The sequence below is a fragment of the Botryllus schlosseri genome, chromosome 6, assembly GCF_051294905.1.
Source record: "Botryllus schlosseri isolate E-star chromosome 6, Bs_hap1, whole genome shotgun sequence".
NCBI classification, from domain to species: Eukaryota; Metazoa; Chordata; class Ascidiacea; order Stolidobranchia; family Styelidae; genus Botryllus; species Botryllus schlosseri.
The window spans coordinates 1-216,609 of NC_137241.1; the positions used below are offsets into that span (position 1 = coordinate 1).

Consider the following 216,609-nt stretch of genomic DNA (forward strand, 5'->3'; position numbering starts at 1 on the left):
AATTGAACCAAATTGGGTGTGCAGCATTCAATTTGGTGACCAGGAAATTTCATCAAGTAGAGAAAAATAGTCAGTTTTGAAGAGCCCCCCAATCTGCAATGTACATCTCCGTAAAAATACGAGTTTTGTTTTAAAAACGCCCTACTCTATGCTCGCTCCAGTCTCAGTCTCATGATTTTAGTGGACGCGTAATGACATGTAAGTGCGTATGCAATTTCGTAAAACCTGCTCGATCGGGTGGCACTGAAAAGTGCCGTTTGTGGTGATAAAGGCTTTTGCGATGCGCTTAAGAGCTCTTTCCGGTCTTCTTGGGCAGAAGGACGGCCTGGATGTTGGGCAAGACGCCGCCTTGCGCAATCGTAACTCCGCCGAGCAGCTTGTTCAGCTCTTCGTCGTTTCTGATGGCGAGCTGCAAGTGACGCGGGATGATTCTGCTCTTCTTGTTGTCGCGAGCCGCGTTTCCTGCCAATTCCAGAACTTCGGCGCTCAGGTACTCGAGCACGGCGGCCAAGTACACGGGAGCTCCGGCTCCCACACGCTGTGCGTAGTTGCCCTTTCTCAGCAGGCGGTGAACTCTGCCGACCGGGAACTGCAGGCCCGCTCTCGAGGATCGGCTCTTCGCCTTTGCCTTTGATTTTCCACCTTTTCCACGTCCCGACATTGCTGCGTTTAGTAGTATCTTTTTTTTGATAAATGAATTTGAGTTAGCCGAACTGCTTCTTTATAGCGCGCCCGTGTCACACGGTTGTGATATGAAACGAGAGACAGCCTGTTCGCGCGCCTAAATAATCCGTGACGCAGCTGTCTCGTTTCGTGCTTTTGCTATTCGCTTCATTAGCATACGCCCGACTATATATTGCATCTGCGGCTCGGCACCAGTCTCAAACCGTAAAGCACAACAGCAAAATGGTCGCGTCGAAAGGTAGCAAAAAATTGGTGAAAAAGCAAACGCCGAAAGACGGCAAGAAGAAAAGGAAGTCGAGGCGAAAGGAAAGCTTCAGCATCTACATCTACAAGGTGTTGAAGCAGGTGCACCCCGACACTGGAATCTCCAGCAAGGCCATGAGCATCATGAACTCGTTCGTCAACGACGTCTTCGAGAGGATCGCCAGCGAGTCGTCTCGTCTCGCCCACTACAACAAGCGCTCGACCATCAGCAGCCGCGAGATCCAGACCGCCGTCAGGCTCTTGCTGCCCGGCGAGCTGGCCAAGCACGCCGTGTCTGAAGGCACCAAAGCCGTCACCAAGTACACCAGCTCTAAGTAGATGGTTGTGCTCGACGCCGAAAATCGACAACAACGGCCCTTGTAAGGGCCACCCGCTCTTGTGCGTTTTGATTGCTTGCTCTCGCGAGCGTTGTCAGTTCAGTTGTTATGCCGTACTCTGTTATTTACGCTAGGTGGTAAGTTGCGTTTCCGGTACCTGCGGTGCGGTGCGATGAACGAGACGGGTTCGTGTATTACATGGTAAGCTTATCTGCTGGTAGAGGTTCGTGGGATGCGAATCTTCCAGACTGGTTTGTGTATTACAAAGTAGTGCGCGCTTTGAAACGGACGCTGCGGAAGGCAACATGCCGCGATGACAATAATTATAAAACTGATAACAGCGCGCCGATTCTAAACCCTCTCGATACCGTAAAGTTCGGGTGGCTCTGAAAAGAGCCGTTTATTTTTGGCGTCGAGCTAGTCGCCGTCAGCTTAAGCCCTCTCGCCACGGATACGCCTGGCGAGCTGGATGTCCTTCGGCATGATGGTGACGCGCTTGGCGTGGATCGCGCACAAGTTGGTGTCTTCGAACAAGCCCACGAGGTAGGCTTCGCTGGCCTCCTGCAGAGCCATCACGGAGCTGCTTTGGAAGCGGAGGTCGGTCTTGAAGTCTTGAGCGATCTCGCGAACCAGCCTCTGGAAGGGAAGCTTGCGGATGAGCAGCTCGGTCGACTTTTGGTAGCGACGGATCTCACGGAGGGCCACTGTTCCGGGCCTGTAACGGTGAGGTTTCTTGACGCCGCCGGTGGCCGGAGCGCTCTTTCTCGCCGCCTTGGTCGCGAGCTGCTTGCGGGGCGCTTTTCCGCCTGTCGATTTACGAGCTGTCTGCTTTGTTCTTGCCATTTTGTCAAATTTTCGGTCGTCGCTGAATGCCACTAATAATCGTCGGACGTGTCACGCGAGACTATTTATACTCGGCCGTCGAATTTGCCGCGCTAAAGCGTTTCGAGAACGTCCGCTGGCGACATTCACATAATGCGTTGAGTGCCGAGGCGTGTCATTCGCTATTGAAATTATTTTTGCGGACCTTTTCGTTAAAAAAATTAACAAGCATGTCGGGACGTGGTAAAGGAGGCAAAGGCCTTGGAAAAGGAGGCGCCAAGCGTCACAGAAAGGTGTTGCGTGATAATATCCAAGGAATCACCAAGCCCGCCATCCGCCGTCTGGCACGTCGTGGCGGAGTGAAGCGTATCTCCGGACTCATCTACGAAGAGACCAGAGGTGTGCTGAAGGTCTTCCTCGAGAACGTCATCAGAGACGCTGTCACATACACCGAACACGCCAAGAGAAAGACCGTCACCGCTCTGGACGTAGTCTACGCCTTGAAACGTCAAGGACGAACTCTGTACGGGTTCGGCGGATAAGCGACTCGCTGCTGCGATCACAAGACAAAAACGGCTCTTTTCAGAGCCACCCAAACTTGTTGAAAATAGGCAGAAAATATCGCAGCCTTATTTTGGTCGATCTAATAGTAACCAAGTTAATTGCTAACTTACTAACCAACCAACCAACTAGCCAATTAATCATCCATCCGACTCCGATTACTTTTTCAGTAAACTACCCTACTTGTAAAAAATGCGCAAATTGAACCGTCAACCAACTAAATGGGTAGTTAGTGCTACGAGTCTGGCCGTCGCGATATTGCAACAGCCTGCCCGTACTCTATGAGCGTAAACATCAACTTTGGATGGCCCTGAAAAGAGCCGTTAATAGTGGAGGTGTCGACGACACACGCCAGCGTTTACTTCTTCTTGGCTGAGGTCTTTTTGGCAGCCTTTTTGACGACTTTCTTCGGCGACTTTTTCGAAGCGGGTCTCTTGGCAGCCGGCTTTTTGGCGGCGCTCTTCTTGACCGTGGCCGATTTCTTGGCCGCTGCTTTCTTGACGGGACTCTTCTTCGCTTTGGGCTTTTTGGCCGCAGTTTTTTTGGTCGATTCCTTGCCGACGGCGGCCTTCTTGGCGGCCGGTTTCTTCTTCTTGGCGACGAGGGTCTTCTTTTTGGCTGCCTGCTGGGCCGGGGCCTTCGGAGCGGCGAGCTTGTACCGTCCCGTGCTGTTCTTCGGGTGGACGAGCTGGCCGGAGGCGAGCATTTTTGCGAGAGTCCTGTTCAGGTTGGTTTTAGTCGACTGCTCGGTGACTTTGTTGCTGCTCAAAACGTGCTTCTTGATGGCTTGGCGCGAGGAGCCTTTCTTGTCGCCCAGCTTCTTGATGGCGGCGACGATCATGTCCTTGAAAGGAGCGTGACTCGGCGTCGTCGTAGTTTTCTTGGCGGCTGACATCGTGCTGATACGTACGAGTAGAACGGTGAATATTTCTGCAGTTGTTGTAGAAGTCGAGAAATGGCGCAAATTACTATATAAACGACGTTTGCCGAACGAGCAGACGCGAACGAAACGATGAAGCTCTCGGCGACGGCCGACGCTGGTCGGGGCACGGCTTTCTGTGCTAGTGTTCGTCGTGACCCGGGCCGTGGCGCCGACCCCGGAAGTGGCCGACCGATCCGAATCGGTTCGCGGGGCGGAGCGTGTTCGCGCGCTGACCGGCGCGCCCGTTTCGGATCCGCGCGAGACATCGCGGCTGCGTAAACGACCGGTTTTCGACGGCGGGGCGGCTCGATCGAGCTGTGCAAAATTAACACTTCTACTTCCTAAAGCCGCGTTTCGCGGAGCTAGCAAGACCCGCAGCCCTATCGGACCCGCGCTCATCTGAGGGGCAGTTCAGACCTGTCAGGCGGTGACCGCAGCCCGGTTCTGCCACGTCGCCAGCCAATACCACGACGCGGCAAAAGCCCGTTGATCGGCCGTCGCTCGCCACGGGGGAGAGCGAGAGCCTGAGCGTAGAGCGCCGCGCCGGAAATAGGGACTTTAAATTGAAGGATCGATAAGGTTTCGGAAACGGCGGGTGAGAAGTAGACAGCAATGTGTATTGGGCTTCGAGTCGTGTCGTTTTTTGGATTATCACTTGTTGCGGCGTCGCACGAATGAAAACGGGGCGGAAAGTTGAAATACGTACAAATTATACATGTAACGTGGCCCCGGCGAATAAAATGTCAGTTTCGCATCGCATAAAATGTAATTGCGGCAGGTCAGGTATATTTTCGAGCGTACCAATTTAATTGCGCATGCATTGTCACTGTTGCCGCGGCTCGACCACGACTTCACAGATATCTCATATACAATGACGCACCCGGCTTCGTATGCCGCAACGCGACCAATCGGGATTTTAAAACTAACACATGGGGAAATTACATCGAAACTATAATTCAACTCTTGGCGACAAGATCGTATAATTTCAGTACGCTAAGAAGTCATGTATCACTACACGATTCGAATCTTGAAAATTGTTACTCGATTCATTTTTGAGTACCCTTGCCATCGTGCACCCAACTACGAGCGAGCCCGCTCGCGGACGGCGGGAGCGCGCAAACGCGAGAGACCCCCAGCGGATGACGCGAGCGTGTGAAATGGAATTGCCGCGTATCGTCTCCCGTTCTCGAGGGCGTTGTGGCCTAATGGGTAAGAGCACTGCGCTTGCCTCGCCGCGCCGCCCAGAAGAGACGGGGTTCGAATCCCGCCAAAGGCGAAAATGAAGAGCGAAAGAATACGGTATGGTTACGCCCTGCCTAGGATGATGGTGAAAGAAGCGAATAGGGGCTTGTAGAAACAAGTCCCGGCACGGTTACGCCCTGCCTAGAATGATGATAAAAAGCTACGAGGATAAAGAATAAAAAGGACTTGTATGTAGTACACAAGTCCCGGTACGGTTACGCCCTGCCTAGAATGACGGTGAAAAGCGACGCGTGCGCGTTGCACTACTTTGTCGTGGCTACCGCGCTTGGCCACGGTATTTATTTCAGATTTCTGCTTCACACCGTCTGTCAACACTCTGTCGGAATTCTATATTGGTTCGACCGGGGTGACGGAGACTACAGATATGAATTTCAAAAACGAATCAGAGATCGATCAGCAATCCGTGTCCGTCCAACAGCTCGAGTCTCTGAGAAACTCTCCGCCCGAAGCCGAACAATCTCAACCCGAAATCCACGCTAATCCGAATAATGCCGTTCGGAATCGGAATCGAATAACCATGTGCCGAAGAATCCTCATCGTAGATCTGAGCAGAGTACTATTTACAAAGGCCAAGGTCAGGCTTATCTGACGCGTCTATATACTGGCTTGGACCCGGTTGACAAAACGACTTTGCAGTCAAAACTCACGTCCGGGCACAACTACCCACAACAAAATCAAAAACGAAATAGGCGACGGAATCCGACCCGAACGAGTACACATAAAAAAAAACACCCGCCGATAGACCCGTGCGCCCGCGACAATAGCGACTCGACAGGACCCCATACGGACCGGGACGGGGCTCGTTCACTTCAGGACCAAAACGTCATTTTCGCCATAAGGATATAGTGATTTTGGTCCGAAAGTGAACGAGCCCCGTAGGTTCGCCAATTAGATCGGCGGACCTGGACGCATTGGCATTACAAATTTGGTGGAATTTCGGTTCATATTTCATAGAGAAACGTTCGTGTTTCTGGTAAAATTACATAAATGTCGATTCGATGGGTTATTTATCGTATTGAGGTGCGTAATTTGCTAGAGCTGCGCGAAAACGTTGTTTTTATTTCAATAGGGGAAAACTAGGTGTCTTGACGGTCCGGTAGCTGAGACGTGTTTTAGGTTTTATGTGTTATCCTTTCCTTTCTGTTCAGTTTTTATAGTCGGTTTTGCCATGCAGTTCAGTTTCGGGATGTATTTTTTCAATGTCATGTTCTTCGTGTCAATTTAACGCCCAAAATTAATTATCAGATTAGTATTACCATAATGTCGTATAATGTACAAACTTTTCAGTTTCGATTTTGTTGTTGTAAGGAGTATTAACTGACGACAAACTAATTCCACTGAGAGTATTGAGTGAGAACCCGCTCTGCACTCTGCTTCACTAGTAAAATGAGAGTCGTCTACGTGGTTTCAATATAACGAGGGCAGGGCTTTAGTGAAATACTACTAGTGAAGTGAATATATAGCTGTAGGCCTAGGCCTGTAAAATTATATAGCACTGAAACTTCAACAATTTTACATCATATTCTCACAAAGTCGCCTACAATTTAACAGTTGTTTCAAGTTATATGCAGTCTATAATATGTCATAGTTCATGGTCGCCACCAGAGGATCAAAGTCTGGATTAAGGTACACGAGCATAAAAATTGGGCGAGGTTTGTAACCAGACTGGAATCGGTGGTTGTTTTGTTTTCAACAACATGTTATGCGTGACTGACGGATTTTTTGCGTGATTGATTGGTAATTTTCATCCGTGTGTATCGAAAACATTTTTATACTTACTATAGGAATCAACAGTTGAATAGACCTCTGGCATGCGCCAGACTTGGGTTAAGCCCAAGTATATATATTCGCTGCTCGCTCGCTCGCTCGCTCGCTCGCTTGCTTGCTTGCTTGCTTGCTTGCTTGCGTTCATTCATTGTATTGTAAAGCGCCTGCCTTATTCTGGATCTGGACTCTGGCATCAGTAATAGTTAGCCATATAACTAATGATCGTCTATACCGGCGAAATTTAGGAATATTAGACCAAGTTATAGCTTTGCAAGATTTGGTGGCCCATACCTACCCACTCTCCCCTACTTCATGGTGTTTTGAGCCAAATTTCAAAAGAATCTGAGATACCCAATCCCTATTTTGATTAATCTCTATTTGAATTACCCCATGGATTCAGAAGTATTTATGTAAAGTTAATTTAAAGGTGGGTAATTTTCTTGCCAAATCAACAAGGGGGTTGCACCAAGGTTTTAGAATTTATGTGAAATTTGGCACACTGGTTGATATAGCATTAGATAAGTCAAATCCAAATTTTTTTTAGAAAATTCTAAAAAAGAACCGAGTTATGAGGCTTCAAAGTTTGAACATTTTCCTTGTTACGCTTCATTGAACATTGTCAATTATTTTTTCAATGTCATAATTTTGAAGGTAAAAAGCCGTTAATGTGGCTGAAAGTTGGGGACATGATACTAATGGTGTGTCCAGGAATTCTTAAATTGATGGCCCAAACATTTCAGAGTACGTTATCTTATAAAAAAAATGTCGCATGAGACTCCTACTGCTCGTTTTGGTACCGAAAGTTTAAACTTCCATAAATAAAAAGGGGAAAAATTTTAGAAACCAAAATTCGAAAGTAGTAATCTTGAATATATTGTCTTTCATTAATTAATGATTCAATCTATTAATTTCCAACTACACCAGTAAAAAACTTCAAATGAATGATTGGATCATAATAACAATGAAGTTGAGACCTTTAGGTCATTGTTCATTGTGATGTCACAATGCATCCAATGTTAAAGGTGGCTGAATGGAGTTAACTAGCCCTGTGAATTACAGTATAGTTGTGGCTTAGTAACTAGTCCAATTTTAGTGAGTGAGTAACTTTATTGTCTCAATTGCAGCAGGTAAATAACTTATTTTGAATGTCATAGTTAGAAAGGTGATGTCTCAGCCTGAAAATTGCAGTATTGAAAGAAATTTGCCACAATTACATTTTAACGTGAAAACCGGCTTGATAAGTGTGCTTATATGTTAAGAAATGGTGTGTTGGAATGGTGTTCGACGTAAATAAAGAGCATTGTGATGCCAAAATTAAATTCCTGCATCCTCATGGTCCATCAGGTTCATTTCATTGGCCAGCAAGAGAAGATATATCTGTTATTTCCAATTTTCTCACATACTGGTACCGTACTTCTTTGCATTGACATGCATTCAAATGCTATAGTGGCAGACAGTAGAAAATATATGAAGACATTATTTTTAAAAAAAGGAAGATGTTCCATGGATTGGGCAATTGAGATGCTTTTGTATGAAAAACTATTGCATATTCATTCAATGAGAACATTTTCTATTGATTTCGGTGGTTTTTCAGTTATGTGGTTCATGATACAGAAGCTGTAAAATCCAGACCACATGGCATGTGAAATTTGGATTGGATTGGATTGGATTGGATTGGATTGGATTGCATTGCATTTATTCATTTACAGTAGGCCTACACAACCATTTTATGGAAATTCCGTTTGTTAAGCTTGTTTGGTTTATGACATCATAATCGAAAATACCAAAAATTCACAGTAATCAGAAATTGGCAAATTTCCACCAGATAACATGAAAATTAATTGTTCAGATTTTGTAGCAAAGTAGAAGGCATATTGAAAAACACGAATTCATGAAAATGACCGTAAATTTTTTTTCCACTTTTCAGATATACCACATTAAATTTAAGCTGTCGGAAAATGAGAAGCTCCTACTAATAAGCCTCAGTAACATGGTATAGACTTCAAATGGTTCATCCAGCTCAATTCACATATTAGCCATGCTCATGCAGATATTCCCACCAAATTTTAGCGTTATTCAACTATCACAGCAAAATATATTGCTGTTTCACTGCAGATTTGATGAAATTCACTGAAGCGTGACATGTAAAAAGCATGATTTTGTGAGGAGTGTAACTTTGTCATCAGATTGAATTTGAGAAAAATATTTTTTGATTTTTTTTATGATAATGACAGAAGAATCAATGTGTCAAATTTCATAGCCATCCATTAACCTTGGTGCTCATCTGAAAATAAATTTGCTCATTTGGCAGGAAATTACCCAGGTACTATCCGTCGAATATTAGTTAGCGAAACATGCCAGCCATGTTCCTTTCCAAACAAGCTTTCATATGACCCTATGATTAAGTGACAATTTTCCCTTCAACAGCAAGAGTTCTATTCTATCATTAAACACCATAATCCACTCTTCAAGTACTTGACTATGCTGGTTTATAAATGTTACTGTTAAAGGTAATGTAAAACTGATTGAACTTCATGGTTGGGTGAGAACAAAATGGCCATTTGTTACAATGCGATAACTTTGTGATGGGTTGACCTATTTTGACAAAATTAAGTTTGCTGCAGTCAGAACTGGATACCAGATTTAGCCCTCCATTTTCATTGCAATCCCAGGACCCAGTGGTGACAAGAGTGGTTGATCTGACATGGACTTACCCGGCATAATCAATTAATCGGCGTGATCAGATGTAAGTGATCAGATGTAAATGATCGTGTGATGTTGCCACCGATTCCACTCTCTTTGTACTAGTTATGACATTGTAGATTGGAATTGGTTATCTGAGGTTCATTATAAAGATAGTGAATATTGCATGTTGGCGATATTTTGTTACCGGCACGCAATTGTGCTTCTCCTTATTGACTGATGATCTTGTTATTACAGAATGTTTAATGATAATTGCATACAAACTATGTAATAAATGAGTCCCGCCGTTCTTTTGCATTGGAAACAATCAACCAAGCCGTGAAATGCCGCATCACCAAACATTGGCAAAAACAGAACAGCAATTGAAGGTTGCTTCACAGCAAGAGAAATTGTCAAAACTGAAAATGACAGAAGGCGTTCAGAACATTCAATTGGAAGAGTGACTGAAGATATGGTGTCCGACCCGGTAACGGTGCTATTTATTTCAAGGTAAGTTTGTAGACATTAATTATATCCATAATATGGCGCATATCACTAAATTAATGGTTATAGCTGTCATACCAGCACAGGTTCAGCCATTTGAACATCATTTGAACATCATTTGAAAGTGATTCCACCATATTGTCTGTAGTTACTGCAGAAAATCAATCATGTAAGTTATTTTGCATGAGATTAATGAGAACTTGTTTGATACCTTGACCACATTGAGAAGTGTTCCCCATGATGAAGATCGGTTCGTGTCAGAGGCAACTCTTCTCGTTATTTTCATCACTAATTTTTGCTAACATATCAATTGTACAAGTGTAGATGTACATTATATCGAATTCTTACCCTGTGGTGTATTAAAGGCAATGCATTCACATTATCAAACGTTCTTGTCATACATTCAGCGATTTTATAGTGAGGGTTTTTGCTAGTCGTCAAATGATCGGTTTCAGTATTTTCCACCATCACTAGCAAATATGCATGTGCGTTTTACATATGTGTAAACATATGTATAGCCTCAAATCCTTCTGAATCATTCTCGTTGTTTCAGAAACAAGCTACATGGAGTCGCAGTCAACATGCCTGACAAAGATGAGTGATCTGCCACCTTGTATGTAGCTTATACTCATTTGAAGTTCAAGTCGAGTTGATATTTTAAAATATACAATCTTGCAGTTTTGGAGAGTGTGGCAAACTTTTGCTCGCTCCACTGCCCCCCAACCATTGTTATGTAAAAGTTTCCCACTTTGTACTTAGTTTTCTAGTGAAGTGTGTCTGCGAACGATAAGATTGCTGATTACCGGTGCAATGCACATAGTTACAATCCTGTAACAATTGATATAAGATGGTATACAAGCCTGACCGATTATATCGCTTTGCCGATAATATAGACTCGATATCACTCTTTGAAAGAATTATTGGTATCGGCCATTGGAAATGAATATATATGGGCAGTTTTCGTGAGGTCACAGCATGGTGATAGGAAGTCCATAAACTATAATCTTTGACCACTACACTGAGAATATTGATATATTTCACATATATTACACTTTACAGGTTTCCTGATACAGTCTTTCTAGTTTATTTATTTTCTGTCCAAGTATAGCATTGGATGTAAAGCTGTTCAAATGGATGGCCCTGAAGTTTTTCAAATGCACATTTTAAGGTATTCCACGCAATTTGAATATAGGCTGTAGTGGTTATCGGTAGGGCTGGGCACAATGATTCGAGCACTCGAATCTGAATTGAGTATTAATTTTAATGATTCGAGTCCAGTACTAAAAGACGATTTTTTCAAGTACTGCAATTTTACGCTCCTCGCAGCTGAAAGTTAATTTACTAACAAGAATGAGTTATAGTTTTGATACTATTTTCCACTGATGAAACCTTGATTGGCCGTGTCGTAGCATACGAGACATAGTGCAAAGCTACAAACGGTAATGGAAATAACACATTTCCGAAGTCATGATCAACCCACAACATTGTCTAGAATAGAAGTGCAATGATATCGGTATGGTCGAAAAAAATACCCAAGTATCTTTAATGTGGGACCAATGATATATATACAATGATTGGAAACTGCCACGCCCCCTAACGCTGTAAGGTTTACTCCCGCCGAAATCAGCGTGTGCGCGGATAAGGTTGACTGCATACACTTCATTGAGTAATGTTGACCGTGGTGGAGTGCTGCTATCACCTTTGCTGGCAGTTATTCCGCTGTTTTTTCGTTTGTTGGTTGATTGTTAACAGGTTTTGCGAGCATAGTGAGACAGTACTGCATACTAAGGTCTAATCAAACTTCCGCCAATGCGCAATATTCAGGTACTGACTAGCTGCTTAGGTTTTTGCACCTGTGGATGAGCGTAAAAAAGCTTGGAAAATTAGGACAGATTGAGATTCGAACATTTGTAAGCATCAATTACGCCATCTGATATCTTGAAAGCGAAACTGATTAAGATGCTTTTGTGAGTAATCTTATTGCTGGTGGGGGGCCAACCTGAAAATTCGATGAGACCCATTTAACAGAAAGCAATTTTATTGAAGGCTACTATAATATTTATAACTCTTTTTTCTCACTAATAGTTGATTGATGAATAGTTGGTTGCGTCAGATGTGAGATAGTGTTGCATACCAGGGTGTGCTAAAACCTCTGCCAATGCGCATTTGTTTAAAGTTCCAGCAAAACGTTTTTGCACTGGCGCCAAATATGAATGGGCGGAAAACCTTGAGAAATTTATAAGGAGCATGCGTCAAGATCGTGGCTGGATCAATTGTACAAAAAAGACGATTTAAAGATTTGCGAACTTTATTCGCGTCATCTGATTTGTTGAAAGGTGAGGAAATGATTCTATACTGTAGCCTACTCTTCATCATTGCATAAGCACTACATAGTGGTGGGCTACCTTGACTATATATTATGATTCCATGGTAGTTGACTGGTAAGCTGATGAAACGAGTTTCGTTTTAATGTCTATTGCATTTGCTCTTGCGTATAGGACACAAATCGATCAATTTGCAAATTGGAGCAATTCCAACCCTAAATTTGCCTGTAAATTGGCTAGATTGTGTTCTCATGACTTTATAGCTGTGTCGAAAACTTCATCGCGAATATTTCAGCAATGCTGTTCACGGTGATGTTTCATGTGTCTAACTACTTCTGATTTTTTGCATTTTCAGTGAAAGAGAATATTGTATTCAGTACAACGAAAGACGGAATGGTAGGATTCGTTGATCTTGGGGAGTCGAGACCTGTAGATGATGATGAACCAGCTACACACGCTCTTCAAGTTTATGCCAGTGGCCTGGTAACGTCTGTTTCCAAACCCTTGGCATACTGCGCAACAAAGTCGGTGGCTTCATTTCGACTTTCGAGTAGGCCTATATTCTGGAAATGTGTCGGCATCTTGGAGGATTGTGGATTTCGGGTAGCTGTGTTTGTTGCTGATGGACTCAGTGCAAATCGCAAGATGTCGCAAGATGTTCCAAGAGCGTACGCAACAACCTCTACGCCAGCCGCACTGGTGGTACGAAACTTCTCAACAAGGATGGTAAATTTATTCGATGGCGGCATTTTACGGCTGTTTGAACTGACGGAATTGAGATGCGGCAAATTGACGGATGCACATTTTCTTCTGCAAAGCTTGGCAAAGATGCGGGAGATTTTTGCAGCGCAGCTTCTGTCTAATAGTGTTGCGCGTATTATGCGAGCAGGAGAGGTGACGCTAAAGAAGCTTCTGCCTGGTTTGCAGGTATTTACAAGTGGTTCGACATTATGAATACATCAACCAAGTTCAGCTACAACGCTGACTTGAAGCCATATTGCAGTCCAGACGATTTACGCTTGGACTGGCTGGAAAATGATTTCTTGCCTAAAATGCGAAAATGGATAGATTCTTGTGCTGAAGGAACAGCAACATAGAAAACCAAAAAAATTCTTGAGTCTCGATAACCATTTATGCATTTAATAACCATGGACATTGGACAGGTACGGTCAAATAGCCGAATCCTTATTCTGCACTACAGATATTAATGAATTTGGTGACACCTTGATATCATATAAAATTATGGAAAAAGAATGTTCCCCATCCTACCAATGATTCGGGCAAGAGCAAGCAAAGATGGACAAACAGCTAAACAAGGCAGATTTCATCAAGAGTAGATACGGCAACGTTCGGGTCGTATTTGGTCATTCTTGAGCCAACGAAAGCGAGTGTACTGCTGCATTATTAAGGACATCATCCAAATACTTTTCTTAAGTTGAAGATGACAAAAATTGATATCTAGCACTGTTATTGCTATCACGCATAAACTGTTTTTGTTGTCCACATGGTTATTTTTGCATTGGTCTAGTTCTGTACAGTTGCATATTAATATTACTTTTTCAAATGCCAAATGCCTTTTTCAAATCATTATTTTGGTCATATACACATGAATTAGGGATTTGAGGATTGAATTATGTATTCGTAAATGTTCTATCTGTGAAGTGTATGTATCTTCCTTCCTCATTTCTTTACATAACATGATGGAATCCTGAAAATTCAATTCTGTATTGTAAGGCATCTAGATTTTGTGGAATGATCATGGATAGGTGACTTTTTTCAGAGGTGGGTGATGTATGCAGCGTTGCTACTGAAGTAGTGGAAATATTGCTACAATGATCTACTCAGGTTCAAATAGAAGTAGCAAAATATAAATGTGTATAGTACTTTTAAAAAGTTCTAAAAGTAGATTTGGTTGTTCGCTCGGAGTCAGTTGGAAATAGTCACTTTTAAAATTGCAGGGTCAAGCTTAGTGACTGCCGCAAAATGGCCATTGAATATGTGCGTGCTATTTTCAAAAACCTTCAAAACTCAGGAGATCTAGATATCCCCGGAAAAAACAAGTTGTGATGTTTTTGTTTTGGTGAGTAGTATGAAATCACAATCACCCGCGGAAGTAGGAAAACCTACTCGAGTACTCAAAATAACTAGAATTACTCCTTTAAAAACTACGTCTGCTTGATATTTAATTATATATGATGTTATTGATGTAGGAATATGATGGAAAAGCGACACCTCAACTTGGAATGAAGGTTGTGTCACTTGCAACAAAGGTTGAACGTCCGCGACTGTGTGAACATAAGCCTCGTTGGTCGTCACAAGTCTACATCACGGGGATTGCGTATAATTGCGAGTCGTCAATTTGTGAATTGGATTTACGATACGCGCATGACGCGCGAAATTTATCTTGTGAACTAGATGTACGACTGTACGAAGTACGTGTACGTGAATCAACGTTTATATGGCAGCGGTCCGCTAGCATAATCAGAAGAAAAATGCCAGACGCGAGAAAGATATGCGCTTTTAAAGCTATTCAACACGTTAACGCTAATTGCCACTGATAAATATACCCAATGAATTATATATCATCGCTTGTTCCTCAAAGAAGTAATGCTGAGGAAGCCTTTGTTTACAGCACAACTGTGTATGCGATGAAGCGTGACCAGGAACACGCTGAAACGCAGAGCTCACGGTAGTTTCCAATCATTGTATATTAGGGCGGTTCAAAAATAACCTTTTTTCCTGAATCTTGCTGGTTACTTGATTAAATCGTTAGGTTGCCTTAAAAAACGACGCACACCAAATTTGAATTCATTCCAACCAATATTCGCGGATTTCGTAGAGTTTAAAAATTTTGAATTTGCCTAAAAATGCAAAAAAAAATTTTTTTTCAAATTTTACTTCCAACCTTATGAAATTGTTGCGCTGTCTTCAAAGACGATGGAAAACAAATTTGACTCAATTCCAAGCTGCAGAAGGGGAGTTATTCAAGTTTTTTGATGATAATTCTGGGATGATCCACCAATCAAGGATAATCCCAGAATTATCAAAGAAACACTGCAATAACTCCACTTCTACTGCTTCGAATTGAGTCAAATTTGTTTTCCATCGTCTTTGAAGACAGCGCAACAATTCCGTAAGGTTGGAAGGAAAATTTGAAAAAAAAAATTTTTTGCATTTTTAAGCAAATTCAAAATTTTCAAACTCTACGAAATCCGCGAATATTGGTTGGAATGAATTCAAATTTGGTGTGCGTCGTTTTTTAAGGCAACCTAACGATTTAATCAAGTAGCCAGCAAGATTCAGGAAAAAAGGTTATTTTTGAACCGCCCTATTGTATATATATCATTGTGTGGGACGGATAACAGGCATTATGTTCTTTGTGGTAGCATAAAAGGTACATATTTGAACTCTGACATAGTACATTATGTTGTGACGTCATAATGAATGATACTCGACTCCAAGCGTAATACATTATTCAGAATCAAATCTCTCAGGTGCTCGATTTTGCCCAGCACTAGTTATCGGTGAAGGAGTTAGATATTGGTTTTATCGGTGTCGGCCGAAAACTCCAATATCAGTTGGGCTCTAATATGCAAATACAATACAATACAATACAATGAAAAATACCAATTCTGCACTTTATGATCAGCTGGTTGCAGTGCAGAATACAAGTTTTTAATGACTAGAGACTGACAGATTATTGGTTCACCGCTCATATCGAATGGATACACCACTTGGAAACAGATATTGATATCAGCCATTAGAGGAAAAAATTTATCAGCCAACAAGGCAAGGAGAATTTCCAAATTATTTCTTTGTGATTGGCTTCCTGATACAAGTTCTAGTTTAATCATAGGTTACTACCTCATCGCAGAGTCAATATGAACTTCTTTTAATTCAGAAAAACAATGAGCTGAGAATTAAACTGATGGTGTCCGAGATTGAGGAGCTCAAAGAAAGAAAGAAAAGACATGAGAGACAAAGAAAAATATTTCAGAATGCAAGAATTCGAAATGCGTATTGAAGAACATGCGATAAAAATGGAAAAAATATAGATTAGAACTTGGACAATTGAGAAATTAGTGACATCTGTAATGCAATATTTCTTTGTTCAATTATTTCATTGTGCCTTCCTTCCTGTCAAGTTATGTAAATAGCCATATACGCATTTTCTGAAAAGCAACATTTCTTTATAATGTTTCATTGTGCCTGTCTGCCAAATTTTCCCTCCAATTTTCGACGAGTTTGCGCACACTCAGCAAGTCACTACGCAGGCAGACCCTTGGACAACAGTGGGTAAACGTCTGTAAAAAAGTCATCACACTTCGAATATTTTCGTGCGCAACTTGGATTTTCTGTGCGCAGAGACCATGTCAGCACTGCGCATTTGCGCACGTGAGTAGCTTAGAGGGAGCATTCCTCATAGTTATTATCGACGGTGCACATTTTTTGAAATGCAACATTTCTTTATAATATTTCGTGCGTGCGTGCGTGCGTGCGTGCGTGCGTGCGTGCGTGCGTGCGTGCGTGCCTGCCTGCCTGCCTGCCTGCCTGCCTGCGTGCGTGCGTGCCTGCCTGCCTGCCTGCCTGCCTGCCTGCGTGCGTGCGTGCGTGCGTGCCTGCCTGCCTGCCTGCCTGCCTGCCTGCCTGCCTGCCTGCCAGCCAGCCAGCCAAGTGTTCCTCGCCTTATCGGTACTGTCGACGGTGCAGATATTTCGGTACATTTTTTCAATTCATATTTGTCAATTTGAATACAATTTCTCTTAAAAGTAGAGATGAAATTCGACTCGAACTAGACGGTAGAATTGGCTGAAATTCGCTTCGATCATGCTTTGGGACAAGCCTCGACTCCTGAACGTGATTAAAAGTGGAGCACTCCACTTGTCTGTGATAGAAATATCGGCGTCTTTAATCCGAGAGCTATACGCGTAATTCTGCGAAAGAAGTTGCCCAGGTGATAATCGCACGGATTCTTTTGAAACTGCACTCTAATTTCAACCGGAGCAAAAGGGTAAAATTCGATGAAACTCAGTTCGTACATGCTTCAGGACAAGCTTCGACTCGTGAACGTGTCTGTCTACGTTTTGATGCGGTATCGATAATTGAAATGGTGACATCTTAAATATTTTTCGACAGGCATTGACAAGGTGATGAGAGAGAGAGTCTTTATTTTCATCAAACCAAAATACATAACACGCAGCAGTGATGGTGGTACAGATTATATGCTTGCACACAGTATTCGGTATTAGATAGGAATGATCGATAAGACCGTGAAGGTCATCTAGTCTGATCACACCAGCATCAAACAGGTACACTTGACTCTAAACAGTTTGGCTGTAAAAAAGGTTACAGTAGTTAAAAAATAAAATAGCAGAAAAATTAAACGATGGGTAGCAAATTATCAACGAAGCAATGTCTGGGCGAGGTAGGGCAACTGCGTTAGTATAACGATAGGAGGTGATCAAGCAGATCTTTTTTGAATCTATTATAGGGCAACTCACGGATATGTGGTGGTAAGCATTCCAGATGATAGGCCCCGAGTAGTAGATAGATCTCTTAGCTAGGTTGCTATTGGGTGGGGGTAAGTAGATATTTCCTTTAGACGAGGATCTCGTGTAGTGGGAGTGGACATTTTTGGCAGGCATGAAAAAGTCATCAAACATAGGAGGCAAACTATTGGAAAAATATTTGTGAATGACTTTTGATACTTCGAAGCGATATAAATGATACTCGCGCAATTTGTCTTAAAAGTAGAGATGAAATTCAACTCGTACTTGACGGTAGAATTGGCTAAAAATTCGGTTCCATTATAATTTGGGACAAGTTTCTACTACAGAGCGTGTCTGCGTTTTGATGCGGTAGCGATAAGTGCATTGGTAACATCTTCTTGCGTATTGTATTTGGTTGAAATAATACTTGCGATAAATCATAGTTGTCTGTTTTGGACACGTTTTCCGCGACAGATCTGCATAAAATTTGGTATGGACAGAGTTCTATATACGTTTTATCATGTGTCAGTGTCCAAATCCGGCTACCATATCCGGATACGCCATTGTTCCATCAGTATGGTGATACAACCGTTCATTAGGATTTGGATTGGATTGGATTGAATTGAATTGAATTGAATTGACCGATTTTCTGGGAGATTGAAATGTCGTGGGGCGGATGGCGACAAACTTTATTCAGATCAGTTATTCATGTAATTATGGTTACTAAGTTATCTTGAATCAAGTGAATCGTTGGTTGTGAAATAACATTTTCGAATCCCTCCATTGCATAAAATAGTATTTTTTCTGAATTTCCAGATAGAATCGGATTAGGATTGGACATGGACTTAAATATGAAAAAGTTATGGATTTGGATTTGGATTTGGATTTGAAGGTTCGGATTGGTATTGGATTAGGACATAGAAATATCAAATCCGTTATATCTGGTTGGTTAATAACTGATAGTACCAACTACCAGAGATGAGCGGATTTGAAATTTCTATGTCCTAATCCAATACAAATCCGAACCTTCAAATCCAAATCCAAATCTTAATCCAAATCCTAATCCATAACTTTTTCATATTCAAGTCCATGTCCAATCCTAATCCGATTCCAACTGGAAATTCAGAAAAAATACTAATTTATGCAATGGAGGGATTCGAAAATTTTATTTCACAACCAACGATTCACTTGATTCAAGATAACTTAGTAACCATAATTACATGAATGACTGATCTGAATAAAATTTGTCGCCATTCGCCACACGACATTTCAATCTCCCAGAAAATAGGTAAATCCAATCCAAATCCTAATCCGTTCTGAAAAAAATGTTTAATCCAAATCCAATCCAAATCCGACAAAATTTCACAAATCCTGTTTTTTCAAAACCTAATCCTAATCCATGCTCATCTCTGCCAACTACCAATAGTACCGGGATTCGAACCGGTTCCGCCACGATGACTGCGTTCATTAAACCGCTGCGAATTTTGAATATACAGGTGTAGTTTAAATTGAAATCGTTTTCCTGCGTCAAATTGTAATAATAGTACGCAACCGCACGGATACTCCTTACCAAGTGATAGGATGAGTGCTCGAGTCAAGTCGGAAAATATCGTCAAGAACTTATTCGATTCTATGGAGTACGGAGCTGCTCCGGAAACAGATAATGTGGTCAAGGTGAGAATGACCGGAATGCCAATTATGACTGCTGTTAAAGGAGTCGCGGTTTGATGATACTCGAATTAGTCGAGTCATATAAGGAGCCAGAGGTAGAAGTAGAAGTGCTAATTATCCAGGAATCGGTGTCTCGTGCACAAAGATTCTACTGACTACACCACAGGTGTGACGCTTAGAAGTGTCTTGGCACACCAAATATATTACGCTAAAAGTTCCCGGATACCAACCCGGCTAATTATCAAAACATGTCAAAGCTGATGTAAAATTAGGACGAAGGCGTGTTTATACTGAATTTTCGTTGCGCGAAACTGAAGAGTTGCTTGCATAGCATAATCAAGTAATGAAACGAAATGTTGAGCCTGACGTTGCCACTTGTCACCAATTTCACTCTGGCCTAGCAAGGTTCGGTGGAGGGCGCAGTCTGAAAACGTCACCATTTCTTTAATTACGTACCAATTTATCGCCTTAATACCGTAAGCATCGAATTTTGCGAGTTGACGAACTATAGGCCTATCGCTTCGAAGTATCAACAATTATTCACAAATATTTTTCTGCCTCCTGTGTTTGTTGACTTTTTTATACCTGCTTTAAATGTCCATTCCCATTAGACGAGATCCTCGTCAAAGGGAAATATCTACTTACAGTACTTCATTGCCTACCAATAATTTCTGGATGTATGTCACCTTTCATAAACTGTAGGCTGTGTATATATATATATATATATATATTTTTCTTTTTCTTACTACACATGGATATTTCAATATAGTTTGATATCGTCTAAACTGTGCAGCTTATTAGTAATGTGATCCCTGTCTACAATCGTGTGAATCTTCCAGGCATGGCTTCAACAACATGATAACAGTCTGGGCCATTTTGTTGATGGAAAATGGTACAAGCCAGAAGGTAGAACTACGTATGACACAAAATGTCCAGCAACTCAGGCAAAGTTAGCTACAACCATTCAGGTACGTGGGCCTTATGATTGCTCAGTTAATACCCAACATGTGGTCTTATGGCTTCTTAAGTCGGTGATGATTTGTTACTGATTGATATGTCGAACCCGTGCACCGAGATAAAGTAAGCATTTATAAATTAGGATTACTTTAAAACAGAGATTTTTCATTCCAATATTTAAAAATAAATATTGAATGAAATGGAAGGCCGAAGCCAAAAAGCCGAATAGTTGGATCCTCAAGTTGAATAAGAGACTGGTGATACTAAACTTGACTAAATTGCTTTCAGGACTAAATTCATTCCAGTATAATTTATTTCACTCAAAGCAGATCCGTGAAATCCAAGAGTTGACGGCACAATATCAAGCATGTAAACAGAGATTAAAATTAAATCCAATTAGGCAAAGTATGATCTAGCAATCCAATTTTTGAAAGAAAGCTAGATGAAGTCCAGTGTCACAGTAACTCTGTCATAGTCATGATAATAAAAACGTGTGCGAATGAAATTTTACAATATCTCGACAGTCCCTAAACAATACGGTACTATCATGAATGAAGCATTTCAAGTATATAAATAAAACTAGGCTACTGTTGGCTGTGTATCGAAACTTTCCAAAACTTTTAATGAAAAAAGTCTTCTAAAGCAGATTTTATCGTTGGTACATCTCGACAGACTGGACCCGATTGCATATTCAACCAGGCCAGCCCATGATCTCAGTCTTCTCCAAACAATGGAGTGAAGGCCTCCTACTTTATGGAAATGCACATTAGTTTCATTTTACCATTTATTAAATTTCTCCTTGTTGATTTCCTGAGGTTAATTGGAGATTAAGATTGTACATTTTCCATGTCATGTGCCTAAATCGAAAAGTCTAAAATGAGAAGTTGAGATAGGACTGTTTGGTTTTCCAGCTGTGATGGGCTCATGCCTGTGAATTATAATTCATTCCTGCCAAGAGTGCAAAATCGTTACTCCAACAAATATTTGTGACAAATGTACCTCAAGGCCTTTATGATAAATAAATAAATGTTACGATACTGCCGACTCCATACCATGTTAGAGCAGGAGCTGGTCAAAGTGGAAGTATATCAATCAGGAAATTTTACTCGATGAAAGGTACAAGCAGCAATTTCTGAGATATCGGAACTACTTAAAGTTGAAGTAGAAAATGAAGGTATGAAAAGTTCTCAGGTAAGTAGTTTGAAAAAGCAGGTTTGAATGTGCGCCAGCATACTTTTAGGGTTAGTCGTAGCCGGCAAATTTTGAAGATGCAAGATACATCTCTGGAGTAACACAAAAATCATCAATGACACTACTAGAATCCGTTCATTTCATTGTCAAGATATTTTATGTATATAATTGTGCACTCAAGGCTGAGTTTCCTAATTCAAAAAAAGTTGGACTAGAAACAAACAGATCGAGGTCTAATGAAATGTGTAGTGGACTTATGGCAATCTATTTTGTTGATCTTGTTCACTATATGGAACTCGTTGTATGAAATCTGTAACTACTTATTCGTCTTGCATTGTAAGAGTATTTGTGCCTTTGACACACTGCATGGAGTTACACCTTCAGCAGAGAATCAACTACAGGTAATGAATTACTTTTGTTCCAGGGTAACCTCGAAGACGTTGATTATGCCGTGAAATGTGCGCGCAATGCATTCAAGTCTTGGAGTGAACTGCAACCGCATGTCCGTGCAAGGTACATTTATTGAGGAAGATATTTATTTTTTCTGTGGAACTGTTCTGTGATGAATTTGGTTGCGTGGGCTCCAAGTTTGCCTTGATGTTGATGAGTACTGAGTAGGTTCATGCACCTAGTTCACATCATTCTTCTGTCTGGTTTCTTATGCTGATGTTCTGATGTGCGCTCTGCCACATGACTGATAACATGTTACAGTCAGCAACAAATACTGCAAACTACTGTCTGCTGTATTATAAAGCCACAGACGCCTCTCGAATTGTGGGGTTGGAAAAAGAATCGCAATGTATTTCCACTGTTCTACTGAGCAATATCTGAGCAAAATGAAGAATCATTATTTCAATGTATATTACTAATCAATATCCCTTGTCGTATAATGGCATCTCTGCCTGACAATTTGCAAGTGATACTGCATACTACAAAGGAACTGGACACTATATCATCACAAATTGTTGCACACTGGCACCTCTGCCTGACAATTTATAAGTGATACTAAAGATATAGGTGACCCGTATAGAGGGCATTGTGTCTTCACAATCTATACGCTGTCATAGCTATATAAACAGGTGTAAACCCTGTGTTGCTCTTCCAAACTACAACTTGTTGCCACTTATTTGTGAAAGCCAGCATGACGCTGCAGTGTAATAGACGATCAAAATCAAGTTTCAACAGAACCACAAATAACATGATTAATATTAGAAAGGCAGCGACAAATGTCTTATATTGCATACATTTGTTGGATCACATTTTGGGTATATTTTGATTTTTGAACGTTCAATACATCTCAAAGTTTGTTCTGAAATTTTACAGGTCCCCAAGCTAAAAAGGTTGATAACCGCTGCCACTGGTCTAGATTGTAGTGAATATTGTAATCTCCCATGATATGAAATCTCCATTGTATGTTCTCATACCAAGCTAATAACAGTACACATTGCATTTATTTACTTGTCGATACTCCTTTGCCATATCTTTGTTGACCAAACACAAATAGATGTGCTTGCTCAAAACCATAAGACACCTTGCAGCATGTGACTAAAAATGCAAGGCAATGATTTTCCATGCTGACATATAAATTTATTTCCTCCTTCCAGGCACATGTATGCAATCGCTAGGAATGTTCAAAAGCATCACCGACTCCTTGCTGTTATGGAAGCTCTCGATAACGGAAAATCGATTCGTGAGACGAGAGATTGCGACGTACCCCTCGTAGCGCGGCATTTCTACCATCATGCAGGCTGGGCACAGCTTGCACAAGATGAAATGAAAGGATGGAAACCTGTAGGTAAGGTTTGAGTCCTGGACTGCATATTGCAATTGTACCTGGCCTGACTTGGACCTATACAACGATAGTACGCAGTTTGTGACAGTTGCTTGTGTATGCTGAATGAATGAGATACAGGTGAATGCCCGGTCTCCTGGGCACGGACGCAGAAAAGACACAGATTTTGTTGTATACCTTACCAAGACACACGTAGTAAGTCGAAAAATAAGAGGGGGTTTTGAAATAAAAGGGAGGGGTTTTAATTTTTTTCAAATTTACTAATATACCATCAATTCATTAGGGTTAGGTACATACATACATACATACATGCATGCATGAATGAATGAATGAATGACGATTACACAATTTCCTAGTGTTGACGATTATATGCGTATGATAAGCTTGTCGACGAGTCCGGAAGTGCTGTTACTTAGCGACTCCCTGATCCGTCGTGAACAGTTAAGGACGAGCGCTTATCAACGCGTCGAACCATTAAATACGTGCGCTTATCAAGGCGTCTTACGTAGGCTCGGCAATGTCCGAGTTTTTATGAAATATGTGCTATAATGCCGATTTCAGGTGGTTCAAACCTTTTTTATAACTTTTATATCTTTCGTACCAGGCCTATTGCAGATGCAATTGTGTAGGGTAGCGATGATATCGTGCGCACCAGACAAATGCAGATGCTATTGTAAAGGCTATCGATGGTATAGTACGCACCGGGCCTATTACAGATGCGATTCTTCAAGTTAGCGCCAACTTGATGAAGACGTGATAAATCAGACCAGCAGTGATTGCCAAGCTTACGGCTATCATGACCTAATTTCTCAATCATCTCAGCGGGAGATCGTGTCGTGTTACATTGTGCACAGATGGAATTGGTAACACGCCTCTCGCTAATTGGCTGCGCGCAACACCAACAATACGACTTATAGAATTGCAACCGAGTATTAACGTCAGAACGGTCATTTCAAAAGGACGGGGCTTCAACCCGCAAAACCATCCTCTTGCTACGCGCCTGCCAAGACGTATTGTGTTTCTCGAACTTATTGCATTCGTGTGCGGTTGTAACCACAACACGAGATAATATCATCCTTTATGATACAATGAAGAAATATTCTGACGATTTAATTTTGTAGCTCTCAAATACAAGTGTATTTAGTGATTCATTTTGTGCACAAAGCTTCAAAACTTATGCTATGTACAAGGGGATCTCACTCTCAATCAAAAGTGATATACAGTGCCTCTTTCTTCGATTTCCACACGCTGTGCGCTGCGAGATATAATACCTAATTCAAAACATGTTGTTGAAAATAACCATAGCAAACGTGAAAGCAGTATTTTAACGGAAAATTGGCGATCTAAAACTACGCGCAATTCGTTTTACATGAATTAGAATAACCCACTACATTTGTGAAAACATATATGTAGCAAACATCGTCGCGTAGCGCAGCCAAACATTTCGGGATTTGACATGTTTTGTTGAATGTTAATTTGCTCTAAATACTCATTAATGATATGTCATACTACCACATCTACTGCGAAGCCATTTTTCTCAGCGCCCCCCATATCGCCCCCTGAGCGTTTCCGCCCCCTTAAAAATCGCCAGCGCCCCTTGCGGGCGCTGGAGGCAAGGTTAAGAACCACCGGTCTAGTGTTTGTTGCATTGCAAAACGTTTGCCTTGAGCGGATGAGAATCAAAGAACTGCTGATTATGAATATTCATATTTGGACCGATCAATGTTTATATCCCTGTGTCGGTGGACTCTGGCATGGTGGTGGATCTGAATACATTATCTTACTTTCAGGCGTGGTTGGAGCTATTGTGCCGTGGAATTTCCCTTTGATGCTACTCACATGGAAGGTAAGATGAGACAATATGAATCTCTTTCCCATTCTGAAGTTGGGTTTATGAATATGTGATGAATAATTTGTATAACAATTTAGCTATACTTAATTGGTTGTGTGTGGGTTTAGGGCAGGGCTCGCCAACTCAAAACGGGTCGCGGACCACTTTTCTAATTTCGCAGAGACCATCTGCCTCATGAATTCAATATCAAGATAAAATAGACCATACAGTTTTCCAAACAAGATTTTATAACTTTACGTCAGTACAACGTTGGGCTCTCTGACATGGGTGACCGACGCAGTTACACTAGTTACCACAAAAGTAATTTCAGCATTTCAAAATTGCTAAAGCCAGAGGTTCCCAAACTACGGGTCGCGACTCCAACGAGGTTGTTTGCCTATTTTCCGGGGTCGCGGAGAAAGTGCACTGTGGTCCACGACCTACCGCTGAGGCTACATATTTATTTGTATGCAAAATTAAGTGATTGACAATTGACATCTCCTGGTGCGATGTGATAGATGTAACGGCTGTGCTTCTCTGCGATCTTAATCGTGGCGTGTAAAATTGGATCTTTCACCAACATGCATACATCTTACGCCTAAGTTCATCAGCGTGAGAAAAGGTAGCTGATCCTTATATTATCAGCATCATGCATGCGTTTGTAAATTTGCAATATTCTCAAACACACCTTTTTTCAAAACTGCATATACTCCTCATGAATAGTTTTTTATCTTCGATTTATATTTAGGTATGCCCCGCTCTGGCTATGGGAAATACAGTGGTGCTGAAGCCAGCGACCTTCACAAGGTTGAGTGCACTCTTGTTGGCCGAAATCTGCCATGAAGCTGGATTGCCACCAGGTCAGTAATAGAGGTTGACATGGTCGAACAGGGGGCAGCAACCTTTTCGGCCAAAGGGCCACACGCACTTGGTCAATAATATGGTTACTTGTCAAGTACTGCTGCATATCGCTGGGCTCAGTTTGCAGGGAATTTTGGTTGGCTTTGCAAGTTCACAATCATGGCAATCCATTGTTGATAATACAACTGATTTTGAAAATTACCAAGCCTTCTCGCAGGCCGCGGGTACGCCGGCCGCCCGCCCGCCTCTGTCTTAGAACATGTACAGAATATGCAGATAGCACTGACTCTTCATACACACTGACACGTACGGTACTTTCAGTGAACAAGCAACCTACCGGTAGCTATTTTTGTATCATTTGATTGCGCAAGACCTAGTATTTGAAAAATTTCAGGAGTTTTCAATGTTGTTACTGGAAATGGAGCTTTTGGTTCCATGTTGGCTGCTCATGAAGATGTGGATAAAGTTGCTTTCACGGGATCTACGCAGGTACTGAACTACTTTCCGTACCTTTTATTCAACTTAGGAACTACTTCATCGGCTATTTGTAATTAATTTATCCATTGAATCCAAAAGGTGCTGCTATTCTAGATTAGTGGTTCTCAACCTTTTTAGCATGGCGATCGGCTGTAACCTTTCAAGTGAATTTTCATCAACAGTTGAAACCAACCTAAAATTTCTTACATCAAACTTTAAAACTAATATTGAACACTGCTATTTATTGAGAAAGTTCGCTGCTGTCTTTTTGATGTTACATGCGTTGTAATTATTGAAGGTTAGGTAGGCCTAATGTGAAGTCATGTTAAACGCCACTAACTAATTTTTTTGCTGTATGGTGTCTTGAAAGAAATGTCAAATATCGCTAAATTGTCTTCTGAGCTTACCAATGTGTATAACTATTCTAGGGTTGGGTTACGGGGTCGATTACCCTGCGTGGAATAGCTATCGACATTAACAAAATATATACACCCGTCCCGGTAGTGGACCATGAACTCCATAGTCTATATGCAGATAATTATGTTTTAAATTTGCTAAATTCTAAATTTGATGTTCAATTTCTCAAATTAATGGGCAAACTTGCTTTCTACAATTGATATATAAACCTAACCCTAGATGACATAGGCGCCGAACCTGGGTATGCATGGTATGCCACGCATGCCTAGACATTTTTTTAGGTATGTAGCATACCTAGAATTCGGCTTAGCTTGCATCGGCATAAACCGCGATTGTGTTATTTCGAACAAATCACAATGTATTTCCGTTTACGACATTACCTGCTGCCGCTTATGTGAGCGAGGTGACACGTTGCGAGCGGGCAATTACCGAGATTCGTCTGTGCACAATGTAACGCGGCACGATATCTCGCTGAGATGATCGCGAAATTATGTCATGGATTGCTGTGCGCTCGGCAATCGTCACTTGGCACGCTTGCCTGATTTATCGCGTCTCCAACAAGTTTAGTTTCACTGGCTTGAACAATCACATCAGCAGTAGGCTCGCACAATATCATCGCTTGCCTACGCAATCGCATCTGCAACAGGCCTGGTACGAAAGATATCATCGCACTGGCCTGTGGCCAACCAATCTCTCGATGGCTTGAAGACAATGCAGTTAGGTGTATGCTGATTGACGAGAGTAACATGGCTAAACTGAATGACATCAAATGTCCGCAGACATGTGCGATTGTGCGCGCGCCGTGCATGCGTATTTGAATCCCTCTAATACTTAAACATAACCATCAGACGATGTGTGTCAAGGCTTGAGTTGTAAAAGACGAGAAAGGTTTGAACAACCTGAAATCGGTGCCATTATAGAAGAGATTCCACAACAACTTAGACATTTTGCCTTGCGCAAATCGTCGCCGAGGTTACGTAATACACGTTGATAAGCAGCGTATTTAATTGTACGCGAGCGATCAGGGACTCGCTAATTGACAGCACTTCCGGTCTCGCTAAAAAGCTTAACATACGCACAAGTTTGTTAACACGAGGAGATTGTATAATTGGCATTTACGGTACGCATGCACTTAACCTCATGAATTGATGCTATATTAACCCTAATTATCAAATCCGTCAGAGTATGACGTTATTCTTTTGTGACGTCATCGAACCCGCATACCTAAGGAAAATTAGCGTTCGGTGCCTATGCTAGATGAACATGAAATTGATAACAATTGACAATGATATGACTAAAGAGTATTATCTCCATGAAACCTCTTTTTGCTCATGGTTTGATAATCATCTTCTTTGTTTACTTTTCAGTATGAAAAGATTTGTTTATATTACATTGTGGTGAATATTTTGATTGATGAATAGGTTGGACAAACTCTGAGACGTTTGACAGCAGGCTCTGGCAAGAAGTTGTCTTTAGAACTTGGAGGCAAGTCTCCTGTCATTGTTTTTGACTCGGCCGACTTGGATAGCACTGTGGAAGGAGTTGTCGATGCTGTTTGGTTCAATCAAGGACAGGTATTTCTGCTTATTCACCAATGTTCCTTGTTGTGTATAACCGAATTTGCTGTTTACCATGAATCGTCTACTGGTAGTTTGTTTTTGACATCATTACATCACACATGCAAAATCAATGAACCATTTTTGATCAGGTGACATCTTTTTAGGTGTGTAGTGCAGGCTCCAGACTTCTAATTCAAGAAAATATCTATGCCGAAGTGATTAATCGCATCAAGGAGCGGTTGACTCATTTTCGAATTGGTCATTCACTGGACAAGGTATGAGTATGAGTCTGGTTTCGAATAATCTGATGCTCTGATATTCCTAAGTTTCCAAGAGTTTAAATTCATATTGAAGCATGAATGTCGGTAAACGTTCTTCTTGTGATTTTTGACTTATATATATGCGAGTTGTTATACCCCTGAAAGGGCCGGGCAAAATCAAGTACCTGGTTGATTAGATGCCGAATCGAGTATTTTGCTTTGATCCTAGCATTCAAGTATCACTCATTATGACGGCATTTGTCTCAATGGAAACCTTACTAGTTCTACGCCACATTAAAGCTGAATTGGCACAATTTCGATCACAACTATTTCATTGCGCTTTGTGATCATGCTGTGCGTTGATCACGTCTTCACAGTCATGTTATTTCACTCAATTACATAGCTTTGTGCTTAATGAGTTGAATGATGTGACACAACAAATCAGGGTTCAAGTCGTCCTCGACTCATTACGAGCCCAGCCTTAGAATGTAGTCTGTAGTCTCTGCTTGAATTGTGATAGGGAGTCATCTTTGGTGTTACTGCAGCATCGTCAAATGCATTGATTTCAGACAATTGACATGGGTGCAATCGTGAGTGAGTCTCAGCTGAAAACGATCAACGAATTTGTTGAGGAAGCAAGGGCAGAAGGTGCCGAGATCTACCAAGCCCCTTGTCCAACTCCAGAATCTGGCTTGTATTATCCTCCGACTCTGGTTACAAACGTGCAAACTGTCTCGAAAATTGTACGCGAAGAGGTATTGTTGCTAGTCTGTAAGCTGTATCAGTGGTTCTCAGTCGCCATGCCGTACCGTTCAACGTCAATCTTCTCGACAGTCCAAAAAATCCATTTCGATTTTATTCTAAATTCCAGAATGTAAGAGGGCAAAGTCTTGTCCATTAATTAGAGATACAACACCAAATTTTAAACTGATTCATTTATTTAGAATAGAACTCGAAACGCTTGATCTTATGTGACACAATGCTGCAAGTGTTACGCCGAACTGCTTAAAAGTGGCCTAAAATTCGTTTGAGACCAATTATGTGAATGCCAAGAAGACTTTTCAAACGCAATTTGACAGTATAATTGAATCTAGCAGACAGTGAAGTCACATTTCTTTTAAATTAATTGACTTGGTGGTTTTAACAAGACTTTCCCTCCGATGGAACATATATAACAGGAGTAATGTAAAGGAAAAGCGAATTTCTCATCCAATTCCAGTTCCAATTCTTTGCTCTAAGCTGCGTACGTTTGCAGGAATTACATTTTAATTTATTTTAATTTTTAAAGATTAGCTGTCCACAAAATTTGTCTTGAAACTTTATTGGCCCGCAAGATGTAAAGGTTGAGAACCACTTGCCTGCATATTATTGATTGTTGATTTGTGCTAATTTGACTCTTCTATTGTACAGGTGTTTGGTCCCGTTCTTGTTGCCCTTCCATTCCGCACTGCCAAGGAAGCCACTGCGTTGGGTAACAACACAAACTATGGTCTTGGGGCCAGTGTCTGGTCGGAAAATCTTCCCACTGGTAAGATTGCAGCTATGCAATGATTCTCCTGAGTTGGGGTGGGTTCGAGTACTGAAATTCTGCCATGACCCTCTTACCAGTTCCATTACCAATGCGAATCTTGGCTATAATACTCTCTTCCGGTCATGGAAGGCTTGAAACCTAGATCCATCTCACACAGCGAGTAAAACATGTACCTCAAGAGCTTCTCGGAGGTACAGAACCTCAATATACAATTGAATAGTGTATTCATATGGAAATAGGTATTTTCGGCTGGCACCCGTCAGAGATAATCGTCAGAAAGTAGTAGAGAATTGGAAAGAACATTGTGTATCAACGAATGTATCAAAAAATATGACATCGATTGTTGACATACAATGTGCTCTCCAATTCTCTACTAGCTGCTGACGATCACCCCTGACGAGTGTCAGCCGAAAATATTCGGATTCATTTCAATATCAATATACTATTCGAACATGTAACGTAAAGCAACCCAGGGGAGTTGAAACTATGTTTGCATGAAGATGTGATCAATCTGCAATGGCATAGGTATGATCGAAAAAATATCAAATTATTCTGAATCTTATATGTAACTGGGATGATTTTGTTTGTTGTGGCTAAAAACTATGTCTTTGAACACTCCAATTCAACCGTACTGTCATGACATCATATTGAGTGACACTCGATACCAAAATAGTTGATTCGGAACCAAATCACAATCACCCGGTTACTCGATATTGCCCAGCCCCAGTCATGAGTGTAATGAGTTTTCTGGAATGTGCGGTCGATTGGTCCTTGCATATCGGAGATCCTAATCTGGCTCACTATTCAAATCTGAGTCACCATTTGGGTCAAGATTTGAACATTAACCACTTTCCAATCAATTAGGATGTGAGGCTTATCGCTTTTAGTTTGGAAACAGATAATTGCTCTGATACTTATCAAAGAACATGCTAAATGCCCAATTTGGGCGATTGCGATGTTGTATCTTCTGTCATGTTGAGACTCTTACTATGATTTTGCAGCACTTGAAGTGGCAATCCAATTAAAGGCCGGCGCCGTGTGGGTGAACTGTCATAATCTTTTTGATGCGGCCGCTGGTTTCGGTGGATTCAAGGAAAGTGGTTTCGGTCGAGATGGTGGTAAAGAAGGCTTGTATGAATATGTCAAACCTCAGTGGGAAGAACGGATCAGGCATAAAAATATCGAGGTGATCATTGCTTTATCATGAATATTTCTCATTTTTTCTTTCATCCTTGGGGATTTTATTAACATTTCTAAAACTTTTTGTGGTGACATTTCTAGGAAAGAATAGACGAATCTGCTTGATAGCTTTCTAGGTTTTTATTGACTAAAATTCGGCTACAATCAACCACAAGGGAATACGGCATATCTGAAACTTTTTGTAGTGACCTCTCAAGGAAAGCTTAGACGAATCAACTTGATAGCTTTCTAGGTTTATATCAAGTAATATTTGGCTAAAATCAGCAACAAGGAAACATGGCATGCACTTGCAAGCACATACAAAGCAATTGAGGTACCAACAGACCTTAGTAGTGTAAAGAGAGCAGGGGTGGCCAATACGCGAGCCGCATGCAACTCGCCAAATGTTTTATTGTGACCCGTGTACTGGAGTTAGATGTCGGAAAAATATTAGAGAATGCATATTTAATTTCGAAATGCATGAGATGTTACATTTTAAAAATCTTAATTGATATCACAATGGTTCTTCCCTTGCTCAATGTCACCATTCCTCACTATGAAATGGCTGAATCCACCTCCCCCTGACACGATCAATGGGCAGGTAGCAGTCAACATATGTGACCTACCTTATGCTCGCGACTGACAGAGCATCGACATGTGGTCTTGGCACTAGCAGACCAACGACCTATCAGCGTCCAGTGGCAGGAAACCACGGCCAGATATCGGGTGCGGGATCTACTACAGATTATACATCATGCTATATTCAAGACACATACTTGATGGAGTTTGAGCTAAAGTAGTGAATCCTTTCAACGATGTGTACCACTCGTGTTAGACAACAACACATTAGATTGGTTTAGTGGAAGTGAGATAGAAACTTGTTGCCTCCGCATCTTTTAAGCCCAAAATCAGCTTTCTAGCGCAAGCGGTAATTAATATATAGCAAAATCAGCTATTTTTGGCTTGTTCGGTGCAATTGCACGACCACTAGAGGGTGCACGAGCCCAAAATTATTATAGAAATTATTTTTTTGATATTTTGCACTACATATCAAGTGTACGTTTTGAAACTCAAAATTTTCCATTTTTCACTCCACCCTAATAATGTAATTTACGGTATGATTATTGAATGACTTAACAATACATGATATTGTCGCAATTTTGCTCTCTTAGTGACTGTAGCCCTGCTGCAGTTGTTATTATTTCAAATTTTAAAATGCTCATCTCTTCTGGATCATCTGCAGGTCGATTTGAAGAAATTTGGATCTGCCTACGGTGGATCTCTCATGCCAATTCCTGGCCAGGGCCAACAAGTTATGGGTATCATCGAGGCAAATGGACAGAATACACCAACGTAAGTCTTCACTGTAGTTGACACGCCAAGTTAAACCATGAACACTATATTACCATACAATGCAGGGAAATACCTGAAGAAATTAAATTATGAACATAATTTAAAATTGTTGGTTTGAAATCCATAATCAATGGACAAGCGTCCAACATTTTACAATTAGGATATGAAACTGGTAGATATTTGACGGACCGACAGCATGTTGACAGCAACTGGCATTAGAGAATCACTGCTCTGCAGTTCGTAGGATAGACAGGATCGTCTTGTTTGGAAAGAAATATAACAAAATATTTCTTGTCAGCATTTGACTGCATGGCAATAGAAATTATGTTTATTATTCAAAGTTACAAAAACTAAACAATGGTCTGAATGGCCCCTACCCAGCCCCTGAAAATAGTTGACCTTGTGGGGTATTTACCCCAGTTCGTGGCAGGAACCACTGATCTAGCTGCTGTTAACTCACGTTGATTGTATTCGTGAAATTGAGTCTGATCAAGAGTCATCAATGATGGTGTCCCTCATGACTGAAGTTTGCGCCTCTAATCAGAGCTGTCGCGAGAATAATCACATGGCTAATTACTAATATAGCCAGGTACACCTTCATGCAGAGATTATCGATGGTGCGAGACATGGCTTTCCATTCCTTTTCCACGTCATCTCCCGTGTTGCCTTCTTTCATCTGATCGTTTTGAAACTCCAAGTAGTGTTTTATCTTGTCCACTTTGGCCTGAATGCTGCTATACGCACTCTTGCTCAAATTTTTCTTGTCTTTATAAACTTGTTCCGTCACCTGTGCCGTGTTTCTGCAATCTACTGCAGCAAGAGCGGGTGACACTCTGCTTTTTGCTACCTGATATGGGATTGATGATATCGTATCCTGATGGTGTCCAATTCTGATTCCATTTTCTATGTAATTGAAGTTGTCTACTCCATTCTTTGATTCTGGCTTTTCAACCTTGCTTTGTTTCGGTATTTTTGTCCCGACTCTTCCGGTCTTGATTATGCCTCTGACAACATTTGATGTTGGTGAGTTGTAGAATTTGCCTTTCTTGGAGAATTTATATTTGGCTATGCGAAGTAGAAAAAGAGCCCATCTGGGTACGTCTTTAATGAAGATTTCACCTTCCTGTATGAAAAGAATTCATGCAATTTACATCTACCGGGGCAATGACAGTATCCTGGGTTGTGGAGAACTTCTCACCCGGACATGCTATCATTAGGACCGGACACAATTGATTCTAATAAAACGCGTCAAGTAGTGAGAGCTGATTTTTCAAGCATTCAAGTTATATGCTCCTTGCCAACGAGAATTATAGTCTCAATAGTGTTTTGCACTGTTAAAGCTTTGAAACCTGGAGTGGTCGTATAGCTGTATACAAAACGTAGCTCAAAGCTACGCGTATTAATGGAAATCACATTATCTGTGATGTCGTGATCAACCCACATCATTGCCACGAAGTGCAATGAAATAGGCATGGTCGAAATAATGCTAAATTAGCTTTATTGTGAAGTAGAACTGGCATTTTATACTTTGTGGTGGTATAGGGGGTACGTGTTTGAAATTTCTGCATTTTTTATAGTAATCAGCGATACTCGACTCGAAGCATAATACTTAATTCAGCATCACTCAGGTTCTCAATTATGACCAGCCCCAGTTATAATGCCGGTGTCACAGTAAACTTATATAATGAGTCTTGTTACCGTGGATTTGGCTTTAAATCATCAGTACTGGTCTAGTCTTCCTTTGATGTCAGGAAAGGAGCGTATGCATTTACATGCAGAATTCCTACAAGATGCAGTGCATGTGTTTCCGCCATCTTATTTCCATATTTATTATGCCTGCATATCGTCGCAGTGAAATCAAAGTGACTTATTATGTCCATTGTACACATTTTGAGAAAATGACTTTACGTGCAGTTTTCATCTTCTTTCAGCCATATACTGGCCCTGATTAACTTTGAATTAATGGAACGGAAGTCACCATGACCCAGATATGGTTGAAAAAATTGAAAAATTTTCGAAAACTGACTTTTTTCAAGTTTTAAAAATGGACCTTCAAAATTTGAAAACTGGACATAAGTCACTTTGATTCCACTGCGACGATATGTTGATTTACGTATGCCTTAACATGAGTGGCCGTGTAATCTTTCTAATAATGATTGACATCTCACCTGATTTATTCCTATCACCGCCGCACTAGGCATGTAGTGCAAATGTAGTACCAATACTGTCATAAGTAAGTTCACTCCCAACAGCACCATGCAAAGAACATAATAAACTCCCAGGAATGGACCTGTGGAGGCTGGAAACATTTCACCTACTGTGAGGAGAAATACCTGTCAAAAATATTTATGAGATATTGTACGTAAGATACCACTCATCTATCGATCCATGATACTATCACATTTCTGTACTATCATGTCCGCAGCATGGCCAAGTTTATCTGTAGTTAGACTATAGATTACTAATCTACGGATAGATATGCAAGTCCCAATGGTTACGCTTGGGCAAGCAGTGTATCTTATTGTTGAGCAATCTCAAAGTAGCGTAATTGGTAGTGGTATAGATGGCGACTCGGGTACAGAAGTTTGATATAATTAGTCCTAATCGAGAGATCGTGTCGCACTGATTCCGAAAATGCAAATTAAAATCTTGGCAGAGCAATGGAAGCACCCCGAAACAGCCCTCCAAGTGAGAGATTTGGCAACAATGGCAGCGCCACAACGCACTGAACATAACAATGGTCAATTCCGTCAAGCGATCGCTCGGAACAATGGCGATCATTCAGACTTTGAGAGCTGTTTTTAGGTGGTTCTATTGCCCTGACAAGATTGTAATTTGTATGTTGGGAATCAGTGTGACCCTTGCTTTCGATTAACACCAGTGATATTAAATTTCGGTCCTCGGTTGCCAGCTATAGCACTACCTATTATGCGGCTTTGAGATTACACAACAACAAGAGAGACTGTTTGCCCAAACGTAACAACAGGTTTTTCAGGAATTGCGTATCTATCCGTAGGTTAGTTATCTATAGTTATAGGCTACAGCCCATGTGAACATTCATTAAAATTCCATAGACGTCTCCATGGACACAAAGAAACCAGTATGCTTGTGATGTATTAACACTAGAACTACCGGAACTTCGAACTGCCTAGAACTACCTTCTGGCTTTTTTGACGCATATTGAATTTTCTTCGATTAAATGCATTCAATGGAGCTAAAAATCAGCACAAATCTCAACAAACGGCATCAGAAACCATTGTTTATTACGCTCACAGCTACTAGCAATATTTTAGACACACCTTAGTGCAACACTTATATGTTACACCAAAAACGGTGATTTGTTATGTAAGTGTTGTTCTGGTGCGCATTTGGTATTTGAGCACGTTCTTTAAAAATTTGGAGTAGGTTCCAGATCCGCTTTAGCCTCATCACTATTCTTGGTTATTGCTGACATATCACAAAGCTTATCAGATAAGATTTGCATAATGCAATCTCGCAACTAATCCTCGATTTGCATATTTTTATATTAATGGCATTTTGCAAGCAGAAAATCATTCACATTTCAAGAAAACATGCACGGACCATCGTCGACCTGTAGGTACCTTCATAGAATACTGCCTTGCAACCTGGCCAATAATACCCCTCTGGTTTTGTTTCGTTATAACATTTAACCGTCACTGGTTTCTTGTTTGTCTTGTTTCTGAAGGAAACAGTTAGGCTACCTCAGGTTGCAGTGAACTCAATATATATGTGTACAACTTCGATCTCTACACTGGCATCTCGCCGTTACGCTTGTCAACAAGATGATAGCTTTGAAAAGTGTGGCTACATGAAGCTGCCTGTGTTCCTTCTGGTCCTGGGTAGCTTCAAGCAGCTTTTGACAATAGTGTGGACTGGGACTTCGTTTGCTTCTCCAAGCGTATACAGCCACATTCACGTAACATTGTTTCGAGATGGATTACATCAGACTCTTCACATTACTATGCTGGGCACATGTATAGATTATAGAAGAGGTGTCCTGTCCTATCCTTGCCTAAATATGAGACGCCCTTGTACAAATACTTGGTAGCAGCAACGTCCACCATCTGACGTTTTACCCCAATTATTTGCTGGCATTTCGCCATGTAATAAATGAAAACAATATTATCTTTATCGGGTCTACACCTTTTTTTACTCCTTATGTCAATAGAAAGCTCATGACTTCCGTAAACCTGTTCCTCGAGAGGGTCTGACTAAACATAATGCACTCATGCCCTCAGTCCTCGTATGCATTCAATTTACTAGATCCAGCTGCCTCTTCCCATCTCGTAGACCAGACCAAAGCATTTTGCCCTTGTACAACCATAGTATATTAGTATGGACACAATACAGATGTCGGCTTGGTCTAATGATACATTTCCAATGTCATGTCCTGTAACACGCTGAGCTTCTGAAATATAATATTACAGAGCTTTCGTGACTCGGAACGAGGAAGATCCAAAGCCTTCTATTACAAGGAATGTTGTTACACAGTTAAACCAAGTCGATATTAACTAAGTTCTGTTTTTACAAACGACTTTTCTACGTTTAGCAGATACATAACCACTTTCAAGAATATGAAACTGCGATGCCTTAAGGTAGAAAAACTGTTATGCGTCAAAAAAGCCACTCGGTAGTTCTAGGTAGTTCTGTGTATAACCTTTTTATTTGTACTAGATGAGTGATGAAAATCATAGGTAAGGTGACCTACATAAAATAAATAAAAGTCAAGAAGTTTCAGCCGAACAGCGTAGGATTTGACTGAATGCCAGCTCTTCAAAAATGAAAATGCGTTAAAGCCACTTGTTGTTCTAGTGTTAATGCTTATATAACTTTCCAAATCGTTGTGAAAAGGTTCTATAACCCGTTTTACTGTCCATTCCAGAGAAAACCCGGTGACAGATTACCGTAATTTTCCATGTATAATTCACAAAATTTTCCTGATTTTTTGTCCTGAATTCGAGGGTACGTATTATGCATGGGTACAACAAGCCTTGAAAAAATTCATCCTCTAAATAAAACTTGAAATCACGCCTTTCTTCATGTTTGTTTTATTCGCACATCACATTCAGCCATATTGCCATGTAATTCGTATTATCAGTGGTACAGGCTGCCAATTAGCGAGAAGCATGTGCCAATTAGCGTCTGAGTGATCTCCTGCTGAGTTGGTCTGTCGTTTGTACACGAGCAAAATTAGGTCATTGATGACTGCACGCTCAGCAATCATCGCCAATTTATCGCATCAACGACAGGCCTGAACAATCTCATATACAACACGCCATGTGCGCAAGATGTAATCGCTGGCCTAAACTAGGCTTACCATATTTTGGAAATCTAAAGAGAGGACACTTTTTCAGAATTTTGAGACTTGCAAAACCGGAGAAGAATTCTCAAAAACCGGTGAATTTTCCCCACTTTGTGATCTGTTTACTAAAAAAAAAAGGTCATCTTTCCGCTCAGAGCTCAAAATACCGTTTTCTCTCCACATTGCTGGGTGAATGACTAAAAAAAAAATTAAAAAAAGGTCAACTTTTCGCTCAGAGCTAAATTCACCATTTTTCACTCCGAAATACACTTCTGTGCTAATTTACGGCATATCAATCGCAATTTGCTCTAAATCTGACCTAAGTTTTCAAAAAAGAGGACAAAATCTCAAAAAAGAGAACAAAAGGACGTCCTACGAGGACACTTTCAAAAAAGTCAAAAAAGAGGACAAATCCTCTTAAAAGAGGACGTATGGTAACCCTACCTAAACACTATAATCACTATCTCCAACAGGCCTGGTGCGCTCGACATAATCGTTGGCCGGAGCAATCACATCTGTAATAGGCTTCGATCGCAAGATGTCGCTTTGGCTGATATCTACTATCGTTTAGAGACAATGCCGTTGAGTGTATAATGATTAGCGATCGTTATGCCATGATTGTTCAACAGTGACATCGCAGAATGATAACGAATACTAAAACATAACTACGGTATTCATGTACTGCGAATGCAGGGTGCGTACTATACATTGGTAGAGGCTCTTTACACGCCATTTTAAAGGTGCGTATTATTACGTGGGGGCGTACTATATTCGGAAAATTACGGTACTCTTTGCATGCTTGTCAGTTTGAGAAGCTTTACTCATTCGTTGTGGACACAGATAGAGCTATTTTTCGTATTTTTAAACCGTTGTTATTGGGACGCTTGTAAAACTAGTATGCACTCCGACTTACCATAAATGTAAGTAGAATTGTAATCTGCAGACCAATTCTTTCTCCGCTGTCAGGGGGCAAGAAAAACCCCAGCAATGCTACTGTGGTAAGGAGAATAGCCGGAAACAACATGCTTTGCATGTAGAGTGCAGAATTTCGTTTCAACACAAAAGTGAATTTGATATCAGTCCTGTGTAGGAAGTAGATACTGCATAACTCTGTAGATGATTGTAATGCGTCATGTTTACCAATGGATTGAAGTTATTCTGTCCGGGTAGACATCCTCTACAGCTTCATTGACGCCGAGTGTAATTTTCCTGATAAAAAGATTGTGATACCTTGATGTTTTTACATGTGCATAGCATGTGCTGCTTCTTGATTCTCTCATAAATAGGAAGTCGAGATTTTATTTCAAACTCAATAACAATGTTGTCCAAGTCATCAGGGTATTGGTAGTTTCCACTGATCATTTTCCTTCCGTTTGCCTCCTTGGAGCAGCCTGTACTCGGATCTCAATTTTACAGAAATTTTGAAATAGGCCAAATTTCATTTGGTGAGACTCAATTGCATTGTGTCAAATCGCCTTGATGGTTTAAAACCATGAAAGCCAGCAACTAGTTGCTAGTCTTGACTCCGGAAGTTTGAGCTAGTTGATGCTGTCGCAGTATGAAGTCAATCTACCTGACATTCGATGTGTTAACAGGAGGTATTTCTCCTTCATGGTATCCTTCCTCTTCTGTACCATGATGATCGCCAGGTTCATCATGATGCGTTTTTGTTTCGTGCTCTTCATCATCATCTTCTTCATCATGCTCAAGCTCTTCTTGTAGCATTCCGAAATTTTCAGACTGTATTGAAATTCGAGCTTTTAGTATTGCATAGCTTGCATGTGGACTTTCTAACCGATTTTACGATGGTGACGTCCGATATTGTCCATTCTCCTGTTGGTAAAAAGTATCGCTCGACCTTTTCCATCATTGAATGCCCATCACTTAATTATGGAATTCAAAGTCAGTTACTGTTAAATATCGGTGAAATTTCAAAATATACTTTGCGGAAAAAATGTCCAACCTGTCACTTGGAAAGAGCCATGATGTGAAGGTAAAGGAACATCGCTGTTGATTTCAAATGCATTGGTCATTAGCAAACATGAATTCCAAATCCATGCTATTTCAATTCATATCGTGTTTGTACCCACCATTGTATACCTACGTCACCCAGTGTGTGTGGGCTTACATATCAGTAGATCCCTTGCCACTTTCAGCAACTTAATTTATTTTCTCTGCCACATATGGATTGTGATTATGAGTACTACTGTGGAATAGGATCATGACTCATGTTTTCTCATAGACTTGTGTCTGAAATTTTGTAGGTTGATTGAAATTCGTTTGGACGGTAATTCGTGTATTCATTGCCATTAAGGGAATAATTGCACAAATCTGTTTTAATAGAATACTGCAAAGGCAGAATCACCATTATTAGGAATCAGTAATTCAGAAATAAATTGACTGTAATAAGCGTATCACTCTCTGAATAGATTTACAGAACTATTGTAATCAGAGTACTCTGACTTCATCCCCCAAAATGACAAATTTTACAGCAGATGTTGCGAGTCTTATGGCACTATTAATATACAGACTCGTAATATAGCACGAACTTCTAATATTATCTTCAGAGTCAGTAGATTGATAATGTCATAAGATCTGTAAAATTTGTAATTTGGGAGGATGAAAGTCAGGTGAAAAGTACAACACCTCCATGTACAAGTAGTGAAATAATTTATTATTAAGTCTCACCTGAAAATCGAACGGAAAGAACAATATATCAACGCTACACGTGGTTTCAAGTATCAATGGCTCCGATACGGTTACTTTTCCTTCGTGAGAAATACGGAAGTATGGTAGTTTGGGGTTGAAATCTCTTTGAGCGGTGTCTTCATAAATAACAATATCCGGTCTCCAAAGTTGATGTGTAGGTAGCCATACTGGGAGTTGAAACAGAGAAGTTTACTTAATCAAACTTTCTACGAAGTGATAATTTGAATGTGTATATCAGTGAGAACATTCAAAACTACAACATTCATCTTCACAACATCTTGGTCCCAAAGTGACAAACAGTGACAGACCTCAGATTTGTATCCTTGTACATGATGAACTTTGTGACTAAGTTATGTATACTTACTAGGGTTGGTAAAAACCAATTATCTTACTATTTTGATTTCGAGTCGAGTATGGGGGTATCACTAAATCCAATGTCATAATAGTATGACTGGTGCATGAAGCGCTTCGTTGCGACCACAAAGGGAAAGTGCCAGTTATGCAACACTCAGGGCGTGTCGAAACGAAAGCAAAGGCCGTGGGGCGGGGGGTTCACTTTGATCTAATTATTTTTCTTTGTGTTGCGTATTAATACCATTTCCAAAGATTTGTTTTGTCACTGAACGTTGTCCACTGGCGCATCGTCAAGTTCATTAACCTTGAAAGAGAAAAGGCCAACCATGATCTTCACTTGAGGAATAAGATTTGACAGTAGTCTTACAACATAAATACTTGACTTAGTATTGCATTACACAAAAATGCTCTAGTATTCAGTAAAAATAGAAGTACCTCGTTACTGAACCCCCTCTGAATTTGTACCGCCCCCGAAGACATGCGAATAGAAAAATGTGACTCGACGGAAAAAAAATAGTTTGGCCACCCCGCTCAATTGGAAAGCACTTACTGTCTTCTATTCCATCATATTGAGTTTCATTCCACATGAGAAATTCATCGGTCCAGCGTTGCTTTATCCAGAAGTATGCTTTCAATACTTGATTTTTTTCATCAAGGTCCATGATCTGATATTGTGACTGTCATTATTTTCATTAGCATGTCCTACTGTATTTTACCTGGCGTATCGTAACGTCCAGTATGACAGACGTGATGTCTTTAGGATCTCTCACTGGCCGCAAGCTGCGGTCGTAATCTAGGAAACATGGATTGGGATTTTTCATTTTCCTATGAATCCTTCAAAATGGATGGCACACGAGTATTGAAATGCGGCAACTCCAATACGATAGCAAATAAAAATATTTTAGTTACATTTTGTAATCGCTGGAATTGAATCCACCTCTTTCGAAAATATAATATTGAATAATCTATTTGTATTGAAATAAACCCGAATATTTCCGGCATAAAATGTAAAGTAATTGGGGCATAGAAATCGCCGTTTGCAAACATTTGTTGGATCATTCTATTCGCGTGAAAAATTACCTAGACAACACATTTTGCCATGTTTATTCAGAATTTCATCCCGATGACGTCATATTTGGTGATGAGATTGTTGATATACATTATTCATTCCAATTCTGCTCTAGTTGCTAACTATTGCCCCTGACGAGTGTCACTCGGAAATATCGGGTCCATTTCAATGCGAATGTATGTTATTCAATTATATATTGAAGTTCTGTACCTCCAAAAAGATCTTTAAATATAATATGCTCTTTCATGATGCACTGCTTGAGATAAAAGCTATGGCTATACTAGGTGTGTAAAAAGAAAAGTCTTTATTGTTCGGCATTTTACACCACGGTACTGTACCTGTTGTAATTGAATATTACATTCATATTGAAATAAACCGGCTAAAACTCATCAGGAGTGATCGTCAGCATCTAGTAGAGAATTGAAAAGAACATTGCGTATCAACTATTGCATCACCAAATATGACGTCACCCGCATAAAATTCCGAGTGATCAAGGCAAACAAATGGTTTATGCGCAATGTACTATCTTTAGATAAGACACAAACTCTTCTTGTTTGCACTCTAACTAGTTTGGCTGATTTTGATAAAAGTATGGTACATTGAATTAATTTGAATATGTGACACCGGTATTTAGTTTCACAATAACTACAAAAATGGACTGTTTTACAAGCCAGTGCATATCAATATAGCCGGTTCGTGGTACAGACCTTAAAGATTGTTTTCATTAAAATACATTTATAGCTTGATTTACTGAATGACTTACAAAACGACCGTTTAGAAAGAAGCGCGAGAAATTATTTACACTTACTTCCTTTGATTAATAGATCATGATGTAACCTTTCCATATCATTTTTGAAGGCCATGGTAATATTTCCGTCTTGGCTCCCCACTGTTGAAGATTTTGCAATTGTTTCTGGATGATATCCACCCAAGTTGCCTCCTGCTGTCTGCATACTGACATTGTAAGAAATATACAGGCTTACAAAAAGCCAAGGGTACTAACTGCAGCGATTCCAGCCAACCCCACTTTTGTCGCCGTTTTACCACACCCACTTTCTTGAGTCAAACCTAGAATCCAAGCTGTCAATAAACAGAGACCACGGGCTGAAACCGCTACCATGATTTTCCCTGTTGGTGTTTGATGGAATGAAGAATCCGTGATAATCTTCAGGAGTGCCCTGTTAGCCTTTTTCACATCTCCATGCCATTCTCCAACTTGTCATCGTTTTGTGACTATTCATTATGTCTTGACAATTTTTCAATTCTAAACTTTCAAGAATAATGTATTATTGATTGGAACATCAGAGGTGTGAGTTGAGCTTGTGAATATTCATTTCACTGTCATCTATCTAATAAACGAATCGCGGTCGATCATAATTCATTCTGAGGTGCCAGAGAATTTTGTTCTGTTTGGACTCTATAAAACCGATACTGGAATATTTAGCAAAGCCAAAATTTCTTGGTCCATGCATGCATTGTTAGTCTTTCAAGTGAATCTCAAATATATTGAAATCTTGCCATATTCATAATTTAGTCCAACTAGTAAATTATTCCATGAGGAAATGATGTGGTTCATGAATGATTTAATAAATATGATGCCAATTTATGGTCGGAAAATGATCCGTTACTGTTGCTGTCTGATTTTTCTCTCACCGTAAGCCGACTGCATTAAATATTTATCAGCAGTAACTGTTGTGTGTGGTTCCTAATGTGATGGTATTTACGCCTGTTCCATGATTCATCGTTTTCAGACCTACTATGCATAATTTACTTAGTTATGTACGATATGATTTAATACCATTTTAATATGAAAAACATAATTTTTCAAGTCTACATCATTGCACTTTCTCACATCCCACATCTTCTCACTTCTACTTGTAAACAGAAATTCATGCCGGTACTTGTTCTTCTAATTGAGTACCGCTGCCTTGACCATCTCTAAATATATTTACCATAATATTATTAAGACTAGGCATGTAATTTGAGTACCGTAATTTTCCATGTGTAATACGCAAAATTTTACCGATTTTTGCCCTAAAATAGGGGGGTGCGTATTATACATGGGTACAGCAAGCCTTGAAAAAAAATCCCTCGATCAAAAACTTGAAATTACACCTTTCTTCAGGTTTGTTTAAATTGCGCATCACCTCTAGCCATAGGGCCCCGTAACTCGTATTATATAGTGTGACGCGCTGCCAAATAGAGAAGCGTGTTGCCAATTAATGAAAATCGTGTTTCTAATTAACGAGAGTCGTCTGCAAAGCACGCGATCTCTTGCTGAGTTGGTTTTCAGTATGTACGCGAGCGAAATCAGGTCGATGATTGCTACAAGCGTGCGCGGCAATCCTTGCTGATTAATCGCGTCAACGACAGGCCTTAACAATCGCATACACTAGAGGCCATGTGCGCAAGATATAATCGCTTGCGTAATCAGTCACATCTCCAACAGGCCTGGCGTGCCCGACACATTCGTTGGCCTGAGCAATCGCATCTGTAATTGTAATAGGCCTCGTGCGCAAGATGTCGTATGTCGCTAGCCTGAACTATTGCGTCGCCGACCTCACAGGCTTTGGCTACTATCTACTCTCGATTAGAGACAATGCCGTTAATTGTATTATGATTGGCGATCATTATGTCATGATTTTTCGACAGTGTCATCGCAAAACAGAACAATATCGAATACTAAACCGCAACTATCCATGTACTGCGAATGCAGGGTGTGTACTATACATGGTACCGTAAACCGGGGTAACTTTGGACTTAAGGGTAACTTTGGACACTAAGCAGTAAAAGATTTAAATGGTTATTGATGAAAAAGGGTTGCCGCTGGATGTCCAATTCTTTTTCATGAGGCAACAGTACTACAAGTAGTCTCTATAAAAGGTGGATTAATTTCACTACCAGATAAACTTCACCCAACATCGATAAATTAATGAAGGGGGTCAATTTCGTCAAAATTGATGGCCAATAAACTTCTTACAGCCAAACATAGATAGCATGTGATTCATAGATTCAAAACTTGGCAGCAGATACCTCTATATAGTCTTAATCCATGGCCAAAATCTCAGTGGGCTCACCCTTAGATCAATACAAGAAAATGTGATGTCCAAAGTTACCCCCTCAAATTTTATCAGAACGGGGCAACTTTGGACAGTGAAAAATGTGATATTTAGAGCTCTGGAAAGTGGCTGCTTCATCTGTGTCAAAGGGTATCGTCAACTATATCCCTTATGACCGGCCTGATGGCTTCTTAAAATGGAATGAGAAGGTTAATAAATTAGGAGTTTGCCAAAATACTAAAAAATGGGTAGGCAATGAGCTGAGAGATTATAATCGGGTGTAAGCTACTTGAAAAACTTATCACATACTCCTAAAGATGCGCCTGCTGAATATGGGATATCGTAAATTACGACAAATATATCCATCACAAGACATAGGAAAGGGAAAATATATCTTTTCTAGAACAGTAATATATTCGAAATTGGCAATAAATCCCGCTAACATACTTAATGTTTGCTGTCGATTGCTGACACTGCCAGTGGGATACCCCATTGTCACCATACGTTATTATAAGTCCCAATCGGTGAAGGCATGAGGGAAAATTGAGTAAAGGGATGAATAAGGGGGCATTAGCCTTCATAAACTAACTAATTTTTTTTTTTTGGGGGGGGGGGGGATTAGGTAAAAATCATGCAATAGGCCAGACATATACTATTTTGTTTCAGTTTTAGTCACTGCTCTCATCAACTCTTACCAAATAAGCCTCATTTACGAGGTTTCATAAACAATAGAGGGTAAAGGCATACAAAAAACTACATTGTCCAAAGTTACCCCACACGCAGGGGTAACTTTGGACACGGATAATTTACAAAAATAAGGTACTTATTTATGACCATGAAGATTTTGGATTAGTTAATTCTAATCTTTGCTCCATGACTCCAAAAAAACACAAAACTTGCCTCCCCTACACCCTAGCATTTCCAAGATACAAAGCGGAATTGTTGAGAATTGTCCAATGTTACCCCGGTTTACGGGTATAGGCTTTTTCCCAGAATATTCACGTCATTTTAAGGGTTCGTATTATACGTGGGGGCGCACTATATTCGGAAAATTACGGTAATTTTCCATGTAAGAATCTAATTTGAATGCATATTTCAGAGTTGATCGTACTTACAAATTGTATTATGGTGGCGCCCAGAAGCGGCCGGATGGTGGTTACTCAAGACCCGTTTTTATTCATTCGAGTGACGGTAAGCAGAGCTTTATCAAAAATAGTGTTGTTCATGTGAAGTTACCTTTCTGAAACTCTAGGTTCTGGGGACAAGTCTAAGATTTTGGCATACGTTTCTGACTCCAATCGGAAGGATGTTCGAAATGCTGTGGAAGCTGCTCATAAAGCCGCACCAGGATGGGCTAAAAGAGCAGCTCATAATAGGTAATTTGCTGACAAGTACTGATATACAGCATCTATTTTCTAGCAGTATTAGTGACTGGACTCGGAGCATGCGAGAAGAATATACATAGGTGGGCGATAATGAAGTACTTGTGCTCTATCCAAGTACTCGTCACTTTTACAAGTGTAACTGTCATAAGAACCACGGGAAATAGCCCCTGTCTCCCGAAACTGAATATAGTTTGGAAGATTCTTCCTACTTTCAATGTCATTAGGAATTTTTCATTTGTCACGAAGATACATCTTGCAATTTTTATGGTGGCCACCGTTCGATAAAGTGCTACAAGTAAGCGATCTCAGCCAATTATACTTTATGAAACTTTTTGAGTATTTTGCAGAACCTTTATTTATATTTCCATGTGTAATTAAATAGAAATTTACTTCTACTTCAGTAGAAATGCTGACTACTTTGACCTACTCTTGATAAATATGCTCTGCTCATCTACGATGACAACGAGAGTGGGACCGATTAAATGTTGGGTTCACCGATCATATCGAGACGATATCACACTTTGAAGGACTATTCGTATCAACCATGAGAGGCCAAAAATATCGTCAATGTTTGTGACATCACAACATGATACTAGGTAGTCGGAAAACTAGCATCTGTGAATACTATGCAGGGAATATTCATCAATTTATTATCGCTGACAGACAGAGGTCGTCGAAGTAGTTATCGTTGGCACTCTAGTAGAGGTGAAAGCAGCGCCGTAAATTTCTGCTCAAGCAGAAGTAATGGATTCCAAGTAAGAAGCAACAGAGGCATTTTAGGCCAAGTTTTGCATAACAAATCAAAATTGCGATGCACCGAGAAGTGTAACATAATATCTGTTTAAACCAGAGGTCTCAATCTCAAACGGGCTCGCGGGCCAATTTCTTAGTTTTAATGACGCCGCGGGCCGCACCCCCAATAATAGGGATATTCAACGCAGAATTTCCAAGTAGGCCTTAAATGACAGGAGCTTGAAGACAGCCATTCCAGAAACATCATGAATATGTAATTTACTATGTACTATTTTAAATATTTGAATAAAATTGATTTTATACCGGACAATATTTGTTCAAATAATGCGTGATAGACATCATTCGAGAGGATGTATCATGACCAATGCTCCCTCAAAGCTGCGCACGTGCGCAAATGCGCATTGCTAACAAGGTCTCTGCGTACAGAAAATCTAAGTTGTGCACAAAAAATCCGAAGTGATGACCTCTTATTTTAGTCGTTACGCACTGTAGTCCAAGGCTCTGCGCAGTGAGTTGGTGAGTCTGTGCAGATGTGTCAAAAATTAGAGTGAGCATTGATCATGACATCGTTGAACTGTCGGGTTATAATGTTGCAGCTAGTGAACCTTTGATGTGCCACAATTTTATGTATAATATTTTGAAATCTACTGAAGATTGATCTGATATCAGAGCATTTGAGCGGTGTAGCCTAATCCGGGCTATGATATAGTCGTGATAAGTAGGCTATTGGTACTATGTCATTGCCAAAGTCAAATTAAATCAACGTCAGATTTTGCCGTCGATTATTATTGGAACATATCAATAGCAACTTGAATATAATCATTATTGAGCTATAGTAATATCATTGTTTCTTAACCTTAGCGATCGTTCCCCACGTGCCTGCAGTAAGATTTCTCGTAGCCCCTGTCCATTTTCAACACAATTTCTTACTGTACGTATTAAAGTTAGCCCGCGCGAAGACCATTTTCCAGTTGAGTAAATTGGTCAATAAATATTCCCCAGCATATGGGCCTAATTCCACAATGCATCTCGTACCCGTGATGTGGTGCTCCGTACCCCGAAGGGGTCTACGGACCCTGGTTAAGAATAGAAATGTCCAATCGCCGATGAATTCATTGGTGTTACAGCTGTGGAGCGTACTACTATACCTTACTCGCCACCGATAATAGCATGGACAAAGAGATCAGACAACGCCTAGAATGTAACCGACTAGACATCACGGGGGTCACATAATGCCAATGGATGCCATAGTGACCTGATTAGATAGCTATATATATACCCTACGCAACGCAAGCTATCACCTTTTGATATATTGCTATTCCTCATGACAGTTTCATAGATTGTTACGTCCGTTAGATTGCCAAGTGACCGTTCCGCATCGCAAGTCATTCTCCGATTTTAACGTTTGACTCGGCTCAACTCGAGTCATTTTCATTCAATCACCCAGTCAATCCGAAATCAAGGTAATTTACGAAAGATCGCACTAAATCAAATCACAATATTTTCAGTCACGAATCATCAACGGGTCATGTTTTATCATCATGAACTAGAAATGTGACGTAATAGCTGATCTTCTATCGCATGGTAGCTTTTAAAAGTGATGTGATTGTGTAGTTAGTTGTTTTTATAGCAGTTTTAGGTTGAACTTCATATTCTTATAACTAAAAAAGATATTTGGCACAGAAATATATTGCAGAATACTACAAATTCCAAAATGCTGTTGCGGGCCGCACAAAATGCTCTCGCGGGCCGCGTGTTTGAGACCTCTGGTTTAAGCAATGAATACAAGTAGATAACACCTACTTGAGTGCTCAAAAAGCACAAGTAATTTGATACTGATGAACTCTGCATACAGGTGTACAGATGCAGCCTTTCTCGTTTATTTCATGACAAGTCATCATTGTGAGGCCAACTTGAAAAACGTTCAGATTTTCTGTGTATTTTTATACTTTTCAAAAACACTTATGAATTGCAAAAAGAATGGTGTAGTATTTATTTAGATTGAAACTTATCCGAATCTCATAGTTTGCTGAATGCTGAACCTCTATTTTCAGGGCACAAATTGTGTACTATATGGCGGAAAACCTTGAAACCAGACGCAAAGAGGTGGCTGCAAGACTCTCGCTTCTGACTGGTAGTAAATTGATTTTCGCACACTGTTTGTAGCTCACTGATTGATTATTCTTCAACAGGTCAATCGCTCGAGAGTGCTAGAAATGAAGTTGACCTGTCGATCCAAAGGCTGTTTTATTGGGGTGCTTATGCTGACAAATATGGTGGAAATGTGCAAGTATGCAACTGTTGAATATGACACCTAGTTGATACCATACATTTCATATGCCAAATGTGTCCAAAGCTCCTTCAAACTACTGTATTTCATTGATTAATACCCAACCTGGCTAACCCACTCATGCTATATATCAGGGGTGTCAAACTTATGACCCGCAAAACGTTTTCAACTTGCCCGTGAAGCAATTCTGAGTAGATTGACAAAGGCCTGTATGATCGAGCATATTTCTATCTATGAGGAAATACCTTCATGTTAAATCATCTTACAAGATAGAAAATGTCGAGCATGTTCATGAGCCACGTTATAACCATCCATTGAGTACTCACTCCAGTGACCATTGAGAGCAAGGTGGTGACATTTTCACTAAATCCCAAAAAATCATAAAAAGTACAAACTCAGTTCAGAGTTTTCTAGAAAAATGGACCAAAAAGTAAAGTAGGCATATTTATCCACAGAGGCGAAAGCGCAAATGTGCAAACCTTTGTATTTAGGATGCATGGAGAATATAATAGTTACACAAAGAATAGAATGCAAATATCTGTGGTCATACTTCGTACTGAGACATAACTCAAACTCAAAAGGTTCCCGGTCTCCTGAGAAACCCGAATGGTGATTTATTAATAATGAACTACCGGTACCGGTAAATTGTAATGTCTGCATATACAGGTAAAATCTCTTTTATTCCTCGCAATCGAAACGCATAGTCATTTGTCGTAATTTTGCCAATTTTGTTGACTGCGAGAGAAGGTGGTGCTGGGATAGAGCCCCTATGAACCGTAATGTAATGGAATCTACGGTTATGTATAGGTATGATCATAAAGCCTTCAAGTTACAATTAAGGGTATGAATTGGAGGTAACATTATGTAATCATTTGACTGGTCCGGCTGACCATCAATCAAAAATTTCAGGCCTGCCGGCTACCAAAGTTGAGTTTGACACCCCTGCTGTATCGAGACCAAAAAGCAGCTGTGAAATTTAAAAAAAGAACCAGTTTCCGAGACTCGAACCCCTTAGCACAGTGTTGCTTCATTTGTCAAGTTTGTGACTCATTAGTTCCTATAAGACAGTATACCGAGTACCGACTGGCAAAACCTGATAAAAAACTAGGAACCTTCTCCGATCTACCTGCGGCTTGAGATTCTTATACAAACACCAGTCCAACACACAGCAGAGTATTTTACAGCGTACCTGTTCAAACAGCGAGCGATGTATCGAACTTTTTTAAAACTTGTGCCACGAGGTATGCACACTGGCCAGATATTATACGCGGCATTATGACGACACAACACAATCAATATTCCTAAACACTTCTAACACTAGTACAGCGAACATTATTCACAGCAGTCTAACAATGTCTCAAGCATTATAAAATTATCATTTTCAACACTCCTTCTCTTGGGACATTTTTAACTGTTCATCACACTGGCATTTGAGTAACACCAATATTATCTCTCAAGTAACAGAAAGGTTGTCGACGTAAAGGCTTTGTCAAGATATCGGCCAATTGATCATCACTTGGTACATAACGAATTTCAATTCTATCACCATCAAGTTCATCTTTGATGTAACCAAATTTTATTGCAATGTGCTTGTTAGCTTGGTGATTGACAGGATTCTTGCACATAGCAATAGCACTTTGATTATCTTCATATATTGTGATTGGTCCATCAATTTTTCTCCCCATTTCGTCATGCAGCTGACGAAACCATGCAGTTTCTCGAGCGACAAGATTCAACGCAATAAATTCGGCTTCAGCAGTAGACTGTGCCGTTACAGTTTGTTTTTTCGATCTCCATGCAATAGGACCATTGTTTTTCATTATCACATATCCAGACGTTGACTTTCTGTCATCTCGATCTCCACCAAAATCAGCATCTGCATAAGCCATAATTGTATTCGGCTCACGCTTGTAGAGTATCCCATAATCGACAGTTCCACGAATGTATCGTAACAAATGCTTTATCATCTGCCAATGGTACACAGTCGGATCACTGCTATATTGACCCAGTTTCGCCACAACAAACGCAATGTCGGGTCTGGTATAAAGTGCCAGATAAAGCAGACTTCCAACTGCTGCTTGATAAGTAGATCCATCAAACTTTGTGTCAGTAGACTTCGACTTTTCTAGTTTTGCACCAGGATCCATTGGAGTAGATGCCGGTCGACAGTCAGACATTCTGAATCTTTCAAGCACCGACTGAGCGTAACTATCTTGCCCAATCCAGATGTAATCATCTCCTTGTTTCACACGCATTCCCAAAAAATAATGCAGCTTTCCCATATCTTTCAAACTGAATTCTTTTTGAAACAAGGATTTTGTTTGAGCTATCGCATTCTCAGATTTTCCAGCAATTAAAATATCATCGACGTACACAGCCAAATAAATATTTTCCCCATATCGTGTTCCAATATATATACATGGGTCGGATACAGTTTGTTTAAATCCCATTCCAGTCAATCTTTCATGAAGAACTTGGTTCCAACAACGCGGTGATTGCTTTAACCCATAAATTGATTTCTTCAGCAGACACACCATGCTCTCCTTCCCTTTTACTACAAATCCTTCAGGCTGTTTCATATACACTGTTTCATTTAGTTTCCCATGGAGAAAAGCAGTTTTAACATCCATCTGATGAATTTGCAAACTCTTCTCATTCGCTAAAGCAATGAAGGCACGAAATGAGCTTGCATGCACCACAGGTGCGAACGTTTGTTCATAATCTCTTCCATATTTTTGACTGTTTCCAAGTGCAACAAGGCGTGCTTTTGCACGGTTCACTTGCCCATTCTCATCATACTTATATTTCAGTACCCATTTACATCCAAGTATCTTTGCATCAGCAGGAGCTTTGACCAACTCCCACACTTTCAAATCATGCATTGATTTCATTTCTTCTCGTGCAGCTTCCATCCATAAATCAGAATGCTCAGAGTTCAATGCATCTTTCAGGCCTCTTGGCTCTGCCAAGTGCACACCAGTAGCTGGTACTGCATGTGACAATAATGAGACTGAAGGATCATCTTCAACTTGTTCTTCAGTCTGTTGGAAACTTTCATCGTATGTAAGTCTCGGATGTGGTTTACCAGCATTCAAACGTGTAGATCTCCTCAATTCTACAATTTCTTCTTCGTTACCACTTCTCCCATCATCACGTATTTCCTGATCGTCATCCATTACAGGATAGATGAAACGCGATGCAGGCATTTCAGGCTGAGATTCAGCCACTTCTCCTTCTTGACCAAATCGTGTTTCGTCGAAACGAACATGACGTCGTATTATCACTTCTTGCCTTTCATCACTCCATAAACGATAACCTTTCGTTAACAGGCCATATCCCAGAAATGTACATATTTCAGCTTTAGCAGCAAGCTTGCCTCTTCTCTCACTCTTCGGCAAAAACGCATAAGCTTTGCACCCAAACACCCGCAGATGCTTCACGCTAGGTTTGGTGCCGTGATAGACTTCAAACGGTGTTTTACAATCCAGAGCAACAGTACTACTTCTGTTCCTCAAATAATTAGCGGTCATAATCGCTTCAGGCCACAGATGCGGTGGTACCTGCGATCCATGAATCATAGCAGTAGCTCTTTCACAGAGTACTCTATTCAGACGTTCAGCAACGCCATTTTGCGGAGGACAAGCCCTCACAGTTTTCTCATGCCGTATTCCTTTCTCTTTAAGCCAGGATTCACATTCATTACTGATATATTCGCCACCATTGTCCGTACGAATACATCCAACACGTTGTTTCCGAAAATTTTCTTGATGTAGCACGAACGCTCGCAACTCTGCAAACACGTCGGCTTTTTTCTTAAGGGGAATCACCCAACTCACGCGACTGTAATCATCCGTGAATGTAAGGAAATATTTCGAGCCACCAAGAGACTCGGGAGCAATCGGTCCACAGACATCAGAGTGGATCAACTCCAACACACGCATTGCCCGTCGCTCTGAACGTTTAGGAAAGGGCAACTTCGTAGACTTCCCCATTATACAAGGTTCACAAAAATCAATTTTTAACGGACCATTAAACTCCATACCGTTGACCATTTTGCTATTCGCCATCTTTTGTAAATTATCATGTCCAATGTGGCCAAGACGACGGTGCCACAACTCAGCTGAAACGGCTCCAGCCAGACAATTTTCAATAACATTGTCTTTCACAAATTCCCTAACAGTATCTTGCGGCAAATCATCCGCTATATCACAAGTATTACAATCCGTGCCAGCCATTGATAATTCGGAAGACAGCACTCCTTCTGAGCCATGCGGAATTTGAGAGTCGCTAGCAGACCCTACATCACCGACTTTACTGGCCATAACACATGGTTTATCATCTCTGTTTCCAGAACCACGAAAACAGTTAACTTTGTTGGTATTATTATCACTTTTAGGAGAACAATGCTCCCTCTCGATGGGGCGTGGTAGAGGCTCGCGCATTTCTTTTTCGTTGCAAGGGCGAAAATCCAGCACATACAAATTGTCCACGACACTGCCAGTAACAACATTGAGCCCTGCATCTCTATCAAAAATGCGAATACCATCCGAATCAAAAACGACTTCATATTTGGGATTATCAACAGCGGCATTCACGGAAAACAGTGTTGTTGATAAGTCGGGGACATAAAGTGCGTTTTGTAAATCGGCAATACCAGTTCTCTCGCCATTTTCATACATGGCCATACGAAGGGTCCCAATGCCCTCAGCATATATGACTTTACCATCACCTAATTCAATTTCCACACGAAAAGGTGTCAGTTCAATAAACATCTCAGAAATGCAACTCATATGACTGGTCGCACCACTGTCACAGATAACAGACAGTCTGTGTCGAGACAGGCAAACAGACGTAAGCATCAGATATTGCTTACTCACACGAAAACGATCGCTATTACCACGATGCGACATACCCAGGTTTCTACTTTCTACAGGTAAAACAGCAGATGAATAAAACAGAGAATGTCTCTCTTCTACACGCATCGAATTATTCTCTCGGGATTTATCATTTCCACTATCAGCATAATGAGCAGTTCGACGCTGAAAACGTCCTCTGCCTCTATCAGCAGATCTTCCTCGGCCATAACCACGAGGCTCAAATTCCCGACCACGGGGATTACCATCATTTTTCAGATCCCAACACATGGACCTTTTATGTCCAACTTTACCACAATGATCACATGTACCAGTAAATTTGGGCTTACCGTACTTTCCTTTCGCCTGATAGGCTTGAACACTTTGAGGCGGAGAAACCGAAATCACGGTTTGCACTCTCACCAGCAAATCTTCCAACGAATAATCCGGTTTACTTTGCATTTCGTTCACAAGATATGAACGCGTCACTTCAAAACTGGACGGCAAATGCTTTATTACTTCGAAAACCTGGTCACTACCACTAACGGCATGACCCATACAAGCCATTCTTTGAAACAGCAATTGACATTCTTGAATCTTTTCAATAATATTCGTATCCGTAAAAGTCGGCATCAATTCAATCTGCCGTTTCAGTGATAGAAACATCATCGAATTCTTCGGCTCAAACTTCTTCTCCAGATCCTCCCATATTTTCTTCGGATCACTATGATGTTCTTCCGGTACAGCCGGTAACACAGAGCCATCAAGATTACGCAGTAATATTCCGGCGGCTTTAGTCTTTTTAGACCTGGATGCATTCTCTACATCTCCTTCTGCAACGTATTCCCATAAATCGTTGGCCATTAATTCACCTTTAACTTGTATCTTCCACGTAGGCCAATTACTCATCCTACCGCACTTCAACTTATCCATATTATTAGCAGATGACATCGTTGCTGTTGAGCAGATTAGCAAGGGCGCATAACCTTTGATGAAAAACTAGGAACCTTCTCCGATCTACCTGCGGCTTGAGATTCTTATACAAACACCAGTCCAACACACAGCAGAGTATTTTACAGCGTACCTGTTCAAACAGCGAGCGATGTATCGAACTTTTTTAAAACTTGTGCCACGAGGTATGCACACTGGCCAGATATTATACGCGGCATTATGACGACACAACACAATCAATATTCCTAAACACTTCTAACACTAGTACAGCGAACATTATTCACAGCAGTCTAACAATGTCTCAAGCATTATAAAATTATCATTTTCAACAAAACCTGTCCGAGATAGTTAGCTAGCCGCATCTGCTCAACATGTCATACTAATATCAACTTCCGCTGCAAATGATCTTTATTAAAAGAGCGACCTGAAAGAAACTGACCATTGCTGTGAATACAGTATGTTTCAAAAAGCGTTTTAGAGTTACCATATCATTCTTAAGGAAATGTTCCAAAAATACAAGCCACCCAGAAGAACTAGCAACCAACCCAACTTTGAGTTTCTGCGCATCAGTTGGACACCAAAGCACTGATTCCGTAGTATAAGAACAAATACTAGTGCATCGATTTTACGCTTTGAATAACCTTCTTGTATTTTTGAAGGAAACCACTTTATACGGATGCACAGTGATGATTCGAGAAGCAATGGGAGTTATTGGGATTGCCTGTCCAGATGAGAGTCCATTGTTGTCTTTTGTGTCTTTATTTGCTCCTGCTGTGGTTCGGGCCAACTGCGTTGTTATCATTCCAAGCGAAAAATTCCCAATACCGGCGTTGGACTTTTACCAGGTTTGTGCCCATAAGGAGCAATATAGGCCTATGCAGTGGTTCATATTTAAGAAATACTCTCTTTAATCAATATGTCTACAAGTATATGTGGAAATCCTAACATTGAGATTGACGGTAGCTAACTTTGACTGTAAAATAACAACTGGTGAAATATACAAATGATTATCCATAAACCCAAAAATCTTTAACTGACACTTGTCAGGGCTAATCGTGAGCAACTAGTAGGCATTTACAGAACATTGTGTATCAACAATCGTATCACAAAATATGCCGGTGATGTCGTATCCGGTGATAGGATTGTTGATATACAATATTCTTTCCAATTCTGTACTAGCTGCTGACGAGTGTCAGCCAAAAATATTCTGGTTTATTTCAATATGAATATACTATACTCTGTACCTCCAAGAAGCTCTTCAACTGATGAAATACTATTCTTGTATAGAGTAGAGTTGGTGCTATTCAATTGGAGGTGGAATTACTGTTGAATTGTACCGGAATCCAAGAAAAAAAATTGATAATGGGTTTAGTAAATATCTTTGAAAAGATTTTTACTGATCAATGTCTCCTAAAAACATGGACCAATATAGAATAGCTATCAGTGCTGCATGTCATGTGTGAATAGCTACTACGTGAGATGAATTGCTTAATGGTGATTTTGCCCATAAAAACTTTCAAAGCCAAGATTGGCACGATTGGAGAACCAGTGTCTCAGCAAAACCACTTGAATCGTTACAGCAATTTGACAACCTTGAATGTCTTGTTTTGAAGGTTTTTGACACGTCTGACCTGCCCGGAGGTGTCGTGAACATTCTGAGCGGAGGCCGAGATCACCTGACAAAATATCTGGCTGAGCATCAAGATGTAAACGCTATGTGGTATTTTGGCTCACCTCAGGTATTACAAGCTCTTGCGTCTCTGAAATTCTATCTATTTCTAAAACTAGATTTTGTTTTTGCGGAGTGGTATCTATCTGGATCACAAATTTTCAGAGGTTTTTATTACTTCTGAATTGGTCCAGTCTTCTATTAATCAATGTATGCGATGCTGTTTGTGATTATGATTGTACAATGTACATAGTGTGTGTCGAGCAGATTATGATTATGGCAGATCGTCATTGCAAAGATCTAGATAAGGGGCGAGCAAATATTTTCTCAAACGGCCAAATGAGAAGCAGAAAATAAGGTGGCCGGCCGAACTCAAATCTCTTTTCCAAATATCATGAACAAGATATGATACATAATGATAGTCTAATTTCCAAAGTGTGCATTTTGGTATTCTCATGTCTTTTTGTATACGGTATACTTTACTATATGATTTTTATTTTGAATCTGGATTACTCATAAGATCTCTATGTAGGCTACGCACAAACAGGGAAACACTACAAAAACTGACTTCAATGTAAAGGCATTTCCGGTTCACTTTCTATAGCCCATGGTTTCATTCCACTGATCAACATTCAAAAGCAGGTTTTCTAATACTAAGCATCTAAGCTACTTTTCGCGGGCCAGTCGAAGTCCGGTCCCGAGCCCGTATTTGGGCATCAAATTGCCCAGGTATGATGTAGCTATATAACTACTGAAATATCGTTGTAGGGTTCGAAATTTGTGGAATACACCTCGGCCGAGAACGTGAAAAGAACGTGGGTGAGCTACGGCCAGGCAAGGGATTGGAGTGATTCCTCTCAAGGACAGGGCGAGGAATTTTTATATCACGCGACACAATGCAAGAATATCTGGCTGCCGATGGGTGTTACTTTCGCTAATTAATCATTTGATGCTACTGAATCGCTATCTTTTCATCGTGCTTACTCAATTTAACCGCAATAGACTGTGTGTGAATCATCTCAACACAATGTTGTTTGAGTTGTTATTCCGTTCTGTTTGTCCAATCTATTCATTGTAAGACTTGTCTGATGGAGTTTCGATTCTGTTGTATGGCTCTTTTCTATTAGCCTCAAGTGGATTCCAATGTATGACTGTTTCAATGCTCGTTGCAGTGCATAAGTGCAATTTCCATGTGCCAATTTTGTTACCTTCCATTGTTCAATTCAATTATGTAATTCACTGAATATGCAATCCTTCATTTATCATGTCTTTGAACGGAAGGCATAATTATATTGTAGCACTGACGCAGTAGTGACTGTCAAAGCTAGTCAAAATATTCATCAGTAACAGTTTATTAATATTTTCATCATTTTAAGACACCACAAAACTGCGATACAATGAAAAAATAGGAAGGTGTCGAAGCGACTTGAGTAGTCTTTGAGATCAGACGCCCACCTTGGCCTAGGCTAGGGGTGGCCAACCCGCGGCCGTAAATGGGAATTTGTGCGGCCGTGGACACGTAATTGAATTAGTATGTGTTGGTGCCCGTTTACATGCAATTTGAATTTACGAATTGACTCTAGATTCTTGATAGAGTTTCTTTAATCTTGAAATTTTCTTCCCGCTGCGCGCGATTCAATGTGATTTCGATTTTAGTATAATTGGACCCTTTGCAATTAGAGCCCCACATCACAGATTCGAAAGCAGAGGAAAATGATACGCCCCATATAGAAATACCAACTCGGAATTGTGTACTTCTCACTATACCGACAATGCTGATGGGAGGTCAAGAAATAACCGCATGCAACAAACTGACTAATAACAATTGGCCCATCCGAAGCTGCATCATTTATTACTTGCCCTAAATTTTCGAAAACACCCCCTTGAACTCTACCGGTGAATCTCATCATGTCCATGGGTTGAGAAAGAATAAAATGTTTGATAGTAATAAGTAAACTACTAATATTTAATCGTGAGGTTCATTAGTATATATGAAAAATTTTCGCGCTTGGCGCAACAACATGCAGTACAGTATTAACATGAACATAGTGACCGTTCGCTCTTTCGGTATATAGCAAGCTTATATCATGAAATAGATTAGTCCGGGGTTCACCAGAAATGGATATAGACACTCTGACATGGGCATTTAGCGTTCAGCTAGTTCATTACGACTATGCCCTGGAATGCGGCCGTGGATGCCAAAAAGGTTGGTCACCCCTGGTCTAGGCGAAGTAGAGAAGAGGCATGCAAACTGCGTGAAAAGAGCAGAAAATTTAAAAACGTCAAGCGGCAAAATGAGAGAGATATGGCATTCTTTTTCGCCTGCACCATCGAGATGCTTTGACGGCGGAGTTGCGATACGGCTCCATGATGTCATCTAGTCTGCGCCCTCGTACGGTAAAACGTGATTGCCTATATCGGTATTGGATTCATGCGGCCCGCGGCTGCTACGAAATTAAAAATGTGGCCCGCGACCCGTTTTGAGTTGGCGACCCCTGATGTAAAGGAAGCTCATTTATGGTAGGGTTACCATATTCTGGAAATCTGAAAAGAGGATACTTTTTCAAAATATTCAGACTTGCAAAACCCGAGGAAAATGGTAAATTTGGGTTGGTTGACTGAAAAAGAGGTCAACTTTCTCGCTCAGTGCCCAAAATACAGTTTTTTCTTTCACATTATCAGGTGGTTGCCTAAAAAAGGTCAACTTTTCGGTCCAGCCCCCCGAAATACCCGGCTGAGCGTTACTTCAGTGCTGATTTACTGTATCCAAGTCGATTTTGCCATATATTTAAACGGTTGCCAGTGAACCCGTCCCTCGGTGAACCCGTCCCGTGAACCCGTCCCTCGGTGAACCCGGCCCTCGGTGAACCCGGCCCTCGATGAACTCGGCCCTCGGTGAAATCCGCCCTCGGGAAATTTTGAAATCAAGTGTATTAACAAGTATTAATATAAATTATTAAACTAATAATGTTATTATCAACTGATTTGTCGATCTTGTAAGGAGGTCAGGGCCAGACATGGGGTAATCGTGATTAGTAATCGTAATCGATTACGACGATTACAGCATTTCCAAGTAATCGTAATCGCAATCGATTACATTCGAAAAAAATCTGAAGTAATCGTAATCGTAATCGATTATTTCACATAACTAATCGATTTCTTGGTGAAAGAACGATTACTTTTTATTTGTAGAATGACTATTGACTGAAACTGAACAGTGAACAAGAAAGAGTGCTATATTATACCATGTTATTGGTAGGAGATGTCGGCTTTTCAAGCGCCGCTGCTCATTATCACGTCACAAGCATTAGCTTTGCTCGTCGATGATTACGTAACGAATTATCCACACATAGCAAATAGATTTTCGATGTATATGTAGTCGTGTGATTCTAAGAATCGTCGGCATGCCGTATATCAGGGTAATAATATACTCCAGACATCACCATCTAACAGCATAATAATAACCGCCACTCTGCCTAGTTTTAAATAGTAACGTTTCTATGTTTGGTTATGCAGTTTTACCGTTGAGTATAGGCAGTGGTGGCTTTTGGGGTGGGCGAGGTGGGCGGTCGCCCGCCCCCCCCCCTGGTCGATGGGCCCCCTATTTGGATTATGCGCAATGACGAATAAACATGGAAATACGTGTACCAAGCAAGAATATGATTCCGTACAGATGTGTCAATCATCATCGAATCTCTGCATTTGGTAGAAAAGTCCCGTATCCCGATAATCAACACGTCTCTGCATGCGACAGAATTACTTAGGTTTGATGTAGTCTATCCTTGCACACATGCAATAATAGACATGGCCGAATCCAGCAGCTGGCCCAACCTTGCCAGGGTGAAAGATAGATAATAATACCAGATGCGAAAGGGGGGTCTGGGGGCGGAGCCCCCCAGAAGTTACGGTTGGATACTTAAAGGCCCCCCCGGTAAGTCTCGCCCAGCCCCCCCCCCCGTTCGTAGGGCCACCACTGAGTATAGGCCTATGACTGCGTTCACTCGACAAAGATTTGAAATTTTGTACTCTTCAAATATTACGATTTCTACATCAGATCGTTACAAATCAACGACTGCTGATATAAATCATGACCGAGTTGTTCTTTGCTGTTGCGAGTAAAAAGGCAGTTCGCAATATATGTGTTAAATGGATTGTAGGCAATTCATCGTTCAACTGCGAGAAATATTATGCAATATTGCCGAATTTTATGTTCCCTTTATCTTATTTATTCTAATATGCCCCTACCTGAAACAGGCACCAATCGGTATTTCGCAATTCTTTACCGGGGCCTACGATAAGTTATCGTATGCCCTGTCTTTACTCAACATTTGAATCTGCCGTCATAGTCATTCGCTTATACACCATATATTAGCGTGCGTTGTAGCTAGAATCAGGACCGAAACAGCAGCCCCCGTAGGGTGATCGATCAAACGTCTGGGGATGATCAATCAAACGTCTGGGGGCGATCCCCCTGCCCATACCTCTCTTTTACGATCGACCTTGTCACAACAACTGAAAGACACGATTGAGTCAATATGCATTCGGTGTGTAATCAACAATTATAACATCTTCGGACGGGCCCGTTGATATTATTACTTTGTTGCATGTACGGTTGCATTTAAAACAAAAATCAATTTAAACAAACGTTTAAAACAAGACCCATGTTTTAAACATGTTTTTTATTGTTTTTTTGTTTTTGTTTTTGCCATGACGTTACTAATATTTAATTGTGACGTCGCAGTGGATTGACGTTGGCAATTGAAAATATAGGATAAACATGGCTCTTTCGACGAAAACGGCTTCTGACCACTGTCATGAACAAACTAAATATATATTCAACCAGGTCTTCACCGTTATGCAGCATTTTTACGATTGGCGATCATCATCATCATAACACCCATTCCGTACCAATGATCAATATCTACATGCTAAAACTGTTGCACCGACGACGATTTTGAGGGTTCCAGCCATCCCACATCGTATACATAGACTATTATGGGTGCAAATCGTCCGTGGGCTCATACTACATGGTCTTTCCGACGTAGGCCGATTTACACACTTACGGTATAATTAGACAACGTTTAAAAAAACAGTTTTTTTTAAAAGGCATTTGTTTAAAATATTGTTTAAACATGTTTTAAACAAACAGTTTTAAAACACCGTTTGTTTTAAATGCAACCCTAGTCGCTGTTGTTAACTGGCGATCTACCGCCTAGTCAAAAGATATTGGAGTCGAACAAACGTTGCAGACTAAACTGAACGAAAAACATTTCGTGAGACGCATACACAAATTGTCTTTTATTCACGGGATGTATCATTATGTTAGGATAGGACTATTCGTCACGCCCATTCATCGCAGCTATGGACAATGGACAGTCGACACTGGACAGTGGACACATATACATGGACGTTTCGGCCAAGATCTTTCTTTGGTATCACATGATCGTCATACGTCTGTATATGTCTTGGTGTCGTGGCGCGGTAGTGGTCGGTACCGAAATGTCGATTTCTATAAATTATGCATATTATTTTCTTGATGGGGAGGGGTATGCACATTAAAATCAAGATATCTAGCGACATGAAATCGCGAAGGGTGAGAAAAATTTTCAAGTTAAATTAATCATTCAAAAACACTCTATAACTTATTTTAATTTACGAAATAATTTGGCCCTCTTTGAGCTCGCCCCCACCGAATAAGGGGGTTTGGTGTGCAGCAGTTATGGCCCTTTATAGAGTGCAAATCGTTGGGTCTGAGAAATCGTAATCTATAAAGTTATGTAATGGTATATAGTGACGTAACAAGCGAATGATGTCACATTTAAGAACGAAGTTGTTCTCTCATGAGGCCTTTTCATCGCCAGTTATATTGTCGTCCAATATGTCTTCAAAAATAAATAGAAAAAGTAAATGTAATCGTGAGTAATCGTGATTACTTTTCAAATGTAATCGTAATCGCAATCGACTACTGCCAGATTTTGCTGTAATCGTAATCGTAATCGTAATTGCGTGATACCGAAGTAATCGTAATCGCAATCGATTACATTCATAAAGTAATCACCCCATGTCTGGTCAGGGCATGCGTAGATCACACAGTCACGGAGTGATCAGATCACGTGATCACGATTGCGTGGTCGGCTCATTGTTGAATTGACTTGGCGAGGGGCGGACGTGCGACATCCTCGTATCTGTTCATGACATCGCATTGGGTCTTATCGCATTGTATATTGTGTGTGACTTGTTCAGATGAAAAATATATCCCAACGATTGTTATTGCTCACATATCAACCACGCGTGGTCTGCTCGTTATTGCAACTGTAGGTTGAGGTGGGGTGTTAGGGTTGGGTAGGGTAGGGGGGGGGAGACATTAGGGTTCGGGGAGTGGGACATTGGGTTCGGGTAGGATACTAGGGTTGGGGGAGGGGGGATATTAGGGTTGGTGGAGGTGGGATATTAGGGTTAGGGTTAGGATATTAGGGTTGGGGGAGGGGGGATATTAGGGTTGCCGGTGGGGGGACATTAGGGTTGGGGTAGGATATTAGGGTTGCCGGAGGTTGGATATTAGGGTTAGGGTTAGGATATTAGGGTTGCCGGAGGTTGGATATTAGGGTTGCCGGTTGGGGGACATTAGGGTTGGGGTAGGATATTAGGGTTACAAAATTTCCCGAGGGCGGAATTCACCGAGGGCCGAGTTCATCGAGGGCCGGGTTCACCGAGGGACGGGTTCACCGAGGGACGGGTTCACGGGACGGGTTCACCGAGGGACGGGTTCACTGGTAATCATTTAAACAAGGGACAACATCTTAATAGAAAGGACATTTGGGCGTCCTCCGAGGACACTTTCAAAAAAGAGGACAAATCCTCTTAAAAGAGGACGTAGGATAACCATCAGTTATGGTTTCAACATCTTCGCGACCCCCAGAAAATGGCAAACGCTTGAAAACCACTATCTTTGATTAAATCACCCAAACAGCCTTACCGACCCCAGGAATATACGGTTCTAATAAAATTGTGATTACAATTAGTCTTATTTCAGTAAATGATAGTTATTTTTGTTGCAGTATTTGCGAGGACAGGGGTACCCATATTAAAATCAATATATGCGACACTAAATCTCGTGCAGCGCGAAGAGAAATTTGAAGTAGAATAAATCTTCCCCAAAATAAGTTATTTTTAAGTTGATCTAAAAAAAATGAGCTCCCTTCAGGCCTTCAAAATTCCAGACATGGCCGGGGAATCCAGGACGTATGGTAAGTTGGTAACCCTAGCATAGAGCTAAGTACTGGCAATAACCCCTGACGAAGTTTACAAACTGCTAGCCAGGGTTCTTAGTAAGCTATCAGGCAACAACAAAAAATAAAATATAATTTATTCAAAACTCTCAGCGTTAAACGGATCAAGGTCAGTCTTCGTCGTCATTGCGGACAATCGGTGTATTGTCAAGTTTTTTCAATTTCGGAAGTTCCTTCATAACCATCTCCAAGTAAACAGTAGGGTCTGCGAGGTTTTCTTTCAATGGATTACCTAGAATACAAAAACATTAAAATAACTCTAAGCCAAATGCCAGGTTTGGCCTCGCAGAACCTAGAGCAGTGATTCCCAAACTTTTTGGCCTCATCGTGCCCTCATTGATCTCAACATATCATTATCGCCACCCTTACCATCAAGTTTACTTTTACAACTTATTCGAGTCATTATGTTTCAACCTTTCAAGACAGCTTCTACTTCAAGGCCTTTCAAAGCCAAAGTCATTTCTGCATACATACTTCTTCGGGTAATAAGTGGATTTTGAATAGATTTGCATCATTGTTAGAAGTGAATTTCAAAAAGGTAAAATACTGTGAGTTGATATATGAGACCAAGTAGTGACGTCATTAGAAAGAAAGTGAAATGCTTATTATTTTGTGACTTGTCTCAATAGCACACTGGTTCTTGGACCACTGCCGGCTCACGTCCACTTATCGGCCAGTCAGCCAAATCTATTTTGTTCTTGCAAAATGTAAGAGGTCGAGGGTTTTTCAATAAATTAGTTTGTTGATTAAAATACTTAAATTTCAACTGATTCAGAAATTGAAAATAGTTGAAAAAGTTATACCAAGTGTCAATGCTGCAAATGCTTTACAAAACTGTTGAAAACTAGCCTACCGGTACAACTTGCTCAATAATGTAATATATATTATAAAATATTCAACAGTATAATTTAGCGACATTTGACTGCATTATAGAATCTAGAAAATATTTCTTCAAAAAGAAACCCCACAGTCAAAATCAAGTCGGTGGTTTTAACAGGATATTTGTACCAAAAAGACAGGAGCAAATTTCACATTACATGAAATGTGTGATTATGATCAAGTTACTGCTCGTAATTCGGCTATTGGACAACATCTCTTATCCCATCCAGAATGTGCAGATCTTCACAATGACAGTCAATTTTCTATAGGTGCTCGTGGCCGTTCTCTTTTTCATTTAAAGGTCCTGGAATCTACGATCATAAAGCTGCGAAAGCTGATTCTCTGTCATCAGAAGGAACGCCTCTACACTCTTGGAATATTTCATTAATGTTATGTGTTGTGTTTTCGGTTATTTATAACCGGATATGTACTCATTAACGTTTGTTTTGTACCGTTACTACCGTATCTTGCCCGTCTACTAGTTGTTTGTTTTTGTTATTATTACATCATACACACAAAATAGTTCTTACATTTCGAATTTGATTCACCCTATCACTGACGTTCCCTACTGATGAGTCAGTCGAAATGCTTTTAGCGAATAAATTAACAATATGAAGTTATTGTTTCGCGCAATTCCTTATTCGTGTTGCATACTTTAATCCTAATTACAATCTGGGTTGATATTAATTTTAAGAAAGTTGACGGTCCGCAAAATATGTTTTTCAAATTTTAGCAGTCCGAAAGCAGAAAGGTTGACTACATACGCTATCGCCCATTACAAAGAGATAATGGCAAAGCCGTTTATAAATTGACCGGGAAGGAGAATATTCCTCTTCCCTTGGTTGCCTTTGCTGAGGACAAGCAAAAAACTTCCACCTTGAGATTGAGCGTCGAATTTTATTCAGGAATTATTGAATTCAGGTGTAATCTGTTATATTCACTTCGACCAGTCAAGTTTGGTACATGTCTTGAATAAACTGAATTACCTTCAAACAAGAGATCGACAAGGCATGGTAGGTCGGCCAGTTTTCTGAATTCCGGAAGCTCCTTGACAGCATTATTGCTCATGTACAAAATCTGCACAGAACACGAAAATGATGAGAGCTAGGATTGCAAAATCCACACACCTGCACAGCAACGTTCTGATCAGCAACTAGCTCAAGTTCAATACTAAGTTTCTATGTTTGCAGCATAATGTGGCCGGTCATGCTAGATTGCATATTCAAAAACAAACCACAATTCGCAGGATTGTAACCAAGTCACAAGGTTCCGAGTCACAAGTCAATTTTACTTCTATAGTTTCGACTCGAGTCCTCTTGAGTCATACTCGAGTCTTTTCCACTTCACCGTCGAATCAAGTCCCATTACAAGACAGGGAGCAACGGTTCGAGTACGAGTCATGGTGTTGAGACTGGAGTCCATGTCATAGAGTTCACGACGGGGTCAACTCACTTCTGAGAAAGTCTTGGGTGATATCGAAGGCTTCACATTCATAATATACAAAAAAATTGGACTCGAGTCATTACAACATTGAGTCTCAGGTACTGCTAAGAGTCACTTTTTGTAATTCATTTTAATCGTACAAGTTGTACATGTCGTCATATTTTCGATACCCGAGGCTCACAAAATTTTGATATTCTTATTGGTACTTTACTGGGTAGATGCCTGCATCAATTTTCAGGATTATGGATCGTAGTGCTGATCCTACTTTTCGATGAAGAGGAATGAGATTTAAAGCCATATTGTCGGATTGCACTATGTGCTATGCTCTTCTACTCACACTTGGACAACGAAAAAAGTCTCAGCTGCTACAAATTATATTACAGTTAGAATGATTGGCACAGCTTCTTCCTAATTAATTTGGAATTAGAATGACTGAATTCGCAAAAACTTGGATATTGTGTGAAGTTCAATTCATATCAAATCATAGTTGATTCTGATCAGCGCAAGAATAGCAAATGTCTGTACGGCAAGCCTGGCTCTTTTTCGCACAATACAGTTCTCCTGCAGCATTGTCAGGAAAACCAGAAATGAGATTTGAATTAAAATGAGAACATAGAAAAATTTCACGAATTCGATTCGAATTATATTACTGCGATTTCGCTCAATTAGTCGAATTAGAGTCTGCTACAACGAAAGCTTACCTCTAGTTTCTTGAGCACATGAACGCCTTTCAGTTTTTCAATGTTGTTGTACGAGATCCACAGTTCCTTCAGAGTGTCACCGACCGCTTCCTATACACGAGACGCAACTCCATATGAAGCGACTACCTCACAACTCAATCACAAAATCACTCACCAAACCGTTCAAGTTCTTGATCAAATTTCTCGACAGTGACAAGATTGTCAGATTTTCTTAAAAGAAAATGAAGTGCTCATATAATATTTCATATTCCTATTATTTACATAATTCGATCAGAAAAGTGGAGGTGAAAGGATAAAATTCCTGGAAAATGACCAAAGAAGAGGCATACCGAACTACTATCAACCGTCACATTATTGATCATAGTTACAGGCGGTCAAGTATCCAAGTACTTCTATTTTTTAAGAGTACTCAAGCAGGTTTTGCCTACTTGCAATACTTACTCCAGTATTTATGTTTGAGGTTACTCCCACTTCTAGTTCACACGGTTTTTAAGCCAAAACAATTTGCATTTTAAAGAGTAGAAAGTTTTGATCACTTATATCAGTGAAATTGTCATGGGTGTAGTAGCCCCTGTATCACAGTAACTCGGACCTGGGCAATGGGCATATGGCAGCCCGCGACGCAATTGAGCGGCCCGCGAAAAGTTCCTAAAAATCGATTTATTAATGTTAACATCCGGAAAAAACTGACGTATACATTGATCCCGAAATTCGTCTACTTTGAAATCTAGTTTGTTTAAGTAGCGTGATGACATAACCTACATACGTCATACGTCAGTAATTCAGGTACAAAATAAAGCCAATATAGCAAATTAGGTCGTAACAATTAAAGTTACAAGTCACTCTTTTCATATTTGAGTTCAAATCTTGTATTTTGCCAGGTCTTTGCTTTACATTGTCGCGCCATACGTTTTCAAGTCCTAATTCATAAAATAATGCAATCAGTGTGTGTGATTAGCGGTCATCCTCACTCACAAATGACGCTATGTCAAACAATGAAAGGTGCGGGTGAAGGCAGACATTTCAATAAGATTTGGAGCACTACCTATTTGTAATGAGAAAAATCATGCGGCGAAATACATACACTCGACTGATGTGGACCTGCTAGCGAAGGTACGCTATTTTACCAAGCCACACAGAGCTAGGCACGCAACCTAACAGTAACGCATCCACTTAGCAACATGTGTTTACAATGTAATACATCGCTCTCAGGTTGGAAATAAAATTTCTGCAAGTCGCAGAATATAGTCTACAGACTCTACACTTTTGTCTCGGCCCGCCAACCTATTTTCTGCTTCACATTTGGCTTGCCGGAATAACTAATTACCCATTCCTGCAGTAACTGAATATAGATTTGAAAATTGCACTCATTTATAGTGTCATTAGTCTTTTTCATCAGTAGTAAATATTCATCTTGCAATTTCGAACGTAGCGACCTTTGATGAGCGGCTACATGCATGACATTCCTCGACGCTCGACCAAATCTACTTATTTTAGAACTTGCGAGACCTTTCATATTATACTCAAAGTAGGCTAGTCTTGACATGTCTTGGAAATCGCTACTTCTACTTGTAAATGAGTACAACTTTATGGCATTATTTCTATTTCTAAACGAGTGGCAACGCTGGCTACTTTGGACACCTCTAACTATCGTAGAGTAGGCAGAAATTATTTCAAATGCATTCTATATACAGCAAGATTTTGAACTGAAGATTTTTCATGAATTGCAGATATTTTTGGTGAATATGTCAAACGCAATATTATGCACTATAACATAAACCAACTGTTGCAGTTTTTCATATATATAGATCTGTGTTAGTCCAACCATATTTGATTGTGGAAATTGCAGATTTTTTGTTGCTCCCGTAATAAAGATCGGTAAGTTGGTGACAAGGGTGGGTGCTTGAATTCTATCGCAGTAAACAGCAATATGACCGTGCACTAGGCAAAGGTGCTGAAGTAGAAGATATCAAGCCGCGAATTTCTACTCTATTACAAGTAGAATACCCATTTTCAAAACATGTAAAAATATTTTCATACGGAGCAAGAAAATGAAAGGTCTGATACCTAAGTAGTAGGGTAAGAAGTTTCAAAAAGTGGATTTGGTCATGTGATCGCATACTCGTAGCAGTTAATAGGAGTCATCTACTTTTGAAATTGCCGCATGTAACTTTGTGAGTGACGCTACATGTGTACTGACACTGCAAATACTTTGAGCCATTTCATAAATACATTCAGTTACCATAAGGGTTACCATACGTCCTCCTGCAAGAGAATTTGCCCTCCTTTTTCGAGAAATCAAAAATGTCCCCAAAGGATGCCCAAATGCCCTCATTTATAGCTTAGCCAATTGCAAAGGCACAACTAAAATCGACATTAATGATGCGAAATCTGTAATCTGGACGTTGGAGCGGGTCTTTCGGGATTAGAGTTGACAAATTGACTTTTTTTGTCAACACAACATTGTTTCGTGCTAAGATTTTCAAATTAGGCGTTTTCTGTGATTTGTAAAAAGTGTCCACTTTCCCGGATCTCAAAATAGGGTACAGGGAACCCTAGTTACCGTGATACAGATGTTACTTTGTCCAGTTCTCACGCCAAATAAGAGTGATACAATATTCAAATCTACTTTCTACTTTTTTATATCCAAAAGTGTAAGTAGGTAGCTTTGCTGAAATCTCTGTAGAAATAGAAACGAAAGAAGATCGTCATCAATATGATAACAGACTTACTTAAACCCTGCAAGTTGGCGATCTTCTCAATGGCATTACTGGATAATGACAACTGCCTGGAAAAGAAATACGCAACTTAGAGTAGATGCGAGGCAACATGCAGTATCCGCACCCAGATCTCAAGACTTCGCGAAACAGCTTTATTCTAATGACACAACAGGCCGCATCCCGCCGAAAAAAGGGAAGGCTTAAAAATTCTCAACATTTACCAAGTTAGTATCAATGTAATACATAAAGTACATGCTTACATGCCGATCATACAAGGATCAAATAAACCTCCTCATGTTGACCTATATGTATAATCTGGTAAAAGCTACACTTTTGCATGCTACAACAGCTCGTTGAGAAATGTACCTGGTATTTGGTTTGCAGCTACCTAATAGCGAGTCGGCAATCTCTCAATTTCACTAATACACCGCACATCATATTACAACGCATCAGGTCACATCAATTGCTACACTTCTAGAATAGATGAACAACCTCAGGGTGAGTTGCGCAATGTCCATTCCTGCTAATTGGCGGAACTGATGATACAAATTACTGACTTGCAAATTTGCTGAGAAGTATTGGACATGGAATCGGGATTTTGAGTTTGCAATGGGAGGGGTTTCGACTCATAAAACCGCAGGTCACGCCACTATGACACGATCCTGAATTATTGTTTCAAACAAGAAAACGACACCGCAGTACTAAAAAGGTCGTATTCACTCTAGTGCGGAGCGGATTGACAAATTCTCTGGTCCGGCTCCGATCCGGTTGTTCAATTCTCTGGTCCGGCTCCGGCCGTATCAGGATAAAGTACTGATCCGGCTCCGGCCAAAAATGAAAAAGTCCGACCAGAAATCCGGCCCTACACGGTGCGGGGGTTCCGTGAATTGATAAATATGCCTCGTTTATTTTCGCACTGGCTTGGCGATTACTTGCGTGTGGTTGGTGGTTATTTAGTTATAAAAGTCATGCTTATCCATAAAGATTCCGGCCGTATGAAAAAATAGTGATCCGGCTCCGGCCGTAACAGAAAAAGTACTGATCCGGTCCGGCCAAAATTGAAAAAATCTGGCTCCGGACCATGCTCCGCACTAATTCACTCGTGTCTCCATAATAGTAATTTCTACTATATTACTACCTTTCAACAATATTGGTTAGTAATCAGAGGTCAGCATTATATAAAATATTTCTAATTTTTTAGAGTACTCAAGGTTTTTTCTACTCGTAGTTATGTTTTTTGATTACTACCACGTCAACTTCACAGATTTTGAAGCATGTCTACTTCTTACTCTCATGTAAAGTAGAAAGTATCTTTGGGGTATGTTTCAATCACTTTTTTGCATGAAGTTGTCATAACAACAGTGCGAAATAGCTCATGTATAGCAGTGGTTGAATTTCTTTTTCAGAAACTGCATCTATTAGTATTGTCATAAAGCATTTTGCGTTAGTCGCAAGATGCATTTTCAGAAGTACAACCCTCCGAATAACTGTTGTGCGACTCCCCGCAAAAAAAATCTACCTTTTAACAGGCTGGCACCGGCGGATTTGTCTGAAATATTTTGCTTTACATTTCAAAACTGTAAAACACGACCTCAATGGGATGCAAAACCAACAAGTAATATATCGTTGCATTCAGAATGTCAACGCCTAACCAACTACGTCACGAGCCAGACGAGATCTAGTAAAAATGTACATGTTTTGGTTACTTCCGATTTTGCTCATTTCATCAATACCTATCAAACACTGTAGAGCGTTGTTTCACCATAAACCTCAGTCTGACTCATGCGTCAGCCATGTCAGACTGGCTCTACCATGTTTTGAAAAGTGAAGCAAACTTTTTTCGGAAAAACCCTCCGGTGCCAGCCGGTTAACGCTACTTAGGCTACTCAAGAGAATTTTACCACCCTCATTTTCACTAGAAGTAGTTCTGACATGCTGCTACTTCTTCCTGTATTTAAGAAGAAATTATAATACTTCTACTTCTACTTGAGTACGAATGCTGACTCCTTTCATCACCTCTGGTTGCAATTGATTAGTCTTGTTGACATGCCGTATACTTCCATGACATTGACATCAATTTTCAGCATCAACAGTTGCTTTAGCGAAGTGCTTCCCAACCAGTGGATCGCAATGCACTTCCTAATGTTCCAGGTTGCCATCTTTTCATGGATATGATAGCAATCTTAAAGGTGAAGAGCTTCTTGGAGGTACAGAACTTCAATATACAATTGAATAGTTTATTCATATTGATATGAACCCGAATATTTTCGGCTGACACTCCTCAGGGGTAATCGTTGGCAACTAGTAGAGAATGAGGAGGACCATTGTATATCAATAATCATATCACAAAATATGGCGTCACCTGTATGAAATTTCGACTAATCGGGGAAAAGAGCTCAATGTACTATTTTTAGATGGGACACGAACTGCTTCTGTAGGCACAGACTTGGTTGACGTATTTTGATAAAACCCGACTCCAAGTCACCCAAATGAAAGTGTGAAACATTTGCAATACTGAAGATTTTACTTGTGGCGCTCGTTCGAAAATAAGTGTACCTCAAGTCTTGGGGTATTTTCCGAGTAGTGAAATCGAGCCAATCATGTCCATACTTGATGTGTTAATATCTAATATGCAAGCTTCAACTTTCGTATTGATAGTAAGTTACAGGTGCATACAATACAATACATTGTATCTTTTCAATGCTGCGGAATGAAAATGGCACATACTCGCAGGCAACAAGAGTGGACAATGACGCGTCCATTTTTTCAATCGGCGGAAGCTCTCCACATAGTTTCACGCACTTCGCATCACATGCTTTCGAACCATTTTTCTCTTCCTAAAAAAACAAAAACATTTCAAATTCAACGGACAGTAAACCAGGAGAGAAGGGTGCTTGAAAACAATTCTAATTTGACCCTATGGTGTAGGCTACAATTAGATCAAGAGTCAAGACTACTATTGCACATACATCATATGCAGAGGTGATGAAAGTGTAGTCAGAGTTGCTACTCACGCCATTAAACTTTAGTCAATTAGAAGTAGAAGTAGCCATTTGCAGGACATGTCAAAACCACTTCAAGTGAAAGTAGAATGTGAACATCTGACAAGTAGGCTACTCGAGTAATTAGCTTCAAAAAGTTCTTTCGGTCAAAGGGACACATACTTTTAGCAGTTAGTCGGGGTCGATTACTTTTAAAATTGTAATTCCATCCTCGCGACTAATGCAAAATGACAAAAAATAGGTAGAATCTTTTAATATATATTCAATTACCATGACACAGTGGTTGTTGCGCTTGGTTTTTACGGCGAATTTAACTTGTGAAACTGATGCAGACTTATCCCAAAATTAGTCTATACTTTTCAAAAGCCAAATGATAAAAAGTAAGAGTATCACCCCTAACAAACAATTACGTTGAAGTAGAATTAGTCTATAAACATACCCACTTGACTAAGTAGCATAAGTAAGCAAACCTACTTGGGTAGTACTTTGAAAATGTAGAATTACTTCATTACTGGCTACCGCTGATCCAAGTGATAATACGACATAATTAATGCGGGATTGTGACTTCATTATTATCCATTAAAAACTTATTGGAATGCAACAGAAATGCAGGTTCGTATAGAATTTTATAATTCTTCCAACATGGTAGAAATAAATACAATCGGGACAGTTTTCAGAATTTTTTACGTCTGATCTGCTTACTCCAGAATGAAATATATGTCATGCTTAATGGGTAGCAAAAACAGGGAGATGAAAGTGAAATTTTCAGCAGCATGAGGATTTCAGAGAAGGTAGCATCTTTCACTAATGTTTCTCAACCTCAAAAATGGTACGGATTTAAGGATTGCCGTTGCTATTTCCGTCATACACATTGTATTTTAAGAGATGCATTTCTGATAGCCAGTTGGACATGTATCAATTCAGTAGGCCTACACAAAATTTTGTGTGGTAGTAGTACCTTGTGGTGCCTTTGTACTGCATTCAAAAAACGTGGCAGACAATTTCATAACATGAAGTCAGAGCAACAAGGTGCATTGATGTGTCATTTCCAGCTGGGCTTGTCAAAATCGAGTAACTGGGCGATTTGATTCTGAAGTGAGTATTAGCCTTCGGGTCGAGTCGTCTATTCGAGTATCACTCATTATAATGTCATAGCGGTGTGAATGATGCGGGAAGTTCAGATATGTAGCCTATCTTTTATGCGGCCACAAATAATAGAATGCCAATTCTACGTCACATTATAATTTAATTGCTATTTTGCACCAAACCACTGTATAACAATATTGCGTGTTGATTGCGCCTTCACAAATATATTGTTTCATCTAACGTACGAGTAACTTTCCATTGCATGTTTTGTATGTCGCAGTACGACAAATCGAGGTTTACACTTATAGCCTGCCACAGTGGAAAATAATATCGAAGCTATAATCCTCGTTGATAAGTTAACTGTTACTGGCAGGGATCGTATCATTTCAGTTCTCAAAAAAATATTAGTTCTCACTACGAGACTCGAATCATTAGAATCCATACTCGATACAGATTTGAGTACTTGCATCATTGTGCGCATACCGAATCGTTTGAAACCATTATGTTTTATTCAAGATATTTACTGTTAATCTGTTAATCAAACAGTACCCGAGATAAGGATTGAAAACAAGGTGCTAGTGCTGCAAGACTTGATCAGTATTTACTGAAAGGCGATACAAGTCACACAAATCATACTCACCCATTTAGCTAAACCCTCTTTGATGCTGGTCGCTTTTGCCTGAAAAACAGTACCATCATATTTAGACAAATCGATACAATTTTCATCTTTATATCAACCCACCATGTTTTTCTGGAAGGTTACTGAGCCAGGTTTGGATCAAAAATATATAGGTAACATAGGTATGTGGGCCTACTAATAAGCATTGCCGCAATATAAAATAACAAATATTTGAGTACCCGTAGGTATAATAGTTGAAAAAGCCACTCAAAATTACTGGGCTTAAATGTGCATACTGACTAAAATGTGATTGTCGCCAAAAATAAAGATGAAGCATATGAAAATCTGACTCTGCACAACATCACTTGCATGGTACCGAAATTGGCAAAAAAGGCAATAACAAATATGGTATTTTACAACTGCACCGGACATTGGGATGACTCAACTCAGGAAAGATATACTTGTAACAGATTCAACTTTCGCAGTACACTCGTAGTTTAAGATGTAGTGTTGAGCGCCAAGGTAAGAAACATCATAATGCAAGTTAAAAAAAATTTCGCGCTCCGCACGAATTGCCACCAATTCATGCTTGTTGCTCTGCGTATAGTCCGAATTTCATGTTTGAAAACTCTCTCATCAACACTCTTGGCCTCCGTGCCATCTAAGTATCCGCTGGGATTGCTAGCATTCTGGATGCATTTTGTGATAAGGGGTGCGCGAAGGCGCAAACTTTATCACCATCATAAACGGGGCATGTCGAAAATGTTTGAAAACCACTGCTTTATAGCCTAATATTTGAGGCAGGCATACAAACAAATATGAGACCTAACTCTTGCCCAGTCCATGTAATCGCAGCCATTCTGAATTGTAGTAATATTTGGGATCTCCCAATCGCAGCGCTGTTCGTCGGTAGTAGTAATAGTAAATGGTTGATAATATTCTCTGTATGATGTACAATGCATAATATCCTCCATACCCCCACGTATACACAAACTGTCCACTACGGTCCCATTTAAGTGACAGAGTCCACACATGAAGGCCAATACTGACTCCCAGATATAGAGCGGTAATGAGAAGCGTAGCACGATATTTGTAGATCATAATCTTCATAAATCCAGCTTTGGAAGCGTACGTGTTGAAGAATTCGAGTGAAATCACAATCAACTGGAAGAAAAGAGCGACGTCTTGCAAGATGAAAAGCACCAGTTGCACATCATATTCCGGATTAAAAATCTCCACAAATGCATTTGTCAATAAATCGTACACAAGAAGTAACAATTGCAAGGTAAGAATCAAGCGGAAACTCGAGGCCTGCATGATAAATCTGAAAATGGAAGATTCATTAAATTATTAGATATTGCCCAGGCTATAGAACAACAATCGGCCTACAATTCCGAAATCGGTAACCAGGCACTATACTGCGATAATACATAGGCCTACCGCATACGGTACGGTAGGACATGAAAATCTTTGTTGAATTTGACCAGACCATATTCCGGAAATTTGTTTGGAAACCCTCACAATTCTGGTTCAGTAGCCTACGGTATGATGCGCTAACAAAACAATGCAGTGTGGTGTAACATAATATATCCTGGCGGTCAAATCAACTGCATTTTGTGAGAATGTTTCCAAATCCCAACATAGGCACAGACAATCGAATTAGGATAATATGCGATGATACGTAATAGGTCGTAATTGCAGTAAAAAATTTACATAAAAAGTATTATGCGGTTAATACTCTAGTACAGTGGTTTTTAACCTTTACTATCATGCCCATTGTGACCAACCCTTACGCCAACACGCTACAGTGACATAGCCTATAACAGAATATACCGTACATCAGATATATGTATTTCTAATTTCTCAAGTTGACAGAGTCCATATGAAACTGTTTCACAAGTTACTAGTACTAGCATTTGAATGAACGCAAGGAAACGCCACTAAATCGCTCCCTACTTGAAATTCCAATTCCTTTTAGTATGTGAAGGAGGATACGGTAGTCAAATCCAATTTTGGTGTTCGCTGATGCGCGACAATAGCCATGGCGACAACGGTTTGCTGGATGGATTTGTTACCGGATATGACCGGATTCTCGAATAAAAGTTTGAAATTCGAATCAGTTCAGTTCGACCTATTAGCCATTGTATCAGCTCAATACACCAAAAAATGCGATACAATGAAAATATAGGAAGGTTTCGAAACGGCTTGGCTTGGAGTCTTTGGACTCAGACACCCACCTTGGCCTCCCTAGGCGATGAGGAGGCATGCACTTGCACATGCACACTGAATGAAAAGTAAAAGAAGATAGTGTAGAAAAAAGCAAGCAATAAAAATGGGGTGTCATGTCACGGAAGGCGAAATCAGGGCGTGGTCCTGTAATTTTGAGGGCGGACTAGTATTTATTTAGTAGAAATTGCTTGTATTGCGACTTGAATGGGGACATGCTCGTCGACTGTCGGATGGCCGACGGGATACTGTTCCACACGTCAGGTCCGGCATATTTGATGAAGCAATGATCTATTCGGTCGATCATATGATATTTGGATGACGTGGACGTGCATGTCTCGCAGACATGAGTGGATTCGAAATTTCTAGGTCCTAATCCAATCCAAAGCTTCAAATCCTAACCCTAAACCTCTTCCAAAAAATTTGTATATTCCAATCCTAATACGATTCAAACTTAGAATTACACTTAGAAAGCTTACATCTAAAGCCAATAATTCTGTTAAAATAAATATAACGCTTGGCCTCGGTGGGTGCTACAGCACGACCAAATGGAAACAGCTCGAACAACCCAAACAATACAAATCGAACTTCGAGTTGTGTGTCTGTTTACTCTGTTAGCATGGCGTATCGTAATGTGAAAGGAAGCACCAATAGTGTATTGCAAACCAAAGGCACTTTTAATAACAACCAGGCCAACCTCGAGGGTTGGCAGTCGAACCAACAACACATCATGACACCTTAAAAACGGTCGCGTGACAATTTAGCAGATAGCGGACATTTGATGTGCCACAATTATAGGTAGAATGTTTTAGAATTTACCAAGGATATATTTGACTTCAGAACATTTGATCAGTGCAGCCCAATCCCGGTTTCGGTCATACTCGCGAAAAGTAGGCTATTGATCATGTCAAAGTCAAATTAAATCAGCGTTAGATTTAGGCCTACCTTCGAATATTGAAACAGATAAATAACAACATGAATATACAAAATTAATTTGTCATACTAAGGAAATGTCCAATCGCCTCACGGTGTCCTTCGCCCACCGGCGTCGCAGCTGTCTAGCCCAGTGGTTCTCAACCTTTTCACCTCGCAGACCGGTAAAATTTCAAAATATATTTGGCGGACCGGTGGATTTTCAAAAATAATAATTAACCAAATAGGTAAAGTATGCCCCCATTTTTTGCAAGTAGATGGTGCTAGAGAGTGACATTTGAGAGTTTTGACCGTAATTAATTATGGCCAAGATAGCATCCATGTGATTTTTTAGCAACGTGCTACCGCGAAGAGTCGTTAAAAGCCTTTCGTGCCGAAAGCCGCGGATTTGACCGACCATGCTAACTCGAGTAATATTCTTCTCTCTAACAATATCGAGAGAAGAAGCGCTTTGGAGTCTAACCAAGCACCTTGCCGCGCTATCCTGCTCATTGCCCCCTACCATCAGTGCGCCGCACGAAAACACCTGACATCAGCTATACCTCGCCATCCACAAAATCAGGGTCGAAAAAGCACTTGATCAGCCCACTACCCAACACACATTGATTCTGGCCCCCACACGGTGATAACCCAAACTTCCGAGCGGCTTCTTCCCCCCAGAACCCACCGTGTGATGGATGTTTACACCAATACTTGTGAGCGCATTAATTCTACTCAGTGTAGGCAAAGAGGTGATTTTGTATAATTCATGACCGATTCGGTCAATAATATTAATAATTGCATATATATTATATTGCTACAAATTTTCTATCTTTTCACGATTCCAAATTGAAATTTCTTCACTGGCAAATAATTTTCTCTGTGCTATGGCATTTGTCATGTGGGGTAGATATTGTCAGTGTCAGTACAGCTAGGTGCCAATGGACAATTAGAAATATATTGAAGTTTTCGGTCCATATAGTGCCATCCTTTTCGGTGAAGGTTTTCTCTCTGCCTAATTTCGGGCACACTTTTCGGAGTTCCATGTCAGCCTATTTAAACTTCATGATGTGTGTTGGTGCGTCGTGACGCGGTAATGGCTGACGCTGAAATGCATATTTCTCTAGATCATACGTATTTCCTGGGGGATGGGCACTCAATAATCAAGACAATTAGTGACACTAAATCGCGCAAAGCGCGAAGAAAATTGATATAAGGTATTTAAAGTTTCAAAAAATAGTCCATAATTTATGTTCATTCACTAAATAATTTTAGTTCCCATCAAGCTCGGCCCAGTTCAGTTTGGGATGTGGCAGTTACGATCGCACACAATGAATGAATCGAAAACGAATAATCGCGCAAACTGCGCGGTTTAGCGAGTCAGATTTCACTTGTCGCTCTCATGTCGTCAAATGACACGGCTTGAACTAATTTAAGTCAATTCGAGTATGCTAATCAGTTCTGAATCAGTTAAAAATTTGATATTTATTTAATTTATCAATGGACAAGCCTTCAAAATAATTCATCTGCGGGAAATTAAGGTAGAAAATTGTAATATGCCTGGTTGACCGGCATGAAAGTCTTCGTGGACCGGCGGTTGAGAACCACTGGTAGCGTACCGCTTTGTTACTCGCCACCACCGATAATAACGTGGATAGAGAGACCGAAGATATATACATCAGAGTGGAAACAGCATGCGAATGGTTGCCATATCGACAAGATTACCGACAAGATAGCGTAATGGTTAAGCGCCCGACTTCTTGATCGGTAGGTCGTGGGTTCGATCAATGTCCCCTCTAATTTTTCACGAGTCTGCGCAAGCACGCCAACTCACTGCGCAGGCCCTTGGACAACTGTGCGCAACCAACCTCCCATAGGGTGATAAACTAACTTCGGGGGGAGGGGGGGCTTCGTCCCCCAGACCCCCCTCGTGATGTAGGATTTTCCCGATACTTGTCATCTACATTGGGAGCCCGTTTAGTGGTTGTTGTTGCATGAACGCGCGAGGCGCGAAAAAATATATAATTCATGATTGCATAGGTCAATATGATCGGGGATTGCATAGTTTTTAACCTCCGCCTGCTCACATAATCAGATTTACCGGTAGTGCTGATCGAGAGAGGTGTGTTAGAATAGATTAGGCTTACCATATTTTGGAAATCCAAATAGAGGACACTTTTTCAGAAATTTGCAACTTGCAAAACCGGAGTAGAATTCTCAAAAACCGGTGAATTTTTCCCACTTTGTGATCTGTTGACTAAAAAAAAAGGTCATCTCTTCTGCTCAGAGCTCAAAATAACGTTTTTTCCTCCCCATTGCCAGGTGGATGACTAAAAAAAAAAGGTCATCTTTTCGCTCAGAGCTAAAATTACCGTTTTTCACTCCGCAATACCCGCCGGAGCGTCACTTCTCTGCTAATTTGCGGCAAGGGCCTGGCTGCCCATCCAATAAGTCGCTGCTGAAGAGATTTGGCGTCCTAAACATAGAAGATATGCGGAAACTAGAAATCGCCAAGTTTATGTATCAGTTTCACTGCGGTCGTTGCCCCGAATATTTCAATGACTTCTTTACCTCTGAATCAAAAGCGCACAAGTACAACACACGCGCGTCCACGTCGTCCAAATATCATATGATCGACCGAAAAGATCATCGCTCCATCAAATATGCCGGACCTGATGTGTGGAACAGTATCCCGCCGGCCATCAGACAGTCGACGAGCATGTCCACATTCAAGTCGAAATACAAACAATTACTACTAAATAAATACAGTTCATCCTCAAGATTACCGGACCACGACTGACCTATCGATCTCGCTTCCCTTGACATGCCGCCCTATTTCTTGTCGCATCCTTCTTCTATACTGTCTTCTTTACTTTCATTCAGTGTGCATGCCTCCTCTTTACATCGCCTAGGCCAAGGTGGGTGTCAGATTCCATAGACTACTCCTTGTCGCTTCGACATCTTCCTGTCTTTTCATTGTATCGCATTTTTTGTGGTGTATTGAACTGATAAAATTGCTAATAAACCAATGATGATGATGATCACTCGCAACTTGCTCTAAATCTGCCTACATTTTCAAAAAAGAGGACAAAATCTCAAAAAAGAGGACAAAAGGGCGTCCTCCGAGGACACTTTCAAAAAAGTCAAAAAAGAGGGCAAATCCTCTTAAAAGAGGACGTATGGTAAGCCTAGAATAGATAGGCCCTCTAAATAATAATAAAACATCTTCGGGCGTACCCGTTGGTATAATGACTTCGTTATATGATGCTATTCCGTAACCTCCTATCTGCTATGTCAAAAGATATTGAAATCGCCCAAACGTGGTAAACGAAAAGACGTACACGATTTCCAATTCGGATTTCTTTACTGGAGAATAATGTTTCCTCGATGTGGCATTTGTCCTGTTGTGGGACTCGGATCGCCAGGACAGGAACATTCGGGGCCAGCCATTTAGGCGCCTACGGACATGGACAATTAAACATATATGTATATATATTTCGAAGTTTTCGGTCAGCGCAAGGGCATGTAGTAAGGTTTTCTCGCTGATGATCGGTCTGGCGCACTTCTCGGAGTCACATGTAACATAGCCTTTAACTTCATATGTCATGGAGCGTCATGCCGCGGTAATGGCCGACGCCCAAGTGCCCATTTCTATAAATCAAGCGCATTTTTGTTGGGAAAGGGTACCCAATAATCAAGATATCTTGCAATATTAAATCGCGCATAGCGCGAAAAAAATTCCAAAAAAATACACCATGATTTACGTTATTTAACGAACCAATTTTGGGCCCCTTCAAGTTCGGCCCTCCAATCGGCGGGTTTGGGGTGCGGCAGTTACGGTCCCGAGTAAATATTACGCAATATTCATGCCACGCGCAGAAGACTATTCGTTAGTTTATCGCAGATTAACTTTGAGCTAGCCCATTGTTATTTATAACTTTTTTAAACCATGTTATTTCGCCATTCCCATAAAATAATGCGCTATTGAAATGATATCTATATCGCTCACGCGTACGAGACCATACTAAAAAAATCTCTTTCGTGAGGCGCACGTGATTGTAAATTCTTATTCCTTCGCGGAGCGCAATATTTACCGTTGCGGGCCGCACATGTACCCCGGTTTCAGACTTCAGTGATAACACACTATTTAACCCTGGCAATGTTCCATCTAATTTTTCACGAGTCTGCGCGCCTGCGTGGTCCATTGGACAACAGTGCACAACGACTAAAATGCAACATCACTTCGGATTTTTTGTGCGCAGCTTGGATTTTCTGTGCGCAGAGATCGTTTCAGCACTGCGCATTTGCGCACGTGCGCAGCTTAGAGGGAACATTGGGTTCGATCCCCGGCCGGGTCAGACCAAAGACCTGATTAGTAACACTGGTATCCATGGCTTCCCTGCTTGGCGCTCATGCATTACTGGGATAGCATGGAGGTGTGGTGCCTGACTTAGAAAGCCGTAAAGGCTCTGCACTTCATTGTCCAGCGGCATATGCACATCATGCACTCATGGTATGCATATGCCGCAAAAAACATCAAGGACAAAAATAAACTACGTCCTTTCCTTTTTCCTATACCGACTTGCTCAGATAGCGAAATCCGCTGCGCAACGCTCGCTATGACATTTTCATATAGGCTATTGCTATTCCTCGCGACAGTTTGATTGCGTTTGTTGCATTCATGGCTTTACGAACCCACGGCGTTCCAAGTCACAAGTCCTTCTCTGATTTTAACGTTTGAACCGTTGGGACGAAACAATGCTGTCTGGCGAAACGAGAGAGTAGCTCAAGAGCAAAAGAGCCAGTCAGCATTGTTGCGTCAATGCCAATCTCCACAACAACGAAAAATTCGAGGCTGATTGTGGGGGTCTCAGGGCCACGAGTGGAATAAAATTTATGTTTTCGTAATCAGTGCTTTTGATTGATACCCGTTTTACCAAATTTAATGCTCGGCAAGCCCCGCTCAAAAATTACCGACAAACAGAACAGAACTTCAGAATAACGCGAAATGATAACTTCATATTGGTAATTTATTCGCTAAAAGCTTTTCGATTGACTCTCATCAGTAGCAAACGTCAGCGATAGTGTGAATCACATTCGAAATGTAGGAACGTCGCTGAGGATATCAGTCATTGACTAATCAGAAGTTAGGTCACGTACTTCTGGTCCCAGCGCATTTTGATTGAAAGAAACTTTCGCCAGTGGTGTGATTGTTTTGAGGTGGGCCGATAATTTCATTGTGACGCAACAAATTCAACAGTCAGTCACTGGAAAGTGGTGCGGTGGCCATTTGGCCATTCATTGCGTAACAATAGGTTATTAGGTCAAACATTGCTACATTTGATGAGAAATCGAAATAAGTATCAGATCTTGACCCAAAATACACACCACAAGGACGTAATGGAATCGACCGCATCTGTGAAGGATCTGGCTCCCGGTTTACATAAAGAGAACGTGCTGGCGGATTGCCCAGACGAGCGTGTGGCTGACATTTACCATGAAGAAATGAGTGAAAACACGGGCGTTCCCCGGGAGCCCGCAGATCAGCACTCTTGCTCTTCCGTTCTTGTTGAAAATGACTCTCGCGATACATCAGCCGGCAAAAATTGTCAGATATTCAGAGTAAAACCCTCACTCAGAAGATCGTCAAGATTGAGACGTAGGCCGGACTGGTATGGCGATCGCTCAACCCAACTATGTTGTAGTTGAATTTTTGGCCGAGTGAGATTGCGATGACTGCTTATATAAATCATATTCGATGACCGATGTATCCAATTTACTACACCAGTGGTCTGGGTGGTCTATCTGGAGATAGGGTCATGACTATCTTGAGATGTTACAACGCGATAAAACCATCGAGTAAATCAGTGAACGGCGTCGAAATATCGATGTAATAGCGCGGACTCAGAGTCATTGCAATGTGTCTTATTGGTATGACATTGTTATCGGGTGTGCTTGATGACATTCGATCTGCATCAAAATTACCGGCTATGGTAATGTCTGTGGATCGAACCCCGGCTTATTCCCCGATGTTTGTATACCGACACATTTCATGTACACCTCGTTTACTTGATTACTTGTGTGGGCAAACAAGTGCAAAGTCTGTGTGGATGGTGCATTGGTGTTTTTTTTCGTGGAAACACGGGGTGAAACATGTTTACTTGAATATTGTTCATTGGTTTATCGATTCAGAGTTGATATCTGGATCCACTCACATATTTTATCAGGGTTTCCGATTTCAAACCGAATGTTGAGACATACATTGACCAATAACGACACAATGATAGTAAACATGTGCGAAGAAACTCACAAGTAACCCGGGGTTGTTAGCACGAGGGGGAACATCAATTCAACCGTTTTCCGAACACCATTACCCATGTACCAACCAGTTCCCAAAGTCGAGGAGGTGTTTTATTCAGACATTTTGACTCTGCAAAACCCAAAGCACGAACCCGGACATCATAGACATATCGCAACCTATTGCCCAATTCCGAAAACGTACATGTCGATGTACAACAGAACATTGCATGCGGGTAACCGATGATTTTGATGGGATGGACCGGAACAAGTGAATATGTGATTACAGAAATGTATCGGAGTCGTTGGTGTATATTTCGGCACTGTCTGTTGTAAGAAAATACAAAAATATCAAATTGTCGGGTGTGGTTGTCAGTTTTCATAACGAAAATGGTATTGTTACTCAGGGAAAAGATAGATTTCCAAGTGAAAACGGCATTGTTACTCAGGGAAAAAATATATTTCTAAAATAAAATGATTAGTTACTCTAGGTAAAAGTATTTTTCCAAGTGAAAATGGTTTGTTGCTGCAGGAAAAAATAGATTTGCAAACGAAAAGGGTTTGTTACTCTAGGAAAGGATAGAACCCAAAGTGAAAATGTATTGTTACTCTGAGTAAACGATAAATATCCAAAGGAAAATGGTATTTTTACTCAGGTAATGGTTGACCTCCAATTGAAAATGGTAATTTTACACTGGTAAACGTCAGTTGTCCAAACGAAAATGATATTTTTACTTAGGTAGGTATCGTATGTTCAGTGTCAGTGAAGTTGTTAAACATTGCCACTTGACGTCGGTATCCCGTTAGTGTACTAACGTGAGTGTGAAAAGGATTTACACATCTTGTGCAGAGTATCAGAGTGTCGCGACAGTGAAGATATTTTTCGCGTTACGAAACAAGATCGTTGTTCAAATGTTAATGCATGCATTTCGATTACCGAGTTGCTGTAAAATAGAGATCTCTCTACATTAGACCATGCTGTGTGCTTCGATTAAAACCACAAGACCACATGTAAATCTATTTGCACAACTCGATGACGCTGATATAGTGTTACTAAAATTAATTATTACCTATTTACACAATATAAAAATAGCAATTCATGTCGTAGTAAGTTTCTTGAACTTGTGCTTGATGAAAACGAATGGTGACAAGTGTGCTTTTCTGTTTGAGTGAAAAATAATTATTTAGGGTAGTGACGGTTTGTGACCAACGAATGCAATTCGATCATGATATTACAATATACGCTTTCGTCAACATAACGACTTGGCGCAGGAGAAACACTCGTTTTTTCCAATAACTCGATCCTCGAGACTTGTTACTTGTACAATGTACCGTTGGTGTGAAAACTATAACGACCATTTTGTATGATAGTATGTTTTAGTTGTACTGTTGTGAGGACAATAATATGATGACTCAGCACTTTTCGTTAGCAAAGTAAATTGTTTTGCGCGTCAGATTTGTGGAAAGTAAGTCGAATACATACTCTTTTGTGGAAGTAACTGTATTACTGTGATATCATTGGTAGGTCTCTTAAGCAGTCACCATGGTCTTAATTTTGAAAGATGTCGCGATGTCGGTATAATGTTTTTTGAAAGTCAAACTCGGACGGATATCATGACTGTGTAGGGCTTACGATAAACATTATACTTATACAACTTTGTTACAAGAACTATGATATTTCTGTAAGTACTATAGTTGTGTGTTGGATTATTTGAATATTTAGATGCGTGACCATTCGTGCAAAAAAGTTCTTGCGACATCAAAAACAGTTTGTAGAGTCTAACCAACCATTTAGTTTCGTAGAGTGAGGATATCGAGTAAAGTCGATTACTTTGTGTGATGTAAATATCCTTCGTACTTTTGTAAGAGTTGTGAGGATGATCATTCGTATCCTACAAAGTAACTAGTTGATACTACAAAATATTGAATGACCGCTAACACACTGAGTTCATAACACAAGATAGTGAAAATTGTTTACTGTTAGACTAACATAATTCGTATCCAGCAAAACGATAGACGCCAAAGGTTCGATGGAGTTTAAATCTAGATTGTATTCAGCGAAGTGATGAGTACCTCCAGTAATGAAATCGACGTCTAAAACCAATTTTCTGTGTCTTGGTTGTTGTAAATAACTATTTGGTATGATATTAGTTGGGTGTGTGTGTGACAACTCGCATCTGTCGAGGATGACTGTTTAATCATATCGAAATGAATCCGGAACACATGAAGTATACATTGATCACAATAGAATCGATGAGGATGTTAACCACGTAGAGTGTGTTTGTGTGAAAGTCATTTCCAATACGGTTACTTCGATCGGTATTAATTCCATGGCATACAAAAAACATGAAACCATTGTACAGTTTCGTAGTATGGGAATATCGAGTGAAGTTGATTATTTTTTGTGTGACGAAAATATCTTGTATTGATATTGCACACTGGTTTCATTACCCAAGTGAGTGAAAATTGTTTTCTGCTGGACAGATATGATCTGTATTTAGAAAAAACGACCCACACCGATTAGGCGACGCTGTTTAATATCCAATGAGTGAGTGAACTTTCTTAGGGGTTAGATTTAGCTAGTTAATTGCCGGTGATTCAATCATGGTCTTTTAGTGACTGAGTATTGTGACGACATTTACTTCGACGAATGACAATGGGGAAATTTCCAATTTCTCTGATCGTGAGCGCTGCACAAATAGTTCTAGTACGCAATCACTGAACATCATACAAATTGACAACGACTTTCAGTAGTTTGGTTACATTATGACAATTATTCTGGAGGTTCAAATCGATATCACTACTATGAACAGCAATACAAACACATTTTTGTAGATTTCAGTGTAGCACATACTTCGATTTTATTGTTGTTATGAGCTTTGTATCAACCAAGACCGGTTGAATAGGATGTATCCAACAAGCATACCTCTATTTACTTTCTTGATGATCAAAGTGTTAGAATGTAACATCGTAATGTTTTGCATTTCACGCGTTCGAAAGATAGTGTGAAAAGAGTTTAACACGGTTGAAATGATGCCCTCGAATTCCAAAGTGATATTTTCGTACTGTGAAATGTGTGTATGTTTCAATTCGCTGTCACAGATTCCGACAATAAAGTCTTGCGCCGGTTGTTAATCAACAAACGAGATTGTTGTTTCATCTTTAGTCTTGGTTACCGGAAACAATTACATTTGCAAAATATTTCTGATATCCACGATACGCAGAGTGATTTGTACCAACGCGGATTAATTTTCCAATCAGGGAACATTTTAGACACGCTAATCTAGTTTTAAAACTCAATATGTTAATAACCATGGTAGTGAAAGGTTTCTTGCTGTCATAATAACCTTTACCACAACACCGGGTCTAATTACCGTGACTAATTTAATAATCAAGTCGTGATCGAACATTACAAAATCTCATATGTCAAATCGATGTGTCAATCCTTATGTTTACATCATGATAATTTTCAATATAACGCCTGCGTTCGATTGTAAGAAATGAATTCTCAACTACGTTGGTCAGACTTCCAAATCTCGTATACTCAAACATATTATGTTAATCTCAAGTCGCCAGCACCGAGAAGTAATTACTTTTGCCTTACAAAATAGTAAAGACTTTTAAAGTTGAATAAAAAAGACGCGTCGTCGCAACACGAATACAACCGAACTTGTTATGGATTTTAGGTTGTAGTGGTTGTATGTACTCGCGTAATCTTGTTTACTTTTCGTACGGATACTGTTGAGCAGACGTGGGGTGATTACTTCATGAATGTAATCGATCGCGATTACGATTAGTTCTGAATGACGCGAATACGATTACGATTACAACAAAATCAGGAAGTAGTCGATTACGATTACGATTACATTGGAAAAGTAATCACGATTACTCACGATTACATTTATTTTGCATCTTAGAAGCTATTTTGGAAGACAATATATGGATTGCGCTGAAAAGGCCTAATGAGATAACAAACTCCCTTTAAAAAGATGCGTCATTTGTTTGTTACGTCATAATGTATCCATTGCCCATTTTCATGGAGGTCAATTTATCGCGCCCAACGATTTGCATTCTTGCCAGGGCCATAACTGCCGCACCCCAAATTTCCCAATAGGGGGGAGAGCGAGCTTGAAGGGGACTCAAAAAGTATTTCGTAAACCAACATAAGTTATAGAGCATTTTCGAGAGATCGAATTAAATTGAAAATCCTCTCTAGATCAATGATTGCCAACCGAGGGTGCGAGAGCCGCATGTGGCTCTCAGCTCGCCAACTTGCGGCTCCCCGTGACGTTGGAAAATTCAACAAAAACTAATAAAAAATCAATCTATAACAAAAAAATTGATATTCAAATATTTCACTTGCTTTGCTTGGAATCTGGAGTTTATAATTTAGGGTGAAGACCAATTCCTTTGGTGTCGAGTAGCGATTCTCTACTCAGCAACGATTTCGTTACTCAACTCACGTCAAAAAGTATGCTCACACTCAAATGCGTCTGGATCGGGACTCAAATTTAAGTCTGCTCATCACCAGACTTAATTAAGTGCCGGTGGTGACTGGTGTTACAACACGTTTTATAACGCTATCAGACCAGCAAACCAATGGATTATTTGACTTGATTGTTAAGTTCAACGGCCGCATTGAATGAATGCTTTTCAAGCATGATGAAAATGTTTTCAAGTCCTATTGTAGTTAATGTGGCCACTGACCCTATAGTAATTTACAACTTGAGTTGCTAGACATGCAGTCAGATATAAAGACATGACAATTTGTTTCTGCGTCTCACGAAAGTTTTTCTTTCAGTCTGCTACGTTTGATAGGCTTACCATACGTCCTCTTTTAAGAGGATTTGTCCTCTTTTTTGACTTTTTTGAAAGTGTCCTCGTCCTCTCCGGCGGATATTTCGGAGTGAAAAACGGTGTTTTTAGCTCTGAGCAGAAGTGATGACCTTTTTTTTTTTTAGTCATCCGATCACAAAGTGCGAAAAATTTTACCCCGGTTTTGCAAGTTGCGAATTTCTGAAAAAGTGTCCTCTTTTTGGATTTCCAAATATGGTAAGCCTAACGTTTGAGCCACTACAATATCTTTTGATTATATAACAAACCGGAGTTCACGAATTAAGAACATACACTAAAGTAATTATAACAAGAAACGAGAGGTCATATTTATGAATTACGTTGCCCCAGCTCTACAGGTAGGTAATTGTGTGGCGAGATAGCGCAGTGGGTTGCAGGTTCGAGTCTCAACGACTTCGGAATTCCTACCTAAGTGTTGGGGGATTATCTAGGCGGCTCCTCCTCGCCGCCTCATCCGCGTGAGCGGTGTCTTCAAAAAGCTCAGAAGTGGGCCGTGCTACAAGTCGGCAGATACGGAATCGAAAATGCATAAAATCGGCCTGGTGTAAATGTCTGTGGTAGTCGACAAACACCATGATTATCTCAAACAAATAAACTCTACAGGTATATCTGACCATCGCGGGCTGAGAGAGGATTAAAAATTATTAGTAATATATTGCAATTACTAAATTTCTTGACGAAATTCAGTCTTCAACTTGAGATTACCACCCTACGGGGGCCAAAGATCAACGTTTGGACTGGGGGACGAATTACTGTTTTGGTCCTGGTTCCAGCTACAACCCACGCTATCATGATATATAAGCCCCTGGCCATGGCGGCAGGTCCCAATGTTGAATAAAGAATTAAAAAATAACGATAGGCGCCCGTTTCAAGTAGAGTCATATGAGAATGAGACGAAGCGAACATAAAATTCTGCCTTCAACTTAATACAGATGTTGTAATGCAAGCTGCCGTTGCGAGAAATGGCAAAACGGCTCGCCTATGATATATACATCACCAGCTGTTGATTTTTACTTCGTTGTGGAAACCGCAATGTTTTATTTGACGAGTACAAAATTTCAAATCTTTGTCCGAGTAGTGTAGATATGCCACTTTTGTACGCACCAATCAGAGAACGCCACGTCATCCTAATTGCAACGCCCCTTTTCATACCCTAAGGGTACATTTTATAAAAGTGATTAAATTCCGAAATTTAATATTAACATGCTTTCGAGAGAAAAATAACATTAGGATTATACATAAATTTCGAAATCTATGATGTCTATACAAGACTATATTCGCCAGATATTCTATTATGTGTATTTAGGACTTTGTATTTTCGCGGATAATATATGACGTCTCAAATAACACTCATCGATGTTGAACTAGGCGCGATTTTTATGATTATATATTAAAATTCTACGCACATTTCGCACGATCAACTTCGCATGATTGTATATGTATTTAAGGCTATCTATGTTCACGAGAACACTTGAGAAATGACATCGCATAGCAGATTTCACGCAAAAGTCGATATTGCTTTGTGATGATTTTGATGTGGTTAGAGTATGTATGTTCACGAAGACTGCGATATCGCACGGATAAATGCATCATCACTAATTAATTACTTCAATGCGACTTGATAATAGTAATCCCTAGAATAATATAAAATGCGATTTTCAGTGCAGACAGATCGCGGTTTCGATTTCCGAGGTCTCCGCATTTTAAGCCTTATTATCAGCTCGCAGTACAACCGCTACCTGTATAATGTTTGCATGTCGAGTATAAGGATATTTAACTCAGCACTAAAATGCCAACGGACTAGCCGCAGGGGCCTGGTTCTCGTCGCTATAATTAAACGAACACCTTCGCCGCAGGTACGCGATCCCCGACGTTATGATGATAGGGACAAATTAGCCGCATGAAAGCGAGTCTAATCTCTAATGAATATAAGGACAGACAACAAGTTAGTTGAAAAGTAAAACTAATCGTGACCGATGCAAGACGGCGTGAAACAGCGCTTTCGCTCGATTCTTGTAGTGACCACATTTCATACGATTCAGTCCTTTTCATGTCACTAGAATAAGGGTAATTAAACCGACAGTGAAACGCCGCCGGCGTCTTATAACGTAATAATGTAAGCTGCGTCGGGTGCTGCTATAATGTTAGGAGCGAATATAGTAGAAAGTCCACGTCTGGACACCTGTAAGCAGGTGCGCATGCTGCCGTAGTAAAACGCATAGCAGAATTCATGCAAAAGTCGATATTGCTTTGTGATGATTTTGATGTTGTTCCATACCGATTGGGAAGATAGGACTCCTAATTTCCTAACTAACTACATAATCCCTAGCAACGTAGTCAGACGCATAACGGAATTTACGCAAAATCGGTATTGCTCTGCGATAATTTTGACCACTATGTTTTGATAATAACTTGCTTCCGAGAAGTAAATAACATTCATTATACGTTGGATGATACTTTTCCTTGATATTCAATCATGTGTATTTAGGGCTAATGCGACATCACTATGTTGGCGACAGGCCTGATTTGAACACACTAATTTTGCGAATTAAACTTATCGCCCAACACGGACACTCAATGAAGAGCACCCCGGAGACCCACATAAATGCTCAACAATTCTTGACACATAATATACTGAGCATATAATAAGCTGACAAAACCTATACTTGAGTACTCCGAAATGTACAAGTACTTTACCTTTACACGACGTTGTTGTAAAATGAATACTAATTTTATTGAAAAATAAAAATTATGTACTCAAGTAGGTTTTTGTCCCTACGGGACTCTGCTAATTGTTTCGATTTATTCTGCCCGTTTTAATTTAAGATAAGGAAGCCCATTTCACTCAATGTATCGATACCTACGGTACTCTACAAAATTTTCTGATTAATTCTCCCTATGTTAATTTACCATAAGAAAGACAATTTGACTCCTGAAGTCCGAAATACTTGTTCGCTTGAGCTCAGCCGCAGCGCCTGGAGTGAAATTTTATAGTTCTTGTAGAAAGCTGTTTGTACACAATATATGTTTAAGGTAGGTCCTACACATTCATGATTTCGTCCAAGTTTGTATTTTAGTAGTACATACTAATTTAAGATACCGCAATTTTAATTTGTGCAAGTACAGGAATATCATAGTTTTTGTAACAAAGTTGTATGCGCACAATATATGTTTATCATAAGTCCTACACATTCATGATTTCGTCCTAGTTTGAGTTTTAGAAAATATTATACCGACATCGCGACATATTTCGAAAACAAAACCGTGGTCAATGCTTAAGAGACCATATTTGCTATTTTTCATCGCCATAAGTCATTCTGGACCGCGAAAACGCATTGTACGATATAGATGAAACTTATGCAAATCCTAGGAACCTCATTTTCAAAGTAGCTTAGATCTCGAAATAAGATCTGACTCGCTATTCTCCTCAAAGCATGGAATTATCACGAGTATCACCTTCGATCACTGAAGAAAAGGATGAAATTATATCCGAAGCATATTCCTTGACCAGGAATTTTATCATGTACGAACTCGACGGCTCATGCGTTAAGGTAAATACGAAAGCAGAGAGAACCTTACGTCGAGTTGGGGATGAAATGCTCGAGCGACATCGAACTGTTCTAAACGCAGTCTCCAAACGTCTCCGCTATGGTGATGTCGAAGTCAATGAAAAATATAGAGAATATTTACCCGATGAGCGAATGTTTCTGATGATAGCTGATGAAATTTGCAAAGATACCAAAGAAAATTGGGGTAGGATTGTCTCCCTTTTTGTGGTCGGTAGTATTCTTGCTCGCAAGAACGAGGACGAACGTCATGGGGAGCATATAGAAGCTATCATACAGACAGTCGGAAATTACATTGCTAGCAGAAGACTAAAGTAAACAGTGCAAAATGGAGGATGGGTAAGTGATTTACATGCTTTGCTTAGGATTTATAAATTATCTTTTAGCATGAGATATATTGTGTATCTGCTCTCCAGAGCCCATATCATCTCTCGATGATGAAACTCAGCTTTACCTCCTAATTCGGTTCCCGATACGATAACTTTCCTCCGTAAGATCATTGAGGCTTCTCTTTTTGTTGCAGGATGGCTTTGTAGGATTCTTTGATAATACCGCTCTCGACTACAATAAAGTTTGGAAGGGACTCGTGTTTGTCGGAATCGGACTGACATCTATAGCAATGGCATTGTCAAGATAATGGATGTTCGCATGTTTTGTCTCATGTAATATTTTAAGAATAAAATTTACTTATTCATGACATAATAATAATTCTACTTGTACACTTTTTCACATTTTATAACACTTTAAATAGTACTTAACAGTTTCAGTTTTGAATAAAATACGGAATATAAACTAATCGAAAAATTCGGTAACCAATTTCGCGTAGGCTATGCATACAAATGAGGAAAGTTACATCAACGCGTGCTAAACTAGTTGTATCGAGTTACCGAATGATTTTTTCGTTGCATCAAAACAACTAGAATGTGTAACTACATCAAAAAACGTATCTTAATGAGCTCCAGGGCATTGTGATTGTGGAGCATACCAAATTTCATCACACATTTCATGATGGAACAACTTTAAAACTAACGCAGTTCTATAGCAACTTTTGCCTAAATCTGGTTTCGGTAGCGTGTACATATACATTGTCAGCTTTAATAACAGAATTGCCATGCTAATATGTGACTCCTCACCTGGAAACTTGGTACGTAGTTGTAGGACATTGTGATTATGCAGCATTCCTCACGCATTTCATAATGGAACAACTTTAAAACTAACGCGGCTCTACATCGACGTTTTGCGTACATCTGTTTTGCGGGAGCGTATAGCACGTACCTATACATAGTCAACTTTAATAACGGAATTACCATACCTAACATTGAATCCCAACTCCAAACTTGATACGTAGTTGTAGGACATTATGGCAATGCACCATGCTAAATTTCATCACACATCTAATGATGGAACACCTTTAAAACTAACGCAGTCGAATACCGACTTTTACGCATATCTCTTTCGCGTGAACATAAGTAGTTATATGTTTGGGCGGAATGTGCCAGAACACGATTTATAGTAAACAAACAAAGATTATCAATATAATAAGTAATTAAAGATTTACCTCATTCTCAGTTTTGCAGCAATACTCGCGGGGAATTCCCTTCTGACTGTGCGGCAATTAAAAAAGGGGGATTGACGCTAGAGAGAAAACGAACAAAGAATCTCGATTGACCTTTGTACTCTGGCCAGACACGAAGCTTGGGATATGATTTATGCTAATTCATTGCAATTTTACTGTATTTTTCCACGATCTAGAGCTGACTTTGGTCGTACACGTTTGGGCTTGGTAATAGCTGCCTGCCCTGACCCATCGGTCCGTGGTCAACCCAAGGACGGGTCTTGAGAATAATTGCCCGTCAAATCCACTGGATGATTTGTCGTTCCGCGGTTGATTAAATTTCGTGTACGGGGGGTCATAGGAATAATTGTCGGTCGTGACGTCAGTATAGTTTTCTTCTAATCCATGAGATCCTGGTGCGTGTTTTAGGTGTCAATGCGTGTAGTAGAAATTTGTATTAGGCGCCCAGACATAGATTAACTTAAATAAAGTAACATTATGAGTATAATAAGTAATTAAAGAAATAGCTGATTCTCAATTTGGCTTACATCAACGTGTTAACTTCCGATATTACGTACCTAGTAATCGGTGCAAGCAACAACTGTAGCTGTTCCATACCTATACCGCGTTCTAACGTCTTCATAAGGACAGACAGACCCAACCAAACAACGTATTTATGACGAGTTCTTTTTACTGCTTCACGTCTGGTCAAGCGTAATCATGCCGGTGTCTGTAAATGATATACAATTTACCGCGGCATATGAATTTTGTATGCTGTACATGATATACAACTTGAATCGATCAGTCGGCGAACTGATGTTTTACCCGTCTGTACGATATATATCGATCACGAGCTCACCACGCACTTGCCGTTCGAGAGCGACTAATTTCGCTATAGACAATCAGTTGTGTTCGCGTGTACCGTAACATATCCTCAACACTTGTTATGCCAACACCTCCACGCATATTTACAATATCATACTGAGGATATATTGCTTCGGCAGCCACGCACTGTCGCTCGAAGTTGACTAATTTTGCTGCAGACAATCAGTTGTGCTCGCATGTGCCGTAACATATCCTTAACACGTGTCATGCAAACACCTCCAAACATATTTGCAATATCATACTAAGGCTATATTGATTCGGCGGAGTGTCACCCTTTCGAGCCTCGCATTTACCGTTCGAACTCTGAAACGACGAGTACGATGTCAGATTCAGTTATATAGTGACGAATCGGGATAGCTCGCTTCATCGGGGATCAGTGGACTTACCTTATTTTGCTGAAACGCGCTCAGTTTCCGTGGTGCAATAATGGGGATGAATTGTGTCAGATCATATGTGATGCGATCTAGCCTGCTTTCGGTGAGGTGTAAAGATGAGTGAGAGATTTCGAAATCTGACTCCACACCGACTCGGGTAGCGAAATCAACGTCCAAAAAACCGGCTGGCACGTAAAGTCCCGTTATTTCCACATATGTGATGGTGAAATGTAGCATAAATCCGACTCTCAAAGACACTTGGCCGCATCCAATCCGGCTTTAACCAAAACTGATCAAATCTGCGCCGGGTCCGGAAACGAATCGTGACCTCCCCCCGCCCAGACAAAATAGTTCTGCTGTAATGTGGGTGTCGCTCTACATTAATTTGCTCACAGCGAAACTTTGTATCGACTCATTGGCGAAATTCTGTTTGATTCGTCTGTACAGGTGTTATGAGTGCAATCAGATTTGGCACCACAAGGAGTATATTGGCAAAATCTTATCCATCATACAACGATGACAACTTTACCCGTCAACAACTCCAACGGGGTATATCTAAGTATATTTCATGAAAAGCTAATCCACCACGTTCACACGATATTATTACGTACGATCTCTTTGGCAGGGTTGTTTTTGCTAGTATTGTACCATGGTGATCGGTGACGGTGGACTTTTAATCCAGGTCCAAAGAGTCTAGAAATGCGTTAGTAATACAACCGTCAGCCGGTAGGGTATTAGAGAAAATCGCTCATATTTTCGACGGAAACGGTGACCAAACCGACTAGTTCTCATCACTCGTCGTTCGAATGCTTGTAATTTCGATGCGGGGTGATGTACACAAATCAGCTGTGATCAATCGAGCGTGACACGAGCGGTATCAGTCAATCTCCTGTTTGACAAAAATCGCATATTCGGAGGGTTGACACCAATGCGATACATTTGATGTTCACATTGCAGACCAGATATGGCGTAATCCCCACAACATCGATCACTATTATAATAGGGTTGTCCTCCTCCTTTTGCCAGATACGTAAAACCTTCGCCCAAATGTCTTCCTTTTTGTCAATTCGTCCTTATTTATAACATAAAATAGCAAAAAACACCCCAAATAACGCGAAATGTAGGTCTGGTCGATTTCGGTGAGTGACCTTTCATTTAGTTAACTCGCACAACACAAGTAATTGACGGGTATTTCGGTAGTCGAGTCAGAAGAAATGACATTGTTTTCTAGTCAATCCAATGAAATTAGCGGTATAAATATAAAAACACGTCCTCCCCTATCGTAACATGCAACATGTGAAAAACGTGCATCGCAAAATATCCTCAACACCCCGATCAAAAACATGTTTGCAATAAATATCATACTATGAACGTATTGACTCGGCGGAGTGTTACCGTGAGAGAAATGTTGTTTGACCCCCTCGACCTAGCCTTGGATTTACCGTTTCGAGAAATTCCACCAGAAGAAGCTGTGATCGAGTGTCGCAATCAATGTCAGCCACGCGCCATCAGTCTGTTGTTTTGAAAAAACTTGTACGTATACGCCAGAGATGAGAATTGATTAGGATTTAGAAAAACGTATTTGTGAAATTTTGCTGGATTAGGATTGAATTAGGTTTTGAGATTGATTTACTATGTCGTACGGGCAACCACTACCAAGCACCGTCGTGACGAAACCGGATTAATCAGTCGTGGAACGACGAGTTAGGGCTAACCGCTTATATTCCTAGTTTATTCTTGAAAGCTCTATAGATTACTGGTTAGCTGTATGTTGTGGGCGACTGGCAACAGTTAGCTGTCGCTGTCATACAATTTACACTTTGTGTTATACATTCTTCGTTACCACCGCGAACTAGGAGGTCAATCACGACGACGGGCAACTGCTCCCAATTGGCGGAATACTGTTTGATTCATCTGTATAATCAGATTTAGCACCACAAGAAGTATATTAGTAGTTTATGATTGAATAAAATCTCATCCATCAAACAACGATTACAACTTTATAGATCTCGTTCGTATCACTATCAAGGCTAATCGATCACGTCCACACAATATTATTACGTAGCATTCATTTGGTGGGGTTGTTGTTGCTAGTATTGTAACATGGTGATCGGCTACTATGACCTTTACACCAGGTCTAAAAAGGTAAGGAATTCGTTAGTGTTACAGCTGTCTGACGGTGGGTCACACGGACGGGCTCTCATCACTTGTCGTACGAATATTTGTAATTTCGATGTAGTGTGATGCACACGAATCAGCTGTGATCAGTCGAGTGTGACACGATCGAAGTTTGAAAAAACTCGTATATTCCGTTCAAGAAATGTCCCTCATTTGTCCAAATGTCCTCCTTTTTGTCAAATTGTCTTCCTTTTTTATCTTAAAATATCCAAAAAATCTACGAATGGCACGAGATGATGACATAGTTTACGAGAGATGGGTATTTCGAGACTCAAGTCAGGGGACAAAATGAGCTTTTTTAGTCAAAACAATGAAATTTGTTGTATAAACATAAAAATCATTCGTCCGCTATAGTAACTTTTTGCAGCTCGTGAAAAGTGTCCTCCTTCCGGGGCTTATGTTAACCCTATATTTTACCAGCTTTTAGTCTCGGATTTGAACATCGAAGTTTGCACATAATTTCACTTTACATTCCCTATGACAAGCATAGGCTATTATGGTTATGGTACCTGTGCTTTCAAACATGTATTGATGAATAGCGAAAGCCACCACAAGCTATCATTACATGAAAAAACGAGCTCACTAGCCCACCCATGTTGGGATATACCCACCAATGGCCATGTACATGATCTGAAGTTTGCACATAATTTCACATTGCATTCCCATGACATAGCACAGGCTATTACGTGGGTATGGGGGGCTGTGCTTTCAAACATGTATCGATGAATCCCGAAAGCGACTCAAGCTACCATTACACGAAAAATCGAGCACACTCGTCCCTCCCTGTTGGGGTATACCCACCTTTGTACATAAAAATGTTTCCATGTTGTAGCGAGAATAGCGGGGAGGGTGGTAGATCATTATCACAAGAAGTACCATGGGATGAGTGTGAAATCGACATCGTCCGTTACGCGATTGAAGCAAGTCGCCACTACAATCACTCTCTGCGTAGTGCGTAAACGCCACGTACTAAGCGCTACTGGGTATAAGAAACTACGGATTCTAGCCAAAGCGAGGTTTTCGAGATAGCTGTAGCGATTCACAGCACATGCTAAATCTCCTTGAAATGGGAGTACAAAATGTAGCGCTCTGAAATACTCAAGTAGAAGTAGTTGTTAAAGAGTAATTGGTATCGTAAAATTGCTTTCTATCGTAATTATAAAGAGTATTTTCCCATAGAACTTTCAAGCGTAGCCCAGACACATTGGTAACTTGATAGTGTAAGCAGACAAAACCGACTCGAGTACTTCGGAAAAATTGAAAGTATCTCGTTAGTAGTGTAGTCGATCGGTCGCACATCGCGCTTTTTTTTGCATGGGCTCTTATGGGCGGGGTGGCGAGCGGCTGGGAAACCGGGGGTGGCGAGCGGCTCTTATTTCTTATGGGCGGGGTGGCGAGCGGCTATTGCGTCTTATGGCGGGGGTGGCAAGCGGCTCTTATGTCTTATGGCGGCGGTCGCAAGCGGCTGGAAAAACCGGGGTGGCGAGCGGCTTTTACGTCTTATGGCGGGGGTGGCAAGCGGCTATTGTGTCTTGTGGTCGCACGGTAACCCTTTTCAGCATAGGGATCGGTCGCACGCGGTTTCGTTGTTGGTATGTCGTACTTCGTGTTGAATATGTATCAAGTAAATAGCCATGTGAATGAACCTTTGTTAATGTGAATATTACAAATTATGATATATGACCAATTCGAAGTAATCCCAACGTTTACGGCGAGCGCGATAATGATATATCGTTATTCTTATGGACGCGGCGGTGATTCGTACTTTCGGGTATACACCGCGGTCGTGATTCGCCGTGAAAACTCGTGGTCGTGACTCGCCTTTTTTGCTATAGGCGGCGGCGGTGATTTGCCTGTCATGTATTCTTACGGGGTCTGTGGTGACTCGCTATGTGTTCTTATGGGTGCGGTCGCACATCGTATGGAAAACTCGTGGTGGCATATCGTACTTTTTGACCCCCCTCTCGGTCGCACATCGTAATGGATTCTTATGGACGCGGTCGTGATTCGTACTTTCAGGTATGGGCTGCGGCGGTGATTCGTATTGAGAACTCGGAATCACTTGCTTGGTAATATTTTGGTAATTAGTTTGCCGCAGAGCCGGCGTAGACGGCGATTCAAATACCAACAACAGCCGCGTTCACATACTAACACTTCAAAAAAGGTGTGAAATAGTTTGCAAAACCCAGCGATCGCTGACAAGATAATGTCGCGGACATAACCATCTTTAGCGACTTGGTGTCATAGCCATACCGATCGCTCACACGGTGAAATTTTCGTAAGCAGTTTGTCACAGAACTTGATTTCGCTCGTAGGATTTAATAAGTAACGACTAACAGAACCGCCAGTGTCGGTAACTTGAATAGCGACAAATTGTCACTTATTTCCGCTCTAACCCTAATACTTTGTACGGTTACCGCATACTCAAATAGGTGTGAAATAATTGTAAAATCCCACGATCGCTCACAAGGGTAAGGAATAACAGAACCACAACTGCGGTGACTTGAATACCCACAAATTGTCAATTGCTGGTATAACTCGAATCTTTTTAAGAGTATAATCCTTTTGAAACTGAATATTACTTGACTTGACCAACTTTCAACTCCGTTTCCGGATCATTCACACATTCCACGCAGCTGTTTTAACACTTATAGAATCAATACCAACTAGCTCTAACCCGATAATATTCAATCATTTTGGTAATTTGCCAACTTTAAATCCGTTCGCGGGATGTACTAAAGGTAAATCCAAATAATTCAGAATGAAATATTTGGACTTTGACATAGTCTGAATTGAAATAGATTGACAAACATGACTACCAACTTACAACCCACCCATATTTCGAAATTATACTTTGAAACAATCCTTGAAACTTACAACTCTATTCGCGATCCAGTTTTCCGTTTGTCAAATAGAGTTTCGGTAAATACTATCGCGATATTTTAATGTGTTACTACACACAATAGAATCAATCAATGAAATATCACCCATTGTTGTAAACATTTCCAACTTGACAACCGCTTGCACATAACGCGATCGAGTTGCAACGCGATGAGTTGAATCGAAATATTTCAATCTACTTTGTCGAAACCTTGAACAAGCTATCTGGTTATGTTTTGGCATTGAGTGAACGAAATAGTATTACATCTCAACATTTTAACATCTTGCCATACACAAAAGAGTAAAATACAAAAACCTTGTCAAGTCAATCCGTTTATAACTTACCCAACCAACTCAACAGTATCCTTATGAAAAGAAGACAAGACTACGCGAGTAATCACTACAATCCAAAATCCATAGCAAGCTCGGTTGTATTCATATCCCTACGACGCGTCTTTTGTTTTTCAACTGTAAAAGTCGTTACTATTTTGCAAGACAAAGTAATTACTACTCAATATATTTTGTAAGACAAAAGTAATTACTACTCGGTGCGCGCAACTTGAGATTAACATATGTTTTGAGTATATGATATTTGAATGTCTGACCAACGTAGTTGAGAATTCATTTCTTACAATCGAACGCAGGTGTTATATTGAATATTATCATGATGTAATCATAAGGATTGATACTTTAGTTTGACATACGAGATTTGTAATAGTCGATCATGACTTGATTATTGAATCATGACGTAATTACACCGGTGTTGGTTATTGTGATATCAACAATCTTTTCAGGGATATTTTTAATTAACGCATCGATTTGTAAAACGAGGACTTGCATGTGCGAAATGTTTTTGATCGGGAAATTAATCCAGGATCGTTCGAATCGTGTGATCAATATTTAATCCTTTCACACCCACCATTGTACGTGCTAAATGTAAAAAAAAACATTGTGAAGTCTATAGATCTACACTTCAAGGTTTTGATCAGCACAGAAGCAATTGTAATACCTTTACCGATGCGTCCTATTCAACAGACTTGGTTAATACAAACTCATGTCAATAATAAAATCACAGTATGTGCTACACTGAAATCTACAGAAAATGTCTTTGTAATGCTGCTCGTAGTAGTGATATCGATTTGAACCTCCAGAATTATTGTCATCATCTAACCAAACTACTGAAATTCGTTGTCAATTTGTCTGATGTTCACTGAATGCGTACTAGAACTATTTGCGCAACGCACACGATCAGAGAAATTGGAAATTTTCCCCATTGTCATTCGTCAAAGTAAATGTCGTCGCAATACTCAATCACTAAAATAACGATATACTTGTATGTGATTGAATCACCGGTAATTAACTAGCTAAATCAAACCCCTAAGAAATTTCACTCACTCATTGGGTATGAAACAGCGTCGCTTAATCGTTGTGGGTCGTTTTTCTAAGTTCAAATCATATCCACCCAACCGACAACAATTTTCACCCACTTGGTTAATGAAGCCGAGGTCGATATTCGATATTTTGTTTGCGGGAAATACTTTGCAATAAACACACTGGAGTGGTTGAGCTTTAACATCGTCAAGCTGTCATTTGTATCATTTAATTAACCGACATTTAGCGATTGCTGAACATACCACTTCGAAATACTGCGTTGATCTCAATTCCTTTGTCGTGATAATCGAAGTACATTTGTTTCGATTTCATAAAAACCAACTTTTCTATGACATGATAAATTTTTGAAAAGGTATGCTTAGAAGATTGGTGCATCTCGCGAAAAAATAATGTACCACTCATATTGATACTGTTACTCCATTGACCGGTATTTTCAAACGAGTCGATTTTCAACCGAGCAAAATTTATTACTTGAGTTGTCCCGCTTACTATATTTAAATGTAAACTCACCCGTCTTTCAACAACAAACAATGATAAAAAGTACACAAGCAAACACAACAAGTTTTACTGTAGGATACTAATTATTATTCCACGCATCTCATTTCATACTATGTGTATATGAAAGATATTCATGGCACACGAAAATATTCGATATTCCATGCTACGAACATACGCAATGATTGGTGACGCTTTCACACTATTTCGATTCAGTGTAACAAAAACAACAACAACAATTTTCACTCTCTTGACTTATGAAAACAACAGACTAACCTTCATTCAATATTTTGTTTTGTCAACTAGTTACTTTTTCATGAGACCCCCACAACTCTTATAAAAGTACGAAAGGTATTTACATCACACAAAGTAATCAACTTTACTCGATATTCTCACATTACGAAACTAAAGAATGGTTGGTTTGACTCTACAAACTGTTTCGTTACCTCAAGAACTTTATTGTCTGAATGGTTGTTCATTAGGGCTGTTCAAAAATAACCTTTTTTCCTGAATCTTGCAGGTTACTTGATTAAATCGTTAGGTTGCCTTAAAAAACGACGCACACCAAATTTTTATTCATTCCAACCAATATTCGCGGATTTCGTAGAGTTTGAAAATTTTGAATTTGCCTAAAAATGCAAAAAAAAATTTTTTTCAAATTTTTCTGCCAACCCCATGAAATTGTTGCGCTGTCTTCAAAAACGATGCAGAACAAATTTGACTCAATTCGAAGCCGTAGAAGTGGAGTTATTTCTGTTTTTCTTTGATAATTATGGGATTATCCTTGATTGGTGGATCATCCCAGAATTATCATCAGAAAACTTGAATAACTCCGCTTCTACAGCTTGGAATTGAGTCAAATTTGTTTTTTATCGTTTTTGAAGACAACGCAACAATTTCATAAGGTTGGAAGGAAAATTTGAAAAAAAATTTTTTTTGCATTTTTAGGCAAATTCAAAATTTTCAAACTCTACGAAATCCGCGAATATTGCTTGGAATGAATTCAAATTTGGTGTGCGTCGTTTTTTAAGGCAACCTAACGATTTAATCAAGTAACCTGCAAGATTCAGGAAAAAAGGTTATTTTTGAACAGCCCTATTGTTCATGTGTCTTAAGAACCAAATAGTTCAACACAGCACTAGTACCAACAGAACCATCAGAGTTGTTTACACAAAAGTTTGTATGTGCGCAGTATGCGAATACCACGTGTAAGTCCAGCACAATTGTGGTATCCAGCCGAGATTAGTTAACACCAATTTATTACAACGGAGCCACGTAAACTTTCGTGAAAGAAAACCATACTCACTTCCAGAGGGTTATGTCAATGCCATAGCAGTAAATCAGCTACTCCAACAACAAAGTACACATGTTTTCTAGTCACGGTACTTACATCTTTCACATAGATCAATCTACTTTGCTAACGAAAAGTGCTGAGTCATCGCATGATTGACCTCACAACAAAACAGCTAGAAGATATTATCATACAAAAATATCTCTAACCCTTTGCGCACCAGTGACAAATCATACAACAAACATTTTTTGTGAGTCGAATTGTTGTTCAGTGTCAAGTCTGCCTGTTGAAACGTACATTAGAACAACGCAGTCACAATTCAATTAAAACCACGAATCTATTTTCATTTCGTCACAAACTGTCACATACAGAAAAACAAATTTTCTTTCACTAACACATACTTGTAACCAATCGCTTTCATGAAACACACAACTCCATAAAAGTATTTACTTTCTACAACATAGACATTCCGATGTAATCAAGAAATATTTTTATTAATCAAAATCATCGACTTCTGTTCACGGTGTTAGTGTGTGCATGTCATACCTGTGGACCCCCCGTATTAAAATGGACACGACACGACTGAATGTAAGGGGATAGAAGTCTATCGCATCGATTTACATGTGGTCTTCGATTCGGTTTCAAAAAACGAATCATCTATTTTGCATTGGTCGAGACCGAGCGAGCCAGTTACATGTATTCGCGGTAATGATTTTGCTTGTCATATGCGACTGATAGGTTTGCTACTCCGACAAATCAAATCAACATACAGCAATCTTCTGACGATCATAATAGCAATTTCATTTTCCGCCACTTCGTAATTGTATACGCACGAAAAGTATACTGTACAACTCGGCAACTACGTTTAACAAGACCAATCACACTACCAACGTTGAACACAAGATACCTACCCAAGTCAAAAATATCATACTGGTTTGGACAACTGACGTTTACCTGTGTAAAATTATCATTTTCACTTGGTGATCTATCCTTTCCTAGAGTAACAAACCCTTGTCGTTTACAAATCTATTTTTTTCCTACAGCCAAAAACTATTTTCACTTGGAAAAATACTTTTACCTAGAGTAACTAATCATTTTCACTTGAAAATATATTTTTTCTCTGGGTAACAAACCTTTTTCACTTGGAAATCTATTTTTTCCCTGGGTAACAAACCTTTTTCATTTGGAAATCTATTTTTTCCCTGGGTAACAAACCTTTTTTACTCGGAAATCTATTTTTTCCCTGGGTAACAAACCTTTTACACTTGGAAATATATTTTTTCTCTGGGTAACAAAACATTTTTCACTTGGAAATATATTTTTTCGCTGAGCAACAAACCTTTTTCACTTGGAAATATATTTTTTTCCCTCAGCAACAAACCATTTTCACTTGGAAATATATTTTTTCCCTGAGCAACAAACCATTTTCACTTGGCGGATCGTCGTTTACCTGAGTGAAAATATCATTTTCCTTTGGAGATCTGGCGTTTACCCAGTGTAACAATACATTTTCTCTTGGTCATCTAGCTTTTCCTAGAGTAACAAAACCATTTTCATTTTGAAATCTGACAAACACACCTGACAATTTGGTATTTGTTGTATTGACGATAGTTTGAAATAGATTACAACGAACAGTGACGGAAATATACACGGACTACCGGTTTCAGAGTATACCCCCCCCCCTATCAGTCGTATCACATCAATATCATCGGTTAACCACATACAATATGCTCTTGTATACCGAAATGCATGTTTTGGAAAATTGGACAATAGATTTCGATAGTTCTGTGATGTCTGGGTTCGTGCTTTGGATTTTTCAGAGTCAAAATGTCTGAATAAAACACCTCCTCGACGATGGTTGGTATGTGGATAACGGGATTCGGAAAACGGTTGGATTTATGTCACCCATCACGATAACAATTCCAGGTCGAGTTTTCCCCCGCATGTTTACTATATTGTGTCTTTATTGGTCAATGTATGTCTCAACATTCAGTTTGAAATCGGAAACCCTGATAAAGTATGTAACCGGATCCGGATAAACCAATGAACAATATTCAAAGTAAACATGTTACACCCCGTGTTTCCACGAAAAAATACCATCCAGACATACGTCGCGCTTGTTTGCCCAGACCAGTATACGCGTAAATGGAGGTGTGTGACATTGCATGCAATGTGTTGGTATACAAACATCGGGGAGTAATCCGTCGATCCACAGACATTATCATGGCCGGTAATTTTGATACAGATCGAATGTCATCACACCCGATAACAATACCAATAAGCCACATCGCAATGACTCTGAGTCCGCGCTATTACATCGATATTTCGACATCGTTCGCTGATTTACTCGATGGTTTTATCGCGTTGTAACATTACAAGATAGTCATGACCCTATCTCCAGACAGATCACCCAGATCGCTAGTGACTGGATACATCGGTCAATATCCGTCGTGTTGTCGACACCGAAGTGTGTACTATAACACCTGTGTCATCATTAATTAGACAATGATTTTGAGGAATTCTGCGAATGCAACTTGATAATGCAGATATCGCAACCATAAATGCCTACAATCACGCGAAAGCTCATGCGCCGCGCATATCGCCGAATACTGGTCCAATAAATTGACGCGTGTAAATGTGCCACGAATACAGTTGCTTACGATTCCAAGAACTCGCGCCACATCGACATAGTGAATTAGAACATTATAAATAAAGTTGCGTTTCCAAGAAAATGCCGCGTTGGCGATACGAATTAGAATGTTTATTTCCGACGTAAAGCAATTCGCATTCTGAAAACCTCACAGTTCTGTTACAAGTATTGTCATGTGCGCAGCGAATGAGGCATCGCAGACAAGGTAAGATCAATGTATTTCTGTGTCAATTTAAACTAAATTTAGCTATAATTTCTTGATGCAGCATTAGCTTACGCGGATTGTGCACGCAGATTGAATTACGTCGAGATTTCTCCAATAGCTAACGCAATAATGAGTTCTGTGCACGGCTATAATGTTAACCGACAATATAACCGAAGTCGCACAAATTCGAATGTATATGCAAGTTCTCTGTTAAGGGTAGACTATCTAGCCTCGCTTATTACTCGAATCTCGCTGTGGTTACAAATTAGGCATGCTAATGCGTTGAGTGTGAAGCTAAAACATCCTATTTCATGCAGCCAAGAAGACTAGCACCACAAGCAAGCACGGAACTAGTTACAAGCATATAATGACAGGGCAGATTACGCAACACTAAAGGTGGGCTATTTCATTTCTTGATTATATTGAAAAATCGACAGCGTACCGCGTATAGCTATAATTTTTCGATGCGGCAATGCACTTCAGATTAAGATATATATAGCAACGTACATGTTTGATAGAATATATTAGATCCGATACCTATACTAAAGTCGCAAAACGCATTGGAGCATACATGGATAATGCGCGCAGATTGAATTACACCGAGATTTCCCCTATATCGCATCATTTTAAATAGCTAATAACGTTACAATGAGTCCTATGCACGGCTATAATGTTAACCGAGGATATGGTCGAATTCGGATAAATTCGTATGTATATGCAAGTTCCCTAGTCCTGCTTATTACTCGTTTCGCCCAGTGTGGTTAGAATATAATGAATTAATTAGCTAGAGCTACAGTATATATATTATTTATCGGCTATATTTAAATTCGCTCATTTCATTTCAGATCAATACGCCGACATCGCATACGCAATTTACGCTCGGAAAATTTCACATTTCTGTCACAACTATCGCGCTATGCACTTCACCTGATGACGCAGGTGAGTTAGGCTACATTTCCGTATAGATTTGCACTAAATTTGGGTATAATTACGCGAGTATGCACTTCGGATTTGAAATGGATGTTAGTCTATGAATTCTAGCTTTACTCACGACCTAAAGTTGATAAATTGCAAGTTGTAGCAAACATCTAACTACTGAGATTATGCTGATTTTACAAGGCCATAAGTCGATGCTTTTAGATACGTAATGGAGCTGATTTAATAGCTAGTGCAGTGATGCTTTATCTTGCCATTTCCTATAGTGAATAAAATATATAGCCAATATAAACCTATGCTTATAGTGGCACGAATAGCATAGCTATATAATTTATCGACTATTCTAAGATTCGCTACGCTGCCGCGGATTGAAGCTAATTTTTTTTATTTCAGATCAAAACGCTGACATCGCACACGCAATTTACGCTCAGAAAATTTCGCATTTCTGTCACAACTATCGCGCTATGCACTTCGACTGATGACGCAGGTAAGTTACGCTACATTTCCGTATAGATTTACACTAAATTTGGTTATAATTACTCCGCGCAGGTATGCACTTCGGATTTGAGATCGATACTAATCTATGAATTCTAGCTTTACTCATGTCATAAAGCTGATAAATTACGAGTTGTAGCAAGCATCTGACTACTGAGATTATGCCGATTTTACAAACCCATAAGCCGCTGCTTTTAGATATATGATTTTAATAGCTAGTGCACTGATGCTTTATCATAACATTTTCGATAGTGATTAAAATCTATAGCCAATATAAACCTACGCTAATAGTGGCACGAATTAGCAGAGCTATATAATTTATGAGCTATTCTAAAATTCGCTAAGCCACAGCGGCTTGAAGCTAAATCTTTTCCTTTCAGATCAAAACGCCGACATCGCATATGCAATTTACGCTTAGAAAAATTCACATTTCTGCTATCGCGGTATGTACCTCAGCTGACGACACAGCCAAGTTGAGAGCAAGTTACGCTACATTTCCGTATAGATTTGCACTAAATTTGGTTATAATTACTCCGCGCCGGTATGCACTTAAGATTTGAGGTCGATGTTGGTCTATGAATTCTAGCTTTACTCACGCCATAAAGGTGGTAAATTGCGAGTTGTAGCAAGCATCTAACTACTGAGATTATGTCGATTTTACAAGTCCATAAGCTGCTTTTAGATATGTGATTTTAATAGCTAGTGTACTGATGCTTTATCATAACATTTCCGATAATGCATAAAATCTATAGCGAATATAAACCTATGTCTATGCTATAATTTATCTCCCATTTTAAAACGCTATGCCACTGCGGGTTGAAGCTATAACATTTCAGATCACCGACATCACATCTGTTCCAGACGCCAGCGTTCAAGCCTACATCGTTGCGCAGCTATATCTATATCGAAGAAGTGTGCTGAGGTCGTATCATTTCAAGTCGCTCAACTATAGGATAGATTGTGCCCGCAAAATGCAAATTCGTATTAAGTGTAGCCTGGCTAGCTCCGCTTATTACTCGATGTTCAGTAACGCCGTATTAATGTAAGCGGCGTTTGCCGGGGCTATAGGAACGAAGTCACTCAATACAAATTCCCTAATAGGCTCCTGCTAGATCAGAGGTCTCAAACTCAAATGTGCTCGCGGGCCACTTTTCCAGTTTTGACGACGCCGCGGGCCGCAGCATTTATAGGGTTATTCTATGTCTTTCCAAGTAGGCCTTATTTGGCCGGAAGGAATTGTCCTATTGAAAGTGAACCGATCCAGCGGACTGACAGTAAACACACATCGTCAAAATGTGATTTACTCTTGTATCCGTTTAGGCCTGGCACGAAAAGAATCATCACATTTATAACGATTTGAATAGAATTGTTGTTGTACTTGATATCAAGATAGACACCATATGGGCGGACAAATGTATGATGTATAATTTTGCAGCTACTATGAATATTTCGAATTTAACAGATTGATAATAGAGACTGATCTGATATCAAAACATTTCTAAGTTGAGCATTGTAATTCCAATCCAGGATTCGGGTATACTTCTGATAAGTAGGCTATTAATCTCATGACCAAATATTTTAAAATATAGGAGCAGAAAAATAGAATATGAATATATTATTGAATGTGTCCTAGTGATTGAAATGTCGGAACGCCGAACGGCCCATTGTCGTTAAATCGTTGGAACGCACCACTACGGTACTCGGTACCTTCAAGTGGCCTTAATAACATGGTTTAGCGACCAAAGATGTAACTAACAGTTTGTCAATGGTTGCCATAACTACTTGCTTAGTTAGCGAAATACCAAGCCGCGACCTTCTGATCTATTACTATTCCCTGATAGTTTGTTGATTCCATGGTTCTAACAAATTCACGGCATTGCGAGTTACTCCGAGTCCACTCGAGTCATTTTCATTTTGCCATCGAGTTAGCCCGATTCTGAGTAGGCTAATTCTAATAAAAGTCGCGGCCAAGTCCAACTAACAAATTTCGGTCATGAAACGTCTCAGGGTCAGATTTTGTCATCATGAATTGGAAATGAGGCGAGATCGTGAATCTTCGACGGAATGGTAGCGTTTACAATTGATGTGATAGTGAAGTTTGACGAATGGTCTCGGAGCAATTTAAGAGTGACTTTTCACTTTATATCCTGAAAAGATATATGTGACACCTATATATTGTCAAAGTAATAAAAATCTAAAATGTCGTCGCGGGCCGCACAAAATGCTCCAGCGGGCCGCATGCGGCCTGCGGGCCGCGTGTTTGAGACCTCTGTGCTAGATGATGATAATATGTAGCCACTAGTCCATAAGCTGCTGCTTTTAAATATGTGATTTTAATAGCTAATGTACTGATGCTTTTCCGATAGTGAATAAAATATATAGCTAAACCTATGTCTATGCTATAATTTATCTCCTAAAACGCTTTGCAGCTGCGGGTTGAAGCTATAACATTTCGGATCACCGACATCTGTACCAGACACCGGCGTTCAAGCCTAGATCGTTGCGCAGCTATATCTATATCGAAGAAGTGTGCTGAGGTCGTATCATTTCTAGTCGCTCAACTATAGCATAGATTGTACCAGCAAAATGCAAATTCGTATTAAGGGTAGCCTGACTAGCCCCGCTTATTACTCGATGTTCAGTAACGCCGTAATAATGTAAGCTGCGATTGTCGGCACTATAGGAGGGAAGTCACTCAATACAAATTCCTGGCTCTTGCTAGATGATGATAATATGTAGCCACTATCGCCTGCCCTAATAAATCGAAAGCAAGTCTCTACTGCTGATTTAGAGTCTACTACTTTGAGATGATTGCTATAATGAACGTAGGATATCGAATACCACCCTTTTATAAACGTACTAAGCAAACTTTGAAACTGTTGATTTTATTCACAAATCATACATTTATACAATTTCATTTTCTTGCTTCAGCTCCTTGACGAAGCGTCGTACGATCGAATCATTATTGCGGTGATCTTCGCCAAAGGAATTTAAATAACGTTCCGTACTCCATCCGCGCGCCTTATGGACGATGAAGCTTAGACAATGATGACCGCAAGCTCTGGAACGTTTATGCTGCAGACGCTTTATGAAGCAGGTATAATTTTCTGGTTCTATAAAGCACGCAATCTCGTATTTCAGCGGCATTAAGCTAAAGCTATCGTGAAAATGTGTCTCATCCTCATCCGCGTAAATGCATATCCAGTGACTTCCGATTTTTCGAGCTTCGTCATAATTGATCACGATAGCATAAGGAGGGGGGGTCGCCTCGGCAGTCGATCGATAGGAAATGTGCCAAGAAAAATATGTTTTGTTGACTCGCAGCACCACAATATTTGGTCTATTTCATCCCCGTTCATAGCACGGTCACTTTACGACTGCTACTGATTTGTAATAGCTTTTGGAATTCCATGAAACAGAGCAAAATAGTTTCCGCTGTTAGCCCGCCAGCAGGAAATGTGATCCGTAAACTTGAGGTACCACTCTTTTGTAAGTCAAAGCAATCATCCAAATCAATAGGGCGCAAATTATAAACCAGTAGACAGAAACCACTAGCGAACTCTTCAGGCGTTAGGAGCCCTCTGTTTTTCTTCATTGCACCCGTACCTTCAATCAGGTTATGGTAAATCTCCGTGTAATGACCCTTATCGAAATCTAGCTCATAACCTCCCTCCGGAATCAGAAATCCGTTCAGTTTCAGTTCGAGTCGTTGCATATTATTGTGTATGAAATTATAAGGATTTTTCGTAACATCTCCTTGAAAGGCTTTCGTAGCTACCATTCCGATAATTAGGCGAGAAGGTAGAGTCCCGCTATATAGATTCCCGATATCTATCTGCGTCGTAGCAGCCGCAAATGTTCGGGTGATCAACTTCATGTCGATATACGGATATTTCACCTGGGCATTAACCATCATCGATCTCTTCACATCGTCGCGGACTCGTACGCTACATAACTGTAATTCTTTTTTCGTTAAGGTGAATTGACCGGTAGCATCTCCCATCATGAAAAAGCTTTTCGGATTCAAGGTAAGCTCAAGCTCGAGAGGCACGTCATGTAGGATGTAGCGGTCTTGCAGACATAGTCCGTGATGGATTTTTGCACGTATTTCCACCACGTTATCATCCTTATAGGCTTTACTCCTGTTGTAATATCCTTTGTTAGCCGAGGCGTTAGTACCACCGATCGTATCCATTTTTCCTAAAGTATCTTTTCTCCATCCTGCGGCCCTGAGTGTGGTATTTTGCACGTCAAGCGGAGTGAATAAATTGTGCAGATGGGACGAATAACGCTGTACTTTTATATCTTGTTTCAAAGTTTCGTTAGAGACTTTAATTTGTAGTTGAGAAATCAAGGAATCCAAGATATTATTTACAACACCAATATCATCATCTGGGCCAATTGCTTCGCCATCTTTCTTTAATTGTAAATGAAATAAGAAATAGCTCTCGCTCAAATCGATAAAGTCTTCTGAGCCTTCGAAGCGGAATGTTATCACACTAGAGTTGTTCGAAATCGGTGCTATCTTGATGATTCTTTTCTTTTCAACGCTAGTCTGTGTCTGTGTCTCCGGGGACTGTACATGAATGAACTCCGCCATCTATCAAGTCTCAAGTAACAAATGATGCTTATCGTCGTGTAATATATATTTAATCGAAAATATCTTTGCGACGTCTCTTTTTCGTGATCTTACGGCCCCGTCTTTGCATTTTTCTTTTTCTCAGTAAAGAATCGAGAGCGTTCCCAGCGGCTTCTTTTCCGCGTATTTTAAGACTATCGCCGACATTCTCTCCATTAAGAACATCAGAGGCTACTTGCGCACCGGTATGTAGCAGACGCTTCCCGAGTGATTTTAGACCTTTCGAAATTAGGGGCATAACGCTTCTTCCGAACGAGCGAAATAAGTTTCCAAGTCCATGACCTCTCTGCACTTTACCCCGAAAAAATTTGATATCACCACCGCTCTGTTGGTGATAATAGTTTCTGAACGCCTCACGATCACAGCAATAATGACTCCACATGATGCCTCAAAGCAAGTGTGAGATGACGAGGCGCGTTCCCGAACTTTATAGCTTCACCTTTATCATCACGAAGCATAACGCGTATCTGGCTTACTCGCTCCGTATTCAGAGGAAAGAAATATATTTTTTTGAATAGCATATGCTGATATTCATCTATTCCTGTCGTAACGCGGATATTGCGTAGTAGAGGCGCACTCGTATCACCTACAATTTGAGGGGTGATGACATCCGTATAAACTAAAACGTTGGTCACGGACACAGGTTCCCCTTGAAAGTAAATTTTTCTTCGCCTATGTAATCCGGCATCTAGCTCTATCTCCGAACGAGCGCCTCCTCTGAGAACGGGGTTTCTATTATCCATGAAAAGTCTCGGGCAGCTGGAACTCTTGTAGGGTCCCGCTATCAAGACTGGGCTAGAACCGTCTACCCAAATAAACCTTGCCTTTTTCTGATCGTGATTGATACGCTTCATCAAACTAATTTTATCATGATAATCACCAGCCGGAAAATAATAAAAATTATTATCCCCTTCCGCATCATTCACGTACCATAATAAGCCGTCGTAAGGCTCGAACGTAGGCTGAAAATTATTTTTAAAAGACAATTCAGCAAGCCCTATCTCCCATTCTCCAGAATCTATCGGTTTCGCGAGATCGATAGTAAAATCAGACTCGTGTGACGTAACATGAATATATATCATAATGCAACACCTCGTCTACGAAAATGCAATACAACACTCGAAGGAGAACTTCGAAATGGTATTTTCTCACCCTTGTCATCAAGTAGCGATATTTCGATACGTTCTAGCCTATTTATATTAACAGGGAAATAAAAAGGCCTCGTGCAATATTTCGAAAAGGATTGACGATCGTTCACCTGTACGACACGTAACAACGGTAAGAGCCTACCGCTATCTTCTTGTGGCGCAATGATATTACACTGAACATAAACGAAATCGATAGTCGGATCATGTCGCATGCGAAAGTTCAAATGAATGATACCCTCAGTGAAAAAAGAATTCCAAAGTGTACAATTACTATTCGGGAAACGAAACGCCAATAACTCCTCGCTCGTTTCCTTACGCATAAGAGAACCGAACAATTCTCCGCGGTGAAGCGAGCTATTATGCCCTACGTCCGTCTCTGGTCGCAATTTGTCGGTTACCTCGTTATGAGGTACAGGGATAGACATACTATGATTTTCAGGGAAACATGTTACTTTTGCATCAGGATTATCTCTTTCCAATGATCTATACAGGTCATATAACGAGTCGTATTCTCCCAATTTAAAATGAAAGTTTCTTGCTCTCTTTTGCGTACTGATCCCATACTTATAGGTCACGATCCTATACTGTTTTTGATAATCCGTGGGGAAGGAGATCTCAGCCAGAGAAACCTCTGTATCTTCCACGTTTTTCGGGACGTTCAATTCAACGCAATATCTCGCTGCTGTATTATCAGGAAATTTATCCATGGAAGCGTTCGAAAATAGCGTGACGTAACTCATATTTTTAGCTTGGGATTCGGAAGCATATAACCAACACAAGAGGAGAGGAGAGATATCCAAAGCTCTTTGTTCCCATTCGAAATGGTAAGATTATAGAGAGAGAACGATACGATGACCAGTATGATTACTAGTTGCGCCAAAAACTGATGAAGGTTCCGACTAGTAGACGATATCCTTCTTATCGATCCAGCTGTCGAATCCACTTCCATATCCCAACCAGCGTACTAAATACTGTTCTCGTCCTGCGCGTTTACGCCTTCTTATAATCTTTTCGATACGCCAAGCTTGCGGTTCTTTTACGCGTTGGAGCTCCTCTCTATAAAATCTACCCTGGATGACTTCACCACCGTAATCACGTAAGCGATACATTGGGGGATCCCCCTTTTGGGCGTCTGCGATATAGAAAATTTCCCCTTGCCAGTTGGGTAGACTGCTTTTCTCAAAGAGATTTCGAATTTTCGATATACGGACGGGTAATCCTACAGCGAGGTCGGGTTGTTTAGCTTCTTGAAATCCATAAAGTCTTCTCCAAACAGATTCCTGATTAGACGAATTCACTTGGTTGGGAGCCATGGCAATGCTACGATGGTACGTCCTGTTGTAGGAGTAAGTAAAGTCATCGAAAGCGCTCACGTAATTCCTCGTGTTATTTTTTGTGAAAAATCGATACATTATCGCTTTCATAGTACGAATCACCCTTTCGACGACAGAGGATTTTAATTCGCTCCTCGTATAGAAATATCTAACTTTGTTCTCCTTTAGATAGTTCTGGACAGCGCGATTGGTATATTCGCTACCTTGATCGGTTTGTAACACTAACGGTACCCGTTCACGAAACACACGTTTGAAAGCAGAAATCATACTTGAAGCAGTTTTATTTTTAATCGCTATCATCCAAAGGTATTTGCTAAAAATATCAATCACGACCACCACAAAACGAAAACCGCTATTGTACTTTGAAATAGATTGCAGATCCATCAAATCGCTCTGAAACTGAGCATTGATACCAGAGACCACTACACGTTCACGCCTAAATTTCTTACGTAACGTAAAATGAAAAGTATAAGTATCTTGTCCTTTAGGCCGTTCTTTTTTCTTTTGCAAATAAGCGCCCCTATACGATTTGGGCTGTTTCGGATCAAAATAGTCTACGTCTCCCATTCTTTCCCGTATATACGGGGATTAGGCTTACGCTGTCTCTTATAAAGCCAGGGAAACGAAGGTTGTGGAATCCGGCGCGGGCGTTTCTTTTGCGGGCGCTTTTCTTTCGCTACGGGGCTCGCAAGCCCCGTGTGTGCGGAGGGAGGTCGGGCGGTCGCTTCGTCTACGTCTTTTCTCAAGTTTCTCAGTTGAGCAATACCATGCCTATACAGAGCTAGTTTTTCGGAAGCATTTAATTGAGAGCTTTTAATTTTCGATATATGTTTATCAAATTTCTTTTCCCATTCGTCCTTGCTTCGAAATGCGGGGAATTGTAGTTCCCGCATTCTTCCCGAAAAGTTTACCCAACAGACTCCCAATGACGGGGATTGCAGCGCCTAATATAGCTAAAATAGACTAGTTAGAAAAAAGTTTCTATTTTATCATAATTTTTATACCTGAGAGGAATCCACCCTTTTGTAGCACCCTCCGTTGACCTCTGCGAGTTTTTTGCGCCAACAAATGTCTGATATCGGATTTGTGTTTTCCAAGCCTCAACTTTCTCGATGGAGAGATACGTACTGTCCCAGAAGCCAAGTTATGAACGAACTGGCAAACGCAACTTAAAAATTGATTGTTCGATAAAAGTTCTTTTCGCTGTTTCCCTTTAGAGTTTTTCAAAAGTTTTAATTTAACGTGATAGTCGCTCAATCGTTTTCGAGATATGTTACTTTCCCTCTTCGACATGGTGAATGCCCTAAAATCTGCAGCGGGAGCTGTATTTATTCTTGATATACCGTCAACTTTCGATGTGGGAATATTTTGCTGCGAAGACGATAATTTTCGTCTGTCTCTTGCGTCAAGTCAACTAGTATGTACGAGAACGGTTTTCGAGTTGCCTTTTTATAAGCCTCCGTAAGGAATCCGGCTTTATCCGGGAACATTTGACGTGAAAGAAAACTGATTTGACTTGCATCACGGGGATTTTTAAATATCACAATATAGCTCGCGCTCAGGGTCATATCCCGAAAGCCTTGGTCCCTATAGAATAAATTTTGACAGCTGAACACGACGCTGATGTTTGAGTGGTGACTGTATCGAGTGAATAGATCTCTAGCCTCTTTCGCTTCCGTCATCATGTCATCGATCACCAAGAGAACGTGCCTATTTCCTTTCTGTAACTTTTTCAGCTCGGAGAGCCCTTGCGAGAATTCTACCCCTTTCATTTTATCGTAAAACGCCTGATAATTATTATACAGCCATACAATTTTTTCAGGATCAGGTCTAATCATCTTCTGTGCGTTCTTCACCAACTCATAAGTAAAATAACACTAACACAGCTACGGCTCGGACCAGCAACGATCATCCGAAACGGAGCATGCAATGTACGTATTCGATCCATTTATTACAGAGATAAAGGCAATGTATGAATTCCATCATCAAGCACAATCCTTTTATAATAACCATAACTCAAAGCACTTCGATATTGCTTACACGTAAACATATCGCCCCCGTAGCAACGAAATCCGCTATTGATACCACCGGTGATCGATCAATTTTGAAGAATGCCATTGAAATCTTTGAAAGTTTTGTTGGCCGTTTTTTGAAGCCCTTTCGAGCTGTACTTATCGGTGTCGCCTTTGCAATAATAGGTCTTGGAATTGAGGCCTATAAATCCATGACCGATCCATTCCTCTTTGAATAAACCCGGTATACGTTTCGAGTAATTGCGAACATCAATGCAGCAAGCTTTATCAGTTTTAAAACCAACGGGATCTCGTTAAAAATCGCATTTATGCTCTGCACATGCGCGAGCCACGAACCATTTGTCGTGATTTTCAAAATTGTTTTTTCATGTAAGGCTTGATGAGAGAATAGATCGTATCGGAGCTTAAGCTTATGTACGCCGAATCAGTGTCTGTTTCGAGAAAAGCCCAATCGCTATCGTCCAAATACACATGTAGGCAGTCATATTGGAACTGGAGCATTCTCAGCTTGGCACAGCAGAATATAAAGAAGCCCACAATGACTGGGTTTTCGTGACAAATGTTAAGGGGACGCGTAGACACTTCGAGCAAGCCCTCATCGCTCTTATCAATTTCAACAGTATCGACAAAAATTTTTTTTCAACGCGCGATGGTAATTCTTCCATCGTAACGTATTCGTGTTCCCTATATTTATTAGGGTTTTGAATAGTACGGCCGAAAGCACTATTTCCGATCGTATTCCAGGTCAACGCTTCCATTTCGCGGGCCGGATCTTTGGGGAGGACATCGCCTTTGCGACGCTCAGAGGATACTCGCTCAACGAAGGGTGTGAAAATTTGTTTTGGTTCACATTCGACAGCTTGGAATACGTGAGTCACGATCATACCGCTTTTCAAGTACCACTGAAGCAAATCCGTATTGAACAATTGTTTTTTCGTGAATAACTAGAGTCCAGAAATTTTTTTGGAAACTTAATATTGCTTTCCTTGGCGTATTCACGCATATGTTCACCGATATCGCACTCATTTACTTCCATATGCTTGAAAAAAGGAGGCAACTCTTCGAATTTCGATTTTAAATGGTCGGGACAATGAATGTCACACTCGATTGCACCGAAAAATGAGCCGTCTAGCGTGCGCTTGAGCAACTGCGCCTCGGTGAGATAATAAGCTTTCGTGACTTTACGCTCGAACTTTGAGACAAATTGCGCAATTTGAGGGTCTCGTTTCATATTCGTCCAAACGCACTCCTTCATACGGATAACGGTATATCCCAATTTTTCCAAAATTCCGTATTTTGTTTGGTGAGTTCTCGCCTCTCGGTGTTCTCTTTATCAGGGAAGCAGCTCCTACAATCGTTGTAATAGCAACCATCGTACTGAAAGATGAGTTTACCGGCGTTCCCGTCGACAAATAGGCGTTTATTTCCGATTCTCACTTGATTACCGTTCCACGCGTGCTGAATTTTGATATCACGAACGTGACTTTCGTATTCCAACCATTCGCGCTCCGCATGAGTAGGCCAAACGCGCTGTTTATGGAATTTTTGCTTTTCCTCATCATAATTCCACCTTATAGGGTAATCCGTCGGCATATTTTGATTTATGCATTGCAAATAGAGGGCATTTGCGTCATATCCTACTACTTTCTTGACGGTTTTAGCACTGTCACCGTAGCGAAGACTGCGTATTTTCGTTTCATCTGCCATAGCGTATCGTGACGTTATCTGTGACAAACCTCCTATCAAGTTGTTCAGAATCGTTTCGTGAAGGTCAGCATTGGCCTTATTCAGAAGAGTGATATCATAGCAATCACGAAACATCAGTCTACTTGCTATATTCGGAAGGCTCACGTTACCCTTGAACATATCGATGCCAAGCGTTTTGTAGAATTCGGAATTGTTGTTCAGCGCGGTCAAGAAGCCAATGACGTCACCTTCGTTGTAGTATTGGAGAAAATCACGGAATGTGGTCAAACCCTCGCGTTCCCATACAGCGACGCATTCTGCGTATTGCTCGTCCGTTATATTCGAATCGCGATGCGCGTTGTAAAACGATTCATGGCTCGGTAGCGATGTTTCATCAAGGCGTTCGATGCTATCGAGATATTCGTAGGGGAAATAAAATTTTGCGTTCACCCCATCCCCGTATAGCTTCATGTAAGCGTCCAAACTATAACCCGGACTCAGGAATAGCGAAATGTCCAGAAATTTTAATCTGTGCGACGCGATTGTTAAATAGGCGCTGTTTCTTTTTAAAACGAAGAATCCGCTTTCCTTGTGCAAGGATTTGATTAGATATTTCTTGCACAAATTCAGATCATAGCGCGAGGAATTGAAACCGATTATGGTTATCTGATCGAGCCACGTATTGAGTCGAAGCGAGATATAATCCAAATAGGATCTTATATTAGTAGGATCGATCAATTTCCTTTCTTCAATCAAATTCTCAAGTTCGATTATTTAATTGGCGAAAGATTCTCGCATTTCGGCTGAGGCGAGTTCCTGTACGCGATAAATTTCCTCGATCATTTCATCGATTAACGTCTGCGGGCAACCGTCGGATATGAAAGTTTTAGTTTCATTCGTTACGTTATTTGATAATGACACGGAGACAGGGACGTGCCTATTAACGTATTTTACTTTTGCAGAATTAGCTCTGAGCTCATCCTTCACGAGCATGGATTCAAAGTCAAAACACATACGGTACGGGAAGAATCTCTTTTGGTTCTCAACGAAGATGCCTTCAGATTCCAATTGCTGGAATACGGTGGGTTTAGGTCGATATACGCCGCTAGCATATTTCCGAGTCTGGGACGTTGTGCATTTTCGTTTTATATGCTGCATCAAATTATCCTTAGTCTTAAAGAAAAACTTGCACGATTCACAAAAGAATGTCTGGGAATAATTTTCGATATTTGTGATCAGGCAAGAATGATCACGTTCCATGTGTATATGAACCACTGGGCCATCCGCTTCATACTGTCGCAATAAAAATGCTTGATGATCACGTTTTTCATACATAAGTATCTTTACGTGAAAACATTCCTCGACTTTGGCTAATTCATCAAGTGGTACACCATCATCAATTGGGATACGGTATCGTTCAGGAATTGAGATGCTAACTGTGCGACGTGCTTCTCGTCTTGTTTTTTTTCAACGAAATGGGATAAGCAACGGGACAGGCATAGCGAATCGTTTAGTATTTCACCTTGTCTATTTCGAATAAACGTTTTTATATAACGACAGTTTTAGGCTCCTTAGATATCGATGCAGTGGGGCAGCCTAATAAAACTCGTGGCATTTCGTACAAGAAAAATTGGACATGTAATATAGCAACGCAATAAAACTTAGTGTCTGGTCTGGCTTGTCTCGCTTGCTCGTAAGCAGCTGACAAATCGATATCGTTGATGAAACGATCAAAGTCCTCCCGTGAAAGTATAGGTGTCGGTAGATTTAAAACAGCATGCGTTGATTGCGGATGAAAATAGCTATGTCTCTCTGTCTCTCGATTAAACAGCAAGAAGCCATATGCATAGTTGACTTTGAATTGGCGCAATCTTTTCGGGTATATCGATGACATACGCGCATGAATATCATTCATACCTCTCCCGATCAGACGTACATTGATCGCCTCTCTTGCACCCCTTGCAACCCTCCTGCTGTTAACCCATTCGGAATCGATAATAGAGTTGGAGTGCGATTGCATAAGCTCTGTTGCGTCGCTATTAAAACCGAGCGAATCATTGATGATGAAGCCGGCATCTTCTTCGTAGCGTCTTCGACGAGCCATATATTTTAAATATCTTCTGCAAAAATACACATTCATAAATTTATTCCATATTTCAAACGCAATTTACACTTGAAAGCTTCATAAAGGAATAGAAATTTGATATTTTCTAAGTTACGCAGTTTATCGGCATTGGGAGCAAATTTATCGATATCTTTAAGCACATTTTTTGCAATAACGAGGAAATCTTTTTGCCATTCGCCATATCCTTCCAATGAGACCATTTTTCGCCAAGTAGCAACTCTCTTGATATCATCATCAATAAAACCTTCAAAGGTAGCGGTCGTGGCGTCTCGCGTACGTCTTGTGTCTCCCGAACCGTATTGTTGTAACAACATATTTAGATCTTTACCGCAATTAAAAGATTCCATAATAATCTGAGAAAACAAATCATATATACCAGTCATTGTACTGTCGTTTGAGCTCTTCGAATTTGGCGTAAAATTCACGTGCATGCACATCGTTTTCAACGTAGGAGGAATCGCTCTCAAATTCGGAATCTGACGGTATGAATGTACGAGCAAATATATCATGTATAATTTTACGGCGAGCATGCTTATTCACCTCAGGCAAGTAGGAAGGATAACACTGATTACCAAATCGAATAATGACTGTGCTAGACTGAAACATCCCACCCAAATTTCGTAACATAACATCACTGCCATTCTGAATTTCAGATACGAGCCGAAACGATGACGGCTTTACTCGTCCGTAAGCAGACTGCAAAGGATTGCGATGAACGTACATAATGGCTTCCTGCAACATCTTGTTATCGAAACATAGAGACCCGCAATTGCGCATCACTGAAATAGATTTCTCGGTACTGTGAAATTTGAATGCCTCTAGATTTGCATGAAAAGGATCTAGGAAGTTGGCGATATCGTCAGAGAGCAACAAATCGATCAACACTTCTTTCCCTGTTTGATTTTTAACTTCTATAAAGAAGTGAGGCGCAAAATATTTCTTATGTATATGACCCTCCATTAGGGTGATAATGAACACAGCCCGGAGAAAATTAGGGCTCCGTTTTCGATCAACAAACATCACCTCCTCGATATTCTGCTCGAGAGAACGGAAAAATAGTATACCATCATCAATCGTAAGTAGAGGGTAATCCAAATTATAAATCAGGCCATCAAACTTTTCCTCGTCCAATACGTTATTAGCGATACGACGTCGCTTATTGCGAAAGGGGGACGAATAAACTCTCCATGGGGCAATGATCGGTGAGTGAGGCGGGCTTTGAGCGCTGGTCACAGCGGTCGAGTTATCAGTACTCTGTGGAGACATAAATTGTGCACCAACTGGTAGTATGCTTTTATCAAAGTCGAGTCTGCGCTTAGATTTAGGTTCGCTTGGTCCCATCACTGGTCGTGGTATACCGATATTGATTGGAGTCATGTCTGCCGAGGGAGTTTCATTAGATTGCGCCACTGCCTCATCAATAATTGTTTCGTCATCATCACTAGCTTCCACCTCTTCACTCTTTTCAGCTGCAATCGTAACTTCGATCAATTCTGCATCGACATCGGAATCGAAATCCCCAATCGGTAATGTATCTGCTTGATTATCAGGAATCATAGTTGTTGATTCGCTAACTACGTCGTTTGCTTTCTCTATTGTCGACATCCTTTTTGCTGTATAGTTTAGTTCGGATTCGAGCCTCTCTTATATAGTGAAGTGCATGCGCTTGACATGCGGAGAGCGCGTGATTGTACTCGTGGCATTCTTACTAGCATTCTAATTAATGATAACGCGTACCAGGAACGGATATGAGCTACGTGTCTTTTTCTGTAAGCAGTCGGCGTTCTAATTTCCGTGATACGACCTCGGGGCCTATCATTCGATCGGTACCTACCACATTTTTTGATGGTGCATAGCTCAATATCTATATAAAGCATACTGATCATGAGAGTATATCAATTCGGATAGCAATGTCGAACATTGATCAAAGCGATTCGCTACCTAAGCGTAGTGTGGATCCTACAAATTACGCTACATTCAACTGCGCTTGCATCGGTACCGCAAGTAGCATACGAATAAGCGAAGATGAAACTCGGATGGGTCCCTTGGAACAGTATCAAGCTATGATAAATAACAGAGGGGAAAAGATTTATGATTGCTATGCGAAGCATAGATATGTAACTGTATCCCCGTTGAATGATCCCGTTTTCTATAACATGGTACGCTATGCTCGTAGACTAAGCACATTTATGCGGTGGCCGGATAATATCAATACCTCCGCAGCCGAGCTCGCAGACTGCGGATTGTTCTATTTGGGCTATAAGGATCATTTAAAGTGTTTCTAATGCGGAGGGCTGTTTCAAAATTGGTTGCCGTGCGATGACCCCTGGCTCGAGCATGCAAAGTTTTATCCTACGGGTCCCTTTCTCATAAAGCGCAAGGGGTTGCAATATATTCGTAATGTCTGTTATGCGACACCTAATATAAGAAGAGGCTCGACTAAATTTGATGGCGAGGTGGAATTGCGTGATGACTGTTGTACATATGTTTGATATTTCTTTTCAAAGAATGAGTCTAGCAATTCGTGGAGATACTATTCTGCCCCAGGGGCCGTATAGAAAAGACTTGTATCTTTTTAATGACATCACAAAATTACGTATCGAAGCCTCGAATGGGGCAGAATTGACCTCGGATCAACTCTTTGTACATTCCACAAACGGGACCATTCAGAAATATCGAGCCACTCTGAAGCATGAAGAAGGTTTGGTCGTTACGTATACTCGCGACGGGATCGAGCATTATCAACCTCTGAATCCGGTTGACGAATTTGTCATCTATTCGCCCAGCGTAGTTGTTCCTAATCCCGACCTTCCGCTCGTATCGTATATACTACAAGCCAGTGATCGCTACATCAAACAAAACGATCAGATCGAACGAAAGAACTCGGATCGCAGTGTCGGATGGCAGCAAAGCGGTGTACCTCGAAACATCAACCGATCTGGAGGATTTCAGCACGCGAATCGATGCAATAACGATCAACGATATCATTGATATGCTCTTTTTTCGAAATAAAATGAACTCGTTCACTATACAATGCTATTTCAATGATACTGAGTAAAGTGTTAGGAGACATGAAAAGCGCTGATCGTATGAAATGCAGCAACTTCAGGGTTCGAGCCTAAAACCTAGATCAAGATAGTTGGCTGATTCCGCTGTGATGACGGTATGAAATTTGGTTCAACGTTTAGTGTACGCGAGAATTCATATTCTCAAAAAAAACCAGCTCAGTACGCATAATCATGATGATGTAGCAATGGGCGTTATATAGGCAGATGATGTGACAATGGGCGTGGCTGATGACGTAGTAGATGATGTGGCAATGGGCGTGGCTGATGATGTGGCAATAGCTGGATGATGTGGCAATGGGTGTGCTATAGGCGCGGCAATGGGTGTCCTGTAGGTGTGGCAATTAAGGCGACGTGGCCTTCTCTGATTGGCCGGTAACAATTTCAGGTACCCTCACTACTTCTATGCATACTCAACTTTAATAACGGAATTACCGAGCTCAACATTGAATGCGCAACTTGAAGATTGGTTCACAGGTGTAGGACATTATAACAATGGAACATATCAAATTTATTCACACATTTCATGATGGAACACCTTTAAAACTAACGCAGCTCTATACCAACTTCGCGTGAATCTGTTTGCGGGAGCGTAGCACGTACCTATGCGTGATCAACTTTAATGATGGAATTACAGGTGTAATTAAGTTTCAACACTTTACAATGATTCGTCATGCTTCCTATAACCATAGTGTCCTATATGGTGTCGACACAAGCAAATCGCACGGTTCAATGAAATTGTATCACGTCACGCGCGCTCCTAAACCCGACTCTGCCTAACCCTACCACCTTATCCTAAGACGCGCGCGGGAATGTTTTTTATGCTTATACAACTCAATGAATACCCATCGGCCTGCTTACTACATTTTAAATATTCTCTCCGCTATTGTGTACACAAGAATATACTTCTCTTAGTAACCAATTTCTCGTGAACTCCGAGACACATTGACGTGTGTTAACTTCTGGTATTACGTGATAATATCATTTTCATGTCTGATAATACCACTTGTCAAGGTGATACAAACGTAAGCTCAAACTACTTTGACATTTACAGTCCTAAAAGTAGGTAGTTCCACCTGAAAAACCTCTTGAGTAGAAGGGTAAGTAATCTACGAACATAACCATCTATATTAGTTACTTTTAGATCCCTAATTGTACTTTTGCGCAATATTTGAGTTTTACGAAATACCCTTCAAAGTGAGCCTACATCTTGGATATTATCCAAAACCACATAAAATTTCGCTTCGAACGAGGTATCTTTTAAAATAAGGTAGAAGTAGTCATTTCCGAGTAAGTAAAACGTTAGTACTCTAGGTCTATTTCTGTTTAATACTCTAGCTATCATGAAGTTGATGTACTCCAATATCATAAGGACTTGAGAGTATTTGGTGCATGTAGGCAAAAAACCTACTTGGGTATTGTCAAGAAGTACGAGTACTATACTTAACAACTCTGAAAGTTAGCGCAGTTTGTGGCATTTGTATGCCATCGAAATTTGCGTGCTTCTCACTTACCTTATGTTAATGGTTTTCCTTTTCTATCTACTTTACAAGATTCAGTGTAGAAGTTTACTGAAAGTGTAAGAGTTTAGCAAAAGCAGTTTTTGATAATAGCACTTGTCAAGGTGATACAAACGTAGCCTCAAACTATTTTAAAATATGAAGTCATAAAAGTAGGTAGTTTCTCCTGAAAAACCGGTAAGTAGAAGTGTAAATATCCTACAAACATAACCACCTATATCAGTTACTTTTCAATCCCTAATTGTACTTGTATTCCAGAAAAATTACGAATCGTTGAGTATCGAGCGATAGCCTCTATCATACTTGCGGAAAATAGGGATTTGGTACACGAGTACCAAATTAGAGTAAATTGAGTAAACTTGAGGGGTTATTAGTGATTCTGCTGGAGTTTATACGAAGGGAAGTCCTGATAAAACCTTGATTATTTCAGAAAAGAATATAGGGCTTCTTTCGATATTTTGATAGTCTCCGTCGTACTGTCGGATGCCATGAAATTGTATACATGCCATCTAGTACTACGGAAAATGTCAAGGCTGGTACTCAACAGTTCTGTTTGTAATTGTATGGAATTGGAGCGTAAAGTATGCTCCTATGGAATAGAGCCCAACGAAATGAGTCCACATACCCCGTAAAATTCCACTCCAAGCGCTGCGGCTCAGCTCAAGCGAACAAGTATTTCGTACTTTACGTGTCAAATCATCTTTCTTATGATAAATAAGCATATAGGGAGAATTAATCAGAAAATTTTGTAGAGTACCGTAGGCATCGATACATTGAGTGAAATGGGCTTCCTTATCTTACATTGAAAAGGACAGAATAAATCGAAACAATCTGCAGAGTCCCGTAGGCTTCAAGACATAGCTCAGGCTGAGATTACAGCCTAATAACGAGGGCATCGAGTGGGATGTTATAGGAAGCATGACGATTCATTGTAAAAGGGTTGAAACTTAATTACACCTGTAATTCCATCACTAAAGTTGATCACGCATAGGTACGTGCTACGCTCCCGCAAACAGATTCACGCGAAGTTGGTATAGAACTGCGTTAGTTTTGAAGGTGTTCCATCATGAAATGTGTGATTAAATTTGATGTTCCATTGTCATAATGTCCTACACCTGTGAACTAATCTTCAAGTTGCGCATTCAATGTTGAGCTCGGTAATTCCGTTATTAAAGTTGATTATGCATAGGTACGTGCTACGCTCCCGCAAAAGTCGGCATGGAACTGCGTTAGTTTTAAAGTTGTTCAATCATGAAATGCGTAACAAAATTTGACATGGTGCATTGCCATAATGTCTTACAGACATGGGGTAATCGCGATTAGTAATCGTAATCGATTACGACGATTACAGCATTTTGAAGTAATCGTAATCGCAATCGATTACATTCGAAAAAAATCCGAAGTAATCGTAATCGTAATCGACTACTTCCCATATCTAATCGATTTGTTTGTGAAAGAACGATAACTTTTTGTTTATACAAGGACTATGACATAAACTAGGCTTACCATATTTTGAAAATGCAAAAAGAGGACACTTTTTCAGAAATTTGCAAGATACAAAACCGGAGACACCGGTGAATTTTTCCCACTTTGCGGTCGGTTGACTAATAAAAAAAAAAAAAAAAAAGGTCTTCACTTCCGCTCAGATCTCAAAATAACGTTTTTTACTCTACATTGCCAGGTGGATGAAAAAAAAAAAAAGGTCATTTTTTCACCGTTTTTCAATCCTAAATATCCGCCGGACCGTCACTTCTGTGCTAATTTGCGGCATAACAGACCTGAATTTTAAAAAAAGAGGACAAAATCTCAAAAAAGAGGACAAAAGGGCGTCCTCCGAGGACACTTTCAAAAAAGTCAAAAAAGAGGACAAATCCTCTTAAAAGAGGACGTATGGTAAGCCTAACATAAACTGAATATTCGTGAACAAGAATGAGATAATATACCACGTTTTCAAACGCCACTGACTCATTATTACGTCAGAAGTATTAGCTCCGCTCGTCATTGCGTAACAAGTATCCACACATAGTAAACAGACATGCGATGGACATTGTAGTGTGATTGTAAGAACACCTCCCGTGGTGTATATCAGGTTATCAATACACTACAGAAGCCGCTACCTCACAGCAGGATATTGATCACCACTCTGCCTGTAGTTTCAAATAGTAACTTATGTATTAATGTTTGGTTGTGCTTAGTTAAACGCAGTTTACCATTGCTGCTTGGCGAGCAGGAGGCCTACGTACGCACGTGCACCTGACGAAGATTCGGAATTTTGTACTCGTCGAATAAGACATTGCAGTTTCCACAACGAAGCATTACAAACAAACAGCTGCTGATATATCTCATAACCGAGCCAAGCTTAGCCGTTTCTCGTAACAGCAGCTCGCTGTATATGTATTAAGTTGAAGGCAGAATTTTTATGTTAACCATATCTTATTCTCATAACTACTTGAAACGGGCGTCAATCGTTATTTCACAGTTCGTTACTTAGCATTTGGACCTGCCGCCATAACCATCCGCTTATATAGCCTGACATGTTAGCGTGGGTTGTAGCTAGAATCAGCAATTCAGCCAAAACAGCAATTCCCCTGTCCAACCGTTAGTCAATTTTCAAAAGTGAATATTTCGTCAATAATATTGGTAATTGCATTATATTACTATTCATTTATAACCTCTCTGAGCCCCGAGTGTCAGATTTACCTGTAAAGCTGGGGCACGTAATTCATATTCATAGCATCTGGTATGTTGTTATAATTACAGTATGTTGTTAATTCGCGACCTCCATTCCGTTGTATAATCACAAGATATTGTACTCGCCAAAACGTAGCAGACTAAAAGAATATCTTTTGTGAGACGCACACACAAATTGTCATGGCTTTATTCTTTTGTGGATGCGCCGGGTGACATTTGCATTGCGGGCCCAGATTGGAAGGACAGGAGTTATTAGTCCCGCCCACTCAGCGCGGCTATATTGACAATGGACGAATACCCTAAGTTTCGGCCAAGGTATTTCTTTGGTATCACATCCCGTGGAGTTGCGTGTTGGCCGAAACTGCATATGTGTTTTGGTGTGTTGTGGGATCGTGGCGCGGTAATGACCAGCTACGAAATGCCTGTTCCCATAAAATATAGCCTATGTATGTTTTTTCTTGAGGGGAAGGAGGTATGCATTTCAAACCCAGCTATCTACTGGAGCAGGGGTCATCAACTGTTTTGAAACAAAAAACTACTTCTTGTGTAGTGTGTACTAATTATTGCGACGACCGACGGGTTACCTCGTACTCCCATCGTTTATCCATGTTCAGTTGGATTTCATCACTTAGAGTAAGACAATCAGAGCACTGGGCCGGGTTTCCGCCCCTTACCAAGAAAAAAAAACGCTCAATCGCAGGGACTCACACCAGCTCCTCCAAGCTCAGTTGCGTTGCTGCAGTGCGCGCAGAAGCGCCGATCTCCGCGTCTAGACTCGGGAATATTAACTATATAGAATCCCGTTGAGCCGCCGCGTGGGCGAAGACAAGCAATGCCCCGAGCGACTGCGTTCGTATGTTCCTTGGCGTCGGCCGACCCATGTTCAACTGCTGCTCATATGAAACGAGCTTCAACTATCAAATCTCTCATTTGGATATTTGCTACAGCGCAGTGGTGGCCATACGAACGGGGTGGGGGGGGGGGGGGGGGGGCTGGGCGAGACTTACCGGGGGCCCCCTATAAGAATCTCTCCGTAACTTATGGGGGGCTTCGCCCCCCAGACCCCTCTTTCGCATCTGTTATTATTATCTATCTATCAAGGTTTGGCCAGGTGCTGGATTCGGCCATGTCTATTTTTTCATGTGTGCAAAGATACACGACATTAAAACTAAGTAATTCTACCGCACGCAGAGACGTGATGATTATCGGGATATGGTACTTTTCTAACAAATGCAAGATTTGATGATGATTGACACATCTATACGGAATCCTATTCTTGCCTTACACGGATTTCCATGTTTATTCGTTATTATCCTTGAAAAAAGCGCATAACTCAAATAGGGGAGCACTTCGGCCAGCCCCCCTGGCGACCGCCCACCTTGCCCACCCCAAAAGCCACCACTACTACAGCGACCGCGGGCGACTCATTTGGTCCGCGTTGGTGACCCCTGTACTAGAGATATTTGAATCGCAAAGCTCGAAAAACATTTACAATAATTAATTAAATTCTCGAAAATGCTCTATAATATATGTTGGTTTACGAAATACTTTTGAGTCCCCTTCGAGCACGCACCCACTCTATTAAGGAATTTTGGGCGCGGCATGTAAAGACCTGGCAACAATGCAAATCGTTGGATGCGATGAATCATCCACTATAAAGTTGGGCAATTGATATATTATGACGTAATAAGCAAATGACGCATGATGAAGAAAGTTGATATCTCATCAAGCCTTTTCATCGCAGTCCTTGTATTGTCTTCCCATATATCATTTAAGATTATAGTCCTAAGCTAAACAAATGTAATCGTGAGTAATCGTGATTACTTTTTCAATGTAATCGTAATCGTAATCGACTACTTCCTGATTTTGCTGTAATCGTAATCGTAGTCGTAATCGCGTGATTCCGAAGTAATCGTAATCGCAATCGATTACATTCATAAAGTAATCACCCCATGTCTGATGTCTTACAACTGCGTACCGAGTTTCAAGGCGGGGAGTCGATTATTGACATGGTAATTCCGTTATTAAGTTGACTATGTATAGGTACGTGCTACGCTATGGAAAAACAGATTTAGCAAAAAGTCTGTATAGAACTGCGTTGGTTTTAAAGGTGTTACATCATGAAATGTCTGACGAAATTTGGTATGGTGCATTGTTATTATGTCCTACAACTGCGTACCAACGTTCAAGGTGAGAATTTAATGTTTAGCACGCTAATTCTGTTATTAAAATTGACTATGTATGGGTATATGCTATGTTCACGAAAAACAGATATGCGTAAAAGTCGGTATTGGACTGCCATAGTTTCAAAGGTGTTCCATCATTAGATGTGTGATGAAATTTAGCATGGTGCATTGCCATAATGTCCTACAACTACGTATCAAGTTTCGAGTTGGGATTCAATGTTAAGCATGGTAATTCCGTTATTAAAGTTGGCTATGTATGGGTACGTGCTATACGCTCCCGCAAAACAGATGTACTCAAAAAGTCGATGTAGAGCCGCGTTAGTTTTAAAGTTGTTCCATCATGAAATGTGTGATGGGATTTGGTATGTTGCATTGGTATAATGTCCTATAACCGCGTGGGAATTCAATGTTTAACACGGTAATTCTGCTATTAAAATTGACTATGTATAGGTGTACGCTATGTTCACGCAAAACAGATATGCGTAAAAGTCGGTATTCGACTGCGTTAGTTTTAAAGGTGTTTCATCATTAGATGTGTGATGAAATTTAGCATGGTGCATTGCCATAATGTCCTACAACTACGTATCAAGTTTGGAGTTGGGATTCAATGTTAGGTATGGTAATTCCGTTATTAAAGTTGACTATGTATATAGGTACGTGCTATACGCTCCCGCAAAACAGATGTACGCAAAACGTCGATGTAGAGCCGCGTTAGTTTTAAAGTTGTTCCATTATGAAATGCGTGAGGAAATTTGGTATGCTGCATAATCACAATGCCCTGGAGTTCATTTAGATACGTTTTTTAATGTAGTTACACATTCTAGTTGTTTTGATGCAAGGAAAAAATCATTCGATAACTCGATAAAACTAGTTTAACACGCGTTGATGTAACTTTCCTCATTTGTATGCATAGCCTACGCGAAATTGGTTACCGAATTTTTCGATTAGTTTATATTCCGTATTTTATTTAAGACTGAAACTGTTAAGTACTATTTGAAGTGTTATAAAATGTGAAAAAGTGTACAAGTAGAATTATTATTATGTCATGAATAAGTAAATTTTATTCTTAAAATATTACATGAGACAAAACATGCGAACATCCATTATATTGATAATGCCATTGCTATAGATGTCAGTCCGATTCCGACAAACACGAATCCCTTCCAGACTTTATTGTAGTCGAGAGCGGTATTATCAAAGAATCCTACAAAGCCATCCTGCAACAAAAATAGAAGCCTCAATGATCGTACGGAGGAAAGTTATCGTATCGGGAACCGAATTGGAAGGTAAAGCTGAGTTTCATCATCGAGAGATGATATGGGCTCTGGAGAGCAGATACACAATATATCTCATGCTAAAAGATAATTTATAAATCCTAAGCAAAGCATGTAAATCACTTACCCATCCTCCATTTTGCACTATCCACTTTAGTCTTCTGCTAGCAATGTAATTTCCGACTGTCTGTATGATAGCTTCTATATGCTCCCCGTGACGTTCATCCTCGTTCTTGCGAGCAAGAATGCTACCGAACACAAAAAGGGAGACAATCCTACCCCAATTTTCTTTGGTATCTTTGCAAATTTCATCAGCTATCATCAGGAACATTCGCTCATCGGGTAAATATTCTTTGTATTTTTCATTGACTTCGACATCACCATAGCGGAGACGTTTGGAGACTGCGTTTAGGACAGTTCGATGTCGCTCGAACATTTCATCCCCAACTCGACGTAAGGTTCTCTCTGCTTTCGTATTTACCTTAACGCATGAGCCGTCGAGTTCGTACATGATAAAATTCCTGGTCAAGGAATATGCTTCGAATATAATTTCATCCTTTTCTTCAGTGATCGAAGGCGATACTCGTGATAATTCCATGCTTTGAGGAGAATAGCGAGTCAGATCTTATTTCGAGATCTAAGCTACTTTGAAAATGAGGATCCTAGGATTTGCATAAGTTTCATCTATATCGTACAATGCGTTTTCGCGGTCCAGAATGACTTATGACGATGAAAAATAGCAAAAATGGTCTCTTAAGCATTGACCACGGTTTTGTTTTCGAAAGATGTCGCGATGTCGGTATAATATTTTCTAAAACTCAAATTAGGACGAAATCATGAATGTGTAGGACTTATGATAAACATATATTGTGCGCATACAACTTTGCTACAAAAACTATGATATTCCTGTACTTGCACAAATTAAAATTGCGGTATCTTAAATTAGTATGTACTACTAAAATACAAACTCGGACGATATCATAAATGTGTAGGACCTACCTTAAACATATATTGTGTACAAACAACTTTCTACAAGAACTATAAAATTCCACTCCAGGCGCTGCAGCTGAGCTCAAGCGAACAAGTATTTCAGACTTCAGGAGTCAAATTGTCTTTCTTATGGTAAATTAACATAGGGAGAATTAATCAGAAAATTTTGTAGAGTACCGTAGGCATCGATACATTGAGTGAAATGGGCTTCCTTATCTTAAATTAAAACGGGCAGAATAAATCGAAACAATTAGCAGAGTCCCGTAGGGACAAAAACCTACTTGAGTACATAATTTTTATTTTTCATTAAAATTAGTATTCATTTTACAAAAACGTCGTGTAAAGGTAAAGTACTTGTACATTTCGGAGTACTCTAGTATAGGTTTTTTCAGCTTGTTATATGCTCAGTATATTATATGCCAAGAATTGTTGAGAATTTATGTGGGTCTCCGGGGTGCTCTTCATTGAGTGTCCGTGTTGGGCGATAAGTTTAATTCGCAACATTAGTGTGTTCAAATCAGGCCTGTCGCCAACATAGTGATGTCGCATTAGCCCTAAATACACATGATAGAATATCAAGGAAAAGTATCATCTAACGTATAATGAATGTTATTTACTTCTCGGAAGCAAGTTATTATCAAAACATAGTGGTCAAAATTATCGCAGAGCAATACCGATTTTGCGTAAATTCCGTTATGCGTCTGACTACGTTGCCAAGGATTATGTAGTTAGTTAGGAAATTAGGAGTCCTATCTTCCCAATCGGTATGGAACAACATCAAAATCATCACAAAGCAATATCGACTTTTGCATGAATTCTGTTATGCGTTTCACTACGGCAGTATGCGTACCTGCTTACAGGTGTCCAGACGTGGACTTTCTACTATATTCGCTCCTAACATTATAGCAGCACCCGACGCAGCTTACATTATTACGTTATAAGACGCCGGCGGCGTTTCACTGTCGGTTTAATTACCCTTATTCTAGTGACATGAAAAGGACTGAATCGTAGGAAATGTGGTCACTACAAGAATCGAGCGAAAGCGCTGTTTCACGCCGTCTTGCATCGGTCACGATTAGTTTTACTTTTCAACTAACTTGTTGTCTGTCGTTATATTCATTAGACTCGCTTTCATGCGGCTAATTTGTCCCGAGAACCAGGCCCCTGCGGCTAGTCCGTTGGCATTTTAGTGCTGAGGTAAATACCCTTATACTCGACATGCAAACATTATACAGGTAGCGGTTGTACTGCGAGCTGATAATAAGGCTTAAAATGCGGAGACCTCGGAAATCGAAACCGCGATCTGTCTGCACTCAAAATCGCATTTTATATTATTCTAGGGATTACTATTATCAAGTCGCATTTAAGTAATTAATTAGTGATGATGCATTTATCCGTGCGATATCGCAGTCTTCGTGAACATACATACTCTAACCACATCAAAATCATCACAAAGCAATATCGACTTTTGCGTGAAATCTGTTATGCGATGTCATTTCTCAAGTGTTCTCGTGAACATAGATAGCCTTAAATACACATACAATCATGCGAAGTTGATCGTGCGAAATGTGCATAGATCTTTAATATATCATCATAAATATCGTGCCTAGTGCAACATCGATGAGTGTTATCTGAGACGTCATATATTATCCGCGAAAATACAAAGTCCTAAATACACATAATAGAATATCTGGCGAATATAGTCTTGTATAGACATCATAGTTTTCGAAATTTATGTATAATCTGAATGTTATTTTTCTCTCGAAAGCATGTTAATATTAAATTTCGGAATTTAATCAATTTTACAAAATGTACCCTTAGGGTATGAAAAGGGGCGTGGCAATTAGGATGACGTGGCGTTCTCTGATTGGTGCGTACCAAAGTGGCATAACTACACTACTTGTCCGGTGTACGTACGTACTGGATAGGCCTACTGCTCGCCAAGCAGCAACGGTCAAACTGCGTTTAACTAAGCATAACCATAACCAAACATCAACACATAAGTTACTATTTTAAGCTATAGGCAGAGCCGAGATGAATTATACTGCTGCGAGTTAGTGGCGAGTGGAATGCGTTGATAACCTGATATACAGCACGGCGGGTGTTCTTATAATCAGAAAAATGGACGACGACGGTACATCGAATATCCATCTACTGTGGATACTTCTTACACAATGACGCGCAAAGCTAATAGGCTGCTTCTGACGTAATAATGAGAAGTGGCGTTTGAAAATCAGACGTTTGTGCTGCCACGAACCTGGTATAACATCTTTTCCTTGTTCACGAATGTTCAGTTTTTATGTCATAGCCCTTGTACAAATAAAAAGTAATCGTTCTTTCACAGAGAAATCGATTAGATATGGGAAGTAGTCGATTACGATTACGATTACTTCGGAATTTTTTCGAATGTAATCGATTGCGATTACGATTACTTGAAAATGCTGTAATCGCCGTAATCGATTACGATTACTAATCACGATTACCCCATGTCTGCTGTTGAGTTGGTCTTGTAAGTTACAAACGGATTGACTTGACTAGGTTTTTGTATTTTATTCTTTTGTGTATGGCGAGATGTCATAGTGATAGTATTTCTAAAACTATCTTTGACAAACGGAAAGCTGGATCGCGAATAGAGTTGCGATGTTTCATTACTTGTTTCAAATCAATGTGCGTATAATCTCGAAATGTGATTGGGTGAGAGTTGGTAGTCATGTTTGTCAATCCTATTTCAATTAACACTACACTAAATTCAAAATATTTCATTTTACGTGATCTCAATTTACCTATAGAACATCTCGCGAGTGGATTCCGACGCCGTACTATAACATTCTTAATAATACGGCTTCGGGGATTTTCATGATAGAGTTGGTAAGATAAGACGCGTGTTTTTGTTAAGACTTTGATTTCAAGTTGATAAATACAATAACTGTATAATGTATTTGTGATTCTTGATTCTTGTACAGCTAGGTGGTATTGATAGGTGTGAAAACAGCGTCGTGGAATGTGTGAATTATTATTATTATTAATTTTGAAAATTGGACATTGTGGCGCTTGTCACCTTATCGGTCTGGTGCGCCGCGACAGAAATGTTGTATTACCAGTCGCAAATCGTGTAGCTTAACGAAAATTTGTTCAAATCAAAACATTACTGGCCAGGACGAACTCGACGAGAGGCGAGAGAAGTTCTGGTCTTACGAGAAGGTTATATGTGGTGAACTCAACTTTCAAGTTCAAGCAGAAATCAATCAAATATGCTCGGTGCCAATCGTATTTTGGGCATGCGAGGAGGAAGTGATCCACCTTCTCGGGTACGTGGCATAAGTCACAAAAAGGCGTGTCGATGCCGGCTATTTGAAATAAATGCCCTTTTAGGCGACAATGGCCGGATCGGAGACGGAATATTATCGTTTCATACAAACGCGATCTGTGCATCGAGGGAAACGTTGTTTGTACCGTTTGGTGGAAACGTTTGTAGTGGTTTCCCGTCTCTGTTGAACGGTACTCGGTCTGCCGCTCAGTCCGGACGTATTTGCGCACTTCGTTCTTGGCATCTCTATAGGTAATTTGAGGTATTCCCTGACTGTCAAATGCGAAAGAGGCGGCGGAACGTGCAAGTTCATCTGCAATCTCATTGCCGGGAATGCCACTATGTCCTGGAACCCAGGAGAAGGCAACGTCGATCCCCATCCCTACAATCTGCAGGAAGAGAGGAAAAATCTTATTGAACGTTCTGCTCGGTGTGAGGTTCGGGGTGGCGATTGTGTTCAGAACTCTAAGACAATCTGTCAGAATAACATATTTATCGGTTCGACTGCCATGATTGATTATCCACGATAGAGCATTAGCGATAGCTAGCATCTCCACTTGGAAAACGGAAAATAAACTCGGGCAGATCTGGCTAAGTCGGACTGACTGTGATAGTATGTAAATCGCGAAAGCCGTTGCTGAATCCGTCTTTGAACCGTCTGTGTAGATCTCGACGGCTTGGTCGTGGCACTCGAAAAGGTAATCTCTGAAACACGAGTTCACTGAGATCGGCGAGTCCCCCTTTCGTATAAGCCGAATTAATGATCTGTCGACCGTGGGAGGTGGAACGGTCCAGGGTGCCACGAATTGAATTCGTTCTTTTTCCACCATTAACCGTTCCGGAATAGGGGATTTTGACAGGGTATTGAACGTCTTGAAGTTTGGTCTTATCAAGGAGTAAATTTCATGCCATGTATCAGTTAGTAGTTCAGTTGATGGGTGTTGGTTGTATTCCTGACCAAGCAAGTGGCACCGATAATTCATACACAAATATTTGTGTCGAATGTGGAGAGGCGGTTCGTTACATGCGGCTTGCAAAGCACATATGGGTGTACTCCGCATTGCTCCGCAACACAAGCGTAAAGCTTGGTTCTGTATGAGCCCTAATTTGTGAGTGTTATACTTCGACGTGAAAAAGTATGCTGGCATACCATAGTCGGTGACGGACCTGATAAGAGATCTGTATAACTGCAGGAGTGCGTGTTTATTAGCACCCCATGCGGTGTTTGTGACGACACGAAGTAATCCCATTCGTCTGTAGCATTTTTTCGCGACGTTGTCAATATGTGTTTTATACGTCAACAACTTATCAAAAGTAATACCAAGATACTCGACGTTGTCAACGAGGTTGATTCGATTTCCGTCAATGTACAAGTACACATCGGGAATCTTTCTTTTCCTAGTGAATAGCATTGCTACAGACTTCGTTTTTGAGAGGACGAATCCCCATTTACTACACCATTCCTGCACCGAGTCAAGAGAACTCTGAATTGATGAAACGATCGTGGGTATACCAAGACCGCTCTCCCATATGGCACAGTCATCCGCGTAAATGCCAACGCTGCTTCGAACAACTAGGGGCATATCGTTCAACATCACGGTGAAAAGCAACGGACTCAATACGCTTCCTTGGGGGATTCCGTTATCGAGGCTGTTTACATCGGACAGCGTATTCCCGACACGCACTTGGTAGGTTCGATTTGTTAGGAAATTCTGGATCCAGCAGAGCGCTTTCTCACCAATACCAAGCCGAGATAGCTTCAATAGTAAACCTTTTCGCCAAACCATGTCGTAAGCGCGAGAAATACGGCTATCGTTGAGCGTTGGTTATTGATAGACTTGTATATCGAGTCATGGAGTCGTATGGCGTGGTCTAGAGTAAACCTCCCCGTTCGGAATCCTGACTGAGAGGGATGTAGCAAATTGTGGGCCTCCAAGAGCCAGCGTATTCTATTTGCGACCATAACCTCCATCACTTTGCAGAGATGACTCGTAAGAGAACCTGGTCGATATGACTTGGGATCGGTGCCATCTTTGCCTTGCTTGAGAATCGGGATTACAATAGAATGCTTCCAGTCGGAGGGAATTTCTCCGCTGAACCAGGATGCATTGAAGAGGCGTAGTAGATGCTGCAGCGAGTTGCCGGAAAGGTGTTTCAACATTGCATAACAGATTGAATCGCCCCCTGGAGACGTGTCTTTCCGGGAGCGTACTGCGCATTCCAACTCTGACATACTGAAGGGTATGTTCAAATCACCTCCAATACGATTTGAACTTGCGGTGGGCATTTGAATTCTTTCGATTTCATTTCTAGACTGCATGAAGGTCACTGGGTAATTCGCGTTACTACTGACTCTATCGCGAATAGAGTTGCGATGTGTTATGTTCTTGATCTTGTTTGAACAATAACTCATACGACGAGGTTGCAACTCTTAACGAGATTTTCAATGTCGCGGTTAATGGAAGGCCATGCGATGTAACGTCGAGCCATCTGCTTCATTTTTGCAAATTGTTATGTTCTAGATCAGGGGTGGGCAAACTTTTGAACTCGCGGGCCGCATTCAACATCTTCCCAGCAAACACAGTACAGACCAAAGATGTAGAAAAGCCGAGCCGATATAGTAGATATTAGATCTCGGCAGGTCGTAGAAAGGGGGATTTTGTGTCGACTCAATTCAACGTCTTTTCCATGTCCTTCAATAATGTAAATATTATGCAGATGCTACAGCCTTTAAACATGGTGAGTAGAATGTAGATCCTACGTTAGTAGAAGAAGATCCTGATATAATAACCTGTTTTCTACCACTATGGGCTTAACCTGATCACGGCTGCGTACACACACCACATTATTTACTACATATTAATCACATTTGTGATAATTTAATTTCAAACGAATTGGCAATAATGCCGTTGTAAAAAATAAAACGAACAAACGAACGAATGTCTTTAGAAAGAAAGTGAAAACAGTCCTTATCATCAGGTTTCATCTTCTGATGAGCCAGTTAAATAACCAGCATGCGGCCTTTTTTCTCAGCACCCTGCAGAAATAAAATGAAAATGATGATTAATAGCTAAGACATTCGTACTGCGAAAATGGCAGAGGTAGCGACTAACGAATGACACCTACATTTTTTTCGCCCATACTTACTAAAATGGATTCGATTCTGAACTATTTCCACTCAAGTTTTCAAGTTTTTTTATTATATTTTTTAATATTATATGACTAGAGAACTGACTTCAATCGTCACTTCTACTTGATTATCAAGATCAACGATGACTACTTCAGCACTCTTTGAAAACAGCCACTAACACAAAAAGAATTCTTGACTAAAATTTCTTCACATTCTGTCCAAAATGATCAATTCAACAATCCAAATGAATCAGTTATTTGGCAGCTAGTTGGAGAGATATATACTCAAGTCTAGAAAGTGGAATGATACTCTGCCTGGAAAGCTGAAGACCTAACAATATTGTGTACAGAGAACAAAACATTTGAGTGGCGGCACTGGTATAGACATTAATAAATTATTAGAATTGACAGCAAGATAACCAGCAAGACATTAAAATGAGAATTAGTGCAGTTTCTTAGGCTGTAGTGATACTCAGCCAGTAATTGACCTAGCAGAGGGCAAAACGTTGTAAATAAAGCGAGCGAAACCTCCGACAAATGATACGATAAAACATTAGAATCGACAGTCTTACTAGAAGCAGAATAACAATCATGAGGGGTTAGAGAACAGAAGCCCGGGAAGTGACCATCAGAAATTACTGCATACTGGCCGAACAAATCCATGACCACTAACAAATGGTCTTTCAATAGTCAATATTGATACCAAATGACACCACCCCTATTTCATAGCAACATTAAGCAAATACAGCGCTGGAGTCAACCTTATATAAGCCCTAACCAAACGCCCATTAGTTTTCCCACCTACTACTTCGCGGATGGAAATACGCAGTAAAGCGAACGGACGCGACTTGTCACACTCTTGCTATTTCTGCTCCTTTTTTCTCTTCGTTCCTCTTCTCTGTCGCTCCCGCTTGAGGAGAGAAACAGTCGGCCGCGTTTACGGATCGTGAATTCCCGGTGGGTGATTCTTCCTCGAATGGTCAGCACCTTGAAAATTGAGAACAATGTGGTTGCAAAATGCATGACAATTTGAAAGTTACATCATTCTAATTATTCCAGTTATGGCCGTGAATCGTTACAAGTGCGGTAACCATAAGAATTATTACTATACTTCAACTACAAATACAATACATTGTATAAAATGATTACCAATTCTTTTACGTTGATCGAGTCCCAAATAGATGAAATATGTCAAAGAATTTGCTAAATTTTTGTATAATTTGACAGATTCCGAAATCTTCTCAAAGTGCACCTTTCAAAAATTTGATATCAAGACTCCCAACATTTTACAATTCGAAGTTGGATGGCTTTACCAATACAAGCAAACAGTTTGTATCGCAATTGACAATTATGTAGAGAACGCTGCGAGACATATGAGTAGGCCTACCCTAAAATGTTTCTCTCACATGGACATTAGGGCTCTTAAAATATGACTTTTTTTCTCAAATCGTTCTGGCTACTTGATAATATTGTTAGGTTACCTAATTTAAGCCTAAACACAAAATTTGGTTCAATTCCAGCCAGTAACCGCTTTGCTACAGGAGAAGAAAGTTTCTATTTACTATATAAAAATAAATAGGTAATAAAAATTTGAAAATTTTCTGTTCACCCCATGAAAGTGTTAGGCTGTCCATAGAAACGATGCTCACCAAATTTGGTTCAATTCCAACCAGTGGAAGCGGAGATATTGCCGTCGAAAAATTTGGATTTGAATAAAATAGTATTTACGGTGACCGATTCTTTGTTTACTTATTAAAGTTGTGCTCACCGTAAGTACTATTTTATTAAAATCCAAATTTTTCGACAGCAATAACTCCGCTTCCACTGGTTGGAATTGAACCAAATTTGGTGAGCATCGTTTCTATAGACAGCCTAACACTTTCATGGGGTTAACAGAAAATCTTCAAATTTTTTATTATTCATTTTTATATAATAAATAGGAACTTTCTTCTCTTGTAGCAAAGCGGATACTGGCTGGATTTGAACCATATTTTGTTTGTAGGCCTAAATTAGGTAACCTAACAATTTTATCAAGTAGCCAGTACGATTTGAGAAAAAAAGTCATTTTTGAAGAGCCCTACTGTTCATGACCGTCCACGTTTAGAGTTGCATCTCAAAGATGCTAAAATAAGCCTAAATATAATCCAAGCAATACGATCGTCCACTTTGACTGACTGAATTTCTAAAAACACCTTGATAGCTTCCACATCTTACGTTTATATATACTGTCTGCTATCGGCACAACAAAGTAGGCCTATTTAAAAATACCAAAACAGATTCAACATACCACATCTCTTGCAAAGGCTTTTGCTTTCATTCAATTTTCCATCAAACTTCTTTAAATCCTCCTTTGTGGTGAGTTGCTTTGGAATTCTTCTAGGATCAATTCCGATATTGTTTTATCATATACAATCTATGGCGGAATAAAAGTTTCGGATAAGTTCTAAAACGAACACAATTTTCCACACAAAAGTCAATTGCCACACGAAATGCCAAATGCTACGGTCTCATTTTACAAGGTATGGCGAGGAAACGTAGTGGTACGTTCCATTATAGCTAAACACCAATGAATTGCGGGTTCGAGCGTGACACATTGACTCCATAATTCCTACCGAAGTGTTGGCCGTTTATCTAGGCTCCTCCTCGCCATCTGATTCGCATAGCCATGTCTTAAAAAGCCTAGGAGTGGGCCGTGCTGTAAGTGGGCAGATGGTTGCCGAAATGCCGATGCACCCGGCACTTGGTGAATTCGGCCGCACAAACTCGGCACTTGGTGAATTCGGCCCTCGGGAAATTTTGAAATGAAGTGTATTTACAGCTATTAATATGAATTATCAAACTAATAATAGTATTATCAAGTGATTCGTCAATCTTGTAAGGAGGTCAGGGCATCCGTAGATCGCGCAGTCACGGCGTGATTAGATCACGGATAGCGTAGCCACGGGAAATAACACAGCGCTCATATACCGACCACGCGCGGTCTGCTTGGAATCGATGGCGTGAGTCACGGGCCTGTGTCGACTAAGTTTTGAGAAGATGGATCTTGGCGTTGTATGTGAGATCAAAACTGTGGAACATCAAGCGGCGCTTCTTCGTTTATCGATCACGACAAGCCAGTGTTCCTCATCAACAAATGTTTCGCATGATCACGTCAAAATAATTTATTTTTTGCCTTTGGAGAGACGATTCCACTCTGGGATTAGGGTGTCTCGATAACACGGTTGAAGGATCCCAAGATTACGAGATCTACCACGAGCCACGACACGTTTAAATTTCCTTTTTGATACTGTTCATTCATACTAAATGCATTTCTAATGCGAAGGTGTTCTAGTGCCAATTCCTCCAAGGGCAGAGTTCACCAAGTGAAGAGCGCCGCGTTATTTCCCGCAATTACGCAATCTGTGATCTAATCACGCCGTGACTGTGTGATCTACGCATGCCCTGACCGCCGTACAACATTGACAACCACTCAAAGTGCCAAGTTCACCGGCAAACATTCCAGTAACCAATCATGGTGACCGGTACCGCTACGAGATCTACCACGGCCGAATTCACCAAGTGCCGAGTTCACTGGTAATCGGGCAGATACGGAATAATAATAATAAGAACCGGCCTGGTGTAAAATGACCAGTGTAGTCGAACCACCACCATGAACACCACAAACAAACAAATAAACATCTAACAAGGAAAAGAAATTACCTTTGCAGCCTTTGACAAACACAGTTACCATTGAAACCAGCAATTAAGGTCTTATTCGAAAGCAGAATAACAACTGTTTTAGTGGACATATCAAATCAAATGTAATAAAGTTCATGTAAAATAGCCCAAAATATTATCTTACTGTGACCATATTCCATCAATATGGTCTGGCTAGCCAAATTCTCTGGCCAACATAATCAAGCTGCGTTTGGTTTCAACGATTAATAATCTTGTCACTGGATTCGAGGTATAATTGCACTCAAATATCAAATTTTGCTCCATTAATCAACATCAAGTTGAAAATTTCCATTCTTGCACCAACTTTTATAAAATCATGAATCAGTGTTCTACAGGAATGTATCTATATGACTTATATACCTAGAAAATTCAAGCATAAATATTATGATATACCGTAGGTATAGGTACCGGTAATTCAGATGTTTGAAGCGAATTATAGTGGTCTAATTTCACTAAATTAGAGCGAAATGCCAGCAATATAATTGTAATCTAATTCGGAAAAACGGTTTAGCTCTAATTCTAACCTGGAAAAGCTGAAACTTTCCTATAGTTGTCTACACCTGTTTTGCAGAAAGTCAAACAGCTCTAGGCGTCAGATACTACAGGCAATTCGAAATACCCCATAAGCTATATGCTACTGCATATATACCTTTAACCCGCTACCTCAGTCAGTCACAATTCCTATATATTTACGGCATTTACCATACAGAAAGAGCGAACTATGCCTGGCTGCGACCTGTTGCGCTTCAAATCTTTGTATGGCGCGATGACGTAAAATTTGAATCGCCGAAATATTCTAGAAGTCACGCATCGATAATCATATTCCTAAACGTACAACATATCACTTATTTAGTTATTCTCTGAATAAAACTATTAACCATACTCGTTTAACATGCGAGATTACCGAAAGAGCGAATATATATATAATGAAGATCATATATATAAGAGGAAAACAAAACTATTCGACCTTAGAGCAACAACACGAATATACAACACCGGTGACATCCTCACGCAATAAAACGAAGGGAGAACATTGTTTTCTAATGGATAGAACGAAGCTACCGCACGAGATCGAACAAAACCGGATAGAATTCATCGTGATTGAATGTACCGACAAAGTCATCCTTTCTACGTATTTTAGTCGTACCCGCGAGAGATAGAAAATTTGCATTATTAGGTTAACTACCGGATATAACGAAGCCTAATGCATGAGATGGAACAACACCGAGTATGAATTTATTCTGATTGAATATAACCACAAGACCATCCTACTACGTATTTTAGACATTCCCTCGACACTTAGAAAATCAGAACCTAATCGAGATGATCCCGGATGATCCTTTTACGGTTTTGTGTTTGCTGGGTTAATCCATTCGCGGGCCGCACTATATAAAATTGGGATTATAAACCAAAACGCAATATTGATATTTGATTACATAGTGAGGACATGGAGATAATATACGTGCTTATTTAAAACAAGCCAAACATTGCTTTGATGATATCGTACACGCGTCAGAAACATAGTGGCGATATTTCATAGGCTTACGGACCTCAATAACCAATTTGTCGAAACTATAGAGATGAAAGTCGGTTGGCCCGATTGTTAGAACCGGATTGAAATTTAAATCTGTGAGCAGCGATCTGTCCATTTCTGGTTCAGTTCCAGGACACACAATGCTGACAGCATCATAACCATGTTAGCTTCAAACACGCTTCTACTATGTGTAGATAAAATATAAATACCCCAATTCTACGCATACAGACAATGAATCTACCTAAGATACGCCCGAATCGTTTTTTATAAGCACAATACTGAAATATACATAAAAATGGAGTCGCCAATCTGAAATCCCACTCGTGATCCAAATTATGTCAATCTCGTTGCAGCTATCCCGGTGTGATATTAAGTATTTACCTTAGATCAGTGGTTCTCAAACTCCCCCCTTATGATGGTTAAAGATTTTTCGCCCCCTTATCGTCATATCACAAAACGCAACCAGGATGCTAGCAAATACAACGGGTAGTTTGGTGGCATGGAAGGTTACGACTGTGGATGAGAGACTAAATACAGAGTAATAACTTTGAACTGAAAGTAATTCGCGCGAAGCGCGCAAAAAAATTTCAGTTGAGCTCAGCTTCGCGCCCTCTTCAGATGCTTTCACGCCCCCCACGGGGGGCGTGCCCACCAGTTTGAGAACCACTATCGTAGAATTATCATGGTGAAATATACTAAGAAAAGTTAATCAAGTCCCTGCATTAATTCGATTTTTAGTACGCATTTTATCAATATTTTTTAAAAGTTTCTTTAGACTCTCGCGGGCCGCACAGATTGGTGTTGCGGGCCGTAGTTTGCCCACCCCTGTTCTAGATCTTGTTTGAACAATAACTCAATGCGACGAGGTTGCAATAAGAAATCAGTATATTGTGAGCAGAATAACTTTAAGGCAGCGACACGATCCAGAGTGCAGTTAAATGAAAGACCACGAGGCAACAGAACACAGGGTATAAATACAAGCACGAAACACGAGGAAATAATGATTGGCTGTAATTACTAGTCCAATAGAAATTAGGAGATGAACAACACTGAACGTAAATGCACGAACATAACAGTCCTCCCCTGTAAGTTAAAGGGATGCCCACATTTACGTAGGTCTATAGAAATACGGGGGTTTCCTATTCCTCAGAGGATAACGTCTACCCGACGTACGGGCAGGACTAGCTGCGGGACCTTGTGCCCTGTTCCTAACCAATAATTGCTCAGCTTGCGACTGCGTAGGCTGAGCAATTTCCTGTGTGGCTGTATTATTATGGCCACCCAGCAAACACAAACCGTAAAAGGATCATCCGGGATCATCTCGATTAGGTTCTGATTTTCTAAGTGTCGGGGGAATGTCTAAAATACGTAGTAGGATTGTCTTGTGGTTATATTCAATCAGAATAAATTCCAACTCGGTGTTGTTCCATGGCATGCGTTAGACTTCATTATATCGCATTGTTAACCTAATAATGCGAATTTTCTATCGCTTGCGGGTATGTCTAGAAGACGTAGAAAGGATAATGTTTGTGTTACATTCAATAACGATAAATCACTATCCGGTTTTGTTCGATCTCAAGCGGTAGCTTCGTTATATCCATTAGAAAACAATGTTCTACCTTCGTTTTATTGCGTGAGGATGTCACCGGTGTTGAATATTCGTGTTGTTGCTCTAAGGCCGAACAGTTTCGTTTTCTTCTGATATATATGATCTTCATTAGATATATATTCGCTCTTTCGGTAATCTCGTATGTTCAACGAGTATGGATAATAGTTTTATTCAGAGAATAACTAAATAAGTGAGATGTTGTACGTTTAGGAATATGATTATCGATGCGTGACTTCTAGAATATACCGGCGATTCAAATTTACGTCATCGCGCGTGACAAAGATTTGACTATAGATTACTAACCCACGTAGGTTAGTAATCTATAATTTGACTCGCAACAGGTAGCAGCCAGGCATAGTTCGCTCTTTCTGTATGGTAAATGCCGTAAATATATACGAATTGTGACGGAATGAGGTAGCGGGTAAAAGGTATATATGCGGTAGCATATAGCTTATGGGGTATTTCGAATTGCCTGTAGTATATGACGCCTAGAGCTGTTTGAATTTCTTCAAACCAGGCGTAGACATAACTGTAGAAGAGTCTCAACGTTTCCAGGTTAGAATTATAGAGCTAAACCGTTTTTTCCGAATTAGATTACAATTATATTACTGGCATTTCGCTCTAATTTAGTGAAATTAGACCACTAGAATTATCTAGTTGTCCAAGTCGCTTCAAACATCTGAATTACCGGTAGGCCTACCTTCTATACCTATATCATAATATTTGTGCTTGAATTTTCTAGGCCTATAAGTCATATAGATACATACCTGTAGAACACTGATTCGTAGGTTACCTGCCTTGGTACTGGCATCCGGATTTTATAAAAGTTGGTGCAAGAATGGACATTTTAAACTTGATGTTGATTAATGGAGCAAAATTTGATATTTGAATGCAATTATACCTCGAATCCAGTGACAAGATTATTAATCGTTGAAACCAAACGCAGCTTGTTTATGTTGGCCCAGAGAATTTCGCTAGCCAGTCCATATTGATAGAATATGGTTACAGTAAGGTAATATTTTGGGTTATTTTACATGAACTTTACAACATTTGATTTGATATGTCCGGTAAAACATTTGTTATTCTGCTTTCGAATAAGACCTAAATTGCTGGTTTCAATGTTAACTGTGTTTGTCAAAGGCTGTAAAGGTAATTTCTTTTCCATGTTAGATGTTTGTTTATTTGTGGTGTTCATGGTGGTGGTTCGACTACACTGGTCATTTTACACCAGGACGGTTCTTCTTATTATTCCGTATCTGCCCGATTACCAGTGAACTCGGCACTTGGTGAATTCGACCGCACAAACTCGGCACTTGGTGAATTCGGCCGTGGTAGATCTCGTAGCCGTACAGGCCACCATGATTGGTTACTGGACTGTTTTCTGGTGAACTTGGCACTTTGAGTGGTTGGCAATGTTGTACGGGGGTCAGGGCATGCGTAGATCACACAGTCACGGCGTGATTAGATCACAGATTGCGCAACCGCAGGGAAATAACGCGACGCTGTTCACTTGGTGAACTCGGCCCTTGGAGGAATTGGCACTAGAACACCTTCGCATTAGAAATGCATTTAAATGAATGAACAGTATCAAAAAGGAAATTTAAACGTGTCGTGGCTCGCGGTAGATCTCGTAATCTTGGGATACTTCAACGCTGTTATCGAGACACCCTAACCCAGAGTGGAATCGTCTCTCCAAAGGCAAAAAATAGTTTATTTTGACGTGATCATGCGAAACATTTGTTGATGAGGAACACTGGCTTGTGATCGATAAACGAAGAAGCGCCGCTTGATGTTCCACAGCTTCGATCTCACATACAACGACAAGATCCATCTTCTCAAAACTTGCACGACACAGGCCCGTCACTCGCGCCATCTATTCCAAGCAGACCGCGCGTGGTCGGTATATGAGCGCTGCGTCATTTCCTGCGGCTACGCAATCCGTGATCTAATCACGCCGTGACTGCGTGATCTACGGATGCCCTGACATCCTTACAAGATTGACGAATCACTTGATAATACTATTATTAGTTTAATAATTCATATTAATAGTCGAATTCACCAAGTGCCGAGTTCATCGGCAACCATCTGCCCACTTATAGCACGGCCCACTCCTAGGCTTTTTAAGACATGGCTATGCGGATCAGATGGCGAGGAGGAGCCTAGATAAACGGCCGACACTTCGGTAGGAATTATGGAGTCGACGTGTCAGGCTCGAACCCGCAATTCATTGGTGTTTAGCTATAATGGAACGTACAACTACGTTACCTCGCCATACCTTGTAAAATGGGACCGTAGCATTTGGCATTTCGTGTGGCAATTGACTTTTGTGTGGAAAATTGTGTTTCGTTTTAGAACTTATCCGAAACTTTTATTCCGCCATAGATTGTATATGATAAAACGATATCGTAATTGATCCTAGAAGAATTCCAAAGCCACTCACCACAAAGGAGGATTTAAAGAACTTTGATGACATATTGAATGAAAGCAAAAGCCTTTGCAAGATATGTGGTATGTTGAATCTGTTTTGTTATTTTTAAATACTTTGTTGTGCCGATAGCAGACGGTATATATTAGGGTTGCCATACGTCCGGAATTTCCCGGACATGTCCAGAATTTCACTGAAAAATCTGCGTCCGGGAGGAATTTCTAAAATATGCCTAAATGTCCGGAATTTTGAAGGCTTGAAGCAGGCTCAAAAGTTTTTCGTAAATCAACATAAACAATATTATTTTCAAGCAGATATATGCTATTCAAAATTGTTCTTCGCGCCGCGCGCGAGTTCTTGCGACGTATAATGATATTTGTATATGCACCAGGCACCACCCTAGCCAAAAATGTAATCAAAATAAATATAAATAACCATCACTTACTGAAATAAGTCTGATTGTAATCGCAATTTTAAGCTAACGGTATATTCCTAGAGTTGGTTAATACCGATTGGATGCTTCAGTCACAGACAGATGTTCCAAATCTTGAGGTCGTTCGCCTTTATCTGGGGATTGCGATGATGTTGGACGTAATTAGCTTCCTAGGCCATGAGTAAGTTTGGGCAAGCTGAATTCTTTTTATTAATCATGCAGCTGATCAAGTTTTGAGCTTTGCGACGGAACATTTTCAAGTCGGAAATGAGGTCGCTACCATAAAATGTTGGAAATCGCCAGATGTGCAACCTGTTGGTGCATTTTATAGAAGCCTAATATATATGGAAGAATCAATATTATTGACAGAATTCATAAATAAAATTTAAGAGCCAAATGCATATAGTAAGTGCCCAACAAGCTACATCGACTACCCTATGGTGGGCCCAAGAGCAGTGCTTTTATGGCCGGCAGGGAGGAGAAAAAAATATAGTTTCGGACCTCATTAAAACACATAAACAGATAACCGCACCGACCTGACAGTATAGCAGAACTGTCAAACACAATCCTGACAGGCCAGACACGGCCCTTCAGATGATTTCATCCGGCCCGTGGAGAAATCTATTGCAGACCCTAGCAAGTAGCAATCACCAGAGCTCACATTGCAGATAGCCCGATTCATGACCTGTTCCACTCCATTCCTGTATAGTGTATACCAGTGGTTCTCAACCTTTTTGTCTTCGCGAACCGATTTTGGACTGTCATGGACCCCCGCGAACTCCCGGAAGTTTTAGCCGGGGTCGACACTAGAATTCCAACCTAAGTGTTGAAGGTTTATCTCGGCTGCTCCTCGCCATCTCATCCCCGTAAGCCGTGTCTTATAAAAAGTCTATGGAAGTGGGTCGTGCTACAAGTTGGCAGATACGGAATCAAAAATGCAGGGAAAACGGCCTGGTGAAAATGACCATTTGACCATTGTAGTCGACAAACGCCATGAATACCCCACACAAACAAAACAAACAATACACAGTAACGAAGTGATCACTGATCATTCTTGAGAATAGCATAAAAGCCTATTATTTAAGTAGTAATTGGGAAGACTTTTATTTATTCAAAGCGAATTCTGAAGCTAAATATTTTGAAATACTTGGCGGTGTCTTAAAAATCTGCGCCTTCGATTTGATTTAAACGAGTGTTGAAAATCTGTCTCCACAAACAGAGGTGGTGGCAAATGTAATAATAACGCGTAACGCTTGCGACGACAGATTTGGGTACGATTGCAACAAATAGGGCATCAAAATTGAAAAACTAATTTATTTCATTGAACATATAACGCCAGGCCTGGACATTTCTATCAAGCAGCTCATATTGAAACTATTATGGAAAACAGTTATGGATATCACAGTAGAAAATGGATTTTTATAAACATTACGAAGTCACCGTGATTGTTGAATCCAACTTTTTAATTTTACACAATCCCTAACAAATCACCTCTATACAGCAAAATCTTTGTATCAGTATAGGATATTGACAATTTAGCAACTAAAATGAGTCAGCACAGTAGGATATGTCATCTCAGACGGCCATTCTGTTCATGTGAGTTCTACTAGTAATGAAGCGAATTTGCCTCGTGATTTTCCTAATTAAAAAATAAAAATGAGGTTTTCAACTATTTTGTAAATTTAGAGGCTTTGCGGACCCCCGGTTGAGAACTTGTGAGAACTTGTGTATGTGACGTCATATTGACGAAAAATGAGTCAACCCTCATTTTAAAATCCGCTAGTGGGCGCTAAAGAGTGTCCGGAATTTGATTCACAAAAATATGGTAACCCTAAGATACATATACTTCACAGATGTAACATTTAAGAATGCAGTATTGAATTTTCAAATCCCTAATTCACGCGCATATAAACGAAATGATGCATGCATTTGAAAAACAAACATTAATATGCAACGGTACAGAAATAGATCGATGCAAAAGTAACAATGTGGACAACAAAAACAGTTTATGTGTGATCTTTTAAGCAATAACAGTGCTAGATATCAATTTTTGTCATCTTCAACTTGGGAATATTTCCTTCAAAAATGCAATAGTACATTCGCTTTCGTTAGCTCAAAAGTGGCCAATTACGACCTGAATGATGCCTTATCTACTCGTGATAAAATATCCTGCCTTGTTTAGATGTTAGCTTGCTCTTGCCCGAATCATTGGTAGGAAGGGGAACATTTTCTTCAACGGTATATGATATCAAGGTTAAAAGAGCCAGGAGGAGATAACGATGAATTGAATACTAAAACCTTCGATAAATGTCAGTATGTCCACTAGGGTTGTCCAAAATTTGGAAAATCTTGAAAATACCCCGTGATTGTGTCTCATTCCATAGATTATTGATAAAAAATAACAATGAGCCCAAAAGAAGCTCACGGGAACGCCGTTAAGATTTCGGCCAAAGCGTTTTAAAGTAGCTGCCCAAGAATGGGCGTGCCACCGACCATAGAACGGCGAGAAGACTAGTAATCAAATAACCACGGCTCCTGATTGGCTAATTGGCTATGCTTCAATGATCACCACAGCAACAACTTGCTGATTATGTGCTCAAGGAGTCTGCTACCGGTGGGGATTCTGAAATCGCGTTGTTGGTAGGTTGGCAGATGATGATTTAAGATTAATTCAGGACATGTTAAGGTACGAAATACATGATGAACAATCAACAGCTGCTTCACAAAAACTCCTACAGCATGACTGCTTTATTGGAAGGAAACGGCTGTAGCCTACATGCCGTGTTTTCACCGAGGGAAAGCAAAGGCGCTTATGCAAGCGGTAAACGAATTCCCCGATTGGAAAGGATCTATCATGAGTGAACACAAATATAAAGCTTATCAATGACACGATACCGTAATTTGTGTGATCTTATTAGGCTCAAGCTGTAATATATAGGTGACGTTTTGAATGATATTGGAATCGGCTGAATCAGCGGGTTATGCTTGGCACTCATCAGATGCTTACAGTAAATTGAATTCACTTGTAAGTGTTGCTAAAGTCCCTAATGATAACGCACACTCGCACAGGCTATGCCCAATGTGGTATGTCAAAGTCCCTATTGATCCCGCAGAAAATAGGTGTAAAGATAATCACAGACTATACTGCATAGTATCCAGCATAGTTTGGACATGATATCCAGCATTGTGCTTACTTTACACCTCTTTTCTGCAGCATCATTAAGGACTTTGACAACACTTACATGTGAATTCAATTTGCTGTAAGTATAACTGCCAAGCACAACCGGCTGATTCAGTCAATCCCTAGAGCATTCAAAATATCAACTATATACTACAACTTGAGTCCAATAAGCTCACACAAAGTATAGTGTCATGGTCAAGCTTTATATTTGTATTCACTGATGATGGATCCCTTCTGAAACGGGGAATTCGTTCACTACTTGCATAGGCGTCTTTGCTTTCCCTCGATGAAAACACGGCATGTAGGCTACAGCCGTTTCCTTCACAGCAAAGCAGTCATGCTGTAGAAGTTTATGTGAAGCAGCTGTTGATTGTTCATCATGTATTTCGTACCTCAACATGTCCTGAATTAATCCTAAATCATCATCTGCCAACCTACCAACAACGCGATTTCAGAATCCCCACCGGCAGCAGACTCCTTGAGCACATAATCAGCAAGTTGTTGCTGTGGTGATCATTGAAGCATAGCCAATTAGCCAATCAGGAGCCGTGGTTATTTGATTACTAGTCTTCTCGCCGTTCTATGGTCGGTGGCACGCCCATTCTTGGGCAGCTACTTTAAAACGCTTTGGCCGAAATCTTAACGGCTTTCCCGTGAGCTTCTTTTGGGCTCATTGTTATTTTTTATCAATAATCTATGGAATGAGACACAATCACGGGGTATTTTTAAGATTTTCCAAATTTTGGACAACCCTAATGTCCACACACGTTGGGGGAGGAACTGTAAGCATTTTCCCTGAGCCTACATATGACCATATGACATTCCTTTAGTACGTGATAATACCAGCATATTTTGAACTATAATTGTCACAGATGTGATTCCCTGGCAAACACAGATTATTCCAGTAATAGTGGTTTTCCCGCATCAATCGATCCGATGGCAGTTCCAGACTGGGAACGAATTGCAAATTTTTCAATATCCTTCAACTTCTTGTAGTATGCAGCCCGTTCTTACTTGCTCCCAGTTGGAGGTGGTGTCTGCGTGTTTCATACGAGCACTCTTTTCTGGTAAATTCAAGGTTGGAATTGTTCAATATACGCCCTGTCAACAAATACATTATAAGACATTAGATACGAAACTCGTTTTGCCAGTCAACCATACCATTGGATCAAAATAAATAGTCAATATGGTAACAAGTAACTTCTCAACTAACACGTGTGTGTACAATGTACACATTTAGACAAATCTTGTCGGCTTTCCTGCGAGTTTCTTTCAGGCCAAATATAGTTTTTAACAATAATCTACACACAAGAAGTCATGGATACGCAGTATTCCAACCATTTTCCGAATTTTGAACAACCCTAGTGTACAATGTACACTGTACATGTAAAATCTGTGCAAACATATTCCAGTGTAAGATTTTTACAGAGGGGTGTTATATTGCTTGAAAAATAACTTACATCAAACGGAACATCATGCTGACTACCGGACACCAGTATTATTGCTGCATTATTTCACTCATGCACTTCGTTCTTCGAAATGCCAACTTTCCTTTTCAATGATGATTTAAGAGAAGCGAAAAGGTTCCATTCCCCTGACCCGGGAAAAAGTTATAAAGTAGCCTGGTTGCTTTCTATTAGAATGGGTCTCATCGACTTCTAAGGTTGGCCACCTACCAGCAATAAGATCACTTATATAAGTATCTGAATCAGTCATAATTTTTCAAGCTTTTTCCGCTCATATACAAATGCAAATACATAAACAGCTAGTCAGTACCTGGACATTGCGCATTGGCGGAAGTTTGATTAGACCTTAGTATGTAGTACTGTCTCACTATGCTCGCAAAACTTGTTTACAATCAACCAACAAACGAGAAAACAGTGAAATATCTGCCAGCAAAGGTGATAGCAGTACTCCACCACAGTCAACATTACTCAATGAAGTGTATGCAGTCAACCTTATCCGCGCACACGCTGATTTCGGCGGGAGTAAACCTTACAGCGTTAGGGGGCGTGGCAGTTTCCAATCATTGTATATATACCATTGGTCCAACTAACTAATTTCAGTCACGAATCGTCTAAGGGTCAAGTTTTGTCATCATGAATTGGAAATGTGGCGAAAATGTGAATCTTCCACTGCGTGGTACGCGTTTGCCACTGATGTGAAAAGATGTGGAAACTATCAAGGTGTTATGTTTATTATTTTTAGAAATTCAGTCAGTCAAAGTGGACGATCGTATTGCTTGGATTATATTTAGGCTTATTTTAGCATCTTTGAGATGCAACTCTGAGCGTGGACGGTCATGAACAGTCAACTAATTCTGTTCCTATATTGACATATCTGACATTTGCACTCGTACCGTTGGCGGCGACAATATTGGTCAGTCAGCAAGAAGCATCATGAAGAAGGATGCCAGTCTGGTGTAATTGTAGCAGAGTCGGAAAGAATGGGAAATACACTTTCATCAACCTCCATTTGAACAAGATCACATATAGTAAGAGACATTCATGATATGCTGCAAATGTGACTGCGTTCTTTGTCTAGTCACCCCACTCATGTAACTATTGAGGCTTCATGCCAGGGTTGTAACCAAGTCACAAGGCTCCGGGTCGCAAGTCAATTTCACTTTTATAGTTTTGACTCGAGTCATTTTCAATTCAACACCGAGTCAAGTCCGAGTCCAAGTCAGCGAGCAGAGGGCCGAGTCCGAGTTATGGTATTATGACTCGAGCCAGAGTATAAGTCATTGTGTTAGCTGCTTAGTTTCCAATTTAGGTCTTGTTAAACCAACTTATTATATTTGTTTGTGATATCGAGTGGGTCGCATTTATAATATACGGATTTTCCTTACTTTTAGCAGTTTCTGGCCGCATTTTCAAATACCAGTATCAATAGGCGAAATCCCAATAGCGATTTGCTGTAATATTCTTTGAAATAATCATGAAATGTCGGTCTTGGCCGTCTGAGTCTCAAGTCATGCGCAATGAGTCGAGTCATTTCCGTACTTTGAGAAGATGACCTGTGTCAAGTCGAGTCAACAGAAAATCGTGACTCGAGTCTTACAACCCTGCTTCATGCAATGAGCATTTACTATGAAGATAAATAGTAATTAAATAACTGGTTGGTGGTACAAAATTTTAATACTGCTTTCAAAAGTACCTTCATGATAAACGTTATTGAAACCCGAAGAACTATTCGCGCGCCAATTAAAGAGCTACCGGCACGATAAAGGAAGCAAAACAGAGTTGAATTCAAAATCAGATGGAGAATTATGACGCATTAATGTCGAATGTAGAAATAACATCAATGGAGCCAGAGCACAGCAACAATGCAGTGTATAACAACGGTCGCGTAAAACAGTATGACAGCGTGACGCAATTCTTTATTTATTTATTATAGTGGTGCCCACCGTAAATACTATTTTATTCAAGTCCAAATTTTTCGATGGCAATAACTCCGCTTCCACTTGTTTGAATCGAACCAAATTTGATGAACATCGTTTCTATACATAACCTAACACTTTCATGGGGTGAACAGAAAATTTTCAAATTTTTTCTATTTATTTTTATATAATAAATATAAACTTTCTTTTCCTGTAGCAATGCGGCTACTGGTTGGAATTGAACCAAATTTGGTGTGTAGGCTTGAATTAGGTAACCTAACAATTTTATCAAGTAGCCAGAACGATTTCAGAAAAAACCTAACAATTTTATCAAGTAGCCAGAACGATTTGAGAAGAAAAGTCATTTTTTTAAGAGCCCTAATGTCCATGTCAGAGAAACGTTTAAGGGGTAGGCCTACTCTCATGTCTCGCAGCGTTCTCTACATAATTGTCAATTGCGATACAAACTGTACTTGTATTGGTAAAGCCATCCAACTTCGAATTGTAAAATGTTGGGAGTCTTGATATCAAATTTTTGAAAGGTGCACTTTGAGAAGATTTCGGAATCTGTCAAATTATACATATTTCATCTATTTGGGACTCGATCAACGTAAAAGAATTGGTATTTATTTTATACAATATATTGTATTTGTCAGTGGCGGCTCGTCCTATAGGGCAACTGGGGCATTGCCCCACCTAAAATTCTGTACAATAACAATTTAACCATTTATAGACGCACAGCAATCAATATATACCGAGATCACTGCGAAACCTGCGTTCTTCTTGTGCTTTCGCTTGCAAACGCCCATACATAGCGAAGTCTCTGCGAAAATCGAATTCTCTTCTGTGTTTTCGCTTTGTGAATGCCTAGCCGGGGCTTGCCCCGGTAGCGCTCATAACAAGCTTTCACTATCTATTCTCTCAAAGCCGCGCACAATAAAGAAACGGTGATTTACTCTCTCCTATTCGTAAAATGGCCGAGCAACCGGGGCAAATATGCCTACTCGCCCCTAAGGTGTGATGTAACAATCGTATCTATATCTGAACTCGGTTACCGTAATATGCGTTGAGTCGACCTTTGCTGGTATAGGTCGATTTTGACGGTGTTTCGCACCATGATAATTCTTGAAACTTGGTATGATATGTCGTGAAGGTAGTATTTAACACTGCTCCAAGTTTTAGGCTTGCTACTTAAAGATAATGGTAGTAATTCCGTTTCCGAAGTTCAGTGTGTGCTGATCTATCATGTACATAGTACAGCAAACGGATTTTACTCAAAAGCCGGTATTGGTCTCCATTGATTTTGACGATGTTCTATACCGAGATCGGTCATGACATTTGGCACGGTAAGTGTTAGTATCGACCGATGTAACAAGTTTTAAGTTTGTCACTGAACTATGTGGGTGGTAATTTCGTTTCCAAAGTCGAGTAAGAGCTGACTCTTCATTTATCGCCAACAAATTTACGCAAAAGCCGTTATTGGTCTCTATTGATTTTAACGATGTTCCATACCTAGATCTGTCATGAGCTTTCACACGGTATGTCTTGATTTTAGTATCGAACGCGGTGCCAAGTCTTAAAGTTGACACTCAATGATTGAGGCAGTTATTTCGTTTTCGAGGTCGAGTATGGTAGAGATGCGCGCTGATCTGATACTTAGCCTACCTACGTCATTGCGGATCTCACGCAAAAGCCGGTGTTGGTCTGTGCTAATCTATAGTCTGCGTTCCATAACGAGATCGGTGATGATATTTCCAATGGTATATCTCGATGATCGCATGAAACAGCTAACCAAGATTCTCGGTTTGCATTCAAGTATTCGCATAATTTTATGTTCGCCAATGTCCATTTCACTGTGAAATTGTGGCCTTCAAACCATTTGCTTACAATCCCCTGTCAATTGCGATAGCTATTTCATTTTCGATGTCGGCTAACAGCTGATCATTCGATCAGCCTATTCCTCGATCTATTTTACTGAAAGTTCGGTGTTCGTCTGTTTGCATTGATTTTGACAGTGTACCATACCGGAATGGGTTATGAGATTACGTATGCTACTTCTCGATGATTTCTTGTAACAGTATACTAAGTTACGGCTTTTATTCATGTATTTATATATTAATATATTTTCCAACGGCGATTTCGCAGCAGACTTATAGACAGTGAGCCGTATGTGTTGTGTCACAGTCTCCAGTTTCAAGGCCAAAATGTCCTACGTTGTTCCGAGACCGAAGTTCCGAGGCTGCTGTCCTTAGTTCTTCAAAGACCATTCAAATTGATGTTCTGGATTCAATATGACAGGCCCAATCTATGAGATAACAATTGCGTATGTGTCCGAACTCGTTGACCTTTCCAGTTAGGCTTACGCAATCTCTCGAGTTCTAGTCATTGGAATTAGTCAGGTCAAGTCAAGTGCGAACATGAATCGTATTGAATCTTTATTCCGTACGTAGTTTACGCAGTTGCCTTTAGAGCGAAAATGAGAGGTCTAGAAGTTGTCCAGTCTATTGATCCAATCGTACGCCGGGTGCCTCCGCTTTGGTTGCCTATTATCACCTGGTCGTAACCAGAGATGGCCACAGTCCGGTTCAGGAGCAGGAGCAGGATTTCAATGTTTTTTTACCTGGCCGGACTGGATCCGGATTTCGAATTTGGGGTGACGGTCGGATTTTAGGGTCTATCGATTTGCGTAATCTATAACTCTACCATGAAATCAAAACGCATGCTACTAAGGATGACCTGATACTTGATTCGTGGCATAGGGACGATTCTTAGTTCACGTACATTTTGTAAAATAATCCTTTGATTAAAAATAAATGAATAAAACATTTGTTACCACACTTCAAGTCACGGCTCACCGGCAAACCTCTCGCGGCACCTACGTTAAAATCACTGTTGTCGGGAAATTCATGTGACCATCATAAAGTTACTTTTTTACGTTGGAAAACGCCATTGTGACGTCATGTTGATAAAAGTCGCTCGCAGCCCTTGCCCCACCACCCGATATTGTCACGAGCCGCCACTGGTATTTGTAGTTGAAGTATAGTAATAATTCTTATGGTCACCGCACTTGTAACGATTCACGGCCATAACTGGAATAATTAGAATGATGTAACTTTCAAATTGTCATGCAATTTGCAACAACATTGTTCTCAATTTTCAAGGTGCTGACCATTGGAGGAAGAATCACCATTAAGCCGGGAATTCACGATCCGTAAACGCGGCCGACTGTTTCTCTCCTGAAGCGGAAGCGACAGAGAAGAGGAACGAAGAAAAAAAAAGGAGCGGAAATAGCAAGAGTGTGACAAGTCGCGTCCGTTCGCTTTAATGCGTATTTCCATCCGCGAACTGCGTAGTAGTAGGTGGGAAAACTAATGGGCGTTTGGTTAGCGGTTATATAAGGTTGACTCCAGCGCTGTATTTGCTTAATGTTGCGGTGAAATAGGGGTGGTGTCATTTGGTATCAATATTGACTATTAAAAGACCATTTGTTAGTGGTCATGGATCTGTTCGGCCAGTATTCAGTAATTTCTGATGCTCACTTCCCGGCTTCTGTTCTCTAACCCCTCATGATTGTTATTCTGCTTCTAGTAAGACTGTCGATTCTAATGTTTTATCAGTTGTCGGATGTTTCGCTCGCTTTATTTACAACGTTTTGCTCTCTGCTAGGTCAATTACTTTCCTGGCTGAGTATCGCTACAGCCTAAGAAACTGCACTAATTCTCATTTTAATGTCTTGCTGGTTATCCTGCTGTCAATTCTAATAATTTGTTAATGTCTATACCAGTGCAGCCATTCAAATGTTTTGTTTTCTGTACACAATATTGTTAGGTCTTCAGCTTTCCAGGCAGAGTATCATTCCACTTTCTAGACTTGAGTATATATCTCTCCAACTAGCTGCCAAATAACTGATTCATTTGGATTGTTGAATTGATCATTTTTGACAGAATGTGAAGAAATTTTAGTCAAGAATTCTTTTTGTGTTAGTGGCTGTTTTCAAAGATTGCTGAAGTAGTCATCATTGATCTTGATAATCAAGTAGAAGTGGCGATTGCAGTTATCTAGTCATATAATAATAAAAAATATAATAAAAAAAACTTGAGTGGAAATAGTCCAGAATCAAATCCATTTTAGTAAGTATGAGCGAAAAAAAATGCAGGAGTCATTCGTTACTCGCTACCTCTGCCATTTTTGCAGTACGAATGTCTTAGCTAATAATCGTCATTTTCATTTTATTTCTGCAGGGTGTTGAAAAGAAAACGCCAGAGGGATTATCATCATCAGACGATGAAACCTTCTGATTACTGACTGTTCTCATAGTTTCATTCATTGCTACTTGGCACTACAAGTAATTTCGTTCGTTTCATTTTTTACACCGGCATTATTTACTTGCTAATTCCGTTTTGGAATAAATTACCGCAAATGTGATTAATATGTAGTAGATAATGTGGTGTGTGTGTGTGCGCGCAGCCGTGATCAGGTTATGCCCAGTGGTAGAAAACAGGTTATTATATCAGGATATTCTTCTAATGTAGGATCTACATTCTACTCACCATGTTTAAAGGCTGTAGCATCTACATAATATTTACATTATGGAAAAGACATTGAATTGAGTCGACACAAAATCCCCCTTTCTACTACCTGCCGAGCTCTAATATCTACTATATCGGACTCCGCTTTCTACATCTTTGGTCTGTAAAGTGTTTACTGGGCAGCTGAAATCAAGCGTGGTTGGAGTTGGTTCTTATGCCTCCTCCAATACCCATGATCTGTTTTTACAATGTACACAACACGCCCCAGTATTTCCGTCACCACGCCAGCAACCCACTTTGGTCCGCGTCGGTAACTGCGAGCGTAAACCGAGGAACCAATCTCGAAATGAGTGACTGATTGTCCAGGCGTAACGGGTTTCGATTTGTCGAAGGGCGAGCACAAACTTAACAAATTGCGCGGCTGTCGACCATGTAAGATCTCGGCAGGCGTTTGCCAGTCTATGCCCGGGTGCGGTGCACATCGGTACGTAGCGAGAAGTGTTTGGAGCGCGAAGTTGAGATCTTGATTAATAGCGTGAACGATCTCCGCGTTTTCACGAATTTCCAGTTCGTCAAACTCAGGGTCTGGACCCTTTGGTAGGCGAGATAAACCGTCGGCGTTTCCGTACTGATCAGTCGGTTTATAGCGAATATCGTATTGATAAGCCATGAGCGTTAGTGCCCATCGCTGTAAGCGTTGCGCTGTAATCACGGGAATTTTCTTGTCCGACGAGAAAATAGCTAAACGCGGTTTGTGGTCCGTCACGAGCGTAAATTTTCGACCATAAAAGAATTGACGAAATTTAGTGACTCCGTAAATGATTGACATAGCTTCCTTCTCTATTTGAGAGTAGGATTTTTGCGAATCGGAAAGCGTTTTCGATGCGTGCGCGATCGGTCTCTCTTCGCCATTGTGCTCGATTGAGAGGACAGCGCCGATTCCGAATTGAGAAGCATCCGTTGACAAAATGAGCTGTTTGTTTACATCATAATGAGCTAACTGCATAGCGTCGATTACGTCGTTTTTGAGAATGCGAAAAGCTGCGTCACAGTCCGTATTCCAAATGAATTTCGCGTCTTTTTGAAGAAGACGGTACAATGCAGCGGCTTTATTCGTGAAATTAGGAATAAACGCGCGATAATAATTGACTTTGCCCAGGAATGCCTGTAGCTGGCGAACATCCTGAGGTTCAGGCAACTGTTTGATTGCTTCAACGGATTTGTTAGACGGGCGTTTGCCATCCTTGTCAATTATGTGACCAAGGTACTCGATACTACTTTTGAAAAATTCACATTTAGCGAAATTGACGGTGAAACCGTATTCGGTGAGGCGCTCAAAGAGTAGCGATAAGTTGCGAAAATGATCGCGTTCATCAATGCCAGTAACGATTATGTCATCGATAAAACTAGCAACACCGGGTAAGCCGGCGATCATGGCATCAATACAGCGTTGAAAATTTGCGGGACTAGATGCGACTCCGAAACACATGCGTCGATAACGGGAAAGACCGAATTGCGTGTTGATGACACACAAATTCTTCGCATCATCATCTAATTCTAGCTGAAAATAAGCATCGGCAAGATCAATTTTCGAGAAAATACAACCACCCTGTAACTTGTGAAGAATTTCATCCAAGGAGGGCAGGGGGTGTTGATCTATCTGAATTTGTTGATTCAATGCTTTGAAGTCACCACAAATGCGTACTGATCCGTTAGATTTAGTGACGGCAACAATTGGTGCTGCCAAATCACTGTAATTGACTGGTTCGAGAATACCTTGATTGACTAGTCTATTCAATTCGGTTTGAACGGCGATTTGCTTTGCAAACGGCGAAGGGCGTGGTTTGTTGATTACGGGCTTGGCATTAGGTTTCAAGTGAATTGTCACCTTCGTGTTGGTGCATCGTCCTAATACATTAGAGAAAACGGAGGGAAATTTGGACTGAAAGGATACCAATTTGTCGTTCGAATCAGAAATGTCAATAGTATTACATGATTGCGATTTGACCATCTGCGAGGAAATTGCATCCAAAGCAGACGTTCCCTTAGCGGTCATGGAGAAAGCATCGCTCCAATCGAGACCCAAAATGTTTTGCCCACGGTGTTCGTCGAGAACCACCAATTTTAAGCCAACTCGAACTTCGCAACCCACCTGCACGGTTACAGTGCAAATACCTTTCACTTTCAGTGGCTTGTCGCCGTACGCTACGAAAGAGCAATGGTATGCTGAGAGTTTCGGAGAGCCCAAAGTTTTGTACCCAGTCAATCCCACCATGGCGGAGGGTGCACCAGTGTCCAACTGAGTCGGCAACGGAATGCCGTTGATGCTGGAGTTGATCCAGAGCTGGTTTATTCGGAGACCAGAACTTGAACTTGAACCAGAACTCATTACTTGTTTCAAATCAATGTGCGTATAATCTCGAAATGTGACTGGGTGAGAGTTGGTAGTCATGTTTGTCGATCCTATTTCAATTAACACTACACTAAATTCAAAATATTTCATTTTACGTAATCTCAATTTACCTATAGAACATCTCGCGAGTGGATTCCGACGCCGTACTATAACATTCTTAATAATACGGCTTCGAGGATTTTCATGATAGAGTTGGTAAGTGATAAGACGACTGGCGTTGCAGCATGTGCTGCCGCCCCTGGCTCTCGCTTAAAATGCCACCCCCCTACAATGTTCCCTCTAATTTTTGACTAACCTGCGCACACTCACCAACTTACTGCGCAGACCCTTGATTGGTCACCACTTCGGATTTTTTGTGCACAACTGGGATTTTCTGTGCGCAGAGACTGTGTCAGCACTGCGCATTTGCGCACCTGCGCAGCTTAGAGGGAACATTGCCCCCTAAGTAGACAGCAGCAAACTTCGACCTAGATGGATTTTTAAGCAATCTTGTCAATAAAAATTATTACAAATAATATGCCGCGTCTCAGCCTCACCGTCTCAACGTTAATAAGGCCAAAATAATACAGACAAGAAATAGCGAACGAATGGATTGTGCAAATAGAAATTCAATAGACGGCTCAACACTTAACTTTTAGGACTTTCACTGAAGCAAAATCAGCGATAATATCCTCAAATTCAAGTTTTTCAACGTCATAGTCTCTTTCTATAGACAGAATGGATAGAGCTGATAGCCGATCATCATTCATGGTAAAACGTAAATAAGACTTAATCAGTATGAGCTTTGAGAAGCTCCTCTCACAGCTCGCAATTGAAACACCAATGATCAGATAAAGTATCAGACACGAGCATAAATATGGTGTGCTTTGCATTAACTACCCAGTAAAACATCAAACGCTGTAGCACCACGATCAAACATGGTTTCACTGTTCCGCACCAGCCTCTTAAATAGGTCAATTTCCATAGCTAACTTCAAAAAGTCCACCTCTTCGTCATAAGTGCTTGTGAAAGCGCTGGTGAATAAATTGTGACTTTCGCTTTGCAGCAGCGCATGGGGATTAAAAAATCCACACATATCATTTAAGTGGTGTATGCCGGTAAACCTATAGTTTCAGCTTAAGTTTGGTTGTCACACTTAAATACCCAGACAAGCCCACTGCTGAACCAGCTAAAAGCAGCATAGCCTAATTGGTCATGATCATCCTATAGTTGGCCAGGCCCCCCGAGCGCTCAGATTTAACAATACTGATCTTAAGCGATGGCTATTGTTGCCCTGAAGTGTGTTGCGGCGCTCCGATTGTTAAGAACAATTGGCCTTGTCGGCTATTTTGGAGCGGTTCCATTGCGATGTTAACATAAAAATTCGTGTTTTCAGAATCAGCGCGACACTAGCATTCGATTGAGACCAGTTTGATTAAATTTTAGCTCACGGGACGCCAGCTATAGGATTACCAATTACGCTGCTTTTAGCCGGCTGTATGCACTGTGCACTGTGCAGCCTCATTTTGCCGCCCCCTTGGAGCCTGCCGCCCCTGGCGCAGAGCCAGAACCGCCAAGTGGCTGCTACGCCATTGGATAAGACGCGTGTTTTTGTTAAGACTGTGATTTCAAGTTGATAAATACAATAACTGTATAATGTACATACTTGTGATTCTTGATTCTTGTACAGCTAGGTGGTATTGATAGGTGTGAAAACAGCGTCGTGGAATGTGTGAATAATCGATGTGTTTGAAAGTTGATGTCACGATTGTTCGTATTTTCGTTAAGAGTTGATTTCAAGAATGGGTATGATGAAATATCGGATTGTGAATCAATGTCATCGTAAAGAACTTACTTATCTTACGATGTCTTACATTAAAGTCTACGGATTCGTCTGTGAGAGATTAATTCTAGGTTATTTTTCGGACATTCAAATCTCGTACACGTAATCGTAATCGCGTGATCCAGGAGTATTCGTAATCGCAATCGATTACATTCATGTAGTAATGATCACCCCCTGTCTGATGCAGAGCAACATGATATCCACTAAGATATAGGATCTTGCTTCAGCAGTCTGATATAAGTTTTATTGGACTGTTGAAACTCATTTCTCTTTATAGATATGGTCATATCGAACACTATAATTTGGCACTTTTTCAGCCAGTTTGGAACTATTTTACGAAAAATTTGGCTCTCAGAGTCTTCCCGCAGTTGACAGCCCTGCAACAATTGAGAAATCGGTCGTTGGCATGCCATATTTATGTTCGATAGTCGCGCACTTACAGTTAATAGGTGGTGGCTATACTTTAAAAAGATGCATATTTATTTACTGTGGTACAGGTAATATTTCGCGTGATTTAAGTGACATTTCACTCAAAAGTATGCAAACCACTATGTAGTTAAAGTTGCTTTCCTACATATATCCAAGTACAAGTCAAAGTAGTCTAAAAACATTATAACTTCTGGAGTAAGTATAGTCAGGGGTTCTCCAAGGGTGGGCCACAGAACATTTTGAGGTGGGTCACAGAGCTATTTAGAAATTTCAGAATTAATGTAAGTTTAGTTATATCTCTTATGTTATTCGGTAAAAATATATTCGTATTACCTAATTATACGTAGGCTACATAAAGCTTTTCATCCGACTCTGATTAAACGTAGTGGCACGTATGAAGTCAGCATTTGCAAATCGAAAACGTTATGGAGAAACGGTGGCTTTTTCTACTGGCTATGACAACCTACGGCTAACAGCAAATAAAATAATTTCAAGCTTATAATAACTGGAAGATAATGCTGAAGTAACCAAGTATTCCTGCAGGGTCATATGTCGTACGCCGTTGAAAGAGGTATGCAATGAACTCGCAATGAAATGCAATTGATGTACAGATTTACTGTACTTCGGCAGGCCGTATTATTGCAAGCTATAAATAGCCATAATTGCAAATTATTAGCAACTTCTGGCAGAAGTATAGTGCACCACCGCAACGAATCTTAATGGATTGAGGATTTAGCGGAGCGCATTAATCTTTGAAGTCAGTTTAAAATGTCCGACCTGGAAATCATTGTACATAATGAAAGAGTCACAGGAATTGATTGTGTCATTGGATTGAATATTCTGTCATCGCAAGTTCAGTTGTTTTGGTACAAGACATACAAAGTAGGCTACGTCATGCATATTGAAAAATCTTTCTCCATTTCTCTGTAGTACCCCATTCACCAACGAATTGTTCGATGCTGGCCTAGAATGATTATAATATTCCCCACAATATAGTATCACAAAAGTCCCAATTCCACAGTGCGGGGATCCGATCATAGTATTTCGCGACGCGAATGGAGCAGCGTACGAAAATAATCTACTTAAGAGTTTTTAGCTTATCATCTACCAGGGCCGTAACTGCCGCACCCAAACCCCCAATTAGGGGAGCTCGAAGGGGCCCAAGATTATTTCGTTGGTCATTTGTTGAGGGATATTTATTCAGCTTGAAAATTTTTTCGCGCCTCGCGCGATTTCATATCCCGGGAGATCGAGATTTAAATATCATCAACTAGAGAACAATGCGCATATTTTAGAGGAATAGGCATATCGGCGCTGTCCATGTCTAAGATATCAGGTGGGCCACAGGCCTTTTCAAGTAGTTATGATTTTAGACTACTTCTACTTCTACTTGACGGTTTTCAGTTTTGTAGGCAAAAATAAGCGTAAAATGCCTACTTACTTACTTACTTGTGAACCACTACTCCTACTTCTACTGGAGTAGAAATTTCGGCGTTACTTCTACATCTACTTGAGTAGCGACGGTGACTACTTTGACCACCTCTGGCCACAGCACATTTTTAAACCGGAAATGGGCCATGGCCAAGAAAGGGCTGAGAACCCATGGTGTAGTGCAAGTAGGAAGAGCCTTTCGTGAGGAAAAACCATTACTTCAGTACTGATCGCCCCTGTAATATTATGACGTAATCAATATTCGAAAGCGTATGTTTTGCCTCGAGAAGTTCGAAGGCTTATGGGTCGAGTCGTCATCTCGAAAAATAAAAAAAGATGAGACACAGGAAAAGTGAACCCGGAACTTTATTCTACAACTTGAGTTACAAAAAGTTATCTCGGTGTTCTTCCCAGAGCCGCGCCGTATCGCTTATGCCTCTGCCTCGCCTGTACAAGATTATACACGACTTGCGCCAGGGAATGGTGCCCTCCGTTTGCAGATGTGTCGCCGAGATGTAACTGTCCGTCCACGCCAAACCCTGTTCCCAAGTCCGCTAACGCGCGATCTACTCCGGCTTGCTTTGCTGCTTCTGGACTGCAGCCGGTCAGAAAATAGGTTTGCACGGCGCCAATGCCTTTCACGTCCACTTCGCCGCGCATTGTAAAGTGAAAACCGCGGGGGCTTAGTATTTGATAGATTTCCTCGGGTACCTAAAAGAAAGCGAATTCGCACGAGTCAGTCCGCAAAAATGCAAGGACGTTTGGGTGTCACCCTCTAATACAGGGCTTCCAAACTTTTTTTGCTACCATGACCCGCTTTGAAATGTTTGAAAAATCAATGCCTCTTATTTATTTAAAACTTTTTAAAAAGATTGAGAGACTAAAAAGCTAATTTATACAGAAATCGACTAATAGTAAAAACAATAGTTTCAGAATAGTATTGATAGCATTACATGTTTTATAACAGATAGTTAACGCGATTCAAACAAACATTTATCTTGTTGCTACGCATTATACATCATAGGTCTGGCCTACTTTTACCTGAATGTGTCCGATCACACCGGTACTTTCCATTCTACTCGCAAGATTCACGGTCCTTCCCCAGATATCATATTGCGGTTTCTTCGCTCCGATCACACCAGCAATCAAGGGACCAAAAGCTATGCCTTGAAGTATATGAATGAAAATTGAATCACCGGGAAGTACGCCAATCAAATGGAGCCAAACTTGCTTACTGCAGATCGTTACATACACAATTATTATCTATGAACGACTCTCGATCCAGGCTGGGCAAAATCCAGTAACTGGCCGTTTTGACTCTGAATCGAGTATTAGGCTAAATGCCGAGTCATAACAATATGAATGACGTTGAAAGTTCAAATAGGTACCTTTTATGCGAAGCCGAAACAGTACTTCGTCACGCCACCCACCAAAACAAACTTTGTTCTGTGCCCTCCATACGGTCATAAACCAAACGTATGGGGGCTCAGTCCCTCCTGCACGACAAGCCTATACAGCACCAGATAAAACATTTTTTCTCTTATAGCGGCTCTATGTATTCGCAGTCGCGCGAAAAAATAACGTGTTTGGAATTGAATTTTTTCTATTGGCATTTACATATAGGCCTACTGCTATTCTTTTTCATCTTCTCTGAATTCAAGTGATCACACTTATTAATAGAGGTGAGCAATGCTCCCTCTAATTTTTCAGAGTCTGCGCGCGCTCATCGCCAACTCACTGCGCGGTCCTTGGACATCAGCGCGTAACGACTAAAAAAGGTCATCGCTTAGGCGTTTTTGTGCGTGGGACAGATTTTGTAGTTGTAGGAGCTCTCCCACAAAATTCTCCATATAAGTTATGTTTATTTGCGAAATAATTTTGGCCCCCCTTCGTGCCCCAACCAGACATGGGGTGATTACTTCATGAACGTAATCGATTGCGATTACGATTATTTCTGAATCACGCGATTACGATTACGATTACGATTACAGCAAAATCCGCAAGTAGTCGATTACGATTACGATTACTTTGGAAAAGTAATCACGATTACTCACGATTACATTTATTTTGCTTCTTAGAAGTTATATTTATAACAACAATGCGATGAAAAGGCCTCATGAGAGACGGCCTTTCTTTCAACATAAGACGTCATGACGTCATTTCCTATATATGATATAATATATCATATTGCATGATTTACAGAAATAGGCATTTCGGTGCCGGCCGACACCGCGCCGCGACACACCAAGACATGCTACCTTGGCCAAAACATTGTGTATTTGTCCGTTGTCCATAGCCGCGCTCAATGGTTGCGACGAATAGTCTTCTCAATCTCATACCCACAATACAAATGCCATCCTGGGCACCCACTGAGGAAAATGATAAACCACGTGTAGAAATGGCAATTTTTGGGTGCGTCTCACGAAAGTTTTTCGTTTAGTTTTCTTATCGTCTGCTACGTTTGGCTGACTCAATTATTTTTTGCAATATAGCAGACAGGAGGTCACGAATTAACAACATACAATGAAGTTATAATTGTAAATATTCGCGCTTGGGGCGATTTGACAGCATGCACACAGCGAATCCACATCGCATCAAATCGTGTTTTCCAGTTCTTGTGAAAAGCCCGGTCGTTAAAGGGGTCTGGGGGACTTCGCCCGCAAGAAGTTTTATTGATCGCCTTATGGGGGGGGGGGGGGCAATATCACCATTTAGGCCTACTGCTCGCCAATCAACAACGGTCAAACTGCGTTGGCCTAAGCATAACAAAGCACCAAAAACGTAGTACATACGTTGCTGTTGGTTTGTGGTATTCATGGTGTTTGTCGACTACTATGGTCATTTACACCAGGCCGATATTCTTTTTATTTTCCGTAACTGCCGACTTATAGCACGGCCCACCTCTAGGCTTTTGTAAGACACCGCTGACGCGGATGATGTGGCGAGGAGGAGCCTAGGTAAACCTCCAACACTTAGGTATCGGAATTCGGAAGTCGACCTCGGTCGGACTCGAACCCGCACCCATTGGTGTTGCAGCCGCGGATTATACCACTGCGCTATCTCGCCACATACGTTGCTGTTCGAAACTAGGCAGAGTTGTAATTATTATCTTGCTGCGAGGTAGTGGCGTCTGCAGCATATTGATAACCTGACATAATGTATAGCGGGTGTTTTTACAGTCACAGTAAGTACTACAGGTATATGGAATATCAATTTACTACGTACGGATAATTCATTACGCAATGAAGTACCAAGCTAATACTTGTGACGCAATAGTGAGCAGAGGCGTTTGAAAATCCGACATTTTTGCTATCCGAAACCTGTTTTAAATTGCACAAATTAAAAGTAATCGTTCTTTCACAAAGAAATCGATTAGATATGTGAAATAGTCGATTACGATTACGATTACTTCGGATTGTTCAATAATGTAATCGATTGCGATTACGATTACTTGGAAATGCTGTAATCGTCGTAATCGATTACGATTACTAATCACGATTACCCCATGTATGGCCCCAACTGGGGGGTGCAACAGTTTCGTCCCTGATATTATGCGACCACAAGGACATAACTCGAGTTTTACATCATATGGTATTTTTCAATCATACCTATTTCATTGCACTTTGTGTCAATGCTGTGTAGTAAGGGCATTTTATGAAATATTTCGCAAATCTGTGAACTATATTGTTACCAAACAATTTCTTCACCAATATGTCTGCCAAGGTCTCTTATAACATGTGCTAAAATGTTGAAGTTCAACTCTTGTGGGAAACCCAGAAAAAATGCTGGTAAATTTGACAACTTTGAAAAAATTTAAAAAAAATTAAAAAAAATTTAAAAAAATATTTTTATCGGCTATAAGTAACCAAGGATGGGTTTAATAATGGTTTTTCATGCTTCTCAATTGATTGTTAAAATTTACATTTTACTACAGGCTGTTTTGTGGAAATATATGCAAAAGTATGGCACTGAGGGCATAGTTATCTAGTCATAAGTACACCGTTCAGTAATTCGATACCGAACGATTCAACAAATTCTGTATACTGTAATACTGGGTGACACACACATATATCGGCTTAAAACCAGTTCAGTAATTCCTTAAATACAGTTCTAAGCCATGCAGCAAGGTCTCAAACGGTATTTTCCGTATCATTCCGTTCTATAAGATGGACGCAATTGTGCCGAAGTAAAAAAAGCGGCTATGAATCCAGCACGGCCTTGTGTGAGTTCATTGTCAATTGTTACTGAATGGTTCGTTGCTGTTTCACCATAATTTCTGTTCCTTGGCATATGCATCAGATTGGATCAGACGCTCATCTATCCCGGTAACACACTATGAGCAGCGGCTTGGGTTAATAAAGCCAACGATCCTGAGTTTCAACATTCCAACTGGAATGGCTGGATTAAGAGAATGAATAGTAATGATGCAAAACAGCGCGTACAGATCGAGTTCCTTCCAGTTATTGAAGGAGACCCTGATGACCTCAAAACCTTTTTCGCCAGTCTTAAAGAGTGCACACAGCGCGTTTGGGTAGCTATAGTGACCTTTGATCTTTCGATTCGACTGAAGGCTATATATATTATCAAGCAGACAAATTTACCAGTCATTCCAAGGTTGAGTGGTTTTCACCTATTGAAATCTTATCTTGGACCAATTGGTGACGACATGGAATATTCTGGGCTACTAGATGTGATCCAGTTGATCTATGCTGGAAACACAACAACCCTCCACATCATGGATGGAGGATGTTTTGACAAGGCAGTCCCTCCTCACCTCCTCGTCGATGCAGCTATCTATCAACATACCATGGAAACTGCACTAACTGAGGATAAGCATGGTAACATGAAGTCCTTCATAGAAAAGGTGACTGGTGGGGAAATGGGAGCCAGACACTGTGACCCAGTATTGCGAGTCTTTGAGCGAAGGTTTGAAGAAACGTTCAATCGATTCGCAAAAAGAGGAAGAACACCTGCACTCTCGGTGGAGTACCAATACGTGGTAGATATGCCCAATGTCTTTATCAGAACCGACCTACTCGCAGACCACAATGGGAATCTGTCCTGCAGTGTTACCAAGATGCTTCGCACCTGCAGGCCATCATCAGCGGTTCTCAAACTTTTTTTGGCACGCCCCTTGATAAAAACTTTCACCCCCCCTCTTATCGTCATATCGAAAAGTATTAAAAAGAGCAACCAATGTTTGCAACCCCAATGCATTGTTTGGTTGCGCGGGAGGTATTTATGGCTGTTGAGACACTTCTCAAATATGTAGTTGCAGTTGAATAATTTATTAAACATAACCATTTGCAATGGTAACATGTAGCACATGGATATTTTAGCGATTTTGGTGCCTAACCCCTTCTATTACTCTACTTGATCTTAGCTCGAATGGACATGACCACAACCTAAATCAAAATCCAATGGCAGCTACACGCATTTACCAGTTACACTTCATTCAGGGACATCTTCTGATTAGTGCAAGGTTCGGTATCACTCAAAATCTAGCATCGCTCAGTGTGTGGATGGTACGACGGAATTATGACATTTCAAATCGAAAGGCTTAATTAGGATTATTTCCATTGTTTAAACTGGAAGTTTCAGCACAAATTAAACTCATTCCGAGTTCAAGAAAATCATTTCTCTCAGGCGGTTTCACGCCTCCCCTCAGATGCTTCCACGACCCCCACCCCCAGTTTGAGAACGTCTGCCACCCACGGGAACCACGTTGGTGAACCCGCAGAGGAAGAATGAGCAACAGCTTTTCTGGCCACAGATGTTGAGTGCCCACTCTCAGTCATCTGTCAGTTGTCAACCGGCGAATGAAGGAGGACGTCAGCAGACATGTACCCGTTCACAGAGAGCTTACCAAGACACAGATGAAGCGAGATGCAGGGGCCATTGAACTTGTCCTAAAATGGTTTGAAGAAATGAAGCCATTCGTCAACGATGGATAAAAGGGGTTGCTCATGTATTTCTCAACTGGATTCGAAATACTGAGGGAGCAGCTGAATTTAGGATGGCCATTGGCCATGCAGATCAACCTGGATAAAAAGTCAGTGACGCCGACCATGGTTGTCATGTCAAAGGTGAAAGCAGGGTTCTAATGACTCGAGTCACGATTTGTTATGACTCGACTTGACTCGAGTCATTTTCTAAAAATACGGATCTGTGTATTGACTCGACTTCTCGAGTCATTGCGCATGACTCGAACCAAGTCATATGACCTGAGACTCAGACGGCCAAGACCAACATTTTATGGTAATTTCGAAGAATAGTAAAGTAACCAAACTATTGGGATTTCGTTTAATAGTACTTGTACTTTAAAATGCGACCAGAAAATGCTAAAAGTGAGGAGAATTAGTATATTAGAAATGCGAACCATTCGATATCACGAAACAGAGTTATAAAAAAGGGGATTTAACATGGGCGTAACTAGAAACTGAGCAGCATCAACACAATGAATTGGACTCGGACTCGAGCCATAACACCATGACTCGGACTCAACCCTCTGCTCGCTGACTTAGACTCGTACTTGACTGGGTGCTGAATTGAAAATGAATCGACTTGACTCGAGTCAAAACTATAAAATTGAGATTGACTTATGACTTGGAGCCTTATGAGTTGGTTACAACCCTGGTTAAAAGCCCTGTCATCGCAAAAAATGTCCCAAGGATTACGAGTAAAACATTCACATTGACTCATTGAAGTTTGCTTTCAGAATGTCATTGTGGTCTTTGATGGTTACAGCAGTTCACCAAAACATAAAACATGTTCTAAAGGAAGACAGCGACAGGAGTGATAAAACCGGAGACACTACCTCTAACAGAGGGTGCAGCTTCATAACGTTCACTCCGCGAGTACCTGCAGACCCGGGATTTGATTAGTTTACAGTACTTGTCTCCGAACCCAGTGATTACGGATGGACAAAAGGCGTGCATAGATATGAGCCTGATGAGCAATTGCAGTTCAGAAGCTATAGTTGGCATAAAGATTGCAACAACCGAATATACAGCTGCAAGAAGAATGAGGTCACGTGCATTTCAGCCTGTGGAGTATGTAAAGACCCTATAATGCTATAATTGCAGTTACGATGATGTTGAGTCCGAAGAAGGCATAGGCAATGCCTGTTGAAATATCTGATATTGTCCATGTGAAATAGGCTACCTCTTCAGTGAACATAGCTGTGCGAAATAAAGGCGATTTTGAGCATGAATATATAAGTAGGTGTGTCGTTTTTTCACAAAGCAGAGCCTGTAGTGAATTATAAGTGTTAACAATCAATTGAGAATCATGGAAAACCATTATTAAACACGTCCTAAGTTACTTATGGGCGATAAAGATTTTTTTAATTTATTTAATAATTTATTTATTTATTCGTCAAATTCACAAAGCAGAGCCTGCAGTGAATTATAAGTGTTAACAATCAATTGAGAAACATGGAAAACCATTATTGAACACGTCCTAAGTTACATATTGTCGATAAATATTTTTTTTTTTTTAGTTTTTTTCAATTCGTCAAATTTAACAGCTTTTTTGGGGGGTTTCCCACAAGAGTTGAACTTCAACATTTTAACACGTGTTATTACACACCTTAACAAACATATTGGTGAAGAAATTGTTTGGTAACAATATAGTTCACAGATTTTCACAAGTTTCCCTTACTAGTGGGATGATCACGAACTCACAGATACGTCATTTCTAGTAGCGCGCCCAATCGAGGTTCGCAGCTTTCCACAGAGCAAAATAGTATCAGACCGTTCGAAATTGCAACACGTATTTCTGCGACCAACGCAAATGACTTTACGAATAGATATCATCTTCCAAAATATATTCAGCGACAATGTCACATGGCAACACGCGGTTCTATGATATTTCACCCATAAAGTGAAGTTATACCGAGATTCCTTTTCAATATTCAAAAGCCGAAGTGTAAAAAGTAAGTAGTTTTGCCTAAAGAACTGTGCAAGTAGAAGTGGAAGTAGTGCACTCGTTAAATTAGCGCAAATAGGAGCAACATACTAGAGTACTCGCTAAATAGTAGAAATAGCCTACTTCTGTACCGAGCTCCTATGCTGGAATAGTTGAACTCAGCACTGCTTCAGGTTGGCCTGCAACTTGGGATAGTGTGTCTTTGCTAGAACGCTGGTTGATATCAGTGAAAGTAGGGGCTGACCAATATCAAATTTTTGAGTCGATACCGATAATCCCGATCTATTCAGCCGATATGCAAAACATATGGCATCTAGCTTAAGATGATTTCCAAGGACTTTAGACTACTCATGTAAAGAGCTTTACAGTCATTGTTATGCTATAATTTTTCAGAGTACTCAAGTTGGTATTGCTTACTTTCACGAGTGGTTCAGATCTTAGACTACTTCTTCTTGACAGTTTACAGTTTTGTAGACTAAGGGTCGGCAACCTACGGCCCGTGGGACGGATCCGGCCCGCCAAGCGAAATCGTCCAACCCGCGACGAAATAACTAGTTACCACGAGAATACGGCCCGCCGTTTCGGAAAGAATGCGGCATTGCTCTGATACAAAGTATCCAACTTCGTACTAGTCTATTGTTACGCCATAAAGCTGGTGCGAAGGCGGTTGACTAGTAGCCTATCTCGTACTAAAAGTAGGAGATGAGAATGTCTGTGGAGTAGACTCGACCAGTGATTATCAAGCGGGTGTAGCGCGCAACCGAGGGTATACCATACTTTTTCAAGGGTTTGCCACTCGGATAGGGTGCGACAATAAGGGTGCCGTTCCTCTGCTCAAACGCAATGACAAAATCTAAAACTTTCCCTGTTTCATTATAGATAACTATAAGCATCCGTAGGTTAGTCATCTGTAGTTTAATTCACCAGAAGACATTTTACGCTAAGACACCAAACCTGAATGGTGTTTAGGACACAATGGTGAAAGCTGATTTTGTCTCAATAACTGAATCACCGACAGTTAGCCTACCTCAGATATTACTAGAAGCAGAGCCTCAATATGGCGATGTCTTGTATATCTGCCATGTTCGCGCATTAAGTCGAGAAGCTAAGGCTTGCACCCTGCACGAGTGTATGAACTGAGAATTGAAATAGCAACTTTTCTTTAAAATACAAACATCGCCGATTCAAAATCATGTCATCCAAAATGGGTATCTAATCTAGCTTTCGTAGTATATTTAACGTCACATCTAAACAAATTGAATTTGCAACATCAGGGGGAAACAACTAAATACATGAGATGTTGACACGCATTCGAAACAAAACTGCGACTATAGGAATGACAACAGTAAAAAGAGAATTATGCTCCCTTTCCTATACTGGAGGAGAGTAAACCTAGTACAAGCACTATACGATATACGAAATTTAATTACTGAATTTCCATCCGCTTTTCCGACATTCGTTCTGTACAAAAAATAAATTCTGATTACTCAGTACTTTTTTTAATGTGGACGCCAAAACCATTGCCAGAAAATTTCAAATGGGCCCATTTGAAACGCGATGCAGTTGAATTGAATGACAAATTTCATACAAAGAGCATATCGCTGAATGACTTTGACAATGAGTAAGGTCTTGAAATGGGTCTTCATCCAAGCTTGACCAACAATGCAAAAGAAATGGCATCGACTTTTGCTTTCAACAATGAAATTCACGAAGAGCAAGCTAAGATCACGTATTACAACGCCCATTTAGAATATGGTCTGATTCTTGCTCCATCTGACTTGTTACCAGAATTCGGAAACCTTTCACAAAGCAAGCTGCGCCAAATGTCAGATTTATCCTGCGTTGTCGAAGTGTAAATACATGTGTTTTGCTCTTTTTGTGATTTGTATGGTTGAGATTGCAGCATTTTAGGGTAATATACCGACGTGAGCGATAAATATAGTATTAAGAAAAATTCCGGCCAGCCAAAATGTTGTGCACTCGAAATTTGGCCCGTGACTAGCAAAAGGTTGCCGACCCCTGTTGTAGATCTAGGATATTTACTTTTTACTTAAAAATCGCTGCTTTTATTTTCACCGAAGTGGGAATTTACGACAATACTTCCATACACCATCTCTAGCGGTAATCTACAAGAAAAAAATCGAAATTCTCAGTCTATCTGTCGCAGATTATAATTCTCCGACTCCCTGCTACCATGATGTGACGTCACGAACATTGCCGATATTTTATCACCTCCACTGGCCGATCCCGATATTTATCGAATCGATACGATCGGCGAACCGATAATCGGTCGGATTCTAATAAGTACGCTCTCATATTCGACCGAGCACCAATTACCAACTAACGCGATTCCATTCCGGTTCTACAGAGTGTGTGATCCTTACCTATTCTCAAACCGAAGTCGTTGTAGGAATGAATATTGACATCTGCTATCACTCTTTGAAGAAGTAACGAAAAGTGCGCAAGCATGGTAATATGGCTGACGTCGCTGGATTTGATACGGAATGTTCTGTCTCCATTTGCGCTTCGAAACTCCATGTCTGTAGAGTTGTGATCGCCGTAATAGCTGGAAGCTTGTGGCACTGCTCCGGGAACCGCGTGTCTGATGTTATGCGGCGTAAGTCCGGATGCTGCCATGTAGGTCGATCCGATGGTTTTTATCTTCTCGAGGCATCGAAATCTTTCCTGTCCAATGAGCTGAACATGTATTTTTTATACAGTGAGGAATATACATAATACAATAAAAGTATATACCAGTGGTACTCTAACGCCCGTCCGTGTCAAATGCTCAGCCGGCCCGCCAAATATATTGCATCTTATATTTAAATTTCAAATTGCAAGAAAAACTCCTGTCTGTGGATTAGATAATTGAAACACCAACTTTTAAATTGATTTAAGAATTTGGAACTTTTTTTCCTGCATGGTGTTCATAATAGAATAGAGTTTATAATCTACTTTGAACTTGGCTCACATCAAAATGCTGCAGGTGTTGTACCAAACTACTTAAAAGCAGGCTACTTGAGAAACTCGTGAACTCGTGGAAGCTAAGAAAAAAACTTTAAACAAAATTCGTCCTATTTTGGGGCAGTACAATGTAGCGACATTTGGCATTATAATATATACTAGCAAACAGCAAAGTCGTATTTCTTCCAAACGAAACAGAACCACTTAATTCAAGTTAGTGGTTTTTTAACAGCGAATTCTTGCAGAAACTTCAGTAGAACCACCCATAACACGCAAAATAGCAATAATACGGTAGCATATTTCTCATTCAATTGAAGTTATTGCTTTTGAGTTGCGTGCATTTGTCGTAATTAGGTTTTTGGTTGATATTGATTTCCGAAATCCGAAAGATGTGTTGTGAAAAAGGTTGAAATTAGAATAGGCAGTCACTACATCATCATGTTTACAGTTTTATATCCCTAAATGAAAAGGCTACGGATACCTGATCAATGTCAAAAATTATTTCGTTCAGAAGCTTTAAAAAATCGATATCTTCCGTGGTAGAATTGTACCCGGCTGTAAAGTTAGGAATGGAAGCAAATATCACTCCAACGCAATCGTGACTGCTACTGTAGAAGTCCTGCAAAGAAAGGTGGAATGCAAAGTCACGTCCGAATTACATCAATTGTAAGATGGCCAACCTCGTCATCTTTTGATCTTTGCAGGAAATGAGAAGCGACATGATCCGGGAGGATATTTCGGAGAAGTTCTCTGTTGTGACGTTTCAGTTTTCTCATGCCTTCAACCTCAATCATTGCCTGGAATGTGGATATTTTTCGGTAATCAACAGAGGTGGTGACTGGTGAGTAACGAAGTACATTCACCTCATTGGAGTACTCAACCTGCTTGCGATACTTACATAAGTGGTTGATTCAGGATTACTTCTCGTTATACAGGAGCCGTATTTTAGGCAAAACTAATTTCTTTTTAAAATTTGGATTAAAAAATAATAGAAAGCAGTTTAGGGACATGTTGGAATTAATGTTATAAGTGAAATTGTCACAAGAACAGCGTGACATATCTCACGTATCATGTTAACTATTTTCGGAAATAGAAGCAATTCTCTGTGTCATCAGTCATTTTGTTGTTGTCGCGTAGATGCACCCTGCAATTTCGAAATGAGAGCCATCGATTAACTCCTAAAAAAGTACGCGACCCCTCGAATAAGTGTACTTTTCGAAACCATGCTTCACGAGTCAGTCAAATCGTCTACTGTCACAAAATCGTTTTTAATTATTGGTTCATCTCATCATTTCCATTCAAGTAAACAAAATATATAACAAACTATAGTCGGCTATTGCTTTATTTCTCATAGCTGGTTATGGGATTGCCATACGCCAAGCGCCACCATTTATGATAATACCTAATATTCGTTTGGCGATCGATATCATTATTGACATTCAATTACAAGACCATTCATTATATCGCCGTCCTGTAGTGATGTAATTTCATAATATTTGTCCGAACAGAATAGCAGTCAAGCAATAGATCCCACCTCAAGTTTGCGAATGAAGTCGAGCCGAGTCGTATATTCGATTCTTCTATTCTGGTAGTAAACCAGAATTCCGAAGAGAAACAAGTTGAGCCATTGAAAGAATGCATCCCATATTGGATTTTCGAACCTGATACAATACGTGTGAGATGAACAGCTGATTGCAATTGTCCGAAATACATACTGTTATATCCTGCACTATATCGACGGACTCTCTCCAGCTTTGTTGACTAAAACAGTGTCATGCCAGGAGCGTCGAAGGTTGAATGACAGTCATGGTACTTATGGGCAGAGGTGATCAAAGTAGTCATTGAAGCGACTTAAGTACAAGCAGAAATAGCAACGTCAAAAATCTACTCAAGTACGAGTACCATAGTAGTGGTTTTAGATACAGCCAAAAACTACCATAAAAAGAAGTAGAATTTGCTCGCTTTGAAAACTACTCAAATGAGTACATTTACATTTCATTGTAATTTAATTGAGCCAAAACTGTTATTCGTTTTAACAGGACATGCGTGTGCTCCACGCAAAATGACTCAAATTAATAATTAGCCTACTAATAATTCAAGCAATTATAAACCTTGTACGATAGGAAATAGGTTTCAAATACACATACAATTTTTAAAAGGCGGAAAATGTCTTAACTATCTCTCAGTCTGTAGATCTCTTTTTAGCTAATAACATAATGACACATTATATAGCGAAAAGTGAGTAAGTAACAGACTATGACGCAGTGGAAGTAGCGGAAATTATAAATATTTGAGTAAGGGCTGAGAATAAAGGAAAACCATACTTGAGTACTATAAAAATGAAGAAGTACTTTCGTTACGAACCGGCTGTTCATGGGTCATATATATATATCGTATCTGTGCACATACCCGTTACACGGCCCAATCTCCACTCTTCTCTTGATATCAAAATTGATGAAAGTATCCCGCAATAAAACAAGAGCAATGATCGCAAAGACAAATAGTGCGATCGCCAGGTTTAGCAGCTTTATGAAATTGTGCACCCTCAGGAAAACTGAACACGTTATCAAAACCAATACTCCGATGTAGAAAAAGAACTGAAAATAAATGATGAGGCCGTGATCACGCGCAGAGTGACGCGGCAAAGGAAATAATCATTTTCAGTCAGTGACGTGCGGTTGGTGCGGCTATAACCCCTTTGAAGCCAGATTTGTAAATATATAAACTCAAAATAGTAGTTGATTCAGTTGCCGACTTATTTCTTATCACACACACACAGGCTACGTAAGAAGCTACTATACTTATCCACAATGGAAGGTAAGTATGGATGGAGATACATTACAACTATATCAGTCAGGGGACATATTTGTTCTGTACTTATACGGTGACCGTCACATGTCGACATCACGATTCATTCATTCACCGTCGGTTTGCGAATTGTTTCACATCGTTGCGATTGTCGGAATGTTAGCTAACAGTATGGTTACCATATTTTAGGACCCGAAAAAGAGGACACTTTCATGAAGTTACAACAAGAGGGGAATCGGCGAATATATATGATCGTAATGCTGATCGCCGGCAGGTTGACTTAAAAAAGTCAAGACTTGGTGAATTGCGACAATGAGGACATTTGGGCGTCCTCAGAGGACATTTTAGTTTTATTTTAAAAGAAGAGAACAAACCCTCAACATAGGATATACGGTATCCCTATAGCTAACAGTCAATGAGGCAGATTAATCTTTGCGAATTACGTGATTTTTAGTGTAGATATGTTCAAAATTTAGTCATTGATAAACATTAATTAGATTGAATCATTCAACGTTTTCACTTGCCTCTCCTGACCGCACGTCACTGATACCAGTAAAGGTCAATATCACTACTTACATTAGGATAATTGCATAAAGATTCCGGTTGAGTTACGTAGTAGAATACGGTTACGTTCTCTGTTCCGCACGTCACGATTTGCAGGTTGTCTGAACTTTGAAATCGCGTGCAGCTTACCTGGTAATCGCGAAAGTTCACAGGTTTAGTAGCCTACTACGGTTTGCACTAAATCATGATGCCACAGTCTAAAAACTAAACCAATAACACGTTTGAATCCTGTCATACACTACAACAATGCTTCTCAACCTTTTAAACTTTTTAACAGCAAAATTTGGATAGAAATTTTGCCGACCCGAAAACATTCAAAATCAATTCAAAATGTAATTACAACAAATGTATGCAACTCATAGGCAGATATTTGAAACAATAGAATCAGAATTTTGCTGCTGGACCCCTTGGTGTATCAGGTGTATCTGCACAGTCTTTGTCCTTATCCTGCGACATATGCACGTCATGCACCCATGGGATGCAATGCATACGCATAGATCGTATGTATGTAGCCAATCACCAGTCAATCCCGCAAAAACATCAAGGACAAAATATACAACGTCTTATTCCTATTCCCAATTATTCTCTACAACTTAACAAAAGGCTATCACCATGCGATCCATCCACAAACACGCATATTTAAATTTAAAAGGACTCACCATTCCTGTTATTGCAACGGCGAGATTCAGGGAAAGTGCAACATATATGACGAGATAGCGAGCGCGGATGGACTCCTGCAATGCAGCATTCGGTCAAGACCTCCCAATCTCGCATCTTGGCGGCTAAAACCTCCCTATATTCCCCGAGGGTACGGTTTGAGTGTATCGTGTATGTAGCGTACATACTCTAAAGCGTGGACGGCAGACGGAATTTGGCGGGATTCAAACGAGTTTCTTGAACTCGGAATGAGATTAATCACATTATGATTTTATATGTCATAATTGCCTCGCGCCAGCTACACACAGATGCTATATAGTTACTGGGTTGTGAATGTAGCTGTTAGCTGTCGCTTTCATCACCAGTCTGTTAAGCATCTGAGCAGACGGCGTATAAATAGAGACAAAGTTATGAAGAAATATGACGTTGGGATTTCACACAATCTGGTTGGTATTTTGATATTATATTTGATAGGACGATAAGGGGGAGCCAAATTTCTCATCATCATCTAGAGGGGCATGTCTAAAAAAAAGTTTGAGAACCACCGCACTATAGAGTGACTCTAACCTGCGGGGCACTGCCGTGCGACCATAAATTTTCGATTGACCTTTTAAACCCTTTGTAGCTTGCCTGCAACGGTTTTCAGTATACAGCGGTTTTGCACTTGGGGAAGAATATAGGACTCGTACGACAATTTAGGCCGGATACCATTCGTATGATTCACTTAGAACTTAAAAATAAATAATTATGACTATGATTCAAGTTGCAATTTTAACTGGGCTCTTATATAAAAGCTTGTTGCGTATGTAGCAGTCGAACCTGTATATTTGATGACAACACACGAATGCCGATGGGGAGTGACGTGTGATCCTCTGCGACTGTGACGGTTATTAGCAACCCGTAGACGACGAAAAATACACCTAAATTTATGTAGCTGATGAACTCCCTAAATAGAGAAAACAAGGTGCGTGGAATCGAAATATCCCAAGAGTAGTCATAGTTACTGTGCTGGCGTGATGCACAACTGTATGGCGATGATGAAGAAGACGACGACGCAAGATAGAAGTAAGTTTGATTTGAAAAGTTCATCACGTAAATGCGAAAATTTCGACTCCAAGTCCTTATTAACAAAGGTCACTGTCATGTCTGAAAACAAAGCGTTATCGTTATTTGATGATTTCATTTGCTCTAACAGCATATCTTGACATCTGTAGCAGTGCTACTCAGCGATTTTTAGCAGAACTCCTGTTACAAAAGTTTAAAATTCGCTAAAGCGGCATTAGAAAAATCAATAGGCGAAATGTATTTATCGTTTTGTTAGTCACAGCTATATATATTTCTGGCTGGTGCAAAACAGATTCAGTTAATGCGATACAAACGATATTTCGTACAGTTTTCGGTTTTCACTCATAAGAGTACGGAAAACATATATAAATCTACTATCAACTTAACGAAATACGAAGTGTGAAAAGTAAGTAGTGTTGTGGAAGTAGACTCCGAAAAAGTAGAATTGCGTCGTTACTGACCACCTCTGCATTACAACTATAATGTATTTAGTTTATTTGTGCATTGTCCATTGCAATACAGGATGAGTAGCCTACATAGAGCATACAAACGTGGTGGCGTATCCCCTAAAAGGCCCTGAGCGGTTGTAGTAATTCTATTTCTGTTGGTTGGTTTCTGTATCAAAAATATAACAACATACTACTGATTTCTTTTTTCCCGATTTTTCTGTATGTTCCTCTTTCAATGCTTCTCATTAATCGGTCGTTTATCTCCTCGTAGTCGCTCTTTCTCGGCATGGCGGTGGTCATGCTGGGAGGTAAGATTGTCGTGGACGGGTCCCTCATTGTAGTAGTGTCCTATAACAAAACATGAAGACATATTTTCCTCCACATTACACTCGGCTACGAGGAAAATGGTTATACGAAAGCAATATTTCCAATCCGAACTGGGGCGGCAGATAGGCCTATTGCGATATTTCCGAAACGGGAATTCCGGAGATCGGGGCTCAAGACTTGAGTACTGGGATCGTTATGGTCAGAACAGTCTACAGTTGGAAGGTGGTGGCAAGCAGAGATTATAGTTTGAATTGATGAACTCGTAGAGAATAGAAAATTGAATGTTATTCCTAGTTAGAAAGAAATACAACAATAAAGTTCAGTTCATATCAAATTTGACTTCATCATGCTTGTGAGAATGACAGATGTATGTACGTACGGTGTACAGTACACCAAGCTTGGCTCGTATGGCACTATACAATTCTTCTGTAGCATTTTCGGGGGAAAGATTCGATAAGAACTAACGTGTGAGCAAATTCGATTCTAATTAGATCACCGACATTTTGCTCCAATTATTCTAGTTATTGGATCACTGGTATTGTCGTCCAGGTCTGGTGGCAAGTACCTTTCTCCGACTGTGATTGAGTAGATTCGCGAAAGGAAGTTCAGCTTTCCATTCCTTATCGCCGGCGCTCGTCAATCGGTTCCTCCTGATATGCCTCGAAAATTTTGGTACGAGTGAAGGTGTGAGCGAGGAGCGAGATTCCAGTTTTTGCTTCTCTTTCCGCAGTGCATTGATATTGCTGTTTCTTTCAGTCACTCCTTCCACTCGGGAATCCATGACGACAACACCATCTCCGTTGGAATTGTTGGCTGGTTTGCCGAACATTTTGAAAATCACGACGGGCATTCTACAAAAATCAAAATCAACGTGATGACGATCATTCGACGACGGCAACTCCGAGGTATATTGCGGTTGGTTCTTGGAAAATAGGAGTGCTCGAACCAATGTGCTCAGCCCTACTTCATACTCAGCCTATGCTGGGCACATTGATTCGAGTACTCAAAGTTTAATCTACCTTTACTACTGATGATTCGAGTCGAGCAGTGAGACATGTTGAAGGCTGTAAACCTCGACTGGTCGTATCGCATCATACGAAACATATAGTTTGTAGTACAAATTTACGTGCGTTAGTGGAAATGACCAACCCCCAACACTGCCACAAGTGCAATGAAATAGGCATGGCCGCAAAAATACCAGATCATCTTTCTTGTGATGCAGAAATGATATTATCTTCGTTGTGGTTGCACAAAACCTACAAACTTGAACTTTCCACGTCATTCATATTGCTATAACGTGATAATCAGTGCCACTCGAATACTCCATTCCGAATGATCGACGTAGCCTACTCGATTTTGTCCAGCCCTAGCATTAAGCTTGGAATCGATTAGAGTACTCCCCATTGTGATGTTACAATGATAAGACGAACATGGGGTGTTCAATTGTACCTTTTCATACAGGGGTGGGCAGTCGGGGCACTCCTAGGCAAACATGTTAGCTCGCGGGCCACATTCAGCCTCCTAATCCAATCGCGGGCCGCACTGTATAAGATTGGCATCAAACCGCTATATTAGTATTTGATTATATAGTGAGGATATGGAAATTATGTGTTTATTTCAAATAAAGCGACCAGTGATTTCATTATATCGTACACGTGTCGGAAACATCGACGAGATTTCATAAGTTGGTCAACCTCAATAACCAATTTTAAAACCTAGGTATGGAAGTCAGTTGTGTCGATTCTTAGGACAGGATCGGCATTTGAATATGAAAGCACTGAGCGATCTGTTTATCGGGCTATCGCGTCAGCAATGAATAATAAGGAAAAGCTAGATCGAGCTCCTGCAGTAATTTGATTTTTAGTACGGTTTTCATCAATATTGTTAAATCGTTTCTTGAGCCTTTCGCGGGCCACACAAAACGGTGTTGCGAACCGTAGTTTGCCCACCACTGTTTTAATATAATCATGGAGTAAATAATGTAAGTTACACTCAATCGGTTTCAATGTTTAGCAATAAATTAAAACGTGTGGATCAGTAACAGTGAAACAGGTCATTCGTTACTTCACAGGAATAACGTTTCCGTGCCACCGAAATCATCAAAATGGATATTCGATTCGGATTCGAGTATTAGAATAATCATGTCCTGCTCTAATTGCAGTTCAAGCTTACCGCCATCGACGATGAACGAGATTTCTTCTCTCTTCGCATATTTCTTGTACTATCGTGCCCGTCAGCTTGTCGCGATCATCGTTCCCTGATAATTTGCGACAAAGTCAGAAATGGGCAGTTTGTGACAACAAATTTCGAATCACCGTTAGTGTTTTCGCTTTCATAGTCAACATTATTTGGCAGGTTAGTGATAATGGACGGGACGCGAGGTCTGATCGAAGGTTCTCTCACATGCAGTAGTTCATTTTCGGAAGAACTGTCCCGGTTGCTCACTTCTTCATTTTCCAAAAATGGAATCTGAATGTACATATATCAGCACGCGTATACAAACTACCATTTTAGTTAGTTGACGGTCAACTAAGTAATAATTTTTTAGTAGTTCTTATAGTTGCGCAATTTGAAAAATAAGTAAATCTAGTTTTTTTTAAATATAATTTAGTCGCAGAAAAAAGTTGTGTGAAGTTCTTGCGGCCATTTCTAGCTCAAATCCATCACTACTAACAGTGTCGTAGGCAATGGGTAGGTTTTCCGGGTCGAAACCCCTTTCATTTCAAACTCGAGAGCCACGTGCTTTTGAAATGCTGATTCAATCTCCAATATTTGTTAGCTCATTTCTAATTCAATAATTCGTATTATCCGTAATTAGTTAGTTAGTTAGTTGCGGATTGTAAATGTCGTTAGTTTTAGTTCTAGCTCTAGCTTTAGTTCATTTTGAAAATCCAGTAGTTTTTGTAAGTCTGTAAATGAGTGGGATAAAACGAGGCTGGTCAAATCATGAGCAATATAATTAATTTGCCCTATTCTGGGATAGAGATGACATGCTGCGATTCGACGAAGTACTTCTACTTGTTTGGAGAAATCAAGTAGGGTTTTCCTGCTTGTATTACATATCCAAGTGATTACTGTTTCTACTACTACTCGAATTGCTTTTTACACTTATTTTATTTCTTTGGTAAAGTATAAAGTAGTTTGGAGGTAGGATTATAACCATAATGAAGACAACATGAGAAGTAAAAATACCATACATATCTGCTCAATTACAAGTGGAAGTAGCCATTTCTAAAACACGTTCAAAACTGCTTAATAGGAAATAACATATCTGAAAAATAATCAACTAAAAGGTAGATTTGCTTGTGATGTCACATTCTGTAGCAGGCAATCTGAGGTGACTACTTTTGAAATTACAAGAGACATCCTCGCGACTAAAGCAAAATTACTAATGAGTAATTACAATGTGGATGCAGTATTTCAATTTTCGTTCAGTTACTGAAATACAGGGTTATTTCACCCGGTTATTACCACAATTCCTCTCATATACTCCAAAACTACTTTCTATTTTTCAAAATCTAAATTGGAAAAAGTAGGCTGTTTTTTTCCGCGAGAATGTTCTATCCCAGAGTAAAACATTCAGTGTATTGTTTGACTGTATACAGATTGCAGATGCGTCCCATATTAGATTTTCTAGATACATACTTGCGTTTGTTCGTCTTTAGAGCCGTTCTTCGAGTAATCACTATTTCTAATGGAAATGATGGGTGCAGGAACTTCAACAATAGCGGGTACTTGTGCAACTGTCAAATGTTCTTTGCCATTCACGTTCGATGGACTTTCTTTTTCCACTAGGTTTTCTGAGATGACGATTTCTGGTAGAGTTGGAGTCGCGCTTGTTGAAATGTCCGAGTCTTTTCTTTTGTCAACCAGAGTATCGTCGACCGATATCGTCGTCGAATATCGACACGAATATCGATCAATCACAAGGTACGTTTTGATGCCTTGCTGTTTCAGGAACTCGCTCCTTCTTCCACCATATCCCGGCTCCACCTGATTGACATGAATATAATAAAACAGTGGTTAGTAACTTTAAATAAATCGGGGTACCCTTTCGTTAGTCTGCGCGACCTCTAGGAAACATACATGTTCGCTAAGTCACAGAAACAGACTTCTACCACTTCAAATTCGAACCCCAGCCTCCCCTGCGTTACGCTACTGCACACGGCGCAACACCATAACTCCACACGGCGTAACACCATAACTGCACACGGCGTAACACCGTAACAGCCGCAATTCGACTAGTGATCGCTCTTAATTGCCTGCAACTATAGAGTATGACTGGAGTGACGACTCGATTGTTCTCCCATTGTTAGCCGGCAGAATGGTCACGGTCAGATGGATGCACCCAAAACAGGATAGCTCAGTGCTTGTTTCAATGGCGTTTAAGGCGATTCTTTGTGTATTTCTTGAAGTTGCGTCGGAATTAGTTCAACATTTAGGTAGCGGTGGCGAGTGGTTATGACTAGTAAATAATACCGTGTAGCCTCTGTTATATTTTTCGCCAGATTTAGATCATATTTCGTCACGGATAGAAATCGGTATCATGACTGTTTCAGCTGCATCACTTTGAGATGACTGGCAGGGACTATCTGAAATGGAAATTGAAGAATGTTTCGAAGGACTCGATAACTGGAAAGGTGTGATTTGTGAGGAATGCGAATCATCCTTTCCGACTGTGAAAGCTCTGAAAAAACATTACAAAAATCATAAAGTTCCCACCAGTACTTAAGATATATATGAGGATGCTGTAATTGCTGTTTTGAAGAGGGCTTGTGTAAATAGCAAAAAATACTTTGAATGCGCCCCATCATTCGAAGAACTAGACATGACCAAAGCTGTTCCATTGGTGAAGCAACTCCATTCTGAATATTGCAAACTTGGTGTTGACGGATTTTATCAACATTATTCAAATATCTGTCACCAAGCTAACAAGTTGCTGGGTTTGCCGCAATTGCCAGCTTCAGCATTACTTTTGAAGATGTTTGATTCTCTCGTGTGCGGTAAAGAACAGGATCCAATCACAGAGATTGGAGGAGTCAACAGCAAGGAATCTGGTAAGTTAATAGCCTTTGATACTTTGCCTTTCCATGGAAAAACTTTGACATGTTTTTAGACATACTTCAATATATTGGTGGAGTGCTTTTGGGAGTCATTTCCAAGCAAGCTAACGAAGCAATTGCCACATGCCTAACATCTGCAGCGCCATCGGGAAACCTCATTAAAGTGATGCAGAAGAAAGTCGGTGGATTGAAGAGCCCGTCTGAACAGTTTCATGGCTTTTATGTTATCCACAGTAAGGAAACTGAAAAAGATCAGTTTTTTCAGGGTACTTGACGCAATTCACTGTGATCCATTCTATAACAAATTAATTCATTCTGTGTCACTTCAATCTGGCTCAGACCTAAATGAGGTTGAGGATGTCATGGACAAGGCAATGAGACACTTGAATAACATCTTGTCTCACAATTTTGCAAAGTTTGCATTGCATGAGAAGCAAAAAAAGTCCTCCAAATTTTCCAAAAGTTTACGAGATGGCTTGAAAAAAAATGAACAATATGCTCTTTTAGTATGGTAGTTTTTTCTCTCTGTGGCAAATGCTGCCTATCCACATTGAGGTTCCCTACCTAAAAAAGGAAACCAATGCGTTGGTCGAAACCTTGACGTGGTGCATTGGCTTACTACTAATGTCGACCGGCAGACGTCTTCCTGTGTTCTTGGCAATGACAACAAGTTCCCTTCAAGTGCGATTTTTCACACTTTCAAGGTGTAAGCTCTGGCTATTGTGAGTCGAGCTCAAGCAGAACATTAACATTACACAAGGCTCTTGTTCTAGTCATCAGGGCCGTAACAGCACTTCGTCAGCCCCCCCCCCCAAAAAAAACGTTGGTCATGGGCCCCCCATATGATGATAAACCGAACTTCTGGGGGGCTTTGCCCCCCAGACCCCCATTGGCTGTATGCTGTTTACCGCTACTCATCATCTGTGTTCACCGTCCGTTTAGTGGGGCAGCTTTGATCGTCCACACGCGCCAAGCGCGAAAAATTTCAGAATTCATGATTTAATCGGTCAATATGATCGGGAATTGAATATATATTGTAATCAATTTTAATCCTCTCTCTGCCCACGTAATCAGATTTAACGGTAGACCTGAGTGAGGTGTGTTTGAAATGGTAGGACCCCTCAATAATAATTGAATATGAATATGTTTGGCCATTAATTGCTCAGTCAACAAATGGTTGCGCGTTAAAAAGCATTATTTTTTAGGCACAGGCAATTTTTTCATTGGGGGGAATTTTAGCTCAAATATCGGCCAAGGGGTGCACGAGACGAAAAAGGTTGGGAACCACTGTACTAGACTAACGAAGCACACGATTTCAAATTGGTATTTCTTTACGGGCATACAATTTTTCCCTGCGGAATGGTATTTGTCTTCTGAGGTTCAGATTGCCAAGACAGGAACATTCGGCGCCAGTCATTTAGGCGCCTATGGACAATTAAAACTATATGCATTTTGCATATATAACGAAGTTTTCGGTCAGCGTAACCGGGCAGTCCTTTTTGGCCCAGGTTTTCTCGCTGCCGATCGTTCTGGCACACTTCTTGGAGTCGCATGTTACATGTTCTAAAACTTTAAATGTCTCGCCGATATGTCCAAATTGATAGATCTTGCGTATTTTGTCTTGGGGAAGAGTAGGCTACCAAATAACTAAGAAAGTTGGCAACTTGAAATCGCACGCAGAGCGAAAATTTTTTGAAAAAGTTGCATAAATTTTTGAAAAATACTCAGTAATTTATGCTAATTCGCGAAATAATTTTGAGCCCCCTTCGAGCTCGGCCCCCCCTCCAATTGGGGGGCTCGAGGTGCGGCAGTTACGGTCCTGCTAGTCATACTCAAGTTTCTGCGGTTATCGGACAGGCATTATATAAGACTACAAGACAGTTGCAATATTATTTGTTATATTCATACTCGAGTTTCTGCAGTTAATATAGGACATATTTTCAATCAACGATATTGTGAATTGCATATCGGTATAGTTCAAGATCTTTCCACTTGTTCACTTTGTAGTATTCTTCAGTCTTTCTTTCCATGAATTCATCTCACAATGGCCAAAGCACACGAACCAGATATTCTATACCTTCTGTCATTATAATCATATACGTAGCAAACTCTACAAAGGATCAAAGCCACAATATCACATCAATCTCGTGACAAATGTAACATAGGCTACACAGTATTATTCACTAGTCACAACGACTCGCCACGGCTACCTAAATGTTGGAACTGTCTTAGTAATCCCGACGCAACTTCAAGAAATACACGACGAATCGCCTTGAACGCCATTGAAACAAGCACTGAGCGATCCTGTTTTGGGTGCATCCATCTGACCGTGACCATTCTGCCGGCTAACAATGGGAGAACAATCGAGTCGTCACTCCAGTCATACTCTATACTGCAACCAACGACGGTCATGACCGGCGTGTTATCACGAATCATATTTATAGCTGAGTGTATATGTCTTGACCTCTAGCGGGACCCCAGAATGCACGAGAACCCCCGTTAGGAAGCACTGCGAAAGCAAATGGCATTTGACACCAGGTGTGCAGTGGGGGAAATATAAAATATAAATTTCAAGTAAGACATACATAACTGGCGACTGGTAACTATAACAGAGTGCACATAACATTAGTAATAATCATCAGTGGTGGTGGCATCTATACACTGGAAGCAACTGAGTGTACGATTATAGGTGGGGTTGATTTCATTATCGATTTAAATAGTTTTGTTGGCCCCATTCACCCTAGTTCTAGGTTTAAAACTAGTTTTAGGTTAGGAAGCCCCATTTTGGGAGCAATAGGGGTTTCGCTCGTTACAGAAAGGTTATGCGTGTTTGTAGGATATGCCACCAACACGTGTGAAGGCTGGGGGCTGGAAACGAAGTTTAAATCCACATGGTGGGGCCAAGGCCAACATTTGGGAAGGGCTGTCATTGTTCTGCTGCGACCATACTCGAAAGGGATGTAAAGCTAATAGGTTCATAATGGAACGATACGTTACCTCGTAGTCATTCGATATTGCGCTGTACACTGCGTCCGTAATATGCACCCTTCCCGGTACGCCGCCTGATTCCATTGCGTTAGCAATGATCACATCGTTCGACCAAACGTCAAATTGCCATTTCCTCAAACCAAGCACCCCGCATAAGACCGTGCCGGAATGAATGCCTACAGAACAGAAGTCAACTGAATGGCCAATTTACACTTATGCAGCCAATAAAATAGAACAGGGGGGCTGGGGCTCATGAACGGGGCTGGGCACAATGATTCGAGCGCTCGAATCTCAATCAGGTATTGATTCTAATGATTTGATTCGAGTCAAGTAGTGAGAAATGGTTTTTAGGGTACCGAATTGATTCGGTCCTTTCCACTAAGAGTTATTTCATCAATAAGAATCACAGTTTCGCTACTATTTTCATTGTGGAAGCCCTAAACCTCGATTGGTCGTATCGCACCATACGTAGTAGGCCCTAGTACAGGGGTGTCAAACTTAAGTTGCGTCGCAGGCCGGACCAGTCAAATTACTCGGAAATGTTATCTTAAAATCCATACTCGTGATGTTAAGGCTACTTGTATATTCTATTATCCAGCCTACCGATTATAGGGTCCTATTCTATCAATACCGGGGTCACCATATTCTGGAATCGGGAAAGGATGACACTTTTTCCAAATCGGAAAAGTTAGTTGACCAAATCTGAAATCAGCCGATTTCGCTATTTTTGCCGAAAATTTTGGTGGGTTTAGAAAAAATGTCGTCGCTTTCGATCAAACTACGAATTTGTATTTAGCGTCATGTATGCCCTTTTTCAATTGAATCTATATCCATTATATCTGCTGTGAAGGAGGACGAATTTCCAAAAAGTAGGACATTTAGGCGTTCTCGGTGGACATTTTCAAAAACGTGAAAAAGGGGACAAATCCACAAATCCTCCTAAATGAGGACGTATTGTAACCCTAATCAATACCTTAATTCGCAAACCATGGAATTCGTATAATGTTGATGATTGGTCGGTTGAATACAGCTATATAAACTGCGAAAGTAAAGTAAAGGACGTAGGTTATTTTTGTCATCGGTGTTTTTGCGGCATATACACCGACTCATGATACACATACACACGATCTGCGCATATGCATACCATGAGTGCTTGATGTGCATATGCCGCTGGACAAGGAAGTGCAGATATAGCCTTCACGGCTTTCTAAGTCATGCACCCCCCCCCCCCCCCCCATGCTATCCCAGTAATACATGAGCGCCAAGCAGGGAAGCCTTGGATACCAGTGTTACTAATCAGTCCTTTGGTCTGACCCGGCCGGGACTCGATCCCACGACGTACCGATCAAGAAGCCGGACGCTTACCCATTACGCTATCTTGTTGGTCGGTCGAAGAAACTGACTTTAACGACAATATACGTTGGCATATTTCCATGATTGCTTTGTTATAGTCGTAATCCAGCAATCGCCCTGTGTATGCGTTGTGAGGAAGACTAGAGGTCTAACTGTATATTTTGTGAACAAAATTTACAAGGCGATTCGCGGTTTTCTGGAATTCGCAGAGCTGTAAAGTCGTAGGCTAAAATGGAGTGCGACCACATATATTTTTATTATATTTTGTGTGAAATTATGTCCTCAATGTGGTCTGTATATACTGGTTTCTAACTGGCGTTTTCACTCTTGTGAATAACTACTGTTTTGTCCATTTCTCCACAAAACTCCGCGCTCAGTGTGCAATTTCTTCCTTCTCGGAATTGGGTGTCAATGGCAGTGACTTGTTGCTTATGGTGATCACAGTGAAACAACAGCACCACTCGAAATTGTGTGTCAACAGCAGCGATTTGTTGGTGATGTTGATTACAGTGAACCCACAGCACCACTATCGGATGCTTATAATGCGGCCTTTGAACAATCAATCAATTCATATCTATAATTGTGTACTGAGAAGAGGCATATGAATGTGTACTGTGCAGTCACGTCGTTCGCTGCTGTACAAAGCGCATTCACGCTGAAATCGTCACCAACGCTCTCCATAGATGTTCAAAACAAACTCAACATTTTCGCCTTGAGAGAATATTCAATGACAGTATATCGCACTAAAAATCGTCTGGCGGGCCGGACGCGGACCGCGGGCCGTCTGTTTGAAACCCTTGCCCTAGTACGTACATAGGCTACGCTAGTTAGCGCGAATGACATATGTGTGAAGTCCTGATCAACCCACAGAAAAGTCACCAACTGCAATGAAATAATTAGTCTGGTCGACAAATACCAAATCATCTTTATTCTGACTGGTAGTATATTCTTTGTGGTGCATGAAAGGTAAATATTTGAACTTGCCACGTCATTCATACAGTTTAGAGACGTCATCGTCATATGCCGTCATTACGAGTATACTCGAATACTCGGCTAGACGCCGATACGCAATTCCGAATAGAATCACTCATTCCCCATTTTATCTAGCCCTGTACATGGCAAAAGTGCAATAAGTCTGCTGCTCAGGAACCTCGGACTAATAATATTGTCCCACTGTAACATGACCATTGACGACTAAACACTTTCACTATTAAACAATTATTTGGCGGTTTTTGGAATTTGCCTATAATTTGTCGACAGCGCGTGCTGATGTCATTCCAATTCCTGCTAATATTGCTAACGTTTGAGTATGAGTGTGTAAACTTGTACATCCACGAAGATGAGATCATATATATACAATAATGATAGCATTTACCAATTCTCATTTGTAGTTCACCCCTGCGAAATCTTATTCTTCCCAACTCTTGTATCATATCCAGACCCATTTCTACGCAACAATGAGCGTGGTCGTCACGCGGGTCTGGCACTCCCGATACGCAGTAGTAACAATCCCCGAGTATCTTGATACGTAAACAGTTGTGCTTCTGGGCGAGCCTACAATATATTTGTTCTAAATGGCATTGTACGCAAGGTTTATGTTCATAATGATGATGCATCAAGCGATTGGGAGAAATAGTTGGCCAAATCTGCATAACAAACCTGTCGAATCGTGCAAACATGTCATTCAAAGTTGATACCAACTCTTGCGGCGGTAAAATTGTTGAAAGCTGTGTAAATCCTTTCACGTCCGCGTATAATATACTAGAAAAGACGATACGTGTAAATCCCACGTATGCTTTAATTTGAAATTGCATTACTTTTATAGATTAGACGCGAATCATGTCGAGACATTCTCAATTCACCACCGAATACACCCCGAGCTCAAAGTCGAGTTGGTAACTTTCGATAGACGAAATACGAATAATTTCATAACTTTACTATTCTTCGCAGTTACAATGAAATGATGTCTCTTGGCTGTCCGAGTCTCGAGTCATGTGACTTGGCCAAGCAATGACCCTAGTACAAATCGGGTCAATACATAAAATCCGGTCGAGTTTATGAGTCGTTTATCAGTCGAGTCATATTTATGAAAAGGAATCGTGACAAGTCGAGTCAGCAAACAATCGCGACTTGAATCCAGAGTTGTAATGATTCGAGTCATGACACGAGTCGTCAATTTCTATTAGACTTGACTCGAATCATTTTTTAAAAATGGAAAATGACTCGAATCGACCTGAGTCACTTTGTATGTTGACTTGACATGTACTTGAGTACGGAGTACTATGTTTTAGGTGTTGAAATAAAACATGAGTGAGAAAAATCACCCAACAGTTTCAAGCCAGTGAGTTGAACCTGACTTGAACTCGATCATGAGCAGTGACACGCTTACACCATGACTTGAACTCGGACTCGAGTCTCAGTACTATGACTCGGACTAGACTGATTTGGACTCGGACTTGACTCGTTTGTGAATTGAAAAGGACTCGACTTAACTCGAGTCAAAACTATAAAAGTAAGATGGATTTGAGACTCGGGAAACGGTCACCTTATTACAAACCTGCTTGAGTCGGACGCGAGTCATTAAAACCATGCATGGAACATACAGTAAACACAAATTCCAAACAAAGCTCGCATACCTGACGTTCTCATATTTTCGGATGTATAGTTTGTTGATTTGATCTGACTGCATACGTTTGGTAACTCGAACCGGAGAACTGGGCGGTTTGGTGTTGTCCGTTTCCGATATATCGTTGATCATTTGAAGAGCGATGAATCGCGGGATTACGGAAAGTATGAGCCGTTCCTGGTTTTAAGAAATAATTTGATAGTGATTTTTGACAAAGCCTGTTCGTATATATCGTCCTGGAATATCGCAGTGACTCCCAACCAGTTGTTCACAAAGCGTTTCTAAATGTTACAGTTTACTCCTCAATATATCATAGAGGTATGCTTTTGGTTGTTATGGTATGCCCAGCTATCTTCTCATTGATGTAATAGCATTTTATAGGCATGGATAAAACTGGAATACTGAAGATCATACATATGGAATGGAATGCACAAAGAAAAAGTAAGGTGCATTCGAATTCTGTAGCATAAATTAGTTATCACGTGTGTGTTTACCTGGTTGCAATTTTCCCTCTCTATTTTGATTCTTGCTTTGATACACTGCCTTACTTCGATGAACGTGTGCCGCTGTGCCCGGTCCATTAAAAATCCAGTCCATATCCCGGCTACATGGACACAGACAGTGACCAGCACTAATGCCGACATGAATCTGACAAAGACTACTGATTCCGAAGAGTTCTCAGTTGAAAGATTTGTATTCATAGTATATGCGTCTGTCATGTTTTGTCCGCTATCAGACGTTCCGTTTGCGGCTGGAAGTTCGACATTGACATTGGCGAAATGATAGCAAAGTGTTCTTCCGAGCAGCTCCAACAATGTCTGGGCGACTGCCAGACAAGCTGACTGAGAAAGAAAATCACTTTAGTCCAGTTCCAAGTAGTGCTTGGCAATATCGAGTAGTTGAGTGATTCGACTCTTTATGTAAGAATAGGCGGCTAGTCGAGTATTCGAGTATCACTCATTATGACGGCACATCAGTTTGAATGTTCAAATATGTACCGTTTATGCCACGATACGACCAATCCAACTTTATAGCCTTCTACAGTGGAAAATAGTATCGAATCGAAACTATAAATTCTCGGTGATAAATGAACGTATCATTTCAGTACTCGAAATAATCATTTCTTGCAACTCGACTCGAACTATTAGAATTCATATTCGATTACTGGAAGCATTTTACCCGGCGGTAGTTCCAAGTCAATAAATAGACTTTTCTTACCCAAGACAATGACAAAGGCAACATGGTATAAGTTACAAAAACGAAGCACAGTAACAAAGGCATCCCGTCCGATAGATATGTTAGATGGGCACGCTGTTCACTAGTTGTGGCAGCCCAGATGACGATACTCGAAGCTACTGTTAACAGCCATGTAACGCATCCATAGCACCTGAAAATCAAAACATTCCATATGATTTATTCAAGTCCCGTACAGCAGGACCGATAATAATTGAAAAGTAGGCCCAAAAACCGCCTTTTATTATCTCTGTTCCATCTTTTAACCGCCGTTTATGATTTTTGAGTGCTAACATTGCATTTTAAACTCCGCATTTTTCTCGCAATTTCTTTTTAGTATATTGTGGATGTGCAGGTTCACTCACGTTAGTTTCGGTAATATTACACACGTTTTATAACTTCACCCCGTACCCTTCGTTGAAAAAATAATGAAGTTCTATTTTTGTAACCAGAACGGAGTCGCGATACAGGGATTAAGAAACATCAGAATCGGCACGAATGAGCATGAATTTTAAGTGAGCTCGTGAATTGGTCACAATATTTGTGATTATGTATATCCTATATATGCTATTATATGCAGAGGTCTCAAACACGCGGCCCGCGGGACGCATGCGCCCCGCGACGACATTTTAGAATTTTATTAATTTGACAATATATAAGTGTCACATATATCGTTTCAGGTTATAAAGTCAAAATTACCTCTTAAATTGCTCCAAAAGCCTGAAACTATTCATCAAACTTCACCATCACATCTATTGCAAACGCTACCATGTAGGGGAAGATTCACTATTTCGCCACATTTCCAATTCATGATGACAAAACCCGACCCTTATACGATTCGTGACTGAAATGTGTGAGTTCGACTTAAACGCGAATTTTTAGAATTACTCAGACTCGGGCCAACTCGATGGCAAAATGAAAATGACTCGAGTGGACTCGGAGTGACTCGGAATGCCGTGAATTTGTTAGAACCATGGACGCAACAAACTAATCGCGTATCAGGGGAATAGTAATAGATCGAAAGGTCGCAGCTTGGTTTTTCGCCAACTAAGCAAGTAGTTATGGCAACCATTGGCTATCTGTTAGATACATCTTTGGTCGCTAAACCGTGTTATTAAAGCCCCCTCAAGGTACCGAGTACCGCAGTGGTAAGCGCCAACAATGTAACAACAATGAGCCGTTCGGCGTTCCGACATTTCAATCAGTAAGACACATTCAATAATTTATTTATATTATATTTATATTTTTTCTGCTCCTGTATTTGAAGATATTTGGCCATGAGATTAATAGCCTTCATATCAGAAATACACCCGAATCCTGGATTTGAATTACAATGCTCATCCTAAAAATGTTTTGATATCAGATCAGTCTCTATTAGCCTATCAATCTGCCAAATTCAAAATATTCATAGTAGCTGCAAAAATTATCACCCGATAGATTTTATGATGGCATCATACATTTGTCCGCACATATGGTGTATATATCTCGTAATTAATATATATCAAGTACAACAACAATTCTATTCATATAGTTATAAATGTGATGATTCTTTTCGTGCCATAGGCCTAAATTGATACAGGAGTAAATTACATTTTGACGATGTGTGTTTACTATCAGTCTGTTGGATCGGCTCACTTTCAATAGGACAATTCATTCCCGGCAAATAGGCCTACTTGGAAAGATATAGAATACCCCTGCGGCCCATGGTGTCGTCAAATCGGGAAAACTGGCTCGAAGCACATTTGAGTTTGAGACCTCTGATATAGAGTCACACAGTGTATTTGAGTACATGCACAATTGCACATTATTACGCTGTCTCGTCAAATTTAGGAGATGTAGACCGACTCACGCAAGTTAATCAACAGTAGGCTCGGGGCCTACGATACTTATCGTAGGCCCCGCTTGGCTACATCGTTTTCTGACAACCACCCAAGAAAGCCGCTTTGCCTGGTGACAAAATATCAAATATCTATGGTGAAATAATTCATTTTGATTCGCCTGGAATCATCTGATTCGGTATTCGAAAGACTTGGTTCCGTTCGACATGTCTAATTCGAATCACACGGTATGAAAGGTGATTTGCTGGATTCGAATCAGCGATCGGTTTTGCTCAACCCTGTACGCGCGACTCATCATAGCAATAAAGTGCAGAACGAACCTCAGCTCTCTCGGAGAGTATTTAGCGCAGGGATCTTTGCTTCGGAAAGTGAGCACGAGAACAATCGATAAGATGATAGTCGACGCCGCTGCGACTGCGGCATGGCTCAAAAATTCCATCGCAGCATAGTATATTAAATAGGAAATCTGCAGAAAAACAGTAATGATACATCTCAATTTTCATATAAATCAGTGGATCCCAACCTTTTTTTAGACATGCCCCCCTTTATGATAGTCAAAAATTTCGCGCTCCCCCCCCCCCTTATCGTCATATCACAAACTCCAACCGGGATGCTAGCAACCTCAACCGATTGTTTGATGGTATGGAAGGTTATGACTGTTGATGAGAGAATTAAAAAATATGAAATGCGGTCTATATATAAAGAAACACGTGTGAATCGGAGGTAAATCGCGCAATGCGCGAAAAAAATTCAGTTGGCCGCTTCTTTGCGCTCCCGTCAGATGCTTTCACGCCCGCACCCCAAGGGGGGCGCGCCCCCGGTGTTGGGAACTACTGGTATAGTATGTTATTTATAACAAAAATCATTTTATTGCTGCGTACTGTTAATATTTGCACAAGACAGATGACGGTTGCACGATAATTGAGCTAAATTGCAACTAGAACTTGAAGGGGGTCCGTGACGGTGTAAAAGGGGTCCGCGAAGATATAAAAAGGTGGATAACTACCGGTTTAGATCCCTAATATCGGCTAATTCGAGCACATAGGAGTGAAATTTTCCATATTCAAGAAAATGACTCTGCTCGAGTTAATTTGTGTATTGACTGGACTTGTACTCGAGTCATTTCGCATGACTCTACTAAGTCATATGATTCAAAACATTCCATATGATTTATTCAAGTCCCGTACAGCAGGACCGATAATAATTGAAAAGTAGGCCCGGAAACCGTCTTTTATTATCTCTGCTCAGAGTGAGAAAATGAGTAGCCTATAAATGAATCCGAGGACTCGATATCACCCAAGAGTTTCACAGAAATGAGTTGAACCTGACTTAAACTTGATACTAAACAGTAAGCAATATGACTTGGACTCGTACTCGGGTTTTAACACTATGACACGGACTCCACCGTTGCTTCCTGAATTGGACTTGACTAGGTAGTCAATATAACATGACTCGACTTGACTCAAGGCAAAACTATAAAGACAAATTGACTTGTGAACCATAACCTTGCGACTTGGTTACAATCCTGCTTGAGCTTACGTTATTCAGCAACAGAAGAATCAACAATGCTAGTAGAGACCGTCGTCTCTCGTGCAGAAAGTAGCGACTGTATAGTTCTTCCAGTGGTCCTTGAAATGAATTTCGGAACGTGGGTAAAATTATGGCACCAACGAGATATCCTAATCTGCAAAAAAGACACACTGTCAAACATACACATTTAGACCGGAATATGACATCGTTGGTGCATAAAATATTCTTCACCGACCCCCATTGACGCGTACTGTACATACAGAAAAAATAAGGTTTTGATTACTTTCACTTGTTACTCAAGTAGTTATCATTTTAGACTACTTCTATCTCTACTACTCATGTTTCAGGAAAAACTAGGTTTAGATTACTTACTTTATTACTTGGAAATTCTTACTTTTACTTTTACTTGAGTAGGAATTTACGACGTAACTCCTACTTGTACCTGAGTAGCAATGATGACTACTTTTGATTACCATTGATTACACTGTCACTACATTAACTAACCTATTCGGGTATTGCATAAAGTATGAAGCCTTCAGTGTTCATTCATTGTTGTCAATCCTATTAATATGGTGGCGCTGCAAAAGGACTATATTGTTATTACTTTCCAATTTTACGTAGATGAATAGGTAACCCACAACCCCTATATGCTCCGACTATGCCTGGTGTAGAACAAGACATCATTGACTAATCAGTCACCAGTGGTTCTTAACCCCCGGTCCGCCAAATGTATTTTTAATTTCATGTCTGCATCGCAAATTGCAAGAAGATGAAGGATAATTAAGGACCAAAACTTTAAATTTTGAACTGATGATAGAAAGTAAGAACGTGGTTTTTGGCATTATCACAAAGTGCAATGAAATAGTATGGTCGAAATAATATCAAATTATCGGTATTGTATTGCAGACATACATTATATTCTTTATGGTCGCATAAAAGGTACATGTACGAACTTTCTACATCTTTCATACTGTTATGGTGTAATAAGCCGTGATAATTGTAGTTGACCAGACTCGACGCCTAATTCTCGATACTGAATCGAATCATTCGGGCACTCGACTTTCCTAGCACTAGGAATACGCGTGGACTTCGTCACCCCGATTATAATCTGACGCTACACAAATAGCTTTACTATACAAGTCTACATGCATCATTTTACAAATCCGTCTTACGCAAACATTCACATACTAACGTGTAGGATTTCTTGAACTTTTTCGGCAGAACATCTTCGTCGATATTGTGGATATTCGCTTCCACGTCACCCGAAAGAAACGATTCCGGGGAAATGATGTTGCTCTTCACCGATTCGGAGCTAACGTCATTACGCACTGCCACGTTGAAAGAGGTGGTTTTGTTTTTCAATATTTGTCTGAATGAAAAGTTCATTTCGTATAGATTAGTATCCTTCGCTAATGAGATGTTCACTTGTAAAATTAACATAGTTGGTTAGTGACGGTGTACATAATGCAAAGTTTGCCCTGCTTATACTACTTACAAATGTGGTTGACTACTTGCACTTTAAATTTATAGATTGCTACTCAAAACGACTTAATTTTTGCACTTTAACTTAATTCAAGTAGGAAGTACTTTTGATATTGGTTTGTATCTAGGGTTGCATTAGAAAATCAAACAAAGGTGTTTAAAACATGGCCCTTGTTCAAGATATGTTATTATTGTTTTGTTTTCTGTTTTTTAGCCAAGCCAATCTTTAATTGTTACGGCACAGTGAATTGACATTACCAATTGAAAATATAGGGTAACCATTGCTCCATAGACGAAAAATGTTCCCGACCCCTGTGATAAACAGACGAAGAATATATTTAACCAGGACTACATCGTGCTGCCACATTTTTACGGTCGGCGCACACATGCCGTACCGATAATTTATATCTATGTGTTATAACTGTTGAAACGACGACGATTTCGAGGGTTCTAACTATTCTTTTATGTATACGTTGACTATGTCGGGTGCAAATCGTCCTTATTCTCATACTATATATGTTTCGTCGAACGTATTTACACAATTAGGGTATATTATACAATTTTGAAAAAATAATATGGAATTTCTTTTTGAAAGCACGGTTTAAAACAAGTCTCTTGTTTTAAATGCAACCCTATTTGTATGGCAGCAGATCATATTCTCGAAAATCGCTATATTAATGGAGTCACCAGTCAATTTGCAGAAGAGATACATCTCGCGATATCTAAAGTAACCAATACACGATTTTCTCTACTCCAATATTCCAAATTAGTTACTGGGGTAAGGCATTTCATTTTACCCGTTTTGCTCACGTTGTTATGTCCGTGCATTTACGTTGAAATCATTTTACGTTGTATTTATACCCTGCGTATCATAACTACTCGTCTTCGTTTAATTGCACTCTGGATCGTGATCGAATAGCAGCTAAATTCACTCTGCTGTAAAGATGAAATACAGTGGTTTCAGTTTCAAAAATTGAGTAAAATTTGACGACGTATTTCTATTTCAACTTGACTGCCTTGACCTTCTTTTGTGATATCTATGTAGCTTTCATTCTAAATGTAATCTCATTTGAAAAAAAAACTGAAAATGCTTCAGTTGTCCAACTGTGCCTTGGCACATTTGCTACCTGTTGAAACTTCGGATGGTGTCAGCTCCAGCGCTTATCTCGACCTGTTCCGATCCGTGGGATTTTGCTACCTGCTGGACCTGCGCACAAAAGGCAACTGAAAGGAGGAACAATGTCTCCCGAGCAGCGATTGTGGAGCGATCGTGTTCAATTGCATGTCAGGAGTAGTCGGCATTGCTACTCAATAGGAGGTAGTAAAACACCCTGAATTTCTACTTAATTACAAGTAGCTGTACGAATTTCAAACACATGACTGAATTCATGTCCGAGGTAGTTCTAGATCTAGAAGCAGATCTAACGCCCTTAATATCTACTCAATGAACACAAATAACCATTTCTAAGACATGACAAAATGGAAAATAGAGGATATGAAAAGTAGCCTACTAGAGTAACTAGTTTCAAAAAGTTGATTTGGTCCACAGGGGCCATACATTAAGCATTGAATCGAAGGTGGCTACTTTCGAAATTGCAGAAGAGAAGAAGCGCATAATGACGACTGATACTACAAATAGGTAATATCTGCGAGAATATATTCAGTAACCGTGACACAGAATAAAATCATGCGGTTCATAACAATTTCAGTGATGCAAACGTATCCCAGAACTACATTCGACTTTTAACACTACAAAGTATATAAAGTAATTAGTGTTTCCTAAAATAGTAGAAGAGGAAGTCGTCTAAAACGAAAACCACTGTGTATGTAGAAGTACTTCGTTAGTGACCACCTTATACTAATATACACAAAGAATTGAATGGTACATTTCGTGAAAATCTTTTAGCTGCAGCTCAAATACGGTGGCTTTGTAAGGACAATGGCTTCCACCAAACTGTTTTTGACAATCTCAACTCGAATATGAGACATTACCATACTATTTAGGACGCATAGGCCATTTAGGACATGATTGAAGCTTACCGCCTGCTGCCACATGAGGGACGACGATTTCGACAGCACTCGACGTGTAGTGGTACGGAATTTCCTCAAATTGTCGTTAGTAGAAGATTCTTCATTGGGATATAAATTGGTAGACCTCTCCGATCTCTCATCTTGTTTCTTTTCTAACGCCCTGAGCAATGCGTTCTGAGACTTTTCCAAATTAACCGCTCTCGATGTCAAGTTAGCCCATTTGGATTTATTACGAAAAGACACGCTGGATTTAGTTTGATTTGTCTCTGATTTTGGTGCTTCCGATATGCTTCCACCAGCGAGGGGCTGTACGATATTCCCTTTGTTCTCTTCCCGAGCCTATGAATCAAAAACAGCTGGAATAAATACACGTTTCATGTCTAATCTTTCTATTCGAAGAGGAAGATGGTTGGTAGTTTATTTGGCGGTCACGATGTTATTGAAGCTTTATGGAATCGAAAGAACAGTCCAGGTACTCAAAGTATTCAGCATTGCCACTCAAGTAGAATTGCATTTCCATTCAGTTACAAGTATCAGGTGCAAAGACAAGCCGCAACTACTCCAAGTGTGATATGAAAGCTCGGAAAAGTTTCGAAAGTATGATCAGTTAGCATCATACGTGGGCTTTTTCGCGCAGTTATCATGACGATTTCACTCGTAAACTGGTGCAGTAATAGCCCACAATTTAAAAAATACATAGTTTTTACAAAACTGTTGTGTAGTGTCGAAAGCAGGGATTTCTACAAATCCCTGGTCGGAGGAACTGCGAAAACATAAACACTTGAGTAAATAGTACGAGTAGGCAAACGTATTTTAGTACTCCCAAATGAAGAAGTACGTCTTTTCGGATGACTCTTCTTCGAACTCATTGGCTCGTAAAACGTACTAACCCGCAGGCCGTCGCGGAACCCCATATTTTCGCTGAGACATAATAACAAAACTCTACCATAATACACATCTAATACATTGCTATATATTGTGGGAGCACAAAATCACCTGTATATCAACAGAGTGTTAAAATCAAATCAAATCAAATCAAATCATTTCAAACAAAAATAAAGATTTATTGAAAATCATGGTGACTTTGCTGTTACCCATCCACGTACTACTCCAGAAATGCAAGGCTCCACCTGGGAAAGGGTCATCGTATTGTTCCGTCAAATAGCAACAGCGTGATACCAATTGCTTAGTTACAAATTAGCTCATAAATATTGAAGATAGAATTTCCATTTCAGAAGGACGGAATTTCGCTGGTCATCACAAATCATATGTATAAGTTGACTGAGTGTCTTGACGTCCAGGAAAGCCGCGAGACAGGCTCATGGAGCCCATAGTATTCATGGAATACCGGTCAAGAAATACTATTCTAACTTAACATAAATATTTCTCCAACCACGCGATTAGTCGATTACGTCGAGACAAGTGGCAGGACGAATCTAGTGGCGTGGGAAAATTACGAGTTGCAATAGACATCAGGTTCTTATACACATAATTCAAGAATGCAGACGAATTTTGGGAAGCAAATGATGTGTACGTAACTAGACCCAAAGATAGTGAGAACTGACACTGCTCTTCTGCAAAGAGCAGGAAAATTATTTGGGATTTGGACCTACGGACGCTTCCCCGGCTTCGAGTCGAGTATTCGCGTATCACTAATTACCACGTGACGACAGTATGAATGATGCGGAAAAGTGTAGTGTGCACCTTCTTGCGACCATCATAATATATTCCCAGGTCTACATCACATTAAACTTCAGATAATTTGGTATTTATTCGGCCATAGCTATTTCATTGCGTGTTGTTTGTTTGTGGTATTCATTGATTTTGTCGACTACTATGGTCATTTACATCAGGCCAATCTTCTTCATTGTTATTCCATATCTGCCGAATAGTAGCACGGCCCACTTCTAGGCTTTTGTTAAAGATGTAGCTTGCGCTGATGAAATGGCGAGGAGGAGGAGTCTATTTCATTGCTGTTAGTGACAAGCGACAATGCTGTGGGTTAATCACGACTTCGCAGATATGTCATTTCCACTAACTTGCGCGACCTGTCACTACATTTGTCGCATTTTTCGATACGACCAATCGAGGATGTCGATTAATTGGTATAATTAGCACCATAGCTATAAGGTAATACCTACTGATTCAGTTCGTGATTTTGATGAAATGCACTCTCGGTCTGCCATGCAATCTCCAGATCTGCAATCAGTCGTACTTTTTCGGAATGCCCGCTGCTTTGCGTCGACGTCTACTCGAAGACACCTCTAATCAAGACAACACGTCCACTCTAAAGATAATTAGAAGATATTTGAAGACGTCTGAATAGGCTACTTCAGCCGCAGCAACGCAAACAGCTAACGTTTTCAGGACCCAGAGTTAATGACTTTGGGTGCAATACCCTTCAAAATTTGTAGGCCTAATCATATATTTTATCTGAAGGCGAAAGACACAAACGTTATATACGGAAGCTGGCCGAATTTAAGTAATACTTCTGTTTGTACAACTGCCGTGCAATTTCCCTGATTAAGTGTGAAGTCACGAGTCGCATTATAGACCTGTAATTATATGCTTGTTACATTTCAAACTTTAAAATTCTCAGAAATCCTCATTCCTGTCGGCAGCAAACCCGCGATGCGAAACGCACTCAATATTCGCCCTCTGGTAAACTAAACTACTCATTATTCAAACGCGCTGTACGCTATTTCACCTCCAAAATCAACGTTCACGTTCATGTACTAATGCTTGGTCAATGGCCTTGTGTGATTAGTGCGTGAATAATGCAGCATAATTAGGACGATGAGTGTAACACGACATATAAGCTATCAAACTATTCAATTTGCCCGATGTAATCCTCGCCCATTTGAAGTTCTGACTATATTTCACTTCATGAATGCCTTCAGGTCTACGTCGCGCACTAATTCAGTATCTAACGAAGAGAATATAGGGTTATCTTGATCATGCATCGATTGCTGCACTCGCGTCCTGATAGGTTATCGGCGTTATATCTTGACACGATACCCGAATAAAACGAATTTATCGATATAAATCCAATTCACGTACAGTTCATCTCACCACTCCAGATTCATTGTGCGTCTTCCTTCATACAAAATCTACCGAATACTAAAGTAGGTTTTCCAGCAGTCCCCATGAACTGTACTAGTTTTTTTGAACTCTGCAATTGCAAGTTTATTTTTAACTGATGGCGCCTACTATGAAGCTTATTTGAAGGTAGTTGTAGCCTATTGCTCCTATTTGACTTGGTTCGTCATTGTGATTGACAGACTCTACTGGATTTCCGAAATGCCTTAACTATTTCTTCAACTAGAACTGGCCACTTTTTTCAAAACTCGCCACTAGAACAAGATCTAGAACTATTCAATTGTCAAAGCGCGCAACTACAACTAGAAATAGCACTACTCATTTTTCAAAATCCGCAACAATAACTAGAACTACAATGACTGAAAAACCAGTAGTAAGTTGATCGTTTAGTTGACTGGCAACACACCAGATTAGTCTGATTTGCAGATTTGCTGGCTGTGTCTTTCGAGAACTTGCGCGGGGTCAAAGGCGATCGTGTCGAACCCAGAGTCTTAGTGAAAAGCGCACGGGTTTGATGCATATAACCAGTAAAATCAACATTCCCTGTTATCCAATTACTCAAACTGGCTACCTTATCGTCGAAGCGACAACTCGCATCGATTGGACGATCGATTGGAATATCAAATTGGTAAAGGTTATTGTGTCCCACTGCCAATGTCTCTGAAATGCAACTCATGTTGGACTTATTTTAGTGACTGTACTGAAAATGTATAACTTGCACCACGTTTGATTGCCGAACGCCGTTAATAGCGTCTGTGAATGAACTTACACGCACTTGAGTCACGTATCTACTTGATACCGTCCTATACGCTATACATGGGAATTCATACGGCTTCATTGACCACTTCATTGATTTGCTGAACAAGGTGCTGAAATGAAGTGTGAATTCAAATGGCACGATTAAGAAAATTGTCAGCAACGTACTGCGCGGATCCACTCGTAATTATGACTGTACAAAATCGAGTACCCGAATGATTCGAGTCTAAATCGAGTATTTGAGTCGAGTATTCGAGAATCACACATTATGAATTCTTCAAAACAATATGAATGACGCAGAAAGCTAATTATGTACCTTTCATGACACAACAAAGAATACAATACCAGTTTTACGTCACATTTAATAATTTGATATATTTTCCATCATACCTATTTTGTTGCACTTTATGAAAATGCCGTGGGTCGATCGCGACTTTATAGATATGTCATTTCCGATAACGTGCGTACCGTCGTCCTAAAGGTTTCGTATGTGCTGCGATACGACTGATCTGGATTTCAAGGCTTCCACAGTTGAAAACAGCAGTTGAACTATGTTTATCGTTGATAAATTCACTCTCCGTAAATATGAATGTATCATTTTAGTATACGAAAAAGTCATCTCCCGTTACTTGACTCGAATCATTGGAATTAGAACTCGATTCAGATTCAAGTACTCGAATCATTCCGCGCAGCCCTATAACTTGTAATGCAAATGTAGTGATTGAATTTCAGTGTAAATGAATAGTCGTGAGTAAATGAAATTTCAACAATGTAGGCCTATTCGCTTCAAAATCGAGGAATGAACCTCTCACAATGAATGAAAGATACATATATATATAACGTAAAATCATTTATTTGCGCACTGCTATGATCACGCATTCTATAAGCGAAAACCCAAAACTGGTACACGAAAACAGATCCTAACTCAGAATTACATCGCGTATAAAAACTCTACCTGTATATATGTATAGTTTCCTTAGACCCTACGTGCAGGCATCATTTGGATTGCAATGTCGTGTTTAATTTTTACCGTGACATAAGTCTGAGATAGGTGCTGAGTATATTCAAACCCGGTAACACATGTTTGTGAATAAACGCTTTTTTCGCTGAATGTGTGACGATGCAGGTATAGTAAATACGATCTACAACTAGAGCTGTGCAAACTGCATATTGTCCATTCTAGTTTCAGGTCCACGCGCTTTGATGAAACAATCATAAAGTCAGTCTATTAATCGCAGATCAGCCTCGATGGAAACGGTGAAAACGAGCTTATCCGCCCGCATACACTATATCGTCGTATTGATCGACATATCGGTCTGACACAATTTATCGGCAAGTCGATACCTACGCTCGCCTACAGATGAATTTCGTGTTCTGCTCTTCGACACCACAGTTGACTAACTCTGAATAGGCTCTGAGAACGCGTGTAAAAACCAAGATTTGTTTTTGTACACCGCTTACAGCCTCCGGCAATTAAAATACATCTATTTCCTTAAGAAGGTGCTTCAAATTGTGATCATAAGTTTAGGTACAGAATGAAACACGAAGACCTACAATTGGAAAAGGCGCGTTCGGTATCGGATAGGCTAGAAAACTAGTAAGAGAACAGGAAGAAACCCATACATATCCAACTTTACTGTACAAAATAGAACAGCTTGTTTGTCATTGAACACCTTTTATGGCGATACATCGTCATGTATTCTGAACGCAGCGGATCGTCATTATATCCTAGTGCAGGGGTTCTCAAAGGGTGGGACATGGCCCACTGGTGGGCCACAAGAGCATTTGGGGTGGGCCACAGAGCTGTTTGGAAAATGTCAGAAATAATGTAAGTTTAGTAATATTTGTTGTATTAATCGCTAAAAAATATATTCATATCAGTTGATTATACGTAGGCTACATAAAGCTTTTCATCCGACTCTGATGAGACGTAGTCGTAGCCTACATATGGAGTCAGCATTTCAAGTCAAAAATGGGAGGCAGAAACGGCGGCTTTTTCCACTGGCTATGACTACCTGTGGCTAACAGGAACTAAAATAATTTCGCGTATATAATACGTGGAAGGTAATGCTGAAGTAACCAAGTATTCCGGCAGGGTCACAATGTCGTATGCCGTTGAAAGGGGTGTGCAATAAACTCGGAATGAAGTGTAATTGATGTATAGATTTACTGTACTTCGGCAGGTCGTATTATTGTAAGTTAAAAATGGCCATAATTGCAAATTATTAGCAACTTCTGGTGGAGGTATACTGCACCACCACAACGAATAGTAATGGATTGCGGATGCAGCGGAGAGCATTAATATTTGGAGCCTGTTTAAAATGTCATCCCTGGAAATCAATGTACATAATGTAAGAGTCACATGAATTGATAGTATCACTGGATTGAATATTCCGACATCGCAACTTCAGTTGGTTCAGTACGTGACATACAATGTACATTGTACAGCATGCATAATAAGAAAATCTTTCTCCACTCCTCTGTGATACCTCCTTCACCAATGAATTGTTTGAAGCTGGCCCAGAATGATTATACTATTCCCCTCAATAGTGGAACTGAACTAAAATCCCAATCACACAGTTATGCGGGAATTCGATCATCGTGTTTCGCGAAGCGAATGGAGCAGCGGACGATCATAAAATACTCAGAAGTTTGAGCATATGATCTACCAGAGCCGTAACTGCCGCACCCAAACCCCAATTGGGGGAGCTAGAAGGGGCCCAAGATTATTTCGCTAGTCGTTTGTTAAACGATATTCATTCAACATGAAAATTTTCGTCGCGGCTCGCGCGACTTCATACCCCGACATGTTTATATTTTGATTTCATCAGTAAATTAGGAGAAAAATGCGCATATGTTAGAGAAATAGGCATATCGGCGCCGTCGATTACCACGAATTGAACAGGATTATGACTTAAAGATTAGAGGTGGGCCACAGCACAATTTCAAACCGGAAAAAGGGCCACGGCCAAGAAAGGGCTGAGAACCCCTGTCCTAGTGGTTGTTAAAGTATGGGTAAAGTAAGTAATGTTTGGGTCAATAATGGTATAAACTTGGGTCGTGACCTCATCAGAGCGACCGTTTAACGTATGGAATAATTGCTGGAAAGTTGGATATGCTCCGCGCCATCTTCCGTACATGGTTTGTACATCTTTTGTGTAGTCATCATTGGTAGTCAAGGAAAAGTAGAATTTATTTAGCCGTAAAATTCTTTTCAATTGCAAGGCAGCGAATTTCAAGATATTACAAATTTACTTCAAGTGTATAAGTAGAAAATAAATATTTGAAATTACTCAAGTAGTTTTCAAAACTATATTTAGCCGAACGGAGGTGACAGCTTTCGAATAATTTCGTGAATATGCACATTTAACGAAAAACGTTTAAAAATATGTGATTTTACCTAAGACTGTTACGTAGAAGCAGGACCGTAACAGCACTTCGTCAGCCCCCCCCCCACCCCAACCGTTGTTCTTGGGCCCCCACAGGGTGGTTAATCAAACATCTGGGGGTTTCGCCCCCAGATTCCCCTCAGCCAGGTCGCTTTTGCCGCTAGTTGTCAGCTACGTCTGATACAGTATTTAGTGAGTCACCGGATATCGCCAATTCGCGAAATTATTATTATTAATATTTTTATTATTGGAATAGTGGCGCTTATAACCGATTAGATCTTTGGCGCCACGTACGAGATGATTAGCGTAAACAATATTTCACGAAATATTTCTATAATTAATGTTTGAATCGGTGAATTTGATCGGGATTGCATATAAACTGCTATCGCTTTTTATCCTCTCTCTTCTCACGTAATCAGATGCACCGGTAGAGCTGGGTGAGGTGTGTTGAAAAAGGTAGGACCGCAAAATAGTAATTAAACATCTTCGGGTGGACCTGTTGGTATAATGACTTCATCACATGATGCTATTTCGTGAGCGGGACCTCCTATATCTGCTATGTCAAAAGATATTGAAATCGCCAAAATATACTAAACTGAAGGAGGCACACGGTTTCACATTAGTATTTCTTAACTGGCAAATAATTTTTCCATGCGGGATGGCATTTGTCTTGTGGGGCTCAGATCAGGCTTGTAACCAAGTCACAAGTCAATCTCACTTTAATAGTTTTGAAGCGAGTCAAGTCTAGTCATTTTCAATTCACCACCGACTCAAGTCCGACACAAAGTCACGGAGTAGAGTGACGAGTCGGATTCATAATGTTTTGACTCGAGTCCGAGTCCAGGTCATTGTGTTGACTGTTCAATTTCAAGGTAATGTAATGTGAAACCCACCTTTTACAACCCTGCTCGGTGATATCGAATGCTTCAAATTCATAATATACTAATTTCCTCACTTTGAACAGTTTCTGTTAGCATTTTCAAGTACCAGTACTGATAGACGCAATAATAATAGCGTGATAATTTCAATATTCTTCGAAATTACAAGGAAATGCATGTCTTGGTAGACCCAGTCTCGAGTCATATGACATGGTCCTAGTCATGCGCAATGACTCGAGTACAAGTGGAGTCAATACACAAATTTATTCGAGACGAGTCAAGTTATTTTTCATTTTGAAGAAAATAACTCGAGTCAATTCGAGTCACCAAAAATCGCGACTCGAGTCATTACAACCTGGTTCAGATCACCAGGACAGGAATATTCGGCGCCACCCATTCAGGCGCCCATTGCCAATCAAATATATATGTATAATATATAGAAGTTATCGGTCAGCACGAAGGCATTCCTTGTAGGCCAGGTCTTCTCGCTGCTGATCGTTCTGGTAGACTTCTCGGAGTCGCATGTTACATGGCCTATTATAACTTCATATGTCTTGGTGCGTCATGGCGCGGTAATGGCCGACGCCGAAGTGCCCATTGCTATAAAAATGCGTAACTTTGTTAAGGAACGGTATCCAATAATCAAGGTATTCGCAAACATTAATATAATTCGAAAAATTTGAAAAAATTGCATGTATTTCCAAAAAAATACTCTGTTCTTTCTATTAATTCACAAAATACTTTTGGGCCCCCTTCGAGCTCGCACGACAGTTACGGTCCTGCGTAGAAGTGTGAATAATCACAATCGGACAATATAACCGTTTGAGTAAGTAGTAAAGTGGGCAAAAACTACTTGAGTACTCCTTAAAATTAGAAGTACCTCGATACTTTCGGTTGCCTGCATCTCCCCTATTTCATACATCCCCGTTGTTGCATATATCTACAAGCATTAGAATGTCCATTTCACGTTATGTGAAGCTTGATTTGGGTCGCTCTCTAACACGTTGAAGATCCACTACTCGACCGTGTGTAAAAGTGAGACACCGTAGATCAGTGAAACTGTGTGACGGCACAAATTCTCAGGTATGCAGCGAGTCTTTTGGGAATGTCGAAAAAAACATCAATATTTAAAATAATATATTGATTTGCGAAACGAACAGTTTTGATTGTCTTTTTTCAAACCCTATTCCAAGATCCGTGCGAAAACAATCGATATGATATTGGAAATAGTATATCTATGACTGCGTGAACTAGACTTTTCTGTTTTGTGGGAAATCAAAAGTTGTAAACGAGAGCGATACTGTTTGGAATTGATGGCAAGATAAGAGTATGTGTGTAAACAATGCAACCTCGTTGCAGTCGCTAATGTTCGTATAAAATAGCACATCTACGCATTAGCACGATTCCGGTCCGATCAACTGCTATGATTCGGTTCGGGTTGGGGGAGTCGATATTTTGCGAGTAACTAAACTAGTATAATGCAACTTCACGCCGACAGTCATATTTTGTCAGCGAAACACTTATTTCAATATTTAATTCCCATTTTGAAAACCTCAAAACGCAGGCTGGCCGTAACTCAGCTTCGAAAGACATGTTGCATAACGCTACAAATATTCATGGAACGACATTCTGACCAACAGCCCCCGACCCTCCTAATGGCCAAAAAGCGCTACGAAACAGCTTTGGTTCTGAGATACGAAATTGAAATTAATTTTGATGGCGTGTAACCGACTTATTCTCCTTGTAGTCGCAAAAAAGACAAATGTTTCATATTTTAAACTCATGATTACCGTTACAACTTCAATATACTCGAATACTCGACTCGTCTTCAATTGATATTGATCCACTCAGGTACTCACTCGATTTTGTGCAGCCCCATTCAAACATGGCAATAATTTCTTGAATCAACTTTCTAACTAATCGATTGTGTATGCCTCGAGCATTTTATATCTCTTCTAGTGTGACAAAGTTTGAATACCACTGTAGTAGATAAACGTCAGTGGTGTAGTCATCGTCGGTACTTGAGTAGAAATGGAAGTAGAGAGGGACAAGTAAGTAACAAACTACGTTTTCAAGGCCTTTCCCAAAACAATGAAACTGTTCAGTGGGAGTTGAAGTAATCTAAAATCATAACAACTTGAGTAAGAAGTACAAGTAGGCGAAATCTACTTGAAATACTTAGAATAGTAGATATACTTCGTTACTGACCAATCCGATAAACTCTACCCCTCGCCACTGCTTTTTGTACAGTCTACTACGCGTACGCGAGCACAAAATTACATGAACGACAGGTTTTTCAGGTCATAGGATACACATTTTTGTCAGCCGGTTCTATCGGAAAAGTCATACTTTTCAGCAGTCCGTTTTTGCAAAAACTCATTTACAGTAACTAGTAATGCTTACCGTATTGCTGATCACATAAAATTGCCATCCCAGTTATTGTCTGCACAAATCAAACACTTACTTTTATCGATATTAACATTCACTAGTTTTGATTTAAACCTGATTTCTATAAAACTAAAAGTCAAACATCAATGGGAAATTTATAGTGGCACGTAGACCACAACCTGAACAAATAAACTGACTGGCCTTGCATAAGTGCTTTCATAAATATCTACAATGAATGCAGTTGTATGAAAGAAACGCTCGATTTAAATCACACTCACACAAGTATGTACGATCGATATGTACATCTAAGCACAGACAATTTAACAGGTAAATAATACGCTGATTTATTTTATTCGTAGGCGTCGATCTGGAAAGTAATACAGTTCGGAATATTGATACATAAAGCAGAATTGTGGACATGAAAATCATGACCAGTATAGCTTGGAACATTTGCTCACGCTTTGTTAAGCGAACCGACATGGAGACGGAGGTGGTCAAAGTAGTCAAGAAAGCTACTCAAGTAGAAGTGGCGACGCAAAAATATAATGAAGTACGATTAGAAGTACTTCTTTTACAAGCAGCTTAAAACTACTTGAAGTAGAAGTAGAACTCCAGTAAGTAAGTAGTTGTGAAAAAGATCGTAATTCGTTAACATGGACTGTCAAAAGCTGCAAATTGAGCCATGCGAAAGGTGCAGAGCTTGGTTAATATTGATGCATCCTAGGATGTATAAATTTTCGACAGCATAAGCATTCGTCCGCATCATGGAATGAAATTGGTGGCATTGATATGGAAATGCGATGCTAATCCTCCGTTTACTCGAACTCCCCAATTTATAATATATCATGGTATGGCACCCTCCCCCATATTATATGGCCTGTAGTATTGGTCGAAGAGCAATATACGGTAAAGTTATGTCGGATATGGTGTTAACACTTTGCACGATTAGTCAACGTCCATAGAAAATATGGCTGATCGTAAAAATGCCATATAGTGTAGCTTTATTTTCGTAAAATAGAGACATTACTACACTTGCTTTATACTTCAACATGTCTATTCTCCAGACAAAAGAACTGAAACTAATTAGAACTAAAATTATGATAATGAGAATTGAAAGAGAAGTATAAATGCTACTTATAAAAAGCGGAAACTATATTTCATTTCTTTTGTCGAGATAGTTTCAACAATGGTCTGGCGAAATACGTCTAAAGCTAAAAAATAAGTCAGAGTCCACTTTACCAGATTAGGACACGCTATGGACTCGTAGATTACCACATGATGGGTAAATGCTTGATTGCGAAACGGTAGTTTCAGACACAATGATTTGATCTGCCATATTTACTGTGATTAAATATTTCATATGGGCGAAAATGCGGTGTGAACCACGCAACCCGCTATCTAAATTATATTCGCCGACACGTTCGTGAAATCAAATTGCGACGAAAATTTTGTGCTTTACTCAACTTTTATGAAAATTCAATGTTGATACTACATGAAAACAGCCCCGAAATTCCTCAGGCTATCTTTCTGATTGTAGGATTAAACTACTTCTACTTGACAAACTGAAAATAGTGAAAAGCAAGGAAGCAGATCATAAAATATTACGAAGAAGAAATAGAAGTAGAAGTAGCGGGAAATTAGATCTAGTTGAGTGAGTACCCAAGTAGCGGAAAACTACTTGATTACTTCAAGAAAGTAGAAGTGCTTCGTTACTGATCTCCTCTGCATGGAGATGGTGCCATCTACCAACCTATAATCCACGCAAGCCACATTTCCGTGTTCATATAATAATTCATGAGTCAGATTTTCGGGCCATTCATTTTGGTCGGAGCGCGAAATTGAACAATGTGTTATTGCGTGTGCCGGAGAATTGGATTTAATTCCTCCCCTGTAAGGATTTGCGAACTTTGATAGGAGAATTTAGCCATGCTGTCCGATTTGTTCTTAGAATCAGCAAACAATTGCCGCGACGGAAGCTACTCACAATCCCTTCGTGTTCGGCGTAAAAGACGAAATACAGATTGGATTTACGAACTTTCTCCTTTCTAATCATCTGTTACGTGTAGTCATCCTTCTTGGCTTGATATACACTCTTGTTCCCGAATATTCGCGCAATGTCACTTGTCGGCAACTACTTTAACTCATTACACACATATACATTAGTTTGGTGGCGTCTCATTGTGGGTCGTGTCATGATACTTAGAGTAATAGTGGGTCGCAAACTGAATAAGGTTGGGAAGAACTGCTCTTAAAGGTACCTCTATAGATCACCTTGAGCTCACTGATCATGCACTAATTCCGGTTTAGGCATTGGAAGCTCGAAAACTATCGCGATATTCTTCGATTTTGCGTAAATCCGCCATTCATATACGCTCCGAATATATGGTAGTCGAAATTTGAAATGTAACACCACTCGACGCCATAGGTATACCATAGTATTGACAAATTATTCTTGATCGGGTGTAGCTGTCATTACTTACACATATGTGATCGTGCCCAAAGGTAGGCCTTGATATTCGAACTCATCAAGTCTGTCCTACTGTTCTGACATCACAGCGAGAAATAATCTAATACACGACTCGAAGCTGACTATTCGATTCAGATTTGAATCACCCAGGTTCTTGATTTTTCGCGACCCTAGTCAATAAGTTCAAAAATACTCGAAATAATCGCTAAAACACAAATTGTCATAAACATATGCACGGTGCATAAGCACAAACTCAGCACCACACCTAGAAACATGATGTAAAACTGAAACATAATCACACGACAGGCCGTCATGCGATATAATAATATTACTACGATGCTTTTATCATGAAACTTTGTATAGACCCCACTACTTATTAACTATCTGTCTGTCATCAACTTTAGAATAATTTTCAATTTTTTTGTTTTGTCTCGAGTACTGCCTAAGCTGCGTCGCATCTAACACAGTTCAACCTTAGAATGTATTTGTCGAATTGCACAGGAATTCTCAACAGCGTGCAATCAAAGCGATGTATTTTTGTATCGTGGCTTCCATTTAATAAATTTCTAGAATTGGATAAGATGAAATCGATAGTCGAGGCTCGTTACTATTTGTTTATCAGCTATCATGAATATTTGCCGAACCAACGGCCTCAAACGTACCGAGTCAT

The 216,609-nt window shown here is 40.3% G+C and overlaps 11 protein-coding genes and 6 long non-coding RNA genes across 22 annotated transcripts; 7 read left to right on the forward strand and 10 right to left on the reverse strand.

Moving 5' to 3' along the window:
* Window positions 1-235: 235 nt before the first annotated feature.
* Window positions 236-150,974, reverse strand: LOC145441242 (histone H2A). The gene is made up of 2 exons (XM_080319067.1): window positions 150,966-150,974; window positions 236-663 (listed from the first exon to the last, which is right to left on the reverse strand). Exon 2 carries the CDS (start codon window positions 659-661, stop codon window positions 287-289), a length of 375 nt encoding a protein of 124 aa, XP_080175193.1. The 5' UTR covers window positions 662-663; window positions 150,966-150,974; the 3' UTR covers window positions 236-286.
* On the forward strand, window positions 898-1,318 carry LOC145441243 (histone H2B.1-like). The gene has a single exon (XM_080319068.1). It carries the CDS (start codon window positions 907-909, stop codon window positions 1,264-1,266), a length of 360 nt encoding a protein of 119 aa, XP_080175194.1. The 5' UTR covers window positions 898-906; the 3' UTR covers window positions 1,267-1,318.
* On the reverse strand, window positions 1,636-2,174 carry LOC145441241 (histone H3). Its single transcript, XM_080319066.1, has one exon. The coding sequence runs from the start codon at window positions 2,106-2,108 to the stop codon at window positions 1,698-1,700; it is 411 nt and encodes a 136-aa protein (XP_080175192.1). The 5' UTR covers window positions 2,109-2,174; the 3' UTR covers window positions 1,636-1,697.
* LOC145441240 (histone H4) lies at window positions 2,176-2,684 on the forward strand. Its single transcript, XM_080319065.1, has one exon. It carries the CDS (start codon window positions 2,318-2,320, stop codon window positions 2,627-2,629), a length of 312 nt encoding a protein of 103 aa, XP_080175191.1. The 5' UTR covers window positions 2,176-2,317; the 3' UTR covers window positions 2,630-2,684.
* Window positions 2,948-3,995, reverse strand: LOC145441239 (uncharacterized). Its single transcript, XM_080319063.1, has one exon. It carries the CDS (start codon window positions 3,967-3,969, stop codon window positions 3,007-3,009), a length of 963 nt encoding a protein of 320 aa, XP_080175189.1. The 5' UTR covers window positions 3,970-3,995; the 3' UTR covers window positions 2,948-3,006.
* Window positions 6,758-18,106, forward strand: LOC145440727 (uncharacterized). Its single transcript, XR_013915604.1, has 4 exons — window positions 6,758-7,027; window positions 8,924-9,792; window positions 10,340-10,399; window positions 16,012-18,106. It is a non-coding gene; the product is annotated as an uncharacterized LOC145440727 (long non-coding RNA).
* Window positions 19,061-58,401, forward strand: LOC145441235 (aldehyde dehydrogenase family 16 member A1-like). 2 transcript variants are annotated; one of them, XM_080319059.1, is made up of 20 exons: window positions 19,061-19,273; window positions 20,110-20,238; window positions 21,843-21,931; window positions 23,023-23,213; window positions 25,001-25,056; window positions 25,790-25,901; window positions 26,297-26,391; window positions 28,218-28,370; window positions 28,520-28,630; window positions 29,185-29,370; window positions 30,026-30,143; window positions 31,148-31,332; window positions 32,569-32,678; window positions 46,292-46,383; window positions 46,445-46,568; window positions 49,385-49,464; window positions 49,523-49,620; window positions 56,084-56,269; window positions 57,038-57,163; window positions 57,862-58,401. In XM_080319059.1, the coding sequence occupies exons 1-20, from the start codon at window positions 19,181-19,183 to the stop codon at window positions 58,033-58,035; spliced, it is 2,508 nt and encodes an 835-aa protein (XP_080175185.1). In that variant the 5' UTR covers window positions 19,061-19,180; the 3' UTR covers window positions 58,036-58,401. The 2 variants fall into 2 exon arrangements, with proteins under 2 accessions (XP_080175185.1, XP_080175186.1); XM_080319060.1 differs by lacking the exon at window positions 28,218-28,370.
* On the reverse strand, window positions 33,006-45,044 carry LOC145441238 (neuronal acetylcholine receptor subunit beta-3-like). Its single transcript, XM_080319062.1, has 12 exons — window positions 43,137-45,044; window positions 42,942-43,080; window positions 41,781-41,857; window positions 41,615-41,729; window positions 40,690-40,877; window positions 39,944-40,008; window positions 39,797-39,884; window positions 39,575-39,741; window positions 39,142-39,210; window positions 38,915-39,083; window positions 34,847-35,011; window positions 33,006-33,801 (listed from the first exon to the last, which is right to left on the reverse strand). Exons 1-12 carry the CDS (start codon window positions 43,251-43,253, stop codon window positions 33,178-33,180), a joined length of 1,983 nt encoding a protein of 660 aa, XP_080175188.1. The 5' UTR covers window positions 43,254-45,044; the 3' UTR covers window positions 33,006-33,177.
* LOC145440344 (dynein axonemal light chain 1-like) lies at window positions 64,443-75,081 on the reverse strand. Its single transcript, XM_080317926.1, has 8 exons — window positions 74,956-75,081; window positions 74,854-74,892; window positions 72,853-72,962; window positions 70,138-70,193; window positions 67,560-67,615; window positions 67,406-67,495; window positions 66,248-66,338; window positions 64,443-64,614 (listed from the first exon to the last, which is right to left on the reverse strand). The coding sequence occupies exons 1-8, from the start codon at window positions 74,956-74,958 to the stop codon at window positions 64,493-64,495; spliced, it is 567 nt and encodes a 188-aa protein (XP_080174052.1). The 5' UTR covers window positions 74,959-75,081; the 3' UTR covers window positions 64,443-64,492.
* Window positions 75,509-76,275, reverse strand: LOC145440346 (transmembrane protein 138-like). The gene has a single exon (XM_080317927.1). The coding sequence runs from the start codon at window positions 76,147-76,149 to the stop codon at window positions 75,658-75,660; it is 492 nt and encodes a 163-aa protein (XP_080174053.1). The 5' UTR covers window positions 76,150-76,275; the 3' UTR covers window positions 75,509-75,657.
* LOC145440101 (uncharacterized) lies at window positions 106,211-108,668 on the forward strand. Of its 2 annotated transcripts, none has more exons than XR_013915423.1 (3): window positions 106,211-106,988; window positions 107,438-108,015; window positions 108,404-108,668. It is a non-coding gene; the product is annotated as an uncharacterized LOC145440101 (long non-coding RNA). The 2 variants fall into 2 exon arrangements; XR_013915424.1 differs by having other exon boundaries at window positions 107,438-107,531; window positions 107,922-108,668.
* Window positions 111,379-112,623, reverse strand: LOC145441844 (uncharacterized protein F54H12.2-like). Its single transcript, XM_080319796.1, has one exon. The coding sequence runs from the start codon at window positions 112,621-112,623 to the stop codon at window positions 111,379-111,381; it is 1,245 nt and encodes a 414-aa protein (XP_080175922.1).
* Window positions 112,985-124,022, forward strand: LOC145441690 (uncharacterized). Its single transcript, XR_013915881.1, has 2 exons — window positions 112,985-113,305; window positions 123,417-124,022. It is a non-coding gene; the product is annotated as an uncharacterized LOC145441690 (long non-coding RNA).
* LOC145440901 (uncharacterized) lies at window positions 138,885-141,848 on the reverse strand. Its single transcript, XR_013915648.1, has 2 exons — window positions 141,438-141,848; window positions 138,885-140,137 (listed from the first exon to the last, which is right to left on the reverse strand). It is a non-coding gene; the product is annotated as an uncharacterized LOC145440901 (long non-coding RNA).
* Window positions 150,975-151,735: 761 nt separating the features above from the next.
* On the reverse strand, window positions 151,736-154,042 carry LOC145441245 (uncharacterized). The gene is made up of 3 exons (XR_013915779.1): window positions 153,510-154,042; window positions 153,064-153,150; window positions 151,736-152,999 (listed from the first exon to the last, which is right to left on the reverse strand). It is a non-coding gene; the product is annotated as an uncharacterized LOC145441245 (long non-coding RNA).
* Window positions 154,043-154,211: 169 nt separating this feature from the next.
* LOC145441244 (uncharacterized) lies at window positions 154,212-159,870 on the forward strand. 2 transcript variants are annotated; one of them, XR_013915777.1, is made up of 3 exons: window positions 154,212-154,543; window positions 158,593-158,790; window positions 159,673-159,870. It is a non-coding gene; the product is annotated as an uncharacterized LOC145441244 (long non-coding RNA). The 2 variants fall into 2 exon arrangements; XR_013915778.1 differs by having other exon boundaries at window positions 154,214-154,543; window positions 158,593-158,741.
* Window positions 159,871-166,403: 6,533 nt separating this feature from the next.
* Window positions 166,404-208,447, reverse strand: LOC145441234 (adenylate cyclase type 8-like). Of its 3 annotated transcripts, none has more exons than XM_080319058.1 (29): window positions 207,208-208,447; window positions 205,104-205,249; window positions 202,972-203,301; window positions 202,059-202,138; window positions 200,642-200,818; window positions 199,459-199,603; window positions 198,240-198,385; window positions 196,067-196,235; window positions 195,343-195,690; window positions 194,859-195,025; window positions 193,882-193,983; window positions 193,598-193,776; window positions 190,879-191,045; window positions 186,464-186,811; window positions 185,134-185,287; window positions 184,991-185,075; window positions 183,384-183,669; window positions 182,683-182,839; window positions 181,982-182,123; window positions 181,797-181,923; window positions 180,980-181,054; window positions 180,333-180,449; window positions 179,358-179,545; window positions 178,483-178,609; window positions 177,629-177,745; window positions 177,430-177,567; window positions 176,369-176,681; window positions 167,097-167,221; window positions 166,404-166,766 (listed from the first exon to the last, which is right to left on the reverse strand). In XM_080319058.1, the coding sequence occupies exons 2-29, from the start codon at window positions 205,146-205,148 to the stop codon at window positions 166,449-166,451; spliced, it is 4,872 nt and encodes a 1,623-aa protein (XP_080175184.1). In that variant the 5' UTR covers window positions 205,149-205,249; window positions 207,208-208,447; the 3' UTR covers window positions 166,404-166,448. The 3 variants fall into 3 exon arrangements, with proteins under 3 accessions (XP_080175184.1, XP_080175182.1, XP_080175183.1); XM_080319056.1 differs by lacking the exon at window positions 207,208-208,447 and adding an exon at window positions 206,035-207,143; XM_080319057.1 differs by lacking the exon at window positions 207,208-208,447 and adding an exon at window positions 206,023-207,143.
* Between the last annotated feature and the right edge of the window lie 8,162 nt (window positions 208,448-216,609).

Excerpts from the sequence above, each read along its gene's own strand:
- LOC145441242 (XM_080319067.1), bottom strand. The coding sequence starts at position 661 with ATGTCGGGACGTGGAAAAGGTGGAAAATCAAAGGCAAAGGCGAAGAGC.
- LOC145441243 (XM_080319068.1), top strand. The coding sequence starts at position 907 with ATGGTCGCGTCGAAAGGTAGCAAAAAATTGGTGAAAAAGCAAACGCCG.
- LOC145441241 (XM_080319066.1), bottom strand. The coding sequence starts at position 2,108 with ATGGCAAGAACAAAGCAGACAGCTCGTAAATCGACAGGCGGAAAAGCG.
- LOC145441240 (XM_080319065.1), top strand. The coding sequence starts at position 2,318 with ATGTCGGGACGTGGTAAAGGAGGCAAAGGCCTTGGAAAAGGAGGCGCC.
- LOC145441239 (XM_080319063.1), bottom strand. The coding sequence starts at position 3,969 with ATGAGCGCGGGTCCGATAGGGCTGCGGGTCTTGCTAGCTCCGCGAAAC.
- LOC145441235 (XM_080319059.1), top strand. The coding sequence starts at position 19,181 with ATGAGTGCTCGAGTCAAGTCGGAAAATATCGTCAAGAACTTATTCGAT. Across the intron at positions 25,057-25,789 it reads TGATGCTACTCACATGGAAG|GTATGCCCCGCTCTGGCTAT; the intron begins GTAAGATGAGAC and ends ATTTATATTTAG. Across the intron at positions 26,392-28,217 it reads CTTTCACGGGATCTACGCAG|GTTGGACAAACTCTGAGACG; the intron begins GTACTGAACTAC and ends ATTGATGAATAG.
- LOC145441238 (XM_080319062.1), bottom strand. The coding sequence starts at position 43,253 with ATGGTAGCGGTTTCAGCCCGTGGTCTCTGTTTATTGACAGCTTGGATT. Across the intron at positions 41,730-41,780 it reads TGGACGTTACGATACGCCAG|ATCATGGACCTTGATGAAAA; the intron begins GTAAAATACAGT and ends TCACAATATCAG. Across the intron at positions 33,802-34,846 it reads CGGTGATAGGAATAAATCAG|GAAGGTGAAATCTTCATTAA; the intron begins GTGAGATGTCAA and ends CTTTTCATACAG.
- LOC145440344 (XM_080317926.1), bottom strand. Across the intron at positions 72,963-74,853 it reads AAGAGGGTTTAGCTAAATGG|GAAGAGAAAAATGGTTCGAA; the intron begins GTGAGTATGATT and ends TTGTTTTTTTAG. Across the intron at positions 67,616-70,137 it reads CGCCAACTTGCAGGGTTTAA|AAAATCTGACAATCTTGTCA; the intron begins GTAAGTCTGTTA and ends TTTTCTTTTAAG.
- LOC145440346 (XM_080317927.1), bottom strand. The coding sequence starts at position 76,149 with ATGCAGGCCTCGAGTTTCCGCTTGATTCTTACCTTGCAATTGTTACTT.
- LOC145441844 (XM_080319796.1), bottom strand. The coding sequence starts at position 112,623 with ATGGCGGAGTTCATTCATGTACAGTCCCCGGAGACACAGACACAGACT.
- LOC145441234 (XM_080319058.1), bottom strand. The coding sequence starts at position 205,148 with ATGGCAGACCGAGAGTGCATTTCATCAAAATCACGAACTGAATCA. Across the intron at positions 180,450-180,979 it reads CCGTTGCAATAACAGGAATG|GTAAGCTGCACGCGATTTCA; the intron begins GTGAGTCCTTTT and ends CGCGATTACCAG. Across the intron at positions 176,682-177,429 it reads TAATTTTTGACATTGATCAG|CTCATTGGACAGGAAAGATT; the intron begins GTATCCGTAGCC and ends ATACATGTTCAG.